We start from the raw sequence: 288,358 nt of genomic DNA, 5'->3' as shown, positions 1-288,358 counted from the left end.
TTTTCTTCTCATCTGACCAGGAATTATGAGGAAGCAAGCCTGACTACAGAAAGGTGCCCCTTCTTCGCCTTCTTCACATGAACAGACAAGCCATGAGTGAAATACCTCCAAAGCAAGAGTAAAGAAATCTGGAAATCTCTTCTTTTATGACCATGTGCAGGTGAGAACCCAAAGCACTAACAAAACAGACCAAATATTTTTCCAGCATTTCCTATTCACATTGGAGTTCACTCTGCCTGACAAGTTCTTAGTCATCAGCTGGTGAAAGAGAGGAGAGCTGAAGAGACCCCGCTCTCACATGAGAAAAAGAGGAGAGGGAATTTTTCTCCCTGTTAACATTAGAGATGCTGTGGCAGTGCCCTTTCTGGGTTGAGCAGTAACCCTGAAGCAATGCATTAGGGCTTTGTGTAGACGGCTCGGAGCAGGAGAGCAAGAGGCTTACTCAGCTCTTTGTACGGACTTTCCATCCAAAGGAAAAGCTACAGACTGTTCCGGCTGAAAGTCTGAAAAGTTAGATGCAATATAAGTGTTTCCTTCAAGCATTGCAGCTCTTGAATATGGACAGAGCCATCACAGGCTCCTCCCTGTTCAATCAATTTTTAATTTTTTTTTTGCCACATGGGTGGCACTGCTTTCTGATTTTACTGGCACACCACTTTAAGCAAGCATTATTAAAGAGCTTCAGGTGCCTCAGTACTTCCTAAATGTGTTAAACTTATGAAAATAAATATTCAGATTATCCTAAAATGTTTAAACATTTAAATGTTTAAACATCTCTGAATTTGTGGTAGGTTTGAAATATTCAATACTTGCAATTTGGGAGCAGTATTGATTTCTACCTTTAAATATCTCCATGGTTTAAAACAATTAAGTATTCTGGGGAAATCTCAAAAAAAAGTTAGACTTCATTTCATATTGAAAACACTTATTTTATATCCAAAGAAATATCCTTTTGTATCAAATACATGCAATTATAATATAATATTTTCACTGGTTATGCCTTGGCTCTATGATGTGAATAGTTTTGAACCGTTTTCAAAAACTAGCCTAAAATTTTGATTTACAATAAGCAAGGCATTTAGATATTAGGATGGATGCCTGCTGTAATAAATATCTTTAACTGATGACCTATCAAGTAATACAATAAATCTAAAACCAAAAAAGCAGCCATACGTGTAGTGGTAACTCAAATATGTTTAACAGCAGATAACTTCAACTTTTAAAAAATCGCTTTTGGTTTTCTTATCCAAACAGATGCTTTCACTAGTCACAGTAAAAGAGGTCAATTTATTAGTTTTTCACAGTTGGAGAGGTTGCAGAGTTACTACTGTTGGTAAAAAAGCTTTCCCACAAACTGGTTATAACACCTGTGTTTGCAGGAATCTAGATGTGCCTTCTGCTGCCAAAATTTTTTTTGTTATTGGGACAGATTGAGGGGAGGGACAACACCATCTCTTCCAGTGATGATGATGATAACATGGAATACAACTGGAAATTCTTTCAACTTTGGTTCTGCTTGAGTTGCAAGGTGTGATTCCTTTGCCCGAAGTGTCCATTTGTTGTTCCAAAAGCACAAAACAAGTATGCTCATAATTCAGAGGAATTTACAAAAAATATATTTATGCTACAGCATTTTGGAAAGGCAAATCTACATAAATCTGCATATTCCAGTGGTCTGCTCAAAGCATCTTTGTTCAGAGTCCTTTGCAGATGCCAGGCTCTGAGCAGGGAGCCTATCTTCCTTCACAGGTATGGCCACTTGATGTCTTCAGTGACCCTACCTACTATCAGATCACATGGGAAAAAGCCACAGGATGCTGCCAGTGCCAGGGTACTGCTGCAGAACAGAGTTATGAGCCTTGTCCATGATCCTGGAGGATTTTCTTCACTTCACTAAAATGGTTGAAAATAACAAAGAAATATTTTTGGGAATTAAAATGTGTCAAAAAGGAAAGCATGGTTTTGCTGCAGTGCTAATAAGACTCTTTTACTGTAATGACTCCTGTTTTGTCCTGCAGTCAGTTGGACATGAGTGAGTTCTCACAAGTCCTTAAGTTTTTACTTTTTTTTTTTTTTTTTTTTAAATAACTAGGTGTTAACAAAGTTATTTTAACAATATGCTTACCTGGGGTATTTTGGGCAGTGTCTATGGGCAGGCAGTGAAGTCAAATAACACCAAAGATTGTCTCTAAGGTAGGAGAAAAAAATCCCTTCCCATATCTTCTTTTTTTTTTTTTTCCTTTCTCCTTCCAAGAGAAAACATGGAATAATTTTTAAATTCAGAGGGATTTTGAGACTGAGCTTTAAAATCCTAGGGTATATGTGTGAAATAATCTACCAACTAAAAGCTATGGGCTGGTCAGCTGACCTACAACCCCTGCTACTCTGATACTCTCCAGTGTGCAGTAGTGTATGATTCATATGCACTTACATCTGACTGTGTTCATCTTCGAAATAATCACTTCATTCTAGATAAATGTATTCAGTGCTATGACTACTCCATCCATCATATTAGGTAGGGTTGTGCAGCTGAATGCCGCTCTATTCCAAATAATGATGGTCTCTAATATTTTCCTGAAAATGTGGGTAATTTATTATCATAGGCTAATTATGCCCAATACGGCTGCAGGCTGACATTTATTGCAAGAGGTGGGCTGAGGGAAGCCAGGAGGTATTGCATTGTCACCAGAGCAGTTTCTGGGAAGAAATTTAGCTGCTTGTCCAGCATTTCTGTCAGAGCTCTGGGAAGCATTTCCATTCCTGCAGTGTGCTGGATGAACTTGCTTCTCCCCTGTTTCAAGCAGGATTGATGGTTACCCATAGCTTCCCTTGGTTAGGGATCACAAAAGCTCCTTCTCTCCCCACATCTGCTCCTGGTAGGAGAAATGCTGCTTTGTTTCTATGGCAGGCACATTCCTGCCTAAATTAGCCTAAACAGTGACCTGATTTGCAGAATACAGATCCCTGCTCCTATGGCCTTGGTTTCTTGTCCAAGTGGCAACGTTCAGTAATTTCTCTTCCCCATCTCTGACTGCACAGACAGGTACACAAAGCAGTAAAGTCTTGGTTTATAGACATCTGCTTCTCATCTGTGGAAAATACAGCTTTCTGTGTCTGTCCAGGAAAACTCAGATCCAGAAGCTTTCTTCAGTATGTGATCTCCCAGGCAGAAAGAAGAAATGTCACCTGTTCTTTCTACTGTAATTTAACCATTTCTTTGAGTTGTTTCCCTCTTCCTTTGCTGCTTGTGCTTGGAAAAGAATAGCTGAGGAAAACATAATTTTAATGGCTGTGCAATAAGTTTTAGTTCATCTTGGGAATTTACTGCAGGATAGCTCTACCTAATTCAGATCAATGATAATTATTCATTGACTTCAGTGGGAATGAACACTACCTCTATTTCTTATTATCTATGCATGAAATAGTTCCATTTGTTGAATTCTTCTCTAATCCCATATTTTTCTTTACACTTCTCTTTTTGCGAGTGTCTTGCCACTATGACCAAAGTATACCTAAGAATGCTATCAGAGTCTTCCCAAAATTGTTAAAATGGCTTTTAGGTCACATCTGTGGCCATTATTTTCTAGGCAGAGTAACTCAACCCACCTAGGCTTTTCTTTCAACTGAGATTCTAGAGACCTGATATAGTCTTTGCTGGCCTGTGGTGCACCCTCTGCGAGGCAGTGCTGTGCTTCTGGCAGCACAGTTCTGCAAACAGGCCCAGGTGAGCTCCAGGTGGGTTACAGCTATGAAAGATCTTCTCCTGCAGAAAATATATCACCTCCTGCTTACTGCTTTATCCCCTTGCTAATGCCACTTGATGTTTGCCTCTGCCTGCTGCCATGTGCTCAGTTGATGGTTTCAGGGGTTTTTCTACAATAACTCCCCAGAGTTACCAGCTGTGTTAGGGTCCTTCACCCAGGAGTGGACTCAGCCATTTTACCCAAAGGAAATTTATGCTGGGTAGTCCTGAGAAATAGGAAAAGCATATTAGTTAAAGTGCTTTGTGAAAATACTGCTCTTAGAGAAAGCAATCACTGAGGAGTATGCAATGATTCTGAACTGCAAAAAGAAATTTGAGACCAGCAAATAAAAAGACATCATTTTAACCATTCATTTTGACAAAACAAAATGATAGAAAGCTTTTCCCTTTATTTTTGACTTTGTGGAGCCATTCAAAAGCAGCAATAGCTTCAGCAGAGAGTACAGCTGCTTTATTAGAGATGCTGTTCAGAGGTGTTTGATTTTGAGGTTCTCTTAAGGTGAACAGTAAAGACAGTAGAGACCATCCTTTGATCTGTCAGATTGGAGAGGTACTCAGACAACCACACAATCAGTAACTTCTGGGCCAGTGATTAATTTGCTGAGACTCTAGGCAGGACTGTCTGTTCTTTAATTATCTTTGAAGACCAAAATAAGCTTGGGGTTTATAAGCAGGTTACATATGTTTGGAGTGAATTAAGGGGAAGTGCTCTTCCTTGATTTCATGATTTGTACTGGGAAAAAAAAAAGTAGATTCCCTTTTTAATTTTCTGATTCTCAGTTTTCATTTAAATAAGGAATTATACATAAGTTTGAACTTAAAGTCCATCCAGAACTGTGAGAATCCTGATATAAATATGCAGTTTCCACATGATCTGAAGTACCGCACACAGGCAATCAACAGATTTATATCAAAACATACTACACAGTAATCTTTAAACCTTCATGCCTGTTTAAAAAAGTAATACATTTTGTTTCTTACTGTTTGTATGGTACTCTAAACTGCAAGAGAAGGTATATAGGAATATGTATGAGCTAATGGCAAACTTTAAGTACTGTATCAATAAAGACATTAAAGAGGTGATAGAAAATGAAAGAGATGGGGTCCTTTCTATTGATTGCCAGACCTGGGAATTGTGGCAGCTGTGGGCATTGCTGTATTTCAACACAGCCACTGTCCTACGCACACTCTGCACTGTCAGAGAGTGCTGTGATGTGCAGCTGTCATTGCTGATCCTGAACAGAGTACTGGCTGATTAATTAGAGAGTTATTAATTGCACCCAGCATACTATGGAAGCATAAGCTCCTAGATATCATTACTATTAATAGCTACTCCTTTATATTGCTGCAGAACCATGCCTTTAAACCAGACCCTTCTGCTTGTCCCAGAGAGTTTGCAGGCTGCTCCCTAGCCTACAACTCAAGGTCTCTGCAGAAGGAAGGTAGGGTAGGAAAAGTGTGCCAGGCCCAGGCTGTGTTTTGGGCTTCCCAGGCAGAGAGGAAGCTCCAGGGTCTTGCTCCCAAACCAGCCACAGGCATTGCAGCCTGTCCAGCACCCTGGCAGGGCTCAGAGGTCCTCAGGATATGACTCTAATCCTTTCTAAGGTATAGAATAGTCCTTGAGGAAAGCTCACAGGAGCTAAGAGACAATCAGTGTTTTATTGTTTTTGTTTTGTCCCCATTCCTCCTGCTACTACCCTTCTTTGTTTCTGAAGTGTTGAGAAAAAAACCCCAAAAGATGCTTGGACATAAGTGGGCTGGGAAATTTATTCTTTTGCTGTCCTTTTGTCCTCTATATTATTTAATGGGTATAAGAAACACACCAATAACCATAAGATTGGCTGTTCTTCTGTCAAATTTTACTTTATACGTTTCTGTCAAATTTTCTCTAAGTGGACTGTGAAACCTAACAATGCCTTATTTTTCCATGTATCTGTTGAAAGCACTGGAAATACAACCAATACCAGAACTTCTCTGTAAAGACCCAGAATAAAAATACTTGCCTGTAGTAATTCCTTACAATGAGCTGGCAGGAGGAAAACCTCTCAGTTAGTGGCAAGTAACTTCTTTTGTGGCTATCTCCAAATTCCAGGAATCTGGTATTGCTCCTCCCTGTATGCTATTAAATAAAAGACCATTAAGGAAACCGTCATTACTAAACTAAAAAACCATTAGACTTACACCAACTCCAAATGGGATAAAAATTGAGTTAATGGCTCTTTAGGTGACATTGTTTACCAAGAATTATAATTTACTTGTGTTTTTGTCAATTTAATTAATTGAGTAGTTAATTAAATATTGTCTATAGGAAACTGCCATGAAAAAAAAAAATCAGTTTACTGCAATCCCCCTTTTTTTAAAATGAATTTCATTGCCATCAAATAAAGAATGTGTTTGTGTTTGTTTCCTCTGTTTAAATTCTGCTTCCTCCTTGTGAAACTGTTAATATGGTAGAGCCCTGCTCTGAAATTGCCCACAAACTCTTAAAACATAGCTAATTACAGATAGCCCAATTTAAACTTTACAGCATTCTTGATACATTGAGAATGTGTGGAAGGTGGTTTATGCCGGCCAGCAAGCAGGAACACATTGTACTTCTGCAAATCTGGAGATGAAGCAAGAAGGACTCCTTCTGCTGACAGAAAGTGAGGCTGACTAAATACAACTGAGAAGAACAAGTTAAAAATTGTGGTGTTAGTGGATTAAATTTTTGTAATAAATGCTAGTCTTGGTTATGGATATTCCTCTTCTATGGAGTGCAGTGCAGGGGTAAAGTGATCAGAAGAGCAGTGCTGTAAGCACATTTTATCTTATTCCAACAGTATCAGCAAGTAACTTCCACCTACTAGTGGTTTGCTTGCATATTACTTCAGGAAAGTTCTGGGGGTTGTTCCTGGGAGTTTTGTGGAGCTGGGCACAGAGACTGGGGGAAAATGGAGCTGGGAAAGCAACAAAACTGGACCATTCTCTGGATGTCCAGCAGCCTTTGGCAGGTCAATCAAGATGGATTTTTTTTTAAAATTCAACTCAGAAAAAGAAATAAAAATGATGTATCTTTACTGCTTGTAGGTGAAAAGCGTTCTTTGTTAGGTACCAGTACTAAAGGCTTTAGTGGTGCACAAATGCTGTGCAATGAGTGTGGCAGGATAGTGCTATGTAAAGGGGCCACAGCCAGCTTAGAGCTCATTTCTGTCACAAGAACTTAGGATCACAGGAAGTTGTAGTGTCTGAAGATCTGTAAGGACATTGTGTTTATTCTGAGATCATACTATTTGAAACTGTTTTCTTAATTCCATCAACAATTTAAAATTGCTTAGCATCTCAACTCAGGAAAAATGATGTAATTTTTATAACTCTTCCCAAGATTTGCCAAAACTGTAGAATGTGGGCCTGCCAAACTGGCCTGCAGCAGATGTTGGTAAGGAGAAGTGCAAAGCCTCTGAAGCTCTGTTGTACATGTGTCCATGATGGAGAGCTGTTGGCCAAGGATTGCTCCTGGGTGTGTGGTCTGAGCAAGGAAGTGCTGCCTTCTCTTACCTCCCCAACCCACACAATCTCATTTTTCTCTTCTCTTCTGGAAAGGACAAGGAGACTTCCTCCAGCCCCAGGAAGGCATCCCCAAAGACAAGGACATCCTGAAACTGCAGAGCTCTTGTGCACTGTCCCAGCTGCCCTGTACTCAGATCATCCTAAGATTCTGGAGGAGGACTGGGATGCACAAAAGCTGCCACTCAATGAGACATGTACAAGGTGCTGCACTTGAAAGGGAGGTTCGAGACTGTAACAACCTGGAGGGAAAGAAACTGGGGCATACTGTTTGCTTTTCCATATAGAAACACTTTTGGAGAGATGCATTTTTGCACAGGAACCTCCTCATGCTTTCTCTTGACCTCTCAGAAGTTCTGCTTAGGAAATGAAATGTAAAACACCTTTATCTTGTTGTATGTCATTTCCTTAGTGACAGCTGATTACATTTTAGGAATGTTTTCTTATTTTCTGAATTAAATCAGTTTGGCTTTCTGTAGCAGACAGTACTCATTAACCTTTTAAAGATTGCCAAACTTGTTTGAAGCATTCAATGGAGGAAAAAAAATAAAGGAAAAACCCCACTGTTAAACATCTTTTTAATCTGATGCTTCTGAAGTAACAGGCAACAAAGACTAGGTATTCTTGCTGTAATGTATTAGATGTGACACTGGTTTACACTCTACTTGAGCAGATTTGAAGAAGGTACAAAATATGAACCAAGTTGTGACGTATAGTAGGAATGTCATTTATCATCTTATCAAAGTTTGATGTTTAGAATGATACTGATTTTCATGATTAATGATTCCATATAACTCTTTTAGACTGTTGAGAAGAAGAAAATAGAAGTCCACTTTCTAAGCCTCACTAAGCACACATGGCAGAAACCAGGAGATAAGGAGTGGCAAGATCTCAAACCACTGGTGCTGATGAATTCATGAATATGTAAGTAGAACTAAATGAGAAACTTAATGTGATTCTGCAGGGTTTTTGCTTCCCTTACCTCCCCTAGCCCTCAAAATACATTATGGATGATAGTGACTGCATAATATTCAAGCCATAACTATTACTAAAAAGTACCTATTGAGTTGGTGAATGAAGGGAAATGTTTAAAAATGCTGGTATTATATGTATACTTACAGTGTTTGTGCATCTGAGCAACATAATATATTTACCTTGTTAGTCTCTGCAATAACTGTTGGTCCCTGATTCTTCAGTCTGTAAAGAGTTTATCATGTCCCTGTTTTGGGGAGGCTCAGTAATAAACTAAAGATGCACAAACTAATCTGTTACTTCATTTATATCTTACAAAAGTACCTTGGCAGCCAGAAAGGTCTGTAGCCACATCCCCTGATAATGTTGCTCTTCCATGCAGGGCATGTATGTGCCATCACAAAATGGCATCTGTACATGTTTTGGTAGGCTCTTTGGCTAATTAGGTTTTAAAACAACATGGTTAAATCCCTGGCACAGCCCTTCTCCCAAGAGAGGAAACTGGCTCAGAGCATTACTTTGGGGACCAATCAATAGTGATCAATTCCTGCAGTATGGGGCTAGAATGTTCCCAAATCCAGACATCTTACCCGGAGGGATTTCTCCCACATCCACTTTCTGGTAGCTTTGCTACCTTGTAATACAATGACGGCAGCTACTAGATCATTTGGCTCACGAGGAGTGCAGTAGTTAGAGATGAGTGTGCTGGTGCCTTGGTATCAGCCAGATGGTCACGATAAAACCAGCCAAGGCAACTGGAGGCCAGCTGAGAGAAATCACCCTCCTTTCCACAGCTCCTGGCAAGAGGAAGGGCTGTCCTCAGTAGGTCCGTGGCAGGAGCTGTGCTGTTTCAAGATACCTTCCTTGCTGTACCTCCCAGCCCATTTTTCCTCTTCTGGAGGTAAAAAAAAGAAGGCAAAACCGTGAAGATACTGAAACTTGTTCCTCACATTTCCCCAAAACCAGCTTGGAATAGGAAGAAAAGAATGTAAAGGATACCAGCGTTCCATCCATTCAGCGCTGCCAGAGTAAAGATGTGTCCTTTGGCTTTTTAGGAGGCTTCTATTAAAACAGCAGCCATTACCACTGATACTTATTTAGAGTCTATGGTGAGATTCTTTTGTGGTGCTGAAAGAGTAACACTACACACAGGAAAAGTAGGAACTCTTGTAATTTAAGGAGGTTTTATGGCTCCTTTAAATTATGTCCTGGTGAAACAATTGTGTGCAAAATCCTAAAACATGGGATTACGAATTGAATCTTTCTAGGAAATGTCCCTGCAAATAGAAGATGTGTTTTAACTTGAAGTAAGCACAGTATAACCACTGTCACATGGACTGAACATCAGCAAGGGAAGCATTGCTGGGGATTGCATGCTTTTCAACTCTGTTGCAGGTAACTTTTCACACCAGTAGTGAGTCATGCCTAATAAGCACTGGATTTAGACCAAATTTACTAAATGGAAATGTGTGTGGTGCACACACCCCACACTTCCTCCCTTGTACCTGCGTATTGAATGCCTGGCCACCACAGAGGAAAAGAGGTGAGAGCAGACTCCTTGAGGCTTGTTTCCCTGCTTGATGGCACAAATTTCACCAGGTTGATATGAAGGTCCTGTCAAACAATGACTATTTCTGAGCTTAGATGGAGTTTCTCCCAGAACATGTCAGCTAATTAGTATTTAAACTTCTGTGTAGCAAAGGTTTTTTTATACGTATGAATTTAATGTTATATTGAAATAATTTTCAACTCCTAAAATTTAATTTTATATTTTTTCAAGAATTTCTGATCTCTCAAGACAAGCATTGTTTAAAAAAGACACATATATGTATACATACATACACACACATAACAGGAATATACAGGTTAGAATTTCTCTCCCTGCCTTAAAAACCACAAAGGAATGGAAAAAATTGGATATATAAATCGTGTCCACACGGTTAAAACAATAAACAATTTAGAGCATTTTGAGGCAGAGGAGCCCAGAATGGCGCAAGAACTGGGGAAGAACTGAAAAACTGCATCCAGCATACACAGAGGCAGAGCCTGGCACAGCTCAGCCCATGCTGTGGGTGCCTGCTTAGTCCCAGCAGTTTGCATCCCCACATCTTCTCCAGGGACAGAGCTTGCCTAAATTACCAGAAGGCACACACAGTTATTTATCTAGAGTATGGTTAAGAAAGCAATCCATCCTCTGATGTTGTTTTCTACTTTGACCCTTCCTGGGATTAATGTACAGCAACTGTGGCATATTGGGCTGTCCTTCCCAGTCCCTCTGAACCAGGGCTCGATGGGTGTGTGAGGAAGGTCTGGCTGTAGAACCACAAGATGCTTTAAAGAAGATGGTGCTAATTTCTTAAATATGTTTCACCTTTTCACATGCATGAGGCTTCCTAACTGGCAGCCTTTGGATTTTGTTGGTTCTGGCTGCACACCTGCGCCTGTCTGTGCATTAAACCTTGACTGTAGGACTCTCGTCACAAATGAACTGTCAAATCATTACTACGTTTGATGCAGCATAATCTGTCTTGAAACTAGAATTGGCCCATCCAGGCTCAAATTTCACTTGCTACTGAGGCTAATATGCTGTTTTGAATATGCATTCATGGAGACTCGCATCCATTGGGATCCAGAGGGAGTACAAGCTAAGAGCAGATTTTCTGAATTAGCATGTCGAGAGGGAAGGGTCTTTCATTTAGACTGCTGCAGATGCCTCTCCCTCTTGTTCATTACAATTGCATTTCATCAGCTTTATGATGTCCACATGTCAATTGAGTGTGAGGATTTTGCACACAAAAGAGCCTCAGGGAAAACGACTTCACTAGCTAATCAGCTGATTATCATACCTCAAATGGGCTGCAGTGTGCTGCTCCAAATACTATATCAGCGAGAGTGGAATTGAAGATTAAGACAGCAAAAAGAAAGCTCTACAGCCCAGTTTAAAGAAATCAAACAGGAATTTGTCAGGGATAGAAAGGAGCAAATATAGCCAGGACAAGTGCCTTGAAAATATCCTGAGGCTGATTAAAAAAAATAACAAATGCCTTTCTTCAAAAGGTGTTGTGGGGTGAAAGGTTAATTAACTGTATTATCTGCCTGTTTATGCCCAGCTGTGTAAAGCTCAATAACACAAGCTCCCACCCTGGTTTTAACATTGCATCCAAGAATCAAGACCAGTTGCAAGAACAGCCTCTCCTAATAATTTAATTAGCCTCTGAACAAGCTGGATGCTCACAGCTAAGCAGACTCATTCTCACAGCTTCCCTTTATGTGGATCTATGTTCTTTTTGGATCTGCTGTCTGGATGGGGTTCTTAGAGACCAATTTCAATAAATGATCCAAACAGTAATGAGGAGGCTACTATGGAGTCTGGCGCACAATAGCTCCTGGTTGCTCCTGTGTGTGGATTCCTCCTGCCCATGAATACAGATCTCTAAGAAGCACCATTTAATGGTTAGCGTGGGCTTTTACTTTTTGTCTGAAATTTACCAAAGTTTTATCCCAGCTCCCTGGAGTCCTCCCCAAGTCTATCTAAAATGCAGTTAGAGCAGAGGCTGTCTTTTGCTTCACAGAGCGTCTGCCTTATGCTTTCATCAGAGTAGTCTAACTCACACAGATGCACTATTTAACAATGCCATCCCCTGCTTTCATCAGAAGGGGGAAGGTTGCAGAGCTGAGCCCTGAAGAATAAGGGGGGCAGGTCCCCTGTGATCGGCGAAAGCTGAACATCGGTGCCAGTTTCCATCTGTCATGATAGCCTATCTCCGAACCTTCAATCTGTCAAAAGCTTGCTGCCTAGCTGAAGGCTCCAGGAGATTTGGTGCACTAAACACATTTGACAACAGCATTATCACTGCAAGGAGCCCAGCAAAATGCCATCAATGTGTTAATTGTAGCCGGCTATGTAAAATGTCACTTCCCATATCATTTTACAGCGGCTTTGCCTATTTTGCAGCTCCTAATTTTCCACCCTTTATAAATACGTGGATTGTTCATGTGGAAATGTGGTTCTTTTTTGTGTCAGCTATAGTTTGTTGGGCTTTTTTTCCCTCCTTAAATGGAGGTTTAATTTGGGTCTAATACATTGCTCCAGGAAAGCAGCAGTATCTGTGGAAAAATAAATAAAAAGCATTCATGGAAATGAATTGTCTGTACATTGCTGCTGTTCTAATTTTATATCTCAATGGAGATTTATTTCTGGATCTGTACATTCTTTAGTGTATAAATGATTCATTTTGCTGCTGTTGCTGCAAACTCCCTTTATCGAGTGCATGGTATTTTTACATTCCTGAGAGTTTTCCTCTACCGTGATGCAAGAACACTTTTGTAATGATAAACATGAGAGTACAGCATAAATAAATGAAAAATCCCCCTTGAAGGTATGAATGTGCTTTTTAGCACCCAAGTAACTAATATTCAATTTCTGGTACAACCAGTGCCAGGTGTTAAATTTCTCTAGTTACTGTCACTAATGCAAATTAGATTCTTTTTGTGCTCGTAAAAAATCAAATCCACATTAGAAATTAGCTATAAAATGTAATGACTTAAATGCTATAGTGTTTTACAAATCTCCCTGCATTTCTATAGCAGATAATGCTATAAAACTAGGAAAGGATAATAAAATATGGTAGAAAGTTGGGTTATTTAAAGGTCTATTGTGACTGCTTAGTCAGGGATTTGATGTATTATTTTGCTTTCTTTCCTTGTTGGTTGAAATAAGCATACTTATGATTTAATTTCTTTACCAGATTAGATGTAATCAAAGCTCTCCTTTGAATTTCATGTTACCCTAGCTGCAAAGGCTGTTTGTATTATTGGAAAATATCATCTGGTGAAGTTTATAATATATTTGCAACTTTTAATCATTGGAATTGTAAATGTGTCTGACAGCTGTTAAGAAAGTTGCAGTGATCTTAGTAGTAGTAGTTGTAACACTGAGATATATGGGGCTCTGTGACAATTTTCCAACAGGTTCGTTTTTGCCTCCAGCCCCCTTAGATATTTCAAAAATTCTGGTGAAAATAACTAATACAATGTTTATTCTTTTATATATTGTGGTAAAGTCTTTAAAAATGGCGAATAGTAAAAATTGTGTTTGCCAACCTTTAGATCTAAGGAAATATTGCCTGTGCAAAATTCCCATTTTGTCATCTCTTGCCAAGCATTTAATTTAAAGTATTAAAACAAAATTGCAGCAAAACTCTTAAGTCCTAGGTGTATAGCATCTTTCCTGCATACTAAAGGAAGTTTTAATTAAAATTAGCATTTCTGAATTGTTGTATTAGTATAAGGTGAATTCAAGCTCTGCAGTTCACATTCTGCCTCTTTTCCATAGGAAGCATAAAAGAAATTCATACAATCCCCCTGCAGTCATTGCCATGGGATGTGACCAGGGCACAGCACTTTCTCTGCAGAGCTCGGGCCTTCTCTCCTTTAGAAAACATTTTCCCTATCTATTTCCTGTGTTCCCAAAACTAAAGTCACTGGAGATGTGAAGTATTTTTGTGTATTTTTGTTCCACATGCAACCTATTATGCATCCCAGTTCTCATTTCATAATCATGAATTGGATAGTCCCAATTCAGGTCCCATCTGGATCTGAGCATAAATGTATGGACTGGCTCAAACCCAGTCAGGAAGACTTGTGGAAATTCCTTTTGGGAGTGAAGGTGATGTGAGTGCAATTCTTAGCCTTGAGTTACTGTGGTAAAGCAATTAACTTTGTTACCTGCAATTGGACAAGAGGTGAGAGAGGAGAAATATGGCTTTGGCAGCTAGCTGGGAGAGTGATGTTTGTTTTGAGAACAATCCTGTTTAAGATTGAGACAATGGAAAAGCTGCTGAATGGATATCATTATTGTCACACAGTTTCACAGTTAACAGTCTGTTGTGGCATCTAAAATCTGTGTCACACAGTTTTTTTTCTTGAGTTCTAGGTTTTCCAAATTGACTAGGAAGAAGAAAGAGTGAAAGATTAGTTTGGGAGTCCCAGATGCAGCTTTTCTTAGGAAGTGCTAGGGACCTTCTCTCCAAAACTCATCTGGAGTGCTGCAGGTACAGCAAGTAAAAATATGTGGTGCCTTGAAAATCATGGTACAAAGATTCCCAAAGTCAAAGCAGGGAACATGCACTCCTTGGGTACCTGGCTGGTGAGTCTATCAAGTGCTTTGTCCCTGGTAGCACAGGCATGGAATATTGATACAAAATACATCTTTAAAATATTCAATAATTTAGAACAAAAGAAAGAAGTACTGAAACATAAGGGGCAGTACCTGTTATAGCAATCTCTTGGCTCCACCATCAAGAGTGCTTTAAGGGCTGAGGATGGGCAGAGCACTGCTCTAGGCCACCTTTTCCTGCTGACCCATCCAGCCCCAGCCATACCACTAAGTGATCCTGGTGAATCATATGAAAGTGCAAAATACAAGAATGCTTTGGTTTTGTTGGTTTGTTTGTTTGTAAATTACATCTTTTCAGAAATTTCCAGTAAAAGCACAGCCTCTACATTTCCATATCAGAACACCACCTGTCAGTGTCTCACTCCTACATGTTAGGTTCAAGGAAAGCTTGCAAGACATGCACTCATCTCAGACAGTTTGTGTGTATGGCCCCAAATTAAATAATCAGTAATTGTACCATGCAGTGTGAGCAAAAGCTATAGGGAAGTGCAGAGCTGAAATCTAATGCGCTGCAAAACCTGTCACCAAATATAACTGGTGTTAAACAACCCTGGAGTTTTCTGTATTCCCAGCATCACACAATCCTGTTTAGGCAGCTGAAAAGGTAAATACCAGATATTATTCTGTTCCTGACTGCTCAGCTCTAAAGGACAGCATGAGAAAGGGTCTGTATTTCTAGCAGACAAAAGTACTTGAATTCTTTTGTCATTTCTCCGACAGTTTTCATTTATACATTCAGCCCTCATGTATGTCTTCAGGGCATTGAGATGCTGCAAAATTAAAACTGAAATCAGCACCAGTGATTATTTAGATCAGATTGCTTTATTCAAGCCAAACTTTTCTAATACTTATTACTGTGTTGTCAGGGCAGGTCCTTAGCTGACACCTTGCTGCATGTTCTCAGTGGGCCTGTGCTACCAAATATTTGTCCTGCCTTGTAACAAAGTTTTGCAAGATTTTGTAGCAGTCAGGATTTAGTTCACACTGCAAGAAGTAGAGACCTAATCTTTTTCTGCATGCACTTGAGTCTGAGCCTCCAGAAGCTCGAGCAATGGCACTACAGAAAACGTTTCTGTTCTGCTCAAGATTAAATGTGCAGTCTTTCCATTTGCACTGCCATAAACATGCAAAGAGGTAGACAATATCTTACTGTGATTGTCTGTGGTTAGTTCCTCCACAACAAATGTTGAAATCTTATTTCTTAATTTTGACAGATATTCTAACAGATTGACAAATATATGCTTCTGCTGTTAATGAAAGCCATAAAAAGAAAAATTTTTGAAATATAAATAACAGTAGCAGAACCCTAATTGTAAAAATAAAGCCATCATAGTAAGAAATATAAATAATAGCACGTTATTTTGTACTCAAGTGAAATGAATGGATAACCCCTGCATTTTAAACAGCAAGCATTCTATTTGTTGGGTTTTTTTAACAGTTATATTTCAGTGAATTACTTTGTATAACATATATATCTGCAAAAAACATAAACTCTTTGAAGGACCTGAAAAACAGGGAAAGGGCACCTTTCTCTAAGTATTTAACTGGACTGTTAATTTCTGAGTTTTAAAGAAAGTTATTATTTTTATCTGAAAGGATATCCAAATGTTTCTGTCAATAATCCATCAACTTCTAACAAACACATAATTTACTCTGAGGTAACAAAGGTAAATAGTAAGCAAGATGAACAAACGTATGATCAGAGATGTGATCTTTCTTTTTATATTCTCTATATTGATGTCACTGAGACAGTATTAGGCAGAAGCAGTTAGATCATCTAATTCTAATTTGGTTTCTGGACAGAATCATCTGCTCATCACCACAGAAGCCACTGGGCTGGCGTCTTCCAGTTTAGCTTTAAGTCTGAACTGGAAGGTTTGGTTCTGGTAAGCAAATTCTCCCCTCACCAAAGCCCATGGGAATGTCATCTCTGACTTTATGGGAAGAACCTCGCCATGGTGGATCTTGGGCAACCTCTGAATTGTTTGAAACTCGGGGGGAAAGGGTTACACATGCTTTTCCAGTCAGGACCTATGCTGAACCATGAGGAGAGAGATAGCCCTAAGAAGCAGAGATTTGCTGTTATTTTTTACATGAGTTGTCATTAAGACATCATCTTCACTAAAATGAGATTTTTGTACTCTATCTTCTTTTACCCCTTTTCTTAATATACTTGTACATTGCAGAAACTGCTTTTTATAAGCACACTAATGATAGCATGGGAAAAGGAGATCTTTACTTTCATACCTCCTCACAGGCAGCTTCACAAGATAACAATATACATGTTTAGCATTGCTACCTATGACAGTCTTTGTTATCTACTAAGCAGAACGTTATTTTTCCAGCAACATATAAAGCAGGCAAATGGCTGCTCATCATCTTCTTTTCAAGAATGTTGTACATACAATTCTCTCCTGGCTAATAGCTCCTTCTATTGTCCATGACTTATCATTGTCAGGATTCTTTGCATTTCCTCCTTATCTATTTTGCTGGAAATCTGACCATTTTCAAAGGACAGGCTGAATATAAATAGCCCATGCAGTATAGTCTCATGTACAGTAAAGCATATACTGGTTTAGAATGTAAGAATGTTACTTTCACCAGTATGATTTTACTCCAGTTTTTTCCTTTTCTCTTCCTCTGTCTCACTCATTTTTTTAAAACTCTTCTAGAGCACTATAAAGTAAGTATCAAAGGTATCCTGGGTAATTAGCCATTACAGTACTGTCACAGAGGCTTCTGCAGTCAATACAGAGATAATTTGGGCAATGGTGAATGACAGCATTGTCCAGACTTTTGGGATAATCAAGGACACATCCAGCTGTACCAGACATCTGTCAGACCCATGAATCATTTCAAGTAGCTTTGCAATATCCAGGCAACTCGAGCAAAGATAAACACTTCAGCAGCACACAGCCACGGAAAAATACTGCTGCCACAAGAAAGCATTTAGCTGCTCAGTGCTGCAGGCCTGTCTCTCACAGCAGAAGAGGTACCACACACATCTTTGTGATTTTGAAGGGCCACACATTTTTAACATTGCCTACACATTTTCATTAGAATTACTGAGGCAAAAAGAGAACAAGGGGAAAAGTCGTACAAAAAACTCAAAGGCTAAGTAATCCTGATAAATGCAACATGCCCTCTTGCAAATAAGGATATTTGTACTATCTCTATTGGCCTGAAATGGCTAGTTGTATATTTTCTAGATTTTGCATACCTGTGGTGGAACTGTTACTCTAAATGTGCGTGAAGATTAACAAGGAGCTGGAAAACTCTCTTGTAGTTTCCTGTTGCTGTTACCTTAGTCATGTACTTGTTTTGGAGAGCTGAAAGGAAACAAAGGCAGTGCTGTGCTTTGATGTCCTGGGTAAGTCATGGGGCAAAGTCTGGAGTTGTGGGGTTTGGACTTTGCTGTGCCACAGTCACCTGCATGGCTGTGGGCAAGTATTCCCAGTCTCTGTGGTTTGGATTCTCTCTCTAATTGCCAAGCCCTTCTTTGCAAAGCCCACTGACACCTCTCCACTGGATTAAGTTATTCTCACTGCTTTGCAGGTGTGTGGGGATGGCTGCTTTGTCCTGGCACACTGGCTCTCTTGGATGAGTTAAGATGAAGGGAAAACAACTGGCAGGATGAGGTGAGCCAGTTTCTTTTTCCTGTTTGAGGTGACCACAGACTATGGAGGTGAGCAAGAAGTAGCCCAACTCACATTCAGACAGTGTGGTTTTTGCTGCACTCTGCAGGCAGAAAAACTACATGGAATTGCTCCTAATAATTCTATAAAAATGCTATAATTACACCAGAGAGTAAAGGAGATTTCTGAACAACTGTGAGGTATCTGTCATACAAATATCTGCCATAGACTTCTTTGAAATGTCACACTTCACACTGGAGTTGAAATCGGTTGTGTTTTTCCCTTGTTACCTTTATATGACACTGATGGGAAAAAGTGTTATTAAGATTTCAGGATAGCACTGAAGAGCTTTGTTCAACCCTGTCCAAGAGCCTGTGTCTAAGAGCAAAGCAGCACTGGCAGAGAAGGCTCCTGAAAGCTGTTGCCAGTGAGCGGAAGGGCAGCATGGATGGAGCTGGGCTGGGAGGTGCTGGAAGCAGTTGGTGATCTGGCAGGATACAGAAACTGATTTCCTGTGAGTGCTGTGAATGCAGCAATTGCTTTTGGAAAGTGAGAGGAAGAATTACTGGTGAGACATCAGGGGCTGTGACTGACAGATTGGTAGCTTTCCAGTGACAGAATGAGGGGCACTGAAGTATTTGGGGAGAAAGAGTGAGCCCACCACAGAGAAAATGCAATTCATTGATTTTATTTTTTTTTTTTATTATGAAGATATAGAATTGCATCTTAAAGAGTTGACAGAGGTGTTGACAAACTGTTGCTGCAGCCTCTAAACTTTGTTCCCTGCTTTGGCCTTTTCCTCTACCACCATTCCCAGCTGCCACTGCCGTTCAGTGTTATTGTCACTTAGCTCTGAAGTTTGGGTAATTTAGGAACATGGGTTCTGTTCTACCAACAAAGGTCTTCCTCTCATTTCCATGCACAGGCATATTTTTCTGTTGCAATAGAACTATAGTAGATTGCCAGTTTCTACCAATCCTTGCTGGTAGAGGACACTGGCTCAGGGTAATCAGGTACACTTCAATAAAAGAGTGTACTTGAGCTCAGTTATTCCCACTTGATTTCTGAGTTCTGACACCAGCTGCTGGTTGTTCTGTACCGACCTACAGTCTATGTAACACCAGTTCCTAATCTGTAATGCATTTCCCATGCTGTTTTTGATATGATATTGGCTATACATGAGTTTTTGCTTCAGTGGTTATTTAAACACACACATACCAGATCAAACTTCCTTTGTGGCATGGCTCATTCTCAGGTTTACAAGTCTGTGTGTCAGTGGAAAACAATGCAGTTGTTAGGGATTGTAACATCCCTCCAGTTGTGCTGACTCCTTAACGTCCCCATTTGCATTGCTAAATAACTTGATCATTCATAAGAGAGTAGTTATTGATTGGAACAGACAGCAATAATACTGTCCTCACTGTATCTATTTAATTTGTAGGTTATTTCTGCTATTTCAGTTTCCCAAGTTTATGTGTAGAAAGTTTATGCTGTTGACTTCATATATCCATCTGAAGGTTTGATTTATTGTGAAATCATTTCTAGCACCTTATAGTAGCAATCTCCTCAGGTCACCTGCCCTGTCATCCTCAAGCCTTCTTTCAGTATCTTTATGGAACTATTCAAATCTTCTTTTGCTTTAAAATAATCTCTAGTTAATTGCAAATAATATTCCACTGTAATATTATTTACGCTTTTGCAGTTTGTGCAGATCTCCAGAACCAGAATTCTCCCTGCAGCCAAAAGCCTGGAGCACATTCATTATTTCTGTGCTGAAATCACTTCACTAATTTTGCTGTGTTGCAGCAGGGAACCTTTAAGTTTATTTGCTTTTATACCTGGCTTTGCACAGTTGTGTTCATCCATAAATGTGGAAACTCACTTCTCGTATTTCCTGAAGTGTATAGTGTACATATAATTCTTCCACTTGAAACTGTGCAAGCTGTCTGGTTATTTTTACATCTTTAAGGAAACTACCTCTCTTAAACACACTGCTCTCATATGACAGATTCTCCAGGGTTGTTACTGCTCTTTATTTTTGTGGTTGGCTTTCAAGAAAAACTGCTTCAAGTCAATGGGTCAGACTCTTTGGATTGGCAGAGCCCTGTCAAGTACAAATAGGGTCCTGAGGAACTCCTTGCCACAGAATATTCTGAACAGCAAAATTATTAATGAATTTTTAAAGTGATTAGATAAATTCATCAATATTTGAGCTATTTGGTAATAATTAAATGAAGCCATCCTGAGAAAACATTCAATACAGCCAGTCCATAAACATCTGGTTACTGGAAATTAGTTTTAATATAGCTGAGAAGAAATTACTCTGCACACATCTTATATTTTTTACTCTCTTCCTAAAAAACCAGACCTGTCGAAGAGGAAGTATGGATACAGGAGGATATCCGAAAGTTTATACTTTCAGGCAACATTTGTGGCCTTTGGATTCTTGTAAGATCATTTTTTAGAAACAGGCTAATCAAAGATACATTAAAACTGACCCAAAGTATCCTAAAATAAATTACAAGAGTTGCTAGAGTAATATGTCTTGTCTGAGCATGGGCAGTTGAGTTACTGCGCCTGCAGCGACAGCAGAGTCTCAATAATAGAACAGGCCCCCCAGTCATTACGTGATCTCCCATCAGGAACGGGTTCAGAGGTCCCCAGGAAATGAGAGACTTTGCCTCCTCAGAGTTATAGTAATCTCTAACCCATCAGCATATGGGAAGAATCTGGCCCGGCACTTTCAGCTCACTTTAATCACACAAAGACCCAAGCATCTACTATTGCTTTTTCATAATCTGCTTTAATTGTCATTGATTTGTACGCTCAGAATGTGCCCTGAGCTAACTGAAGCATTTTGTCTGCGTTTGTGGCTGACTGCCTGCGTTGCAGTCCTCAAACTGCTCTCCTTGGGGTGCCTGACAAAACCTTTTTCTGGGCAACACCTCTGTGTTTTCCAGGCAGGGTGTTGCAACGCAAGGGTTACCTGAGGCAGGTTTCTTCTGCACACATTTAACTGCCACGTCAACCTCTTCCTGGCTTCCATTCCTCGCAGTCATCCACACTTAAAACAATGAACAAACATATTTTAACAAGATAAACTGGCAAACAGATATTTTATCAATTATGCAAGAAAAAGTTATCACTGAGAACAATCTGGATAACCACAACCCACAAAAATCACATTTAACCAAAAGGACATATAACTTAAGTTATATGCAGTGAAAGAAATAGTGTTTAATTACTTGAACTCTGTGAAGTGACTACTCCAGTGGAGACTCTAATGTGATCAAGAAACCATTCAAGACGTGCAAGTATCTTTCACCATGAAACTTATCATTTTAATTTACAGTTAATCTTCTGGGCATTCCAATAATGCACAGTCTGATTTTTAGTAATAAAGTTGCTGTGTTTTAAACATTATTTTTGTCCAATGATGCAATCAATTTTTTTAATATCTCTAATAGTGACCTAGTAGACCTCAAAAGCACTACTCCAATGAGCCTAAGGGGAAAAGAACATTACTTGGCAAAGCATTTTCTCTGATTATTTATTCAAAGTACTGCTGTGGCTCTGGTGTAAGCACAAAGAATTTGGCAATTCAGAACTTTTGTTTGGATCTACTGACACTGTCATCCCATTGCATGCCAAGGACAGTAATTCAGACTTCCTTAGGAGGAACTAAGTAGGCATAGATTATCCTCAGTGTATAAAACATTTTTTAAAGTGTCTATATCTATGTTTTGTTCTGTACATTTTTCTTTTAACTTTAGTAAGTTTATTTTGATGATACAGAGTCAAAGCCAAACTAGACACATGACTCAAGGTTATCTGGGCTGTACTTAGGTTGCACTTACTTGTACCAGGGTAAGTTCTAGTTCTCTATGTTCCAGAGGAAGTTAGAACTATGAAAAAAGATGCAGATGCCCAAAATTCCTTAATTTTCTAAATACTAAGGTTCTTCAGGTGCAGTGTCAAATAATGCTGATATCACTTGATCCATCTCTCTGAGATAATTTGAAAGTTACTGTTTCTGTATTGCTCCAAATCTGTGGGATGGCAGGGGCACCAAACAAAAGCAAAACCCAAAACAAGACCACCTCCTCAAAATATCTAGGTATGTCAACTTTTAAACTTTGCTCCCCTTAACTCCTGGAGCTCCATTTGTGGATGAAAAAGAGGGTTTCCCTTGTTGCAGGAAAGTAAGAATCATTTCAAAGAATCTCTTTGAAGAAATTTCAAATAAATTACAGAAAATTAATGGTGTTCATTAAACTGGAACACAACAGGAGCTTCATGTGTATGGTCAAAGGCAGGATTTGGATTCGAATCTGTATTTGTGCATCAGTATGGCTTGGACAATTCAGAGCATTAATCTACTTTATAGGAGAACTTACTAAATTTATATGCTACTTTGGCATGCAGTTTTCTGAGCTGATACTCTCAGAGTACCCCCTCCCGTGAAGGTTATTGATAATACCCAAAAAGAGATTGCATTTCTTTGAAATGTAGTTGAGTTTTTTGAGTTCCTAAACATTTATAGCATGCAAAACTGTCAATATATTGTCTGTAGGCGACCATCATCTCAGAAGTGCAGTAACCCTTCTTCTGTTCAGAAAAGCTTGTTGGTGTTTGTAGCATGCCATCAACAGGAATATAGAGTATCTGCAACAAATTATTTTGTAAACAAGCAACTAATCAGGAATTATTTCCTTGTGTTATAGTACAATAACTTCCAATAATGAATGTATTCAAGAAGGCAGTTGTCTGTTTACAGATACTTCATGAACTGAAAAAGTGTTAAACCATATTTTTATGAAATATTAATGTTCTACAGCATCTGGCTTTGCTATGTCATTGCACTGTTTTGAATATAATTTAGAGTTATGTGAGAAATAATAGAAACAATATATTAATTCCAAATCCTATAGAGCTGTTCTGTATCAGAGAAAGCGTGTTAATGGTTCCCTGCCACATGGATGAAAACAGAGCTGTCCCCTCCCTGGTTTTTTTATTGTATATTAAAGACCAAGCTAAGAAAATATGTTGGAAGGCCCCATAGGAAAGATCTCTCACATCATCAGGTTAGAGATTCCAAGTGGGGCATCTGACATTTTCAATAGATTCCTCTCCTCTCTCTGCTTGGGTTTATAGGCTGGCCTTCCATGTCTCTTGAGTACAGAAAACTTGAGTCTTTCTTTCTTGCAAAAATCATGTATGGGTCTGCTTTTTACAGAGGCATCCATCCTGAAATTCATGCATGTAATTTTTTGATTTACAGGTGAAAAATAAATTCACTTGTAAACATGTAGTTGTACATTTGCCTTTGTAAGAATTTGCCTCTATAGGTTTCACTTAGCATGGTGACCATTTTAAGCCATGTGTAATTAATCTGCCATGGAAATTGTTTATTTATTACATAAGTATGCCTTTTAATAAAACTGCTTTGTGAAAACCTAATTGCTACTATAGTAATATAGCATAACAGTTCCTCACATAAATACATGATTATTATGTACAGTCACTTATCTGTGAACGAGCTCTGCTACTACTTTCCTTAATTAACGATACAAAGGGCTCCTTCATCTTTGCATATTCCCTAGCTAGGACATTGATACTCATTATTTCCTAAGTCCAAACACTGAAACTGTGTCAAGAATGCATCTATCACCAGATGGGTACTTATAGTCAGCGGAATTTTCCACTGTGTCAGCAAATTCAGCAATTTGCAATTTCTGTATGTCTGACATGTTTTTATTGGTGAAGATCACTTTCAAATACCAAGATCATGAGACTGATTCCTCGGTTAGTCTCTTCAGCAGTTGAATGTAATGATAGTAATTAACAGCCTGTGATTAGGAGCCACTCTAGAAACTCTTTGAATGTTAATTTGCTTCAACTAATATGCAGCGCTTCTGTGTAATGAGAACCATGCTATAGGTTCATGTGAAATCAAATTATTTTCCAGCATTTAATCACACAAATGATTCTCAGTTAATCACTTGAACAGTAAACCTCAATGTTCTAATAAGTGACATTTTTCATTTGATTTATTACAAATATAGGTGATGGTATTGTGAATCGAGTACCATTTCTTCAAAAAAGGTCAAGAACACACCATGTGGATCAGATGGTAACCAAGGTAATCTCATTTTATCTTTTTGAAGCAAGGCATTTTCAGCCTTTCTTTTATCCTCCACTTTTTGGTTCTTTATCCTCTCATTTTCCTTGGGGTGCTTTTCTGCATGACACCTGGAGCGTACACCTGAATTGCACTTCCTCTTTTTCAGAATGTAGATTCCCAGGAAAACTGAACCAGTTGCATTTCAGTGCACTTGAAGAGGGTTGTAAGGAAGCAAGGCAGAATGAGCTCACCTTGCCAGTGGACAGGAGACATCATGAAAAAACCACAATGGAATCAGGTATTAGCCATGTGAGTTTCTGCATTCCTTTTTGTGTTTTGCATTTGCAAAGGCAAACCATACTGTTGAGAATAACCAAATTATTCCATAGGTGAAGGAGTGAAACACGTTGGAAAAAAAACTATGCTCATTACCTAAGTGCAAACTTAAGAGAAAAGGCTTTCTCTTGTCTTCTGGCTGTTTGGGAAAATATGCATTGTGAGCAGTGACACTACAGATCTGAAACTGCTTGCTTTCTCCTTCTAGAAATTGATACTGACCAGAGCCCCCTGCATCAGCATCATCCCACTGTGAGTGGACCCTAGCCCATACCCATCTCACTGCAATTCTGTTGTCTAGTTCAATTCAAAACTGGGAGAAAGGAATAAAAGAGGATTATTTGAGAGAGATATTTTGAGGCTATTTTTCATTTAGTGTTTAAAATTCAAGTTTTCAGAATGTAAGCACTTGCTGGTTTGTCCCTCCCCATTCTGGCTACTTTCTCTTCTAGCAACTCTACTTACTCTACTTACTCTCTTCTTATTCAGATCTTTCTCATGACAGTAACGCAGTTCTTCACCTTGAAGAACTACAGCAAAATTCAGACCTGGAGTGAGTATAATAAACAACACCTTTAGCCGCAGTCAAGGAATATAATAGTCCTAAATGCTTAAGAAATCTTCCTAATTTATTGTAATTTGGCCATTGGGCTAAATATCCCCTCTTGGAACTTAGAGCTAAAAGCAAATCATATGCAGCCATGCAATCTCTTTTATTACTCCCAACACCCTTGGTGCTGCACAGGAAACTCCATCTGACACTTCTTGCAGTGTCTGATGCCCTGCTCAGGATACAGAGAGTGGAGATCACAGATCTGATTCTGCAAGCTGGCACCTGCCAGTAAGGACAGGTTTGCAGCTTTTTTTAGCATTGTTCACCCAACACAATAAAGAGGGGATTTTGAAAGTCAGCACTCCTGAGGATAGGTAGAATGAAGGGGAATGGTTCTAATCTAATTGTAAATGCCCTGTTTTTAAAACACTTCTTGTCAATAAATCTTTCCAGTCACAGACATTCTGGCAGCCCACAGCACAGTCAAATCAGGAGTCCAGACCCAGTTATGATATTATGTTTTCATTAATCAATGCATTAAAAAATGTAGAAAGTTACATTGAATTGGCTGACTTAAAAATGTGTTCAGTCTTCAGAAGGTTGTTTTGGTACAAATACTGAGAATTTCCCAGACTGTGCTGTATTTTCACCATTCTGCCTTTTAATTGCACTTAACACCTAAAAAAGGGCTTGTTCAGAAACCTATCTACAGACTGAGAACAGGGTTCAGATTTTGAGCTACAATTATGTTTTTGCAGCCCAGTTGCTGCGTGGGCTTAAGCAGCTCATTTTCCAAATATACAGTGAAGGAAATAATGCTTCTCCATCTCAGCAGTGAATAATGTTGGTTTATATCTAGTTAATATTTTTAAGCATTTAGAATTGCCTACAAAGATGTAAGTAGAATCCTTTTTCCCACTATATTGCTTCTTTCACTATAAATTCAGACACGGGAGTTGAGCTGAGTCCTCTTTCTAATAACTTTTATGTTGACTTTTTGGTTGCTGTCCAGCTTTCTTCAAACTGCTCTCAGGCAGGAAAGGGGTATTCTTAGTTTTCTATTTTTTTGCTGCTCCCATGTCCCCCAGCCCTGAATCTGCCTCTATTTCTCTAATGCTGGACCTATGCAGAGTACTGTGACCCCTCTGAATATTGAGAACTTCTACCATGTATAGATTATTGAGACAAGGTCTGATTAGCTGGGCCACACTCAGGTAACTCAGTGTTAAGTCTAACTCTTTTAAAAAAAACAAAAAACAGTTTGTGAGGTAGTTTATCTCATACATTTTTCACTTCTTTCTTATTTTATTTCTTCTGTTCAAAGAAGCAGGCAGCTCCATCTACTAGTGGCAGCTTTCCTCCAGTGCTATCATGAGATTCACTACTGATGTTCTATAAATGCCAGCCAAAATCTATCTGCAAGAACATCTGCTCAACAGTGCAAACCTGATGTAATTACCAACCATCATCTTTTATCCTCCTGCTGGGGCAACTGCTCCAAAGATGACTTTTTGCCCTGAACTAAAAAGAAACTTGCTATTATGTACAAAAACTGCCACAGAAAACTAACATAGCTTATACACAAATTCTAACAGAATCTTTCAGCTACAAGAGATAAATTCCCAGATAGCATAAGTCTTGTGGAAATACTTTTTTTTTTTTTTTAAGTTTCTTATTGTTTGCGTCTGCTTCATACATTGCTGTTGTATGAGATAATTGTAAAGGGGTAGCAATAGTTATACAAGAGAACTCTTCTCAAGAAATATATAATCACAAAAAAGATGCTGCAGATGCTCAAATTTGACTGTAATTAAGTTATAACAGGATGTCATTTATGTGTGTGTGTAAACAGGTGGTAGATACTAGGAGATTAATATTCTGTACATATAAATATACACAGTAAGTGTATACTGTATTTACTTGTAGAAAAATCACAAATTTCCGCACTTTATGATACTAATGCCAGATAAATGTTGCAGAAATCATTGATATACAGCTCATACCTGTCAGCAGCTTTTTTGTGACTATGTACTGATACCTTCCTCTCTGGGAATTGTTTCCAACATTGCAAACCTCCAAGGACTTTCAATTAATTACAGTCTTCTCTCTCAAGCAGTCTGATAGATAAATGCTTCCATTTTCCTTGAGCTGAGAAACTGTTTTCCAGAAGGGCCATCTACCTTGATGTTCAGTTTCACATTCAGAGTCTCTGGCTGACTTTTCAGTCAGTGAAAGTGTAATGTGAATCCTAAGTGTAAAAACTCTGATAACCCCAGCACAGAAAATGTTATAATTACAGGGTCATATGTTTCTTAAACAACATTAGTTTTACCTCATTCCTTGGGAGGAGCATCCAATTTTGATTGAACCTGCATAACCTTGTACCTCAGGTATTTAGGGGAAATCACCTCACCTACAGTTTGCCTGTTATGCTGTTTAAAAAGGCAGGGAAACCTGGACTGCTAAAACATAATCAGAAAGACCCACCAAACCAACATTATTTGATGTGCAAATGCAACATGCACAGGATGAGGTTTCCACTGCATTTCTAAATAAATACATTTACAAGCCACAACTAAACTTCTGGCAGAGCATCATGTCAGCATTGCCTGCTTTGCTTGAAAATACATGCCTGTGGGACCCAAGGCAAGAGCTCCTTGCTCAGCAACCTCTCTGCTTCTAATCCTTTATGACTTCCAGAATTGTATTCTGGTTCCTGGAGATTGTGATCATCCCTTATAGCTTTGGTGGGATATGTCTGCATAGCTGAAGCAGGTAGGGCTGTGCTAAAACGGGCTATTTTCATAGATTTAACAATGTCCTAGACACACAAGTGGGGATTCCTTCTCAGAGGCAGCAGAGGCAGGTAAATATTGGCACTGAGGGGAGCTGCTTTGATATATATGTATTTCCATGCAGAATGGTGGGTTTTGCACATTCTCTGCTATATTCTGATCTTGAGTTACTCTTAATCAATCCATTCTCAGTATTGAGGTCCACAGGGCTGCAGCGTGCTGCACCAGCAAAGAACTTCTGTCAGTAATGGTGACTTAATTAAATACTTCAAAGACATCTGCAGTGACATTTATTCACCTCTTCACGCAGCTGCCCCAGACTTTTTGGTAAACCTGTTGATATTTTTATTTCTCTGGATAGCCTTCCTATTGCTGCATGTCTGCAGTTTATCATCTGAGAAAAGATGAAATTGCAATGACAGAACTAGACCTTGTTATGCTATGAGTAATATTACACACAGCCCAGCACTTCTGGAGGGAATCTTGAATGCTGGTGCTTTATATACATGATAAACAAGCGGAATTTGGTTTGTATTTGAGATAATTTATGGTATAGGCTGCTTCACGTGTAGCTGCTGCCGTGCTGTTCTTTCATGCCAAGATTCATTACCCTTAATGCATTGGCTAACATCTCTGGGACTTCTCTGAAGGTCTGTTAAAGAGCCCTCAAAGAAAAGGATACAGATTATAGCTTCACAGGTTTTTCATAAATGTTTTAGACATTTGGAACATGTCATTAAAATTTTTCAAAAGGTACATAAGGAAAGCATAGTACTAAATATTTTCTTCTTCCTACTTATTTTTGGGATAATGAATTTTCTGCTTATTGTAGCATATTTTGCCTGTTGTTCTTTGCCTGTTGATTTACAAAGAACTAGAACAGTTACTATATTGCTCAGTAGAAGCAGCACTGAGTAGCACTCAATATCTATTCCATATAAACCTGCCTCCCTAAAATTGTAGCTTGTGCTTGTGGAGCAAGGAGATAAAATGGAGGTAAAAGCCTATTGGATTAGTATGGCACCTTCTAGATCCACTTAGCAATTCTTTTGCAGAGGGATAAATGACAGGGAAAGGGTAAACTGGGTAAACTGGGAGATTCATGCTGTAGGTATCAGTACACTAGACAATATGCACTCCAATTACAAAAAAATGAGCTTAATTCTAAACTACTATGCAGTTGAGGTTTAATACACATTGCCAGTGGGACCTGCCTAGAAAACAATTCTAAACATTTCTATAGACAGTGCATTTGGAGGCTCATTTGTGTCAGATTTTGACCTCATATTGAGAAGTGTGTGGGGCAGCCAGCACCAATTCTTGCCTCTTCCCCCGCAGGGAACTGGTGCACCATCCTGAAAGGATCTGACATGGAGTTCTGTGAAGGGGATGGAACAACAGAGAACTGGAGAAGAGGATACAGGTTGAGGCTACATGGTCTCTTGTGTCTGCATGATGCCCCAAGTGTGAGTAAGGAGAATCTCCAAGGCTGGATGCAGGGCCGTGGGTGGGTGGTGGCACAGGGACAAGCAGGGCCACATAAGGATGGCAGGGAGATGGCAGAGAGATGGCAAGTCTGCATCTTGTCTGCTTCATTCAGCGATGAGAACAGCATTGAGTCCAGCCCACTCCCTGCTTTGCTGGCCCCCACGCATGGCCATGCACTTCTGGTACAGTGCCTCTGCTGGCACAAAGCACTTTTCCTGAGGCTGTTGTCAATGTAGTGTGACTGAACCTATTGCAAATCCCAGCTGGACATCGCCTTCAGGATCTGTACCTGTAGTGCCCTTCGCATCTGGGACAAACAAAATGCTGCACCCCTTGGAGGCACTTTGTGCTCTCTGGTCATTTGTCTTCCACATGGAATTCCTGCTTTCCCAGGGAAATGGTGGCATGTAACATTTCCTCAAACACTGAAGCCTGAATGTACACCTACCAGGCCTTCATCATGGGTTTTTCTGCAGTCAGTCACAACAACCTGAACCTTCCTCGAAACTCAATCAAACCAAACCAGGTCCTCTCTCAACAACTAATCAAACTCTTCGGAACACTGGTACAGGTTTCCAGCAATTCTTACTTAATTGCCCTTTTCATCCACTTTGACAATATACTATAGTAAAAATACTAATTATTATTCTTACTATTTTCATCTGAAAGAGTAAATAGCATTAGAAATATGCTCATAGTGTATTTCCCCAAGGCTGAGGTCAGGAATTATTGGAAATATAAAACCAAGTTCTATTCCTACAAAATTTCCAGACCAAAGTTATTTAGATACACTAAGTTGCAAATCTAGGTCAGCTGCAATGTATGTGATCTGGATTTTACTAAAAGAAAATTAAAAGGTATATTTCAAAATTAATTATGTATGCTTGTAAGTATGTGTAAGTGAACACCCTTAAAATCTGTACAAAGATTAGATTTATAGAGTAAAATTCAATAGTATTTTACAAAGCAATAAAAGTATGTGTTGATTCTCATGAAAAAACATCAATATATTTTAGTTTTAATAATGACAAGGTTTAATAAATAAGATCCAGTTATCAGCTTCATGGATAATGCAACATAAAATATTTTCTCACATACCTATGCATTTCATTTTTATTTTTACCAGTCTTCTCAATTTGCTTTTACTATTTCTCCTTTTTTTGTTTTTTTGTTGTTTTTTTTTTTACAGTAGACCTTGGCAAATTGTTTTACTCCTTTTTCTTTGAATTTCAGGATGAGTAGTTTCATGCAGAAAGGTTATTTATTTTTGTAAGCATGTCTGGCAGGGAAATGGGTGTAGTTTGTTTCAGTGATTTTTGCATAGAGAATGACATAATTATTTTTATATCTCTTGGTTGAAAAAGAATCTTGCAATCTACTGGCCTTGAAAGCTGTTGTCTTGGTATTTTCCTGTATTTATTCTGGAAATGCAATCAATGCAAACAGATATAAAATAATCCAGTTTATTTCACTGGATCCTCTGTAGCTGGAATATACCAGACCACTAGCTTTTACCTGCTACTCAACATCAAATGGTGGCACAGCACTTAAAGGAAAAATTTATTTTTCAGAGATGAGGTTGTCTTTTCCTCCAGGCTCCATGGGGTACAACTGCCCTAGAAGTGGGTATCACTGATTCTGCATACCTTACATGTGATCTTCAGATTAGCACAGAAATTTTTCTCCTTTGCTACAATCACCATCTTTGAAGAAACTCCCCATTTCTATTTCTTCTCCTCTGAGCTGTGAGGAGGAGCTCAGTAGTTCCAGAGTGGCCAGACATCGTCCATGTTTATGTAAATACAAAGTATTTGGAGCGAATGTTGCAGTGTGGGATTGGTGGTGGATTTTAAAATGTACCCAGGTGCTGAAGCAGGAGGTGTTTGTTACTGCCCATTTAGCAAAGCACTGGCAGGACCCCTGTTGACCTTCTGTGTGTGACAGTGGGAGCAGTCCCTGCTGTACAGGAGGATCAGCCTCTTCAATTGTTTTTTCCCTTCTTGCCTTGGTGCTGTATTTGGGAGCATACATTAAGTTAAATCTTGTATTGGCTCACTCAGCTGGTGCCACTCTGCCTCCCCAGAGCCAGAAGGACAAGCGGACAAGTCGTTTTCTGCTTTATTAAGAGATTTGAAGGTCAGAGCATCAAAATGGTAATTTCAATCAGAGCCAGTCTGGTTGCTCAGCAGACTAGCAGAGCAACTGTAGGTTGCAGATCTTAATGCATGCAGAGACTGTGATCTAATTCTGAGCACTGCTTCTTGGGTCAGATCTGGTTGAGTCAAATTGTGATGCACCAGCCCATCGGGTCGTTCCTGAGAGGCTGCCCCCCACCTAGGTGGCAGAAAATAAAACACAAAGAAGAAAGGAAATGGAGACCTTTCTTTGCTGAATAAGCACAAATTTCTGCATTAAGGATTAGCACTTCAAAAATAATCCACTGTTCCCTTTAGTATAATCTCAGCAGACATACTAAATTCAGTGTCAAAGCCTCTGCAGGTACTGTCAAGTACCAGACATAGGCACTCCTTGCAAATGGATGGGAGTAGAAAGCAAGGACTGAAAGAAAGAGAATAGATTAATTTCTTATTGTCTCTCAATTAATCCTTGTAGTGCCAAATGGCATAATGTTGACTACAACAGGACATTGTTAGGAAGTCACAGTTTTATCCAAAAAGGAGAGAGGGATTGCAATGGCTTGTTTTCAGGTGTAAATATAACACTTTTCCCTGACAGTGTAATAACTAATGAGGATTTGTACACCCTTGAAGGAATAGCAGCATTTTTTAAACAAGTATACATGAGTTTTTAGACCGTCACTACAGCCCTCCCCAGATGCATAGGTCTCTGCCCAGCCCCAGCACACCAACAACAGCAGAACCGGCAATTATGTAGCAACTGTGAATAACATTTTTCAGGCACTGTGGGTACTGTATTAGAAGAAAAAAAACCCAAGCAAACAGATTAGGAAAATGGAAGTATAGCACAGCGGTTAATCACATAGTTGTCTCATTTAAATCACTGGGTCAAGTCATTTTTGTGTAGTTATGCATGTTTTTAAGACATGCTTGGTATGTCATGAGATTGTGTAATCTCATAAGTGCAGCTATTCATTTCCCTTATGTTTGCCCTACCTTTGGAGGAAGGAATGCTCCTCTTTTACTGGTCATGGGTAGCTGGTGTACGAGGTGTGGGCTTGTTAGCAGGAGCTGGTAAGCCCTGCAATAGGATGAACAGCCACAGAGTCCTGGTTTAAAAATAACTACTTATTGCTGAAGAGATGGTAAATTACAGAAGTTGCTTGACTCCAGTGATACTACAGCAACCCTGCAGTAGACAATGAAAGTGGCAGGCTAAGTGGCCTGCTAAATTCCCTGTACTCTGCAAAAGTTGAAACCAGTGGAAGCCAGAGCAGGTAGGCACAATTACAAATGGGGAGCTCTGGCAAAGATGGAGTGCAGGTGGTGGGAGAACAGTAGTAAAATGATGTGTTTTATGTTACTGGTGTCCCGTCTTTTATTTACTTTAGTCTGCTGGCAGGATGTTTGTCTGTAAACATTACCACAAAACACTTAAACAGGAATAAAAGTAACTTTTATTGAAGGAATTTAAAAGTAGTTTCTGGAAAACATGCAAGAAACACCATGTGGACTCCACATCTTCTTCAAAGTAGAGCGAACACAGCAGGGATCCACTACTGTCACCAAAACCAAATCAAAATTGCACCATTTAATATTTATGTAATTGAAAGTATAAATCCAGTTTGCTGCCTGAAAGTACCTCTCATGACAGCAAAAAATTCATCTTCTCAATCTTGTAATAACATCAAATTAATCCTGTAGTTTTGGCATAAACCAGCAACATCAGGAAAAGAGGGCTTACCACATATTGCAAAATACAACTTTCCATTCTTTAAACTAATTAGAGAGGCAGCCAGTAGCACCACTATGGTTCTGTCAGCATTTCCACAATAAAACCCCCTTTCCAGGGCTTTATAACTTGGCTGTAAAAAATTAGCTTCAGGCTGAAGCTTGGCATACCGTGGTTCACCCCAGCAGCAGATCAAGCTGTGCATGTGGTTATGTGTGTGGTTTGTTGATTGTTTCCTAAATACAAATTTTAATTACAATTAATTTTGCTGCTTCTTGGAAGACAATTATAAAATAAACAAATTTTTAAATAAAGTTACATTATTTGGCAGGCTCTTGCAGCAAGTTGTTAAAAGTATGGAAGTTTGAGGTGCAAAGAGTACAGCCTTGTGATGCTTTTTTTGTTTGAAATTAAATCATCAAGGGAAGTTTGAAAGCAGGTTATTGCACTTGAATAATGCACCAAGCAGCTTTGACAGAAAAATTCTCCACGAAAGTAACTCTCATGAGGGCACATAGTCCCTGAAGTGCTTGGAACAGCTGTACCAAAGGGAGGATCCGTGTCCAGGCCACTAAATACTCACATGAAGCAGCAATCAGTGCCCTTTTCCACTTTGCATGTAGCAGTGACAATACCAGTCTTTCCCAGAGAAAAAATAAGTCATCTCTTCCAGTTGTGGGTGGCAAACTGCTGTTTGTTGAATTTCCATATTATGGATGATCTCAGTGCATTATTAGTTCATAAGTGTTCACATAACTCGTTATATTCACACATTTTGCAGTGAGCTGACTAGCATAAATAATCCTGATTGTAAATGTTTCTGTTTCAGCTTCACTCTGGTCTGTAAGAAGGCCCAAGAAGTCAAGACACTACCATGCACCTGGAAACACTGCAGCATGAACAGAGAAGTGGAAGTACTTAAAAGCAAATCAGAAGGACTGGTAAGAGGAGCAAAGCTGACTAATTCTTTTTTCAGGGGAGTTTCTTAATTTTGATACAGTTGCATGTTTTGTTATTTGTCTTCAGCATTTTTAAAAGTTAATAATAGTTGATTGTTAAATAAAAATAGGTAAAATATGCAAGCCTTGGAAGTTAAATTTGCTTCTTCCAAAGAAGCAAAGACTCTAAAAGCACATAAGAGATGGAGAATGTCATCAATATGCAGTAACATGCTCTCCAAATCATTCTTCAATATAAGTGTCACGAAGAAAACTAACAATCCACATCCAGTATTCCTCGATCAATGAACAGTTGAAGATGAAAATTAATATTATAGAGCAGAATAACCAATTATAAGCCAATTCAAAAGTCTATTCATCACGGACTCATTTTTGCAATGGGTGGATGAGACTTGAAAGGGAGAGAAAGTGAGTGAGTAAGCAGCAATGAGCCAACTCACCAGCTTCCCAAGCACATGGCTTTGTCACACCCCCAAAACAGAGTTTATGGCTGATGAACAGTGAAATATTTGGGCACAGCCCATCTTCCCAACTATAAAGAATCAGCTAAGAGCTGCCTCTCTTGCAGAGGTAGGCTCAGGTTCTCCATTAGATCAACAAAATTTTGTTCCAGCTTTAATTTTCTCCCAGAGTAGCTGCCAGGATATCCTTGAACACATAAACCCAATTAAGCCAAGCTAAACTGATCATTAGGCTTTCAAGTATGTGTCTGCTGAAATTTTATAAGGCTGTAGTCTGCTTAAAGTTTCACCTCCTGCAGCCACTTGCAGTTGACCCTGGGAGTTCACTGAAACAACAGAGGCTCCTAAATTTCTGGGAGAGTCTTTGAGTTGTCTCAGAATTAGAGAGGCTGCCCAGATCACTCTGGCTCACAGGAGAATTGTTCCAAATTTCTTTTTAACATCTTTACTCCTTCCAGCTGCTGAGATGGCACCCACTCGCAACAGCTGGTGTGACTCTGACCTGACCTACACCTGTGGGCAACCCAAGAGTGTGCAAATGGAAAAGCACATGAAGCAGATGTAGGAGATATGTATGTGCTTCTTCAGGCACCATTTGTCACCTTGTGGAGTGGTTAAATTTTCTGATTTATTCTCCCTTTGCAAAAATGATCATGATCAGGCTGTGACCATCGAGATTTCATCCAGCAAGTGCTAGTACACAGTGGAAAATAAAGAGAACCTAGTGCTTAGTGTCCCACTTCACCTCCCCACCCCAGTTCCAGCTTATAAAGGAAGCTCACCTTCACACAAACTCCTCTAGCTCTCCAGAACATGCTGGCCAAGTATCCAGTAACACCAAATAAACTGAAGAGAGTACGCATGGCTCCCTAATTCTGCTGCTTTCTACTGACCTTACTTATCATTGTTGTGACCATGTTGTCAGAAGCCAGTTTCACTGACCCAGGCTAAGAAATCAACATCAGTTCAGCTCATCTGAGCTTTGTTTTCTTGCAAGGTTAGTTAATACTTAAATAGACTGCAAGGCCAGGTGAGTAGATGTATAGGAGAACACCAGAGGGATTTTATACACAGCCATGGGCCAACCCCAAGGCCACAGCCAGTGTCTGTCCATCCTCATGTTCACTTTTCCCCGTCTTATTAGACATTGTGAGCATACTCTCTCTTTAAGTGCTGTGTTTCTCCATCCTTTAGTAGGTCTTCTGTGATAGTAAGTATCTCACGTACAGTTTTGCTCAAGAGGTGTTCGCTCCCTTTGATTCCCTTCTGAGAGCACTCAACAGCTGTCTGGCTTAAGTTCTGTTTTCTTAAATTTGGGGATGTGCTGACTAAACTACATGACGAGCCAAATGCAGTCAAAAATGTGTAAGAACTTTATTTAACATATCCCAATAGGAAAAAAACACAGTATTTTTACATGCAAAAATTCATGTATAGGAAGTAGAGGAACATAATAGCGTAATATTTCATGGATCAGGAGGACTTTCAGGCCATCAATATCCAAGCTATTGTGCTGTCATTGCCCTAGGACTGTATGGCCTCTACAGCTTCATGTGCTGAATAAGTAATTCCCAATATTTAAAGATATTCTTTGCCTATTTGGAATCCCTCTGCTTGTTCTATTTTTTTTTCTGAAAGGCACTGCCAGGCTCCTCTTTCCTGGCAGTTTTGATTTCTGTATTTCTAAAAGAATCTCCTCTATGATTTCTGCAACGTTGCATACCACCCAACCAAACGGGAATCCAAGGTCTACTGCCAGTGACTGCTGAGAACACAGGAGGGTGAAAGAAGACAAAACTCCAGCTAGATAGTGCATAATTCTGACTGCTGAAAGAAATACATCCTGAGGGCTGAAATCAGAGGTGGCATAAAGAGGTAAGTCAGGGCAAGTATCTGTACCATAACTAGTCTGAATTAAATGATCAAAACTAAAGATGGATTCAGGTATAAAGAAAAGGGAAATACAGCAAATGATAGTAAAAAATACATTCCTATTGCATTCAATTATCAGAAAATGTGTACCTCAGGCTGACCCTGATATATACCAGGTAACCACATTGTGACTTCTGTCACTGCCTGTGACTGGTCTTGCACCATGGCAGAGGCTGAAAAAACAGGAAGAGTGGTCATTTTTCAAATGTATATTTTTGTATTTTAAAAAAAACATAACGATCTTTATAAAAGTCTAAAATTTTAAAATAATTTAAAATAATTATATGGAAGTTATATGTGTATATTTGTAAGTAATATGACTGTAGTTAATAATAATGCCTATGGTACTACACTTAGCTATTATTTCCTTGGCTTCCTTTCTTAAGCTAAAGCTAACTTGGTGATTTGTACCATTCTGTCAGCCAACAGGAGAGAGCAGTGAACATCCCATCACAATATCGGCACTTGCTTCCTTTGCTGAAACCCTGCATGATTGCACTGTACTGGTTGCATTGTCCAGAGGCCCATCACAAGTTTCCCTTCTCAGTCTGTGTTCTCCAAGCACTCCCAGGTCATGCTGGCAGGGAACAGTGACTTCCAGGGAAATCAGAATGTTGCGCTAGTGATGAATTTGGTCCTTTGTAAAAAGAGGCTGCTACCCTTCTTTTACCTCTTTCTAGAACTGCAGCAGGAAATTCCTCTTTCCAATCCAATCATTCATACAAATCTCTTCATCTTTTTGTGTGAAGCTCTCAGTCTCACAATGAAGAACAAAAGCTAAATCCTACAAAACAACATAAGGAAGATGCCAGTTATAGTTAGGCAAAATTTAACACACTCTCCCATGCCTGTTAATGTTCTATGTACCATCATGCATGCAGCTGAAGGAGTAGATAGAAAATAGGCTGGGAAATGGAAGAAAATGAAGTTCACAGCAAAGAGTGTTTCCCCAAACAGAAAGACTGGAAATTGCCTCTTTCTTTCTCTCTAAAAGAGTTGCCCTCCTCAACTCCATCTGACAACTTGCTGCTAAGTCTCACTCTTTTAGTTATCAGCTTGCTTTTGTTACCCTGTTCATAGGAAAAGAAATCAAGCAGACAAGTCTGGACAGCAGATAGATGAGTATTTGGCAGTGTTTCTTGAGAAGCTTATCCTAGAGAGCAACTACAATCTAGGTAAGGTTCAACTTTTCTTCGTGCTTGTTTCAAGGACAGTTTGGCAGCTCCATACTTCCCATGTATGCTTTGCAGCTTATGCATAAATGCAAATTTCCTCCCCTGGGTATCATCCCACAAAGAAACAAATAATAATGGAAAAAAAGTTCGAGGGAGATACTTGTAAATTATAAAAATCATTTGCATCCATAGTGATACATTTTACATAAAGATCTTTGAAGCAGCCTTTTTACTCTCACGTGTGAGAAAGGTAAAATGCCTTTTTTCATAACCAGTAACTATACAGATAGTTATGCTGGAATGGGGAGGGACAAACAAACCTAACGATGACAGATCTCTACAGAAAGCTGTTAGTATGCCAGATCTTATTACAGAGCAGTGGGAGGCCTTGTATGCTACGTACCAGCTCTATAGGGACCTCCATATTTAAAATGATGAAAAAAATGTGATTTGAAAAACCCCTCATGGGCAGCCTTCAAAGGCACAGACAGGTTCTGACTGGATTAACATTTATTGACTGTTTAAGCCTGCTTTTTTGCTTCAGGACAGAGATACACGAGTTTAATTGCAGAGGCTGTTCTGCCAACTGATCACTAGAGTGGCAACCAAAGCTTTACTAATCGGTCCTTCATTAAAGAAAAGTCTCTATTACAAAACAAATTAAGCATGCTCTGATCCCAACCCGCAGGTCCAATGGCATTACAGCAAAGTTTAGGCTGCTAGAGCACCGAAAAACTTATTAAGGTTTAGCGCTGAGATAGCACTTTTGTATTGATTTTACAATACACAGGTATTATGATTTATGGAGTGCTAGTGTCACTCTAACAAGCTGAAGGACACACAATATCATCTCCAACATCATTAAAATTCAGAAGCCTCTAGAACTAACTCATCAACCACTGTGCATTGTCACAGGCTATAGAGCCGTATTCCAGTTGGAAAATGCCGTGAGTTTCCCGGACAGTTGTCTTCCGGAATAATTAAATTTATAAAAAAAAGGGGGGTGAGGGGAAGAGAGAGAATTCAAACCCTGCGTGTGTTTTAAAACCCTTCCGTGAGTGTGTAGTTCTGTAGTAGCAGGCACTGTTCTTTACTATGGCCTGTTCGAACCGCGCTGCTCCGGCTTTGCTGCCCGCTCTAAGGCGCCGCAGAGCGCCAGGACTCCCTGGGCGCGCAAACCCAACGGGGACCGCTCGGGGACAGCCGGCCGCTCTTCTGCCTCCGTCTGTATCCCGAATGCTTTATTTTAACGAAGTTTCGGTGCGTACCGCATCCCAGCCCTCCCGCCCAGGCGGCCGCTCTCGCCCCTTTTCACGGAAAAGCCCAAACCCCGCGGTTCCGCATCGCGCTCCTTTCCGCCCGATGTAAACACAACGCGGCGCCGCCACCTGCAGCTGCTCGGCACCCCCAGCCCGTCACAGCCTGCCCTGCCGCAGCTGCAGAGGCAGCGGCAGCGGGCGGGCCCCGGCCTGGCCCGGCGGCCCCTCAGCCCCGCGGCCCCTCAGCGCCGGCCGTTCCGCGGTGCGCGGGCGCCCCCTGTCGGCGGCCGCGCGCAAGGGCGGGCCGGGGCCGCGGGCACGATCCCTGAAGGGCGCGATCCCGCATGGTGGGATCCCCTCTGGGCGCGATCCCGCATGGTGGGATCCCCTCTGGGCGCGATCCCTGCTGGGCGCGATGCCCTCTGGGCGCGATTCCTGCTGGGCGCGATCCCTGCTGGGCGCGATCCCCGCAGGGCGCGATTCCTGCCGGGCGCGATCCCGGCCGGGAGCGATCCCCGTATGGTGCAATCCCCGCCGGGCGCGATCCCGGCCCGGCTGCCCCTCACACGGGCTCCGCTCCGCCCGCTGCGCGCCCGCCGGCCGCTGCCTCCTGTGCCCCGCTCCCGAGCTCCTGACGCCAGCTTCGTGTGCCACGGCTGCTGGGGGAACGCACAAAAGGCATAATTCTGCCTTTCTTCTAGCGACCGCCAAGCGCCCGCAATTTTGTAACAGGGTTGACAATAGTACCTATAGCATTGAGTGTGCCTGGGCTAGCTGAAGGAATTTGTCTTGGCAAAATCCTGTTTTCCTGTGCCACGCTGCACTAAGTAGTCACAGTTTGTAATTATGCCGACAGGAATCCTCAAGCCCAATTGTTTTATGTGCTTTTCATACACCAGTGGCATTTACATCAGCGCTACCAAATCACTTAAAAAGGGGATGCAGGAACAACAGCATGAACCACCTGGGTACAAAACCCATTTGTTTTTAACGAGGCAGTGTGCGGTGCCAAGTATCATTATAAATATTTCTTTTACTCAGTGATCACTGGGTAGATGTTATTTCCTACCTCAATTAATGAAAAGTGTCATATTGCTATTAGATTTGCTATATGATTATAATCAAGTATAGAAACATACCTTCTACAAACACTTTTGTGTGCAGCTCCCCTTACAAGCTGTGTGAATGTTTCAAAGTCAGGGACTTGGGTAGCTAAACTTATTAGAAAGCAGCCTTAGCTGAGGAGTTCCAATGCTCTAAATTGACACAGCCTCGAGATGTGGCCCATGTTTCTGTTTGTCACATACCTACTATTTTTTCTCTCCCAAATTCTGAAATATCTAAATATTTTTATCTTTGAGTATGCTTGAAAATGCCATTTTAATTTCTAAAATACTCCCTAAATTATTTTTCAGACTAACATTAAACTAGAGCTTATTGATCACTTTAATCTTAAATTATCCCTAAAGATCTTCAGATTTACATTTTACACTGATATAAGTCTTAGTTAAATTGGGAGAGTCTCTTGATCTCAAATTTCAGAAGTATCATCAGCATAAACAAGATCAGGATCAGCCCATAATATGTGAGTAACAAACGTAAATGACTGAATGAAAACCCACACAAAAGTATATATTAGTATTTCTGTCTGCTGAGAATTCAGTACCCTCCTCTTTTGGATCCCTTACAAATCTATTAAGACTCAAGCAGTTCTGCAAAATGATACTCCAGTATGTGCAGCTCAGTAACAGCTAAAAGAATAAATTAAGTCTTCTTAAAATTAATATAATATATATACATCAAAGATTAGATGTTTTCAAAACTTGTGTAAATATATATTAGACAAAGACACATTAGAGTGGTAGAACTTGTTTATATTTTTGTTGCTTATGTTTTTAATAGCGTATTATTTCTAAGGAAGGAAGAAAAGGCTTTCCTTTCCATTATAGCCAAAGATGGAAATAACAAAACTCAATCAGTCCTAAAATTAAAATTAGGAGGCTGGATCAGCATGAAAGCAATTGTGTTATAAGTCAGTGTTAAGATGTTATTGATAGAAAAGCTAATGCAATACATTTTCTTCTGTCACACGTTTCTGGCCCAAAGCAATTTGCCAACCAGCAAACCACCTCAGCATAAACACCAGGGAGCCCCCGCTGGGTCCTGGAAATCCCGCTTGTCTGCAAGTGCACAATATACAAGGCAAATCTCCATAAAGCTCAGTGCCACAGTTGAATACAAACACTCCTCAGGTCCTGCTGTGACTTGGCATACCCCGCTGGACAGCTGGAAACTGAGAGGAAAGGAGCTGCTGCCAATAACGGGTTACAGGGGATTGTCGGCACAAAGTTTCCTGGAAACAGGCAGTGACTGACGTTATTATTTTGTTGGAGGATACTGATGTGATATGTAAGATAGATGCAGTGATACACAGTTGCATTTGATAAATATTTGAGAGGATATACCGTAAAACAGCACCTTTTTGATATGATCCATGTGCTTTGGCTAAGAATTAAACCCTGAGAAAAACAAACAGAACTTGTCCCAACCTTTCGTTTTACCCAACATAATTCTGGATATCAGATATTGCCCTAAATGTCATTTTATTATGTGTATCAAAAAGATTTAGTATGCTAAGGGTCATGAATGTGTATCTAACACCTCTGCAGCTGCAGTTTACTGTAGATAGATTACATACAGTCACTCTTTCATTTTTTTCCTTGGAACCACTTGCAATGAATTGCTACTGGCGATCATTAAAAAAAGATTGCTCTTTTTATGTAGCTTGAATATATGAAATGCTACTTATCTGCATTCTGATGTGAAGAATGCTTCAAAGAAAATTCAAAGATGTAAATGAAACACCTTAACTAGAGATTGGCATACACGATCATCATTAGTCTAATGTAATATAATCTTTAACGTAAAGAAGCTACATTTTTTAACCCTGAATAAAAGCCCAGCATTCTCTATGTGTTATAATAAATTAATGCAATAAAAACAGGTACACTTATCCTGTAAAGAAGCTTATTAAGCAGACTGCTAGTGCTGCAAAATTCAGCATACAGTAAACAATACTCTTTTTTTGTTAGAATAATGACTTGCGGTTTATTCTTGAATACTGTGTAGCACTTTGGGACCACATCCATTTACCAAAATAATACCAAATTAGTACTGCAAATATTGAAATCAGACCTTTCAGACTAACCAGTGGCCTAATTTTCTCTTCAATCTGCTCTTAATCTCAATTCATCAATAACACTGCCTTATTATAGGACTTTGACAGTGAGCTAGAGCTTTTGATAAATTATACATCTCAAGCCAGATTTAAAATTTGAAGCTCAAGTGCTAATTATCTGTACAGGCCTAGTTAATAACGAGATTTCTTGTTAAGTATCTGATCACAGCATGGGCATCATTTGTCAAGAACCTCAAGTCTACCTTGGAGACTAGCTCTTCGAATTCTCCCTTGCCTACCATATGTAAAATTGGGATCTTTGTTTCTATAATAACCTTTTATTAGGAAGCTGACATAATGATTAAGTTCGCTGTAGACACATACAATGAGTTAGACAATTACCCTTGCTGCTTTAAACTACTCAGGCTCCTAGCAAGACAAAATAATTAATATTGAATTTTAATTTGATGTGTTCCACATTTAAACCCCAATTTGCAAAGTACACCTGGAAGGCTGCCGCTGTTTCCTTGCAGTTTGTGCTGATGAAATAAAAGCTCCTGCAGTTTGAATGTAAAAGCACAGAAGGCATGATGCACCACAATCACTTCTCAGTGGAGCAAAGAATTTTCGAGCATTAATGGGAAAGGTAATTACCTAGGTCTAACTTTATAGCCTTTTCTCTAATGAAACTATAATCTCCCAGGCCTACATGGTTTAAGTATTTACATGATTTTAACGATTTCACTGCCATAACAGTTGTCACACATGGTAATTTAAAAACTCAGTGCCTTGAAACAAAGATGCTAATTATATTTCTATATTTTTATTATTGAAGTAAAGCTGGACTGTGTGAAGTGACAGAACCGTAATAAAAACAGCCATGCGCTGTGTTGCCTAAGTGGAAGGGGGTGGGGGGGACATATTTGTTTGCCAAAAAAAGGCGCCTAAGAGCCTTCCCAACTGTACCTGTTAACTGCTGAGCAGCTTAGTTCCCCTGAGCTTTGCCTGTGGGGCAGAGCACACCCTGTGCTCTGAGGACCTTCAGTCTCTCGGACTTCAGGCAAAATTCCCACTATGCCAACTTGTGTAGTCCTTTCTTTATTAAAATACAAATGTTTCTCAGCCATAGTCACCTAAAGACATATCCCATGCAGACAGTACTGGCCTTGTAAGGAGGAGTCCTGGAGACTTTTCCCTACACGAGCCCAGTGCTCCCATGCTAGCATTAAGCAGTTCTGATGGCAAGCACTTCCTCCCAGATATAGATTAATTGAGCCTGAATCATGTGGGGAAATGGGCTCTTTGCCTGAAGGACTGGACAGTGCCGCTATTTGCAGGTTGTATGCTTTAATGGGGTTCCAGTTTTTCAGAATGGAGCCTGGAGTGTCTGCTGGGGTGGCATGGGACTCCCACCCGGCTCACATCATTCTGCTGTTCACAGCCTTTGCAGTCCCCTCTACATCTCTCTCTGGCCTCTCCTCTCACTGTGCGGGGAAGCTTGGCTGTCACCTCACCTCTGTGTCAGATGTGTAGGCGGGCAGGGGAGTAACAGCATTAGGAAAGTCAGATTTCCCAATGATCTCAGCTCCAGGGTTGGGACCCCTGCCTTTACTCAGCTCTAGCTAGGCTGGATGAGTTCCTCCAGCCTTGGCTTTTGTCTGTGCTTGAGAACCTCACACCTTTAAACAAGCTGAAGTCATTGCTGCTACAATTTCCGGGACAATCTAATTTGATGCTCATTGTCACGGCACTGCTCTATTTTCCAAAACCTGCTCACATTTCCTAGCTGTGGGCCTCAGGTGCAAAGTTTGGATTTGCATCAAAATATGAACTTCCCAAAAAGACAGGTGTGGAGATGCCTAATACAGATGTCTTCTGGTTGTTATTATTGTTATTATTATCAGCTTGTGACACAAAATGACACAAAGTGAGACACTTAAACAGAAAAATCAAAAGCCACTTTTCTGATAGGAAGGTGAGTCTCAACACCTTGAAGTGTCAGTGGGGAGCCAGAATTTTCACTTTGTAGAAAATTCCGATATTTCACTCTTTTTTTTTTTCCAGTTCTTTACTGGAATGAGAACACAGAAAAATAAAAAAAAAAATAAATTACTATTTTTCTGGCTGATTGGAAAGTATACTGGTCTTCAAAAGTCAAGACTGTAAGTAGTGTCTGTTTGCTTATAAATTTAAGTGAAAGATGCTCTAAGAAGACAACAGAACAATCTCAGAGAGGTAGAACAATCTCAGACAGGTAAGCTCTGCAAGCCCCTGGGGAGAACTGGGCCTGAAGGATGAAACCATGGACAAAAAACCATTAAGAATTTAATATGGTGACCAAACACTGATTTCTGCTTTAGCCCCTGTAACAACAGTGTTGTAAGAAAAATCAGACAAGACCCTTGGATGAAACTGTGTGAACCCTCTTAGCCTGGGGCAACAAGTATCATTAATTAACCTGGTGCCAAAGCAAGAAGCAAAGGAGCTGCCAGGCTGGGGAGGGACAAGAACATAGTGCTGGACTGTGGTTTTCTATTTCTTTTCTTGAGGAAAATAAAGACTTGTAATCGTCTTCTCTGCCTTAGCTCAAGGGGGACACTGCAGACCAGGAGGGAGATCATATGGCATAACAATGTGTGATGACAGCAGCTAAAAGCTTCTTTTGACATGTTTCCAGCTTGTAAACAGGGTTATATCATTCCAGAGAAAGGACCTATTAGTCTTCTCATCTCTTAACACTTAGAAGGAATACACCAAGATGCTGGATACTGAGAGAGAAGCTTTGTACCTCAGTTTTAAGGATACCAGCACTGGGAATATCAAATATTTTATCTATTTCAACACTAGATGAGATTTTACATTATAGGAGTTCTTTTTCATTTGAAAGCATATATTTACAGAAACAGGCAGATGTTAGAAAAGATGAAATAAGAAGGTGCATTATTAAGATGGTAAAAAATGACAGACATCTTTTTTAGCTACTCCAGTGTAGCCACTCACTAGCAAGGTTGTCTAATTAGCCTGCACCTCTTACCCCGGGGAGGAGAAGCTCTGAGAGCTGCTGCTTTCCTGCTCTTCCTCTTCAATGTGACAAACAAAAGCAGCCAAAGCAGCTGCTCTGAGCCGCTGGCTCCTTCAAAGGTGAGAACAGAGTGAATGTCTTCTACTGCTTGCTTATTCCTAGCTTTCATAAAATACAGTTTATATTTTATAATATATGTAATTCTCTCCTTTGTCTCTGAAATATCTCAATTACCATGGCTGCTGAGTACTTTGAGATGTAGATCCAGGCCTTTTGAAGAGGCTTTGGAAGCCTTATGTTTTATGGTATGAGCAAAATTAAAACTTCTTGTTAAATTAATGACCATTTCTTTCTAATAGTTTTATAGAAAGAAGAAAATTATTATTCTACTGCTAATGCATTTCTGAATGAGTTATTCAGATTAGGAAATTTCTAACAAAAATTTTTCATTCTTTTTAGAGGAGGTCCTTTCAGGGTTCCCATCACAATTAAAAATTACTTTGCAGGACAGATCTTGCTGAAATGACAGTTAAACCATGAATTTTTAGGTATGTAAAAATGATGTAATATTCAAGATGTTAGATGTAATGCGACACTAGGATAAAGTTTGTTTTAACGCTATGATAAAACATTAAAATTTCAACACTTTGCAGCAATATAGAAATTCACAAATATTTACAAATGCACACAGGCAACATAAATCAGACATCCCCTTTTTAATTAGACATGCATTGGATTTTTTAGACATCATATTACCATGCACCAAAGCAGCCCAAATGACTTATCAAAAACACTGCCAATGAAAAAATCAGGTTTGTCACTTTGCTGGTGGTCTTAGCAGATAAAGCAAAATTGCCACTATACATCATCCTTAAAAGAAAGACAATACCAAAGGGGAAGCTGCCAGAAGGTGCCATTTTCAGATGTCAAGATAAGGGATGGACGTCTGAATTAATGCAAGACTTGTTGCATGTTTTCTGTAACAGACAACCTGGTGCCCTGCTAAAGCAGACAGTGATGCTTGTGCTTGGATGCATTTCTAGGCTGTATAACTGAAGGAACCTAAAAGAACCTTAAGAAAACAAATGCTAGTTATAGTATTCCTGGAGGCAACTGCAGTTGGTTCTTAATGGTGCTGTAAGCAATCCTTTTAAAGCTGTTTGGAGAAACAATGCAGAGATTGAATCCTGGGGGTAACAATCCCTTGGAAAAATCCATTAACCTTAGGGGTATAAATTGAGAAGCCACCTTTGGCCCTCCTGGGACAAGGCCTTCTAGGAAAGAATAACTGGTGTCTGTGTTGTGCACAGACTGTGTAAGTACTGTGTGTCAGGCACTGAGGGTGGGAATGTTGGTGCCATTAGCAGAAGAGCCAGGTGAGAGGGCATTGCAAGAAGTAATGACAATATTGACAGTAATGTAGGAACTACAGTGATCCTAGGGATGGGTGAATATTTCCTTGGCAAAACAAGTGCCCACTAGGGCTGGGGTGGGTTTCTTCTCATCAGGAAGCACAGGTTTGGAGGGTTTTTTGTTCTATGAGGTATAATTGTGACAAGCGTCAAGATGACAAGGAGTGGTTGTCTGCAAAGCTACTTCTGCTCTTGGAAATAAGGAAAGGACCTTTGTGGAAGCTGCAGTGCAGATTTAGGTTTACCTGGGCTTGCATGTAACATCTTTCTGAACCTTTTGTATGTGGCTAGTGCTTGAGTTTGTTGAACTTAAATACATTAACTAAGACAATCTAAAACCTCAGCTGTGTTTAAGGGTGGATTTGCACCTATTATGGGGTTCTGAAAATGGATGGAGATGAATCAATTTCATTTTAACAAGAAAATATGCTTCTCTGAGTGCCTGAGAAATTAGACTTAATATTATTTTGGTCATGAACTTTCAAAAGAAGTTACTGTCCAACAGCCTAAAGCTTCTTGAATGTGTCATTCTCAAACTGAAGAGTCTAGTGTGTCTATACCTCTTTCCTTTCCTATGTCTCTACCTTGTTATATTTTCAAGCTGTTGAGCTTTCTTTTGCTACCAGAATTGTATTTCTGGCACAAACACAAGCCTGATGCCAGCTGGTCCCCTTCACTGGAGTGTCCTCATGGCAGAGCTATAAGAACATGGAGTCTCACTAAGTTCTCTGTTTACCTCATCTTATTTAGAGAGATGAAGGGTCCAGAGCAGAGGTATCTGTGAACAGGACACCTTGGGACCCTGGAGCTCAGAGCTGCAGAGCCAGCAGGAACAGGACCACTCACATGCTATAACTGTAAAATCAGTCCTGTGATGCTCCTGCCAATGTTAAGGCTGTTATTTCTACAAAGCTGTGATATGCTTTAAAAAATTAAAATCTAAAGAATTACTATATCTTCACTAACACAAGTTTAAATCCTGAAAACTCCTCTGATACTGGGAGCTATGTCTGAGTTTGTACTGAGAGAACTGAAAGCAGAATTTAAATGTTAGTCATATTCTTTCACCTGTAGCCATGCTTGAGTTGGCCCTAGAGTTGGCTTCAAGAAAAGAATGTTGTAGTGTTAAATATATTTAACTGCTAAATCTTTGAATTTTCACCGGTCATGTACAAAGCCAGAGTAATACCTGAATTACATTTCTACTGACTTACACTCTTCACAAATGAAAGCTGGTGAGATGACTTGCTAACTCATGCAGTAATTAATCTTCAAGAGGGTAGAAGTACAGCATTAAATTGGAGCTCAGGTTACAGAGATGAAATCAAATGAACAAGTTCAGTATCTCTAATGTCTTACCACTTATTCCACAAGCTGTCTAAGTACATCAGGAGATTTAATTAATTCTGAGATTCCCTGCTCAGTTGCAGTAAAAAAAGGCAAAATACAGAATATGGTAAAAGAGTTCTAATCAGACTGACCTACGTGGCACCAGAATTATCAATGTACCCTGTACACATGCTGCAGATGATACACTGTCTCTGCATCAGACTGTGCTGAAATTCAGACCTCCTCCACAAGTTCCAGTACCCAGAAGGGCATATGGAAGAACCTGAGGAGACCTTAAATGATCAATTTGTCAAGTAAAAAATGTTCACTGTGAGAGTTTAAATATAAACCAAGTTCCTCACAAAATGCAAGACACTCCCAGCAAGTACAAGCTCTTTCTATGGATTAACTAAGATTTCTGTGTTGGCCACTCTCTTCCCCAGTATAAAGCCTGTAAAAGCCAAGCCCTGCAGACAGCTCACGTTCCTCTGTGGAGGAATGAGTGAAGCCTGAAACTGCCCCAGGTGGGAAGGGAGGACCTCCTCCCCACCACTGTACCTGACTAGACAGAAGGGCTTGCCCTGTCCGTAGCCAAGGGCTCAGCAGAGAGGAGGGTCACGCAGGGTCTGTGTCTGTCCTGCCTGGGCGCCACGGGAGGAGCAGGACAGGCCTGGCCTGGGGAAACACCTTCAGGTTCTGGTCTAATTACCTGCTCTTTTGACTTCTGCAAAAGAATGGAAACACTTTTTTGAGATGTGGCAGGTTCAGAGAGAAATCATAGTGTGCTGGGGAGCTTAAGTGGGGCATGGCTTATTTAATTCTCTTTTCTCCACATAACAGCTGGGTTTTGTATTCCAGCTAATTTAGGTAGGAAGCTTGCTTTTTATTTCATTAACTTGCAACATGAATGTCACCAACTATAGTTGATAGCAGTGACCACTGCCAGAAAGTCACCAAGACTTTTATGTTTGTAGATTCACAGGACTCCCTATTATGCCTGTAAAACACATAGCAGTGGATCTACACTGTTTATTCTAGAACGGGAACTACTTAATGCTCACCTATGTTAAAAATGCAAAAGGGAAAAAAACTGATCTTGCTTCCATCTCTCCAACAGCTGCCATCACTGGGTAAGAACCAACTTCAGAGCCTGTGAGTGTTTTCTGATGAGCTATTGGCACATTAGAGACCTACACGTTCACCTGGGGAGGAGCACACCTGTTCAGTCAACCCATATACATGATAATGTATGATAATCGTGTGTCAGGGCTTCTGGGGACGCTGTCATTGCACACAGGCTGCTGAGAGATCCTCCCATCTGTAATGCCAGGTGAGGTCCTACACACAGAATAATTTTGGAGCTTGTTTTTACTCTTTTCACTCATTTTGGTAAGGAAAGTTGACAAGGTCATAATCTAAATTCTCAATGGTCTTTTGATTTCAGAAGAGCTTTAGCAGTCTACAGGAGCTGAGAATTTGACCAGCTTTCCACATCATGTTGGTTGTTTAAGGACTATGCAAAATAATGTTTTTTCTTTAGAGGCTGATAAGTTCAGTCTTCTGAAGAAGCTGTTGACTACCATTAGTAGTGGGTTCATTTGTTCTCTGCTGGACACTGTCAGCCAGCAGGGGTTTAGGCTGTTGTGCAGCTCCCAGCTCAATTATTTCTCAGGGCTCTTTGTTTAATGTAATGGGGTCAAATTCAGACTGTAGGTGGCTGATGATTTCTGGTCCAATTTACAATAGCCTGTCCGCAAGCCCACCTTGAATCCAGTTAATCTCTTTTGTAAAATGAAGTGAAAACTCTGCAAAGTGTTCAGTGTTTTGGACCGATATTTAGTTTTTATAATGTGAGCTGCTTAGCAATTTTTCCTGTTCAGACTGATTCTGACATGTTTATACAGCTGTATTGATAGAGGGATTATATTTATTTCCCATATTGTAATGCACTGCAATGGGAAATTTTTCTGCTGAAAGATGAAGAAATGGGAACAGGTTGAATACTACCAATATATACCACTCACTGTTTCGTAAACCTCAAGTTTACAATTAATCATGTGCTCCTGATCACTGTTAAGAGTGTAATTTGATCTTTAGGAGGCCACAGTACTCTGGTTTGTCAGTATTTAGGCCTTGTACCTGGCCATCTGGCTTTTTAGAAAAGGAATTAAATTGCCACCTTGGCTGACTCACAGCCAAGGAGTCAGAAACATTGAAAAGGACTATGAGTCTTAACTGCTCCAGCTCAGCCCAAATCTTTAAGGCTGGAACATTGCTACAGGGAGTAGGTGTGATACTTACCCCAGGGATGATGCAGAATTCTCTGGGAATTCAAGGATCTTTGCAGAATAAACTGCTCCATTTATTTCTGTGTTTTATGGAAAGGCTGAAACAAAAGGTCTCAATCTCACACTGTCTAAACAGAGTAGCAGTGAGACTACTTATCATCTTCTGGATTCAGGCTCTAATCCAGACTGTAACTCAGTGCACAGAGGCACGGAGAACACTTGACATTTCATGATTTTTGCAATGAGGCAAAAGGATAAGACCTTCGGAGAGCTTTAGCAATGATGATCCAGAATGCAGGCAACACTCCTGTGTCAGGCTATTTCTACTAGGAGGTACAGGGCTTAAGTTGGACCTGATGTAGTGTGTTACAAATCTTTGTTTTGCTGAAACAACAACATCTAACTGCAGAGACAATTCATGGCAGATTTTGTGTATCGACCTAGTGATTGACATAACCACCTGCTTGCAAAGGTGGGGTAGGAAGGCTTTGCAGTTTTATAGTATAAAGCACCTTTTCCTCTTATACAAGTGTTCTTTCTATAGCAGTCAAAGCAGTAGAAACAACACTGTACCACAGCAGCATTTTTGTTTAATCTGAACTAGGTGTCATGTTATCCCCTCTATTGCATTCATTTCAGTCCATGGACATTTATTTCTTTGATACATATGCAGATCTGAGCACTTGCTATTCTTTGTAGAGCAGGAAAAAGAGGCAGATATTTTGATTATATTGCAGTTATCTGGTTTTATTTGTTTACAAATAGAAAGGCTTAATTTTTACAGTTGACTCAAGAACCTGCAGCTTAGAGATGCTGCCCAAATATAACCAAACTGTTACCAGAGTAAGTGACTTAAAATGTAAACTAAGGTAAGTATAGAATTCTAAATATATTTGACTTTTTGATAAAATGAAGTAAGGCCTCTTTGCTGATTCCACACTTGGTGGAAAAAGATAGAAAACCAATCCCCCTTTTTTTCCCCTTTGTAGGTGAACACATGAATGTTGATTCTCTGCCCAGGAGATAAACCTTCATTGTGGCAGTAATAGATGCATCACGCAAACAGGAAAGGAGGTAAGTAGGAAAAAACCCCACAAAGCTTACTTATTCAGGAGGAAAACTAAACCAAATGTTTTATCTTTGAAAGTTATCTCACTATTGAGTAAATAAGATGTCAAAACTAACTGCAGTCCTGGCTCAGCTTCTGTTCAGTTCTTCCTTAGGAACATTGAATAAAAAGTTTGAAACTCATTAAAGCCTATAAGGACATGAACAGAGGGCAGCAGTCTTGGAAAGGCACTGGAGAAGTTTCTAGATGACTCTAGATTTAATATTTCTATTTTACATATCTTCATTTTGTATCTTAATTATTATTCCTTATTTCTACATTCTACTTTGAGCATTTGTACTGGAGTTAGGTTTTAAAACCTTTTAGAATTTTGAAGAAAGAATAAAATTTCCTGACCTTTTTTTCTTTATCCTAGATGAACGTGCTTTTGTTACCCCTTTACTCTCCTTCAGTTCTGGTTGTTAATGCATAAGAAGTAGAACACAATCTTATGAAAAGTTGAGAACCCTGAAGGTAAAAAGCTTGAAAAGCAGAATGTGGAACTGTGAGTAAAAAAGGTTTTGAAGCAGCACTTCAGCTAAGGTTTTGGTGAAGTGTCTCAGAAATGTCATTAAAGCATTGGAAAAAGAATAAGATGAGAAAGAAACTTGCTATAGAGTAGATATTTAGCTGAGCTGAATTAAATTAAAAATTAAAATGGAAAATTAGAGGAAGGTCAATTCAGCTCACCAGAAACCTGAGTTTTAAGGAAATCAGAATGTGTGGAATGTGATTGTTAAGGTGGATCACTTACAAAGACATGATTATTTATGGTTTCAAAGCTCTGAGTGGTGTTTTCTTCATTTGACAGTTTCGCTAAATTGCAGTAGTATCTTTGGGTGTATCTTCAGCCCTTCTCATAAATCAAAATTAGCCATTAAACTCAGTATCCAGAAAAGATTGTCAAAACTCTTTTGTCTTCACATTGTGTTGATAACTTTCTGCAAACTCACAGTCTTGCAAATGCAGTTCTTGATATCTTGAAATACCAGTTTTACCTTTTGAATCTTCTATTTGCATATCTGTGCAGAGAAAAGAGGTTTATACAGAGTTCTAGACCTCAGAGTACTTTTCATGAATGTTTAGGCAAACTACCTGTGAGCATGACATGGTTGAGGAAGAGAGTGCACAAGCACTGTGGGAGGGATGAGGTGTCACTGTTCTGCTGCTTTATTGATAGATACCCATGAGCTGCCAGAACTTTCCTGCCCGGAGCTCTTCCTGGCAGGCACCCAAGAATGGTATGCTGTGGCTGTACACCATGGTTTTCAGACTCAAGGGAGGAAGACATTCCCCTGAGATGTCACAAGTTTTCCACTGGTTTAGTTCTAGCTGATTTGCCAGTGGCAATGCCAAACAGCCAGGGCTGCTCTTGGCTCTCCAGGGTGACTACGTCTATGGAGGCAGTAGGCTGCACAAGGCATCTTCAGCTCAGTAAAACCTTCATGACACATAACTGCTGGGCATCCCCTTAGAGAAATATGCTTGGAAAGATGATGGATCAATTTTTTTTTTTTTTAAATTATCAGCCACCTCTGAAGCATTCTGTATGTATATGTCACCCTTAAGGCACTCAGTGGAGATAAACTTCCCAACCGTCAGAAAGTCAGAAAAACTGCTGGACCTTTTGGTACAAAAGATCATCCTCTTAAGGATATTTAATGGCTGGGTAGCAGTACCCTGTGTGAATGTATCCAAGCAATTATAGCTTAAAGTTGTACTAATCACTCCTAATAGAGATGGACTCTTACCCCTGCTGTGTCCCTCACTGCTCCCAGATGAGAACTATCCCAACAATTTGGGATTAGCAAAAACACTTGTTATACTATTATCTTCATAACTTTATTAACATCTCTGATTATAGAACAGATGGATGAATGTTAATCATTCTATAATGGCAGATTAAATAGCTTATACTATATCAATCATGTTTAAGTCTTTGCTGAATAAAACAATAATTTAAGTTGGGTCATGGGTAGGGTTTGAACCCCAGGCCCTCAGATTAGCTGCCGACTTCCTCCATTAAAAGAGTAAACCCATTAGCTGCTTGCAGTTGTACACTTATGCCTGTGTACACTGGGCATTAAAATATATGACTCATGCTGTGCTGGTGGATTACACATTCAATTTTGAGATTAAGAATTCCTAGGTTCCTTTTGTGCCTCTCAGAAGGAGTTTTTACCCCCTGAAAAGAGTAGGCAATGGGAAATGGGTCAGCTAGTGATAGTGTTGTTATATTTTTACATACAACTGGTATAAGCATGTGGGTATCAAAAGGCTTTATAAAACTGTCTGGTTTGGTTGTCATTAGTTCAGAGATACTTAAGAGCCAAATTAGTGCATTTGGTGTATGGACTTTGAGATCCAGACAAAAATAGAGTTATGAGCATTGTGAGCAAAATATAACTATGTGACTACAGTAAAAACTGCAGGGATTGCTTGCAGTATACTTTTTATCATCTATTTCAGGTTAACTGGTTCACTGTAAACAAAAGTTCTTAGAGGATTTTTTTCCCTCTATGCCATTTTTCGCTGTGCTACTTAAACCTTAGGTAACCTTAGACACTCTTCATGACCTCCCCCAGAGTCAGAGCTGGTTTGCACTGACTCAGAATCCTGAGTGCAGCTTATTAAAGCCCTTTATCTGCTGCTTTTCCAGAAACAGCACATCCAACTTTACTGAAGGTAACAAATCACACCACTGACTGGAGATAAGTTGTGTAATTCTCTGAACATTGAATGAAAGAACCGGTGGAGAGAGGCTTAATAAACCTAATGTGAACAAGAGGTTTTCAGTGTTAACTGTGAATTTGAATGCAGTGTGATTACAATGCTCATCTTCAGCAAGCTTTGGTTTCATGGCTGTGTGCAGAGAACTGACTTGCTCATTTTGGTAAATAAACAGGCAATGTGTGACTGTTGCTTGACACTTAACACAGAGCTGCACTACCAAAACTGAAGGCAAAGCATGTATATTAAAGATCAACCACTAATAGAGATTTTAAGAATGCCACCTCTAAAGGCTAAAAGCTCATACACTTAGTGGGAACAGAAACTACTAATTCCTAATTAAAAACCCACTTCCCATGGCATCATTTGGCTTTCTTGGGGGGAGTCTAAAAGCAGGTTGAACTTTAGTTAACTTTGGAAAGCTCACAGTAAAAGGTACAATTGCATAGGAGCTCCATAGCAGTATATTAAGTCCTATAATATTGCAAACTTTGCAAGTTTGCCCATCAGTCTTCCTCAAAACTTTACATACATACTTAAGATTAAAATTTTATTTGGAGATGCCATTTCACTTTACTGCGAATCAGTACATCAGCTCTTCTATAAGTGCACTCAGTTACTCCCCGAAGAGAGAGAAACTTAGCAGTGGTATATATATTTCCTGCTCATTACACTGTAAAAACCCTTGGAGAACTGATACATTGATTAGCACAAGTCAGAAGTGCATCTTTGCCTTGATCAATACATTTGTGTGTTGCGGGCTGGCTAATGGCAAGTGTCAGAGTGCCCACCTGTTTGGAATAATTGCAGGATACAAGCATTAGCCTATTGAAAGAATGCATTTATTGGGCACAAAGAAAAATTTATGATCTTCAACTATACAGCCTGTGTAATAACAGTGACTGCCAAGTAGAGAAAAGATAGTTCAGCTATATTAAAATAGCAGGTAAATCTGGAGTCTGGGGTTTGCTCCAGGTATTTAAAGACCTGAGCAGAGCATAATGAAGGAACAGATGTACCACTTCAAGCCAGTCTGGTACATGAGTAGCCTCAGAGGAGCATTGGAACACAAAACGAGAAAAGAGACAACTCTGATCAAAAATATATATCCAAAGGCTCAGAAAATACAGATGCCTGTGTACAGAGCTCCTCTGTATGAATCCTTCAAATTTGGCTATAGATATGTTGTAACTGTAATTCATGTCCCTCCCTCAGGGGAGGGTATTTTTTTATGTTCTTGTAAATTATTTTATTTCTTAAAACAGATTTTCCAGGTGAACTGAAACACTCAGTGGTGCTTTTAAGTCCTCTGATACTTCTGACTGGACATGTTTTCATTTTAAACTCACAAAATGGAGGAGGCGCCTCTTTTTTTTTTTTTTTTTTTGCTAATCCTATGAACCAGGAGATACAAAGTTCTCACTGGAGATTAAGTTAGGTTGCATTCTTGGAATCCAGGAATTAAATATTTCCCAGGAAAGCATCAAACCACAGCAGTAAGGTTATTCTACGATGAGTTGCTTTCAGTATTTTCTGCTGCTGCTCCATCCAGCACATTTCCACACACAGCCAGAGATAACTTGTCTGATGGTTCCACATCTCACTTGGCATTCTAATTTTGGGTACTCCAAAGCACAGAGGCATGACTTTCCAAGCAGAACAGGGGGGACTCACATCAGCGGAGCTTCCAAGAGCCCTGGACTAGCCCAACCCTCTTGTTTTTCTTGGAGGGTACAAGAGATGGCTGAACACATCCTGATGTACAAAGATGGGAAGTGAGGAACTTCCAACAAGAGGCAGCATATATTGGACAGAGCTGCCCTAGATATTTCATACTGTTCTAGGGATGAGTCTTGAAAGTCCACAGCTGCCAAAGCTGTATCATTCTGTGCAGGGAAACATGAATTGCAGGAAACAGTCACCTGAGGAAAGCACGTGGTCAAGTGGTGGTACCCTGAGTGAGTGTTCTGACTTCCCTCAAAAGAGCCTGATTCAGAAATGAAGAGTTGCTTGATCTTAAACTAGATAAATTCGTGTTGTTGCAAGAGGATCTCTTTCCATGTTGGAGCAGCTAAATAAATGCACTGTCCCAGTTTAAGACAAATTGCTTCCACTGCTCAGTCTCAGAGGCCATAGCACTGTGGCCTTCTCCTGTCCCGGTCAGCTAAACCACCTTATTAGGTCAGAGCAGGAAGGCTGGGGCTTGCACATCCATCTGGTTTTAGTGTGATCAGGAATCAGGACCTGTACTAGGTGGCAAGCATGGCTGTTTGAGATTGTTCTCTGAGACCAGATGTATTGAGATTTTGTACTTGTTTCATGGAGATGAAGGTACAACCTTAACCCTCTTAATTACAGATTAAGAGCTGACACCTGAAATCAGACTCACACCTTGGATTTAGTCCTTCAAATAAACTCAGATGGGTAATAGTAACTCCAGAAGCTCATGTTTGAGAACTTAGTGGGGTAAGTGTTCCTAATATTAAGTAAGAAAATAATGATTAGAAAATGTAATATCAAGCTTTTTCTGCTCCATTTCTTTAGTTTTCTTTAGTGCTAAGTTTGCAGGAGAGAAAATTTACACTTCTTGAGTATCTGGGAAGTGGGAAGTGCTTTTAAGTGTTTCTAATATGTCTGGTAGAGTCTGAGAATGCTTTAGTTGCAAAGACCTAAAACTGCTAAGGTTTTTGTTGGCTTGTTGTTTTTTAGCTTCTGCTGGTAATCTGATACTTTTTTTCTGTTCTTTTTAGTGGTACATTTAGTTATGTTTGTTCTTTTATTTATGTAGCTAAGAGAAATTTACTGTATCTTTTACAGTAATATCAGACAACAAGGTACTGTTGCTGCAACATAGAAAGTAGATGCAGTGCCATGGTTAAAGTGTGTAGTGCTCCTGCACTCCACAAAGGTACAGGAAAGTAAGGTGGATTTTAAATAGTGATTAAAAGGAGATACTGAATTAACAAAGCAGCAAAGGGACTCCTTTGTCCTGTAGTTTTGTTATATACTTGAGAAATCCTCTAAATACTAGCATTAATTTAGCTCTGTTTTCACTAACTCCAGGCTGATGCATTCATTCTTCAGCAAAAGCCATCCCATGAGTGCTGTGGCAAGTGTCCATGCTAATTGGAAAAAAATACTTTGTGGACTTTGCTGAGTTAGATGACCCTCTGATATGTGCTGAAAGGATTTCTTGTGCATCCAAGAGGATAGTTTCAGGTGGGAACTATGCTGACCAGGTGGGTGGAGAATCTGTCACGTGTCTTCTGTGTCTCAGCAGTTGTCACAAGATTGTTAAAACCCCATTTTATTGGTGTCCATGAGTGATGCCTGCCCAGGGAGAAGACAGTCCAGGAACACAACCCTGCAGCCTGAGGGGAGAAAGGCTACTTGCAACCTCTCAAAAATGCACACGAAGGTGTTTCCTGCTTGATGTGCACTGGGCATAGAAAAGCCTATTGCACACAGTGTAATTCCTCTAGGAGTGTATGCTCCTCCTGTTTAGAGAGTTTGTCTGCAGTACTCAGCTGCTCATAAATGTCTGGACTTACTATATGAAATTGGAAGTTCACATTGCACTGTAAATGTGACCCTTGTTCAGCCTATAACATGTAATAGAGTCATCTATTATACTACATTGAATTTCATTTTCTTACATACTTCTTACACAACCCCCAAGTTTCACTGGGTGTGTGATTCCCAAGGAGCAAACCAACTTTTCAGCATGGCTTTTAATTCTCATCACTGTGTGAGTCCATGCCAGTCTGCTTGGTGTTCACCTTCCGAACTAGGTAAGGAAACATTGCCATGGGGATTTTATAGAGTTATAACTTCTTAGTGATAATTTATTCATATTCAAATCCCTTTTGGGATATGTATGCAACAGAATCTTTCATTACATTATCTTACCTAAAATTTACATGAAACTCCAATCCCACTGGATGTTTCCCAAGACCTGGGACAAGTGCTTAATGAAGTAATTATTGCCATAAGGATTTTTCAGAGTTACAGCTTGGTGTTGTTATCATATTCAGTTTGGAAATTGCCTCTATACTGTATAGGCAGATAGGCAAGATGGAAAAGGGAGATTAAATCTCAATTAATTTTGGATGCTTCTGAAATGTTCTGCTTTGGAAATACAGAACACTTTTAGGAATTCTTTGGAAAGATTGAGACTGTTTAAAGAACTGCTTGAGCATCAGTTGTTTAAGCTGCATGATGACTCTGAAGCACTTGTTCATAAGCTTTATTTTCATCAACTTATACATGAAAAATACAAAGAAAATTACTTACTGAGAGGAGTACATAGCAAAAAAAAAAACAAAACCAAACTCAATTTTAAACTTGGGGATCCCTGTTCTTGTCACATCCTACTCTTCTTTTTACAGATCTTTTTACTCCAGCTGCATGTATGTTTAATATATTTGAAATATGCATGGTTGCCAAACTTTGTTTAGCACATAGATGATAGTGAATGTTCTCCAGCATAACCTTGGTGGGGATGCAAGTTACCAGTGTTATTCATGTGAATGGGTTTTCAGGTTGGTGCTAACTTTTGCTGGACATTTTCTTCCCTATTCTAGATTTACACCTCATGCAGTGGTACAGCTCTCAGTTGCACTACTGTTTCCATTTCTCCTCAGCATGAGGGAAACAACTTGTATCCTGGCTTGCAATCTGTCTCACTAATGCTTAAGCTGGTGTTCACAGCCCTAAGGGCTTGTAGGCAATCTAATTACATTCATTTCATAATTTCAAGTGATGGTATCTTGTAAACATTTTTAATGTATCATCATTAATATGCTAGGGAAAGAGATCTATTTCTGCCAAGAAAGAGGAAATAAATCTTCACTATCTCTTTAGTCCACTAGTTTACATTTAGAATAGAACACCTTTTCTGAAAAGCTGTTGGAGACATATGCTCCCATTATTATCTCACAGTGATTTATCACTAACTCTAAAATAAACATTATATCCAACTTACTTGCTTGCTACTGCCCTTGCTATGCCATTTCAGACTATCTTAAAGACCCAGCATATGAGTATTGATATGGGCTTATTGGGTTTGGGGTTTTTATGCCTGCATTCTGTTTCAGTATTGTTGCCACGTGTATTTTTTCCAAATTTATCAAGCAAAAGGGAAAGAAACAAAAACAGAATTGCCAGCTAAAATCCTATCTAGAGAAGGTTAGCTCACACATGGAAACCAGTGCTGAAATTTTCTTATTGGAAGGATGCTGAGTTGAAAAATTTTCATGTACAAGGGGAAAGGGAAAACTCATTAAAATATAAGGTATGCTATATATCCTATAGGCAGAGGGGATCTTTTCACCTACATATTTGGGGCTGAGTGAGTCTGTGCAATGCTCAATAGCTCAAAACAGGCATAGAGCATGGTTTCAGTTGTAATTCTGCTGTCAGCTGCCCAGAATCTCTCCATTTGTGAAATCAGACATCTGTTTTTCACTTCCAGCAACTTTTGCAAGTAACAAATAACCCTGTTTCCAGCTGAGTTCAGAAGAAGATGATTTCTTGTAACTGAAATATCATGGTGACCCAAGGCATAGGACAAGTGGAACCTGTAGCTCTCTGCCTTAGCACAAATTGTCTGCCTCTTGGTTAGCAAATCACAGGCTGCACCCACTTCAGAAGAACAACTCCATTAAATTATAGATATTTACTTATATTTGAGATAAGAGCCCAGTGATCCTCTCAGTATAAGGATTACACCAGAGCTGGGTAAACCAAAAATAATTAACAGTTCCAAAACAGCTTACCTTGAGTTGATATTCAGGAAGAGAGTGTAACAAGGAAGAGGATGAGGTTGGGGGAAGTTATACTTCTGTGGCTACATTTTAAAAGAGAAAGATGACTGGGAGCTACTGGAGTACTTCCTGGTGGCTAGTATTTTTTATTTTGGTTTTAAATGTTGGATCTGCATTGCAAATCTAGTTCTCACCCTCTGCACAGAATGAGAGATCCATTAAGGAGTTTGGTCACAGGATGCATCATTGATCCAACTTGAAAAATGAGGCAAAAGAGGAAGGAAGGTCACTATTCCTCCCTTTGTTACTGTACCATTTTCTCCTTTGTTTTGGTGATCGTTGTTAATCGCTGTGTGAGGGAAGCTAGGTGCAAACTGAAGCATCTCTGCTCTTTCACTGAAAACTTCACCCAGTGTCAGTAATTCTTCCTTTAAACCTTTTTGTTAAATGTCTTGGGCAGTAGATTAAGCCTGAACGTTTAGAATATTTGTTTCCCTTTTGGAAAGGCTGGTTTAGTCTCATAAAGGTCTTTCACTGGAGGAGATATACTGACCTGTGCTGTTCTCTACTTCCAGTTTGTTCTGAGGCTGTGCAGCAGCAAAACTGCTCTGCAGAAATTCTGAAATGGTTATTTGAAAGCATAATAAATAATTGCCATTGGGTATAAAGCTCTGAGTGCAGTGGAGGCTACTGCTTTAGGATTATTAGAATAGATTTTAAAGCATTGAGAAGAATTGCCTTTTTACCATGTTTAAACTGATGTATACAAATTCAAAACCTGAAGGTTTGCCTATTGATATTTACAAGATCTAGTGTAAATAATGCTATGAGGTCTTGGAGCAATGTTGCATCTTACCCTGTGGAGGCAAGCCCTGTTTTGCATAATTTTTAGTTCAAATGTTTCCTATTTTTCAACATCATCTCTCTAGTTATTTTATCTGGTAGGTCTTTAGTATAAAATATAGGCATGCAGCACAGAATACCACAGTGAGTTTTTCTGGCAAAAATGAATGTAGCCTCCTAGAATACAGAAGCTGAGGTTAAAAATAGTTAGTATGTGGCAGTACAAGGTGGGGATTTGGGAGTTTAAGACACTCTAATTATTCACTAGACTAGTATGCTGCTGTCATCTTCACCAATTCAGAATAACACTTGGAAAAAACAAGTGACCCTCACTATCATACATAATGTGGCAGCTTAATTGGCAAGAAGAGGGTGAAAAGTAGGCTAGGAAAACCCTTTGAGACTGATGGAGCATATTTCAGTGGCTTCATCAAGATAATGTCCCCCAGGTGATTGAAAACAGCAAATATTTCTTCGGGAAAAAAATATAAAGGTGCTTCAACCACAGAACCCCAAACATATTATTACAACCCCTTCTTTATTCTAGAAGCTTTTCATATCCTACATATCTAGAGGAAAAATAGAAGAAAATTATTCGTTTTAGTACCCATAAATTATGGTGCTACTATACCTAAAGATACCTTGCATTAGCAGTGAGATTTCACTCAGCTAGGCTCTGTGACCATAAAATTAAGGGTACTTCAGTGTTATTTCTGTTCTGGGCATGTGTGCTAAAGGGCATGCTATGTGGTAACCTGCACAAAAATGAAAGCAAATATGTGTTACAACTGGAAATATACCAAGAGCCATTAGTCTCACAAAAGCTTACATTCCTTCAATATCCAGTTTACAGGCAGATTCTATAAAGAAACTTTAAAGTGTAAATAATGTAGACTACAAATTAAATCACAAAGTAAATGAAGACATTTTTGTGATTATGGCTTTCTAGATTGAACAGTAAAACTACGAAGAAAGGAACTTCTGGAATTTCCTGTACAAGTACCCTGATTCTGTTAAACACAGATGTAAATAAATAGTCAACTTTAAATATCTATTTTAAACAAAATTAATGGTCCCATTATTAGAAGAGGTACATGCCCCTATATCAATATAAAGCTAATCATATATATTTTTCAGTCATATTTTCTGTCAAAAATACACCATTATTTTGCTTCTTTAGCATTACTGACATGTACCATGGCAACTACAATAAGCAACTGATTTGACCCAACAGAACACATGGGAAAATTGAAAATGTTCTCCTATCATTACCTATGCACATGGTGTAGGTTCTTGTCACTGAATGCCCCATGTTCACATGAGCAGACTCGGTGCTCTAGAAAGTCTGAATTAACTTGGGTTCAACTTTAACTCACTGAATCATATTTGAAATGGAAATGAGTTAACTAGCTGTTGTCAATTAAAATAATTCCTGGCCAGCACTAACCAGAAGTATTTGAGGGTAATAGTGTTAATCCTTGTTTTCTGGACTATGTGTTTGCATCCCAAGATCACACATCCACATACATGCTCTGTGCAGAGGGAATGAGTCGAGTATCTGGATGGGCCTGGCTGGCGTATCTTCTTGGCTTAAGACATGTTCACAGATGGGCTGAGCATGAGCATGACTAGTAGCATGAGCTACTGGAAAAAGAAAATTTTTATTTCACAACCAGAAAAAATATAAAATGGGAATTTTGTCTGATACTGAAGTACAGATATTTATCACCACCATACTAAGTGCTGAGTATGCAATCAGGGATATTATATTTATATTTTACTGGTTCTCTGATACCTACAGCTTTGACCTGAAAGTAAATAGTGTCATTATAATGGTCCATACATGATCAGAGATGTCTCTTACCAGCCTTATTTCTTCTAGCAATTTTCAAGGCTGATACAATTTACGTTCCTGAATCAAATAAGCAAATAAAATGTACAAGGGAATGTTTCAATTACACAAGTCTGTCAACCTATACAAAGAACTAAACATTTCTTAAATTGACTGCTGTGTGATATGTTAATTAGTCATCACCAGAGACTGAAGGGCTCCATTAGCAGGCAGATGCATGTGAGATGATCTTAAAGGAATATACATGCATAAAGCCTCAAATCTAACCATCTTATTTGCAATCTGTTACAGAGCTAGAATTTCATTAAACATCTTGAAGATGTACAAAATCTCTTGTAGAGGAGGCACTGGCCCTTAAGTCATTGGCAGCAGTGCTACTCATTAGAATAGTCTCTCATCTGAGGTGCCAAATGTGCCCTCTGTTGAGCTGTTCAATAATCAGCAACCAATTGCTCCTCTTCTCACATCACTCAGCATGACAAATCAGTGATATTAACCACACGGGTTAAGGCAAATGCCAGTCATTGTTTACATTTCAGGTTAGCCAGTTCTCTTTCAATCAATACAATGTCTCTAAAAATACAATACAAATAGACTGGTGGTGTAGTCTTCATAAAAAAAAAATCACATGACTTCCTCACATTTCAAAAACAAAACAATAAATTGTAGCAGTGCAATACAAACAGTGGTATGAAACTGGCTATATTTAACTTGAAGACTGTAGCAACTGTACTGGAAGGAACTGGTTGCTGCATTTGCCAATACCCAGGTTGAAGGAGATAGGCAAAATCTAGTTTCAGAGTAATACAGTTTAAAAAGCCCATATGAAGGAAGCCCTTTAGCTTTTCTCACAGTTAGCTTGTCAGAAGTACATTTACCCAGACAATGCCCAAGCCCTTCTCCAAAGCAATTGGAGCTAAAAGATGAGAAGCCCGGGATGTTCTTTCTTGCATGTGTTACTTCTTGGTTGGCAGTGGATTTCAAACACTGTTGCACATTTGCATTTGGCTTAGTTCAGTTCCTCTCAAGATCACAGCCTTCCCTAGTCTTTACCTATCTGAATAATTTAGTGTATTTTATCTGTGTAATCTGTGCCTTTTATCACCTCAGTGTTCACCTGTGGTCAAAGATCACTGATAAATAAGGAAAGCAATAGAATTTGTAATTCAAACAGTACTATCTGCTGCCTTACTGTGCCAGCATTAGCCATGAGGGCAAGCGTCTGTTCGCTCTTATCCACAGCATATTGCTGATCATCCCTTGGTTCTGGCATAGAACAGCGCTGTGCTTTCCACTCTTTCACTTCCTGACTTAAGCAACAGCAGCTCATAGAAGTGAGCAGTGAATTCACTGAAACATTTACTTGACAACAATTAAATCCCATAATTTTCTTATCACTAGTTTTGTAAGCAATAGTGATGGAAATCCACAAAGTACTGTGACTATCCCAAATTTAAAATGCAGATAATATGCTTGTGTATGCATACCAAATCCTGCTGATTCTGTCAGTTCGGAAAGAGCTGCAGGCTAAGTGGAGCAGGGTGATGTGCTCTGAAGTTAACTGAAAAGACATGAATCATAATTCTGAAGAGAGAGGCTGGAGAGAAGGACAAGGAAAAGTAGCCAGTAATATTTGAAATTTCTTGATCTCTCTGTTCCTAAACAATGTGTAAGGTCTGACAAGGAGGCCCTTGTTCTGCACATGATATTTTTCATCTGCGAAATCTTGTCCCTGCAGCCAAGGACGCAGTAACGTTACAGCTTACCTACTTCAATCCCCAGCTGTCCACCTTTAGCCAAAGTCCTGCAGCTGGTTACCTCCTGAAATGGCATCATTTTTTCTCCAGCTTTGCTTGCACTGGTAACAATAACACAAGAGCAACAGAGGGCTCCTCGAGTAGTGCCTGTCATAGGGTGTGGCTGCAGGCTGAGCAATAACACAGCACTAGTTACCGGGTGGTGGTCTCTCAGTGTGGCTCCTTGTCTCTCTGTTTTCTCCCTCCCCTCTCTTATTCCCCCATTACGTATAAACACAGTCACTTGATTTCAAAAGTTTTTTATAACACTGCTTTTTGTCTGAATTTTGACTTGATTTCCTGTTTCATTTCTGGTGCTCAAAGGTTCTGTTACACTGGTCTCGGTTACTCTCTCTACATAAAGGGAGTAAAAATCTATATGCCACATTTAAGTATATATTTCTTATTTCTGTTAAGTAGTATAGACACTAGGGAAAATAAAGGGCAGGATGTGATGCTCAAAAAATTTATCAAATACACATAGGGGCTGTTATTAAAAGTACATTCATCCAGAATGACAATGGTCTCCCTGGGCATAACTCCCTTGTGCAGTAAACGAAGCACCACTCTGGGAAAATGCAATGCAGAGGAAATTTTTTTGCTTATGATGGGAATAACATAAGAAATACATTCTGAGACGATCAGGATAGCTATTACTGTGCTGTGGCAAGCTTGGGCCTTTAAATGTCTAGCCATTTTTCTTTTTTTAATGGCTCATTTTATATACGGTTCGTCATTGTACCACTGACCTTTTCTCTTCTGACTTGCGCTGATGACATCATGGAAATGACAAGATTACCAGGAGCGATGGAAATAGGTGCTTATCATTGTACAAATTAGCAAAGAGCTGGCAGCAATAGGAACATGATAGGCTGCCACGTCTGCTCGGGTGCAGATTAGAAAGCCACAACTCAACAATCTAAAATTGGCAGTCGGAATTTAGTTGGGGACAAAAGTTCCTGTTTGTTCAGAACCAGCTTCTTTCAATGTGGGAGCATCCAGATGAAAATGTCTGATTATCATCTATTACAACATGGAGTTAAGCTATTTTTCAGCTTCAATAGATAAATAGCACAAATGCTTATCAATATCTCCTATTTTAAATGTAGAGCTTAAGCATATTTTCTGGGCAGGATTTCAATAATTACTTCCACATAAGAACCTCCCCACTCATTTTAATGCCCTTATTCAGTTTTACAGTTACAGTAAGTACTGATATGCTTAAACTGTATTTCAAAGTGGTTTTAAAGTGTATGGTTCTTGTGCTATCATTTGAAATGCATTGATATTGCCAAGATGTTAGTCTTGACTCAGTACAGGAATATGATTAGGCTTTTAGCAAAGCTTTATTAATAGATTCATATTCATGGTAAAAGTTAGGAATGGTCTTTGTACCAAATTGAACTGAGGCCTTAGAAACTTGAGTGTTGATTTACTAGGAAAGTGCTGCAGAGTGAATGAAATAGTTAAGCAGATGTCAGCTAGGTAAGAGGATCACATAGAACCAAATACTAGTGTAATCACACTCTGGCTATGATGGGAATGAAAAGAATATTTTGAGTTGTGCTGCCTAGGTGATCTGCTGTTCTAACACACCTCCTCTGACTTCTGTCCCTGTTACCACCATCCCCACAAAAGAAACAAACAGAAGACAAGAAAAACAAAACTGGATGCTGTTTTCTGCTTACAAATTTGTTTTCTGTGCATTGTCAGAAGTTGTTGATATCTATAGAATAGTTGAGGGGAGGATTAGACTGCAGTAGGTCATTCCAAGGCCACTCAAGCTGGTATTGACAGTGTTGCAACAACTGCACACATAAAAGGAGGTTCCAGTTTTCTTAATAGTATTGTGGTGGTCTCAGCATTTGCTGAGAATGTTTACTTTTTGCCATTCACAAACAGGTAAATGTTTCTATAAGAAAAAGCTTTTCCTTTATGCTCAGGGGTATAATAGTTTCCACTACCTCAAGACCCAGACAGAGGGAGGAAGTGAAACCCCAATCAAATATACAGGGAAAAAACTACTCACAGGGAAGTAATAGGGAATGTCCTTCAATAGTCTTTGTGATTTTAAGGGAAATAATTATGTAGTACCTTCTGCCTTTACTTTGTTAGAATTTCCTTTAGCATTCTTCTGTCCTGTGTTTGCACTGCTCCTGTGGATCCTGCATGTGGTGTTAGTGAGACTGAATGAGCTGTACTGGGTAGCCCATTGGTTCTACTATTTTGTCAACAGAAAAGGATGGCAGAACAGCACCTGTTTCCCTGACTGCAGGCATTCTGGTACTTTATCTGTACGTGCATAGCTGGAGGCTGTACTAGATCTCTTTGCTCTTGTGGTTTGGTAATTCCAGCAGCAGGTAGCTTTGGCAGCATTTCATATCCATAATTGTCTCCGTGACTGTCTCTCAGTGGAGTGGATGTGCTCATTTCTATCCACGATTCTTTTATCCTAAGGGAATAACTGGAGCTCACTAATGTCCAGCATGACGCTAACTGCAGACTGGGTGATGGCCTTCATACCACTGTGCCACGTCATGGTTTTCCTACTGCTTTTAGATCTCCCTGTAAATAAGCAAAAGAAACCTACAGGCTCCCTGCCTGGCTTGTCACCTCCCTGGGAAGTGCCTCTGTGCAGCTACTCAAATTAATTAGCATACACAGGGAGGGGGAGAGCCAGGGGTTTGTGGAGAGATACCAGCTTTAATGTAGGCAGCCTCATCTTTCTCTGCAGACAGTGAAAAGGAAAAGGTCTCCTCCATAAACAGTTCCTGTTTTTCAAAATATTAAGTGACTATGCCAGGCATTACAATTCCTCTTGAGTTTTCAAATTTTTTTTAGCAGGCAGCTAAAAATTAGCTATCTGTTACTATGTGAACAACAATGAATATCAGCAATCTTAGTTCAAACAAGGAATTATCAAAAATCATCAGATGACTATGGTTAAATGCAAGGTAATCCTCAAGTTCACCAATACATGAAAGTCAGTAACTTTCAGAAAATGTGTCCAAGTCCCTGGCCCACTCACAACTTTCTGAACTCAATCAAATATGCTGTTGGTTAAAGTGCTTAGAATAGCACATGTGCAAATTTTAATGTAGAGCCTTTCAGCCTTTCATTCTATATGTGACAGGAGATGCTTCCGTTTGGACCCTTCATTTGTCTTTAAAAGATGTGTGGGGATGTGTCTCTTCCCATCATACTCCATGCAAGCAGTCTCAACAGACTTGCTTCCCAGGATAGCATTAGGCTTTTGGAGATCCCTCAGTGTATTTATTTCTTGTAAAGATCCTATTGCATTGTCAGCACTTAGCACCAGATAATAATTCTGGAGCCAGACACTCCCATCACAGGCCACAAGTCACTTCTATTGATTTCAAATACAATGCCGCTTTTATCTCCATTCCATTCAGGAAGGAATGTGGTTGGGCCACCCTCACTATATACATCATAAGAGTAACACAAGGGAGGAACTCTTAGATAGAGGCAATGCTGCTTTATCGTAATTTCTAGAATGGGGCACATAAAAAAAAGGGTTTTTCTTTTTTCTTTGAAAGTGAGATATTAATTCCAATAAAATTATGGGAGTATTGTTGCCTTCAATATACATGGGATATGATAAATTTTCCCCCTATAACTTTTAAGTCTTTTGAGCAGCTGGTTAATAATTACTAGCCTTCATAAGTGGCAAGAAATGAAAAGTTATGTCTTGACCCCAAATTAACTGTATAAAAACCAAACAATTTCAGTGAATAAGATAATCTTTAAGAAGTCTGGTTTGATCAGGTTCCTTCACCATAATCAGAAGAAAGAGAAAAATATACATGAAGTGAGCAGAGGTAGGTACCACACTACCACATGAGTGAGTGAGGAGGGCACACTTCAGAATTTAGCATGTGTCTTGCTTAGGAATCAATCTGAATGACTAATGGTGGGGAAGAGAGATTAGAAGGCAATCTTTTTCTATATACATTGCCAAAAAAAAAGGGCTGTTATTAAGGCACCAGTAGAATCTGAAGTTACAGACAGGCATTAGACATGGCTGCTCATAGCAGGACCCAGGTGCCAATCTAGAAAAGATACATAATGCTTCCCGTAGCAGCATCTGGCTTTTTGGCAGAGTCTACACACTTGGGCATTGATGACTCTGGATTTGCTTTGTAGTCTCTCAAACAGTTGCATTGCAGTGGCCCTGGGCAAAACTGCAGAACCTTTTCCTCCACAGCACATCATTTCACATAGCATTTCACAAAAGAATTACCACTGAAAATTAACATAGTCTGTGCAATTAGTCTGATAATTAAGACTTAAGTACTGGACAGAGATCAAAGTGCTTGTAATCTGCAATAAAGTTCCTAGAGTTGTAAGGATTTTCAAAATGTTAGCTCGTGCTTTATTGCACCTTCCATTTATTGTGTACCCATGATAGCAGCAAACACATTTTCCCAGTGGATATCAGCGTGTATAACTGCAACACCTGTTAGTACAGAAGCCTGGTATTTCTCACAATATGATTACTCTGTCAACGACTGCCATAAAAGGTGGCATCTGTATTCATCAAAAAGAGTTATCAATAAATGTAAAGCCATACCACAATTAGAGATCTCCAAGGAAGAACAAATCCAACAAAAAAAAAATGTCAACGACAGTATTTAATTACTAAGATTGTTAATCAATAAAATGCCTTCATAACTTTTAATTAAATTTTTATTTGAACTGGATGTTTAGAAAATCTGATTCTTTGTTTTTGTTTCATTTAACAGTTGCACTACTAAAGTACTGGTGGCATCTGTGAACAACCTTCCTCGAGGGGACACTTCATGTCTGTAACTGCATTTTGTCACCTACAGAGGGTGTTAAGAATCTTGTTAAAAATAAAGGAAATAGTTAGGAGACATCTCACTGTAGCCATTATTATAGTGCAAATTACCAGGTAGAGTAATTCAGAAGCTGTCATGAAAGGTTAGTAAGAAACTGTGTCAGGAAATCAACCATACAGCAATTCATCATGGCCTAACACTAGCTCTAAATTGAAAGCTTTTAAAAGGCATTGTTTTATGAAGTAAGGGACATTAACTTTTTTTTTTTTTTTTACAGCACTGAATAAAGATAACTAGGAGAGCGGTTCTCTCATGAAAGATATAAAGACATAATGATGAAAAATGTCAATTATTTTATCGCACAAATCTGCAGGCAAGGTAAAAACCAAAGAGAGGTTGCTACAATTGAAGGAGGCCATTGCAATATAATACCTCGCCTTCATTTTCATTTTAATTTTGACATATGCTGCCTGACTTTTGCAATCCTTATTCAGACAACAAATGACAAGCTTTCTAGATTACCAGTTCAGTCCCTAGAGGTTCTGTAAGATGTCATGAAAATACAAAATTTGCCTTTCAGGAAGTTTTTATGAGTGCAGCCTCAATACTGATTATAACACAAATTGCCATTGTTCTGTTAAGGGATATTAGAATAGTTTGTTGCCATTTGTCTTTTAGGTAAATAAATGCTATCTGCCTCTTCCTTTGACGTTCAGGTTTAGCTAGTGAGTGCCTTGTGATGTTGACTCTGTCTGGTTCTCCACTGCTGCAGTGCCACTGAGGAGGCCACAGCTGCTCTCTGCTGAAATATGTGATTTCCATGGGGCACTGTCTGAGAAATGCCATTGCTGCTCTTTAGGAGTTTGTTAGCTCGCCCTCTGAGCTATGTCAGAGCACAGGACACACACCTTGTTCTTTTACAAAGCACTACAATTGTACTTGGGGTTAGGAGTGGAACCAAGCACAAAAAGTCTCCAAACAGCCAAAATACTGGACCAGTAAAAACCCAATAGTTTGCATAGACCAGTAGTATTTTCCTGGTTAATCACAGCTGGGTGAAGTGGAAGGAAGGCAGTAGAGTTTGCTGGAGATAGCCAAGCTCAAAATTTCCCTTTACAAAGAGAAAAAAAGTAGACAAACACACACTGAAAACCTGATGTTCAGAGACTTGGTTAGTTGCCAGCATCCCCAGGGCTCTAAAATAGCTTTGTAATACTTAAGAAGCAGAACTCTGTCAGAAATTATGACCAAAAGCTTGTCTTTATATTCCATATGAAAATGTCTCAAGAAGTACCAGTAGCCAGGGGTTGCATTGGCATTAATAAATACATAAGTGTTTAAAGACAGTTGTCTCAGACTGAAGGCATCCCATAAGTTTAAGTGATAGCTGGATGAGCTGTGAAGATGATAAATAAAAATAGTAATGAGCAGAAGACTGTAAGATGGCAAGTTCAATCATACCACACTTTACTGAAGTCTCTGAAAGCTCTTGGTGTGCTATACAGACCTATGAAAAACCACGGAGAAGAATAATGCAATTATGAATTAAGAATTCTTTTAATGGGGCTGACTGATGTTTAGATGGCAGAAAGTTTAATTACAAGCACGAGCTCACATCAAGTGTGCGTTGCTGGTAAAAGGTTATATTTATATCCAGCCTCAATGTGCTACCAAGGGCTAGTCTTCATTTGCAATGTTAGTGATATTTTCTGAACACTTGTCAGAATGGAGCACTCACTTCTCATGGATATAAAAATACCCTTATGAACAGATAATAGCATCAATCACTTTTAGTATTTGAATGTCAGATATGTATGAAAACCCTGCTAACTACCTTCAATAAAGAACTTTAAAAATTGCTCCTCAAAATACATATACATGTATTTTAATTCACAGGAGAACAGATTAAGAGAACTCTTCTTCCATGACACATTGGATGAGAATCTGTCTTGTTGCAATGCTAAAAATTCTCAATCCATCAAGTAAATGCAGATTCAGGGCACCATTTCGTATTTCCTTGTCAAATAAATTATGCCTTATATCAACGACCACACAGATTCCTACTTAACAAAACAGGGGTATGTCTGAACATATCATAAATGTGAAATATGAAAGAAAGCAAAATGAGACAGCCAATAAAATGTGAGATTTGTAAGTCAGATGCATATACCTTAGAAATAATGTTACCAATACTCAGAATCTTTGATTTAAGAAATATTCATAATCTGTCACTTATTTTACACAGATTGAAATTTTTTGTAATTTATATATAATAATGACTGACCTGAAAATGTCTGAGGAAATTAAAAGAAGAAAAGTAGCAGATGAAATGGTGTTTAAATGTACATTTTTCTATATTTGCATAAATATAAAGATGTTTCCCTTTATTTCTCTCTTTTTTTCAATTAATAACTAAGCTGGGAAGAGGATGCATGTTATCCAAGGACAAAGTTTGAAGATATACAATTATTGAGAATAGTCAAATGTAAAACCATAAATAGAAATTGCCTGCAGCTGTCATAATAACTGTCTGGGCAATAAAATGGCAGCTAAAATTCAATAAGGGCAAAATAACATGGTAAAGTGTAAGAAGTGTATGAAGGAATCCGCTCCTTGCCACTCAAGGAAGACATCTTGGATTGGGTGGCTTCATAAAACCATGAACTTGGTATTCCTTAGTTTTCATAAAGCAAACTCAGTCAAGAATAATTTGGAAAGGACTTTCAAAGAAAATACTGAACTGATTATACTTCTGATGCCCTTGTCTTGGATATAGTTTATTGTTCTGGTCAGAGTATAATAAAATGTTACAGTAGAACTGTTCTAATCAACATAAAACCATGTTAATAATGTGTGCTTTCCTTCCAGAATGAATACTCCTCATTTTGTTTCCATTTATTAGAAGCTCTGCATACTGAAGCAGCTTTCACAGATGAAGACTAAGCAGTTCTGGCTAAACCAGAAAACAAGGTAAGAATTCCAAAGTATGTATATAATTATCTAATTATTTTTTTAGTGGTTTAGGTAATATGCTGTACTTTATGGACAACTGGCTCCTGTCTATAGACTTTCACACTGATATTGCAAACAAATTATCATATGCCTAGTTTTCTGATTAAAAAATGAAGTTTTGTGGTATACTGAACAACACTTTTTATAGATGTATATACACTTTTTGTGGTAACTGAACAACAGCTCATTCAGCCAAATCAATAAACATCTTCAAAATCTCTTATTTAATCTTCATAAGAATAGGCAGACATTCTCTAGGAGCTCACATTTATCAGTAATGATCACAAGCTCTTATTAATCCTTCATCAACCCTGCATTCGTGTGATAGTACCTGGCTCCTTGCAAAAAAGAGGCAGTAGAAATTCACCTCACAGTCCATGCATCAAGCTTCTGAGTTCTTGGCAAGGTAGCCTGCTTCTTCAGACTGACATTAAACTTGATATAAAATCTTCAGATGAAGATGAATCTGCCATGTAGAAATCGTTCCAGTGTTTAAGTACCCTTTGCACTTTATTCTTGCTTTATGCTTCACTGTCTTCTCTCCATTCATTAGATCTTCCTATACTTGTGTCTGTTTATAGGTATCAGATGCCTTCATCTGTAGATAATTATGGACCATGATCAAATTATCTCTTAATTAACTCAATAGACTGAGCTTATTCCAAATCTTTACAGAAAGGTATGGTAGGGGTTTTTTCCTCAGATTTTTTCTGATATGTCAACATACTTCCCAAGAGTGAGTACATCCCACACCAAACACACTGCCTCAGAAATAGATTTGATGTCACATGTATCACTGTTATTATCAACCTCCACATTTTTCCCGGTATTTCCATCTACATCTTGAAGAACCACATTAGTCTTTCTTTGTTCTTCTGTGACATCTTTTCCAACTGCTTTTCAGCAATGACTTCCAAATTTTCCCAGCCCCCTACTTTCCAAGCATAGTGGTGCATTGCCCACAGCTCTTCATTATTTTCTTTGTTTCACTTTTCTATACCCAGAAAATAATATATGAAAAAACCAACCCTTCCTGAAAATTAAAATAAACCAATATGTCAATATCTGACCTAAGTTGTTAAAATACAATCACAATTTCTTTCCCTCTTTACCACTACAATAATATGTTCCAGTTGAGAAGGAAGTGTGATACAAGGAACATATCATGGGATGGAAAAAATACATTGTTTCTTGATTATGCCCTGAGCTGTTTTGACAATTTCCCTCACATTTCATCCTAAATAGATGAGCAAGCCCAGCATACACATATTTTCAAACACAAAAGAAGCATATGAATTGTGCTAATGATAGGGGTGGTGGGAATAGAAAGGAGATGGCAGTTCATGACTTAGGTTCATTAATCAAAACTATTTGAGCTCCTGTCCATGGGATCTTGCAAGTCTCTTTGGGTGGCCTGACCTGGCTTTACCATAAAGTTCTTGTAAGAAATGGGTGATTATTTTTTTCCCTAATTTGAGACCAGACAACAGTGATAAGGATTTTACCAGCTTTGGATAATATTATTAAATTAATAGCAATCATATCATGTCTCATATTCATGAAAGTGAACAAATGAAATTGGCTAAATTGTTCAACATTGTGCTCCACCATCTTGGTATTTTCAATCATATCAAGGTCAAAATTTTTTGTTCGGAGAGGCAGCAAAATATGCACCTACATGATGGAGATGAAAGTGGTGGGTATATGGGTATGTAACTTCCAATTTAGTTTATGGTATAATGCACATGTACAATTTTAGGAGCTGTCTGTCTCCTGTTCGGTCAGCTGCAGCCGATTACAGGAAGGAGGGCAGCACCATGCCCCTTCACAAAGGCTTCATTTTGGCTCCTTCACTTTAATCTGGAGTCACAATCCTTCAGCTGACAGTGAGAGGTGTTTTTCCTCTGTGGGGAAATGTATGACTGAGGTCTTAAGAACCTCACTGTGACTCAGTGAAAGATCCATTTCATCAGCTGCAAGTGAAGTTAAGCTGCTAAAGGAGAACATATATATAAAAGAAACTTTTCTCCAGCTATATAAAACATCACTTTAGATAATATTAGCTCCTGTATTCAGTATAGCTCTGAAAGCATTTTCTCTCTCTCTTTGTGACCATTCCTACCAGAGGAAACATGAATATAAGCTGTTTCACATGCTCACAGCTGTTCAGGAAAGATGAGAAGCTGAAGGCCATGGCAAAACCCTCACCATTCAGATTGCACTGTATTTTACCTACCAGTCCTGTTAAGAAAAACATCTCCCATTCATGAGGCTGTTGGAGGCTTTAGGGACAGTACGGAAGGTCAGAATGGAGACTGTAACACTTGGGAGGAAATGTGCAAAATTTTTAGTTTTTAGTTTTAATTCAGAACTGTACCCCCAAGTATCAGCTACCAGTCCTCATCTGTGCAGTGGAATAAAGCCCTTTGTTAATGCTGAGGTGGTTCAGTGGGCACCCAGCAGTCATGGCTGGAGCCATGGCAGCCCAGCTGGGACAGGAGGGCAGGCACAGAAGGTGCCCAGGGCGTGGCTCTATGGCTCTTCCATGGCTTTAACAGGGGGAAGGCACTTAGGACTTGCATCTGTCTGCTATGGCCACTGTTATGGCCAAAGGATCTTCTCAGAGGACAAATCTGAGCTCTTTATGCATTATATAAAATACTCTGTATTTTTTTATTTTTTAAAATACTCTTTAATATATAAAATACTCTTTATGTATTATTTAAAAACCTCCAAGGTTTTTATACAAAAGAGGAAAGGGGAGAGGGAAGTTAAAAGAAATTGAGTTGGAAACAAGAGAAACTTCACTACTTGTTCACAAAACCTGTTTTTAAATCCTCATTTAAAAAACTTAAATTAACGTCCAAACCAGAGCAGATACTTTAATTCGTTTTGAGTACTCCCAATATCAAGATTAATACAGGGTTTTGTCCAATCTGTTTTGTACCTGGAACCTGCCCAGTGGAAAAAAAGTTATAGCTGATGTGCTGCTCCTTTGGTCTTGCATCAAAGACAGCTGTTCCCTCTTTCTGCTCATCCTTTCATTGCAAAATGTTATATTAATGCTGATCATTCCAATAAAGTCTTAACTACAGAAATAACAGAAGAATTAGAAAAGTGGGCCAAACACTTTCCCTTTTATTTAATCCAATTTCTTCCTTCTTACAATATGTGTTTGGTCCTCTTGGTATATGGGTCAAGAAAAAGAAATTCTCAAAAAATCTGCTGAAATTCTAGTCCAGGACTCTCTCAGTGGAGGACCTGGATAAGTCAGAGACATGACTTCAGTCTTCCATGACATTCACTCTTCTTCTCAGTTATCTAAGTTCTCTGAAAATCTGAGCATTGATATGAACATGGGAAGGTGAGAAGAGATACCAAACAAAGTGGTTATCTCTCTTGCTCAGTAGGCCTGGATAAAAGTATATGTTTAGATTTAGAAATCCTTTTTTATTTGTTGGTATTTCTTACCCTACTCTGTGTTTCTTTTCAAAGATTGCAAGTGAAAATATGTAATAGGAACTTTCCCGTACATATTGCTGAATTCTGAAAGCAGGAATGGGAAGGGAAGATTTGGATCATCCCTGCTGTTACTTCTGAGTCTTGACTACTGCTGTTCACTTCCTTATCATTAATAAAAGATCAAGGAGATGACACAGAGACTGTGCTGTGAAACAGCAAGTCTGTTTTGACATGAATTTCCCAGAATAATTCTCTTTCTATACTGATGCTAAAGTCTCACACAGGGAGGTTTTCTATTGGTTGAGTGTGTGCCAAAGAATGTTAATAAGGGAGATGGTTGAGTTAGTAATTCTCTTTCAGAAATGTTCTGGGAGTGTGCACCACTGGGGTTTTTTGGAGTGGTATATATAGCACAGGAATGATGGACACTGATTATCTGCATTGCTGCAAAGTAACTAACATTATAGGTCTGCCACATCCTTTCACAGTGAAGTATGAGTGCACCCAGTGTGCAAGATGTCCACGTGCTCCCTTCGTCTCTACCAGTGGGTGGGAAACTTAAAACTGTGAAGAGAATAAGGAGTAGAAACTATAGGACTGAGAATTTCCTGAGTATTAATACAAGGAATCAGTATACCATTTTTACCCACAGATCTTAAAGGAACCTGTAAGATCCAGTGACTCTAAAACTCAGATGTACAAAGAAGCTGAATGCCTCACTCTGTGTGGCTTTTTTGAAAATTCAAGGAAAAGGTGCAGTCAAGGTTAAGGAAAAGGTGCAGTGTCCATTTCTTGGTATCTCTGTGAAAAACACATGCATGGTTCCTAACCTGATTTGATGGTCCCTGAAATGTGGATATATGCACATATTCCACAGTGGAATATTCATAAATAAAATAGGTGTTATTTAAATTTTAAGCAGCCATGAATAAAAATATGGCAGAAGGCTCTCACAGGCTATTGCAATCTACTGAACTAATCACTTCCTAATTAAATTTTCCATAGCTTGTCTTTGGAAAACTACCCAAAAGCATCCTTCAGCACGTATTCCAGGCACATTTTTCTGATAAGGGGTTTATGTGGGATTTTAAGAAATTTAATATCAAATAAATTATAAAATAATAAATATAATATCAAGTGGAGATAGCCAAGAATAGAAATTACAAAGGAGCTTTCTCATATTACTCAATTATTATTGTTACAGAGCTGTTTTCACAACATTTTGTGTTAGTTTGGATTTTCCTGCATATTGAGAATTTATGACAGTGTTTGTTACCCAAGTTGAACATTGTAAGTAGTTTAGAATCTCTGAAATTTTAGCCACGCTAACCAGAAATGGTGATACATTAAAGAAGCTCCATCACCTGTGGATTTACTGCAGATCACTGTCCCCACAGACTCAGAGGACAGTGAGCTACAAAACCAATAATAATTAGGACTCCTAGCCGAGGTGAAAAGCTATTGCCTCATGGAACTATTTTCCAATCCTCCTCCTTCCAGCTGAGCTGGACTAGTGACACTATAAAATGGCAATTAAAAGACTCAAGTTTAAAAATACCTTCAGCTTCCCAGGTCCCACAATGGCAAAGGTTAAGTGGATTATGTGGAGATAATTCACTCAGCTCCAGGGGGAGGGTGCTGACTGCCAGGGCTGTTGGTTACCTCCCTCTCCCCGCCTCACTTGCTGAAGCACAGCTTGTTACAGTAGTGTCAGTTTTGCCAACCTAAAACAAGAAAAGGCCTGGGAAACTTTCCCAATGGACCCTGCAATTACCAGTGGGCACTGAGCAGTACTTGCAAATTTCACTTTGATACAGCCTGGAAAGCTGAGCATGGAAGTGGTCCCTAGTCCTCAGCTAAACATCTTAATGTTACCATTCATGCAAGTCTTCCAGTAAAAACACCCTGTTTCTTCAAGGGAAAAGGAATATGAAAAAGATTGCTGGCCTTACATGGACATCTACTCTCCCTGTGCTCCAACTGAATTAAAACCACCAATTACACCTCTAGTTGTGTGGCAACACCTACACTGTGTTTCCAATTAACTTTGTAAGTTTTTAATCAGTGACAAATGCATTTTGGTAAATTCAATTTGCCTTTTATTGCAGCACCTATAAAATGTCTTGCAGCATTCCGGAACTTTGTGAAGGTTTTACTTGCTACTGACATAACGCAGCTGTCGGACCTACAACAAAGGCTAAGGTTTATGAGCAACTTGAATTAGGATGTAGGTTAAGCAATTAAAGTTCAAGGAGGGGGAGGGGGAAATGGTTTCCCAAAATTTGCACTTGCCAATTTAAGAAAGCACGCCAAAAACATGTTGTACACTAGGATGGGAGAAGCAAAAGCAGCTAAGGAGACCATACTCAGTTTAAAGTTGCTATTTTGAGAGAGTTCCGTATGTGAAAGGTCACCCAGATTTCATTAATAAATCCTCTCTGCTGTTTGTTTTCTTTTTTAATCAAACTCAAATGCATCCTGTTAAAGGGCTGAGTGATTAGATCATAAATCTGGATGTCCTTGAAGATGATGAAGAAAATGCTTATCTGTAAAGCAATCATCATACTGCCATTTGTATCATTTACACATTTTCACATGTGCTGGAAAAACGGTTTAATTTTAAATAATTTTCTTGAATTTTTAGGTAAGAAAAAAATTTGCAGAATTTATGGCTAAAAGAGCAACTAGATTACTTGTGACATATGGAAAGAACCCATTACATCTAATCTTCTGTATCTAAATTCAGGGCATTAAAACAATCAACATTCTTAATAAACATAAATTAATATTTCATCTTAGTAAAACTCAACTCTCAGTGCTTTCACTTCTGGTTCCAGTTATATAATACAATTCTCCTAAATTCAACAACTCTGAAATTAGTCAGTTTTAATGGGGCCTGAGTATAAATTTGCTTTGCTGGGTTTAATTTGGACTGGTAGAGGCAATCCAAATGAAGTTATTAACTGTATTTTTGTTCTATAAATGCATGGAAATCTTTGTTCTGTGGGGTCCAGACAGAACATATTGTGCTAGATTTCTCATTTCCTCTTTTTTTTTTCTATTTTTTATTTTTTATCTTGATTTTTCCTTTGTTTGCAAAGTATTTTTTTCAGTACTTCTGGCAGTATATTGTTCTGTTGTAAGCATAATTGGAATATTGCTGCAACTTCTCCTGTGTGCATTTGGATCTTACAGTTGATTTGTCACTTTGCCTGAACCCAACTGTGGACATGACTCTGGCCAGCACCAGCAGCATATTTAGCTATTGCAGTGCTAGCAGGAATTTGGAAAATGAATGTCTCTTTGGAACTTTATTAAAACAATGGATGTGGAAAATAATTCTTTTGGATTTATAAACATTCTTACAAAAGGAATGCAATATGGAGCAATATTTTGAGGTGGGTAAACACATGATGCAATTTTTCAGCTGACTGCATGACCTGCTTTTACTTTAACATAAACCCCATCTAGATTGATTCAATGGAAACATTTTGATTTCTGGAGACTTGATCCATAGAGGTAAAATTACAAGGTAAGGCTGGCACTGATGCTAGTGCCAAAAATGTGGCCCTGTGGGATTTAGCACAGTGCACGTTATCTGATGACAGTGGATGTGTTGCATTATTTAGTGAATAGAATGTCCACTCTGCAAAGATTTATGTGTTTGTTTAACTTTGTTCTGTCTGGTTAATTACTCACAGTCACAAAAGATCCTTACTTGTATAGAGTGAAACATCAATGTGTTTTATTCTCAAAATATTTTTTAAAATTACTTGTTTAATTGCTTACTAGTTGAAAAGGCGATATAGTAAAAGCTTATTGTACTTACCTAAGGTCTAAGTTTCTAAATTATATTTTCCCTCCAGATCATAGTGAGCAGAGGGAGCAACAGCATCATTTTAAAATTTGTAGGGATGCACTCCTATGCTCCTAACTTTACTTCACACCATTTTCTTTAACTGACATTTATAAACATTATTTTTATTTGGTTTGTTGTAGACCCTGCAATCCTCTCCTCATAAACGCAAACGCTACCTTAAATTGAGTTCAGCAAGCAGTTTTGAGCTGCATGCAGAGAAGATTAAAAGAAATAGTACAAAAATCCTCTCCTGGGAAAGATCAAATGGCTACTGAAATGAAAGCAGCCTAAAACTGTAGGGTTTAGCCCAGAATGGGGGAGGGGAATTGGGCATTTAGCTATAATTAACACCTTCTACTTACACTCTCCAGTGTTTCAAACGGATTGTTTTTTATTATAGGTAGCTGCTCACAAACCTGAAATCACTTTATTAAAAAAAAAAAAATAGCATCAGAAAAAAATATTAGCAACTAATAAAGCTAAATTCAGGCAATCACTCTTCAAGCAATGGTTCTGGAATCCTCAGACTTCTATAGTCAGCCATAAAGTCATCAAGTATTAGTTACATGTAAAGAGACACTATTTCAGTGTGAATATGTGATCACAGAGAAAATCACACTTTTTTCTGCTTTCTGCAGAACTTGCACTGAAATTTTGCTTGGGTGAGCACTGTATTAGTTTATTTGAAGCTTGAGATCAGCAACTTTATCCAGGATAAATGTCTTAAGTATTCTTGATGCTATTTCTTCGATCCCCCTTTGTTTCTGCCAGTGTTGCTTAAAAGTATCTCAAACAGGTACCTAGAACATTTTAAATGAAGATATTGTAGCTCTTCTTTTTTTCAGTTTGTCTTGATAGATAAAGTGCCCAAAGAAACAGAAAAGCTGACAAAGCTTCCTAACTTGGCTTTCAGAGACCTTGCTCAGTGTTTTTTGTATGTTGCATGCTGGAATCTGAAATATAACTTATTTTCTCTCCCTTTCTTCTATCATGAGTCAATCATTGTCAGGTCATTGCCTACTGATCATTCAATCCCTCAGTCTGGTGCCACAAAAGTACTTGTTTTTCCAAAAAATAACTATGTTGCTATCTTGCATCAGCTGATCTTAAATTAAGATTTTCTGGCTTTCTGAATTTTGATTTACATGTTGCTACTACCACAGTCCTTTGGCATTTATAAATTCATATCCTGTGTAGGTTCATATCCTGCCCTTGTAATGCTTTGCAGGCTGTTAGCATACTTCTTCAACTGGTGGAGATAAACGCTGGTAGTACATCGTAAAAATAAATTCTGGTTCACATGTGTATTACAGAAAATATAATCTATATATTCTGAAATAACAAGACAGTGGAATTTGTTTTGGAATTCTTCTGTAACTGTAAAAGTGCCTCAAAATCATCACCTCTCCTTTGCCCTCTCCTGCTGAGCTGTACAATGAACCCAAGAAGTGTGAACAGAGTGCAGATGTGTCCTGCTGAGTCCTCTGTTCACCATGGATCTACCCCTGAGCAACATACCTGGTGATTCTGATAAATTTATGCACACAACCTTGTTATAAGATTAGCAGTGTTTTCTCTGTGTGAGGCCAAGACCCCCAATACCAGGAGTTTTGGAGGGATACAGTGGGTAGGGAGATGACAGATAGCACTTATTGATGTCAGTGATCCGTTTTAGTGCATATTGAATTATTTTGGTGTTTAAGAAATAAGCTGATAAAACTAAGATTGTAATATTGGTTCCTTTCTTCTGTGGCTGAAGTCTATGAGATAGGAAGATTTGTTTCCAGTTTTTTTGTTTTGTTCCTAAAGAAAGACTGTATTGACAATAAACTTATTTTAAGTAATTTCTTCTGCAGATAAGGTTAATGCTTTTGAGCTTGCTCTTCCATGCCTAGGGGGTGTAACACATATGGTAAGTAACAATAAAATACTGATCTGACTGTACAACTTTATGTAAGGCATGTGTGACTAAAACCTGAGCAATAAAATTTCCTTTCCTGCTCAGACAGAATTGTATATGCCTGTCATATTTTATTGGCTGTTAAATGGCACATGCACTTATGGATCACAACTGAAACCAGACAGCCTACGGTATCATTGCACATTTGTCATCTTCAATGAAAACATTGCATCAGATTTCTGTATACTTGGGCAAATTAAGCTACAGGAAAGTAAACAATCATGTTGCTGATGAATATGTATGCACTTAAAGCAAGTGAGAACTTTAACTGTTCAGTACTAGTGGCAAAAAATATTTATGATTTAACTAGTGACACACGCAGTGATCAGAAAGCAACATTGTAAAGCAATATTTTTTCAATAAATGGACACCTTATGCAGACAAAAATAGCTTATAGATCCAACAAATTAGACTCATTTTAGCTGCGTTAGTAAATACCATGTAATTCATTAACATCCAGTGACTAGAGCTATATGAAAGAGATACACAGAACTTCAGTTACTGACTTAATATCAGTCTCACTGTGAATAGCGTTCCTCATCCTTCTGGATTCTGAGATCGTTGGTTCCTTTCCTACATGGTAGACAATTCTGGTAAATTATAAAAACTATTAAAAAAATTCAAGAGGAATCACATATAACAAAATTTTTAAAATAGATTGTCTTAAATATGCTGTGAAATTGTACTTTAAATTCCCTTTCATGGAATCCAACAGCAAAAATTAATGTCAGTGATTTTAATGTTAGTCATTAATATGAGTACACATAAATTAATACTATCGCATGCTGCAAAACAAACTGCACTATTGTACTGTGTGATAAACAGAAGAGATGATACAGTTACACTTGTAATCCATCCTCTGCCCTTTCTTCAAAGTGGCTACAATTATATTTGTTTAACAACAAATAAAGCCTTATGACTTTTGTGTAGTCCACATGACAGCATAGCCCACTGAATAAGCTGTTTGGACACAGCAACACTGACCTTTATCAGAGATACTTTGGGTCAGGAAATACAGGAAATTTCTTTCTTTGCAGGTATTAAGAAAAATCTATGGTCAATGCCCAGCCCTCACCTCAACCAAATAAGTAACCGGGAGAGGACCAGGCAGATCTGGATTCTGAAGAGTAGTGTGACACTATTTTAAAGCCTCCAAAGGTAAGAAGATTTAATTTTTTCATATTCTTGACACCAATACCTAAGAAGGGGCTCCAGAGTGACAGTGACATGTTAGGAAAATGAGAGTGGATAAGTGAAATTTTGGTGACTATGTACAATTTACTTACCCAACACTGTGAACATTTCAGATAGCATGTGTCCACCTCCCACCTGCCAGGCATTCTATCCAGATCCCTAGCAGGTTAGGTAGGCTGAGATCAACCTGCAGTAATGCTTCCTTAGGCACTGTCTCCTACAATGAAGCAAGCGATACCAGTGATGGAGAACCCAGAGCAACTCTGACATCCCTCAATTCTCTTCCTGCAGGACCACCAGCAAAACCCTTGATCTTTTCTCTGTCTGTAATACAAAGTCTCCATAACTACTATTCCCTCCATTATTGCTGATTTACATTCATCAGAAATAATATTATAAAATCAGGATGATGATGTTAGTTAGGCTTTCCGTTTTAGACGGCTGGTTTTAGAATGAGCTGAACTGACATAACCCTGGGTAGGGACTGAGCTGCTGGGTTTGTCTTGGCTGTCTTTATAAGCACATCAGGTTTGTAGTCTGAGTGTCTTCCATTACAGGTGCTGATAAGGTTGAAGAAAGACAGAGTTCATGTGCACAGCATTGTCATCTAGTCTACAATGTCTTTGTTAGGATGATATTTGTGGGACATATAGATTGGTTTAACTCAAATTCCTTGCTATTAAATGCTTTTGCTCTTTTGAGAAAATACGGGAGAATGAGCTTAAGTGACAATAGTATAGGTGTTCATTTTGGTGAAGATGATTACTGAAATGGGCAAAATGTCAAAGTCAGCTAAAATATTCACTGGTGTATTACGACTCAATTAGTAGTTGTGTAACAGAGGGTCTTTCTACTGCTTTCCCCAGCAGAAATGTTCAAGCCTAGAGCTGTAGAGATGGGTTACACTTTAAATTCAATCTCCCCTTACATGTTTTTTTCACATGTGAATGTTAATGTGAATGTTTTAACCTGTGAATTTCCATTTTTTTGCTAGATTGGTTGCATGAAAATGCTAAAACAGTCTGCTGAGGACTGATGTAATGATTCTGACACTTTTAAACACTGTCTTAAAGTAAACTGCAACAACTGACAATTTTGAAATGCATTCCATCATCTTTCAAAATCTTAGGTTTTGGGTAACCATAGTTTTCATATTTGAAATGTGTCTTCCCACAGAACTGAGGTTTAAGTTGAAAAATCAGAAAGAGAGTTTGCTGAACATTTTTGAAGCATGATTTTAGCTTATGAGATGTGATGGCCATGGTCTCTGTAGTCAGGTCTCTGATCTTATTCCAAATACCACTTGTATGCCATGTATTTTTCACATAGCTGTAAACTTGATACTACTCTTTTAATTGGGGGTACACAAGAGTTTCTTTTGAAGAAAATAGGAATATTTAAACACATTCGAGGATCACTCCTACCCTCAGGCATTTCTTCTTGGTTCCTGCTGATAGCACTATTTTCAAGGTGTTTGCCGAGAGACTTTGGCTGATGGAGTGGATTAAACCCCCACGGTTGGTGCAGCTCAGTCACTGCTGCTCCCTCTGCTGGTGGTGAGAGATGAAATTACAATCAACATCATGGAGCTATAACTGTTACAGAACAGAAAATAAAATATTCACAGTTTATATGTGTAAATCAGCTAATATCCACAATTTTTGTGTTAAACTGAGCTCTTTTTTTTTTTTATCTGACATGTTCCATGTGGCATATCTACTGCAATTTCATGTATTTTCAGCCATGATTCTTTTTATAAAATGCTGAATTATCTCACGTAAAAAAAAAAAAAATCCTTATTTCAAAGCAGTCACTAGATAAAAATCAGCATGCAAGCTAGCATCCAGAATGGATTCTGCCCCAAACTGTGTGAATGTATGGCCAGTACCCTGTTGCCAACAGAAATAGATCAGAAGTGCAGTAACTGAAACATTAAGCAGCTTACTCAGGAGATGCATGTGAAAAGTATTCACATGATTTCCCAGCCAAGCCACTCCACACCTCCTACTAAATCTTTGTTTAACACCATGTGTATGAGACGTATTCTTATTTTCATAATATGAACATGGTAAAGGGCTAAAGGACTGAATTGCAGTAAATTGATAATGCTTTAAACTAAATTCTCATCCAAGGCAAATGGATGCAATGTCATATTATTTTAGAATTTAATCTGTGTACCCAGCTTTCACTCACTGCTACAGAAGTTGCACATGTGCATCTGTAAGAAGAATCTGAGCCTGATGTTAGTGCTTAGCACACAGTTTGTGCCTTCACACAAGCAGGGAAGCACATGTTGCCAGTGTTGATCATTCAGACACAAGGCGTGTATAGTTCCTACATGTTATTCCCTGAAGGACATAAATATCAACAGAAAAATGTGTCTCCCCTCTTACTTTTCATTTTTGTGAATAAGGGGGCTTTCAAGGAAATGCAATAGTACTGCTAAAACTAAAGATCCAAGTCTACTTAAGGCACCTTAGTGGAATGGGTTTGTTGGTCTCACATCAGTGGATATTGCAAAAACATTTCAACTCAGCTGATAGTCTTATTTAAGCTGAGCTTTTCAGACTGAAATAATAAGGAGATCTACATAACTAAATTACTTTCACCTCAAGAGATATTTTTGCCTTTGAGGGTATACTTGGGAGCAGTGACATGATAATAAGAGTGCTGACTACACGTTTGCATGCAGGTGCACAAGGAGCCAGGCTTAGATTAGTGATCTGAGCTACCAACATTAAAATAAAGTTTTATGATAAATACAGAAAAGCTTTCCAATTACTCAGAATTCTTACAGTGGCTGTCCAGCCAAAAAAAAAACCAAACAAAACAACAAAACACCACCAGTGGCAGCAACAGCATGTTTAAGAGGAATGAAATGAAAACTATAGATCGAATTTCTGGACTCAGTCTCTTACAGGAGTGAGTCTCTTACATGAGTGAGTTACTATAATGTAATTCCAATGCATGTTTCCATGTGGGCACCCAAGGGATCATCCAAGGAAGCACCACATTTTCACAATCTTAGAAGAATGACAGACATGCAAGGAAAAAAGCTAAGTTTAAATGAGGTTAAAAATTTAGTATAATGAACATTACTTGACATGTTTTACCAGATGAAAATATTTATTCAAGACCACCACCCCCATATCCATTTTAAAGAACAATAAAAGCTTAAGGACTGTCAGTTTTTCTACACAGTATTTATGAGTGGAATAAAGGACATTCCTGCTCAGTTTGATTTCTTGGGAAATAGAAAGAAAGTCAGGATACTGTGAACATTATTTTTTTCCTAATGCACTCTGGACTAAGACACTCCTCTACTGCAATTCCTTCTAGGTAGAGGTTGTATTTTTCTCAATCCATTATTTTATCTCACCAGGCAATAAATTTCCATAGCATGTTTAAAAAGCCAAGAAAAAAAGCTCCCCCAAAACTCTTCATGTCATGCAGCTTAATTCCTTGGACTCTTAACCCTCACTGACATAAAATTAGTATTTTGCACAGTTCTTGAACAGCAAAATTACTCAGAAGTAGATTGAAGTTTATGATATGCAGAAATGTGAGTTATTAACAGAGAACCTATTCTAGGACTGGGAGGTACAGGATATTTTGCACTCCAAGAATGATGTTTCTGAAGATGAATCCTTAAGGTTGAAAATGTTCCAGCTGTAATCCTACTGAGTAATGCTTCCTGAGTGAAGTCATGGCATTACTTCTGGGAATAATTCAGCCCTGGAACTTGGTCATTTTACTATTTTAGATTAGATGAGCCAATTTCTTTAACACAATTCTGCTATGACTGCTGTTTACTTTTTTCCAAACTTTTGGTATCTCGTTATCTCTGGCATTTACTAAATGGAGTTAAAAACAAATTTTATGCTTACTCTGTGTCAAGTTATCATGGGAACACAAAGGAAAAATGAGATAAAAACTCAAGGATGTAGACTCTGTGAAGAAAAAATAGTTGCATTCAATTGAAAAGGGAAGGCTGGCTCTTTCTACCTCCTGCAGAAAGGTTAGCTTGCCTTGGCAGTGCTTCCCTCATGCTGCTGGGCAGGGGAGGGCAGCACCTGTACCTGCTGCACCGTGACAAGTCTCCCTACACACACCATGCCTGGCTGTGCTCACATCCTGCGTGGCTGGGGGCTGCCTGTGTCAACAGCAGCACTCTTACCACACACGATGAAGACTAATTGCTCAAAATGAAGAAAAACTTGCTTTCCCCCTAGGCCAGCACTTGGTCCAAATTTAGCAATTGCTTTAGAAATCTAGACATTAAATGCAAGATGATTCTGTTGTATGATACACAGTTTAACGACTTCAGCTTTTTCCATGCTGCATGGATACATTTGGTGAAGATTTTTAAACACCAACAGCTTCTGCTAAGCATTAAAAATGAAAAGCATAATATAACAGGTGCAAAAGCAGTTCTTTAATGTTCTTGTGCTTTCCTCGTGAGTTAGGTGGATACAACATATTCCAAGAGGATAAACTGCCAGTTTAATACACCAGCCTGACTTCCCCTTAGGAGCTCTGAAGCAGTGATACTTATGCAGCTACTGATTTTTCTTTACATTGTTTCTTCTGAGAAAGATGAATTTTCTTTGCCAAAGTTCTCTCAGCTATAATTTGGGTTTCTGTTTCTCAAAAAAGCCTTCTGTATTAAATCAGATGTAAATGTCCTGTTAAACTATCTCTTAATGCTACCAAAAGATAAAAAGGTAGTAGGTAACATGGAAGATTCTTTTATATTAGACTCATCAGTCTACTTCCACTAATAGCTAAAGTATAACAGTATTATCTCCTTTTCCTTGTTTGTTTGCTTGTGGTGTTTTGATTTTTCATTCTACCGGTCTACTTGCTTTATGTGATTCAAAGGATGCCTTACTGATAAACAGAGAAATTAACTATGTGATGCTCTTTAGCAGTTACAGACAGCCAAAGGGGAGGTCTTTTCCATGATTTGAAATAGAAAAGTGTAATAGAAATAGTGTGTTTAATGTTACTTAGTAAGTACGTATGTGTCTTCCCAGACCAAAATCTGCAGTAACAGAGAGGCCAGTTTGTTTCATCCTTGCAGCTGTGCAATCAAGTGTAGTGCTTTTCCCAGTCTGGTTTTCACTGATTGAATCACAGGGGGTTTCCACTGTTTCCTATTTACAGAAAAGTCTACTGTTTTTTAATTTTCAGTTTCAAACTAATTTAACAGTTCCTCTCTTTCATTATAGTCCATCACTGAACTTCAAGGGGAAAAAAAATTAAAAGAAGCAGGGAAGAAGAAAAAAGAAAGAACTATCATCAAACAATTTTGGCATTATAGTTTCCTGTAAACCTGCAGATTCTCTGCAGCTCCAATAATTATTTGGCTTACATTTTGCATTTTTCAGTTAAACATCCAGTGCTTCCTGGGTTTACTACTCTATCTTTAAAAGTCTCTGAATGTTTTTCGCAAATGGACATTTCTGAAGGATGCTTCTGAATTCAGATGTCCCATACTCATAGAATTAATAGAATAAAAAATAAATTTGATTATGTAGGAACCACACAATTGTCCCAGATCTCCTTTCATAAGCAAAAGAAAGAATTGGTCCTAAATAGATTGTAAGAAGTAAAAACATATGAAGAGTGCGGAAGGCAAAGAAAGCCAAGTGACTACTACCTGCACTTCAATGAGATTGCCAAGTCAGTCTGATTTTTCAGTTTATTTTCTCAAGTATAGATTATCGTTTAAAAAATATTTCAAGGCTGGCAACTGAAGACATAGAAAAAAATTTTAACATTACAGAGTAGCCATCAATTCCTTGAAATTCGGTATTGTAGAGAAGGAACTCACTAGGATGCACAAAAGCTAAAATCTGTTACCCAGGAATAAGATTGCAGTGTCCTATAACCACTCCCTAGAATCTAGTTAAAGGAAAATAATTAGCCTATTGCTTAAATTGCTGGAGTGTACAGACTAAGGGAGAATACTCCTGGATGGCCATTATTTAATTTATTTTTTCCTAATACTGTGCAGAAATATTTTTAAATATATATTCTAATAAATGCAACAAAGATACTTTAATGTACATTTCATTATATGTTCTAATGACATAAATATATAAACATACCTATAGTTTTCTATTCATCTTGGATCACACATAAAAATCACTTTCAAAATTAAAATCAAAATCTCACTTAGGAATTTCACTGTCTTTGAAAACTATTAAGAATACTCATGAGTCACATCCATAGCTTGCTTCTAGCACAGAGCTATAATGTAAAGGAAGTTTCTTTTGCTCTGTAGGGATTTATTCTCCCTTGAAGCCTGGATGAAATAGTTCCAATGCTACCTGAAGGATCAGTAGAGGATAGCACTTCAATTACAAGCAAGAACCTGGGCCAAAAAGGAGCTCTTGGTAATTCTCACAGCGCTCATTACCTTTGGCTTTCTGCCTCAACAACTGGCATGTACCATACCAGGTGTATAAATGTTCTGCGTGGTTGTTGCGTATTCTCCACACTCGACCTCACTTGGCAGAGCTCTCCTCCTCTGCTGCCTTTCACCTTGGGAAATCATTATATCATTTACGTTTATGTAAGGCTGATCCAAACCACTTCTGAATTACAAGCCTTTAAATGGCACCCTCTTTGCAAAGGTGTGAGTGGCCCCACAAGAGACAACAAAAAATTCCTTGCCCAGAATCCAGATTTCTGAGCTGTGCTTGCCTTGATTTTTATAGTAAGAATTCTTTAACAGAAGTGGTGCAGCTGAAAACAAACACCAATGAGTGCTTTCCAATTCACTCTTTATATGAGCTCATAAAAATGACCTTTGTGAGAATTTGCCAGGGAAAAATGTTTCTATCTATAAGATGTACAGATCTAGAGATGTCAGGAACATAAACTCAACATTCTGGTTGTGCATCTGGCTTATATTAGTCAGCAGTATATGATGTGATAGTATAACAGAAGTAAAGAGCGTATGGGGGGATTCGAATGCTCAGTTACCACATCTGTCTCTCTGCACTATCATCATTAGAGTGTTTAGATGCAATTTATCTCCCTTTCCATTTGGAAGATTCATGTTCCCTCCGATGAACTGGGCATCAGCCCAACCATGATGGGTTGTGTCCACAGGGGAACACCTTCACTTTGACACCTGCTAGTAGCCATCATCTGCCCAGCAAGATCTGCTTGGCTTGTTTATGTCTGCAATATTTAGCCAACCAAGGAAGGAACCAGTGTGTTTGTCTGATATGGAAACAGGAGAGGAAACTAGGGGAACGAAAGATAAAGGCATGTCCACTCTTCCACAGCTGACAGATTTACAATTCTGACATACCAAAATCAACAAAGCTGGGCTCTGCTTTTAACAAATTATAAGTAGAGAAGAATGATGCTGCTGGGTTAAAGGCTATTGGCTAAGGCACAAGAGACGAAGAGTGAGTCATTGACAATGACCACAGTCTGACAGTGGACAAATCAACCTCTCCATTCCAAAGCTACTGAAGAACTTGAGTACTTAGATTTCATGTTCTTTAGTGCAGGGATCAACTTTTACTATGTTTTTGCCAGTATCCAGTACCCTGAGGTTCTGACCTCAATGAGGTCATCTGGTTATAACCATAATGCAAACCGTGCTATCCCTCAGGCCTAAATCTTACTAAAAAAACCTGCATGTAGAAAGGAACTGAGGAAAAATACCTAGATGGAGGACAAAGAATTTTTCCTTTGGGTCAAAATTTCTTTTATGTTAGAACCAAATTGCTTATTGCTAATTAAGGCATAATGTGGAAAACCAGAGCTGGAGTAATTCCCTTTGTCCAGCTCCCTGGCATTGATGGCAAAATCAGAAAGCTAAGTGATCCGAAGGTTCAGAGTATTGTTGTAGTGCATGTTGTTACATCTGAAAACTTCTTCTGGAGATGGTTGTTAAAACATGCTTTCACAAGGAAGGTACAAGGTTCCCTATTTTCTCAACCTTCTATTAGGGAGGAGAATGTAGGAGGGTGTGCACTTCTGCTGAGTCCCATCTTTATTGGGATGTGTAAGTGGGTGTGATTCCTGCAGTGTGTGTAGGAGTTATCATGCGAGCTTTAATCTAGAAGCTGGCCTGTGCAGGCTGTGATGACACATCCAGCTGCAGCATACACAGATGTTAGATACAAAAAAAAGTCTAATTTGAATCAGGAGATCTGGGTTCTGTTAGTGACTCTGCCATATATTTCCTGTATTGCTCTAGGCAAAGTATTCAGAGCCTGATCCAGACTCCATTTAATTCCACAGCACCCCTTTCTCTGGCAGTACTCTGAGCTGGATTAGACTCCTAGTTTATCACTTTCCCAGGCTCTCCATATTCCTCAGAGGTATAATCTTACCTTCTCAGTCCAAAGGTGTCTGATATAGCTTAAACCATTTGCCTCTAAAGTGGTTTGCTACTTAGGCATAGCATAAATATACAATTGAATTAAATCTTCAATTCAGCAGAAGCCTAAACTTTTAATAAGCTTCAGTCAAGTAAACACATACTGGAGAATTTTGGGTTCTGTGTCATTAAGTGTCTATACATACTCTTAAAAATTCAAGAAAGTAAATTAGTTCACTGGAACTACTGGGACATACGTCAAAGTACCTTGCTCAAGGCCCTATTATCTATCATTAGCCAGTCATGTACTTAAAGTTAAGTATATCCTTAAGTGTATTGCTCAATTCATCCTTAAAAGCATAATACTGATATGCTTTCTAGCACAGAAAACACATTTGAGCCTAGAAAATACTAAAATTAAACTACCTTTGATAATATGAAATGTCACGAAGTATTAGTTTAAATATTTTAATAAATCTAAAGAAACAAAGGAAATGTAAGGTCATGTAGCCCATACTAATTTCCAGGAATCTTGTTTACACTATAACCCTTCACTTTTACGTAACACTGAAATCACAATACGGATGTGTATTTTGAAGTAATTGTGTTGGTGGTCCCTTCGTTCTTTCTGAACTTCTAACAGTTAGCTAAGCAAACACACATGACTGATTAAAAGAAGAAAGGGAACTATTTTTACAGGGACCATTAAACTTTAACTGCCATCTGGCAGGGAATGATTAGAGAAGATCAAAATTAAGGCAGTCAACACAAATACTGTGTGGATACCTCAGGGAGTTAATGTGGATAGAAGACGGTGGACTTGTGGCTCTGTTAAGAGACAGACAGAGGAGGAAGTGGTGAACACATCCTTTATGACTGCTGCCCTAATGGCCACATTCACAGCAACAGAAGCAGAGAAAGAAGAAATCAAAACCACCTGGGAATAATCGGACGTTTGCTGTCATAAAAAAAGAAAGTTAAAGGATTATACAAGAGCCACACCATTCTTGTTCCCCAACAAGCCAGGAAGGAAATTTTTATTGTGGAGGTGTGTTGCAGTTGGCAGGTTATCTACTATCTTTACATAGGCATTTTAAATAGGGTCAGTAATAAATCTTTTAATTGAAAGGCTTTACGGAACACAGACCTGTGGTTGATCTAACTGAACACTGGATGTCACTATTTATACACACTATTAGTCATTTTAGAGACATTAAAAACACAGTCCAGCTATGAATGGGACCAATCCAGACATGGTTGTTTGGGGTTTTTTAAAATCAGCTATCTTTAATTATTGTAAGATTAAATTATTCTTAATTATCCTAGAGATAGCAGTTTCCATGAGCCAAAGCTTCCAAGCTGCCTAGATATGCACCAGTCATTTTTTACAACTACTCAACTGTGTACCCCAGCAATGCTGCTGGTAGATATTCCTTAACAAGCAGACCATGACTGACTTCATATTTTAGGAGAAAAAATTGAGGTTTGTATAGAGAGATAATGGACTGGCTATCCACTGCAGTATCTCAGAGCTGAGGCTCTGACCAGGCAGCCTTGTAACTTTGCTGTTATGACTGGTAAGAGACAATCAAAATACAACTCACCCAAAAGTGCAACAGCCCTCCCATGAGGCAGCTCCTGGTCTGACTGTTCTGGAGGAGAACCTTCTTTTCAACCCCCATGAGCTTTTGGGTTGGAAAACCCCTGTTCTCTCACGCACATGCCTTAAAGTTTTTCATTTCATGGCACTAATAACATACACCTCTTCTCCCACTCTGCTGCCCTTACCTGAGGGTGCTTTCTCAGGTATACAATTATTATGAGGGAGCACTTCTAGGAGACTCATCTTCCTTTATCTTTAGAGAAGAGAAGAGAAGAAAAAGAAAAACAAGGTATCTCTGAGTCTGCATGGTATGGAAAAGCCCACAAGGTCAGGTTAGCTGCTAAAAAGACTAAGGGCAGAGGACAGGTGAGAGGATGTGAAGCTTAGTTACAATTGATAAGTAATGTACTGTGAAATGAGGCTTATTTTTTGTTTCTTGAGCTCAATACAGAATTTTGAAGTTATCAATTGCATATGAAAGCACATTAAGTATGCTTCAAAGCCTATGAAATCTTGTCAACTGTACCAAATTCATAAATATGCTAAACAACAAAATGATCAGAAATTTAAAACATATTACTACTCTGAAATGTACAGCCAGTAGAAATGTTTGGTTATTTTAGACCTTGATTCCAAACAGAATTTTTCAATATACTTATGTGTCTACTCATTGCTCTGCATCCTTGAAATGCTAGGACTCTAAAAAAGGTAGAAGTAGAGACTCTTCTGCACATTCTTAGATTCAACACTTTTTTAGGAAGAGGTAAAATCCAACTAAAAACAGTGTCAGGTGGCTTTTGCTAGTAAAGAGAACAACAGAAAATACCTTTCCTGATTTGAAAAAATATATTTCTATGACCAACATGTGAACCGAGACCTTCCTACTGCTATTCGGCCAAAACACGATGGATGTCAAGAGGGTTGTGTTTCTTGGTTTATTTTCCACAGATCCTGGCTGCACAATGGAATATCTAAGAGTAAGAAATTACGACTGGAAGCACATGGCTGGAAATTATCTACCCTTAATTTAATTTTATTCCAAATAGTATTTTCTGAGATATATGGTAGGGAAAATATTCTTTTGTTTAACTGCAAAGTTATGTTTTAAAATTTGAGCATAGCAGGCTGTTTTGCTGAGGCTTGTGAAGAGGTTTTGCTCTTCCCTCAGCTATTTCTAGCCTTTATACAGTACAGTGTAATTCTGCTAACACAAGTAATCTGTTCAGGGAGCAAAACAGGAGTCAAGATACAATATACTAATATGATACTAATGTGATATGGACTATATATCAGTACAATATAATGTATCTTATATAGACCATTACATAGACTAGTAACTTTATTAAGCAACATGAATGTTGTTGCACTTATGTGTCATTTTACAAATGGGTGGGGGCAGAATATGCCTTACACAAAAATCTGTTGAGAACCTGGAAAGGAAAAAGCTGTGGTGCAAAAGAAGCTCTAACATTCTCTCCTCAGAATATACTACAGACACAAAGCAGTAAAAAGAGACCTGAAAAAAGCAGCACAGCTCTGGTAAACTTCTGCAGTTTGTTGTCCCAGCTTTGATGTAGTAACCTGTTAAGACTGCTCAGAGTATATAACAGCCTATGGCTCACTCCTGTGAACAAGGTGCAGAGCATTCATTCTCCACATGCAAAATTCCAAGCACTGAGCCAAACTGCAAGAGAAACTCAGTAGCCATTTGTTGATTTTTTTTTTTTTAATAATACCCACAAGCATCTACAGATGTGATCCCATGTAATGAAGCATGTGGCCTTAAGCTGGAATTATTTGCAAACAGCAGGATCTCCTGGCAAAAGAGACAGCACTTGCTGTGTTATGAAAGCTGTCCCTCTAAAACCATGCTTGGTTAGCACCTATGCCCTGTTGAAATTGGCATAGATAATTCTGAGTGGGAACAATGCCAGCACGACAGATGGGAATGAATACAGGCATGCCAGAGAACCAGAATGTTCACTGAGTCTGAGTACTAGGGACAGATTCCTTTCCAAGAATTCAGAAATGGCAGGCTGTCCAGTTTCTCTGCTTTAGGTACGAAATGTGAGAATATACGATCTCTTTTGTAACTATGAGCAAAATCAATGACAGTAATTTAAAGATAGCTCATCAGAGCCATGCAAAGCATGACAGTAGACAACTGAATTAAAGCAACTTTTTCTCTGGATTCAGACTGGCACCAGGTCCTAGAGGGCAGAACCTGTGCACGGGAGTCAGAAGGATTCCACAGGTTTTCTGCTAACTGGTTCAGGCTGAAAAGCCTTTAGATGATAATGAATATTGTTCATTTGTACACTGCCTTTCAAGCTGTGAGCCTAAAGCAATTTGCAGAGTTATGAGAATCTTAACTCATAGCTGGAAGGTGTGTCATCTACAATTAAGCAGATGAATCTTGCATGTATTAATGGGTTATAGTGCCATTTCCCATCCAACCAGGGATCATCAGCTGGAAGTAGAGACTCTGAAGGAGGTGGAGGAAGGCAAAATCCTTCTGCCACAGTCCAGTGTACCCTGCTTCTGCTCTTTGTGTGATACAAATAGCCATAACAGATCAGTTATCCAAAACACTAATTTAATCTCCAAAAGATTTACTAATTCCTGTGGGGTTTTCTTGAGCACTGAACAGCAACCTTTCCTATTTCTCTTTTCATATTATGAGTGGCCAAAATGTATGACCCAAAAACACTTGTCTAGGATCATTTTTATAATTCTGGGAAACAAGAAAAACAACAAATCTAAGAAAAAATGCTCAGGTATTTCTGTTTAAAAACTAAGAATCTGATGCTGCAATTTCCTCTGCACAAAAAGCCTGTATTTCCAGAAGAGCTCATATGAAAACATTCCTCCATTTTTAATTTCTCCAACTTCAGCTATGAAAATTTATGGACACTTCTGACAAAAAATGGCTCAAATTTGGGCAACTTGGATAATTTGGCTGTCTGTACTGTGTATAATAAGAAGGGTGTCAAAATTGGGTTGCCAATGTTGTGTACTAACTAGTGCAGCCAATAGCGCCAGCTTACAGCTGAACTTTGTTTTTTGTTCAAAAGGTGTTTAGTACTGTTAGCAGCATAAAAACATTGGTGAATTTCTTTTCATTCAATCCAGTAATATTTTGTAACACAGAAATTCATATGTCTGTTATCAGTAAACTGACTGACCATTTCAGGTATCAGCTGTTTTTTGCAACCCAGCCTTGAGGAATATTATGAGTCATCAGAGTAAGAAAACTTAGTTAAATAAGTTTATGTTCTAAAGTAAAACATGAATATTCATTGTCAATGTTCTGGATTTTCTGTGCATAAATAAGAATTACTTTGATTAAACACCAGTGGATTGTTTTATTACAGCTTTTCCTCAAAAATCAATTTCAAAAAAATATTGGGCAGATACATAATAAGAATTGCTAAACACATGAGAGTTCACCCTGACTGTGGCAATCCTGACACACACAGCATAATAGATGTGAAGCATAAAGTGAAACTATTCATGAACCTGGTTATATAAGTAGGGTCTGCTATACCATAGCTTATATGTGTCAAAATGGGATGCTGTCAAGAGGAAAAACATTCTGCAGAATATCCTTGTAAAGGAGAAGTTTAGAATTTAGTTTTATCATCTGTATTCTTACAAAGCATCTCTTATGAGCCAGCCAATTCTGCAACTAAAACAACATGACTTATGTCAAAATTGGCCAACTACTAATAATCAGTAAGGTAAACGAGTATTAAGAGAGTGCTACCAAAAGAATTTCTACTTAAAGCAGAGCCATCTAATAATGTCTTTGTTCCTTTTTCCAAGAGCAAAAATGGTTTCAATACTCTGGAGTGTATTAATTCTGCTCTACATATATCTTCTTTCCACAAGCCATTGCTCCAGTTCTATGAGCCTGAAATGGGAAGATTCAGTCCTGAATAGGAAGATTCAACTGCACAGCTGTGAATGGAAGAGGTGGAACTGGCCCAGGCTGTGAAAAACCCTGAAAACCCCTGACTTTGTAAATCAATATCAATCAATGCCCTGCAAAATACATCATAAATCTGGATGTTCAAGAGAGCTAACCCTGAGGTAATACACCTTAAGTTATAAAATATTTCACAAACATTAGGATAATCTCAGGAGGCTCTTGATCCAATTTTGTCCTTTGGGGCCTTCCAACAATTAAGAGTTATTGGAATATATTGGTTTTCCAGACACATCTCCTCTTCAAAACAGACTTAAAAAAAAAAAAGACTAGTGTGTGTGACATGTTTTGAGTTAATAATCCTCTGCTGGGAGATAAAACTTAACCTGAAGGAATAGGTTTCGATCGAGCAGCAGAACATTTTATTTAGTCTTTGGACAATGGGATTTCTCTTAACTAGCCAAGATTTCTCCTTCAGTAAATATAGAACATTCAGATATAGGCATTCATCTTTTATAAGCTATTAATAATAAATGTTGAATTCTGGCAAACCCTCCAGTACAAAGCACTCCAGACATGCTCATTTATTTAGCATTTCACAGGATTGTACTTGTTGAACTGCACCAGTATGCAACTACCATCATTTGTCTGTACCTGGAGGAAAACCAACCCAGATCTATCAAGCAGGCATTCCAGTTTATGGGTACTGTGCCCAGTTGCCTTATTGCCTGCATTCTTGACAGAAATAAGGCTTAACAGCACTCTAAGAAGTCACCAGAAAAATGCCATTTGTATGCAACACCCATTCTGCTGGATATTTGTGTGTGGTAACATTCAGAGCCTATAGGTGTAGATGTTTTCCTTCATTTCAAGGTTATAAAGTTCATGTCACTGTAGGACTGATCCATTGCATGGTGAACCTAGGAAATTGGCTTCTTGCTGGTGAGGGTGAAACATTGTTTTTCTAAAAATAAGGACAAAAAGACTGGGAGAAGCTTTATGGTGCCAGGAGAAGTTTTTAGAAAGCTTGGAAAATTTGGGATGACCTTTTTTCTCTCTTCTTTCTGGGAAAGGAGAAGGCCATACTGGTGGAACACAGCTGGTGGTCACTTGCTGTTCTTACTGCCCTGACAAAAACCTGACTCAGCAGCAGGGAATTGCAAGGCCACAGGAGCTGCGGGAGAGGATTGGACTGGCTCTTCAAGCCCCTTGTACTGCTCAAACATCTGCACTCCATCTTCCTTGCCAGAGGCAAAATGGGGAGAAAATCTCCTCTGGCATCCTTGGCTACTGCCCACATGCATAACACAGAGAGACAATTGAAAATCTGGGAACCTGCTCTAAAAGACTTTCAGAAATGTGGTGAGCAACTAAAAATTACACTGTCTTTAGTGCACTGATGCCCTTCCTTGGGGACCTACCAGCAGGTCAATCACAGGATAGGAAACGGTGTGAGATTAACAAGGGTTTCTTTATGAAGATTTGCTTGAATTAAACTCAGCCTGCCCCCCAGAGATTAGTAACAGCTCTTCAAAATCCTCCTGAAAGTAATGTCTGAGTCACATTCAAAACACAGTATCAGATGTTATGCCTTAAAAGCAACAATAAACCAGTGTTTAATAGTGGTTTTGATACTGTTCATAACAAATGGCTTGTGAATGTGTTTTTTACAAAACATTCTGAGGTGGGAATTGTGACAGAAGAAAGCACTTCTCTTGTGAAAGAAGAGGGTTTCTATTTAATGTGGTTTTGAATCCATGTGACTTTGTGCTGTGTGTACACAGGAGGGTAATTTCCACTTTCTTCCCCATTCATGAGAGCTGGGGGAAGATTTGTTTCATGCCTGGAGGTCCAGACCTCCAGTTTCCCAAGGAGAAAACACGTCTCTAACTGCTATGCGTCTTTCCATGAAGTGAATTTCTTTGTTGCAGACTCCCTGCTGGCTTCTGCACTTCCTAAGGTGAGGTACTTGTCTTCAGAAATGGGATACTCTGCATGTCACTGTACAGCAGCATGTCACATTGAAGTCATTCCAACACTACAGCATTTGCCTTTGCTTTATGGTTTTATTTATGGTGATGGAAATACACGTTCCCACAATAGCATATGGATTGAAATTATTTGAGTGAAAAGTTCTAACCATTAAAAAGTTTTGTCATTGATACTTATTTCTCAGTATTTGTCTATGGAAGAACCGTGTGGCAGACACTTCAGATCACCTCAGTTCCCAAAAAATGTGTGTAAGCTGTGAAAAAAAAACCAAACAGAAAACCCAAAACAAACAAACAAACAAACAAAAAAACCCAAAAACCTGAAAAGCACCCAAAAAATACTGTCTTATAACCTCTTCTATTGGCCTTTACAGACTGACTTTTTACTGCTCTGTTACTATGAGTCTGGATGCACACTGGAACCAAACCAGTTTGGTTCCTGCTGGATTGAGGCAGGGAGCAGAAAGCTGGGAAATTCAAATTGGACTGTTGTCTCTCACCTTCGGACCTACAACTGAGTACACTTCTCCCGTACCTAAGGATCAGAAGACACTGCATTGTAGGTTATAAAAGCAACATTATGGTGAACATTGGTATGTAGAAAGTACCCATTGATCATGTTTGTTGGGGGGTGTTCAAGTTGCTGATACGGAGCATGTCTCAGCTTTGTAGCATCTGTGGTTTAACCAGTGACAGCAGCATCAATCGTCCTGTAAGTTTGCAGGAGCCATCCTGAGGCTGTTCCCATCCCTAAATGCAGCACACACAGCCCGTGGCCCATTGGAGACCGTTTGCAGCACACTATTTTAGAATTCATTTTTATGGCACAGATTGTGTCAAAGGAAAATCCTACAACTTAATGTTTCCCAGTGTTTTACTCACAACTTCAATTTTTCAGAGTCTTTACTAGTTGGCACTAATACCACTTACAATAGCAATTGACCATTAAAATAATAATCCCGTTACCAAATGAAAAACATAAAAGCACATGTAAGTGATTAAAACGGGAATCTCGGGAACACATGCTCAGCTCAGTGAAGATAATCCTATTTCCGTTAATCTTGATTAAAAAGGATTCTTTCGTTACTTGGGTGTGAATCTGCTCATCGTGCAGAAATGACTGATTGAACAGTAGGGCCCTTTTTTACACAGCAGGTGTCCTCCATCCCAAGGGACGCACCCCCTTTCCCTGCCGTGACCCGAGTTCCGGGGAAGGGGCGCGACACCGGCATCGACACCGCCCTTGGCAGCGCCGCCCTCACGGTGCCGCCCTCACGGCGGGACCGTCCCCGCGCGCGGCGGGCGCGCTGCCACTGCGGCTGCGCGGGGAGCGGCGCGCGCACCCCACGCCCCCCGCCGCCGCCAATGGCGCCGGCACAAAGTGACCTTGGCCGCGCCCCGCCCCTTCCGCCGCCCGGCCCCGCCGCGCCTGCGCACAGCCGGCCCTGTCCGCCCGCCCGTCGGCCCGAGCGCGGCACCGCAGCGGTGAGAGCCGCGCCACTCGCGCCATCCGCGCCCATCGCCGCCCCCGCCCGCCGCCCCCTCACCCTCTCCCTCTCTCCTCAGAGACGCCGGATCGTGAGCCCCGGGACGCCGCCCGCTAAGATGTTCGCTTGCGCCAAGCTCGCCACTTCGCCCTCCCTGGTGAGTGGGGGTGCGCGGGGGGCGCCTGCGCCTCCTCACCGGCCCCGTTCCTGTCGGCGGCGGTGTCGGCGACGGCCGCGGGGCGATCTCGGGTTGGGCGGGCCTCTGAGCCCCGCGGCAGCGCCCTGGGACGAACCCGTACCGAGCGCTGCCCGCCCGAGAGCGAAGGGGTGGGGGTGGGGGTCGGGGAGACTGCGGCAGGGCCGCGTTCCCCTTCCTGCCTCCTTGGCGCGGCCAGGGCCCTGTGCCAAGGTGAGGGGCCTTCGCACACGAGCGCCGAAGGAGGGGGAGGTCAGCGCAGCCAGCAGCTCCTGGGCCTGCTGTGCTCCGTGCCTCGCTGTAGGTCAAACTCCAGCCTGTTGCTTGTCCTGTGCAAGGCCGGGGTTTTTTGCCCTTGCAGAGATAAGAGATTGTTCTGCACGAAAATGCTCTCTCTGACCTGCTGAAGGTCTCATTTTGCATGGTCCAGGCCCAGGTTTCCCCTTCAGGAAGAGCTTTGTGCAAGAGCCGATATGACCTTAGACTGCTGGGAGCCCAAGGACACATGCAGGCCGCTTGTGAAAAAGGATTCATTCATTTGTGCTCTGCTAAATTCAGAAGTTTAGGTTACATCTGTGCATTTAACGACTTTGAAATTCATTTTGATGGCTTTTATTTGTTAATTTCAAAATGTGTTTTACTGCCTTCTGGTCGATTGGGCTTTTTTGTCGCTGTTTTGCTCTATTTTTTGTCAGCATAATGCATGTATAGGTTCAGTGAATGGTGTGGCTATTTACAGTATATCTCCTGAAAACAGTGCTGTCAGATTGCATGGCAGTGCTTGCTTCTGTAGTTTTGTTGTATATCTAGCAGTTCAGATTGCTTAGTAGCTAATAGTCTTATTATCTTACACTCTTTTGTATGGAACAGCTGTGATCAAATGTTTCTTTTTTTATAGTTTTTTTCCTCCTCTTACAGATCCGTGCTGGATCAAGAGTCTTGTACAGACCAATTTCGGCGTCTGTGTTGTCTAGGCCAGAGGTCAAGAATGGAGAGGTACCTTATAAACAAAATTCTGTATCTTCCTAAATTACCTGGTGAGCCTAAATGTCCTAAACCCAGAGTTCACTTGTACTAACTCAAATACCTATAGTGTGAAACTTGCTTTAAGTCAAACACCTAATTACACTTGTTGCTGTCTTGCTGTTTCCCCTGAGAAGTCTGTCACATTTAAAGTTGATACTTTCAGGTGGAACAGGTAACATTCTGAAGTTTATGACTTACACTCTCATCAGTCTGAAGAAGTAGACATTGGATCTAATACAACTTTTAAAACTGCATAATAACACTATCACATGGTCTTTTGTCTGATTATAATGCTTTTTCATGGTTTTCTTTTCCTTAGGGCAAGTCAACAGTTAATGGGGCCCAAAATACTGTCTCCCAAGTAGCACTTAGAGAATTCCAGACAAGTGCTATCAGCAGGGACATTGACACTGCTGCCAAATTCATTGGTGCTGGTGCAGCCACAGTGGGTGTGGCTGGTTCTGGTGCTGGTATTGGAACAGTCTTCGGTAGTCTAATCATTGGTTATGCCAGGTAATCAATCTCTCCCTTTAAAAACTTTAATTGTATGCAGATGTATCTTGAGACAGCTGAACTGTAGAAAAGATAATGGTGCTGTAATAAATTCTGTTAATGATTACTGTTACTGATACACATTGCTGAGGAGAATCGAATGAAGCTGTACCATATTCATCAGGATGGCTCTGTTGTAAAATTCAGAACTTTGTACATTCTTCCTGGAGGAGAGCCATGAAAGAAATTTCATCATTACACTTGGTCGGTCTTTTGGTCACTGAAGCCCAGTGTTGGAGCATTCGGTTCCAGAACTGAATTAAAAATCCAGCCTGTATCTTTTCCCATGTAAGAGGAAAAGTCCTAAAGAAACACAGTCTGAGAACTGCTAATAAGGACTGAGAGTCTGTATGCTTTAGTCTTCATAGTCAGAATCTTTGTTTAGGAATGGATTCCTGATTTTCTGACACATTCAGCTTTGCATCTCTGAATATTCAGTTATTTTAGCAAATGAGTTATCATTCCTTTTAGAAATCTGAAGGGTGCAAGGGTGAGAATTTTGTAGTAGGGATGAACTTTCAGGTAATTTTGCAACATTCCTGTAATAGAGGTAGTTCACCTGGCATCATGGAAGAGCAGAACTGATAAAGGCATAAAAGGTTTCATGTTTTTCAGTACTTTTTCAACCAGTTAAGTCTTACTCCTTAATAAAGATTTCTAAGCCTTATTGAAGACAAGAAAGTTAATTTTCCACTTAAACAAGTGTTTTCAGTACAATTAATATATCAAGTTTTGAATTTGGCATAAACATGTCAATAAGAGATTGTGGAACATTGCTTCATAGTTTTATGTTTGGGATCTTCTCTCACTTCTTGAAGGCATATTCATTGCATTTTTGCAACAAAGTGCTGCACTTTTCTTTCTGTTTTGTTTTTCTTTGCTAGTGCTAAGTGGTTTCAGTTCCTGTATTTGCCCTAAGAGCTGCTTAAAACATGATACACATGAAATTCCTTGGAGTATAGTTCTCATGTCACAGATGTGAAATAAATTTCTAAAGGCTAGCGCTGAGAGTTTCTGCATAGGAGGATGTAGAGAAGTCAAATTCAAAAGTTATATGAGTGTAGTCAGCAAAACTGCTCATTTTCAAAACCCTTACACCATCTACATAACCTGTCTTAATTGACAACTCATTTGTCTTAAGTGAAATCCTTGCCAAAAAAATTGCTTGGATTTATTGGATTTTCCTGGTACAGAAACTGTAGCAAGGAAGTGTGAGGTTAAACTGCATGAAAAACATCTTAATTGTAAGGATAAAAAGGTCTTACACCTTCTCTTTCTTTTAGAAATCCTTCTCTGAAGCAGCAGCTGTTCTCATATGCTATCCTGGGATTCGCCCTGTCTGAAGCTATGGGTCTCTTCTGTCTGATGGTTGCTTTCTTGATCCTGTTTGCCATGTGAATGGAGATCTGCCTGTAATATTGGCATTGGAATGTAACTGCATTTTATGGGACTCCCAAAATGTTGGTGTCATGGAAATTGATGCTATTTCCAAAGTCATTTCATTAAAGATAACAACTTTAACTGTCAACTTGTTGCCTTTATTTATTGTCTTTCTCACTGGGCTATATGGAAGATGGCATTTTATAATTCTGTCTCCATGGATTACTTCTGATAATGACATATTGCATAGAGTCCTTCCAGTCAAACATTTATTAAAATTAATGTCACATACACTTGAAAGATCAAAGGATGCAGAGATTAAGTGTGAAAGGCTGTACTGCTGGCCTTGTTCCTTCACCTGTGTTTTTGGTTTTTCCTAAGCTACCTGACACACACATTCTGGCACCTCTTGATAGATGGAGCCAAACACAAATCCATGAAAGTGAAAGGAAACCTCTCCTCATAGCAGTTTTCAAGTACACTAGATATTTTGATTACCATGGTAGGTTTTCCACTAGCATCTAACCAGTGTCTAACCATTGAGCTAAATAAACAACTGCTTTAGTATTTTCCAAGACATTCAGTTGTGATACATGGACATTATATTTTATAAAGTTACTGCATTTTGGCATCAACTAATAGAGCTTCCACCTTTCCAATTTTGTAGTCAGCCTTTGCATTATCTCACGCATTCTTTTAAGAGCATTAGGATTAAAGCATTTTGGTTAAAAAAAAACAGCTGCAGTATCTACCTTTGCTCCTCTTGTAGCAGTCTAAATACATTAATGGTGTCATCTGTACTTGGAGCAAAACACTTTGCTACTATACTTACCTGGGGGAGTGGGGGTGATAGCCTCAAACTTTATGCAGAATATTAAATAATCTGATCCTATAACATACAAGCTGAACTTTTTAAGAATATAAGCCAAGCTTGTTAAATATTTTGTCATCTTGCTGTTAAGTAATTACTGAGTTAAATATAGGAAACTTTATTGGAGGATGTGGAGAAATTATTAATGGCTCAGATAAGTGCAAGGTGCAGGTAAGATTTTGTTTTAACCTGAACTAAAAAGTACCAAGTAGGTATTCAAAGAGATACGGTTTAGTGGACTTCAGTCCACTTTAGTTTATGGTGGACTTTGCAGTGTTAACAGACTTAATGATCTTAAAGGTCTAAGATGCCTTTCCTTAAAGGTGTTTCCCAACCTAAGTGATTGTAGAATTTGTGTGGCAAAATTCTAGAACTTAGCATGAGAAATAACTTTCCCTATATGTTCTTAGTAGAAAACAGTAATCTCCAATACAGAGAATGTTCTTTTAATGTGAATTTTAGGAGTGTAGGATATGAAGCATCTTAAATTAGTGGCTTTAGAACAATATTAGTGTCTTACATGACTAGAGCAGGAAGTGGGGGTTTTGAGGAGTGAGAGAGGGGGTAGGAGGTGAAGCATATTGCAGGTATCTTCCATGTGATCTGTGCTCATGCACTGGTGATTTTAGGGACTTGCTGTTACCCACTCTTGGAAGCTGTTGATTGCAAAGCTGATGCATTTGTCCTGGCTGAAAGGTACTCTAGACTCTAAAGCTCATCTGTCTACTGCTGTCCTGGTAGATGGTGAACTTTTTTTCTCTTCTTGCAGTACAGCAGGGATCACTGCAGGCATCTGAGGTGGCAATCTATTTCTAAAATCATGGACTGTCCAGTGGACTAGCTTAATTCAAGGTTCAGGTTTCCATATCACTGGGATTTGGCCAAATAGGGATCTTCAGACTTGCCTTGGTCAAGTCCAGCTCCAACTCTGCTAATTCTATTTGGGAATTTGTTTGCATATAAAATGTTTCTGCTGAGTTGTAATGGTCTTTAGTGTAGATAGAAGACCCGGCTGAATTATTGCACTGTAACTTCACTGAGAAAGACACCTGAGTCACCATGAGTTACTTGAATCAGATTTGAATGATGATTTTTGGATTTATATCCTATCTTCTACCACATGCATCACCTTCTCAACATGAACCCTTTTGTGATCGGTCTTGTCTGAAAGGCAGTGGACATCTTGGGTGATCCTATATGTGGATGTGAAGGTTGTTGTAGTAGTAACATCTCCCCAAGGTTATTGCCTTTTAATTCACTCTTAGACTGGTGAGCATAGGCCAAACTCAGGCAAAGTGGCTGTTCAGTTATACCAGTCATGAAAGAATAGATCTGGGTTCCACAGATAAAGATTAATCAAGGACTTTTAAAACAAGGCAACAAACCTTCACACAGAGGATTATCCTCCTTACAGACAGTAAGTGGCTTAGAGTTAATGAGTGATGGGCAGACACTGACAGGTGAAGTCTTACAGGGCACATTGAATCCCTTTCCAACAGAGCTTGGTCAATTTCAGTGCTCTGACAGAGTACCCTCAGTTTTCCTAAAATGCTTACAAAAGTAACAATTACTAATGTGTAAAAGACAAATCTTTTTTCTTACAAAAAAAACCCCAAGCCAGTCTCTGCATTAATAGAGCAGGAACAAACCAACATCTCTTGATCTTCCTGTAAGAGTTTACATCAAGAAATATTCCTGTAGGTAAGAGAACCCAAACTTAAGTTTCATGAGCTGTTACTGTAGGCTTTACTTCCCTGAAACCTTTTTCAGTTTCTTCTGACATGGACCATGCTGAACTTAGAGATGGCCAGCTCATGAAAATTTGTCTTAGGTTCTCCAGATTGAAAAACTGACTGTTCATGTTTTATTGTTGAAGATGAAGCCAGCTAAAGCAGAGATCTTCATTGTCTCTGAGTAACTGTTCTGCCTGCTGTTCCAGTAGATCAGACATGACACCACCTCTGAAATAGCCATGTTATTCTAATGGAAAATGAAGGAAATGTTGAAGTTACCAATTACGCTGTTCAGTTATTGTTGCAGGTAAAAGTGATTCATCCCTTGCTGCAGGTAAAATTGAACATCCTGCTGCTGGTTTTTTCCCCTTTTCTTGCTTTCCTTCACTTTGATTTTTGCATCAATTTCACACTGAACAAAGGCACCTGTAGTTCAATTTTTTAGTCCAGGCTTAGGACTGCTGCTGCTATGTAATGGTGAGGCTAAACCATCAAAAAATACTTGTTTCTAATACAGGTCTTAGTTGCTCTCTGAAGAAGGAAGTAAGATCTCTATTCCTCTCTTCTGCATGTACAATTGATTCCTTGCAACATGCTACTTTAAAGAATAATTCCACCTTTAAGTAGACAGTGTACTTCTATGCAGTGCTTTCTATCCTACCGTATCTTGAAGAACTTCGCAGAAGTGCTGTACAGTGCCCACAAAAACCATACACAAGAAATAAAACATACCATACTGACTTGTGCAAGTTCAGAGAAATTCAGCCAAAGTGTATTTTACTGGAACTGATACTACTCTTTTCAGAAGTACTTTATTGTTACGGCCTTGCACTCTCAGATGAGTCTCAGAACAAGATCAAATGATACATATGCACAGAATTAAAGTGTCATGTGTGATTCAGAATACTCACTAGCTAAACTGTATTGCCATATAGGGTTATGCTACTTTTTTAAAGGATCCAAAATTCTCTTAGTTCCTCCTGTGTAAAAATACAGGCGTTTGCCATTATTCTACAGTGCTGCAGCATTTTTGATACATTAACCAAGGTGAATGTTGAGCACAGCCATGGTTTCAGGCGCACACCTCCCTCCTGCCCTGAGTGGGGGTGTATTGAAAGATGGAACCTCGCCCGTACAGGGCTTTGAAGCTCTGATTATTCTGAAAGTTAGATGTAAGAGCATGATGCCTTGCCACTGAGCGAAACCTTGCAGTGGTTTACTCTCTCCGTGGTGCCAGCCGTCCTCAGCTGCCTGCCCTCCTGCAGATCCCGCCGCAGAGGGTGGGCACCTCATCCTGAGCTCCCCTCCGCCACGGCCGCACCAGTCGGGCTCCACCGGGCGAGCTTTGCCCGCCGTGCCGAGTGCGGCAGAGGCGCTGCCCGCCGCTCCGTGCCGCGGCGCCGGGGTCGCTGTGGGCAGCGGGAACGGCCCCGCCCGGTCCCGCCCCCGCGCCGCGTGACCGCCCCGCCCCGCCCCGCGGAGGTGTCAGCGCGGCTCTCGCGAGAGGTGACGGAAGCCCGCGGGGGACCCGGCCTTTAATGTGCGGTGCGGCCGCGTTCCGGGTGAGTTTGTAAACACGGCCCGGCCCGGCTCGGCCCGGCACGGCGGCTCCTCCTCCCTCCGTGCTGCGGCGGCGCCGGCGGGCGGGGGCGGCGGGGCGGGAGCGGCACGGCGCGGCGGTGGGCGGGGGATGCCCGGGAGGCAGTAACATGGCGCCGCCGCTCCTCTCCGCGGCAGCCCCCTCCCCCAGCGCGGCCTGCGGCTCCCGCCGCCCCTAGAGCGGGGCGGGGCGGCCCGGCCGGCGCCGCGGACACCGGCACCCGCCCGGAGGTAGGGCCTGGCGGGCGGCCCGGGACGCAGGGCGGCGGGGCGAGCGGGTGGGTGAAGGGGCTGCAGCGCATCCGGGAGCGGGGTGCCCCACGGGGACATCGCCGGGAGCTGCCCCGGGCCCGGCCCGCGGCGCGGAGGGCGGGAGGAGGGGGCAGCCAGGCCTCGCTTTTCCGCCTGGCCCCAACTGCAGGGAGGCCTCCGTTTGCATCCATCTTCGTCTCTGAAGGAGAACTTGGTCCGTGCCGGTGCTGGTGCGGAGAAGGGTACGGGTGTGGGGGATGCTGGGCGGGGGGCTAAGAACAGATTTTCTGCACCAGAGGGAGGTGTTGGCCTGCCTGGTATCTGGCAATAGAACTGAACCTCCTGGACCAGTTTCCTCATTGACTTTGCCTGTTATTGTGCATAATGCCTCTCGAGTTCTCAAATAAAACGTTTCTGAAGCTTTCATGTGAAAAAACATGTCACAGACCCCCAATTAGTGATAGCTGCACGATGTTTTAGGCACAAATGTTTTATGTGAAGATGTAAGCTCATGTTTGGAGTTAGGGGAAACGTGTGCTGCCATGTTGCTTCTGCAGTCTTACTCATTCTACAGCGTCTTTGCATCCCTGGATGGGGATGAGAGACCCATTTGTGTGTTTTTATGCCCTGCTCATGCACTCTATGTTCCTCACTTGCTTTTCATTCTGTAGCTTTCTACCAGAGGTGTTTATATTCCAGTAGTGATGCTGTCACCTGTTTTCTTAGGCTGAAATGAGAAATTTGAATAATCTGAACATTCTGAATCATCCCTTACTTTCCAAACAGTGACCACAAACATGGCTGAAATGTATTTATCACCTTTTGAAGCAGTGGTTTCGTTTTCTTTTTGACGTATTCTACTCATGGCAGTGAATGTCACATCCGCACTTCTTGCTGAGCATAAAGCCAGAGAAGAGGTAATAAAAAGAAATGTTCTGAAGTTTGGGTCATAAGACTGCTAGTTCTGGTTAGATGCTAAATTCAGCATGAGCTGAGAGGATCAGAGCAGTCCTTGTGGTTCAGGTCTTCTGCCAGTGTTCCAGGTGGAATTTCTTCAGCCATCCGCTGAAACAGGTTGCTGTCTGTTAATAGATGTAATTTTAAAGGGACAAACTATAGTCCAGTTTGGCATTTGCTTACTTGAATTAACTCTAAAGTGTTAATAATTATGCAATCCAGAATCAAAATTGTCAAGTTGTCCTGTTAAAAAAAACTAAACAATAATCTTGTCAGGGACTGGCTGTTACATAATGCTTCAAAAGAATTGTCAAATTACAAGAAACCTTAATGTGTACATAGAGTGAAGCAGCTCTTTTAAAAATCCATTGGGATTTTATGTTTCAATACTGACATTGCATGCTAATGCTTAATCAAGTAGTTGAGCTTTTGATCTTCCTCACAATGTAGTTGATATTTCTACCCTGACTTGAATTCTAGAAATATGAATATGTTTGGTAGGTCTTTTTCCAGAAACTTCCAGACTGTGCAGTATCTAATATAAGGTGCTTTCAGATTTTAAATTCTATCATACATACTTCTATTAATAATCTTGTTTTTCATGCTGCTTTTCTTTTGTGACCACATTGAACAGCATGAACTATGGTATTATTTTCATTCTTGTTTCATTAAATTTTGAATGTGCCTAGTCCTAAAAATTCCTTTTGTCATCAGCTTTTTTTTCTTCTACTCTTAATTAACTTAAACTTACAAATATACTTTTTTACATCCATGAAGTTTTCCTAACTTAAAGTTATTTATAACATCAACATTCCTAATGGTTTCTTAATGTAGTTTTGAGCTGTCGTATAAAGATTATGCAGTTTTTTATTTTCAGAGGTGCAAATGTGATTCAATACCGTTAACTTTTATTTTAATATTGAATAGATTTCAAGTTACCATTGTTCTGCATAACTGAACTGTATTTGTTTCACATATAATATGTGCTCTAAGGAGGCTTTGGATATAGTTAGTGACATAAATATTAGTCAATACTTAATAATTATGCAATAATGCCTTTTTTTTCCCCCCCACATTTATGCTGTACTGTTTTCAGCTTTGTTCAGTGTCAGCTTCAGTTCAGCCTGAAAACTTTTCCATTAGCTTCACTTCAGATAAGAGCTTCTCTTAAGCAAGGCATTCCAAGCAACATATTATGTTTCCGTCCCAGGTAAATCCAATGGTGATTTATAGAAGTGCTTACAGGAAAGAAAAAGATCATTCTGTTTTAATGAGCAAGAGGAATCCTTTAGTGAGATATTTGATATATTTAAAGATTTTTAGAATTAAATTTTTAAATAATTAATTCCATTTTAGACTTCAGGAATGCAATCTAAGAAAATGTGAAAAGCACGCAACTTTTTGTTAAGTTTCTTTTTTAAAATTTGTTAAAACAAGTGTAAATAATGAGGTTGGGTTTCTAATGTTTGTTAGGTTGAAGATGTTCAAACCTAGATAAATGAGCTGGGGAAAGCAAGCCTTAATATTTCTGTAAACAAATTGTGATAAGGTGGGAGGAATATTAACCCCTCTGTATTTCTTTTATGAGGTTCATTGACATTTTGCTTATCTACAAGAGCTGTATTCACACAGCCTGAATTTTTAGTAAGTTAAAGAAGTATCATTAAGCCAGAGGGTTGAATTAGAAACCATCATGTTCAGCCAACATGAAGTGTTAGGCCTAAGGACCTTTCTTTATGCTATTAATGCTCTCTGTTTACCAGAAATGGATCTTCTGGTGGAAGGAGCTACTCCTGCTGCTGAAGGAATTTAATTGCTTTGTTACTGTATATGTGACTATCTGTCCAACTGGCTGTCTTGTTCTTATTGGAACTTGTGAAGTCAATCATCCTTTCTTTTGTCTTTAAGTCAATCATCTTTTCTTCTTGTCCAGATACTCTGCCCTTTATAGAATATAGACAAATGGTGGAAGGTATGGAATTAACTTTAGACCTCAGATATTGGCAGTTAAGTAATAATATCAGCAAAAAGTGCGTAACATTTGACTTTTTAAAAGAAGAAAATTGAGCCTTGTGTACCAGCATAATGTGAAGAAGGAGCACCTGTCTTCCTGTTTGCCAGCCATTGCTATTTATGAACTTTAAATACTCTGGACTATGGCTTATAGTTTTCTTTCAGAATCTACGAGGTTACATTATGCCAATCCCACTTTCATTATGAGGAGAAATGTTTTAATTTTTCAAGTTTTATCTCCTCCATTTCCTTAATTCTTCAGTTTTATTTTTTAGAAATGCCAAATTTGACAGTTGCACAAATACAGTCAGATCTCTTCTGGAAGTGCGTTGTAATGGTCAAGTATTAATTACACCGTTTTTGCTTCACCTTTCTTCTTTTGCTTTATAGGAAACAGAAAATTTAGCTCCAGTCCCTCCAGGTAAGTAGAGCAATGGGGTTTTCTTCCTTTTACAATACAAATTGCTTTTTTTTCAAGTTCATGTCACTTCTCAAGTGGTGTATTCTAACTACTAATGTCTGATTTTTACTGAAATCACAACTTGCAAATCTACCTCTGTAGAAAATTGTGGAAATAGACTCAAATGTGGGAAGTGATTAAAATTTATGATGTGAATGTGAATGAAAGTGTAAAGATACCTTGTTCATTTTGATTTTTGTTATTTGTTTGGTTGCATGAAAAATCCATCTCTTAATTGTGAAGTGTTTAAATTGAGAAATAAAAAATAGCTACCTCCCCCCATCTAAAGACATCTTGGAAGGAGCTAAGCAAAGCACTAAATTCAGCTCTCCAGGTAACCACTAAGAGAATGTTATTCTTTACTGCAGCAAATATGTTCAGTTTGCTTTACTTTGAATAAGTATGTACTCTAAGTAGAACACTTAGAAGTTGGTAAAAGTTAAAAATTTTGACCTGCTTCTTCTATGCTTCAGTTTCCTGTTATAAAATGAAGCTTTAAAGTAAAGTCTTACATTAACTAAAGTAGTTACACACTATGATGAGGTCATCAAAAAAGTTTAGTAAGAGTTAATAATTCTCTATACAGGAAGGCTTTGTATCTTGCAGTAAAAGGGGGCACAATCCCAGATCCAATATAATGAATAAAAGGAAATGTTGAGTAGACATGATCAGTCTTGAGGAAATGCAAACATCCGTAGGAAAATGCATCACTGGTACTGTAACATGAGCACTTCGTAGTGTTTGGACTCAGAGGAGACCAAATGCTGGTGTGCTACTATAATTCTGACTTGTCTCAATGGCTTGATACAGTTCTTGTCCAACTTTCGTTTTTTACAAACCAGAAATGTAGAGATGTTTCTTGGGTTGGAGCCACATGCAAGTGGTCAGTGTAGCTGCAAGGCTTGGGTGTAAGCAGTACTTACAAGGTGTCCCATGTAAGCAGTAGGAGATAAATCAGCGACTGCTGTAGCTGCAGACTGACAGATTGTCTTCTGTGGACTGTCCTTCTTTAGGAGGGTGACACACTTGTGAGAATATGCATCTCTTCTTGCTTGTTGGTCAGAGGAAGAATGCTGTCCTTCAGAAGCTGTTTTACGGTTTTTGTTTGTTCGTGGGGTTGTTCTCATAGCTGTCTTTTCTGTGTTCAGTTCTGGCAGTTTTCCTCTGTGCTGTTTGTGTCAGCCCTGATGTTACAGGATGACAATCTCTGTATTGCTACAGTGCTTAAAATAAGAAATCACAGGGTAAGACTGCACAGCCTGTAAGCAGCTCTGTGCATGGATGTCTTTTCGCACACACCTTGCTTTCTACAGGTATAGTAGAGGCTTTAGCTGCAAGTCTGGTGAGTCTTTACTAGATATGTGTGAAGAATTACTTTTCTTAGTAAATTTGAAGAGGTTTTTGCAAGGACTATTGATATATATACATTTTAAACTGTTGCTTAAATGTTCTCTAGAAAAAAATTTAAAATAAGGTGTCAGTTTTATTTTCCATGCTCTGGTATGTAGGCAATTAAGAGAAAACAGAAGAATCTTTAGCAAGTAAATAAGCCAACAAGACATGGCTTAAGTCAGTATAGGCTTCTATTCTTTCTAAAATTGTCTTCTGAAAGGTATTTTGGAAGCAAGCCTCAGACTATGTAGTAATAGTTTCCACCAAGTGTACCCAAGGTGTTTAATTAAAATCTTATGGAAATATGCTGATAATTGTTGAAGCTATTTTTGTAGCATATTTAGATACATATTAATGTGACATTTTATAGAGACATTTTTATTTTTAAAATAAGCCTTAAATATTAGTGAATTACTAGCAAAGTCATTTTTATTTATCCATATTATATATATTTTAAAGATGAGTATATATTTATTTATATAGTTTACTCTACCGTTTACATTCCAAATGTCATAAAAGAGGCTTGCCACGTTTTAAAGAAGCATGATGTGAATGTATTTTACTTTTGTGTTGAAAATACGGAGCAAACACCAAAAAAGTGAGATTATTAGTCTGATTTTAGTGCTGAAGTTGATCATACTCTCAAGATTATATCAGGTTTTTCCTGTGTTCAGCTCTGATGCTGTTACTGTGTGACTGGAATTCTACATATGGATTTCTTTATGCTACTGAAAGGAATGTAGGATTTGAAGCTTATAAGAAGAGAGTTGCGGTTCAGTGGACTGGAGTAAGAACCATTTCACTGAATGTTCATTTTATCTGAAGAGAAGAGTTAGGGCTGGAGTTTCACATTTATATTGGATTCCTACAGGAACTGTCTTTTTTTCTATGGGGCAAGGTGTTAGCTGTTGCCTAGGAAACAGTCCAGGGTGACTGTAATTCCCCTCTAGTGACAGGGTTATCGTTTCATGTATTACATTTCTTGTTTGGCTGGGTCAGTAACATTTTTGGCAAGATGGCATCCAAGTTGCTATTTTGGTTTTCAGAGGAAAGGTATTTTCTAAATTCTTCTTTCTTACTGTCATATTCTCACTTTGAGCAGTCTACAGCAGAGACTCCTTTGAAATTAGAGTAGCAATTACAAACATTTTTTTCTGAAAATTTGCCTTCTCTGTGTTAGTTTTGTTATCCCTGTCAGGCAGCATGCAATTCAGAAGGAAAAGAGAAGGCAAAGGATGGGGTTTGTGTGTATTTTGTAGCAGCAACAGGTTTTTGACCATGCAGATTCTTCTAAATGTGTCAGAACATGATCCAATTTTGGATTGTCTGTTGTGGTTGTTCACCTCTGTTCCTGCTATGATTTCTTTATGGTATGCTTTAAGTTTCTGAGTTCTTTTGGATGGCTCAGAATTTTATCCAGTCAAATTCTGAATTTCTGCAAGGCAGAAATCTGCGAGATTCCACAGCACCACTTGGCAACCAGTTCCAGTGTTCAGCAAGCCCTCACTGTGGAAATTTTTTTTAATGCTGTGTTTTCCTCTTCCTCTACACTTGCTCTCAACTTTCTTGGTGTGTCTCATGAATGTTGCACCTCATCCTTTTATTATCCTCTACCTGAAGTCTGGATCTGACTTCTCTATATCAATACATTATCTAGTTTAAGACAGCAGGCAGATCCTTAGCATTTCTTCTCTATTCTGAGCAAATTTTGCATCCCCTTCTTATGTAACAGTTCAGACTCCTAACTGTTTAGATGGGGCCCCAGATGTTTTCTCTCCAGTTTTTCAGCTGTCTTGAGGAGTTCAACTTTGGATATGGCACTTCAGCTGTAGAGTGCCAAATAAAGGACAGTAATCACTTCCCTTCATCTCATTGCTGTGCCTATGCTAATTCATCCCAGTAGCCTCTTGTCTTTCAGTGCTACAAGTGACATGATGCTGAATTGTGTTGGGTTTGTTGTCCACCAGGAATTACAGGTTCTGCCCCAAAGCTGCTTGACAGCCAGCTGCTCCTCAGCCTCCACTGTTGCAAGGAGTTATTTTGTTCTAAGTGCAAGCCTTGCATTTGTCTTTGTAATAGGTAAATACAGTTCTTACCAGTTTGGCTGCACTAACGAATGTGAGCCCTCTGTTTTCCCATCCTGTCAGATCCAGTTTCTGTTTAGATTTAAAATGTCCAAGGTCTTGCTTAGAATGTGAGTGAACTTTTTTTCTTTTAGTTGCAAAAATTTCAATGCTTCAACATCATTTTTTTCCTCAGATGTTATCTGGAATCTCTTTACAAGGGATTACCCCACAAAATTCCATGTGGCCTTTAGTCAAATAATGTTACAAAGATGAGGAAATGAATTTATCTCCAATTGTTTTTCCAGTAAGTTTGCCAGAAGGACAGCACTGCTTTTCTTTTTCACAAGGATTGATTTTTCACTTGTATATCAGGCATCCAGAATTCACAGGCTTCACAAACTAAGACATGTAACCAGATAAGAGCTTCACATGCAAATAGGAGCTTTGGTAATATTCCTTGAAAAGAGAGGATGAACAGACCTAAAAAATTTACATCTTCTCACCTATGAAAAATACTGACAGCATGGAGTGAGTAGATTTTATGGCCAAAACTGCATCTCTGAGACTGAGAAGACATAGTAACAGAGTGGAAAAAATGTCCTACTTGCACTTTGGTTAATCAAAATCTTCATACTTTGGATTAAAAAAACCCAAATCATAATTGGTTCTCCACTATTAGACGTTTCTGATATGGATATTACTTGTCTACTCATAATACATATCCATATGTGCATATTGGCATATGGTGGCACGTGTAGCCATTAAAAATGCACAGTGCCCTATGAACACAGGTTTAAAAAAACTCCTCTTGAAAGCTAAACAAGACTAACTCTGTTTGAGCCTGCATTTGAAGAAATTAGATTGTTGCATAGCTGAAGAAGAATTATAAACTTGTGGGATAGCTGTTAACTCTGTTGAGGTTTCACATATTGTAAGGATATAAAGTGTCATGGTTAAGGACCTTATTTCTTCCCCTGAAGCCTTAGTTATGAGTATTCAGATTTGCCCATAATTTTGTTAATATTCCTTATTAGTGAAAGTACCAAGTTCACAGCTTGAACAGTTCAAAGAATACTTCATTCCTTCAGAAACTTGACACAGGTTATGAACTCTTTGCAAAGAACAGCAGAACAGTCTTCAACCCTGATTTGTTTTGGCATCCTTCCTTTGGGATGTAAATGTTTCCCTGAGCTGTCAGCGCCAAAGACTAAAGTTTCTGGCAGCCATTCATCTCTTCTCGACTTCTGATCTCAGCTCAGTATCCTCATTCCTTGAAACATATGTATTTAGAAGCGACAGTTTAGAATCTCCTGCATGCCACGTTTTTCTTTCTTTGCTGTTGGGTGTGCATTACCAAGAACGTGGGGATCTCCTCCTCTTTGAAGGAATATCCGAAAAAGTCTATACACAGTAGTTTTTTACCGTACAGGTACATCCAGAGGGATCAGATACTGTGTTCCCTACAGATCTCTGAGGTAATAAGACTGAAATTATTTGTTCATGCTTACTTGGTATGTCTTGTGTCTAGTGCTAGTCTAATGCCCAGATGTGTACCAGAAATGTACATCCTTAGGATGGTTGGACGATTAGAGTGTCATTGCAACTCTACATGACCAGCACGCTGGGGAAGAGATGGGTTTATTCTGCCTATGATCTTTAATCATAAAAACATCTTTATTCATCTTTATTTGCTTCATCAATGTGTTTTGCTTCATAAATAGTGTTCAGAACTAACACTGTTAATTCTTCATACAAATACTCATTTGAAGACAAATGTATTTCCTCCAGGGTAGAGCCACAGATGCCACAACTAGAGGATGCTTTGAACTAAACCATTTCTTTGAAAAACTCTTGTGTTTCCTGGATGAATAGTGGACATTTTATAATTTATCTTTACAAAATCATTCATTCTTACATTTTTAGCATGCACAGTAATTAATATCTTCTTTTAGTTACAGTTCATTGCCATGAAAAGGAGGATATGATAGTTTGCCCTATGAAACAGGTTTATATGTGAAATCTGGCAGGTAAGTGTATTAGTATGTGGGGTGAGTACGCAAAACAGCACAAAATATCATTAATATCTTACTTATTTCTAAAGTATTTTTAGCCTGACAGTAATTTAGTAGCTGAAACATTACTAAAGTACATGTTTTTGTAATTCAATTTGTAACAGTTTACACAAAGGGCTGTGTGCCAACTTATCTCTAATGATGAGCTTTAAATAAAGATTGTGAAAAGTCTAAGGAATGAACACTTCTTTCTCATCTGTTGGCACCAGAAACTTTGACTACATGTTGTTTCTGCTGCTTCGATCTCTTTTTAACTGTGAGAGCTGGATCATTATTATAGTGTATTTGATTTCAGTGACAAGTTGTTCTTACTGTGTTTTCAGATAGTTTTTGCAATTAGTCATGTTAAATGTGAACATGTGGATTTCTGATTGAGGTGTACGTTCAGAAACTGCTATGGTGGATTTTGTGTGCCTTCCTGACAGAGTTTGAAATCCATACTCTGTTCGAATCATGAGTATTTAGAATATTACTATAGTTAGAAGGCAGAAATTCTTGCCCATAGAATATTAAAATAGCCTGTGGATGTTGATGTATTGATAATTTGTTGCATTATTTGTGAAGTTTGTTCCATTTTAATACAGGTAGCACAACGACCTGTGGAATATGAGTGATGACAAACCCTTTTTATGTACTGCCCCTGGATGTGGCCAGGTAATGGTTTTAACTGAAGTTATTAGCATTGTTCAAATAAAAGTAAAACAGTGAAATGTATTTCTAGTGATGGAAGAAAAGGGACCTATGATAATTGATACAAAGTATTTAAGTTTTGCTGAAAAGCAAGAATTTGTAGCATATTATGTGTTTATCCAAAATGCTATCTATAGAAGAAAAAACAGATTGTCCTTTCTGCACTAAAACCAATTTCATTTGTTAGCCCTGCTTTACTTGCTTTCATGAGAAAAATAATCAAAAAACAACCTAATTTGTGTCAGGTGACCTGCATTTTCTAGAATATTTCAGTGTTGGTGGGGTGCTCAGTGTGAAGGTTACTTGAAACTAATCTTCATAGCTGTGGTGATTGCAGATATTTAATGGCATATGTTTGTTTTATATATTGTTGTTGTGTATAGGAAGATTATAACAATAAGCATGCCACAAAATACATTTCAATTCCTATAGTAGTTTTAATGAATTCTAGTAAATAGCATTAGTGTATATATATAAGTGAATGTGAGCAGAAAGATAAAAATATTGTGGAGTATTTTAGGAGATGGTTGCTTAAAAGGAAGCTGTCATAGCACTTTTATTTAGTAACCTGAAAATAAGTGCATTTGCATTATCTGCTGCATGAGATGGACAATCCTGCATCCTTTCCATAAAATTAGTTTCGTAAGCTGATTTTTTTCATAATATAATGGCTGCTGTCTTTATATAGAATTGATTTTTTGAATATGCTTTTCATTATAATTGTGTATTTTGTTTTATTTGTATTTTGAATTCAAAATATTCTCATTTTTATTCTAAAAACTTCGTTTTTATGATGAATGACAGCATTAATGTTATAATAATGTAGTCTTCTGTATTTAAAGCAGAAGAGGACTAAGATTTCTTGTTTCTAAGATGTCTAGTGTGTTCAGAGGCATCAAAAATAAGAGATGAGGACTGTTTTCTCCTAAGCAACGTTTGTCCCCATCCTATTTGAATCTCATTGCAGCGTAGAGTGTCAGAAGTTTTGGTAATTAAATCTCACAGAAGACACATCATGGGTCTACAGCAGCCCATGATTCCAGGGAAGGTGAGGAGTTCACATCCTAGCAAATGGGCAAGGCTTCTCCAGATGCCAGCATTGTACTGTAGAACAGAGAGAGGGAGTCAGGCTCTGGACATCCTCTTCCTTCTGGAAGAGCTGCTCCATTTTAGTGAGGACAGAAAGATACACTGAACTCTTTTAGCATGATGGAATGTAGAAATTTCTGGCTTATGCTGTATGTAGAGATAGGGCACAGGAGTTACAGAGAGCTGGGCAATAGAGTTCTAAGGAAAAAAAAAAGTCCCCTGCCTGTTTCACCCTGTCTTACAGTGATCCTCTATTTTTAATTCCCATTACAGTTCTACATGTACATGTAGATGTAGAACATGTACATGTTCTCATGGAAACATTCTGGATTACTGTACTCTAAGGTCAATTCAGTTTATATACTAGTTCCTGAGAGGTGATTCTTGGCGTTGATCTGTTATGAGATATATGTGGAGTGGCTTAAATCAGTGAAGCATAACCAGAAACATAATTTGGGGCTCAAATATTCACAAAGAAAATTAAGAATTTCAGTGTTTTGTCTAAAATGTGTTCTTTTTAGGAAAGCTGCATCTTGGGAAACATTTTCTTAGATTATGTCAATTGAAACACTAACTTCACCCACAATTACAGATGCATAGCAAATTAGTGAAAATAAACAAATAGTGAAAGTAAGAATATCTCTTTTACAGCACTTAATTTGTCTGCTTACTGCTTTTTTATAGCATATACCCCAAATCTGGGGGAAAGTATGCATGAAACAATCAAACCTGAGAGGTTTTTAAAATGTTAGTAGGTTTAGTTCATTCACAGCATTCCAGTTGTCTGGCATCGTTCCAGTGTTCCTGTTCTGCCTGCCCCTTGTTTTATGTAGTGAATAGTCAGGGGCAGGAGCTATAGTATATTTTATCTTTATGCTGTTAAATGCAGTGAAGTTTGTGATTACAGATCAATTCTCATTAATGTGGTAATACACACAATGCAGTAATCAAGTAGTGGTGATCAATTACTAGACGTTGTCAGGATCCATTAATACAGCAAATGGCTTTTAGCTGATGGTTGATGGAGGCTGCAGCACTCTGAAATTTTATCTTGGACTTTTGCTGAAGGCAGGTACTGACACTGTGGTTTCCCTGGTATATTTAGTTAGTATGAACATCATTTGAGTTTTATAATATCTCTGCTTGGTACTGTTGACCAAGTAACAAGATGTATCTGCCTTAGAGGGTTGTCTTTTAACATTGTAGTGATAGTTTCACATGTAAAAATTGCTTTCTGTGGAATGGCATTTGTTGTGTTCACACTCCCAATTACAACTGTTTCTTAAAACTTTCTGCTGCAGCGTTTTACCAATGAGGATCATTTGGCTGTCCATAAACATAAACATGAGATGACACTGAAATTTGGTCCGGCTCGTAATGATAGTGTCATTGTGGCTGGTGAGCATATACTTTTGTTAAGTTTGTTCACTTTTCTGCTGGAATGGGCACGTGCTTTATGCATTTTCTGTACATAATGCATAGATTTACGTTAAGAGAATGTGATACATTTTCTTCACTGTATTTGTTTGCAGTGTGTGCTTAGGCAGTGTTTTTTTACATAATTCATGTCAGAATTTGAAGCCTGTATTATTCTCCATAAGTTACTTTTACTTTTATTCGTACCTGATATATAATCCAAATATTTTCAAATTGTCAATACTTAAATAATTGATTAAATTATATAAGCATTCAGTAAAAACATGTTAATAAAGGCTATGCCTAAGAGGATCTGTAACTAAATTAAACTGTATTTCAGTTTTAATTATTCATTGATATTACTTGTCTCTTAGATTTTAAAATATGTGGCATCTTTTACATATCATGGTGATATTAGAAGAATGAATCAGTGATTATTCTTCCAATGGGATAGTAGAAGAAAGATCAAATCTTTTGTTTTCATTTTAGTTTAAATTCAAAATACTCTATTCCCACCTCCGAATTCATGTTATACCCTTAGTAATTACAACTTTTGTCCAGGATCAGCAGTAATCACCAATTTGATAGCATTATAAATTTGAGAGTTTTTGAATGAAGATAGCATGTGTTAAGTATGCTGATGTTGCATACTTATAGTGTGGAGTTTTTTCATTGGTGGAGCAACCTATATGAACTTCAAAAACACATTTTGGGTTTTTTTTTTCTTGTTGCTAATTTCTTATGATGAGCAGAGAAAAAAATAGTTGTTCTTAAACTAGCAGTTACAAATTTTAAAATTCTAAATGTGCTCCTTGTCAATTACACCACAAGAGAAGGGACCTTTCAAATAATCAGGTGTTTTAAAATGAAACTATGAGAGTGTCTCTGTGCAGTCACATTCCAGTTTAGGAACTGTTGTAGATACTAGGCTTAATAAGTGCACACAATCATACTACTTCACAATATTTTAAATGCAGGTAACTTTGTGGCAAGTGTGGTTATATTTGACCTGATAATAACAGTGAAATAAGGCAAATTTATATACTAACAGAAATTTTATATAAAGATATTTTTGAAACTCCTTCATGGAGTAGTCACCCAGATGCCTGAAGTCTAACGATTCCAGCTTGATACAGAGGCATCATAGGATTCAGTACAATCTTGTGCACAGAGTAGTCACACTTTCCTTTTGAAGTTCCACGCACCTGGAAGTAATCACAACTGTTGTCAAATTTGGAAAAGACAGAAGCAAACTGACTTTGAGCTGAGCACTTCTGTCGTTTGTTTTCTAATTAAAAGCCTTCATGTAGTCCTTATCTTTATTTGAAAATAGAGTCTGCTTGCTCATTGAAGTGTTCTGCTCTGCAGTTGAGAATAGCTCCCTGTGGTTCGTGGCCACAAAAGCAATGCTGTGGTTCCCTGCCAGAATTGTCAGGGCCTTGGTGGCTTGCAGGCTCCGGGTGCTTGTCTCCAGCAGGTGGAGTTTGCCTGCCAGCTGCCTCCCCGCAGGGCAGAACGCAGCCCAAGGGCTCCCAGCCACCTCCTCGTCTCTTTCTCTTTGTTTGTATTCTGAAAAGTATTTACGACAGGTAGGTCCATAAATGGTATTGTAAAAATAAAATTGTGGGGGTTTTGTACACTTCTTTTCAGATCAGACACCAACACCAACTCGATTCTTGAAGAACTGTGAAGAAGTGGGCTTATTCAATGAATTAGCAAGTCCTTTTGAAAATGAGTTTAAAAAGGCTTCTGAAGATGACATTAAGAAAGTATGTTCAAAACGTTTTTTTTCATCAGAGCTTCTAATTTTTTTATATCAGAAATTCCATTGAAAAAGCAAACTTTGGATTTATATATTGCCTTCTAAACTATACCAGTAATCATGTTAACTGCTTATATGTGTTGTATGTAGAGAATACAAATCTACGATTTCCCTTCTGAAGATTAGTTTACCTGATTAATTTTGCTCAGTTAGCATTGACAATGGGACACATTGTCCTAATCATGAAAGTATCCACTCTATATTTGTGGAAGTTAACCACTAGTTTTGACTGAATTTCATTAGGTCCTGGAGAAGCAAAAAAGTCTGAAAAGAGTTGTATGTAAGGAGTTCTTAGCAGAAAGAAAAACACACATGAAGACAATAGTATGGGAACACTGATCATTTTGATTAGTTTTGAAATACTGATGTTATTGTAAGAATTACTCATCATGATAATGAGAATTAAGTACTGACTAAATTTAAAGAAGTGTCAGTAATTTGCATATGATTATATTTATTATGTGTTGAAAACACTTTTGTCTAAAAATTATTGATTACAATGTAAAGATCTATTTATTTTTTAATGTACAGATTGAAATACAAGAAAAAAAGTGGACTTTATCTGCTTAGCAACTTCATGTTTTTGTGAGGAACTTGCCATACATTTAAGTGTTATTGTTACTTATTTCAGTGCTTCCCAGTCATAACTGATTAGGAACATAAGGATTTAATTACGTCTGCAAATAAAAAATTCTGTTCAATGTCCCCTTTGGATAATTTTGGCTTTAGTTGATTATTTGGTTGACTTCTATAGGTAGTGATTAAGAATATGGTTTTATACATACAGGTTTTGCAGAATCAGTAGCTTCATTTTCTTTGTTTCAGTAAAAATTTCGAGAGGTACTTGTAAATAGTACGGATTATTATCCATTCCTGACTAAGCCTCACCCTTGCTTTGTAACCACAACTGTATCAGATAATGGATTTATAAGTTTAATTTTTTTAGTTGCTATATGCTGACTGTGTTTATAACATGACATATGGTAAAATTGATTTTTGATATACCAAGACTGTATTTTCGGTATGGTTCACCACTGTCTTGGAGAAGGTTGTATGTATTGTAAAGTATTTTAAACATTTTGTCTATTTCTTTAATTGATACTAATTTTCCAAGCTGCCCTCTGTGTTACATAAAAACCACAGTCTTGCTATATCTCTGGATGATTTACTTACATAAACAATCATGGCAAAATATTTTAAAATGTACCATAACAGTGGACTTTCTAAGGGATTGATAGTTGAGTTCTTTCTGTAGTATTTCACAGTCACTTGTGATATGAGAAGAGATTCCACTTCTTACAGTCTTCCCTGTCAATTAGAAATATATTGCACAGGAGAACTAGGAATTTAATTGACAAAAAAAAAGCATTTGGAAAACTTCTTTGGGGGAAATTTCTTTTAGAACTATTTGACTAGCAGACTAGACAGGAATATCGGCTTTCAAATCTGTAGTATTAAGTACTTTTGTAACTCAGTTTCTTTGGGGCATTTCAGATGTCCTGCTGAATTTTGCCAGTGTAGTAATATAAAATTTGCTTTTTCAATAACTGTTAGCTGCAATAAGCTTGAAATTTGTCTATACTAACTTCCTCAGTTTGCAGATGTGGTTAGGATTTTGTACTTTGTGGCATGAAATACAGTAATATACAGAAGGATAATACCGTAATTTAGCTGCAACTTTTTAACTGTAACAGTCCTTCTGCACCTATAATTTTCTTATGACCCTTGGAAATGGAAAACTTTAGGAATGTTTTTAATTATCAAGAGGAAAATATTTGTCTGACATTGCTGTTGAAAGACATTGTTACTAAAGATTGGTGTTCATGTAGGTGATGATAAAATAGCCTTGACTGGTAATGCATCTGCATCAAGATCTTTCAAGCATCAGCACCTCTGTCTTGTAATGGGCTGATATTTCTCTTCAGTTATTTGTATTTCTTTTTCTTAGTTTAATTTTTTAAACATTAACTAATTTTGTTTTACCTTGTTGCTCATAGATGCCTCTAGATCTGTCTCCTCTTGCAACACCGATTATAAGAAATAAAATTGAAGAACCTTCAGTTGTAGAGACAACTCATCAAGATAGTCCTTTACCTCATCCAGAGTCTACTACCAATGATGAAAAGGTCAGAACCTTTACTTTTCTCTTTTTGGAATTTATTTTTCAATTTTTCTTATGATCCATAAATTTTTTACATAAGGTGGTAGCCACACTACTTAGCTGGTTGAAAGGAAAGGGTGGGTGTATAGATAACTTACTCAAGTCTTAATTAGCTTTGTTCACTAGAATTATTTCTTTCCTTCCAGTAAAGGAAATCAAATTCAAGATTAATCTATCTTAAAAAAGACTAAGAGGGCTCTTTATTCATGTTTATGCATCATCATTCATAACAGAAAGAACCCAAGTTTAGTTTCTTTGCTTTTATTTTTTCTTTTAAATAATATCAGCAGTTTGGAGCTCTTCATGTGTACATGTTTGTTAGGCCTATGTTTTACCAAAAACTGTTTTGTAGAACAGCAGGGGATGTTCTAGAAAAATGTACAGGGATGAGTGGGTAGTCTTTCAAAGCCAAGCACCAGATAATTTTGTTTCAAATGTTAGAATCTTTAAGATATAGCAGTGTGTATAAAAGTGATGTCAGGCATTTTTTTCTTTTGAGATTACCTGAATACTCATAGAAGACTGAGGTATTGTCTGTCACTAGAGAATGTTGCAATCAAATCAGTTTTAGAAATAGAATTTTAAAGAATAGATAAATGGTTTAATAGTAATTATACTTCAATATGTGACTTGCAGTGTTTTTATCATGTGGAGTTCTCTTAAAGTATGGAAAATGAAGCAAAATCAGTAAATAAATTATTTCTAGTCTTACTTCAATAAATACAGACATTAAGAGCAGACCACAATAAAGCATACAGATTGCTCAAGTCAATCTTTATGTGCATCTTCAGTAGGCAGTCTGTGTGTGAGAGGCTTAGCTGCCTTACTCCCAGAAATTAGCAGGACTTTTTAGGGTCACAGGTAATTCAGATTGGAAGAGACTGCTGGATTTCCTGGTCCAACTTTGTCCTCAAAGCCAGAGGTACTTCTGAGATTAGACTAAGTTGCTGAGTGCTTTGCACAGTCTGGTCTTGAAACCTCTGTGGGAGAGCGGCTGCACAGCCTCAGTGCCGCCTGCTCCCCTACCAGGCTGTTCCTGTGGGCAGAATGTTTTGCTTTGGGTCCAGTCTGAGCCCCTCTGCTTTTAACTCTCTCTTATACTGCCAGAGGAACTAATGTGAGAACAACCTTAAGTGTGTGACAGAAGTTAAAAAGAGTTTCAATTCAGATTTGTCCCTACTAAGCTTTTCTGAGGTTCATTAGTCAGCAAGGATGAGTAATCATGGGTAATCAAGGCAACCATGCAGTCTCAAAAATAGTAAAAGCATTTTAGAAGGAGTATATGTAAAGAGCTGCTTGGGTTAAGTGAATCATAGTTCAAATCTTAAGTCCTCTTTAATTCAGAGGTTAGTTTATATTTTTGCTGGAAATACTTATTCCAAGTAATCTAAAATAATACTACTATCTTCATACAATAGTGGTTCAGTATCTCATTAGGATTGTTACAAGTGAAAATTCTATCTCAATGCTCGGCATTATTTATAAGCTTGTCTCAGTGATGATGTAATTCCGGTGTGTCACTGTGACAGTGCTGCTGCTCAGTGCCATTCTCATGTCTGATTGTAGAGACAAGCAGAGCAAGCCTGAGGGTGCTGCTTGGAGTGTACAGCTGAATGTGACCTGCAGATATTGAGAAATATGAGCAGAGTGTTCCTCAGTTAGATTTTTGTTCTCCTTCTGCAGTTGTATTCAGGAGAGAAGGGCTTTCAGGGCATAGCTGGCTTTAAAATATATGTGCCACTTGTAACAATTTTGCTGGCTGCATAAATTTTAGTAGCCTTAAACGATTACAGCCTATTAATGTATGTGCAAGGCGGTTCTAATTGTCCTTATAGTTGTCAAAATAATTCCTTGGAAACTCTTAAGAAAAGTATGCCTAATTATTTCCCAGTTTTTCTGAGAGTTCCATGTTAGGCTTCAGTAAGAGTCGATACTTTGCTTTGAGTAGGCTGAGATGTCTTTGGAAACATATTTTTATCTTTAGAAACGTTTAGAAATGTAAGTCCTTAAGCCTTAAAGTAATAATAAGAGCTTTCAAATATTATAGTTGTTTATTAACAGTACTTTAAAAGGACAACCCTCAACAGAGTTTTAAAAGTTGTTTAGTTGTTGCCAAGTAGCTAATTGCCTAATTTAATTACTTTAAAACCAGCTATTTTCTTACAGTAATAGTCAAATACAGTATTAGTTCTGGCCCTTTACATTTCTGTATAACAAATTCTATATATTTTTGATAGCATTAGAAAGTTATTACGTTAAATTTGCTTTTAGATGGAAAATACTTGCAAATATGCACATCTGAGAACACTTAAAGTAACTATCCTGTTCCATAATTTCCCATTCAGTGGGTTTTAGTTTCAAGACAAGAAATTATAAGAGTTGAAGAAATGCTTTTAATAAGTCTAGTACCTTTGGGTGGGCTTAAACTTCTGTCTTGTAAGGAAAGATAGGTAAAGTTAAGGTCAAGCATTATTAAAGTCATATTTCTTAAATCTTCAGCTTGTGTTTTTGCCACATTGTTGCAGTAACAGGCACCTGCATGCATTTTTCAGTGTAGCAAACAGTAAGTTAGTGTAAAGAGGAAGTTAAAAATACTTTTTCAGCTGTATAAACACACTTGTGAGTAAACATGGTTTTTTAATAGCTGAAGATCATTTCTGATCTTGTAAACAAAGCATAAGTGCCACCCTTAGTAATTGTATGTGAGATTTCCATTTTCAGAATTTTACAGATTTATTTCAGAATTTTGTATGTTGATCTTCGACAGTTGGTGAAATCTGGTTTCCATAGAACACTGCTCCTAAAAATTTCAGATTGCCCTTTTCCTGATAGGTGTTCCAGCCAGGGAGAGGCCCAGTTTTACAGTCAGTATTTATTAGAGCATGCATTAAATAAGCTCCCATTATGAGCAGCAAAGAGGTATTGACAGAATGCTACCACTTACTTGCTCACTTGTACATAGTTACCTGGTTGAAGCAACAATTGGGAGACCAATCCCAGGTGCTTGCCCAGAGGTAGGAGGTGGTACTGACAAACCAGTGACTTCCAGGTTCAGAAAGTGCTCGGTCAGGCTGGTTGGGCCTCTGAGCAACCTGATCTAGTGAAAGATGTTCCTAGCCATGGCAGAAGGGATGGACTGGAATGGTCTCTAAAGGTCACTTCCAGCTCCAGATAGTCTGTGATTCTGTGCAAGTCCTTCCAAAGGTCCATTCTTTATCAAGTGTACATATAATCTTGTAGTCCTTGTTCACTTGTAGGAACCACCATGCATGTTGCCTGAATTGTGCAGCTTGTTCATGCTAGCATACAGATTCAGCTGGTGTTCTGTACTCTGAATTACCCACAGTCAATTCAGTCTCATTTATGTTTTTCCTGTGACTCTTGAATAAAATCTGTAAGATGTTATACCAAATTCCTTACTAATCCTGTCCTAATAATATGATTGGTATTTTTTTTTTCTTTCTGTTTCCACAATTCTGTACTGGTTGTCTTCTTTTTACTGAACACTCATCTGTAGTGCTAAGTGCAGTGTTCAAATATACCCCAGATTGATAATCAAACAATTTCACTTTTCTCACACACAAACACAGCTCACTCTTACTCTCCAAAAACTCTGATTCACTGTAAATAGTCTTTGAGGTCCGTTGGGAAAAAGTATGAATGAACTAGTGAACCCTGATGACAAATCTAGCCTCTGAGCTTTTGGAGGGAGAAAATGTCATCATCTAAAGTCTTTCCTTTTGCAAAGCCCACAGTTTGCCAGCAAGCTTACGGTTCTATGAATTGCTCAGAGGATCTCAGCATTTGTGCATTAATATATAAAAAGACAAGCAATCTGTTAAGAGAGCTCAGAATTTACTACTTAAAGCTTACTGGATAAATTTTCAAAACTCAAGCTTCATTCAAAGGAAATAATAATGAGTGCAGTCTGTATGACACAGGTATAAAGATGTTCGCTTTGAGTTCCACTTTACCAGCAGAGCAACTAACGTTTGCTGGTGTTAAGAATGTGATTTTATGTGTCATTGATTGCAGTAGCCATTGTCAAAAGAGTAACTTGTACAAAAACCTTTCTGAAGGTAAATTTGAAGTCTGACAGTATCAAGGGTTTCCTAAGAAGGAAGCCATTGGTTAGTAAGGCCTTTCTGGGTTTTGAGAAACAGCAAATATAGGTCCCGCTTTCAACTGATAATGTGCTTTACCTGATTGCTAGGCTAAGAGCCATAGGGATTTCTGTCTACTCTTTATTTGCACCTAAGAAAGTTCAATTTCTGTGCTGTAATAGTTTTTTCTGCATCAGGATATGCATATATTTTGCAGAGCTCTGAATATAACATTCCAAGTACTTCTATCACTCTAGTTGGAGAGCTACAGATAAAGGCTCAAAAAAAAAAAAATTGTTGTTGTTTTTACTGAACCATAAACATCTTGTTTCTCTTGTTTAAATCCAGAACAGTGGACTGAAACTGAAATGTACATATGGACACCATAAAACATTTTCCTTATTTGGAGTGTGGGTAAACATAATGGTGTTGGTAGTACCATGGGTTTCTTGGGGAAAAAATTAAAGTCTGATCAAAACTGAATTAGAAGTAATAAGAAGTAATAGTAGCCTTTGCATAAATTGAGTCAGGTTTGTCATAAAACTAAAATCACTGTTTTTGAAACAATTTTACTTTGGTGGTTTAAATTTTTCATCCAGAGTGGTTTTTTGAATGTTTTTAATTGTATAACTGATTCTATTTGCATAATGTTACAGAAATTCTGATTTGTTCCATCAAACTGCATTCATTTGACAGTTAGAATCAGTGGTCTGTAATTGTATTTTTCAAACTGATGAAGCTTTATTTTTCCTCAGGAAGTGTCACTGCAGCAGACTGCACAGCCTACATCAACAATAGTTCGTCCAGCATCGCTACAGGTTCCTAATGTACTGCTTACGAGTTCTGACTCAAGTGTTATTATTCAGCAGGCAATACCATCACCGACTTCTAGTACTGTTATCACCCAAGCTCCATCATCTAACAGACCAATAGTGTAAGTTATATAAATCTTAGTAAAATGTTTTCTTGCAGAATTTAAAAATCTGATTTATTTTCAGTTACTGTTTCTGCAGTTAATATATGAATTTGAGATGCTTTGGTGTAATGTGGTGCTTTACTACACATGAAACATGAACTTTCACTACATGTGAGATATAATGCCATGTTCTCCACATCACTAAGTTCATATTTTTGATCTCCAAATAAATATTACATTACACCTGTAAAGAAACAAACCAATTTAAAATAATGTGTAAACTTGTTCTCTTCTCTGGATAAGTTTTCTTTTATATAGTTCATTCCTTTTTCAGTCCAGTTCCAGGTCCTTTTCCTCTGCTGTTACATCTTCCTAATGGACAAACCATGCCTGTTGCTATTCCTGCATCTATCACAAATTCTAATGTGCATGTCCCTGCTGCAGTTCCAGTAAGTAAGCATGATGCTATATTAATTTGAAAGTGGAGCAGATTTGCATAAGTGCAGCATAGAACTTAGTTTTAAGCACCTTGATAGCTGTTTTGGCTTCAGAGGGTAGTGCTGTCAAATGCTCTCTATTATGATAACATACTCAGGTTTTCTTCATTTTTATACTTTATCTGGTCAGCTTGTTAGACCTGTCACCATGGTGCCTAGTATCCCAGGAATCCCAGGGCCTTCCTCCCCACAGCCAGTGCAGTCTGAGGCTAAATTGGTAAGTGAAAAACTCCATTATTCCTCAAGAAGAGTAACTTGAGAAATTAATTAAATTCTATTGCTTTTTAAAACAGCTTTAGTTTTCTTTTATTAGTCTAAATTCTGCAAGTACAAATTTAATAAAAACAGAAAAATAACAGCTGCATTTATTGGTTTTTTATATGGTTCTTTCCAATTCCAGCTTATGTTAGTTCTGTTCTTAATGGCCATTTTGATCTTATTTTTAGTCATTCTTTTAAATAAATTAAATTTCTAACTAAACTTCTTCTTGTATCAGAGGGTCAGAAATGCTAGCTGGGAGAAAGACAGACAAGATTAGTAGCACATAAACATTTCCTTCAGAGAAGCAGAATATTTGCTCCCAAAAGAATGATATTTCTTATAAGCTAAGAAAAATATGTTTTTTTGAAATGTTTTCAGAATCTCAACTGAATATAGCTCATTTGGCAAGAGTTCTGCAATTAGATATGTAGTGCTTATGTAGTTAAAAAATTAATCTGTGTGGAGGTTGTTTCCATTGTGTTGGGTGTTTTGGGGGGGAGTCGAGGATTATTTGTAAAATATCTAAAACAAGCAAAAAATTGGTTTGGTTTTTGTTTGATTGGGGAGGCTGTTCTTTTTACTAACATTAGTGACCATTTATGGTGGTAGGTTGAATCAATCAATTTATTGAAATATTTTGTGCAGCATTTGGCAGTTGCTTCTCTTTTTTTCTTTCATTTGTTCCAACAGTTCTAAAGCAATAAAAAATTCTATTATTAAACAGTAATTAACCCACTTATAAATTTACAAGATGCCTTCATAAACACTATCTATCCTGTGAAACAGTATTCCTCTTCCTTCTTTGTGCTAAAAGAGAATCAGGAACACCTGCTAGATAAAATATATTTTTCTGCATTGATATTGGTAAGTGGGAGGATGCCCTTAACATTCTTAGATATCTCATTTCTCTTGATCTAAACCTGTGGGCTTTCTTTCTTTCCTTTCTTTCCTTTTTTCTCCTCTCAAGCCATAATATGAAAAACAGTGGGTCTGGTTTTTCTGGAGTAAAGGGATTCCAGTAGAGTGGGCACACCTAGACCACATTCACCAAACACTGAAACTGCTGTGGAGAGGGGAACTGACTCTGCCTAATGCTGTCAGGTCTTCATTTCCCTGCTCTGTTGAGCACAATGACTTCTGAAATAGTACAGAGGAGGACATAAGGGAAAGAAGGTCTGTTTCTGTGCAACCTTGCCCACCCTAGGAATGGGAAAAGGAATCTTTTAATACCTCAGAAAATACTTAAATGTAACCAGCTCATAATTAATTTTCCCTAAATCCAGGAGAGAAGAATATAAAAAAAGCAAAAACAAGAACTGTTTTCTTGGAAACTGAACATGTTTTAGAGTCAGGGACTCACACTGAATTCTGTTTGAAATCCAAGAGGAATTGGTTCCGAATAATTTTTTAGATGGGTGAGAGATTAGATTTTTAAGAGTATTACTGAGTAATTTGCTCTTAGAATGATTTAAAGGGAGAAAAGAAATACATGTATGTAAAGACTTTGATCTCACATTAGAAGAAGCAATCACTCAAATGCAAAGGAAAACAAAGATCATTAGACTTAAAATTTAACAGTCTCATTAGCCTTCTCGTTACAATTTAGCTAATATATGCACTTCAGTGATTGCTTGTCTTTTTTTTAAGTGAGACTGTAAAAAGGGGATTTGCAGTATTTCCTTTCCTTGTTGCTTAATATGAAGCATGAGCAGAATTCAAGAATATCAGAATTATGTCTATTTCTTACTCTCATTTACTTTTATATAGTGCCTATTCACAAAAATAAAAAACTTAATTTCTTATCCCTCTGAAAGTAACAGCAATTTAATGAGAAACTTAATGTTTATGTAGAAAAGCCTCCAAGAGTAAGACTAATTCACTGTGCCATGGGATGCATTGTTGGCAGATATGTGATGGTTTATTAACTGCAAAGTTCAGTTTAATTTTTAAAATTTAAATCTTTGTGATACCAAACCATTTCTTTTCATGTCTGTCTTAAAAATAATTTTGCTTGCTGCATACTGAATTCTGTGAAGGTCTACTAAGCAGGTTTATTTTTCACTTGTATTCCTGGTTAAGCCAACAGAAAACAGTATTTAGTTTTACAGCTCGCTTTTCATTCATAAAATAATTGTTCACATTCAATGTTGAAATATAAGCTATTACATTGAAATTTAATAAATGAAGTGTCTATTTAATGTATTAATGGGATACTGCAACTTGTGGATTTATTTGTATGGTTAAGTTAGCTGATCACTGAGAACATGTCCTGTATCCCTTTGCCTATTATGGCCACATTTCTTCTTCATGTTGGGAGACAGTTCTGAAGGGCAAAGGAATCCAGGATATCCTTTAAGAAGTAAATCTTAAAGGTGCAGGAGCAGGCTGTCCCCATGTGCTGAAAGAAGAGCCAGCAGTGGACTGGCCTGGCTGAACAGACAGCCTTGGCTGGAACACAGGAGAAAAAGGGAAGTGTGTGATCTGAGGAATGAGAGACAGGCAGCTCAGAAAGACTACATGGATGTTGTGAAGTTATGCAGGGCCAAAGACCAGCTGAAACTTTCTGGTTACTGCTGTAGAAGATAACTAAATATATTTTTGTAAGTACATCAGCAACAAAATGAGGTCCAAAGAGAATGTCCATCCTTTATTGAATGTGGGGGGAAACATAGTGACAAAAGATGAGGAAAAAGCAGCAGTACTTAATGCCTTTTTTTTGCTTCAGTCTTTAATAGTAAGACTAGTTCCTCTCTGTGTACCCAGCCCCTTGAGCAGGAAGAGGCATGTGGAGGAGAGTAAAGCCTCTGTAATCCAACCTGCTACAGCACTAAGGCACATAGAAGGTTATGGTGCTGGATGGGATCCCAATAAGGAAGAAGCTCAGCAAAGCCACTTTAAATAATTTCCCAGCAACTGTAGCTAACTGGGGGAAGTCCCAGGTGATCAGAGGTCAGTAAATGTGATGCTCATGTTCAGGAAAGGCTGGAAGGAGGATCCAGGGAACTGCAGGCCAGTCAGCTTGACCTCTGTACTGAGGAAGGTCGTGAAGCAGATGATCTTGATTGTCACAGCAGACACAGAGCAACCAGGATCAGATCCAGCCAGCATGGATCTATGACAGGCAGACTGCTTGACTGACCTGCTTGGCTTCTGTGACAAGGTGACCTACCTAGTGGATGAGGAAAATGCTGTCAGTGTTGTCTACATGGACTTTACTAAAGCCTCTGACATTGTTTGCCACAGCATTCTCCTGGGGAAACTGCTCACAGCTTAGATCGATATAGTCTGCTGGGTAAAAAAACTGGCTGGATGGCTGAGTCCAAAAAGTGGTGGTAAATGCAGTTACATCTGGTTGGTGGCCAGTTACAAGTGGTGTTTCCCAGGGCTCAGTGTTGGGGCCAGTTCTGCTTAGTATTTTTTTCAGTGGTTGGGATGATGGAATGGAGTGCTCCCTCAGTCAGTTTGCAGATGGCACCAAGTTGGGCAGAAGTGTTGGTCTGCAGGAGGGCAGGAAGGCTCTGCAGAAGGATCTGGACAGGCTGAATCAGTGGGCTGAGACCATTTGTATCAGGTTCCACATGGTGAAGTGCCAGGTCCTGCCCTTGGATCACAACAACCCCAGGCAGCACCACAGACTGCGGGGCAGGGTGGCTGGAAAGCTCTTGTTGGAAAAGGACCTGGGTGTGCTGGTCAGCAGCTGGCTTAGCATGAGCCAGCAGTGCCCAGGTGGCCAAGAAAGCCAGTGACACCCTGGCTTGTATCAGAGTCAGTAGTAGTGTAACCAGCAGGAACAGGGCAGGGATTTGTTCCCCTGTCCTCAGTGAAGACACACCTCGAGTCCTGGGTTCAGTTCTGGGCTCTTCACTGCACAACAGACATTGAGATGCTGGAGCATGTCCAGAGAAAGGCAGTGAAGCAGGTGAAGGGTTTAGAGAGAAAGTCCTGTGAAGAGTGCCTGAGGGAGCTGGGACTGTTTAGCCTGGAGAAAAAGAAGCTCGGGGGGACCTTCTTGCTCTCTACAACTACCTGAAAGGAGGGTGTAGCCAGGTGTGACTTAGCCTCTTCTAAATAGCAACTGATAGAATGAGAGAAAACAGCCTCAAGTTGCACCAGGGGAGATTTAGATTGGATATTTAGGAAAAATGTCTTCTTAGGAAGGGTTGTCAAGTATTGGAACAGGCTGCTCGGGGAAGTGGTGAAGTCACCATCCCTGGAGGTGTTTAAATGACATGGAGATATTACACTTAGGGACACGGTTTAGTGGTGGATTTGGCAGTTCTGGGTTAATGGTCAGACTTGATCTTAAAGGTCTTTTACAACCTAAACAATTTTATGAAGTCTGTCAGCATAGTATTAGTGTATTTTGAACAAAAAAACAGATGAAGGGGAGAAGCTGTGATGTTCCCTTCACAACATTCCCAGGAATGTAGATATTTGGAAATTTTTTGGCTGTTGCTTTTTGTCTTACTTATTATTTGAGGAAAGTTTTTTTTTGTTCTTTGTAGATGGACCTTGCAATCTCATGGATTTTTTCATATTGCATTATTAAATGTAAGAATAGACTATGTAGCAAATACAATAAACATGCAGGAATAGATTCTTAACTAACTTCCGTAACTTTCTTGGGTATTTAAGTAAGCGTGGTACTGGATGAGATGCAGAGTTTCAAAAGTTAGCATGGTTTATTTGTATCTCTGAAGGGTTTTATCATACGTTTATTATGTATGATATGATATTTATTATGTATCATTTATCATATAATTTCTGGCAGTTGTTGTTTGAACCTCTCCTTTATTGAAAGACCATACTTGCTATTACTGTGTTCTGCATTTTCTGCTCTCATACCACAATACTGTTTCAAGGTATTCTAAGTTGACACAGATATAATAACTTCAGAGGCTGAATAAAATACCTGTAGAACTGGTTGTAGTAAATTGAATGTGAAATAGGACCAAGTTGTTGCATTGTTATTAGATCTAGAGCTGTCCTGTTTAGAAGGTACAGCTTTTTGTTTCAGATTAAATACCTGGCACAAACCAGGCACTTTCTTTTGTGCTTTGTGCCTTTCCTTGCAGTGGCTATTTCTGCGTATTTCAAGGAGCTAACACATTTTAGAGTTTTATAGTAAAAAGAACTTTGTGCTCTAATTTCCTTCCTCATTGCAATCATTCATTTCACTTCTACTAGCTTACAAAAGGCTACTGTTGTGTAGACTTTCATATTAAAGTGGACATGAGATGTAGTTAGGTAAAAATCAAATTTGAGATTGTAGTGCTTTTGTTTCCTAATGTTCTGAAATTTAAATATTAATTTAGATAACTTTATTTCTATATTTTTAGTAACATGAGAACAAATTATATTTTGACAAATACCTGTTGTTTCCTTACGACTTGCCAAATTGTGCAAAGAAGAAATGTATTTCTTGAACTTTAGTAAAATGTAATGTTATGAACTTTAGTAAAACAAATTGATATTTTAGCTTAAAAAAAAAAACTTTTAAAAAAAGTTTTTAAAATCTAAAACTTAGCTGGCAGGAGACATCTTTGCTAATAGACGTAGGATGCCTTCCTATAGCATAGTTAAAGTTTTTCTTCAGCTGTCCTAGAAGTCATAAAACCTTTTAAAGATAAAGGAGCTAAGGTACTTGCTGAGAATTTTTTCCCACAATGGACAGCTTTTGGAGACTTTTTACCTTTGCAAATGGTCTCTCTTACAGCATTTGAAAGGAATTTTTATTAGGGTGTCCAAGTTTAATGCATAATAATCAAAATTGTGTATTTATTTCTATGTTTGATAAAGTTTTCAGTCTGAAGTGTCAAATTCCTTCAGTATGTCAGTTTTGGTTATTGATGCAAAGCGAGTTACTGAGATGTCACCTCTAAAACTCTGTCCATTCTTTGTTGAAATGGTCTTTTCTCTGGTTACAGTTCAAGTTGCCTGACATTAAATGACTGTATCAATTCCATAGAGGAACAGTTTTATGTGGGAACAGGTTCACTGAGTGAAATAGCAGATAGAAAAATGTATACCAACTGCAAGGACTACTAACTAGGAAGAAAAAATAGTCTTTAAAAAAAGGAATACATAAAAGTGATGACAGACAAAAATTTAAAAATTATCTGTGCAGTGAGTCAAATCCTTATGATTGGTGGCATTATTGTAAGAGGCTCTCAACAGAAGCAGTTGACATTAAGGGAAAGAGTGCATTAAGCACAATCTTAGGGTCTCTCTCACTGCAGAAATATATACAGTGCTTCATGTGTTTCAGTGCTGTGGAAGAATTGCATGAAATCAGATTGCATTTTAATTTTATTGCCCCAATGTTGAATTTATTGTTGTGAACAGAGCTGGTCCATTCGCAGCTGTGAAAGGCACTGTTACTATAGTCTTGAACATTCTTGGATCCTTTTTCTCTACTGCTTGTAGAAGTGAAATAAAAAATGACTAGAGATTTCATTCAGACATAAGCTTGTCTTTTACTGCTATTATTTTGAAAATATTCTTACATCTTATACCAAGAATGACATTCAGTAGAAGTAAAAAGGAGTTTCAGATTTCTGTGGCACAGTTGATAGGAATTGCCAGTTTTTCTGACATGATTCCACATTTGTTGGTGTGCTAAAGAAACTAACTTTCACATACTTAAGTAAAATCACGTGTATGTCAGTTTTGTGGTATTTTAAAAAGGCTTAGAAGTAGATGCAATAACTGTCTTAAAAAAACCCCAAAAAACTCAAAACTCAAAAAAACCTTCCTCACCATAAGGATGCATGATTCTAAATAACTGTAGAATTGCCTCTGATGTTCTTAGGAGAAGATCTCTAATTGTATGCTTTCTGTGTATGAAACATGAAGCTTGAGTTGCAGCTGTAAAACATCCTTTCTGAGTGTGCAGCTTGTGGGGGCAAACTTAGCATTGAGACTCTTCAGCATGGGTTGCAGAAGTTTCTGAAGACTTTCAAAATTGCTTTAATGTGGAATGCTTCCCTCTGTCTCCTCCTTCCCATGCAAAACTTTTTGTCACAATCTGAAAAATACCTTGCACTCAGTAGGCAAGCAGTAGACTTTTTGCAGGAGGTTTCTACTGAGAAGTGACAGAGGGCAGCTTGGCAAATGCTCAGAAACCGACATTAACTTGCTGGAGCCCGGCATGGGACCTTGTGTTCAGCAGAATTCTTCTGACCTGTCTCTCTGCATGCCGAGCTAATCAGCAAACACCTAATGAGCCTACTCTAAAGGAACAGACCCTCTCACAACCTACTTCATTTTCCTATGTTCTCTGGGGGCGGAGAGACAAGACTTCATAAGGACTGATGATGCTGCAAAGACCACAATAATGATAATTAACTTGCTGAATTTAGAAGATTATGCTGTTAATTAGTTGCAAAATAAAGATAAGTAATAGAGGAGCAGATGGTAGGATAACACCCAGGAGAAGGAGGGTTATTACTCTGATGAGCTTTTGTGGCAGATATGAAATATGGATCTGAGTTTTTCACAAATTGTTTCTGGACTATATTATCTTGTTCCTGTGAGCTCTTGATGGAATGATCTAGTCCTACCAAATTTTGACAGATGTGGTGAGGATTTGTTTTCAAGGATATACATGAATGATAAAACCTTGCTAATCAAGATTTTAAAAGCTATTAACCTGTGTGAAAATACCAGTTTTAGTTTGCCTATATCCAAATAATACCAAAAAACCATGGTTGTCATCAGGCTTCCCCACATAAAAATGCTTATATACATTTATTCTAATATATGTTTCTGTGTTCTTGACTGCTAAAAATGAGATTCTCATTGAATTTGGGGTAACTGTCTCCCTACTCAAAAGAAGCACAACATCCATATAGTACCCAGAATTATCTTTTAAAATATGAAACTTGTTAAACACACAAGCTGGAAATCATCTTGTGAGAAAATGTAAATATTCCTTGGATTTTCGCAATATGTCTGCATTTGTGGATAATTTAATACTAACTACTTTAGTTTTAATTTTTAAACTTTTTAATATGAAATTAAATCTAATTATTTCCTATTCCTATTTTCACAGTACATTACATTTAACAAGGTAATTCTCAAAAGGAGTTTGTTTACTTGAGTTTATTAATGAACAGGATATAATGTTTAAATACTAGCATTACAGTAAGTAAAGTTAAGTTAAAACTTCGTTTGCACATCCCAGTGCGAACTTAACAATTACCATCATGGGCAAAACAGACTCATCTTGAGGAAATGAATTTCATTTATTACCAGTCACATCTGAGTAGGATAATACACCCAAAGCTTAAAAACACCTTCTCCCTTTCTTCCTGGGCATTCTTCTCTACCTCCTGCCCCTCAGCAGCGCAGGGGAGAGGGGAATGGTAGCTGTGGTCATTTCCTCAGACACCTCTGCTCCTTCCTCTGCATTGGGAAGGACTCCTCTCACTCTTCACAGAATTACAGCATGGGCCAAGCTGGAAGGGACCACAGGGGTCATCCGGTCCCCTGTTCCAGCAGGGCCATCCCAGAGCACATGACACAGGATTGCAGCCGGAGAGTTCTTGCCTGTCTCCAGTGAGGGAAGCCTCACATCCTCTCTGGGAATTCTGTTCCAGTGCAGCAGCTCCTGCCAGTGCCTATTGCTCGGCACCCTGAGCAGAGCCTGGCTCCAGTCTCTTGACACCCCACCTTCAGATACTCCTGGACACTGCTGAGGTCCCCTCTCAGTCACCCCTTCACAAGGCTGAACAGGCTCTGCTCCCTCAAGCTTTCCTGGGAAGTCTGTCCTGGAGCCAGCTGCCATTGGCTCTGTCGAACAAGGAGGGAGCTTCTGGAAGCTGCTCACAGGAGTCCCCGCTGCCACTCCACCTCCACACAGAACCTTGCCATGCAAACCCAATATATGTAATTTTTGAGATGGTAACTTTTAAAACTCTCCTAGTCTGACAGCTTGAAGTAGAGCATACCCTGATTAACTGATTTGTACTTTCACTACTGTCTTGGTTAGGACTGATGAAAATTTGTCATGTCCTGCCTAACAGCAAGTTATGATAAAAGAAATACTTCTGAAGTAATTCAAGTCATAAATGAAAATACACTGCAAACAATCTTATGTTAATAATATATAGAAAGGTTATTATCATATTGCTGTTAAATACCTGCTAGTTTCTTTAAAAAAATATTTTTCTAAAAATTGACTTGGATGTGGTGTGTTTCTCTGGTAGTTCTCTAGTGGTTGTGTAGAAAATGTTACAATTTAGATACCAGAATTAGTTAGGGAGATTGTCAACTTTGCAATTGTTGCAGGTAGATCATAGAGTTCTGTTTTAGTAATTTTGGTTAGCTTGAAAACTCTTAGACTTGCTGCAGACAGGAACTGATTTTTTTTTTGTTGTTAGCTTGTTTTTCTGAGGAGAATTAGGAAGGTACAAGTCAATTCTCAAGTTTAATTAAAGTGTTAACTACCTAAGAGCTTTCAGAGTGCTGTATATACACTAAAAATTGTGGACATATCTTAAAATTTGTCATCCTGCCCTAATGCTTGCAGCTATCCTAAATTTTGATTTCTGAAGTTGAGCACTGGGGAAACCGCAGTAAATTTGGTTTGTGTAATTTTCTGAAGTATCTTTTCATTTTGGGAAACTTACAAAGTTGATACAATAAATGAGGTGAGGAAGAGCTCATTTCACTGTTGGGATTAGCTCCCAATTTTCATGTTCACTTGAATGGTTCCTATCTGGTGTAATGTGCTGGTAATTCAATCCAGAGCAATCACTGCAGAATAGACTTACTACAGAAGTCACTAGCTAAAGATTCCTCAATAGCAAGCCAGTAGAGGAGTGCTGGAGTTTTCTTGATTCTCTTTGTAGTCCTCAGTTATGATACTTACTGATGCTGGTTACATGCTACCAAATCCATGTAGTTGATGGTAACTTGCCATGTTTCAGACCTGAAAGTTTTTTATAGTTCCCACAGATGTAATCTGCAGTTTGTTCTTTTAATTGTAGCATAGGATCCAGGAAGGCCTGTCACCATGGAAGGTAGAAGAGAGCTGTTACTATATTCCAGTGACTTAATTGTTGGGAGACATTGCATGCTACAGTTTATAGAGAATATCTGCATAAATAGGTGCAAAGTTTTCTGTTTATTCTGAGCTGGCCAAATGCTGCCTCTGTAGTATTCTTAAGACATTCTAATAATGTTAGTATGTGGGCAACACTTCATTCATATTTCAAAATATGATGTTACAAGTTATCAGAATTTCCACAAACTTATGTTTAAGTCATTAATCTTTTCTTAAACTTGTATTGGATTCTTAAAAACTCTGGTGCTTGGTAGAAAAACATTTTCTAACACCATTTGTCTAGTAAGGTAAAGTCTTCAGTAAAACCAAAAAATGCATGATAAGTTGTACAGTATTCATGGAATTTTAAGAAAGGATCTGGAATTACAAGCAGTTGTATCTGCTGAAATTGAACACTTTGTCACTTAAGATTAAGAAATAGTTTTAAATAGAATGTATTATGTTACAGTTTTAATAGGTTTCACCAAAAGTTGAATGAAATATTTTTCAACAGGCAGTCAATAAAATGCTTTAAAATTTGCCATCAGGTTGTTGGTACCTCTTGGGTGTATTATATACAGCTGAACTTGCACATTACTGTTCTTTGTAGTGGCTGTGTGCAGTAAAGGAGGAACATCAAACCTTTTAGCAGTTTTTTACTGTAGAGTAGTGTGCTATAGTAGTTATCTTGCATATTTTCTACATAAATAATCTTTAAATATAACCTGAAGCTTCTTAGTATTTTGTATATCATTAAGATGTTTCAGCAAAGATCTTGGCTTTTATCTAATTATCCATAGGAAGGATTGCAGAGGTGAGTATTTGTAAAGCCCATGAATTAGCAGAGGCATAAGAAGCTATTTAAAAATGAATAGAGATAGAGAACACCAGAATTTTTAAAATGGAAAGACGCTTATGTTCTGGTTGTTACCTATTTTCCTTCATGTGTCATTGTTACTCTTCTGGTGCTACCAATTTCAGCAGCTGTTTATGGCCTTCTGCTCATCTGTTTGTGGGCACAGTTCACTACAGATGAGGCTTTCTGTTTACTTCTCCATACCATTTACCATCCTTCCCTTTCTGGGATCTTATGTAAACCTCATTGCTATTGTCATGTTTACAGAAATTAACCCCGTGTTTTTAGGTATATGCCTAGGTCACTGTTGAAAGCCTGTAAAAAGAAACAGCTGTTTAAGATTTGGAGTTCCTGTTTCCAAAGTTGAAGTAACTGCTTATATAAATGATTAATCATTCAAGTTAGCATGATAGAATATTTCTTTTATTTTTCTTCTTTATTTTCTGCTTTTAGAGATTGAAAGCAGCCTTGACCCAGCAGCACCCTCAGGTAACAAATGGAGATACTGCCAAGGGACATGCAAGTGGGTTGGTTAGGACTCAGTCAGAGGAACCACGACCACAGTCACTACAACAGCCTGCAACTTCAACAACTGAAACACCGGTATGACAACAGTGGGCACATACCTCCTACCCCCTCTTTTTATTTTACAAATACATGTATTTTTTCTATACTCTTGGTTTGTAAAATGGAGTAAAATAACAGACTCCTCTTGTAGTCAATAGCTCTATAATGATCTGTAAAATGTTTACAGATCTTACATGTTCTTAAATACTTCTAAAATCTATTATCCAAAAAACAGGTAATATCTATGCTGAAATGTAGAACTAAGTCCTGATTTCTCAAGTTTATTGATAGGAGATTCTGTGGTAGCTAAATTTTTTACAGCTGGTCAGTATATATATATATATATTTTTAAAAATAAGTGCTTCTATTTTGTGTTCTGTTGCATCTGTTTTACATTCATTATATTTTATATCATAAATGCAGTTAGAAATTGTTTTATTGCATCAGGTATCGTGCTTACGTTAATTTGCTTGAAGGATTTTTTCTGGGCTGCCACAGGAAGAGTTTCAACTGTGTCATTAAGTGTACTTCATCTCAGGCTCTGGAAGGGGTCTCTGGTTTTAGGTGCGATTTGTTGTCCTTTTGGGATGATAGATCAGAATAGGGGAGTAAAAGGCAAAACCTCTGAGTCAGACTGGAAGTGGGCGTGCTGATGGAGGAAAGATACACTTCCCGGTGAATCCTGGAGGACAGCAGCTGTTCCATTTCTAAAAACCTTTTGGAATGTGTTTTCTAAATGCTTTTAAAAATCTCGGAGTTATTTTCAGAATATGTAGCATAATATTAATTTTATAAAAGCTACACACCTGGCCCAGAACTGACAAGACTAATAACTGCAACGAAAGCCTCAGATTCTTACACTGGCCAGTATGTATCAAAACAAATGCATTTGGAACAGAAGAGGGGAAAAAAAGTGACCCATCATAAAAGGATCTCTTTCTTAAGGCTGCTGTTCCCCCATACTGCCTTGAGGCTTTTTTAAGGAATATTTTCATAATATCACATAGCAGAATTTTCAGAAGATGAAAATTGCTCTTTGATTGTTTTAGAGTTATTTTACAACTAGTATTAATCAAAAATAGCAAGTGTTTAATTCTTAAAACACTGATTTGAGTTCCCAGTGTTTTTTTTTATTCTTAGCTATTTAGAATTAATGCCAAATTGATTTGCCAGGTGATATATGTTTGGGGTTTTTAATTTAAAAATAAAACTTCCTTGCTGTGCTAGGCTGAACGCAGAGGTGCACCCGTGAATGTCATGTGAACAATTATGTTCTATCTTATCTCTTTAAAGGATTTTAAGATCGTTATATTGTTATTATATTTCATTAAATCTTTGTCTAGGGTCTGTATACAAATGTGAAATGAGTATAATATATGATTTAAAATATTGAAGTATTTTGGTAATGTCACGTAATATGGGTAGATTAAGGGAAATGGTTATTCAGTGGTGGGGAACACATCAACGAGTAGGAAATTGCTATCTGGAGATTGAGGGATCAGGGAGTCTCAGCACTGCCAGCATTTGTCAGACAGCTTCTGTGTAGTGGGCATAAGCAATTGTGTCATTTTTCAGTTGTGACTAGATGTGTGGGAAGAGTCAAAAATGGAAAATTCATTTCCTACTAAGTGTAGCTTGAAAGCTATTTTGGATTTAATATGTTAATGTAAGATGATCAGGAGTGTAAATATGGGCGAAAGTTCTAAAAACATCTCTGTAGAGTTAAATGGGCACAGCTTTCAAAAAAAAAAAGTGTGTAACCTGAATGTATTTAGGAATGCCCTGAATGCTTTTCGCAAGACATGACGACTATTTATACCAGTGCTATAGGTTAAGTCATGACTGTTTTCAGGCATCACCAGCTCAGCCTACGCCGCAAACACCAAATACAGGCGGTCGGCGAAGAAGAGCTGCCAACGAAGACCCTGATGAGAAAAGGAGAAAGTTCCTGGAGAGAAACCGGGCTGCTGCTTCCAGGTGCCGACAGAAACGGAAAGTCTGGGTGCAGTCATTGGAGAAAAAAGCTGAGGACCTGAGCTCACTAAATGGCCAGTTACAGGTATACTTTCTATTTAAAGGAAAATTTAGTAAGTTTTTTTGTTCTTACACAGTGATCCTTGATCAGTGGAGCTTAAAACTTGGCATGAAATCTGGAAAATAAATGGTTTTATAACTGGGGGCTCAGCTCAGGCTTAAAATTCAGAGCTAGTTGCATATAGCAGTAAAATTAGAGGATAAGAGCATATTCATATTTCAAGATGTGTAAATTTAAGGATCATACCCTTCTATTTTTTGTTCCATTTAAAGTAACTTTCAGACTATGATACTAAAATGACAAGATGTGTTGGAATAAACACTTATGAGCAAAGTAATAGTCTTACCTTGAACACGTCTTGCTCTTAATTTGTATCACAGCCTGGTTTAGTTTAGTAAGTTTTGGGCGTATTTCCTTTGCTTCTTTTTAACTTTTTTTCCTTTAATGTGAATGTAATGCTCGTGAAAGGTGCCAGATTGACATCAGGTGGATACTGAGGGCCTCTTTTGGCCACAGGATGGGTAAGGCAGTGGCAGTGCAAATTTTTACCACCACCACCTAAATCCTATAGAGACGAAGTGTGCTGTAAGAGGGTAGGGCCAGTGTATGTTGCAGGTCGCTTTTCCACTTCATCTGATCTCAGAAAATTGTCATGTGAATGTACTTTTCCCCCACAGAACAATCCATGACCCTTTTGTTTAAACTACTATTAAATGTTAAAGCATACTTTCCTAATGTTTTCCAGCAGCACATAAAAAGTTGGCACAAATTACTGTTTTCAAAATAACAAGTCCAAAATCTTAATTTTGAAAGTTGCTGAAAGGAAAACTATGTAATTCCTAAATGAAGCATTCATTTAGAAAATTCAGTGAGATGTATTTTGATATGTTAAAGTGTCACTTGTTTTTCTTCATCAGAGTTGTTCACTGAATCAAATTCACAGATCATCATCTTCCTATGAAAACTCACCTCTTGTGCAGTTTGGTATAGAAAACATCACCGTTTGATCAACAGAAAAGTAGGGCACGTTGAGGTTATTTTTTACCATGTAATCAAAATTATAGTGTGTCAGTCATCTTCATGTCTTCAAAAATACTCAGTATCCAGACCCTGAAATGCAAAAAGATTCCTACCAAAGCACACACTGTGAAATGCCTTCCTGTGTTCCAGGAATCATGACACTGTGCACAAGCATTACCTAAATTTCTTACAAATATGTATTTTTCTCATACCTATTCAGTCTTTAGACATATTCACTTAATGCACAGTCTTCAATTAAGTCTATTAATTACATAATTATATGTAGCACTGTAGCTTAAATAATCAAATAAAGGAGTGAAGGAGAATGAAAAAAAATCTGCCGTAATTCAGCTTTTTAGTGAAAGTAATGTTTGCTATCATGTGAACTGCCTTTCACATATATATATAAAGTTTTATAACATAAAAATAATGTAAGTACCATAAGCAAAAGGTTTCCAAGTGTTAATTCAGTAATAGTGAATTCAAGATCTTCTTACAGTCTACCAAAAGCAAAACTGTTAACTGTAAAGAACAGAATAACTTGAAAAGAAAATTGGGTATTAGAGAAATAATTACACTGTACTTTATGTGAAAACATGAATCAATCCTGTATTTCCATAATAATAACTTGATAGGCTAACACAGCCGATCAGCAGAGTGGGCAGTAATGACCCATGATTACTTCTATTTAATAGAAAATTTATTAAGTTTGGAGTTCTTCCTTAATGCAGGTTTATAAAATGTGTTTGGGTTAATAGTTCATATTTTGTTTAATGTCTAAGTGGCCTGCTCAGCTGAAGTTGCCAAGATGTCACATTTCCAAAAGCAGGTTCATACTGAAAGGCCTGCATTGCATTTCTTCATGTAGCAATTCTGACTCCTTTCAATGCTGTTACTGGCTTTCTTGTAATGTCTGTGTCAGAGATTCCAGTGTCATTGTGAAGGTTTTTAAGACTGGAAGCTCACTAACAGTATGTGTGAATTTTGAAGAGGTTTGCTTGGTTGATGTGTTTATTTTGTTCTGTAGATTTACTTCTATCGAGTTTTTCTTTAAAATGTTTGAAGGTAGCTTCATTTTTAAGCAGTATTTTTCAGATATTTGCTTAAGGGAAAATTTCCATCTATTACATCTCTAGTAACATATATATGTTAGGTAGCCTGTCTTTATTATAGGCTCTGCTGTGTAAATTTTTTTCATGCTTCCAACATTTTGAAGTTTATTTACTGTTTTGATTTTTGAGGACTGTGTTTTCTATTCATTGTTAACTTGTTTATTGATCTTAAATTTTATTCACCAGCTTGTGTGGTCTCTGTGCCTTGTACAATCCTGCAGGGTATAAGAAGGTATTGACAAATGCCCACAGTGGCTGCTGAGCCACGTTGCAGGATCAGATGCCAAAGTGCATTATATGTTCTGTATTTGGTCCCTGTTGCTTTAATAGTCTCAGAGGGTGAAGCTTTAGAAGAATGGCCTGTCTTCCTCATCAGGGCACAGTGGGTTTTCAGTGAGCAGCAGTCAAGTGATGGTTTGTACTGATGCTGCAGAAACTGTTTAGGAAGGCTAAATTATTAAAGTATGCCCATAAGTAAGGATTCTTTCCCATAGAGGAAGTTGCCCAAAAAGAAACAGGAAGAATGCTGTTTAACTCAACCACAGACAATACCCTATCCTCAGAAGTTACATTCACCTGCCTCTGATGGTACTTTGAGTTATAACATACCACGAATGTTTTCCCACACTGTGCTGATTAAGGGCTAATATGGTCCTGTGGTCCCACTATTACATCTGCATTTTGGGTGCAGGGGGGAATAGGCAGATAGATGAGAAGAATGTGTCATACACTGTGTCCTCCCTTCTTAAGAATGCAGAAGGGGAAGCATCTTTTGAAAGATGGCGTGCAGGTACAAGTCAATATGCTTTTGTCCAGAAACCTGCTTTCTCATGCTAGCACATTTTGAAATGTGGGAACATGCAAATTCTTCTCAACAGCGTGTGAGCTATATTGCATATTTCTGTAAAGAACTGTTGATGCCTGCACTTGGTTCCATCTCACTAAAGAGGGGAACCCTTCCAGTGTAAAAATTTGAAATAATCTTTCTTTGTGCCACCTTTTAAAAGTGTTTATTTCATGGGTTTCTTGGTAGCCTCCTTTCAATATGTTAACCACATAGTAAATGATCACCACACACTGACATGGTTTGAATGAGATGGAAAGATTTGCTATTGTCGCAAGCAATATAATTAACTACAATGTGTATAAGAATGGGTTCTGAACAGCCCCCCTTTACCAGTTTGAAGTGGTTCTTACTGGTAATATGTAAATGGCAGCCATAGATTGCCTTTCTGTGGCATTCCCCATCCATGTGTTTAGCAGACAGCTCTGTTCTAGTGTCACGAGTGGCGTGTGCATTGTATATAGCACTGTTGGCACAAGTGTTCCTGTTACGGAATATACAGCTACCACTGTTCTAGAGATTACCTCAGTCTCTTTTATATAGGAATTTATAGGAATTTAAATAGGCTGATTTGTGTTTTTCAAGTTTGCCTTAATGTAAGATATTTGCTTTTTGTATTATCAGTCTTATTTTGTATTGTCAGTCTTAATATTTTTAATACAGCTGACATTGATCTATAAACTCTTACAAAATTTTTTCATAAACATATAATTTTACTTCCACAGATGAACAGCCACTTCATACTTACATACGTATATACATACTTTATATACTTTGTATGTAAAATTCTTCCTTAAAATGTGGGAGATAAGATAGAAAATTTCTGCAAACCTTTTCCTGATTGCCAGAGTTCCTTTGAGCTAACAGAACTATATTTCATAGTCTTGAACACTGTTGCTTCTGTAGGTTATCAAGTGTCTCAAAACTGCATCAGTGTGTTTTTTTTCTACCCAACCTGTGTCAGTTCTGTGCAGCTGCCTGCATGGTATCAAGATTTGTGGCTCCTCAGTAAATAACATGGTGAACTAAGGGCAGACAGCTGCAGGCAGTAGTCCTGTGCTTTCTTAACAGCCTAAGGTTTCAGGACGTGCAATGCCAGCTGGTAGAGAATTTGTGGGGCTTTTGGTTGGGTTTCTTTCATTGCAAACCTTTTTGTTTGCAGTCACATTGTATTTCATTATAAATGTCTGTGAAGTCAGATTTTTGGCATCTTTCAGCTTTTGCTTTTAATAAAAATTTCTAAAGGGTATTCTATGCATAAAAGGACTGAGTAAAAAAGGAGACCTTAAGATGATTTTGCAGGTATAAAGGCTTGAAATTTGTTGTTGTCTAAATGAAGACAGAAAACACAAAACAGGAGCTTTTCTTTGATAGTCTGATATTTTAGTTACTTTGTGTAATTAAACCTAGTAAGTTCTGTTCTGGAAGAATTGTTTTCTTTTAGAATTCTTTAACTTGTAATTCATCTCATCTCTGGCTGCATTGCTTTATTCCTTGCTTGCAAGTAAATAGGTTGACTTTCTTGTAGTTTATTTTGCAGATAATTTCAGGTGCAATCTAGTTTTCCTCTGTTGTTTTTTTTTCTTAAACTTGCTCCTAAATTCATAAACATAAGCATTTACTAAATAATTATGTCATGTGTAGTATTTTACAATAATATGCAAAGGTTCTTATACTTGAAGTAACTTCAAGTGTTAATAGAAAAGATTTATATTCAAAATAAAATAACCCATGAAAAACACGTATTGTGTCCAGATACGGGGATCACAAAGCATTACAGATAATTTGATTCATAAATATTTTTCTACTCTGCAAAGTATAAGTGGGTCTATCAAAATGCCATACCATTCTTAATTTGGATTGTCAGATGTAATGCAGCTGCGTAGCTCTCCTCATCTCTAGACACCAAGCTGCTTTCCAGGGAAGGTAAGTGTTGCTGTCCTCCAGTTTACAAATGGGGAAGGTGAAGCACGAAGCAGTGAAATGACCTTGCTCAAGGTCACCCAATAGTGGAAAGGCACAGTCTGGAAATGAACCCAGGCACTGGATTGTGCAGGTGCTGTCTCTTAGATTGTGCTCTGCTTTAGCGACACAAGCTGACATCTCCGGATTTTGTCATTATTATCAATGATCCCTTCAGAGAACATGTTTATGTATGGCTGCCAAAATAAAAAGCAGTCTGGAGATCAACCAATATTTGCTGAATTATTTTCCAGTATGTGAGATTTTCTTTTTTGAAGTCTAAGTATAAATAGAGTCACCAAGAAATTATTCTGCATTTGCTTTTTGGATTTTCTTTTATGTTTTTCCCTTTTTTAATGTTTGCTGTGACATCTGTTAAAATGTGTGTAGCTAAATGTAGGTTTATTCTGATTAAAATTCATCACAAAACCTTCCAGAAGAGTCTCACAGTAGCTGGATCATGTGAATGAGACTATATGTAGACTCTGCATCTGCAAACAGAAAAACATATGTTGTATTTAAAAAAAAACAAAAAAACCCAAGCATTTCCCAGTTAATGTAACAAAACTAGCTAAGTTTCAGCTAATATTTGCATTTTCTAAGATAAAATAAATATATACTGAATGGAAACTTCTTGTATTTCAGCTACCCCTAAATGAACAACTAAAAACCCTATAAAACTTAATGCTTACCTTCAAAACGTGTGTAGTTTGAGCCTGGTAAAGTACATAACTTTCTTCTCCTTTAGAATGAAGTCACCCTGCTGAGAAATGAAGTGGCACAGCTGAAACAGCTTCTTCTGGCTCATAAAGATTGCCCTGTAACTGCCATGCAGAAGAAATCTGGCTATCATAGTGAGTAATGTTCCATTACCTATAGCCTGAGGCTGCATCAATGAAATACTGCCAAAATGAACTGAATGAACATTAAAATTGAGAAGTGCAGTTCTAATATAACATATATTACATTAAAGAGTGCTCTTTTTTTTAAGTTATTGGAAAACAGGAATTAATACATTTTATTTAAAAATATATGTTTAAGTCAAAATTAAATTGTTGCATAACACTGTAAGGTTTATGTTGGTTTAATGAATGCATATGATAATTAGCATTTAAGGACTATCTGTTACTACACCTGCTTTGGAAAATATAATTAAAGTATTAAGAGCACATGATAAATCATTTCTTATACTTTATCGTAGCCTAACACAGTGAAAGGTCCTTGTGGGTGTTTTTCCTTCATTGTAATGAGATTTCAGTAGAGGTACTATAACAGCTGTCCTCATTTACCATAACATCCAGGATCAGTTGAGCCATTAAAATAATCAGATGCAGGTTCATGGCTCCTACTGTACAATGTCTTCTAGATTGTTTTGATATCCACATTAAGTGACTGCTTTTCTGTAGAGAGGATGTTTTTAAAAACAGTTCTAGTTTGGAGGGAATACTCACACTGTCAATACCAATATTTTCTAATCCATATTTTTATTTTAAGTTGTTCTATTGACTTTTCATCCTTCCAGCATTTTAAAGGTTAATTATGCTTTCCTGACTTGTAGCTTCCTTTTTGGCTGTGATACACAGTGCCAGAACCAGCTGCTGCTGCTGTAGAATAAATGGCCAATTTTGTCCATTGTACACAAATTTGTTACAAATAACTGAGCTGGGAATGCATTAGGCAACATTCATAATATATAACCCACAGCTTTCGTTTTTATGATTTAGTGATATTTCAAGATATTTGTAAATGTGAAGATTGTTTCTGCCATATGTAGCCACTTCATTTTAATTTGCCAGTGTCAGTAATTCAGGAGAATAAAGGAACATTTTGTACTGCATGCAAACAGATCCTCAGGTGCTTGCGATAAAACTTAATAGCCACCATCTTTACTTGTAGTCATTGTAAGCAATTTCATCAGAATGGGCAATATTTTTTAATTTAAAAGATTCAGGAGATTTAGCAACTCTGTATTGCCATATATATTTAGAATACTGATTTTGTCAGTTCTGAGCTTATAAATCTTGGTCCTTTGATCTCCAGTCATTTTGACAAGACAGAAAATAGCATCTTGGAGTAAATTGGAACAGTATAGAAATACGTTTGGGATTTATATTAACAATGATTGCTGCAGGGATGAGGCCATTATGGCTCCCATCTGACAGAACAACATAATTTCATACAGAAGCTACTAGGGGATAACATTATGCATGCAAGGTTTTTAACAAAAAAAACCCAAACAAACAAACAAAAAAAAACAACCCACACACAAAGGACAAACCATAGGTTTCTTGAATTTTGATGTTTTGAGGATTCATGTGCCTGAATTGGGATGTAAAACATTTCATCGTAAGTCATGAACTGTCAAAGTGATTCCATGCCAAGGATTTCTTTGTTGAAGGATTAGTGAATGGCCTGTCTAGTAGTGCTTGTTTTCAGCCTTCAGTAAAGTACTATAATGCTTCTGATTTAGTAAAGAGTACAGAATGAGTCAGACATAAAATACTAATCAGTGGCAAAAACCTACATTTTAGAAAAAAATAGTATTATGCAAGGCAATTGGAAGCATAGCTGAGTTTCTTGGAAAGTCTGTTGGAAGTAAAAGCTTAACATGAATGATAGCTGTAATGTCATCCCTCTGAAAGGATTTTATCACATTATCTGTGCATGAATATTGTTAGGAATGCATGTTGGCTAAGTGACATACCCACAGTATGGTTTATGAGAGAAAAAAAACCAGTTTCAGTCAATATGTTAATGAAAATGGTGTTCCTATAAAGTACATTTAAATTAACATGTTACATTCATCAAATAATCAGTTGAATTGCTTCAAAAATGTTGTGAGTTGTTTAAAAGTCTTGTCTCTGGAAGAAATTGAAGACCCCAGCTTAAAGAGCTCCTAGAGTGCTGAGTATTGTGCACTGCATAGACCACATTTTTAGCACCAAAGTCCACAATCTGATGGCTTTTCATACATTATGCTCTTAAATAGGAAAAAATAATCTATCATTTGGCCTTTACTTTTACATGTATTTTTTGATCTTTTGTATTTCCCAGACACATTTTTTTTTCCTCAATCCAATTTCAAGCAAATCTGAAAGGGATTGCAAAGACAAGACTAGAGAAGATCAAATTTTGTTCCATTGCTTTGTCCCAAGCAATACTTCATGCCTGCTTCTGGCTATGTTTGTGTCACAATAGTCAGTAGTAAGTTTAAAAGGGAATTCCAGTGTTCCACCTGGAAACTGGTTTTGGTCAGTTTATAAAACTGGTGTGAAAAGTACTTGAAAACATTAAGTAGCACAAAGTGATGAAAAAAAAGTTATAATGATATTCAGCACTAGTATTTCTATTTTTGAGTGAAAAACAGAAGGATAATTTTCTGTTCTTGGTTTTTTAGTTTTGTACTCAGCTTTTAGTTTGGCAGTGTTTGCATAATACCTTGGCTAACTCCTGCAGCTCTGGAAAAAAGGATGATTAGCATGGCTAGAATGTCTGTGCAAGAAGAACATTTTAAGTCATGATCATTTTGGAAATTCTTTAATTTTTTTAACCTGCTTACCCTCTGTCATTGGAAAAAACTATGTAATTCTGTGGCTAATTCACTTTGGTTTTGTGGAGAACACCTGAAATACTCTGAAAATATTTTTAAAAGCAGTTTTAACCATTTTAAAACCTATAGAGAGGCATTTGTAAAGTTATGGAACTTCACTCTGTTAAAAGAACGGGGGCTGAAAACTTGCGTAAGTATTGTCCAGCAAATATAGTGGTGTAAGTAATATCTTTTCAGATGTCATACTCATGATCACAAATTTTATTACTGAATGTAGAATTATTCTTGTTTGATTACTAAGCAGACACAATAAATAGCATTTTTTAGTCTGTGAATAATGCTTACTGATGTGAACATGCATCATTAGAATTAGGCATAACACCCGCTGTCTGATTTACTAGGCAGGAAATTTTAATCATGGCTTTGAAGACATGAAAATGTTCTGGTTTCCTGACTAGTCCATACTGCAGTCCAGTTTTTATGCTTACAATGTAGTATTTTTTTTTAAATTGAAATAAGCATGTTTTGCAATTTGCACTGCATTACAACATGAATTTTAGTTGTTGAGGGCTGATTGCTGTTATGGGGATGAGGTGGCGTGCATTCCGGGGACAGAATAAATAAAGGGATTGTTCTTGTTCAGCTGCAGATAAGGATGACAGCTCGGAAGACATCTCTGTGCCCAGCAGCCCGCACACGGAAGCGATCCAGCACAGCTCTGTCAGCACTTCCAACGGTGTCAGCTCCACGTCCAAGGCGGAGGCGGTGGCCACCTCGGTGCTCACGCAGATGGCGGACCAGAGCACGGAGCCCGTGCTGTCCCAGATCGTCCTGGCGCCTCCCTCCCAGGCCCAGCCATCAGGAAGTTGATTAAAAACTTACGTTGCATCAGTTCCTTAGATACACATCTGTGACTTTAAAGGGAAACCAACAACAGACCAGTCTCCATCTAGGAGAAATTGTAGCTTAAATTTTTAAAAATCCAACTTAAATTTGGCTTTAATGATTGGCAGGTGGAAATAAGACAGAACACCAGTTCTAGTCTCTTTGCAAAAGACTTTTTTTTTTTAAGTATTAGTTATACTAGTTATTTTTTGTGCTTAATGTGTAAAGTGTGTGTACAGTACAATGTGGTTTATTTCATTTTTAATTTGGTATTATTTTAACAAACATTGGGGTGAATTACTGAAGGTCATCCCCAAGACTGTGATAGGAATATTATGTGACATTTTTATACCAAAGTTCTGCATAGTCCCTATTGACTTTGTAAAGTTAGCAAGGTCATAAAGCACTAGGCAAGAGAAAGACAGTAACAGTAAATTTGCTTTTAGTCTTTTTGCCTTTTTGTTGTTTTGCACATTATGAGAGGAAGAACATTGGAAGAAAAACATTTGGGTTTTTTATGTATAGCATTTTGGTTGGCTTTTAACTGTTGGGGTTTTTAATTTGTTTAATAGGGCCAGTACAGTATATGAGATACAGTACTTATGCACATACCAATCCTAGATGAGGATCATTACTAAATAGATTTGATTCTTTTTTTTTTTTTTTTAATGGATGTCAAGTGTTTTTTTTCCCACTACCAACACTTGATTCTGGTGGGAGGAGAGCTTTAATTCTCCAGTCAGAATAGATATCTGAAACCACCCCTTGTTGCTAGGCTGAAACCAGTAAGCATATTGTAAAATACAGGGTTATCTAATATGGAGTACTTGTTATTCCAAAGTAGGCTGATATTTTGTGGATTTTTGAGTCGCAGACTAAGGAGTTTACTCATGATTTTGGATGCCAGAAAAGCCTAAAATCCTTCTTCAGACAACTCGACTTTTTTTTGTCATTGTCTTGTATTTGCAAGCTAACTTGTACTTAATTCTTGTGTAAGCACTGTCATCTTTTAGTAGCAAAAATTTTGATACCTTTCTTGTGGAAAAAAAAAAATCAGTATCTACCGTATCTTGGAAACAATGTAATTATAATGTGGTGTGTGTGGTGTGTGTGTGAGAATGGTTCAGTAGTTAATGCCAGCAGTCTTTTGCTTGAATGTTTAAAGATGCCTTCAATGTGATGCTGGCTGATAGGTGATTGCAGTTTTAAAATGTTATTTACTGTGCGAACTTGGATAACTAACATTCCATGATGTAGTTTGTTTCTGATGAGATGATTGTAGGTACACTTTTTCTCATTATCCAATCATCTGTAGGATATTGAGTTTTTTAAATGTGCCATTATCTATTTTGATTCTGTACTCATGTTCAAAATACAGTACAATATTTTACAATAGATTAAGTTGTTTTAAAAAAAGTAGATGTGTGCTTTCAGGTCGGAAACTTTGTATAATAGCAAAAACAGATGCATAGTAGCAACTGGCAGTAAAGCAGGATTCCATTATGTATATAACAAAGATTTAATGCATTTATAATGGGTTGTGTAGTTCATTTGCTCTTCCTTCTCCACACTATACCATGCGTTTTTAAGTGTCAGTGCCATCAAGTTTCTATTTGGTTCAGTTTTAAATCTAAAAATGTAATTGATCCACAGAAAAATATAATTTCTGCAATATATATACAACCATACTGTAATGAAAACTGGACAAAGAAGTATCTAAGTCATATATGTATCATTGCAGGGCTTTAAGCATGAAAATATTAGGGATTCTAAATATTTTGTATTTTAAAACTAAGAAAGTTGTGTTGATAACCTCATGTGTTTACAAGTCTTGCTTTCCCAATTTCAAGATAAAAAGCTGTAACAGTTACTGAACGTTTCCAGGATGGTTAAATACAATGGACCTCTTGCGAGAAAGAAATTAATTGCAAAGGCACAAAATGTGAATTCTGCAAGAAAGCTCTACAGTCACTTTTCATTGTAGTTTTGGTGGACTAGATGCGGCCTCATTGATTATACTATAATTTGCTCTCCTAAACACAAAGGCTTTTAAATCATATAAGTGGAGTTTTTTTTATAACAAAACTGTTGCGCTTGTAAAATAAGTCTACATAAGTGTATAGGAGATGTGTAAACAGTTACTGATTTTAACAGTGGGGCTGGAAAAAGAACCATTAAAATCTGTGTTCAGCAAATAGAGAAAAGGTATTAGCCGTACTACCATGGATTCCGTTTTGAGACGTTGTCACACTACTTCTGTACTTAGCATTTTGGGTCTTTACATTTGACATGTTTCACAAACTGTACTGTTTTCTTTTATGTGCAGTTTGCATGAGTAAATCATCAAAGAGAATAAAATCTATCTTTAAGTTATGTTCCTATTTTAATGAAATTATAATTGTTCTAAAAGGCAGCACTGTCTTCAGACTTATTTCTTCATCCTTGTAATTACCAGCGTTTTTCTGGAAGTCATGATTGTAATGTCAAAGTAGTGTTATGTAAATGAGAACACGTATGTTTCTTGAGAAAATAAGGCAAATACCGTTGCTCTGCAGCTGAGCTCCAGCAGCTTCTGGGGAACAAGCATTGTATCATTAGTTCCAGGAGCCCAAGGTAATTCACAGATAAATGAGTTCATAAACATAGCTTGGTGATCCCAGATGTTGCTCAGCCATTCCTGGTTGCCCTGAGTTCCACAAAAGCACTGTGTATAATCAGAATTTCCACCTAACTTCAGTTGTTTCAATCTTATTTCAGTATACATGAAGCCAGAAATAACAGCTGTAATCAAATGAATGGTTCACAGCTGTACTTTCAAAGGTTCAGGAAAAATCATGCCCTCACACCTGATGTTTAGAATAGTGAAAATGGTTTGGGCTTATTTATGGATGCTGGAAACATGCATGGCATGGCACATTCTGTTACCATTTAAAAAGCTCGTGCCAGAACCCCAATACAGAGGCTTTGGAGGAAACAAAAGGGTGAAGTTCCTGTGTGTCTGCATTTGTTCCCTGTATGGACCAAACGAAGTTAAGCTGCACACAACTTTTTAACCCAATGTGAGAAAACTCTGTGAGGCCTCCCTTGTTTCATTAAGTTCTTGTGTTCTGACTATGAGTTGTGCTTGTGGTTCCAAGGGAACAACAAAAGGCTGTATAACAGGGGTACTTTAGGGCAAGTGGTGTGAGGGGTGGAGAACCAGCCCACTCCTTAATGTCTATGCTGTAAAAAGACTCAGGTTTATATCTTAACTACTCAATCTAAGTAAGGGGTTTTTTTCTGTTTACAGTGGTAAGAGAGGCTGGGCAAAGGAAGATACTACACCAGGAGGAGATGACAGAAGTGTGGGATGAGCAGTGATTTCAGCTACCTGAATTACAGGAGTAATTTGCTTAGAAACAGACACAAACATTTTAATTGGTCATCATAAATGATAATGAGGAGAAAGCATAGTGAAATTAAGTGCATCCTAATAAAGTAAGGTATGTTAAATTGCTCTGAAGGAAACTTGAGCAATGCTTCTTGACATGATTAATATACTCATGACAATGTGTCTAATGAAGGCTGTTTGCATTTATATGCTGCCTGTTGCTTCCCTCAGTAGAGACGTAATTGGCACTGTGCACATTTACACTGCAGAACAGTCAGTGTAAGATTGGCTTGCAGTAGCCTTTAGATTTGTTTTTAACCATTGTATCAAAAGTAACACTGGTAACTGGTATGATTTATTTAGCACGTGTAATGCTGTATGGGATTGGTTTGGACAATTTTATCATGAAATAGTCAAAGTTTCGTATTCTTCAATGGTAACTCTCCTTTTAATTTTAAGGGTTAATGTGACTTTTTTTTCCTTTCTATTTTTTTACCCCTTCCTTTATTGAATGAAGGATCATGACCTTTCTTTTTCTTTACTTTCTTCCTCTTCAAAATATTTTTCTTTGTGTGATGAGCCCCATAAAGTGCTTATATATTCAGTGTGGAATTCTTTCTTTTTTTGTATTGCATCCTCCTTGATTGTCTTAACCCTCTGTAGCAAACTTTCTAGAAGTTAGAAGTCAGAAAAGGAATTTCTGCACACCATACCTTGTCTTCAGCTAAAATAGATCTGAGAAACTTATGTTATCTTGATATTTACATCTTCCTAAACTAAGATAAATTATATATGTTTAGGTATGGACATAGTTCTGTGTATTACAAAAGATTTCATTATAGATGCTATGCACAACTAATGAGTGTAGGTTGTATGCTGATGGCAAAGTGCAATCCCCTCCAAAAAAGCTTTTGAATTCCTAGGTGAGGGGTGAGTTATCTAGTCACATGGCTGTCAATAGAACAAGAAGATACATCAACTTGATCCAGTTTCTGTAATTACTGGGTTTTGCTCAAAATCTTTATCCCTCTTCTATTACCATTTTCTATAATGATGTGTATTGTTATAGGCACTTTATCCTATTCATTTTTGGAGGAAGAGGCACAGGAGAGGAGGTTCTTAAGTTTTTAGATAAACTACCTGTAAATTTAATCAGTGATGAATCATTAATCAGAAATGTGTTGTGAAATCATTATGCAAGGACATTTATTATTTTTAGTCCCTAAATAAAGAGAGCAGCTTAAGCTGCATAGACTGACTAGAAATGATAACAAGCACAGAAGTTGTAGAACAGCTGGAAGCAAAGAAAAGGAGTCATGCTTCTAGGAACTCTTCTGTGGTTTTAATACCAATAGCAGAACCGGAGCAGGGAAGAGAGTGGGCAGTGTTTGTAACCATCTTGGGCAGCAGGGCCTGGTGATATTCAATTTGCAATTAAGGAGCTTAAAGGAGAGTAGTCTGGCTTAGGGAGAACTGTCAGTGCTGGGCTGAGGTGAGCTTCAGGGATGAGGGCACTTCCAGGGAGAACTTTCAGGTAGAGAAAAGGTGAGAGCACTTTCAGGGAGAAACAGGATTGCAGGTAGGCATGTTTCCTCACCCCACTCTTGCCTGTGGCTATCTCAATACTTCAGAGTACAAACATGATCTATTACAACTCCATTTCACACCATCTGTGCCCAGGTGGATGGAATGTGCTGAAAGCTGGTCTGATGGCTGTGTTTAGCTACCTGAAATATTAAAGTTAAGGTCTATTTTTTTCCTACTGCCTAAAATGTTCCTGCTCTCATTTTGCTGCAAGCTAGTACTGGCACGGTCCATGAATAGTATTTCCCTCCTTTTAGCTGAATCCCTTGTTCTAGACCATTACAGGAGGCAAAAGTACTGCCTTTGAGAAAGAACCCAGCTGCTGCATTTTATTAATGGAATGATTGCATAAAGCCTATTGCTTATGTTTAAAAAGAAAACGGGGAAATATATCTGTCCTACATCTGGGATTCTAATCAGGAGAAAAAGGAGATGAGCAAGGAGAGAATGAGCCCACTGCCTTAGCAGCAAACAAAATAAACTGCCCTGAATAAATTGAGAAAATGAAACTGAGGGGGAAAATGTCTGCACCAAGAAGGTGCTGCATTTCACTGCTCAATTATAGCAGCCCTTTCCTCTGACACAAAGATGTGTTCTGTGAAGACCTGTTTCTTCCAAATGTTTACAGTGATGTTGGATGATCTCACTTGAGGTAAGTAGTATAAACATCCTGTTATTCATAATGCGATGTTGAGAAAGATACTCTTAAAGGTGATATAATGTATAGTTCAGTCATTCTGGCTGCCTGTAAAATGCCAAGAGACTTTACAGTCAGCCTGGCTATGATTAGAAAACAAGCAAAAGACTAATATTTCAGTTTTCTTGCTTTCTGTCCTTTCTTTTGACAGAATTGCTGTAAAGGGCTAATGATTTGTTCTGAAAAAATATATAATCTTGTAAATACCGAGGAGATGCTGTATATTTCAATGGATGACATTTTGAGCACTTGCTCATTTTGTTGACTATTTAATGACTCTTAAGCTATTAAGTTTACAATTTATTACTTGAATACATATATGCATATGTAAAATATTTCTTTATCGTGTATCCTGTACAACCATTTACCCAAACTTTTTAGAGTCCTGATTATAAAAGGACTTTTTTCTTCTCTAAATTATGCAGCACATTTTTGAATGCCGTGTAGGAAGGTTGCTGCCCATAGCGCCTTGAGCTCTGTTCCCAGTCACCTTACAACCAGAATGCTGTTTCTGAGCTGACAGCAGGGTTGTGTTTGTCACATATGGCACAGCATTGGTTTCTTGGGATGGAAACACATTATACTGACTTCAATGCTTCTCTTATATTGTAAGTACCAGTTTGTTATATGAATTCTGTACTTTTCCTGCTTACAAAGATCTGGCAAAGTTCTTTTGTTTCAAGAAAGAAACTCACAATCTTTACCCACTCTTGTAATTTCACGTCTAGCTTAGGTTTTGTTGTTTTCACATATTGGATAAGGGCACACACCCCTCCTTCATGGAACTGCACTTTATAATGTGCCAGGCACTCAGACATACTCTGGAGAGTGCATAAATCCCACAGGTCTTGTCTGTGGAAGAAAATGTCACCCCTTTGTCAGTTAGATTGTTACAAACTTCAACAGATTGAGAACTTTGGGTTTGTTATGTCTACCGATTTATTCTGGTCCAGTTTATGTTGCTGGAGAAAAGTACTAAATTTAAACTAGAAAAAAGTGCAGGTATGTAATTACTAAAACTATATAAAGCTGATTAAAGTGTTGCAGCACACAATTTCTTAAAATATTTGACTTAAAGCAGCTTTTCTGCATTAACAACTTCAAAGAAGCTAGTGCCTGTTTTATGAAGAGGTGAGGATTAATTTTATCTTAGTGAAGTAAGGTTTCTTCTATAATGAGTCTTTTCCAAGCAAGTATGAGAGCAGGATTTGTTTTAGCCACTGCTAGTGACCATTAATGCTTCTGTCAGTAACCATAATTTAGTCAAAGAAAATTTGAGCAGTGTACAGACTTGCTGTCACCATCATGTAGTCTCCTTAGTCCTGCTGCAGAGTAGGGGAAATACTCCTGCTTGGTTTAATCTGACACAGAGGTTTACAGATTCCAAACAATGTCATATTAAACAATGCCACCTACATGTCACCCCAGCTTGTACCCAGCAGAGCTTCATTGCACCACTGGGTATGATACATTGTACCCTGCAGAGATTAAAAACGTAAATCATCACAGCTTGTACAAGCTGAAACTAAAATGAAACACTGAAAAATATAATATTAATAAGTGAATATTATTAAATTATTATTTCATAATAAGAAAATTGTACAAGCTCTCTTCCTGAATGGAAAGTCTTTTTTATACTGCAATCTGTTTTAAGAGTTTATCCAAAAATAACACAGGAAATAATGTATATAGTTACTGGAGCAAGGCATTTCTGGCAGATTTCCATGGCATGCTCAGAGTCTGTGACTTGGCCTACATTTGTCTTTCATTTAAAGTGTGGAAGAGATTTTTGGTAAGTGCTGACAACAGCTCAAACCCCTATCTACTGAGCAGAGGGTTGAAGAATCACAAGCTATAGTTAAATAAATGGGGTTTATCAATCTGCAAATGAAATGTTGCTATAAGTACAAGACAATGGATAATAAATTATTAACTGAAAGAGGTAAGTAATTCTGTTTCGTACTGTTCCCTTCTGTTTGTAACAAATAATTCCAAACCTGTGAGTTTCTAATTTCTCAGGAACAAAATGCCATCTAGTGGCAACTACTGGATATTTTGAGGAAATACTTACTTTATATTGACATCAAGTTTTCATATTTTTTTCCCAGTATTCTACACTTTATAGCACATTAAGGTTTTGAGAAAAGAAGAGTTCAAGGGAAGGTACAGTCCCCCCACGCTGGTCCAGCAGCCCAGCTACTTGGGAGCTTTTTTTCTGCCTCTGCAGCTGGACTAAGGCAGGTCAGGGAGGCTTCCCCTGCCAAGGGTTGGATAAAATTTCATACCTAATTGTTAGGCCACACCTTACTGTTACTTGATACTAAAATACAATTTAGCCATCGCTGTATGAAAAGAGCTGAAAGCTACCTCTGCTTCACTGATTGCTCATCTGTCTCTCCTGGTAGGAGGCTTTTCCCTCTGGCTTGTCCTTCTCCGAGGAGCTCAGGGGAAGCAATCCCTTCTGCTCTTCTAATGAATTACCAGGCAATGGTATAAGCTTCTCCATGACATAGTTTGCCTCCTTGACTCTGCAAAGTAGAATATAAGCTCTAAAAAAATAAACAAAACTAAAATTTGGCTTCTAGAATAGACTCCAGGAAAAGTAATTGCCATGAAGAGACAGTTTTAGAGCTGAATAACAGACTTTATTTGTACAGCAAAAAATAAATAATAAAAATAAAACCTTATGGTTCTATTTAAATATATTTGTAGATATAAATGGGGTATAGGAGCCTGTATATGAGCCCACTGATGGAGGTAGTCTGGCTTTATTCATGGAGCTGACTGAAGAGAGCTCTGCAGCATTTCACCTTTCTGTGGGTTTACACTTTATTGTGATGGGGGTTGTGGTGTTGTTCATGGATCTGCTTTCTCCATGCATTGTTTGAATTCCTGCATCTGCTGGTCCATGTTGCCCTATTCCATTGCACGATGCTGGCAGCAGCAGCAGTTGCCAGGCTGTAATCAGTCTCTGAGATGTGTTCTGCAGGCTGGTGCAGAAATCTAATCTGTCCCACTGACGTCACTGTAGAAGTCTCTAAAGATGGCGTGACATCGGTTTGGTGGGCTGGGAAGGAGTTTGTGGATGGATAAGGAAGTCCTTAACCTTGACTCTTGTTTTGTATGGTATTTGAAGTAAACTGCAGCAGACTGAAGTGTCTGATTAACGAGGGCACTCACAGCACAGGTCATTAAAAGGGTCATCTGAGAGTTTGGGCTGCTCTGTGGTCACTGCTGTTGCTGTGATGCAGCACTTGTGCACTTATGTGTCTCTCTAGAGTGCTGCTGGTTATTCTCCTAGACACAGGCATTGGCCAACAGCCAGTGCAGCTATGGAGAAAGAGGAGGGAGAAGAAACAGGACTAGAGCAGCGCTGGCTTAGTGGGAGTAAATTGTCATGGAAGCACATTTAGGTAGGCAGAACAAGAGGAGTTTGGGCAGCACTGGCAAATGCAGTCTGAAAAGCACCAAGAAATCTGTCTTGTTTGTGCATGCTAAAAATAGATGAGGAAATCCCTAGATCTGGGACAATTTCTTAAAGCTAGAATAGTGGCTTTCTCTGAGAAACAACTGCAGTCTTGCAGCTGTTGCAGCTGCATCTGCCCTTCACTCTCAAGTTTTCAGAGCAGCAGGACACTTTAGGGAAGTTATGAATCTCCACAATCAGAAGGAAGGCATTCAGTTGTGCACACAGTAAAGAAATCTTATGAGCAAGTAACCCTGCGATCAAACCTTGAAACAAAGGAGGAAGAATAGGGAAAATAACTGATCAGTAACAATCCACCTGAAATTTGCATCTGTTTCTGAAGCTGTTTAACTCCATACAAAAACAACTGAAATAGAATATAGTGCCTACACAATGCTTTTTATTCCTTCATAGAGCTGGGCAGAATGCAGGCAATGTGACTGCCAGTGTTTTAGTGAGATTTTTGTCTTTATATGGCTAATGGTTATATGCTGTAAGGAGGAAATTATTTTAATGCTATATAACATTATAATCTGGATTATTGCTTTTTATTTGAGCACTCAGACAATAAACTAATTGGATTTTTTTGGCCCTTGTTACCCTAGAACAGTTTAAGAGACTTGTCATGAAAACGCATCCATGTGGGAGCAGAAAGGAGAGCAGTTTTCCCATGGGGGGTCCAACAAGCTGTTTTCTGACAACAGCAAAGTGGCAGCTGAAATGTTGTTGCAATGCCCACAGAAATGGTGAGGGCCTGGGTCCCTCCTCTCCTGCAATATTGCACAGGGTTTGCCAAAGAGCTTTGCTCGGTTGTGGCTTTTCAAAACGTATTTTCTTGACTTACTGGCCTTTAAGAAAAAAAGGAAAAAACAAACCCAACCCTCTTTGGAAAGTGCTTCCCTTACCAGTGACTTGTTGGTGCAGATAAACACTGAATTCTAAAGTCATTGTGTTTGCATTGAAAGCATTGGTATCATATCTCTGTGTAGAAAACCACTAGAAACTGAGTGTTAGAAAGACTCAGCCAGGAATTAGTTTCCTGTATATCTGCTTGATTGAGGATTGCATAATTTTACAGTTGAATACATGAGGTTGAATTCTAGATCTGAGCTTGGTGTGGTGATGTGCCAGTCAGGTTGCAAGATCAGTTATCTCCGATTTTGTTTAAAATCAAACTTCTGCTTGTGCAGCTGAAAAGCTGCTTAGTAATAGTCTAATTTAGTTTTGATTTGCTATGGGGCATTCCACATGTCTTGGTTTACAATAATCAAAATATGCACCACCATGGGATATAATTATTTTATTATTAAAGAAAGGGGGAAAAATGTGGGTTTTTTCTGCCTTCCTTCTGTCCTCCTCCCCCAGAAGAAAAGAGAAATTTCTCTCTGTGGGCCACATAATAAAATGTATTTTGGCACAGTTAAAAGTGCTCAGAAGGAATCAAGTAATTTCTTTTATAAGGAATCTCAGTGTTGTAAACTTACAGTTCACTAAAACTATTGTGATACTGGCAGATAAATTAATGAATAGTGAAAAATCTCAAATTGTAATTAAATCTCACTATTACTTCCAGGACTGGTTTATCTCCTCTCCAGGAATACTTGATTTGAACATCTTGTTTAACAGGAAGAGCTATTGATCCCTTCAATAACACTTTAGAATCATTAAGAGGAAAAACTTTAATCTCCTTCAGCTCTTTGAAGTTGCTTTGGTTAATGTCATCTCTCTGCAATCCTGAAGAGCTAATGATGTTCTTGAAAGGTATTTCCAACATTATTCTCTCTTGCCTTTTGTGCCCTGCTGCCATTACCTGGCTGCTCACAGAGTTAGTTAGCTGTGCAGTAAAGCAGGAAGGTTCCAGTAGTGCATATGCTTGCCTGCTCGGTTTGGAAGGTTTTATATTCTCCTTCAAAAGTCTTCCTGGTGGAAGTAAACACATGCATCAGAGATTTTTTTTAACTTTCGATTAGTTATCCTGTGCTTCTGCTATCTCGACATTTTGAGGCTTGGACCTAGAAGTATCTTCATGTCATTAAATTTCATTCTATAAAGGCCCTTGATAATGTGAATACATATGTCTGTACAGCAGGAAATTCTCACTGTTTCTAGACTTCATTTCTCATTTATTTTTCTTAACTATTACATAAAATTCAACTTCAAATCTGATACAGTTTGCCTTACCAGGACCCACACGCCCTTGTTCAAGTAAAGTGCATTACTGAGCCTTAAAACACCTTTAAATGTTTCATGTGATCTGAATCATGGACATTATCTCAAATCCCTAAATATTCTAGAAGGTGCAACTTTGTCTGAGAAAAGTTGCAAGTTGCATGGGGTAGCTAGAACCCTCATGAAAAACATTATTTTTGACTGGCTTCAGTAACACATACACTGGCTTCTCTGGGAATGCAGAAATTACTTTGAGGGACTGATACTAGAAAATCTAATAATTGCACCAAGAGTGTATTGGTTCTATAAGGCATATCATAATTGCTGAATTATTATGAGAAGGTTCAGTTTCTTTAAAAATTCTTCAAATCCATCCAGGGGATCTAGAAGTGGGTCCAGTAGTTCTAGAAGCCTCAACAGATTGCACGCAGAGCCACTGCCAGTCCTGTGGCACAGCTTATGGCTTCAAGTAGGAGATCATCACTCAGGGTTAAAGACATTTTGAAAGATGGGACTAGAAGTATCTTGCAGAGTTTTATATTTTTTGATGGCTAGCTTGTTCTTAGGTTTTAGTGTTTATGGATGAAATTATAGTCGAACAGTTTATTCCTGAAACAGTTTTGCCCATGGCTTGCCTTCTGTTTTTTAACTTGCAATTACCATGGGTTTTTTTCCAAATATATACAAGCACTACTGCAAGTAATGCTTAATATGAATTTCTAAGCATGGTATAAAAACAAAATTTTATGAAAGTTAAATAGAAGGTATAAGCTGCGTTTTATAGCCAGTATAAACACACTTGGGTGTTTTATAGCCATCGGTATTATCTCCTTTGACACTCGAGGCTTGTCCCTAGGAGACAGAAAGCAGAAACTTCCTGGAATTTCTTTAATTAGCCTGTTCATTTCACTTAATAAAACAAGAAATCAAAACCATATTGTGTTTCTTACACAGGACTCTTAGAAAAAGTAACTTAAGAGTATGTAGCTCTTATATCTGAGCAAAAGTGCAAGCAATTTTGAGATTTCCTACTATTTTAATAATTTTGTTACTAGCTGATTTTACATTAGAAATCTATGCTTATGGGATATGCCAGTAAGTCTGCACATGAGCAATAAGAAAGCTCATAAAAAGTCTGGTGTTAAAGTGCATTTAGAGCAGCTGCAAATGGAAAAAAAAAAAAAGCCCTTTTTCAATTATGAATAATTTTGATACTAATAGCTCTAAACATCACCTGGAACCTGCTTCAAGAGAAATGCTGTTCATGTCAGCATCAAAGTTTTAGATATATGATTTTGCCAAGATACACAGGCAGCATCAACTATATCCAATGCACAGTACCTGTTTATGATGTAGTTCTCACCACATTTATGCACATCTTAGAAATCCAATTAAGTGGAGTCATGATGCAAAATTCCTTAAGAATTCTTTTGCAAAGGACTTTTTTAGGAAACATAGGCAAGAGGGAGCTTTTTTCCTTTGATGCAGTTCCATTCAAAAATGGCATAATGTCTCAACATCAGTCTAAACACATTCTTTAGATTTCAAACACACAGCATTACTTTAGTTTTTGAATTAAGACTGTGTTTGTGTGCTCTTCCCATTAGATCATATGACATTCACTTCTACCGTAACCAGAAAAAAATCCAACTCTAAAGGTTTTCATTGTCATTTATTTCTGTCAAACATTTTTTCATGACCCAGAGAGCCAAAATCATATATATTAAGCCCATATTTCATTTCACTGATGTACACCACCCACTGTGTACCAAAGTGCTCTAAGTTGTTGTGGGACATAGTACAAGTCTTGTGGATCAGGATAGGAAGCCAAATGTGAGTTTCTAATGTGGTAGTTGTGATTTTGTGATTTAAAACAGGAGCTGTGGTGGATGTTACACATATCTCAATTTCTATAGCAATGATCAGAAAATTCAAGATGCAAGCTCCTCCTAGTAAGTGTTATTTTGCCAGTCTGTACACTGCAAATAAAAGAAAAAAAAAATCTACAGAGTAGCATAGATCCTAGTAAGACACTGATTATGTCTGATTTGCAAAGGTTGTTCACAGCTGCTGTTGCAGTTGATGCAGGATTCTCTCTCCCTCTATGCCTTTAGAGTGTTTGGTAATACTGGGCTTAAATGATTTTGCCATTCATAATGAACAACAGCAGCACCCAAAAGACAGGCTCAAATGGCAGTTCTCTCATGAAAGGGAGAAAGATTATCCAAAATGCTGGCAATGTGCAATGGCTGTTCTGGGTTTAGTAATAGGCTTGATGATATATTCAAATATCTGTCATCTCTATAAATATAAATTATAACTAGCAAGCTGGCTGGTCAGCCTTCAAACTTCTTATTGATGACTTTTAAATTAGCTAAAATAATTGTATTTATCTTACTGAACAAGAGGTAGAAATCTGCCTAGCTGTTTTCCAAGGAGAAAATGTTCCATTGAAAATACTGTGAACTCCAAATCTGCTTGGTAAGGCAGCTCTTGGCCACTTCCCTGCCTGCCCCACAAACTTCCAGCAATTACACATTAAAAGCTAAATTAAATTCTGCACATGACAAGGCTTCTACAAATGCTGTTTTCCTGCTGTCAAGGGGATCTGTAGCAGGAAGATACTAACTGTGATAAGATGCTATCCCTATTCATCAGGTAACATCTCACCATGCCTTCACTTTTACTGCTTCTCATTAATACAGGACAGCTTTAATTTATGGTGGGTTGGGTTTTTGTTTTTCCTTCACACAACATTATATTTACTAGCTGGGAATCAGTTTTTATAGTTATGTATAAATCTTTAAAAATGTCAGTGATTAATTTTAAAATCTCATTTATCACTATATGGTTAGTGAATTAGTTAAGGTTTGAAGAATAAATGTCAAGTAATTAGAAGCAATTTTGTACCAGACTCTCAGACAAGGTGATGGATCACAGAAAACCCTCTGGAAAATGGGCCACTGGTCCCATGGTGCTCAGCACCCAGAGCAAGACAGCAAAAAGAGAGGAGCCAAAATTAAAAAAAAAAACCTAAACACTAGTGATGATAAAAACAAACTCCAGTGATGATATTTTACATGAGTAATAAAGCTGTAGTAACTGCAGTTTCTAAAGAACTTTGAGGTTTGAAAGATGAGGTAAGAAACCTCTGAAGGACAATGAGAAGGCCAGAAAATAGCATGTTACACATGTATTTCTCTTCTGGAGCCTTTATCCTTGAGGTACACTTTGTAAGTACACCTGCAAATATTCCTACCAGGTGGCAAATACAATAGCACCTTGGCTGCTCAATGTGATGATAACAAGCCAGTTTTGCAAGGGTGGGCTTTTCAAGGGCTAAAGATCCTGGGGAGCAAAACACCAAACTCATCCTTGCTGCCGTTTACACCAAGGTCGCACACCAGGGTTCTCTTTTGTTCTCTCCCCTGCGAAAGAGCAAACCTATGAGCTGGGATCTCTCGGAACAGCCCCTCTGGCAGAACAGGGCCAGGTGGGAGCTGTGTGCCGGCTGCTCCCGAGCATCCGCGTTTCTTGCCTGGGTCCCTGGGCACGGTGATGGGGGTCGGTGCTCGGGGAGCTCCAGCTCTTTCCTAATGAAATTCCCAGAGTTGTAGTTAAATCATTGTTGTCGCTTGTGCATAAGATGTGCTGGCTTGATAAGGCATTACGTAATTTTAAGATAATGTTGTTATTAAAGAAAAATCTCCATGAGGATTTCAGGTCCATTCAAAAGCAGGATGTGGTGGCAGGGACCTTCGCCTGGTGAATTTCAGGCTAATGTTTTTTTCTGCTTTGCACCTTTTGATTTGTTCCCGCTGTCAGCCCTTGTCAAGGCAGAGATGCCGTGGGTAAGATGGTACAGATGTGTACGGGCACGCTCCGTGCCGGCCCCGTCACTTGCCAACAACTCCCGGGAGGGCTCTGGCTATGAATGAGCCTGATGGTGAAGTCCTTCCAAAAGCTCTTGCTGATCCCTGAAGGCTGCTGGAGCTGGGCCCAAAAAATCTTCCTAAGCCAGGCAAAGGATCTAATCAGAAATAACGATTGAGCTCTGTTTTGAAAGCTCTCATCATCTACTGTTCCAGGCACAGTAAAATCCAGTAACTAACTGTGAAATGATCAACACGCTTCCCTAGGTTTTAGCAATAACTGCCCTAATAGCAAAGGCATTATTAGACAATTGAAATGACTAATCAAATCACTCAGGCTGATCTTACTGTAGTATTGATACTGTCTATTACAAAACAGTTTTACACTCTGAACAGGAAAGCATTTTTAATGTAAACATGCAGTTGAATAGTTAGCAAAACAAGATTTGGGGGTAGTGGAAGAGTAAAAGCTGGCCGTTTAATTGAAGGAAGTTGGAATGAAAGCTTGGGATTTAATTCCAGGAAATGATAGGGGAAAAAAAAAATCTGAAGATCCAACTTATTTCCAAAAAGCCAAGGAAAACACTTTGTGCGCATGAAGGTCAAATCCTGTAGACAGAGTTGCAAAGACGTTTTGCATTGTTTTTTCCAAACCACTTTTCATCTATTTTTAACCTTCTTTTAGCCCTGAAATTAAAATATTCTTTCTTGGTAGTCCATCTGCTCAGTAAACATTTGCACTTTATGTATGCAAAATGAAAATGTTTTGTAAAATCAGGTCCATCTCATTAGAATTTATTTGGGAAGGAATAAAAAGCAGGAAACAATCACTCTTGCATTTATTTTTTTAACTTTGCACACTAAGTGAAGAATATAAACATAAAAACTTATGTTTTGAAATACATGACAGACATAAAAAGTGCCATGTTTTTGTTTCAAAGAATGTTTAGATATATTGAAAACTCCCCATGATGTTTCCCTTTGGTTCTCTACAACAAAGATTAGGCAGAATGTTGAACACGCAAACCCGAGTGCAGCTAACTGCATAAACCACCTGTTTTTCAGACAGGCCTTCATGCTTTAGTTGCCTTGTAGAAAGAAAAGAGTTTTATTCACTTGCTGATCCTGAGCTGCATTCACAGAACTGAAACCCTTAATTGCACCCTACGTACGTGCTTTTCCTCCTTCAGGCTCTCCTCTGCCAAAAGCCTTGTCTTGCAGGCAGGCTTCCCACTGCACGCCCGCCACCACGATGTCCCAGGAGAAGGTGGGACAGGCTCCATGGAGACACCTGCAAATCCCGCTTGCCCTGGCTAAGGTGTGCGAAGCCTCGGCTGAAGGAGGTGGTTCCGCAGCGCTGTAGCGGATTAAAGGCGCGTGGCTTGTGCTGCGGCTGGGTTTGAATTCTCAGCGCGCACAGCCCGCACTGGGAGCGGAGCCGGGAGCTGCTCACCCTGCCTCAGGTAAGCGGCTGCTGCCAGGGGCAGAACGCCGGCTGCACAAGCGAGTCGCGCCAGGAGCCGAGTTGCCTTTTCAATAAAACGCTTTCAGCGCTGATATTTACGGTCCTGGACAGCGAAAAACGACGGCAGCCGGGCCGGCTGAAATTTCTCGCACGAAACATTTTGAGGGGAAATCTGTGTGTTTGCTCTCTGCATGCTTGCTGGCATACAAGTGGAAATTTTCACCTGGCTTTTAAGAGTCACGTTTTTCACGGGACCGCTGGCTCTTCTGCCGGACCAGGCAGGCGCAGCCCCGTCACGGCCGAGCAGTCACCGGCCGGGGGAGCGGTGCTTTCCGCAGGGCGCCTCCTCAGCGGAGCGGTGTGCGGGGCAGGGCCCGGCGCTCCCCGCGGGCCGTCCCGCGGCAGGGAGCGCTTTCCTTTGTGCCCGGCGGCGGGCGGCCGCGTTGCCATGGGAACCGTCCCGGCGGCCGCGGCGGGCGGAGGCGGGCCGTGCGCGGCGCAAGATGGCTCCCCGAGGCGGCGGGACGCAGCGTGAGCAGCGGGCGGGGGGCGGGCGCGGGCTGCCCCCGGTGCCGCGCGTCCCCGGCCGCCCACCCCCGGCCCGGCCCCGCTTTACCCACCCCTTCCCCTTCCCTGCGGGCCGCGCCCGCCCCGCCCCGCGGCAGCAAGTGGCAGCGGCCGCCGGCACCGCGGGGCGCGCTGACAGCCCCGCGCCCAACTTGTGTTGCAGGCGCGCCCCGCCGCTGATGCGAGAGCTGCCGCCGCGCCAATGCCAGCGCCGCGCCGCCCGGCCAGCCCCCGCCGCCCCCCGGGTCCGCCCCGCCGCCGCCGCCGCGATGGCTCTGACCTTGTTCGGTGAGTGAAGCGCCACCGCCTCGGCCCGGGGCTGCCGCCCCCATTGTCTGCGGCGCGGCAGCGCCTGGGCGTGGGCGCCGCCCCGCAGGGCCGGGCCCGGGGCTGCGGGAATAACGCCCCGGAGGGGCAGCCCCGCTGCCGGCCCCGCGGGGGCTCGGCTGCGACGGGCGGAGAAAAGTTAGGGTGCCTCGGGAAGCCTCGGCAGCCGAGGGGCTCCGCGGCGGAACCGCGGGCTGGCCCGGGGCGCACCCCCGGGAGCGGCGGGGCACACGGGGCGCAGCTGCCCGCGGCGAGCCGGTGCCTTCCTGCCGCCCTCAGCCCGGGAAAGGCTTTGGGAGCGCTGCTCTGGCCGGGCTTCGCAGCCTGGGACGGCGTGGTGGGAAGCGGCTTGAGAAAACTCTAGTTTAAACTGTTGAACGTGTGGCTTCTGCTAAGTAACGTTATTAAATTAGGTTTCTTTTGCTTAAAGTGTGCAATTTTACAGCGGGCAAACAAACAAAAAGGCTTCGAATTGTGTCTGGCAACATCAGGTAAATGAAGCAATGCAAAGGAAAGCAGAAATTAGTGTAACTGAGGTTAGTGCAGAGTTAACGTGGTAATCGGTATACCCTTTCTTGAAAGAAGCTTCTGCACCACAAGTGATTTCTAGTGAATAGAGGATGCAAAGTCTGTTCATTGTGTTTAGACTGTGGATTTTATTTCAAATGTAAACAAATGGCTTGCTTTCATTCATCTCCTCTTTCTCGGACTGGTACAATTTCTTAAAAGACTAAAAGCAGTTTTCTGGGTTTTCTTAAAAATTGACACCTGCTATATTGTTCTGCATATTGAGCCTCATCTAAAAAGAAGTTTAGCACATGTTGCAAGATAGCTCTCTGTAAATAAAATCTATGCTGTATTGGATTTAGATTTAGTGCTGTCTCTCATATTTGTATTTTCTGCTAGAGTTTTTCAGGATGCAAAAGGCTCATAGGTCACAATAAACTCTCATTATATGCCTGATCTTGTCACTGAGTTCATGGAACTTCAGGAGGGGCAGGTAGGGGGGTCCTGCAGGTTGTCAGGTATAGGGTGAGGATCAAGCCCTTTAATTTAGGAGTGAAAGTGACCACAGGGATCAAATGGCAGATTGGCGGGTTCAAAAAACCGTGGTGTATGTTACATTATATCATTTTCAATTAGGTTGTTTGAAAATACGTAGTTTGTTACAGTGGCACTCAGGTAAATAGTATAGTTTTCCCTAACACACACAAAAAAAAAAATTAGGCTGAAATATTCTCCATGCTGAGTGTCATTACAATCTTTGTCTGCAAAAATTAAGACTATTTTAACTTTTAAAGAAAGTGGCATTTGTGTATCAGGTACCATTTTTTTTAGACTTATGTGATTGTTTTCCAATTTGAATGTGTTTGATCGACTGCATGACATATTCTATTAATACAAATTTGCATTACAAAATAACTTGGTGGTTTTGTGTGTTATCACATCTGTTATTACAGTAAATGTCATTGATACATGTAAAAGATAATGAGTCAAGAGAAGATGGAGTGGGGTGCTCTGCTGTGTATGTCTAGTTTTTAAATTTTATCTTGTTGAGAGTAAAACCTCAGGATTGTACCCTTTAAAGAAAAGAAAAATGACAATAAAACAATGCAACAAATATGGCTCATATGCATCAACAAATTAATGTGGTGCCTTTCACAAATGTAAAAGCTCTACAGTATGTCTTACTATGGGTACAAGAGTGTGAGTTGTGTAAATGCAGAAATGTATGTGAGTGCAATGTGTTTGCAGATGTGGTTGTGATTAATTTATGGTTGAGCTAGCACAGCTTACTGTGTTGCTGTGAATCCTCTGAGCTGAGGTAGCTTGCCACACTTTGTCTCAGCACATAACAAAGACAGACTACAACGTGCTTGCTTTGAGCTTCAGGAACAGTGTTCAGCTTTTCTTTTAAATGTTGCCTGCCAGTGGATAGTTGCATTTTCAGTTATTGCACTGGAGCTGACCCATAGTAAATCGTTATAAATATCACCCACAAAAGAGGGGGGTTTTGTTTATTCCGACATAACCTCCTACCAAAGCAGTTATCAGCAAATCTGAGGAAAGGCAAAATAAATGTCTGAATGAATGTATCTGTTTTAAGGCATTAAGCAGCTGTAACTGTACTATTTTAAATTCACATCTATCTTATACTGACAAAATTCTCCTGAGCAAACAGGTCTCAGGCGAGGGGTTTCTTTGGTTCTGCTTGTTCTCATAAATTCTAGGCTCAATATTGCACTTTTATTTTCCCTAGCCCATTATGATATATCACACTGAACCAAATTTCACCATTCTCAGGCTGCTTCTAATAAGTTGTGCTCCAAAAGTCTGTAAAATTTGAGATAAATTGCCATGTCAACTTTGGTGGGGGAGAAAATTCCCCACGTTTCCTGGGTCCCTTTCAATCAGCGTGTAGTTGTGTGAGCACTGGGAGAGGAGAGGGTTGGGAAATGTCATAACCTGCTTTCTCCATGCTCTTGGGAGTGTTTTATGGCTCTTTTGGTGCATAGTCCAAAGACTCTGCTAGAAGAGGACAGGTCTAGGGACCAGGCTGACGCTGTTGCAGATCCTGGTTTAGCAGGGACAAGGACTTGCCGAGAGGTTGAAAGACAGGTCCTGTTGGAGGTTGCCCTTTTCTATTGAACAGCCCCACATTGACACAGGAGCACTGTCTGCAGTTTGCACCTTTGAGGTGGTAGCTTGAGACTCTTGGGAAAGTTGGTTGTGAAAAGAGTTTCTAGTATTAACAATGTATTAACAGCATTTTTCTGCAGAAAACTACACAAAGCCTAAGGGATTCCTAACTTACTCCTTTTCAGTTGCAGCTTATTGGTAAGATTATGATGCAGCAATAAAGTACACGGGAGGAAAACATTAAGACTCTTCACTTTATCAGTTCTAGTTATTTTGAAATTCTTTTCTTCATCTTGTCATTGTCTCTCACTCATGAGCTTCCAAGATATCCTGTGCTGACAGCTGGCTGTATGGAAGATAGATAGGGGGCTGCCCAGTTCCCCTGGTGCAGTGGTACAGATGATGAGTCTGTTTGTGATGTGGGTTATGGGAAAGAGGAGTTCAGCTGCTCCACAGATGGGAATAGGAAGAGCAGCCACTCTTGGAATTAGTCAGCAATGGGAGAGCCTGTAAGTTGTTAGCTGGAAATGTACCTGTGTTACCTCAATCATGCTGGCTACTCCAGGAAAACGTGTCATCCCAGCAGGGTTCATGGTTACACAGAATTAACACTCACAGGTGTATGCTGTGATTTTGGCCTGATTCTATCCTCAGCCCATGGAACTCGGGCTCCATGATCCTTTTGGGATCCAACTCAGGATATTCAGTGATTGTGTGATAAAGTTACAGTGGCAGAAACAGTCTGTTGTGACCATAGGTGCCATGCCATTTCAGGTACCAACCAAAGCAGGGTTTCACCAGTACATTCAGTTTGTGTTCCAGTGGCCAAGCACTTGGAATGCAAGTTTGATCTAACACTGGAGAGTAGGTCCTGCACAAGGACTGCATCAGCAAAAGACGGGAAGACAGTCAATTTCTCTAAGAAGTGGAAAAAAATTGCTGTAGAATCCTTTTGTTTGTTGCAAGTAATAGATGCAATAAGTTTGATATCCATATGAATTGCTTATTAAGAGTTGGTGGGGATTTTAAATATATCTTAGTCCACACAAAGTGCACATTTTCACATGCAATGTCTGTGTAAATGCCTGGAACTTGAGCAGATGTCCAGTTGTAGTGCTGTTTTTTCTCCTACAGCACAGTCATGATGCTTTACAGAAGCTTGTGGTGATTACAGGTGTAGCCTCCTTTTTCTCTGACTATTTCTTGCTGCCTGATGTAGCAGCTGGAGTGGTGTATAAGCTGGTGTCCTTCTCTGCCATCTCAGCACAAAGTCTGGTGGCTTCATGCCTAGCCTTCAGGAAGCTGGGCTGAAGCTACTTGCCTGATATAGCAGTGAGCAGAGAAGTGGCTCAGGGATACCCACCAGTCCTGCTGTGCTGAATCCCTGCAGGGTAGCAGCTTCCTAGTGACAGGAAGAGCAATCAGTCACATTTCTATGGCTAGACTTCCTAAAGCCATCTGTTAATACCCTAAGATGTGAGATTGCACAGTGACACGACTGAGGTGCGTGCTGTTATTCCACTTGGATGACTCAACTATTGGACAGATAACAAACAATGTAGAGGGAAAAAGAGGGGGGAAGTATTAAGTTATCCCACTGTTTGCATGTGTCTTTGAATATCCTGAAAAGTGTTTAAAGAAAGTCAGTGCTGTACTTTGAAAGAAAAATAGTTTTGTTATGTCTAGTGCTTGCGAGTTGCCCTTGTCTTTTATGAATTCTCTTCCTGTTCATTTATTTGCTTATCAACTCTCCTGTGTGAACAAAGGAAGACAGTTCAAAACAGCCAGGAGAGATCTTCATGGATATATTTGTTCATGCTCTTGCCTTCTTTCTCAGAGCCTGCCAGTGGATGAAAACTCATCCCTGAGTAGTGGTGGTTAAGAAATGAGAATCAAAGCAATTCTCTTTTAATCTTCAAAGTGCTTGCACTCTGGTGAGTGGCCACACATGAATGGGATTAGAGACAGAGCTGGAGTCAACATGACAGATATGGTTTTATAAGATGATGAAAAGGGCAGTTTTTAGAGAAATCTTCAGGGAGAATATCAGAATAAAAGAAACAAGCAATACACTGCTACAGGCAGAAAGGGCAGGGACAAAGAAGCCAATTACACCTCTGTTTCAGGTATCCATGCATTTCTGAAAGAGCATGTAAATAGTGACTTGCTCACTTAACAAAACACCACAGCTGTGAGCCCTGTGAGCCATACTACACAGAATTAATTTTCTGTGCCTTTTTACTACTATGGATATGAAGTGAACCTTTAGAAATAAGTTCTTCCATACTTGAAATACTAATTAACAAATTACTGTTTCAAGTTCTATGCATCTGGGATTACTGTTCTCCATGTAAGCTGTACTTACTGATTCATGGCTGCTTCAAAAGGTAGGGTATACTTATGTTGGTTCAAGTGCATATTTCCTAATATGTCAGTCTTAAAGAGAGAAATTTTTCTCTAAATTAATGTTTACTTTGCTTGGGAAAGGGCATTAAATTTTGGAATGCTTGGTTAGCATAGGTATAGAGAAAGCAAATGTTCCTCTAAAAATGACTCAGATAATTCTGCAGATTCTCTGTAGGATAGGAAATACTCAAAATTTAGTCTGTTTATTTCTTGTCTTGCCTACAGAGCCTTCTAAGAACAGGAAATAAACAGATCACCTACAATTCGAGTTCTTCCCTATATTTGTGTATGTGGCCCTGAGCTATCTTAAAACTTGTGGCTACCTGTGACTGTGAAGTTTACTGACAGAGCCCCTTAACTAAAGAGTCCAGTTGTACCAGAAAAGTGTTCTCTGAATATGTTCCTTAACAGAAGTAGGTAATGGAAGCTTGTTCATGGAATAGGGACATTTATAGTAGGGCTTTTGTCACTACAGGGAACATAAATAGAATAAATAGAATGACAGGCACAGTACCTATCATGGATGCTTCTAGGCCAAAAAAACCCAACTGTTTTGATTTGGGATTTTTTAAAAAATAATTTCATTGAATTTCAAATTTATATGAATTTAATTAATTTAAAAATGAAGGGGATTTTTTAAAAATTGAAACAATTTTAGAGAGAAACTAGACCTTCCAACTTCCATTAATGCATCTGGGAGGAAAAGTGTCCAAGTGCTGAGAGTTGTAAGAATGTTTTCTCCTAGGCGCTGTGCTAACCTTTCCTGATTTATAGAACCTAATGAGACAAATAAGGAGAGTAGGCTTGAAAAGGTTTTGCCAGCAATGCAGTAAAAAAAAAAAACAAACCTGTATAGGATCTATTAACTAGTAAATTGGTATCAATTGGTCAAAATACCAGAGAAGTGACACTAACAGTATAGACAAGGATGAAAGAATTTTAGTCATGACTTCTCAGCTTAGTGCTTAGAAGTGAGCTTCATACAGTAGCTAGTACAAAATTGTGTTTCCTTTCAGTTGTGAGTATTGTATAAGAATCTAAACAAATCAGAAGTTTGAGGATTGTTGCTGAAACTGGAAAGGACATGTCCAGTTGTGTGCTCAAGTAATAAATTGAGATTCTTGAATTTCCTCCAAGGAGACTCTCTTGCGCTATCATCAGCTCAGGCACGTCATTGAACAATTGCATCCCTTTTCTCCTTGACACCAACAGATCCACTCAGAGTGGAGATGGTCTGTGCAACACAGAATCTCATCTGATGATGTTGAAGTGAAAGAGACTCTGAATGTGAGGATCTGGGAAGCTTTCCTGATGTACACTTCACATTGGCCAAAGGCTGATGTTTCAGGTGCAAATATGCACTTTCTTCTGTTTGTTTTTGACTCAGCTGACGCTTTTTGCTTTGTCAGGTTTTGGGACTTTATTCTCTCACTAATTCTCTCTGAGGGCTCTTAATTGGTTTTTTAAGGTGTACAAAACGTTTTCCATTGACAGAAAGCACATCTCAGTCTCAAGAAAAGATTGTGTTTACTTACAGTGGCAGTACTAAGTCATAATTTAAATGCTGCTCTGATCAGTAAACTCCAAGTGCAAGCCTTTTGGAAGAGTATGCTATTTTTGTCGAATAAAGGCAGATTAATCAGGATCCCCTAGGGGTGCAGACATAGGTGACTGTTCTGTGCAGTCTAAGCTGAATGAGCATTGTTGGACAATTCTGTATTTTTCTGAACGTGGGGTGTAGCATCCACAGCTCAGGCTACGGAGCTGCTCCACCCTGTGGACAGAGGTTGTACAGTTCTGCATATAAATGTCTCCACAATGAAACAAAACAGACCCGAGACCTGGCCCACGGGCAGGTTATTAGCAGAAGATGAGGTGCTTCCTCCTCCCTCATAAAATTGTAAACTGGTTTGGTTATTCTTTCAGTGCCATGGTTTGTACATCTTCACAAATGATGGCAGAAAATTTAAAACCCTCTAGATGTTGCTTTTTTGAGTCTGTGTTGATACAAGTAAAAGTGCTATTTAAGGTCTCTGAAATATTTGGTCTTCTAAAGCATTTAACAATATAGCTAGGACTTGGTAATTGCATGACATCTGGGCCTCAAGCACCCTCGCTGGCCATGCCCAGGAAGATGCTGGGAAGAGTTCCTGCAGTTCTCCCTGCAGTTCTGAGGGTTTGGTTGTGTGTGGAGTGAGTGATTGGTCATTGTCCTGATCTAGTGAGGGGGAGGGAGGAGGGTTGGTCACACCCAGCTGGGAAGCCAATAGCATAGCTGTGTGTGCAGCAGCCTCTGGGAATGTACATGAATTGGTTGACATTTCCAGCACTCTGAATGAAAAAAGTATATAAAATGAAAATGATATATATGAAGTGTTTTCAAAGTCACTGGAAATTGTGTTCATAAAATTCTATTTATTCCTCTGTGAGTCTAATTTCCATGATATATTTTGATACACTCATCCCTGAATTTATTTTCATTACTTTATTAGCTATTCCATGATAAGCACCGGAAGGCTGGTGGTGTCAGGGCTGGTTTGCTTTGGGTTATAATTTTGTTAATGCTGATAGAATGTGATACAGTGGTCTGTTTTTCACGGGACCGAATCTTAGTCCCTTGGGAGAATGCATTAGGAAGACTGCATCCTCTGGTTGTGGACCTCTGAAGAAGTTGCAGACTAGACCTTCCTGCTCACAGTGAGCTTCACAGGTAACTTCCTTTTGGTCTCTGTCAGTTCTGTAAGGAAGGCCACTGTCACATCCAGCTTTGGTGCAGGTGGCAGGATCTGGCTCTGCTGAAAACATCACATGGTTGGGTCTGGATACTCCTGGTGCTGGTGGGAGGTGGTGGTTTCCTCTCTGCTACAGCCCTCATCTTCATCTCCTTCCTGCTTCCTTTGTTGCCGGAGCAGTCTTGCCATTTAAGAAGCTGAAATAAAAGTATGTATTTTCTGTTCTTGATCAGAAACTGAATGTCAGAAATGAAGGTAGCTTGCTTGTGTGAAATTTCACTCTAAATATAAAGGTAAAACTCTGCTTCCTAAATACTAGAATTGTTTTGTTGCCCACTGCATTGTGGTGTGCTACCACAGCTACAAAACCACAGCTGCAACCATTTGAATGACATGGCAAGTTCAATAGAGCATCATAGAACCACAGAGGGGTTTCAGCTGGAAGGGACTGTAAAGGTCATCTGGTTTGTACACCCCTTGCTATGGGCAGGGACACCTTCGCTGGAGCAGAGCCCTGTCCAACCTGGCCTTGAACACTGAGAGATGGGGCAGCCACAGCTGCTCTGGGCAACCTGTTCCAGTGCCTCAGCACCCTCACCGTAAAGTATTTCATGTAGGAAAGTTTTAGAGTACTGCTGCAGCAATGGATAAGGAGAGACTAAATTATTTCTTCTTTGGGGTAAATAGGAGACTGTGAAAAAAGGAGGAGAACAGTTCTGAAAAACAAACTCAGTGCCTTAGTGAGTGCCTGACCATTCCTTGTACTTGCATTGCTGGGGTACAAGTCAGTCTCCTCAATGCTGATTCTAATACATATACAGTCCAGAACAGACTACAGCCTATAAAAATTGCTGATAATTATTTGGTAGGGCCAGTCTTCCACTGTGTTTCAGCTCTGCTGTATGGTTTCTATGTGAATCTGGAGACTATGTTTCAGTGCAATCTTGGATCATTTTTCATTTAAAAAAACAGCCTACAAAAAACCCCCAAACAGGATGTACTTCTTCCTCACCTCTCTCTTATGGGCACACGTGGTTTTATCCTTCCAATAAAGGAAGCATGATTTTGACACAGCAATTAATTCTACTGATTTCCCCTTTTGGCTTTTTCTTTATTTTATTTTTAAACGTATATTTTTAAATGGAACTTAACAAATGCTGAGAAAAATCTTCAGTGGTTTAATAGGAAATAGAAGGACAGGAAGGTTGTCACAGCATTAATCTCCACAACAGTGGAGAGCTCATGTGCCTGTAGCTGTGCTGTTGCTTTATTGTGGTGCTCAGGGAGCTCCTGGCTGACCTCTGCCCAATGCCACATCATGTCAAAGCAAGCTGTGGTCACAGTCCCCTCCCAGCACCCTTATGTGCCCCTCTTCAGTGGCAAAGCAGCAAGCACAGCAGTAACTCAGTGGAGCATCTTGTATTCCTTAGATTTTATTGAAACTGTACTGTGGAAGAACATACCCCCACCCCAATCCACCTCTAGCGGCATTAAACCAAAGATGATAATTTAGTCTCAACTTGCTCTTTTGCAGGCTCAGAGTTCCAGGAGCTAAACTGTAGCCCCTGTGTCCCAGCTGTCCCAAAGCATGGTGAGCCCCAGGGTGGGACAGAGCATGCAGCACTCCTGGGACAGGAACCCAAGCAGCCTCTGGGATGAGCGAGTTGCAGACTGCTCTGTCAGAGGGAGAGCTCACTCTGGCTAACTCAGCTTAGTGACTTTTTTCTCACTTAGTAGAAAGGTCTGTGAGAAGCAGAAAGATCTTTTTTTATTGCTTTTCTGGTGGGATGCTGTTGATGCTGCTTTTACTGCTTTTAAATGTAAAAAACTGGCATCTTCCTTCTCCCAGTGCTGTGCAAGAGCAGCTGTGGAAGAAACAGGCAGGGCCTGCCATGTCTCAGAGCTGTCTTAGCATTTGTCCTTCTTTTTGTACAGAAATCCTGTGAGTCACAGTCTCTGACAATTGCTTGCAATGTTCTGCCTCACAGCAGTTTTCACCAAGCTGTGTCAGGCCAGGACCATTTTTAAATTATAAAATGGGTTTTTGATCTGTCATATCCTATCACTATCCTTGTGTCTGTCTGTATGAGTTTTCCTGTGCTGTCAATTGCCATGATAGGGTTCTTTTTATAAAGTCAAAGTGGGGCTGAAGACACCAAAAAAAGCTGTTATCCAGAGAGACAATGCTGGCTGGGGGAATACTGGATTAGCAAGACTTGGGAATAGAGATACTGATCTTTCTTTGAGGAACTCATCTACAAGGGCCTCTGCTTCTCTCAGCAGCTACTGTTCCGATTTTCTGTTTAGATGTCTTGTTATGTAGGCCTAAGTCTGCTTTTCACTTGTGGACATTTTCATGGGATCTTCATTCCAGTAAGGATGCTTTGATTTCCTAGAAATGCAGCTAATAATGGCTGGAAACCTATTTAATGTAGTGCCATGATAACATAAGAGCTAATAACCCAAGTTTCCATTACTTGTGGACCAATTTCTTTCTTCTAATTAGTGGAAAAAAAGGAGAAAGAAAAAAATTCAAAACAGAGACAAGAAAACCATTTGAGCTTATCTCCTGTAGGGGGAAAGAAACATGGAGTTACCTGAAAAAGGACTTGGAGGTTATCTCTGAGCATCGATCATATCAGGCTTTCCAGCTATTTCTCCCATTCCTTCTGGGCAGTACCAAACCTCTGTTCAGTTCTCCTTCCAGCAGCCTGTTCCCAGCTCCCCTGATCTGCTTTTCTCCTCCCAAATCCAGAAGGAGCTGAGGACAAAGGGGAAGCCCATGTGGAAAACCTCTCAGTGCCTGCAGAGCTCCTGAAGCACCTGAGTCCATTTGGCTGTTGTTGCAGTCCCACAGTGTGCTGGGTGGTGCAGGAGTGGACCCAGAGCACAGCTTCTCCATGGACTGGCCCTGCTCTCTCTCCTTTGTCTGGTTCCTGCCTAGTGCAGCAGATGAGCCTGCCAAGGAGGAAAATCATTTTGACAAAAATGGATGTAATGCTATAAACAGGGAGAGGCTACTGGGTGAAAAGCTTTCACCACAGTTCTTTGGCTGCAGTTATAATAGTAAGCCATGGCATTGGCAAAAAGAAATGTGAAGTTTTCAGCTTTTCTACCTGGAGCATCCTAATTAATTTCTTTGGAGGCCTCTTGAATGCATTATATGAAGAGGTAAGGAGTGGTACGTCTCTCAGACTGGGGGGAAGATCACAGCAATCAGAGAAAGCCTTTTGGAATAAAAACTTGAATTCCAATTAAAAAAAAAAAGGCATCCTACCACATTGTTTCCATTTCCTGTCTCAGACCCTGCCAATAATTTCTTTTTGGACTTTCCTTCATGACACTATAAAAAATAATCATAGTCCTGGGTAGGGGTGCTTTACTTGGTAGTTGCATCTGTTCTGAAAATAAGGACATAAATACAAACCATATTTTTGCCTGAGCAATGGTGTGTGTTATTGACAACTGTTTTAGAAAATGAAAAATCTGTTTGTAATTGGAATCATAATAGGTTTGTTATAACTTGATGGCCTAAAAGTTTAAATGGGTCAAGTTTGAGGAAGGAGAAACTACATCTATTTGACCATCTGACTCAGTTGGATAGATGTGCTTTGGAACATGTGAGTCTGTCTTGACCCCAGTTATAACAGCAGTCAGAAATCAGATCTGCTCTTAATTTTTTCTGGAAGGCTCTGATTTTTGCCTGGGCTGCTAATGGGTGCTTTGGTTTAGGTTTTTTTACCCCAGGAGGCTAATGAATGCACAGAAGCTATCTTGGTCTGAAATGCAAGGGTGGACAAGTTCTCAGTGGGTTTTTACCAAGGGATAGGGTGGCAGAATCAGTTTTGTGGTCTTTTATTGAGGTTTAGCTTTTGGTTATGCCACAATGCTCTAAAGGTGTATTTTAGAGTAGGAAATGAACTTACATTCATTATGTTGGTGTTGTGTATGGAAAAACAAATCAAAGCAACCAAGCAAACAGTGATAAAGCATGTCTCCCCATTCAGCAAATTAGGGCACTATACAATGGATGGAGGAGTTCTATCTCAAAAGTGCTTGTCCTTTTTTTAGAGTCTCTTCTGCTTAACTTGGACTGGACAGACATTCAGGGGAGATTAATTTACAGCTAGAATACACTTTTTCACCATATCATCATGTTGTTCTTTTTCACTACTAGGATAGCTGTTCAGAATTTGTGTAATCAAACTCCAATCCCTGTTAGATGTGTTAGAGAAATGAGGACAAAAACATATTTCTGTGAATGCCTTGAGGCATGGCTGTAACAGTTGTCACTGGCTTGAAGTTATGGTAAAACTGATGTGCACTTGTTAGTATTATTAATGTCTGGAAGAAGTGAAGCAAGCCATGGGAAATGAGCTTTGTCTCTGTGCAGGCAGACTTTTAAAATAGGAGACAAAGAAGAATTTGCAGAAGAAAAAATAGGAAAGGAAATGTCAAAGGGTAAATGTTTTCTCCACTATTATCCCTCACTATGGTTGCAATGAGAGAGTATAAGAGCAATAGCCTCAACAGCTATTTCTCCAGCCTTCCATGCGACCTTCACTGGCCATGATCAAAACAGTGCCTATAACAGTCTGGGTTTAAGAACAAAGAAGTTTGATTGAAGTGTTTAAGCTTGTGCAACCTGACATTACTTTGAATTTACAGTGAATAAGAGTTTGCTGTACTGATCTAAAAGATACTTGGAAAAATTTCCTATTAAATCTAAAAATCTAATAAAGACCTTTTCCTGAAAATTTTGACTTTGCAAAATTGGTCTGCAATAGACCTTTCAAATAACCCATGGGGAGGATGAGAAACTGCCAAACTCATTGATCCATCTCTTCAGGGCTGCTGTCAGACAGTCAGTTTTGTCATAATGAATTTAAAAAAACCCAATAAAACCACGGGCTTTCTTTTAAATAGATACATTAGAGAGGCATATTTGATTTTGACATCTTCAGTTGGAAGTTGTTTACTGTGTAAATTAGACATTTGAGAATACATGTGGTGATGTAAATCAGAGGGTTACAAGACAGCCTTTGGCCTGACTCTGTTGTTTTACCTGCAGCTGACCTGCAGAGCCATGTCAGGAAGCAATTCCCATCGTGTCTGTCTTTTCTTAGAGAGCAAAGTTCCCAGTAATACTGAAAACCAGCAGCAGCCTGTTGTCTGGAGACTGAGGTAGCCCCCTGGAAACAGCAACATTAAATTCCATCTTTATTAAATGCCCACAAGGTGGCACTTGTCATCTTTTTACCTCTCTGAGAGCTTAATTTTTATATTTTCAGCAACACTAAGAAATAATACTAGATGTTTTGAAACTTATCGTAACAGTAAGCTACCTGTGCTTTCATGGGGTATTTCCCCACCCCTCCATTAAGCTACCATCAAGAAAAAGAGAAAAACAACTTTGTTTTGCTCATTACTATTGCGTATGTGAAATATTTCACCTTAAAATTTAGAACTAATATTAATTTTTTTTCTGTAAAGTATTTTAATTTTGTTTTATTTCTCATTACTTATGCAGTATTTATATATGCCAGTATTTTATCTGGCAAAGAGGAGGAAAAAGGAATACTTGCTTCCCTTGCTTTGGTTAAACAAAAATCTAGAAATGAATTATTTGCAACCTGGTGTAATCACTTAGAAAATGGGTTAATTTCATTGCAGCAGTGCTTGTGATGAGCAAAATATTACTTCTTGAAATTTCCCATCATTCATAAAGAGGCAATAATAGTAGACCTGCTCATAAAAGGCATTGAACTCTGGCTGTTTTCAGTGGGTCTCTCATTCAACCCCATTAGAAGCATCCCCACAGAATTTATTGTTGCCTGATCAGACATTTGTAGGAACAGGAAGGCAGTGTGATCATTTTGTTCTTTCCCGCTCAGCACTGATGTAATTATCAGAGCATGCCCTTCTTTAGGCCTCTTCACTTTTGCTGAGTGTGCTTTCTTGTCTGCCCCTTGGTCACACCAGAGAAATGCCATTAGCCCTTGTAGCTTTCTGGGGCATTGTTCACACTGACTTTCTCTTAATCATTTTTTTCTCCAGTCATAATTAGAAACCTAATTGTACTTTTTTGTACAAAATAAGTTTTGTCCTATTAACAGTTCCTGGGGAACAGTATGTGTGATGTAGTGCCATCTTTCAACTGAAGGCACACTTTTGTTGTTGGTGCCTTTTTCAGTGACTTGCATCTTTCCCATAGATTGTATTTTACTCTTGTTCTCCTCCCAGATGGGAACACCTCTGAAAAAGAGAAGAAAATACATTGAACTGTTTTCTTGCTTAGATAACTCAAACATCATTTAATTTTAAAAGTCCAAAGCTGACCATGTGCATTTGAATTTATGGGCAGTGAGGAGTGTAGCTACCCTGCACCAAAGGGCAGGGCAAAGAAGTAAAACCTTGTGGAGGAAGAATTGTCACTGGTGACTATTGCCTCTACTCTCAAGCTTGGGCACATCCTTGGATGGCTTTAGTGGTGGAGTGTCTTTCTTGTGTGCCAGCTTTCCCCAGGCTGCCCTGGAGCAGCTGGGTGTGCTTGAGCTGGCTGCCTGTGACCTCTGCCTGCAAATTGCCATCCCCTGGCAGGAGGCAAATCACACAAGCTGGCAATAGCTCCTTTTTGGACTTAGAGGCAGTTTGTCTCTGTGGCCAGACTGGGATTTAGTTGGCATTTAGGAGCTCCCTCACTCCAGCTCCCACTGCGGTGGATTGTGTCAGCAGCACGCTGGGCTCAGAGCAGGGGATGCTCTGCTGGGAGGGTTAGCTGTCTGCACACCATGGAGGTGCGTGCTGAGCTCTAACACCTGCCAGCATGTTGGATTGGGTGCCTGTCTGATGTCTTTTCCCCACCTGGAGAAGGTGGAGAAAATAGATGGTGGTTTATTTGAAGACTTTTGCACTGAAACTCCTTACAGCATTGATGTCTTAGGAAGAGCCTTGATATGTCTTAAAGTTTTCAATGCATTTTTCTTTTTCTTCGTTCAAAGGGAACTGTGTGCCAAAGATAACATTAAAGAAGCATCAAAGACTCAATAACATTCTAGAAGTATCAGTCATCATTGTTGAGTGACATACAGCTGGGGTGTTCTCAGCCCTGTGGGGATCTTCCCATAAACAAAGAAAATTCTGTGATGCCCCTGTGAAACCCTAAGTGTTTTCCACATGGCCCCAGGCCATATGTGCCATCAGGTTCTTGCCATTAATGTCTTTGTTTTAAGTCACTTATAGAGCAACATTACATTTGGATTAACATTATTTATTCAGTGACTTCTAAACCCCAACTTTTTTTGTAAAATAACAGTATAAGAGGTTTTGTTTAAGAGAAAAGAAATATTCCAAAAAGTTGCATGTCATATCTTCAAATGGGCTGTAAGCCCATGCAAGATATTTTGGTCAGAAATAGTTTGTTGCTCCTTTGCTTTGGAAAGGTGAAGGCAAGACAGGATTGAGCCAGAGTATTTTGAAGGACTTAAATACTGAAAAAGTATTTGTTTCTAAGAAAACATTTCTTGCCAGGTAAGAAAGCCTGACCACAGCTGTCTGTCTTGTCCATTGACACTGACTGAAGTGCAGCTCTCTGCAGCCCTTGGCAGCTGTGTGGGGCACCCTGAATCCGTGGGAGGGCGGGTTGCTTTCCACAGGACCACATGTAATGGGCAGCAACCACACATGTGACACTTGCTCTTTGCATCAAGGTCTGCTCTTGCCCACCACCCCAAGACAGATTGTCATCTGACTTACTGCTTCTGGTAGCAGAGGGGTAGAAAGAGGCTTTGTGCAAAGAAAGAGGCATCCCAAGGTCTTGTCTAGGAGCAATGAAGGATGTTTGGTGTGTGCCCCTTCTTCACCACACATGCTGTAGACAGGGATGGTTTGGTGTTTTCTGCACCCTCCACCCTGCTGCCCCTCTCTAGAAGCTGCCTGGCACCATCTTCCCCTCCTGCTGCCAGCTGCACAGGGACTTCTGCAAAATACTTCCAGTGCTGCTGCAGCCAAGGATCAGCTTCTCATATTTGCCCTGAAACCATGGAATTGTAGCCCATCTGTTTTAGTGCTGCTGCCTAAGGCAGTGGCTCTATTCATCCTTCAGTTAACTCAGTGCTGTTTGAGTTACATTTTGGTTAGAGTCTGTAAAAACCTTCACTGCTAGGGCCTGCTTGGCTGCTGCTGAAAACATTTTGTGATGGCTTGAGCTTAGTTTCTGAAATGCTGTTGGCACTTAAACTCTGAAAAACAGAGATGAAATTATTTTTTCTGTTCAACTGTGCTTTTCTTTGTGGCCTCTAACACAAAGTTCCGTACCTGAGGCCTCATCTGTATTCAATAGAGATATTATCAAATAAAACCAAAGGTTGGGGTAAGAGCTAGTATCTCAGCAGATAGATGATTATTTCCTCCCAGACAGCATTAATCTCTGATGTTAGAGATGACCAAGGTACTGACATCCAGTAAAATAAAACTAAATAAACTGAACAATTAAATAAAACTGAATTCTCTATGGGAAATCTCTCTGTAAGTCCTACACTCCTTTATGGGGTTACCATGCAGAGTTAAGCTGCTGCTGCTTCTCTGCTCTTGAACTGGCTGATCTCCACTCAGGAGAGAAACAACCATTTCAAGCAGAGGTAAACATTTTTATTCTTTCTTTAAAAGGAATACACAAAGACAAGTACTAGAAACAGTTTGAGGCAACAGTAACAGTTTTCATGTCTGTAGTTAAAATGTACACTCTGAAAGTACTGCAGTTGTCCAGATTTATATAGTGGATAAAATAGGAGTGAGTAAAAAAGAAGCAATATAATGTAGGGTAATGCTACATTGTAATGTCACAATTAGTCACATTTGTGTTTATGGAAAATCTGAGATGTTCTCCTAGCGCTTGTGAATGTGTATGAACTTCTAAATGGCTGTATGATTTTCTGTTGGCAGAAGCCCATTTCTGTGGAAGTATTTCTGATGTCAGTCTATGCTTCTCAATTCCCTTTATTTTTTTTTTTTTTTTTGGGAATTGGTGTGCTCAAAGGAGGGCATTCTGGACCCAGGGAGCAATTCTCCTGCCCACTGTGACATTTCTGACTGTTGCCAGAAGCTGCCTGTTGTGCTGTTCTGGGCATTCTGTCTCTGTTTTCTCTGCATTTAATCAAATTGCAAGGAACCTTAGAGCAGAGATGAGATGATACAAGATGGCTTGAGAACGAGATAGGGATGGCTGAACAGATAGGGATGGATAGGTGAGTCCTAACAGGACAACATTGGGAAGCAAACCAGAGTACTGCTCAAGGATGAGGGGAGAGGTCTTGCATGCAGGTGGAGATTGCTAAGGCTGGGGTAAGGCAAAGTCCTGGAAAAGAGAGGAGTGTGTTGTGAGTAAAGAAGATGACAGCAAGCAAGTGCTGAGTATCCAGAATTTCTCCTGTGATTAGAATATAAGGAAACCAAAGGTAGATACTCAGGAAACATTGCAGTTCTGAATGAAACAAAGTGAGAAAGGATGAGCCACTTGAGTCATGTCATCCTTAGGATTCTACATATATGAACTGATGGCATTAAATATTGCTTGTACAAACTGCCAAAATAAGAACAAACACTGTGTCTGAGTTGCTCGGAGTAAAGTTGGTGTAACAGCACTTGTCAGAAGCTTTATAGAAAGCTGAAGAAAAGTGTTTACTGTCTTTCGTGGTAAATTTGGCTTATGGGAACTCTGTGTCGTTTTTAAGTACGTATCATCTGCACTGTGTTTGTAGCCTAGTTAATTCTGAGGGAAAGTATCTGTCAGCTTGAGACTGGTCTCAGTTTGAAATTGCAATTTATGTACATGGACAATGTCCCTGATCTAAAATGTCCTTGCTGATGAGAGTGCCTTCATATACTGGTAAAAATCTGATCAGTGCTGGTAGGATTGCCTCTGGACAGAGCTGATTGCATCAGCTTATGTATTTATGTGTTCTGTAATGCTCTAGGCCTTTGGAGAAGAGTAGCTTTAAGTTGAATTGCATCTCACTTAGGGCAGAAAATACAGTTAAGATAGAACCTGATGCACAGCTTGTAGAAAATCATTTTATCCTAGAAACATTTAGCAGAGCTGAGTTACTGTGAAAAAAATCTGAGAACTGACAGTGTAGAGTTTATTGTGTTAATTAGAAAGTGCTGCAGCATTAGTGAGAAAATGTATTTTGGGTTCCACGTTTTCTGTGGAACTTTATTTTATCATGCCTGTAAGTGGTTTTCAGATGCCTAATTGGAGATGCCGTATGGGGAGGCCTGTACTATCTGAGAATCAAACCATTTTCCTAATAATGAATTTCTAAATACTTTTGATGTATTAAATGGGACCACATCAGTTATCCTTTAAAAGCAGGTTACTAATAGACAGAGCTGGTGTTTATGCTTGCTCTATTTCATCTTTGGGTAGTAGGAAAGTTTTAGTAATAGAAACATTGTTGCTTAGAAACAAACACTACAAACCTCTGCTCAACTGTTTCACTGTGCTTGTGTTTGCTACTACTCTTTTTTTTAAAAATCACAATAGAAATGACCTTTTGTTTTTTCATTACCTCGTGTGGGATGGCTGGAGGGTATTCTCACACTGCAAAGGCAATAAAGCTCACCGACAGATTTTTTTCTAACAAAATCCTTCTGCACAGCTGCATAACATAAATCATTCCCTCCCATTTCTGAATGTTAGATATTTCTTGTATGAAAGTAACTGCTGTTCTTGCCTGACTTTAACAAGGTTTGAGGTTTTTTGTTTGGCACAAATATTGTCACTTTTTAGTTTTATAACCACAATGCCCTTAGCTGTAACAATTGCATGGCTTGAGTGTGAGGAGGTATAGGTTAGACTGCCAAGATGTTTGTATTTTCATAACAGTCAGCTCATATTTTAAAAATACAGTGTGTGTTGTCCTTTACTTAAATTATTTATTTCTGAATTCAACTAGTGCATATATTGCCAAAACCCGGAGTATATCAAAAAGTAAATTCAGGTGGTGGAGTAAGAGTTGTCTTCTGGGACTAAAGCCATTATTTTTACTTAAGAGTTTTGCCCCTTTTCCATGTGACATTGCATTGCTGAGGGATCATGTTACAATGCTTCTGGAATGAATCGACTTGCACTGCCTTAATTAAAGGTATCAAAGTAGGAATGAATAACCCTGGCTGCATCTGTTGCTGCTGATTTGCTTTTACTACCACAGTGAGGCATGAGCTGCTTAAGGTCTCTCTGCAGGTTCAGGGTGTTCTTGCTGATCTGCAGGACATGCTAGAGCATCTACAGGACCTTCCAAAGATCAAACTCCATCATATTCAGGGGGATGGCAGTTTAACTGAGTATTATTTAATAATAAAGTCATAATGAATTGTATTTATGAAACCCACTGCCACCATGGTGGCCTGCAGGGACTGCACCCTATTCATGCATAGAGCTAAAATACGGGGTAAAAAGTGGAACAAAATTACAGTGCAGTCAGGGCAGGGAGTGTTCTGGCAGGGTCTGGCAAAGTCTGTGCCTGTTAAACTGAAAATATCTCCTTCCACTAAGCTCTAGTTTAGAGATTTTCAACATGCCTATGTGTGAGAGATGGACTACAGCAAGTATCTGAAGAGGAGAGATTGCATACTCTAAGGGGAGGCAAACGAAAATCTCAGCTTCAGGCTCAGTTTTGCAGGCCTGAAGAGCTCTCAAGTGGAGATGCCACTCAGGCCAAAATTAAAGCAACAGGTTCAGAGATTGCTTTATCTTTATGTAACCTTGTAATAAAAACTAGAAATTCATGCTTTGTTGGATGCAGCAGTTAATTCCAGTGAGCAGAGCAAATAGAGCTTGGGCATGAGCACGGCAGGCAGAAGTGGCTTCAGACAGCAAGGCTGGCTGTGTGGGTGGCTCAGCTTGTGACCCTGTGGTGCAGTGAGGATGAAATAACTCTCACCAGCTCCAAGGCAGATATGCACAGCACCTTGCTGAAAGCCTCGGTGACTTGTGGCATCAGAACTGAAGCTAGTCAGAGCAGTAAAACAGTGGATCAGAGTCAAAGTTTGCAGCATAGCCCTGAGCTCAAAATGTCAGATCAGTTGTAATACAAGTCATAAGGGTGACAGAACTTAGAAGAAATTGGGATTTTATTTTTTTTTTTAATTTTGAGAATTAAAATCTTGGAGTAGAAATACGTTGGTACTTTTAATATGTACTCACTACTTCCAAAAAAAGCTTGTACTCAGTAGGGGAAAAAAAAAACCCTTCTTTTTTCCAAAATATTTTGCCATCCTTGCATACTATGATTTTATTTTAACAGTTGTTAATTGCCATCCAGCAGAGGAAAATGCTAATGGCAGGAATAAGTTGCATGAAAACTCATTTATTGGAATATAAATTGAGATTAAAAAAATCTTTCTGGTGTAGTTGAAAATGAAACTTGTAGACACATGCATAGTAAAATAATATGCATTCTCCTTCCTCCTCACAGTATGCTGGCTTCTGATCTGCATGTTTGCCATTTTTCAGATTTGTTTCTATAGTTTTTATTCTAGCTGGATAAAGAAAATACCTTTTCACATTTTTAGTTTAAGTAAAAAGGGGGAAATTTTAACAGATTGTTCTGTAATAGTAAGAAGTAACTTTAGAACCTAGGTGCAATATTATCTCAATAATTCTGCAAGTTTTTTCTGTGTTAAAATATTTCTTATGCAACATTAAGATTTTTTGTTTTCTTTCAGATACTGATGAATACAGACCGCCTGTTTGGAAATCTTACTGTAAGTATCTCCGTGTCTGGGGATATTTTTCCAAGTCGGAGCCAGAAAGGTTTCAGTTGGGTGCTTCAAAAGACTAATATATCTTTTCATCAGAATGTGAGTTTCAGAAGCATCAAAAAGGTTCACTTCTGTTTAGAGATAGGTTGAACTACCCCCAGGGACAAGTGAACATAGATTATTTAGAAGAGTAGATTCTCTGCCCCTTATTAATGTGAGTTGTCCCATTCCTGCTTGGTCTTACTTACAGTGGTTTTTCTGCCTAGATCAGGGCTTACATAAACTCCATTCATGCCTTAAAGTTGGTATCCTTGCAGACATCTAGGGCTCCTGTGATCTAGTGCCTTGCATCACAAGAGCTGAGCTTGAGCTGGTTAAGAGAACTCAAAAGAAATTGTTTTCTTCAAGAATTCGCTGATGTAGTAAAACGAGAGCATTTGCTTGGCCTGGTGTGACAAATCACAAGCAGGTTTTTTGAAGCCCTGCCTAGAAGGGCCTGGTTTGCTACCAGCCTGCCCATGCTCTCCAGTTCTTGGGGTCTTAGGCAGGTGTGCAGGGCAGCAGCCCAGGTGCCTTGCCCTGAGATCAGAGTGCCACTCGCTTGGGAACTTCACAACTTGCTGTTTCATTAAAAAAAACCAAAAAAACAACCCAAATCAAACCCACAAAAAAGCAAACAGACATTTTTAAATGCGAAAGAATTCCATATAAAGGAATGACCTCTTATTTGGCTGTGCAAATAGAGATTTAGGGACATGGAAGAGAACATGAGAAAAATGTAAAAGAGCACTGAAGCTTCCCATAGTGGCTCACCTATAAATTCTAGTTCTTTGTAGACAGAAAACCCAAGATGTGAGACATTTTGAGACTTGAGGAACCACAGCAAGAAAGAAGAGTCTTCTGTGAAAAACAGATTTTGAAAACAGAATGTTTGTGTGTATAACACACTTAACAGTTTAGGGATGTCAGACTTATATTTGCATTACTTTGTATATATTCAACTTGGTGTCTTCAGGCTGGAAAAAGGGATTTGCTCAAGCAACATTTCGCATTGTGAAAATGTTTGCTCTCTAAAGGTTGAGGGGATTTAGCACTTGAGAAAATGTAGTTGCTTTAAAAGGTTTCCATCCTGCTGTGGAAGACTTTTTAATCAGAGATGTGGAATTAAAGGCTAAGTGAGAACCATGGTTAGAAAGAGAGCAAGTGTAAGAGGGCATATTTGATTATGTTTTACAGCTCTGTACCTCCTGTGAGCTCGGGGGACACTGCTTCCTTGTTCAGTTTATTCCACTCCATAATCTATAACAGGGAGGCTGAACCTCTCTAATATCAGATTTTCATTGGCAGCTTGACAGAAGCTGAAAGCCTGGGCACGTGCAAATGTGCTTGCACCCACTCTCCAGCATGGTTTGCATGTATGGTCTGTGTGCACCCACTCTCCTGCAGCATCATGGTTTGCCTGCCATGGTGAACCTTCCTGTGTTCAGAAGTAAGCTCTGAATCCCGAGGTTTGATTAGATTTCTGTCTCATGACAGATGAAGAGGAATGTCTTGTTTGACTTCCCTGCCAATAATTACAGCAAGGAAGCTGGTGTTGAACTGTTTGAATTGCATAGCTCAGTTAGAGGAGGAGGAGGGATAGGAATCCTGTTTTGTAACTTAGCTAATCAGTCTGCTGTGCTTCTTACTGGAAGAGGAGAAAGGTATTGCCATTGGTGAAAAAGAATTTCCTTTCAGAAAATCTTTTCAGCCTGGCTTGAAGTAAGGTGGGAAGTAGCTCTCAGTTTTCAGCCAGTTTTTGTGGAGCATGCTGATTGTGGGTCTCCTCTTTTGTGCAATTTAGAAAAATCTTAATTTGTCCTTTAATTTTATTTGTTTTCCTTTGAACTTAGCTCTGCAGTTCTCAGAATTAGACATGGACAAGGTCCAGTGCCATCAAATACAGCTTTTACAGTGGAAGCTAGGGACTCTATATGCTGGCAGTATAAATGGTCATGCTATGCCTAAAATGATAATTGCAATTTTATATACCAGTGTGCTGTTCTTCATCACTTGCAAAAATAATTTTTGTATTACCAGCCCAGCATGAAAGTGACTGATTTTAGTAGCAACAGGAAAAACCATTAGGTTTTTTTATTTGGAACAAAGGGAATGTTTTTTTCCCAGTTTATCTTATGATTCAGTGATCATTTGGCATCTTGCCATTTTCTCCATTCCCAAATAGGTTGACACATAAATACAGCATTTGCCAGTGGAAAAGACTTGGCATCAAATGAGAGTCGTAATGAAGTCAAATTGTATTGGTTAAATTAATGTGTGGTCTTATTATCTGAAGAAGGTGATAGCACAATGTAGACCTTGGTATTCATGCTAATGATTGAGATTTAATTTTAAAATATTACAATTCCAAATGTCCATTTTTCTATTTCTAGTGTACGATAGTGTACTATACTAACTTAGTGTTGACAGCCTCATTTTGAAGGGGGCTTGCCAAAACAGATTCAGTTGGCATAGAAGTTGAAAGTAATTTCTTTGGTATTATACTAGAAAGTTTGTACATACTAGTAGCATTAAATTTACATCTGGTTGCAAAGATCTGTTCTGGCTTGATGAAGCTTATTTTAAAAATAGAGAAAAATAAGGATGAAAGATATAAAGGTAAGTAAGTGTATGTCATAATTTGGGCCTTAGCTATTTTACTGTGCTACTCAACTCTTTATGTCTTTAGATCTGCAAATGCAAAGGCCATCTTTCTCTTTCTTCAGACAGGTCCTCACTGATCAGTGGTGAAGGCATTCTGCATGATACTTGTAAAGTCTTGACATATAGCAGGTGACTGGTAGTGCCCAGCATAGAAGGATTAGGTTCCATCTGCTTACGGAGGAAAGTTTGACAGCAGCCTGATTTGCCATATAATGAATTTTAATTTGTGTCTATTATGATTCTTTTTCTGATCTGTTTGTTGGAAACTTGTCTGATCTCACCTAGTTATTCCATATTACTTGATCAATTTGTTGTAAAGAAAGTCAATATCCCATTTTGGCTTGCAACATGCTTTTTTTCTGACCACTTATTAGTAAATTTTTATATCCTTGGTATCCTTGTGTTAAACTTTGCAGAAACTCTCCCTTATTTAAACCGCAATGTTTAATGTTAAAATGCCTGACTTACACAGTGATTCTGTATTAATTAAAATTTAACTTCTGCCTCCTCCCAGTGTATCAGTTGCAACAGGAAGCTCCCCATCCTAGGAGAATAACCTGCACTCGTGAGGTACGTGTCACGGTGTTCAGTTTTATACAGTCCAGTAATTCCATGTCTGTACTTAATTGTGTCCAGCCCAGCGTGGTTCCCTGGGACACTTTCTGCTGTGGTTAGAGTGGGTAGCCTTGAGGTGCTGGTACTCAGAAATCCATCTGTTCTAAAAATGGAATTTAATGCATTTTGATATGTATCATCATTTGCTAAGAATCATTTACTACTTTTTGATTCTTAGATACATGGAAACATACTTTTTCTCCTCCCTTTCTCATCAGAAATTCACAGAAGCAAGAGCAGAGCTGTGCAGGGAACTGTGCACCTGTTCCTTACGACATCACTACTAGATATGTGAAATAAATCAGCAGAGGGAAGACTAAAACCTCCCCTGGTGCTGTTGTTTGTGTCATAGTACTTAAGACTCATAAATAGCAGGAGCTAAGCTATGCAGACCACAGATGTTATGGACTGAAGTGGTAACAATGGGATCCCGTTGATAGGCAGTGATACGGGAGCACTGCTCATGGGATCAGCTGTTGAGGTAGACCCTGCTGTGCCCTGAGCTGCTGTTCAGCAGAGCAGCTCCTCTCCAGGGCTGTGGGGCTCCAGGGTTTAGCTGACACCAGGCACTGGTGCAGCAAGGTTTAGTCATACCTACACCCATCTTGCAGCTTTGCTGAAGAACCTGGGAAACATTCATTTAAATCTCAAAAATGTTGAAACGTTAGGCAGTATTACAAAACACAGCTCTTACTGAATGACTGGAAGTTATTACATTGCTGCGAGAAAACTTGAGTATTTATATCATTTGCCAAGAGAAATAAAATTGATCTTTGAGATATGTTAGTTGCTTCGACATAGCGTTAAATACAGAAGGATGTAGCACTCTCCGGAAGGAGCATTAATAGCTTACAATTTAGATGACAGGGAGGATTACTTGACAGAATTATACAGGCTCTTAGACAGTTCTCTGTAATTTTTATGAAAGTCCAACTATAATTCTATGAAGTAGTCTGTCAACTTCAAAATAAAATTTAGAGATTTAATAGAAGCAAAGTACTTGATTTAATGGAAGCACTCCTTTTCCTCTGTTACTTTGATATTTCTAAAAAAGGTATAGCTGTGACTTACTGTGCTTAATCAAGATATAGCTACAGGAAGGAACAATACATGAATTTTACAAGAATTATAGCAAAACGTTTTGTTTTGACAAGGATTTCTACTGTTAATGAGCATCAAAGCAGAGGTATTCCAATTAAAATTGTTGTGCATGTCTTAGGTACATCAAATAAAGTTGGATGCAGATTTGAAGGAAAGATACTTACAGAAGATAAGACCCAAGCTGTGAAAAAATGGAATTTTTCCCCAATTTTTTAATTCCATTGCAACATTATTAAGAAGGTTCAGTTCTAATTTGAGTGCTATCTATGGTACATTTTTTCATTACATTAATATACCAAGTATCTGAAGTCTTGTAAAAGCTTAGTATTACAATGCAAGCTTAACAATTCAGAGTGCTCACCTGGATAGGATAAAGTATTTTATTCCTTGCGTCCAATGGATTGTGCTTATTGTTGCTTTTTCCTTCCTCTCCTCAGAAGTCTTTCACTGGTGGAAGAGGTGGTGGTATGTGTGTGGTTATGTGTACACAGGCATATTGTAAAACCTTGAAGAGATTTTTGGTAGCCCTCTGACACTGTTCCTTGAGGTGCTGACATTATGCCTGTACAATCACTGGAGCCTTTTATTTTCTGATCCTTATCTCTGAGTCCTGCTGTAGTTTACTCCCATTGTGACTGACTTACAGTGTAATGCTCATAAAGTTGCCTGACTTTTGTGGTGATGGGTGAAAATTTTTCTGTTTCTTCAGTTAGGTGCTTTGAGGATCTCATCTGTGAATGTTTTAATTCCCACAGAATTAGAACCTTCATTTTTCTGTATACATTTTTATGTCTTTAAAAAAACCAAACAAAATAAAACAACAAAGAAACAAAAAAACCCCAAACCCATAATTGAAAGTACCAGCACAATTAAGGAAATTATACAATTCTTAATACGAAAATTTTAATTATTTTGTAATTATTTGACTGCACAAAGTATATGTACTCTGTAGTCAGGGTAAACTGATAAAGGACTCTGGGATATTCAGTAAGATGTGTTGGCATTATATCCCAGGCTAGTTTGGCTGCAGAGAAGGGTTTTGGGGGTCTTTTGTCCCAGGTGGTAGGAACTCACAAGCAAATTTCATACTTTGTTCTTCTTCATAGTATTTCTTTGAATACTATTAGCTAATACAGTCAAATAAGCAGAGATATAAATGTGTATTCAGTATCTGAAAATTAAAATTTTTTCCTGCCTCTGGGGTGATGGAAATTGTTCAGCTGTTAATCAGATAGAGATTGTCCTCTTTTTAGACTAGAGCAAGAAAATTGCCAGCCAAATTTAAAAGCATCTGTGTAAATCTTCTTCAAATACCAATCACATTGACTACTACAACTTTCTCGTCCTCATTTTTACTGAATTTCAGTTCTCTTAATTGGAAAATTTTATTAGCTCTAATAGAGATAGTAAATTAAAAAGTTGGACTGGTTTACAAAGGAAAATTTGCTATGGGAGAGCGGTGGCCTCTAGCCTATTACAGTCAATGGGGGATTTGCAAAAGTATCACAATCAACTGAAACATTGCTAAGTTCTGTCACCAGTGGAGAAAGAAATGCAACACATTAGTGTCTATAATGTCATATTTCTATGAATTTACTCCAAAACAAGATTATGACATATGACAAACTTTAAGTGAATGTAAAACTATCCCTGTGTCTGAGTGAACAAAAAAATGAGACACTGTTTTAAAATAGCTTCTTGAACTCTGAAGAGTAAACTTGTGTCTGCACCATGAACATTGTTGTAGAAACTGAGAAATAAAAGCTGCAGATTTAGAAACTAGTGAGAATAGAAGTAAACACAAAACTGTGAAAGAATCAGTCAGGTATTTAGCTGCAGAACAGAGCATATTAAATACACATTTCATCATTGAAGAATTAGCTTCTTTAAAAAAAAGTTCTTGGAAGCTTATTTTTAACTAATAAAGGTAAAATTTTAGAAGTACATTATCAGTGTGCATTTTCCTACTTCTGCATTAATTCTTTATAATGCAGGTAACAGATTTTCATTATATGTATGACCAGTTTTTGCAGCTGAGCTGATTTGAAGTGAAAATAAATTCAGCGAACAGTAACTTGTTAACCTTTCTCTCTGGTCTGAGCCTCTCCTGCTTGTGCTGAGCTTTGTGATCTGCTCTTTCTCAGCTGGGTTTCTATTAGCAGCCATGCATGAGTCAGTGGGGAACAGAATCTCTTCCTGAGTGCTTGAATTATTCAGCTGTATAAACAAATTCATAAATATTAGGAAGAAAATTTTGATCCTGAAAACATCAAAGAGGTCAGTGGGAATGAACAATATGTAATTTGGTGAGGTACTAGCACATAAATTGCTCTTCATGACTTATTGTAATCCACTTGTTGACAAAAGCAGCAGGGATGATTAGGGAAAAAGCACTTGTTAAAGAATAATTTGAAATCACACCGTAAAAAAAACCCAACCCTTTATTTCATGTGCAAAGACACACATTGTACAAGTGCTGATACTGAGAGGTGTATTCAACAGAATGACCTACTTAACTTGAAATGCTTCTCAAATACAAAGAATTCAAGTTTCTGCTCTGCTACACCAGTTTCATATCAGAGCAACACACAGATCAGTGGAGAGATGCTGAAGTAAAAAGAGCACTGCATTCATTTGGGATTTTTTTTATTGTGAAGGTGCAGCAGAGCCAAGTCTTTCAATACTCCATGAGGTTAAAGTTGATGATTCCCTAATATTCTAAGGCTATTTGACTTCTCCATGAGGCTTGTATGCAAATTAAAATGTCCAGTTAATACTGTATTTCCTTCATGAAGCTGATATTTGTTGTGTATATATGTGCATGTATAGGCATATTTAGGGCAGTTTTCACTGATATATGAAAACATGAACAATTTTAAATAACTATATGAAAAAATACATAGTACGGAGATAATTAAAATCACTGGCTTTTTCTGTCCTTTTAGGCTTCATCCTAATTTAGTGCTGATAGTTAACAAGGCTGTTAAACAGCATCTCTGTGTAGTATTGTGAAAATGGTCAAGAAACACAGAATAGATGGGCATATATAATGAGCTGTTTGTAAAGGTGGCTTTATCTGCATGATATTTGATCAGGATGACTTCCCAAATTTCACGATAGCTAAGGTCTTTGCCAAAGGAATGTCTACTATAAGGTGCTTGCTAATTCTGCCTCATTTGTCTGTTCATAAATTTGATTTCATTGCCTTCACACCTCAGTTTGAAAAAAAAGATAAATTAAGCAATGGTGGATATCTTGTTGATCTTTGTGTTTCTTGAAGGTGTCATAGGGAGACTTTAATTTTTTCCCTTGGCATTATTGGTGTACAAATAAACACATTTAAAACAAATATCTCATGCTTTTTTTCCTCCTTTTTTTTTCCGAGTTAGAAGTTTTTAAAACCTTGCCAAGCAAACAGCAATAGGAAATTTTTCCCATAAGTAAAAATACTGAGGTTTTTTACAAACAAAACAAAGATACAAAGAAAAAGAAGCAGCTATAGCTGCCCTTACGCACACTCAGCAATGCTTTGGTTCGAAAATACTGCCAAATCAGAAAAAAGTTCTGCAGAGTATAATTACACTGTCTTTTCATCTATCAGCTTTAGCTAATAGGACTCACTTCTTGCTATCATCTTGTTTTAAAATGTATTTCCTTTCTTAGGTGGGTTTAGTTCCAAACCAGATGTTTTAATTTTTTCTCCCTAAGTTAGTTAAAAGGTTAGACTAATGAAGCTTCTGAACTAAACTGTTTTGTTTAAGCTGTTTGACTTTCAGTGCTCGTGTGCAAAGGGAGGATATGTGGATGCCTGTGATTGTCATTTGTAGAATTAATTTTGTAGGATACAGTCTGGCAGGAACTTTTTGAAGTCCAAGGAAACACAAAAGACCAAGAAAGCTGCACATTGTTTCCAGTGCAGTTAAGGATAAGAATAAACAAACACTATGTCTAAGTTGCAAAGAGTACAGTTGGTGTAAAAACACCTGTCAGAAGCTTTATAGAAAGCTTGAGAACAATGTTTGCCGTCTTGGGTGGTAAATTTGGCTTACAGGGAGTCTGTGTGGTTTTCTCAGTGCACACAAACTGCACTGCATATGTAGCCCAGTCATTCTGAATGAATTAGAAGGCCCCTGCTGAATTCTAATGGAATTTTCTTAAAGTCTTAATGTGTGTCAATATAGATGTCAAAACCCCCTAATATTATCATAAATGTAAACAGTGATGGGGAAAAAAACCCCGAAACACAAATAAACAGGCAATAAAACTCTGAATTGAGGTTCCAGCTGCACTGAGTCGTATGCAAGCAAAAAGTGTTGCACATCAACATTTATTCTGAAGTTATTGCAAGTTGGTAAAACTCATCAGTAAAGACTGTTAAAAGAAGTGGTTATTTTCCTTTTTAACTCATCATCCACCAAAATTAACTGCAAGCCAAGCTACAAATGCCTGGAAGTCCTGTGGAGGTTTTTCCAGATGCTTTGTTGCAGTCATCTGCCCATTCACATTTTCAAATGTTTGTTCAGAGTATATTATAAATTTTCTTAGGATTTGCAAGTACTCTGAAGATGACCTGTCAAGTTACTAATCCATTTCCAAAAAGGGATGCTTTTGTGCATGTAAATTTTCCATTTCTGTCTTATAAATTCACTGAAATAAATATAAAATCTCACTAGATAGACAACAAAATCTTATTCATGACAGGATTCTTCTTTTAACAACTGCCCTCAACTAGTGTCTTGGCTTAAGGGTTTTAGTTAAGAATTGTTGCAAGTTTCTATAACAACAACAATAAAAGGCTTTCATTTTTTTCTGTTTATGTTGCTATCTTATTGAATAAATAGCCTATATTTAACAAAAAATATCTAAGACCTCTTTTCTTTTGAAATGATCGAGTCTCTTCAGGCCCTTTGAAAACAGCTATCACACCAGTCAACTCTTGTTTGCTGTTATAAAGGAAAAAGAAATATTTTAGAACATGATAAATCTTTCCAGTGATGGAATGTTTTTTCCAAAGTGATGAATCATTACAATAGCTTTTTATTTGCTGGGAATGTCGAAGAATTGTTATTAGACTGTACATGAGGATGTATGTTGGTTTTTGTTGTTTTGGATATCTGAAATCTTTCAACTCCATGGAAAAAATGGGAGAGAAGTGCTAATATTAATAGGCTTTTTGTTGAAAAGTTGGAAAAAAGAAACTGAAGTGGCATTCTGTGTTTCAGCATAGCTGGATTCCTTTATACTTTTGTAGTTCAGATTGTATAACTGTTGACTTCTACTCCCCAAAGAGTTTCCCCCTTTAAATTTAGCAAGAAAGGATAACCTGGTAGTTTAGATTATTAGCTGGTTTCTGTGAGATCTGCTGTTCCTCACTTGGCTTTAAACTTCCTGGACAAATGAAGATTGATTGCTTCCTCTAAAATAGTTATCAGGCAGCCTGTACCCTGACACCTCTGCATGTTGTGTGCATTTACACCATAAGGTGTCTGGAGCACTGACAATGTAGAGTGACACTACACAACACATGCACATCTGCTTTTGAAGTCTTCCAGGAGATGCTGCAGATCACACAGTTTAATGCAGTCAAGGAGTACAAGACTTGGGCACTTGGTGATTCACTCAACCCTTTGCCCTCACTCTGAGGGCTGTATAGTAGTGGCTTTATTTCAGCAGGGACACCAACAGCTCTGTGATGGAAGGTAACATGTAAATGTAAGAGTTTTATGTATGTTTCACTATATTAGTGCACTCAGCAATATGGTGCACTTACATGCATGAAATGCAAACTCATTTCCCCTTTCTGGCACTTTGTAAAAGCAATATTTAATGCCATCAGTTTGTATATGCAGAGTCCCGAGGATGACATGATCCAAGTGGCTCATCCTTTCTTGCTCCATTTTAAGCCATTCACAAGTGCAATATTTTCTGAAGGTCTCCCTTTGGTTTCCCTATGTTCTAATTGCAGGAGAAATTCTGTTGTAGATTATTTTTTGCCTGCACTTTCACATTTCACATTTTCCCTTTCTGGTTTTAATGCTATATTGTAGACAGTCCACTTACTGTATAGCTTTCTTGTTATGAAACATTACAATTTCTGTTGTTTCTTCTAGGTAGAGAACAGACCCAAATATTATGGAAGAGAGTAAGTAGCAAACATCTCTGAAAGTGGTTTATCCTGACATATTGGTTAATAATAGTTGCAGAAAAGGTGTCAAGTATTAATTCTGTGCTCTTTGTTTCTTCTGCATGTTTTACAGCAATGTCTCTCACCATCAGATCGTTATTACAGTGCCATCACTTTTGTCTACCTAAAATGACAGCTGCAATTTCTGATGGTTATGGATATCACTGAGTGGTACTTTAACTGAGAAAAACATACATATGTTTCTGTACTTTCAAGTGATTGGCTTTTTCCATCTCTCTCTCCAGTTGGCTTTGAAAAAGGTGTTTCTGTTAAGGAAAAAAAGCTCTTTGGATCTATATGTGTCTCCTCTTTCAAGCTGCTAATGCAAAGATGTTTAGATTTAGTGTGGAGAAACAAAGCAGATCTTTCTTATGTTTATTTTGGCAAAAGATGTGTAGTGTTGCTGGGTTATTACATCAGCAATTACTGAGATTATGGCAACTTGCTAAAATCTCAGAGACTGCATAAAATATCCTCAGATGCTTTAAAATGTTTGACTGCATGCCACTAGCACAAAACATGTGAAGCCAGCAGGAGAAAACAGATTTATTTCTATATATTAAATTGATAGATGCAGATTTTAAAACAATGTACTTGTTTTGTAGATACTCTTTCCTAGATGCTTTTTAAACCATTTAAAGTAACTTCAAATACAGACAGAAAAGGTAATTAACTTAAACTGTAGATTCCTGAAAATCAGTAATTTTTAATTACTATTGTTGGTGCTTCTTTAAAGCAGACCGAAAAGTGATTTAAAAGAGAAGAAGCATGTGTTTCAAAAACACTTTTGTTCCTTAGATTCCATGGGATGATCTCAAGGGAGGAAGCTGACCAATTATTAAGTGTTGCAGAGGGAAGCTATCTCATTCGTGAGAGCCAAAGGCAACCTGGAACCTACACTTTGGCATTAAGGTCAGTAATTAATATTTTATTTTTAAATTCATAAAATATTCAGGAGATTTTACTGTGTTGCTGACCTCAGAACATAAAATTCTTTGTGATTGTTTTAAATTTTTTTAATCATTATACTTTTTTACCCTAGTTACAGATTCAGTATCTTTAACGTTCACTGCCCCTTTTTGAAGTGCTGACATTCCTTATTGTTTGCACCATCGGAATAATAGCAGTTGTGGTTTTGCTGGTGGGGCTTCATTTTGCCCTTGTCCTACTAGGATACAGATGTGGCCCCATGCAGATGTTGGGAGAGCAGGTGAACAAGAAATAAAAGGCATGTTATGAGTTCCCCTGACTAGTGTACCATGCACTGGCTAGGTAGCTGTTGCTGAAGAGCACTCATCTCTCTCTAGTCTCTCCATGGGATGGCAACAAATCAGGAGGCCCTTTCTTGTCTGAACACCTGTTAGCTAACAGTGTTTGCAGATCTGCTTCTTCATTCTGCAAAGTTCTGGCATGTGGGTCAGCTATAAATAAAAAAACTCAAATAAAAAATAGTTGTAAGTTTTAAACAGTTTAATTACTTTTAAGATATTGAGGTTATTTTGGCCTGTGCTGTACAGATGGGAGATGGTGATTATTAGCAATGTTTTAAATCTAAGTGGGACAAAAAAACATTGAAGGAGAAGATGCAGTTACTGGAAGTTTTATATGGGTAAAGTAAGATTATAATTAAAGTAATAATATCTTGAAATAATAGGTTGTGATGAACTAGTTTTTCAGGGGAAAAAAGGGGTATATTTTCATAGGATATTTGTTTCTGTAGTTACAAGATTTCAAAGAGAAACCTTATTGACATTTATACTGACTTCCATTAACAGTGTAAATTTGGTATTTCTTATTAAAATAATATTCAATTTCATCATCTTCTGCTCTTGCAATATTCTTTTCTAAAAATAAATCAGTTGTTTTAACACCTGGCTTGAAGGAAGAGCTCCCACCCATTGCTTCCAATGGTGCAGAAGGCACAGGGCCTACAGACTAAGATGAAGCTGTTGAGCATCTTGTAGGATTTGTTGCCACAGGTTGTTTTTCAAATGCACCTCCAGTCCAGCAAGTCAAAATATGTCTTTTTTTCCCAGGCTTGGTGGTGTCTCTTTCACACTGGAAAACCCCTTTGAAAACAATAAAATCAATTTTATACCAAGTAGAGAAAAGAATGGCTAGCTGTTAGTGATCAGTTTGGTAAAAGGTTTCAAATTATAGCAAAGTTGTTATCATTAATTTGATAAAATTCAGTGTTTGGGAAAACAATCAGAAACTGAAAGTGCAACATCTTGCAGCCATTTCGTTATGTCTAAGTGCTAAATGACTCGTGTTTCAAGGGCAGTGGGTCTAGATGGCTGCTTTCCTTCCCACAGCAGATAATGCTCTGTTGTCTCGCTGTTAGCCCTCAGAGTGTATGAATGAGGATGTTAACTCTCATACCTTAGGTGGAACTCTATGAACTGTGGTGCTCTGTCTTCCACACATTGGAATTTTACCACTAGGATTTTTTTTGTCACGACTAGGTAGTGTAGCAGAAGTCTATGTTTCCATTGACTGGAAGGAGAGTTTTGCTCCATTTTTATTTTTCCTCTCCCTGGAATTATAAATGCAGAATATAACCATTAGCCAAAATGCCCACTTTTTTCTGACATTTTAACCTCTCTTAAAAACAAGGTCCTTTCTGCAGTCTCTCTGTGCATCCTGACTGTGAGAAGTTTTCTGTGATTGCCATGATCAGTGTGTGCAGTTCTATCATTTTTTGAGAGCATCACTTGTGTTTGGGTCACTACACTGCCAGATGGCAAAGATAGCGCTGTCTGCAGTTTAGATAATCCCAGCAGGAATTTAAGAGTGTCATTTCCATGGCCAAAAACAGAGCTTGTCAGTAGGATGGTATGTATGAGCAAATCTTTTCCAAGTTCAGCAGAAGGCTTTGATTGAGTTCCGGGTCTCTAATTTCACCCATCCTCTTCTAGCTGTATTTGAACTGATTTAGTATTTTCATAATAGGATTAAGTGCCACTCTGTCTCTGAAGCAGTCATGTTAAATTTAAGATCACTTTAGTATGATTTTTGCTTTTCCTTCTTTACCTTTGCTTTACCCCTTAGAAGTTGTGGGAGGAAAGAAAACTTGGTCAGCTGTTACATAAAAAACAGACACAGAACAGATTCCAAGAATTTTATGAAGTTAACCGAGCAATTCTCTAGAGGTGCTCTAATTCTGCACTAACATAGTGACAAAACATAAAGTGAAATATCCTTGTTTTCTGATAGGTTTTCAGGCACATTTTGGTAAAAAAGTTGAGTAAAATTTAGGTTCTTGAAGGTACTATCAACTCTTGGCATAAATACTTGGTTCCCTCTTTATTTTTGTGTATCTACTCAATCTCTCTCGCTGTTTGTTTTTTGATGTGTCAGTCTTTGACAGTGTGTCAGATCTGATTAGGGCAAATTGAAAACTGCCTATGAAGTGTGATTTCATCATGAAATCCCAGTTCATCGAGACATAAAAGTCTTGTGGTAGCTCTGGGTAGGAGCAGCTGATGTTGAGACTGAGACAGGTTTGTTTCCTGGCTTGTAGCTGCCGATGGTTCTGCTGGGGAGGCAGGCAATTCAGTGAGACAGACGGCCCAGCATGTCCAGCTCTGGCAGATGTCTTCTTCCTGTGTTTGTGTCAGCGTGCCTGGGAATCCTGAAAAACCCAGTGCATCCAGTCGTGAAGAGCAGTTTAGTGAAACAGGATCATATCCCTTCCTGTGGCAAGGTATGACGTCTCTGTAATGAAATGTTTCCAGTCTTCTTTTCTGAAATGGAGAAGAACAAGCTTTTTTGTGATTGTCCTGAGTACCCAAGCCAGACAATTCCTCAAATCATTATGGAGCACTTTCAGTGTTACCTTTGATTCCACCAGCTATTGTAGCTGATGTCCAAAATCTCAGTGTCCGTACCAGGCAGGACTGCACATCCTGTTCAAGATGAACTGCACCACGTGTTTTAGTTCTTTATTCTCTAAACCCTTCTAAATGAGTTTCTGACCACTGTGAAGCATTAGGCTGTGGTGCTTTTATGGAACTAGCTTTAGTAGATCTAAAGGTCTTGTTCCTGAGCTGCTATAGCTACAGACATAGCCTAGCACCACTTAAATGACCAAATATAGGACAGGAAAAATAATACTTTTTGCAAGCTTAAGCAAGGCGGTCAGCTGTTTGTAGTGAAATACTGTGGAATAGTTAATTGAGTTCAAAATGAAGATTTTTAATATTTTTACTTTGTAAGGTAGAGAAAGTAACTGTTACCCAAAAAAACTTTTCAGTTTTTAAACTTGCTGTTGAGTTACTGCAAAATCTGCTTTCCACTTATATAACAAGCTGCATTTTGATCATCTTATGATGAGCTATTTTTGTCTACTTTCATCCATTATTGTGCAATTAATTTGCATCATGACTTTTTCAAAGGCAGGCTACCTTTTAAATCTAAATTTGAAACAAAAGATGGTGGATTTTTTTCAGAAAATAATTTTTTCAGAATTTGTAAGAGAAGTAGAAGTATGTTCTTAAAGAAAAGGAAAATGATAATTTAAATGTTGTTTTAAGTATAGAAGTTTGACTAAATATTCAGAGCTGTCCTTCAAATAAAACTGATGTTCAGAGCCTAAGAAGGCCTGTAAAATTGTGTCAACTCAGATACCATATAAAGGAGAATGAAGCATAAACACAACTGAGAGCAGCAAATCAGCTACTTATATTTAATGCTTGTACTTAATCATGGATGCATTCACCACACTTTACTAATTAATTAATCAATCGGAGAATGCCACTTAAAATGTTTTGTACTCTTGAGCTTTAAAAAATTACTACCATAAGCAAACTATCATAGATACGTGTCTGTGTCCATACATGTCAGCAAGTCTCAGAATAAAAATATATATAATACATTGTAATGTTAATTCAGTGTTCCAAACAGATTAAAAGAATGAAAATTCCCAATTCACTTCTGGAGCTATTAGATCTGCTTTTAAATTTGGCAAAAGATTACTACATTGCTTAATGTTAAGACCTGTAGCAAGTGTCAGTAGCAATAGACATGGTTTGCAATGTAGCCTTTTGTGGTGGAGAGCTTGTTTAATAATTAGGATAAGGATAAAGAGGAAATGGGTAGAGAGTGTACTAGTGGTAGGCGTTGAAGTGTGATGGTACTGCATGTTCTTTTGAGCAGATAGCTGCTGTAGCACATTTAATTGGTTACCATGGTTTCCCTTCCTGCAAATTCTATTGTTGTGATACTGAGAATGAATTGAAATAAGGTTCTGCAGCATGATTAAAAAAAAAAAAAAAAAGATAATAATGTGAGCCATGATTATGAGTCATGTTTTCTTTATGTTTGGGGGTTTGGGCACACTGAAGATTGTGTAGCACCAGGAAAGAATTTTTCAGGTGAATGTCAAAAATTAGTAATCTTTATTTTAGTCAACCAATTGCATCTATTGTGCAAATCACTACATTCTCAATCACTAAATTATGAAATTTTGTTGAGAAACTAGCCACTGGCATTTTAAAAGGAGACCTAATTTGTAGGCTATTAGAGCATAATGCTGCAAATGAACCTTTTAAGTTTCAGAGGATGACTGCTTTGGTAGCTGGGTGCTGTTTATTTTCAGTGAGCTCTGTTGGGACACATGTGTAGTGCTGTTCCAGAACACGTGTGGATTTCTGTGAGATTACTTACACATGTAGAATTCAACATCTGCAAAAGCCTTCTTGAATTCAGAGATTAAAACTGTTGATCTGCATTCTGCTGAAAAGCCTCCTTGTACATACTGGGACACAGGAGAGCATTTGGGGCAAGAAGAATTGTTTGAAACTACTTTCTACACAATAATAGGTGAATTATGTTTTTCAAATTATGAATGTATCAAAATCTGATCATAGTTTATCCTGCATCTACAGCTGATCTGTAAGTAGTCAGAAGGAGCCCAGCAAAACAGTAGCAAACTGCATCTCTTCACTTTAAACCATGGCAACAGTAGTCTGCCATCATGCTAGTTGGAAGGAAAAAAACTTAAAGACCATTTTAAAGACTAAACTTTGAATATCTTTCTGTGTATTTCTTTTTACCTTATTTGCAAATGAAGCAATTTGCAGTAGCAAGGGTTGAATTCAGTTTCTAGAATCCTTTCTAAAATATTCATACAATAGTCTTTAGTTGCTAACTGAAAAAAAAAAAAATACCAACCTAGGGGAAAAGGTGGTGATAAATTCTGGAGCTTGCTTTTCTGCGTCAAGTAAAACACTTGGCCCTCTATTTAAATGATCCTCCACGTAAAAAGTTTCTTTCCCTACATAAAATTTCACACTAAATAATTTACTCTGTTAGTTTGTCAATAACATGAAAGGTTCAGCTATCAGTAAACAGCTGAGGTGTCTGCTTGTCATCTGCCTTATGTACGTGCACCTGGGCACTACTGAAATGGCTTCACTTAAGTATTTAGAATAATAATAAATAGCTACTAACCTTAATGAGTAATTAACTGGCTACCTAGGTCCTCCCACAGACTAGAATGCTTTTTTCCTTATGGTTCATGTCTTCTTGCTGTGTTCCTGTTCTCCTTCCCTCCTCTTCCCATCTGTTGTTGTTGTCAGCTCTGTTTTCTTTTGGCTAGAGTGTCTAATTTATCTTTGGCAATTCAGTTTACTGCAGTCTTTCTCCTGCTCGTGTTAAGTTCAGCACTTCTCAGAGGAATACTCTCTGCTTCAGTGTGTTGTGAACTTTTTTGGAAGAACTTGTCCAAGAGCTGCCTGTGCTCAGTGTACACAGCTCATGTTCATTTGATGCCGAGTCGCTCACCCTGGCTGTAGCTCCTGCTGTGATCTGGTGAGCAGCAGAGGCACTGGGCTTGTGGTGAGGTACTGTGCTGGAGATCAGAAGGTCTGGGCTCACTTTTGACTTCATATATGACTTGGCTTTTAGGCCATGACGTTCTGCAGGCCTCATTTCTCCATTAGAGAAGATGTTTTCTCTTCTCTATTGTCTCACATGCTTGCTCAGTACAAAAGTCTAGGATATCTTAAAAATGGCCTAGGCAGACTGAAAGTTGTACCTCGTCTCTCAGCTCCTGAGCAGGAATCTGTTGGACTTTGCTGTCTTTATGCTGCATAATGTCTGCCTGGTTTAAAGCTTCTAGGCACTCTTTGAGTTGAAATAATAGTTGAAAAAATCAAATTGCAATGCAATCTGTTGGTAATTAAATTGTGTATACAAGTACATTGTGCTCACCTCTCCTGTTCAAGCATACATATATTTTCCGTCTTCTGCGAGTTCTACTGGAGTGCCTCTTTTTCTCTACTGCTTTTCAAAAATGCTAGGTAGAAATCTATCTTCAAGTTAGTCCTTTTGCTTGGCCTCTTCTTTTGTTTTTGGAATACATATTTATAAATTTTCATATTTGGAGAAATGCCTTTATTCCTGTACCTCATGAACTGTAGGTGCTGCAGGTGCCTTATAGACATGTTTTCAAGATAATACACAATAGCCTTACATTGTTGTTTAATGTCATAATTGCTTTTATCAAAACATTTATTAATTATTCAAACACCAAAACAAATGACAGCAATAAATGTTATATGGCTCAGTTTTCCTTTTCCTTCTCCCTCCTTTATACTTGGTGAAGCTCAGCTGAGCTGAGTGTGGTTCCTCCTGTTTTCTTAGGTGCTAGGAAGAGAATCAAGCTAATTTTTTTTTCTTTTATATCTCGAGATGAATAAATGAACTCTTAACAGTTTCAGTAATAAATTGACATCTGTCCCATTTATTGCTACACTTGCATGAAAGAAGAAATTGTATTCTAGAAAAACAGAATTTGCAAACAAAAAAAACACCTATTAATTTTCCCCGATGAACTGTTAGTAGCCTCGAGAATTCCAACAATTCACATTATATATGCGTGAACAATTTCATTTTATGTTACTAAGCTTGTTTATTGTTAGGGAATGCAGCTTTGAGGAAAAACCATTTAGAGAGCAGGATGAATACATTGGTGAATCTCACTGCAAAGAAGTGATGAGTGAGTACTGGAAGATTAGAGGTATAATACACTGAGAAAACAAGTTAAGTGAATAGCAAATTCTGTAATACCTTTAAGTAAGTTAAGTAAACCTGCATTGCAAGATTTGAATTAGCAGTGGCTTAAGGCAAATCAGATTTTACAAAATCTCTCTGGAACAGAAATCTTACTGTAGTTTTGTTTTGTTTTTTTTTAATCTAAGTGAATTTGGGTTTTCTTGAGACCCTGAACAACAACCTGCTGGGTACCTCAGGAAAAAACCTGAACAACAGCAAATATATTGTTGCTTCACTCTGCTCTCCAAAAACCCTTTCTGGACTTGCTAAGCTATTTTACAGTAAGAACATCTTTTTGGGTTTTCACTTGATGTCATATATGACCTAGAATGAAAATGTTTTACACAGAGAAAAATTTGCACATTTTGATGTTTGCTGAGCACACAGTGGTAGGGTTGATACCTTAATTTAGATTAATTGAAACACAGTTCTATTTTGAAGTAGTATGAAAGCTCTCTGTAGCATGAAGTCACATGGTAAAATTAACTCCTGAAGAACCTTCTCTTAAAAAATTTTGGTAAATATTATTTATGTATTAGGAAACTGTGAAAGTTAGTAGCATTCCTACTAGTAACATTTCCAGATGATCTTTATCTAGCCAAGATGGCATAGGTCTCCAAATATTGCTCTCATGTAAAGAGAAGATACCATTTTAATACATTTTAATATGTTTTACTACGTAAATAGTTTACATATTTTTATGTTCCCATGTGCATGTAGAATTCAAATGTGTCTTAACCACTAACCACAGTGAGTCTATTTCCAGGAAGCATGGAACTTTTACATGTAGAAAAGGCAGGAAAACATTGCCCAAAACATAGGTATTGATTCTGATTCAATCATCAAATCAATCCCAGCAATTTATATAATGTTAAATGGAATAAGGCATGCAAACACAATACTAAGAGGAGGTAATGCATATGTTCAAGCCAAACAGATTATTTACAAATGCTTACCCCGATCAAGAACAGTAACATTCACCTTAAGTATTGAGTGGTCTTACTGCATATCAATAGCATACTTGATCAGCTGACATTTCTTCAAAATTCTAAGATGGTGAAAATCAGCTGTTAATGGTAAAATAATACATTAAAGCAATGAAATTCTTCTCTAATTTTGTTAGATTTATTTGTGAAATGCTCTATTACAGGCTGATTACACTTTTTCTTCATTGTTTTCAGCAACTGTTGCCTACTGCTGATGCCCTAGAGCAGTTGGTTTGTCCCTGACAGTGCCTAGGATCCACAGGGAAGTGCCAGTGCTCTGGTCCTCACTGCCTGCTGTTGGCACATTATTTATGCACTATAGTTTTCCATCTTGGACAAGGGAGTTTGGGCAGTAATGTCTTCAGCCTCAGTTGAGAGAGACTTCTGGGAAGATGTTATTGGTGATACTGTACAAGCTCTGAAATTTTTTGTTTGATCCAGGTTAGACAGAGGGAGTCAAATGCTGTCAGGGGATAGACACGCTGCAGTACCAGGTCTAAGATCTGTTTTCTCTTTTGAAGGATGCCATACCTTTCCCATGCTGAACTAAAGTATTGTGCATTCAGCATAGGTGTTACCAGGCTTTAGGGAAAACTTTACACTGAATTAATGTTCATCAAGCAACAGTCAGCTAGCCAGTACTGCCCTTCCAAATAGCTCTGTAAAACCATCCGTGGTGACGGTACTTTGACACCCTTCCCAGCCATATCAGCAAGGATTTTCTGTCTCCATTTATATCAACCCCTAATGCATTTGATTTCATTTATACATATTGTGTTCTTGTAAAATACTGCTCAGGTTTTGAAAAGGATGTTATTTGTCAGGCAGGTATTCTGGGAAGTTGGCAAGTTCTGCAGTTCCCTGGCCATCAGCAGAAATGTTGTTGCCAATGAATATCTTTTTTAAAAAAATTGCTGTTCTCAGGAGCTGGAGATCTTCAGGGATAATTGTGTAGAGAAATTTTTGGCTGTATGCAAGGCTTGTCTTTCTTTGACAGGGAAATGGGCCAAAAGAGGATCTGTGGAATAATTTGTTTTCACTCCTAAGAACACAGGATGATTAAGAGACATTTGTGATTTTAAGAGTCCTTATATTCCTGTGGCTTTTCATGGAGTGTCAAGACTCTAGTCATGAGTGTTGGTTGAGAGTTTTCAGAAGATAGAACTGAAATTCTGGCACCTAATTTTAAGAAAGACTTCTGCCCTCTGGCTGCAAAGCATATTAAGACTCTTTCTCCAAGGGAAGATTAAGTCCAAGTGACGTTTAGGCTCAGCCTTCAGTTTTCCCAGTTCAGTGTATGAAGTTGCTTGAAACTAAGGACACAAGTAGTCCTGAGGGGTATTAATTTGTCTTGTGTCATGCAGCTATGCATTCTAAACAATGCCTGTGTCTAGAAATTCTTCTCATCATAAAATAGCCTGTGAAAGTGGTGAATAGCTACTGTACAATTCTGTGTGTGGACTATAAAATTCATCTTCTCAGATGGTAAGAGTGTGTCTGTGCTCTCAATTCTTCACTTCCTCCTTTTGTTTCTGTACTGAATGCTGCATACAGGTAGGTGGCTGATTCTGAGGCCTGTCTCTCATGGTATGATACCTAATTCAACCCCTAGTCCTTTATTATGCTTTATTACAGCCACATTTTCTCTACCGTTTAATGCATTTTCCTACGTTATCTGCTCTGCCCCACTGGCAACCAAAGGAACTAGACAGTGATTGCTTTTCAGACAACTTGGAATAAAAAAAGTCTTTTATCTGTAGTCCTGCTGCTTGCAAACAAATGCACAGTGGACACAATGAGACTGTTTGACATGTCAGAGGTCTAATTCTTTTTCTTGGAAAAACATCTAATGTTGCCCTGTATAAACCAAAAGAGAACATACTTTATCTGTGTCCCACTTTCTATGTATTAAACAAAAAACAGCTGGTACTGGTACTTGCCCTTAGGAGGAGAGCATCAGGAAGTTGAAATATCAAATCTTGGCTCTGCTTAGTTGCCACGGTGATGTATAATTAACTAGGCTGCAGGAATGTTACAGAAAGTAAACATAAGGAAATAGTCTTGCTAATGGAAAAATTTAAACCATGGTTTTAAGTTAGACCAAAGACTGAAGATTAAATCTTTATTAATAGCTTTCAATTAAACATATGTGTTTGTTTTTCATATTGTAATTTGATAAAAATAGTGTCATTGTGTGGTCAGGAAAAAATTTAAATGAGTTTGAAAGAAATAAAACAGGATTCTGAGACACACTATTGGCAGTAGTCTTTGTAAAAGACTGGTGTTTCATTGACTTGTGGGGTTTATCTCCTTGTTACTAGTAGGATTCTATTTGAAAACCAGTACCTTTCTCCACAACATAGCAAATTAGAAAAGAATAGAGAAAAAATTTGACGTGGAGCAAATGGGAAATTAGATAAAGCTAAACCATTCATCTCTTGGAAACTCTCTTATAGTATCTCTCAACACACTTCATGTGCAGCAGTCTGAACAGATCTGCAGCATAGGGGCTGCTCAGTAAAACATACCTGCGATAGAAGGGTGCACCTTCTGACCCTGAAGGAAAGACAACTATCTTTTAAGAAGTTCTGTTTGTTTTCTACATTTGGTCATCTTGTTCTTCAGAACAAGACTTCAGAATGAAACAAGACTGATTTTAGACTTTGAGAGATGTTGCTAAAATCAAGACACTGTGTGTACTTAGTAATAGGCCTTGTGATGCTTTTCTGTGCCTTATCCTCTCTTGATAAAATTGGTGTAATACTTTTTCTTCTAGAAAACTGAGAGCAGTAAGTGATCTCCAGCTTACTTAAAACTCTGCTTTAAGTAGTCAGAGCTGATGTTACTGATTAGAACAGCAGTTCACCTGCATCTCTTAATATAAGTAATTCTAATGTATATATTGTCATTAAAGGCCCATTATTCTTCACCTTCAAACTTATTTTGTTGTCCTGATGAAGTGAGAACCATCAAGGTGCTTGTATGTGCTCAATGTGCATTATTCCCACTGTCTTGAGCCGATGACAGTGAAGGTTGCTCACTTTGGCACTGCAAAGTGCTGAGCACTCTTGGCTCATGTGAACTTCTCTGACAGTCAAGGGTGTATGAAGAGGACATCTCGTGGTCAAAGCTTGTTTGCCATACACTGTGTTAAGTATAAAGGTGCCCTGAAAAGTAAGTCTGAATACATCTACCCCTTCTGCTATAACTTAGGACATTGTCTTTCTGCTTTCTGAATGACTTGTATTCACTCAGAACTGCATCTTTTGATGAAATTGGCATTGGGTAAAAACTTAATTCTTTCTGTCATTTTGTAATTTCTCACGTTTGATTCAATGAACTTTTAGTTGGTGTGGAATAAAAATATGCATGGAAGTACCAGTTAATCTACAGGAAAATGCCCACGTAGTTCCTACACGTTGTGGCCTCTTTCCTTACTGAGCAGGATGCAGATTCCATTTACATTTGAGTGTTATGTAGAAATAGCAGCTTCTGAAGTTGCAGTCACTGTCAGGCTATTGACAGGGTGATGGGAAGGTTTGGCATTTTGATGTAGAACAGAGAAAAAAATACAGATTCCAGTACCTTGTAATTTTTGTCCATATTTGCAGGAAGAATGCAATATTTCACCTGAGGCAAGCTCTAAAATTATGCTTTCCCCTGTTTGGCAAGGCCCCACTGAGAAGAGGAGCCACTTCAGCAAAATATTATTTGCTGCGTTCCTTAACATCTCCAATGAAGCATTTGATTGTAAAGTGAAACCAATCCATCCTTTCAAATTTAGTTCTTAATACTTATTTGGCACATCTGACCTCCTAAGGGGGCCCAGTACCCTCACTGCTGTCTGACCAAGGAACAGCACTGGAGTGAGCTGTGAAAGCAGCTTCTTGCCTCCATCTTCTCCTCAGGAAATGTTGCCAATTGCAAACACTGGTGTGTTTTCGTATGTTTAGACTGCTTTGAGGCAAAAAATGGTTGCAGATTCGAAGTGCAGTTTTTAAAAATATGCTACTGTTCAGGTAAATTCAGCATTCTTATGGTTGCTAAGAGCCTGTATCAAAATGCTGTTCCATCGTGATGCAGAATGGCTGGTGTTGGATAGCTTTCGTGTTATGTATCCTGTATATTACAAAGATTTGCTTGAAGCTTAGGACTTAACAAGCATAACACAGAAGGACTTTTGTACAAAGCTTGAAGAGTTAGTCCTGGGCCTTTGGCCAGGAATAAAGAATGCTTGCCCTTGTGCCATTTTGTCCTGTGCTGCTCCGGTTCTGGCAGCAGTTCTGCTTCAGTGTAATTGTTGGCACTGGAGCTCAGCTGAACCTTGAATGGCCCCTTCCTGCAAGCGAGCAGGGGAGCAGAGGTCCGAGACGGCATCAGAACTCCGTATTGATCGGCTCTAACAGAGGACTCTATTATGAGACCTCTTCATATCAGAGCCAAGCAAATTGACTACAGTGATAAAGTAGTGAAGCACTAAAAAAAGCCGTAAAGAGTGTGAAGTAATTTTTCAGTTTTTCCATAGCTAATGGAAAGGCTAAAAGAATACAAGAACAAACAGCTCCTTCTGGGACAGTAACTGTTTTGGCTGTCTATCTGCAGTTGTTGTTGATCTCTCCTTCCTATCTGTGCTAAGTAGTAGTTCTCCAGCTCGGCTGGACCAGACACAGAGCATAGTCACAGCTTTAAGTGATAAAGTGTTTTTAATTGTTTGCAAAGGCTTGCTTACTCTTATTTATTCTGCTTACTGTTCTTTAAAAAAAACAACTTTCCCATTTCATTGAGGCAGATTTGGAAGTCAAACCAGAAACTTCAGACTCTACTACGATGGAAAACACTTTGTTGGGGAGAAACGTTTTGAGTCCATCCATGACCTGGTGACAGATGGATTGATCACTCTTTATATTGAAACGAAGGCAGCTGAATACATTTCCAAGATGACAATTAATCCAATTTATGAACACGTAGGATATACAACCTTAAACAGAGAGCCAGCACACAAAAAGCATATGCCAACCCTGAGAGATGAACATGATGGCAAAGAGTCTACAGGAGAGGATGAGGTAGCAGAAAAGAGGGTAAGCAATTGTTAACCCATGCTTTTTTTTCTGTTAGACTTCTTATTTTGTACTTTTAACCTTTCCCCTCTACTATAAGTACTAAAGGTCTCAGCAGCTACTTAGTCTACATAGTTATTTCCAGTGTTGCATTAGCAGTAATATTTAAACTGGTTATAGAGTTTTGTAATGGTAATTTTTGCACATCGCAAATGTTCATGATTTGGAGGTTAGTTATTTGTCATTGTGATTCTTCAGGTGTTTTTATAGTTATGGATGTTACCATTAAGCCACTTCTTTATTTCAAATGGACAAAGAATATTTAATCTTAAAATTGTTTACAGTATATAAGACAATTGCATTTTATTTCTTAATATATTCAGCTTTCCCCAAACAAATGCATTCCATAATCTATTCAGCAGTCTGCATATAATGACAGTAAAGTTGTCCACATTATAAATAAGACTGTTCATTAAGTTGATAAAATGTTAAAACATTTCACTTGGCTAAGTTCAGCCTGTCAGAAGCTGACAGAGCTATTTTTGGCTTCAGCCAGACTTTACAAAGAGGGATTGCTCTCTTCAGAGAGTTGCAGTATCAGCTGAGAAGTAATTGCATCCTGGATTATAAAAGAAAAACGAAGAAGAAAGAAATCTGAGAACCAGTGAACATAAAAATATTAAAGAAGATTGGGAATGTACTGGGCAGACAAAGCAGCTGCCTGAAATTTTATTTGTGTTTCAGAGACCGAACATAAAAGGAAACCATAATGTAAATTCTGTTGTATTAAATGAAATATTTTGTTTATTGAAAATCTGACAAATGAAAGTATTTTTAAAGCCATTTTTACATGCCTGTAGGTCTTAATGCATGTATAATAGTCTGATATGTTTCCCTATTTCACAAACTTCAGAATGATATACATTAGGACTATCTAATACACTTATAGTGTGTGGAAGATATGCTAACCTTAGTTGGGATCTTTTATCTCTCCAATCAGAAATATGTGATTTTAGTTTTTGTGGAAGTGGAGGAAAGGTCTGACTGACAGTTTCCAACATACATGACTTTTACAGTGAAACTAAGCTTCATATAGAGTCCACAGAGAGAGAGGCTCATAGCTTTGGTCCTTCAAATCCTCCTTCAGCAGAATCTGTCATTCTGAAGTGAATTTGCTGAGAGATGAAGCACCCAACTTAGCTTAAAGTATGAATCTTCCCTGTTATCAGATCATTTTGACAAAAGAAATACTGCTGGGATATTGAAGCTAGCTGACCACATTTTATATCCAATTTCTTGCCTGTTAGGTACCAGTAGTAGAGGGGTGAGTTATCACTTACAGTTCCTGACAGCCGCTGCTTCCACCGTGCTGTTTCAAAAGGATTTTTTTGCATATTATCATAGACAGTTTATTATAATGCAAAGCCTGGGTAAGAATCTTCTCTAAGTCTTCTGGAAGTCACCCCTTTGGGTTTCTTTGGTAAAATTAACTCTTAGAATTTAGAACCTTTCAAGTGACAGCAGAACTCAAGTTCTGTTACACTTTTTAGATTGATAAAAGTGTTCATAGTAAAGGGATTTCAATGATTAGTATTGAAGCATGCTGGTTTTTTTCCATGGATTACATTGCGTTATGTCACTCAACAACAAGGTATACATACTGTTTTGAAACATTTTTCATTAAATAGCTGAAGGACTATTGAATATTTCTCAAAGACTGAAATTTTATGTGAAAAACCTTTAGACATGTTAGACACATAATCTCAGCTTCCCACTCTCTTCACCTGGAACTTACAAGTGACTAAAGGGGTTTCAGCCACAAAACAGTTCAACAGTAGTGGTGTTTTCAGTCCTGAAGCCCAAGTTTTAATACTCTTCTTTATTTTATCTTGGAACTTTATTGATGTGAACACACTGAGGCACACAGACATCACAGGATAATTAAACGTGGAGATTTCCATTTACTTTTAGAGTAATTTTCCGGTTGGGATTTCTATCTGTGGCTGCATGGGATCACTACAGTGTGGTGTTTCTCACCGTGGAGTGGCACAGAGGTGACATCTTGCCTGTCTTTGCACCTCTCAGGGTTTTGGTGGGAAGATGGCACAGATTTTCCTGCATGTCACTTCACCCGGCAAATCTCCAAGGAGAGTGAGGCATTCAGCCCCACGACCAACACCTGATCCCACTAGCAACCTCAGCATTTGGAATAAGCAGCCATTTATAAATAGGTCAAGTAGTTTTTCTTTCTTTTTGGTGCCAGGGGTGGCAGGTTGATTCCTGTTGTCCAATACGAAGAGAAGGTCATTGAATTGCAATGAACCAAAAAAAATTGTTCGGAGTTCAACATGATAAAAATATTGTTTTATGAGCTGAGCAACAAGATCTGTGTGTCCATTAGCTCCATGGTGAGGATGAAAATTTCCTCTGTGTACAGCATTTGGCAACTAGTACATCTTTTATCAGTTTTGTAATGTAGTCACATGGCTTCTCCCTGCGCTCTATGCTTTTTCCTCTGTAAAGAGAGAAAAATAAGTCTTGTTCTATAACGTACGTGATCATCCTGAGCCAAAATGTTCACAGATTTGCAGACTCTGAGGCTGTTCAGATATGAATCTAAATTTTGTGCCTGTGACTGTTGCCCAATCATGTGTGGGTGGTGTATGGAATATAAGTCCTTCAGAGGAAGGGAAGAAGAGACACAAAAACACAGTCAGAGCCTGTGGAACAGCTGGTGGGAATGGAGTCTCACTTTCTGCCATGGAAACTGGGCAGCTAAAGAACACACCCCAAGCCTGAGAATGAAATATTAAAGGGCACTCACCCAGTCTTCAGTTTGGTATGGGGTATAGCAGGGAATGCTGCATTTTGTGTTAGATGCCTCCCAGCAGGCACTTGTAATAGTTTATTTGTTTCCTGCTCTTTTCTGTAATTAATGTATGGTAGAAAAATTCAGTATGTGTTGGGTGACACTTTTCATTTGCAATATATTAAAAATGAGCCCTAGTAAAGGGGAAAGATTTAAAGACCATAAGAGATGAAAAGTCGAAACTTATGCAGTTGTTAGATAAGGATTGTAAGACACAGATTGCAATACTCCTGAGTCGTGCAAGAGACCATATTGTGGAATGATTTAAGATGGAATTTTTAATGGGAAAAGCATGAGAATATAATCCACTGCACAGCATGTGCTTCACTGATTATAAGAAGGAATGTCATGTAAAAGTATATGTTAAAAGTTAAAATTTCTGGTTAATGATTTAATGCTTTTCATAACCTATGAAGGAATTACAAAATAGTCAAGAGATAACTGGAGGAGGAGAGACTGAAAACAGGAGAGTGCTTGTCCTATTCAGATGTCCCACGTAGACATTTTAGCTGATGCATTAAAAAGGTGATGCTGGTTCCCAAAACAGTCTGTAAATTGTTCACAACTCAATTGTGGAGCCATCGTGGTCTGTGTGTTGAGAGGGCTAAGAATGATTAAAAAGAGGGTTTCCCATGTGGATTTAATCTGTATGACCTAGAGTGGAAGTGGAAATAATGCCCAGTATCATAAGATTTAGTATTCCTCCTGTGCTTTGAATACTAATGGGTCTCTGAACATTCTCTACTCTCAAAGGCAGTTATGGCCTTAGAGCAGATGACTTGATTCAGTTAAACACCTCATAAAAATGGCAGCTCTTGGAAATTAGTAAATATCTAAAACACGTATCAAAGTCCTTCTTTAAAGCCCTGCAAAACAATTTTTTCATTTTGACATGTTTTGGATTTCTTTATAATATGTATAATCCGTAAGAAGTTGTATGAGTGACTGATTTAAGATTTAGTATTTGTTATGAAAAAATTAAATCATTGGTTGTGAGTTATCCTGTCTTTCAAAATGAAATGCTGGGGTAAATGTTAGGATAGCAACTGAATCATATCTATTCATGTTTACTTTGGTGGTGTGCTATTTCTTCAAGAACTTTAGTGGCTGCAAATCAATTAATGACCCCTTCTCAACTGTTCTACATTCCATTCAATTCCTATAGATGGAAAGACTTGAGAGAACACTTGTGGCAGTAGTCACCCAACTAAAGCAATTTTCTTTTTCTGTTTTCAATTACCTTAGTTGGTGATACCATTTTTTCCTCTATAGTGAAGAAGGCTGATTTTCTGCAAATCTGTGCAAGGAGATCTGAAAATGTAAATCTGTATAATTTTAGTAGGAAACATGCTTTTACACCTGTCTCCAAAGCCAAAGTTAAGTGTGATCTGTGTACATTTTTAATGATTTCCTAACAGACTCCACATACAAAATCCAGGGTGATACTTCCAGGTGTTTGCAGAGGGGCCAGTCTTACCTTCCAACTTCAAACTGACACTTATATTTTATTTAATGACACTACTACTTTTCTACTTTTGCTCTCAGTCAAATCTGTTAGTAAGATCTGCTTAAACCTTTCCTTCACCACAGCTTATTTTATCTTCAGTGGCAGCACATGAGAAGCTGTAGCCAAGGAAGTTGCAGTAGCTGTCATGGAAATACAGGCACCTTTATTGAGGTCTGTGATAGAGGAAGACAGCTTTGACTGGCGCTGCTTGGTGCCCATTAATGCCAATTCTGGAACTGATAGGGGCTAAAAAAAGAGATCTGGTCTTAATAATCAGGAGCAAAGTGTGCTTTGAGAGCTGAAGCGATCTTCATCCTGGAAGTTGTTTGAAATATTTCCATTTACTTGACTTAACTTAAAAGATGGGTGTATAATGTATACAACACCTAAACAAGCCATAGCTGTACCAAGGTAATGATGAAGCAATAATGTTTTTAGAAGTGCAACTAATGAATGTTTACCTTAAAGTACATTTAAAGATGCAGGATACTGAGCACTGAAGAATCCCATGGGTTAACTTGAGGAGATTGTCAACTCTTTTCTCACAAATGTTCCTTTCCAGTCCCTGCGCGGGTGTCCATGACAATCACTCTGTAACTTTAATGTAATTTATAAATAAAACATAACTCTGTGGAAGGCAGAAACTTCTATTTATTTCTTCTGGGTTTAGCCCATCTTTCAGCAGAGACTTCAAAGCACAGACAATTTTGTCAATTCTGAGAAAGTTCTTAGCAGGATGAAAGACAAGCCTACTTTTTAGGTAGCTGCTCCAGCATATCAGCAACATCTTGCTCAGAAGAGATTGCCCCAGCCTCATTCTTCCTCATCTTCCCTTTCTGTGCATTAAGCACAGCACGTAGTATTTATGTTGGTGGGGAACCAGTGTCATGTATGGTATTCTGTATGGCACCTGCAGTCCAAACTAGGACTGCAAATGGTTACAATATATTTTTACAAATATATATGGTTTTAACTTAACCCTGTGTTTATTAATACCCAGGAAAGGAGAGTTAAGTGCATGTTGCCCAGTGTAAAGACATCAGCACAAAGAAAATTATTTCTGCAAATTACAGTCCTTTTTCTACTTATAATCACCAAGAGTAGCCCAAGCCCTTATTTGTGCTCATCATGGCAGTAAAATTGATTCACTGAAATCAACTGATTTCAATTTAAGGTTCAGAGCTTCCAAATGAAGCATGTACTTTGCTAATTTAAACCCCAGGTCACACACAGAATATCTAGTTTACTCTTATCAGTATCTTATGCTTATAAAAGATAAATTAGGAAGCAAAACTTGTTTTTTTTAAGGGAATCTAACTGGACCTGTAGTGTTAAACTGTGTCCCATAGTTCTCCTGTTTCTCCCAGTTCAAATTCTTTCTTCTTCTGCTGGTGCCAGCTCTGGTTCGTGCTCAGCCGTGCTCAGTTAATTTGTGCAGGTTCCAAATGGTCTCCTGGCGGATTCCAGTGAGCCCTGCAGGACTTGCCTGCCTGTCTGTGTGTGTGTCTGCACCTCCAGAGCACATTAATGTAGTGCTTACACCAAAATGTGGGGGCTTAACATGAATTTAAAGCTGTGTGCTTGTGTTGCCGATTGCATGTTGCTGATACAGTATTACAAGGGTCAGAATAAATAAGGTTTCACAGCCTGCAGGCAGTGAGGAGTGCCTTAGGTCAGCCTGCATTTCAAGCAGACTGCACCTCCCATTGCTATGCTACTCCTGTAGAGGTGTTCCCTTCCTTGTGAAGGTAAACACAGCTGAGGATCAGCATCCTGCTTCAGCCTTTTGTCATGGGTACAAGTCACTTCACTGCTTGCTGAGATGGCCTTTCAAGTTACTTTCTGCTTTTTCAGCTAAGTATGGCTTTTTTATGATCTGACATGTGAGATGTGTATACAAAGATACAGTCTTCAGAAAGTTTGGTGTCAAATTCTACTGAGACAGGCAGCTGCCATGTGAAATCGAGTGGGGCTAGTCTTTCAGACTCACACATCAGACCCTTAGCAGAAGTGTGGTGAGTAATTACCCTCAGCATATGCCCTGTGCCTGATTGAGCCTTTGTAAGATGAATAGTGTGCAGAACTGTTAAAAAGGCTGTAAAGCAGTACAGTTACTGTGCAATTAATTCTAAAGTATAATGCTTGTGTTGTTACTGATAAAATGAAACCATTAGCAGTGAATAAACTGTTACTTTTTTCCTGTGTTTCTCAGTGTTGAGTCAGTGTGAAGCTTTCACCTCAGTTCTTTTCAGGGTTTCTAATGCTTGGTGGTTTGGATCTGGCTACATTTTTAATGCCCTTCAAAAAGTATTGTACAGCCCTAGCCTCTTTTACATGTACTGGCAGAAATCCCCTTCTTTTGTAACTGGGATAGACTAGTGCAAAAGGACACACAGGGAAGGAGGGAGGGAGGACTCTTCCTTTGCTCTTGAAGAGCCAAAGAGGATGGCTTTCTTTAGGCACTCTTCAGGGTGAGAAAGAGTTTTCCCACCCTAGTGGACCTTAGTGGTTGGGACAGAAATACAGAGGTCCAGCTCAGCTCCGCATGAGCAATGAGTCTGCTGTTGACCTGCCCTATGGGCCTTACACCTGAGGCTTCCAAAAAGTCTAGGTACCACCTACAGGTACAGTGGGGAAGCCACATAGACACATATAAGTAAATTAAAATCTTCTTTCCCCCTTTTTTAAAAAAATACAAACACCTGTGTCTACTTTGACTTTTTATGCCTTCCCATAACTGAAAATCCATGCAGTGGCCACAGAAGGGAAAAGGTGGGTCACTCTCTGGGCAACCTCTAAAGCAGGTGTGTGGTTCTGATTTACTGCCTTTGCAAAGGGCTTTCTGGATGGTGAGGGACTGTGGTGGGTTGCTAGTTGGCTGATCTCTCGTTTGTTGTTCTCATTCCTTAGCTGTGTGAGTTTGGGGTCTTATTTTTTTTAACTCCTCCTCCCATCTGGCATCTCCTAATTATTTTCTATTAGTAATCACTTCTACAGGAAACAGCCTGGACTGTTGAATTAAGAGCCCTATAAAAGGATAATTTAGTTATTTACAAGTTTCTTACCTTACTTAAACTTTATAACGTGACACTGTATAGCTGGTGATAATCACCTTGGGCTGTGATTGTGTCCAATCTCATAAACTGGACAGGGTCAGGTCTGGTCACTCCTAGAACGTGAGAGGCTCAAGGAGAAGCTGGGGCAGTGCAGTTGGTAGCACCTCTGGCTGTGAACTTATATCTGAAATATCTTGCATTTTATGCCTTCTGCAGCTCTGTGCAGCCAGTTCAAACCTGTGCTAGGAGTCTGAGTACCAGGGATTTTCTCCACGTACCTCTCTCTTTATTCAGATAAACTCCTTTCTCTCCTTACTGTTTGTTGTGTGTGTGTGTCTAGATGAGAGCAGGGAAAGCATTTTACATTGGTCACTGTTTACATGCTTCCAGGTATAAATACATGTCTTTTGGCTTCTGTACAGAGATGGAAAGGATGTGGAGCTGTGGTGGTCTGATGTCACCCCCACCAGAATGTTAGAGAATGCACTGATAGGCAGGCGCATCTGCTCCACTAATAATTGCCCATTCTTAAGTGGGGAGCAAATGCTTAAGGCCCATGGTGAGTGAAATGCTTGCTTTAGAGGTGGTAGCAGAAAGAGAAGTAGTTAGGTATGCCTAAAACAAGTATTAGACTGTGAAAGAAAAGAAGAACAACATTTTTCCTGTGGTTAATGCCACAGAAGCTGATCTGTTCTGGTCCTTGTTTCTTTCTTTTTAATCTTTCACAGGAAAAAAGATATTTTCAGCTAAAACTTCTCATGCTTAATTTTAGTCTCTAGCTGAATGTTTTCTGACTGAACAAAGTAAGGAGAGCAGTTTTATTACTAAGCTCAACAAACTACTTGCTCCTATTATTTCAAACCTGTCACACTTGTCATCAGCAAAGACAGCAACTCTTGACAGTTTTGCAAAGTCTTCCTTTGATCATTAACTTTTAGAATGTTAAACTTTTCCATATTTAACCTTTCTTCTGAACGGCATCAGCAGTTAGAAACAGTGTTGCTTCCGGCATTTAATGTTCCTACAGTCCTAATGTTTCAGTAAGGTAAGAATCACCACACTGAAAATTCTGGTTCTCAGTTGTTGCTGTCGTCTTCATCATGTTAATATTGATATTCCTCAATTCCAACTTTGATACAATTTCCAAAATAAGTAAAAGATGATATGTTTTTAATAGTGAAGTTCACATTATAATGCACTTCAATTATATTGCTGTGTAGTGGAGATTATTATTTCATTTTCTTAGAGCTTAAGCAGTTAGAAATAAGTTGCCTAAGGAACCTTAGAGCTCGTATCACAGAGTATAATGTCCTCTATTAAGCCTTAGTCATATGTGTATGTGATTTAATAAATATTTTCATGTTTTCCAATTTGTGAATTAGATTAGTAGCACTTAGAGGCAAGCAGCTTTTACCCTTCCTGAGAGGGAATGAAGGAATTCTGTGAAAATATGAAAAGGCTCTGTTCCAAATTTCCATTTTGCATGTAATGGAAATCTTAAAAAAAATTTTACATTTTAAAAGCTCTGTGTTTTATATCATGTGTCAAATAGTTTATTGATAGAAGATTTCTGATGATTTTACATTGCTGGAAAAGTCTTGAAGCCATTTCCCAAAGTTAATATGATAGTGAATTACATTTGCATTCAGGCATTTCTGTGAATTGGATGATGATTAGAGTAGCAGTATGTTTAATGCAAGTACACAAAAATTGCAGAAACTATTCTGTGTTGTTATGTTTCTCAGAATTTCAAGTGCTCAGGCCCTTAAGTGACAGCTTCTCATTCCCTCCAGCTTCCATCCAAATCCTTGCTAGCACTGGTCACAACTGGTGCTTGGGAGCTTCCTCTGCCACACTGCAGTTCTCAAGGCAGACTCACTGCTCAGTAAGCTGATCGTGCTGAGAGCTTACTGGACAATTTCTTATGGACCTGATGGGTTAATTCTCTTGGGCTGTTTTTATTATTGAAAATTCACACAACTTCAGTGTTAGAAATCTTATAAGCAGTGTCATTTTAAAGTGCTAGTTGATGGTGGCAGTACAAATGAAAAATTGCCCTGTAAGGTAAGATGAAAAGCATGTTAAGAAAGAAGGAAGAAGTTGTGCTGGTTTAACATTCTGTTCATTTCCACTGAACTTAAGTAATGCAAATATACCCTAAACTTAGTATTTTAACTTTGATGTGACCTGTACTCAAAACAAAAGCTGTTGGTCAAAGACCACATACATCTGAAATCCCAGGTGTAGACAGGGACCTGGGACTAGTGTATTTCAACTGAAAATAGAGATCAACTAAACATTATGTTGTAAGAAACCACAGGCTTGCTGGGGGAGAAAAATAAAAACCCCTAGAGTCTCTCCTGTGTAACAGAGGTTGTATGATCTGTCCACATGGCAGTGCTTCTCCTTTGAAAGATAAATATTCTTATAGCCAAGATTTATGATGGGGAGTTACATTGCCAGCCCCATTTTGAATCATTCCAAATCATTCAATTTTCAAATCAAGTGGTTATTTAAATTTGTTTCAAAGATGCTGTGTTTGACCGTTTGAGATGATGATTTCTTGAGTGCCTGTCTCAAGAATTTTTAAGAGTCATAGCTTTCTGTAGGGAAATGGGATGTTTACTGCCCTTATAGGAAAAATTTTCCTGACAGAAGCATTTTAAAATGTTAATTAGGAAACTTAGAGGGAATAAATAGGAAAGATGAACCATATGTGTAAAAGGAGAGAAGAGAAAATTCAAACACTGGTCAACAGAAGTGAAATGATCCTTTTCTGAGAATGTGCAGGGATTAGAAGACTATATGGGTGGAAATATACTGATAATTTGTTAATAATTGATAATGTGACTTTGGGAGCAGACTAACAATGCTGCCAATTCCACTCTGGTTTTATTCATTACAGGTTTCAAAGCAGTCTTGATTTAAATAGAGGTTTATGCAAGGAAATGGGAGTCCACATGAGACTCATCTGAAGGATGATCAGCCCATCTGATTCTCCAAGTGTGCCTAATTGCACTGTATAAAATGAACAGATCCTGACCCACGGTGCAGCTATACCCATGGACACACATGGACCTACAAAAAATGGTAATCAGGGTCCCTGAGGAGTGTTGGTGAGCACTGGGGGTTACCCCATTGTTTAATTTTTCTGCAGTGAGGTGGTCCATAAGGTTTTCACCATTATAAATTCTGCAAACACATTGCATATAGCCATTTGACAACTCTAGTATTTCTTCAGGTTAAACATTGTTTTCACCTTGACTCATCGGTTCAAATCAAATGGTAATTCAGGAAGGATTAGGAGACTTTGCATTCTTACTCTTATTTATGCTAAATAAGTATGATTATGGACTGAAAGTATGATTAAAAAAGAAACTGTGACAGCACATGTACCATAGCAACACAGCTTATTCAGGAAGAAGTGGATGAATTCAAAATAGAGGCTGTGCCAAAGGAGCAGGTGTAGTCTGAAATACAAAGAGTGTTTAGAAATTAATGAGCTGCAGTTTTCAATTATAACATACATTGAATTAGTCTAAATTGAATTACCATGTAGAACGAAAATAGGCTAATATTAGATGCATTAGACTGCCAGTCAAGACTAATGTGAAATTAATATTATACATCAGGTAAGAAAATATTGATGAGACATAAAAAGAAATTTCCATACCATTTCCCCAAGTTATACCAGTAGCCAAAACTCCTATTCCAAAAGGAAAAAAAAAAATTAAAAACCTAATAAATGTATGAATAGAAAGACCTTGTGGATTACATGATTTTTATTATCCCTAAGTGTATACATTTTCAGATACAAGAAGATAACAAAGGTCGATTATAGAAACTGCTTTTATCTATAAGATTCTTAAATGGATATTATAAAGGAAATGAAACATTTATTTCCTCATCAAAGGGTATGGTTAAACTTCTCTTTCACTTTTATCTTTCCTTTTATTTGAGGAAATTCTTATAACAGTATGGGTCAGATGAGGAATAAAACCACCAGTCCCTTGTGGTTTCAAACGATTAGTCTTAACAGCCTGTTTTCTCTTACAATACTTTAATTTAGTATATCAGTAATAAAGAGCATTTGCCAAAAGAGGAGCATTCATGCAGCTGCCAATTTGCATTTCATTTTAACTGCTATCACTCCTATAGAGCACATGGCATTTATAAATTACTTCTAAGGTCTTTTTAGAGTACAGCCTGCCTTGACATGTCATGAGTCAAGAGGCTTTTGCTGGAATGACCCTTCACTGCAGTGAACATCACTTGAGCCTCGGTCACAGCAGCTCAGCTCCCTGCAGACCAGCAGGGAGACATATCCCAGACAAAGAGATGGGAAGAAAAGGCAGTGCTCTCAGCTGAAATAGGAAATGCTGACTCAATGAGAGCAAGATGGAGAACTTGCTGAGGAGCAGTGTCTGTGTTGCTGTCCAGGGGGAGGGTTGTTCCCCTGGGCAGAGCTCCTTGTTCCATCAGCTCCTCTTCCTGAAGGCCTTGTAGCTGCAAGAGAGATCTCTCTAGCTCCAGTTTAGCAATGTGTCATGGCGTAATAATTAACTTTTAAACTATGTGAGTCCTCCCAGTCTCTCTGCTTCTGCCTTGCCCAGGGAGAGGAGCACCTGACCAAGGTATATGCATTAACTCACTGTTTAGCATACCACCTCCATGGCCCAGGCTCTTGGCAGGAGGGGAGAAAGCTAGGATGGACCAAAACCAAAACTGTGAAGGATGAAGGGTAGATGGGAAGGACAGAAAGCAAAATTGTAAAGGATAGTCTTTGTCTGGAGGATTTACTGGAGAGCAATTCCAGTGTTTAATGATGCTTCTCTTCTTTTTCACAAGTTGTCTTGAATGATTTACCTGGGGAACAGTGATGCTGCCAGGCCCCTGAGGCAGGGAGGTGGTGCCTTCTGTCCTCTACCAGTTCTTAGTCTCCTTCTGTACTTTTCCAGGTCTGGTTTGGGTTGGCCCCCTTTTAATGCAGTCTGTTTTCAGGCAGAAGAATAGGACTCTGGTAAGAAGCTACTACGAAGTTGATGCCTCAGCTTAAACTCATAGTCATGGGAACCTCTTTCCTCACCACAGTCAGAGTTAGGAGCTCATTTCTTAGCTTTTTGGGTAGCTTTTATCATGGTGTTTGATTGGCATCTCCTGCCTCAGTGTCACACAGCTTGGTGGCAGCTCTCCTTTTGTAAAGCAGTCACGTCCTGCCTCTCGCAAGCAGGCTGGTAGTATCTGCCATTAGGGAAAGGGCTGGAGCAGTGGGTTATTGGCAGCTGGGGCCATGGTGACATCTTGCACTGGTGTCTGTAGGGAAGAGCCCTGTGGCTCCTGCTTGTCCTGGGTTGAGGGCAGGACTGCGCTTCTTCATCCACAGTGCAACTCTGTATGTATATACTCACATAGCACTATTTATGTTGCATAAAGAAACTTGTAGCTGTAGCTTATACATAATATATATAGCTTATATATATTATAGCTCACCAATAATGGTGAGCACCATTATTGATTGCAACATCACACCCCTACCTGTGCACACCCCTACCATGTGCCCACATACACCCTTGTAGTGGGATTTGTACCTGTGGAGTGTGGAGGAAACCCCTGGAATTACCTGTACATGGCAGGCCAGTTGCTGACCTCCCTGAAAGCACAGTCACTTGATATTAGCAAAGTTCTCCAGAACCAGACCAAAAGCAGGACTTCTTCCTGAAGGTACTGAGACATTTTTATTTTATTTTTGCCATGTTTAGATCCATAGTTATATACCAAAATGTATCCCCCCCACCCAGGAAAAGAGTGGGTTGTATTTGCCACTGGAAAGTGCCTTGCTTTTGTGCCACTATCCAGAACAGTAAATGTTTATTGGTTTTGCCTTGCCAGTAACTGAAAGAGAGGATTAGCCAAATGGGTGGTTTTTGCTGCTGCACAGGTTTGGAATTGGCATTCCAAAGGCCCATGTAAGTAACTGCCAGGAGCAAATCTACAGCCTGTCACTAGGAACAAAATAAACCCAGATCCCAATCAGCTGCAGTGACCAGTAGGTTTTAGGAGTAAAGCTACAGAAAAGCTTTTCTCTCGGCTTTTCTGAAGATCTTTCTGCATTTTTATGAGTTTGCTCTGCATGGTAAACACACCACTGGGAACAGTCTTCCCAAATAATGCCAATACACTTTAATTGTATTGCACAATATAGTACTGAAGGAACTCACTTTTGATGCGGTAATTTCAGGTAGTAATATCAGGCAACATTTTTTCCATAATTTAAACTTTGGATTTGATTATTTAATCAATTAATTAATTTTATTTAACAGCCTTACTTTAAGTCAAGCCAACATTTTGGCTGAATTTGTTTGATTACATTTTCAATTAAACATTTTTTTTAAACTTTCTTTTAAAATTCTAGGTATAAAAATGTTCATTACCAGCTATGGAAATCATATACGCTTTTAGCAAAAACATAAATACCCATTTTTTTTTAGATTTTAGATTTTGCTATAAGTAGTTCATCGGAGGGGGTGGGGAAGGTCTGATTGAATTGGAAGTCAGTCCATTTGGAATATATTGTTATAAAAGCCAGAACTTTTTTCTCAGGAGTAAAATTTCATCATTTAACCATGACTTAAACCCAACTCCTTGTGGGTAACTGAAAGTGGGGCTCTGTGTTGCCTGAGGATTCCATTCTGCTGGAGCCCTGTGGGAGCCTGAAGGTGTCCATGTGCCAGGTAAATGTGGCTGTGTTGGAATGCCAGCAAGAGAATTGGCTGAGACTGTGTGATGGTCCTTCCCACCCACCTTCTGAGATGTCAGGCTGAACTTCTGTTTTAATAGCATTCCTACCCTCTGCTCATACCATGTGGGCAGAGGCTATGCCTGGTATTAGCATTCTGCAAGTGAAGAAAATTCACTGAAAGCAGATTATCACCACTTTTAAATGAAAAGTAAAATTTTGGGTTCCTCTTTCCCCTTAAGAACAATCCTATGAAAGATATGACTGGGAAAGTTATATTTAGCTTGGAACAAACTTTCACTAAGAGCGGCACTGAGGAAATTTGGCTCAGTTTCACAATCCAAGTGATTAGCTTTTGAAAATCATGTACTGAGGCCATAAAATAGGCTCATAAAGTGTTCATACAAGCAAGGATTTTCTGAGCATATGCATTTGGCTAAGTTAGCTATACAGTGAAATAGAATACTGCAAAATGTACAGTGGTTCACTGCATAGTAAACCAAATCTCTTGATACGTGTTTCTTGATACATGTACAATAGGGCATCATATTTGACATTTTTTAGAAATGCATGCAATATAACTGCTGGTTATTATTAAAATACAGGGAAGGGATCATATTATATATAAATTCTGAAACAATAAAGGCATATTTAGTCATAACAACATGAAAATACCATTTGAGAATGAAAAGCCTGCAGTGTGTTACACATGCATTCTGAAGAAAACATGATAATGTGTTTGAGAGTGGAGCCAGGTGCTCAGAAAACTAAACATTCCATTGTATTGGAAATGTACGTGGGCTTCAGGATCGAATGATCAATTCTAATCTGGTTAGTCTAGGACCTGTGATCTTAACCTGACTTGAATTTTCTGTTTTGGTTTGGGTTTGGTTTTGGTTTTTTGCTTCCTGAAGTAATTCCACTTTATTACTCAACAAATGGGAATGCATTGATTTCCCTTTTTAGAAAGATAATTTGTACGATGTCGACTGAACTCTGTGACTGGATTAAACTTACATAATGTGCCTTTCAGAGAGTGACTAATTGGAATTTACTGCAAGTCGCAGATGACTTTTAAATCAATTCTGTGAAGGCTTCATAATAAGACTTACTGATTGGGAGATTAGTACCAGAAAATACGCATACATTATCCAGCTAACACTGAGAGCAAATAGGGCTCCAGAGAACAGCTGTTCCTCCTGCACCCTGAAAGACTGCTCCAGGGACAAGTAAGGAAAGTGGAGTCCCAGTAGGACCTAGACTGAACCACTCTTACAGCTGAGGTTTTATAACAAATGGGAACATTTGAAATAGCACATTATAGTCTTTCCTTTTTTTTTTTTTTCCCCTTCAGTCCATATGTATGATGTAGAACCCCTAAACAGATGTCATGGTTTAAAGTCTGTTTGTTGCTGGGTTTGGCTTTTCAGTGCTTAAATCACTGAAATGTACAGGACTGAGGCTGCTCTGGTTGCATGCTCTGCTGAGAAGTTGCTCAGCTGCTGGTTCCAGTTATTCCATTTTCAGTTCACCTCAACCCTGTGAAATCATGTCCTGAAATTCAATCTAAGAATGACAGCTTTGCAGTTTCCTTCCTCATGGAGTCTGCATATTGCTCCCTGCACGTGCAATTGTGATTGCAAATGTTTGTCACACACAATTACTAAAAAAAAATTAAATTAAATCGTAGGAAAGTGGAAAGAAAATTTTCACATCTTTTTAATCCAGTATGGAGCAGACAATATCTTCAGGCAGAGCAAGTTATAAAGATAATTTGCTGGAAAATGAAAGCCTCTGGAGAGGAGACTTGGCTGGCAGGTGGGAGTACAGGAGCCACTGGTGGAGAGCAGGCATTGAATCAAAAGCCAGCCAAAGGTGTAAGAAGAGGAGTAGGACCTGCAGGCTAGAGGCAATAGAGACAGCACAGGGGGCCTGGAGCAGAAGAGTGTCTTGGGAGTGGATAGCTTCCTGCAGGATTTGAGTTAAGCCTCAAGTCCCTGTGACTTCACTTGTTTGCTCTCAGGGATGACTCATCTCTGCAGTGACTAGGGCTGCCTGAGGACAGTGGCTTGCTCTCTCTCACTTCATTATCTCACATACTGAAAAGTTAAAGATCTGGACCTGCCTGATGACCCAAACTGTTGTCAGGAAGGTGTGTACAACAGAAATGTCATTCTTCAGTTTGGTTTTTGAAAGCATTTGGTCTGTGTAAAGCATTACTTTGCAAAGGCAAACACCCAATGTTAGGCAGTTTACACGTTATAAAATTGTGTCATCTGAAAGCAGTTGTATAAATTTGAATTTTTCAGTTGCTAGCTTTATGGCTTTAACTTTCTTTCAAACTGTGTTTCTGGTGTACGCTACTGTAGAGCATGTAGCCAGGAGAATGGCTGTAAGGGTAGGTGGTGAGCCCAGTACTCCTGTATTTGTAAACAGCAGAAAATGCTTGCGCTGAACAACAGGAGGCTGATTTATGTGAAACCGATAAGCAGCCTCTGTTAGAGTACTGAAACACAAAGCAGTGTTAAAATTAAAATTCATAATCGTATAACTACTTTCCAGATGATAACGCATTTTTATAATTACAACCATGAGATAGGACCTTTCCCAGTTGGGTAGTTTTGCTTACCTTTTTATTGGCATTCTTAGATTTGATTTTCCAGGATCCAGGATCTGTTTCTACTAGCATGACTCTAAAGTGCCATTGAAAATAACTCAGTTCTTCAGAATTAGGAAAAGAGAAGCTGACAATTAAGGACTAAGTGTGCCAAAAAACAGATATGTGCTCTACTAGCAATTGAAAGGGAGATTCAGCCTGCTTTACTTTGCTTCTTAGGTGGAATTACACAATGTAATAAGAGTAGATTCTGATAGTAAATTTATTGTTGAAAATCACTGCCTTATTTATTTCCAACAAATTCTGTTTTCAAAGAATTAATTTCCAATATGAAGTTTTGGTGATACATTTTTTCCCTTAAAAAAAGAAGGAATTTTGGGTTGCAGAGAAAAGTGTAATGAATTGCTTTTAGAATTCATTACTTATTCCCTGAGCCTGTTGTCACTCAAAGTTGTTTGGAGAGGATGACTCCTCTGGGGCAGGTGTAGGTCCACCTGTTCCATGAGGACTTTCACCTGATGTAGTTCTTGGGAATTAAACCATGAAGTGACTTGAGCTAGAAGGAACGGAAAGAATGAGCACAAAAGCCTGCCTGCTTCGTCCTCCCCTAAGTCCATGGTATTTTCACACTTTGTGTAGATGAAGTGGTCAGTTTTTGTCATCTCTTACTCGTCTTCTCAGTTTTCTTGATCTCCTATTGCCATGGAGTGTTAATACGATTGCAAGGATGGACAGAAAAATGCTAGAGGAACATTCATCTGCAGCAGAAAGGAGTGGTTAAAAGCAAGACAGGTAGATTGACGTAGTCAATGGAAAAGTATTTCTTGATAGGATGGATCAAGCAGCCTCCTACCTGTATGGAGATCAGGAATTGAGTCAGACCCCTGTATGAGCCATTAGTGCCTGACAGCATCCTCCCAAATAATCTGTAGCCAGTGTTTCAATTACTAGTTCTATTGCAGATTAGTGTTTAGTGAAGCACCAGCCTTGATCCTTAATCTCTGCACCATGACCTTATGCTGAAAGCCATCAGATCTTTAAAACCTGTCAGGAAGGTACGGGTGGCCACCCAAGAGAATGGAAGGGGGGCTCCCAGAGAGCACTATTCTCAGCTCTATTGGCAGGACTGAGCTAAACTGGAACACTGTGATCCAGCTGCAAAGCACATACCAATTCCACCCAGAAGCTTGTGACAAACTGTGCTTGTCGGTTTCTGACTCAGGAGAGATAAAAATACCTCTGCTGCAGCAGGGAGAGCGGTTGCAGTGCGGCAGCCTGTGCAGAGGAGGGAGGGCTGCACGCCGGCTGTCTGCACAGGCGGGCGCTGCAAGGAAAGGTGCCCTGGCACCCTACATCTCGGCAGGGTGGTCATCCCCACGGTGTGAAGCTTGGCTGTAGTCAGATCAAGGGTCCGTTTTTGCTGTCTCTGACAAAAACTGCTCACAAATGCTTGGAGAGCACCAGAGGCGAGGGGCAGAGTGGCCGTCGTGGTGACCCTCCCTCCCGCCTTCAGCGCTCGGCTGGAGGGAGCCGCTTGAGCTGGGCTGCCCTGGTGGGCAGCTCCGGGTGGATGTGCCACAGTCTGCCCTGCTCCTTGTGAGCCCCTCGGTTCTGGCTCCTGTGGCAGTTAAGTTCGAGGCTGGAACGGCTGTGTGAAATAGTTTGTGTGAGAGCTGGCCAGGAGCAGACTGCCCTGTGCATGCTTCATCCTCGGTTGCATCCGTCCAAACTCCAGGTTTCGGTCCAGTGGGAGCCTGTGGTCATTCACCTTCTTTAGGATCTCTGCAGATTGCTAAAGAGAGGCGGCACCAGCAGTTCGGGGTTCAGGTCTTTGCTGGATGGAGAGCTGCAGTGAACTTGGGGTGACATTTGTGTTCACATCCCTACAAGATGTGAGATTGGTGAGCGTGTTTTCACAGGAAAAGCACTGAAAAACGTAATTTTAAGGGAAGAGTGGTGCCCATCAGAGGTCACATTTCCCGCTTCTGGCCGTACCTCCTGGTGCACGGGCCATGTCAGATGGGGGGTCGGGGAGAGCCGCCTCCCCTGAGGCTGCTGGTCGCGGTTCACGCCGCGGGTGCCTCTCCCGGGGGGGCCGGGCCGGGCCGGGCGGGGCGGGGCGGGGCGGGGCCGCTCCGCCCGCCTCCCCGGGGCTCCATTGGCTGCGGCCGCCCCGGGGCGGGGCCGCTCCGCTCGGCGCGGGGCCGCGGCGGGCAGCGGGCGGGAGCAGGGCGCGAGGCGTGCGCGTCCCCGCGCCCCCCGAGCCGGCCGCCGCCGATGGAGGGAGCGGCCGCGGGCTGCGCGTCCCCGCCGCCGGCTGCCGCCCGCCCCCGGCCCGCAGGCCGCCCGCCGGCAGCGCCGATCCCCGCGCCCCTCCGAGCCCGCGCCCTCCATGGCCGCGCCGCCCGCCCCAGCAGCCTAGGCTGCGGCATGGTCCGCGCCGCCCCGCCAGCCCGAGTGTGACACAGCCGGGCGCGGGCGGGCCGCCGCCTCCACCGCAGCATGCCGGCCAGGGAGCCCTGGGCAGCGCACCGAGCCGGCGGCAGCGCCGGGCACCGCGCCGGGCACGAGGGCCGGCAGCGCGATCTGCTGCTCGCAGCCTTGGGCATGAAACTGGGCGCTCGCAAGGCGTCTGTGACAATCTGGCAACCTCTTAAACTCTTTGCTTATTCGCAGTTGACGTCGCTCGTCCGAAGAGCAACTCTGAAGGAAAATGAACATGTTCCAAAATACGAGAAGGTTCATAATTTCAAGGTAAGACGTTTTCCTACCTAATTTCTTTTTCAGGCGCGGGGACTTCGGCTCGTGTTTTGAAATGGGTCTGGTATTGCAAGGAAATCATAAGTATGCACACTGTGACTTTCTAGGAACTTAAAAGCTGCAAGTAAACCTCATTGCCGGTTAAATCAATTAGGCACGTTTAGAACATACGGCGGAGAAACTGGGATTTTGTTGTTGGCTGCTTGTGTGCACGCATTTGTTTCGATAATATTTGTCGTATCTAGTTATCTCTTTTCTTTAGAATTGATTTATGCTGAGAGAGATGCTAAAGGTGAGAAAAACAACAAAGTTTTCTTTCAACTCGAATGTAGTCCAGCTTTACTTTCAATGCCAAAAAAGCTCTTAGATCTATCGTTAGATGATTAAATTGATCTTATCTCAGTTTGTTGATGGTAAACAGCTTTGTAGGTAAGAAATGTGTTCTGCTGCATCTGGATTGAGCAGATGGTCTGCATTTCCCTTAGTTTCTGGCTTTTCTCCTGTGTCAATGAATTGAGTGTTGAATCCAGCGAGGCTTATACCATGAGGACATGCTGGCATCGGCAACTACCTTGTGTTTTAATAAAATTTACTTAGTCTTCTATATAGCTTCTAGTTACTGTTTTAATTACTTTAAATAACCGATGTTCTGGCGGGAGAGATACATATCAGTACAACACATTTGTGTTTTGTGTGTGTCTGTAATAGGTGTCCAGTAAGGACTCAGTACTGTAACCTTTTGGTGGTCAAATATATTTGATGATAGGCAGTCTTAATTTTAAGACTGCATAAATTGATGTTTTACTGGATTCCTGTAGATGACAGTACAAACTTCATATATATAATTTGAAGGCCAAGTGTTGTCTTTAATGTAAAAAAAAAACCAAACCAACCATAAAAACCTACTTTTATTCTTTTAAGAGAAGTGCAGATTGTTAATTTAATACAGGCATCTGGTGATAAAAGCATCTGTTAAATGTCTCCTGTTTTCATTTTTGATTTCCACCACATACACACGTCGGAATGTGGGAAAGTCCTCATGCATGCACGTTTATTAATTTACCTATCCTCCATCTGATTTTATTTAAACCACCTTCTAGCTTTTGAGTGCAGATAATCACCAAAAGTGGAAACTTTATATGCTCAGGATGTTTTGTTTCATTTGAGTTCTTCCATTAAGCAGGAATTTGAAAACCATGTACAAAATGGTATGTAAGAAGTGTTTAATATGAATGCTTGGCATAACATAATTGTGCTGGCTGACAGTTCAATGCAGAGCATTTTTTCACAGGCTCCTGAGGTGTCCTAAATATCTGCAACGTCTTGCAATTTTCATTTGTTCCTTAGAGTTTGAAGATAATTCTTGCAGATGCCAGCAGATTGTGATTTTCCATATACTACAGTGTATGTAGTACAATAAGTATTTCATTTTTCACATCTGTGTTCCCTAGTTGCTTTTCTTTAACAGCCTGAAACACATCTGTTTTCAAAATAATCTGATAACCTGATTTTCATTCATTTGGGTTTGTTTATTTCTTTTTCTTCTATAAACTCCTTATGGAAAGTTTCAGAGCTGTGAGTTTTCCAGTCATTTCCAAAAACAGACTGTATGTCTGCTCCAAGGTCATAGCCGTGGCACAAACCTTCCACACAGATTGTTTTCTTTATAATAGTTGTACTGTAGTTCCTTTATACATACTGTTGCCAGAAAAATATACCTTGAGAAGTAAGTCTATTCTCAGGTCAGTGGAATGGAGTCACCTTTCACACATGATTTTTGCTATAAAAGATTAGAAGAGGACAAGCGCCTTACAGGGTGTGCTGCAACCAACCTTCCCACAGAAGGAAAGCTGCTGGCATTCATGAACTCTAAATGTGGGCACGCTCCCATTAGAATAAAAAGTAAAAACATAAGCTCTTAGCAAGTACTATATTATAGCTCTAAAATGAACGGCCATCGTTAGCTCACGTGCTTTTCTCCTTTATAATTTCCTTGCATCTGTCAAATTTTTTTCCTCACATGTATAGATGTCATCATTTAAAATGTCTGTGTGAATCTCCGAGGTTGCCTGCCAAGTAGCAAATCTGCCACCCATGTGGGGAGGAAGGAAATGTCAGGTCCAGGGTCTTCAACCTAGACTTTTGAAGCAAACCAAGAAAAAACAACTCAGAAATTAAATAAATTTATCTAGTTCAGCTAATCAACAATGACTGCTGTCCCCGGGGGCTTCACAGCAAACCAGGAGGGTGTCCGCTGCTTTGTACCTCTGCAGCTAATCCGCTTTTTGTGCTGCAGGCACGAGGCACCAGATAGGGGCCCCTAACCCTCTCCCAGCAGCTTCTTTGATCAGTCACATCACTGCTTACAGAAACAGAGGAGTCTCAGAAATCCTTTTATACTGGAAATGCTGCAGCATCCTAGCAGAGAGGGGAGAAATGGAGAACCGCAAGTGCACAGCAAGCAGTGATGTTTTCTTGGAGAAGGGAAGGTGACAGCAGCAGCCACTCCAGAGGCAGGCTGGTGTCAGCAAACATCCCAGAGACTTGACCACAGGCTAGGGCACCTCAGTTCTCTCTGCTCCCCTGCACCTCCTGACTCTGTGGGGCACGTAGGTGAGGACACAGGTTTGAACACTCAGATTCTGTTGCCTGCAGCAAAGCTCAGGCAGAGGAACACGGTGGCAGAGGAGCAGTGTAGTGAACCATCATTACAGGAATGCAGTGCCTAGGGAAGGAAGGGGTGAACATGAAAGCTGCCTTTAATAATCAAGAGGTCTCCTGAATAAATCCATTAACCTATGTATTGCTCCAAGGGTTGTTTGAAAGAAGAATGTAAAGACAGTTTTACTAAGAGTGCTGACATGGCAGGGTTTTTGAGAGGATTTGATCTTATTTAAGTCTCCTGGAATGTGAGTTGTCTTCTGCCTCAAGGGAGCAGGCTGGGTAGCCAGGGTGACAGGGAGCTCTGCAAGCAAAGGTGGTCAGTAATGATCTCCTGCTCTAATGTTCTCCTGGCTGGGGAAGTCTAGTCTCTTATGAGCACATCTCAAATGCAAATACAGAGTGCCTGAATTCTCTAAAGAAAGGGATGATGATTTATAAATGTCAGTTCTGAATGAGTTTTAAATGTTTGTCCTGATGAAGGGATGAAAACTAGGTGTGAAAAGTATTCTACTTTTAAGCATATTTTTGCCTTTTCCAATTTATTAAAAAAATAAAATTAATATTTCTGTGTTTTTCTCTATAAATCTAATATAAAATACACATTTTCTAATAATTCAAATATATCGTATTAAAGAGGCTTACATTGTTTGATACAGCATTTTATTTAGCTCTAATTGAATAATGGAATTTGATGTGTAACTTGATTGGAGCTATCTTTTTGCATATTTGGATTACTTTTGCATTCCCTCCATCTACTGTGCTTTTCTGAAATCCAGCACACTGAATGAGATCTCTTGTAAAATGAATCATTAGACCAAATGAGGACAGGCACTTCACCATCCTCAAAATTTCAACTCCACCTTTTCTCACAGAAAAGCTTTTCCTTTCTTTCAATTCACTTGCCTATTATGGGGAGTAAATCTCCCCACGGTCTGTGGTACAGACATAGCGATATGGTGTGTGTGTGATGGATATCAAGCTCATTCTTCTACCCAGTGCAGGTGAACAAGAGCATCTTCTGTTTGGAAGCTTTGGGAGACCTGTGCTCTTTGAAGTGCTGACAAGGAGCATAGCTGAAGGCAGTGGGGTTATTTTCTTGCCAAAAGAATTTAATCGTAGGGGAAGGTTCTGTAGCAGAAGAGTTACAAAGTTCTGTAACTTCATAGAAGTGGACAGAATAGATTCTGTCATTCCCATAAATTTATTCTACCCCTGGATCCTACCAATAAGAATGCTTTTTACTGTCCCTTACCATTCTCATAGTTGCTTATATTGTCCCCAAAAAGCAATAACTGTGATAGCTTGTAAATTAAAATAAAATCTCTTAGCCAGCTGATATTTAATCTATTCAATAAGTTTAAGGGTAGGAAGCAGCTGGGCACTTCTGGGCAGGCGGATGAAGGAGGAGCTTAAGGCAATAGAGGAACTGCAGATCTGAGGGGAAAAGGGGCCTGTGGCAAGGTGCCATGTGGATGGAAAATGAGAGGAGGACCAGGGGAAGCTCTGGGTTGGAAGGTGTGTAGTGGGCTCTAACCCAAGAGACTTAGCAGGGTAATCAGAGCTGTGTTTTCTCCATCTTCTCTCTCTGGTGAGACAGTTTATTAGGGTAGTGAATGCACAGGATTCCCTTTGCTCAGTCCTCTGCACTTTCCCACTCTTCATCTCCTCATCTCGCCATTTCTGCTCTACATCCCATAGTTTTTTGCTGATAAAAAAGGTACATCTAATGAGGTACCTTCTGCCCTGAGTCCACCCTATCTGACATGAAATATCTTCTGCATCTCCTCACCACCTGGTGCTGTGCTTTAGACTTGGGCACTGACCTCACTCCTTCGCCTGCTGTTTGCATGGTGCTGGGGAAAGAGATAAAACTATGCTTGAAAAATGTTCATGATGAGGGCAGTTGTGGAAGAGGAGCTGAGATTTATGGGATGATACCTTAAAACAAAGAGGAAGGTGAAAATCTGAGATTAACAGCAAGAAATCTCCTGGGTTGTGAAATTTATTAGTCAGTGCAATAACCTCCTCATCACTTGGCAAATTTAAGATAAGCCTGGACAAAACACCTTAAAGGTCTTCACTCCCCTCCAGCTTCTGTGACTCATGGGCCCTGGGGAGGTTTTAGCTCCCTTGGCTCGCTACAGGCATTCCTTCAGACATCCCTGGCTCCTGCTGACTTGAGCCAGCAGAGCACCCTGCAGGTGTTTTCTTACTGCCGATAGTCCAAGGCACAAACCCACTCTTCTGCCTAGATTAGTGCCATGGTGCTTCACTGAGGCAAGGTGTCTGTGCCTGTCTGGGCTGGACTGGAATCTGTGCTTCCATGCATCATTTTCCCCAGGATATTGTCTTGTTTCTCTCTTGCACTTCACTAAATAGATCTATCTCCAGAAGACTTCTTTTTTGTTATCTCTTTGTGCAGTGCTGGGTACTCTCGTGGTGTTTCCTAGTCGCTATCTGAGGAGTGCTGAGGGCACAGTCAATTAATTGCAATGAATAACAGTTGCAAGGCTGCTTGCTAAATCAGTCAGCGTGAGCAACATAATTCCCTTTCAGGCCAACACTTCTTCCAGAGAGATGTTTTTCCATGGTTGCTTAAACTGACTCAGCCAAGATGCTGATGAGCCTTGTTTGTTGAGGTTCTTCATCCCCCTCTTCAGCTGAAGCAATATCCTGGCTTTCTCTTTGAGGATGACCCACTTGAAAGGCCAAATGGGGAGCTCCGGAGCAGAGACAACATGCCTTTCCAGAAGTAACTGGAGGTGGAATATAACCTTAAATGTGCACAAGGAGTGAAGGCTCAGGTGAGGACCAGTCCCTGGAAAGACTTTGCTAGTATAGACAGACTCAAACATCATTGTAACAAAGAGACTGCTGATATTAACAAGTTCTTCTGCCAGTGAAATTTGTATCACATCTTGGAAACAAACCCACCTGGCCCTGGCCCAGATATTTTTTGGGGTAATTGCATTTGTGCTGGGTGCTTTGCTAGTGTAAGAAGTCATAGTAAATCACTTCCCTGCCACATCTTATCCTAGAGAACTTCTCAGTAGAGCCATGCCTAAACACTGGGAAACTAGGAGATGAAAAATGCAGAAGGGCTGCAAAAAGGCCAGCAACTATAACCAACTCTGACTATATTAAGCAGAGCCATTTTTCTGTGACTTCTGACATGAACTCATTTCTATTTCTGACGTTCTGAAAACTGGGGCAGATGCCGATTTGGGGTAAATTTATCTAGTTCCACTGAAAAGAGGATGCTGGATTTTTTTTATTGGGAACAGAACTGGCACTGGACAGTTTTTGAAATATCTTTAATTGAGCCACTGCACTAATATGAATATTCAGAGAGAGAGCTGGGTGCCTCTAGCATAGTTCCTGGGGAGAGTCAGTGTGTGTTCCCACAGATAAGAAAACTTCAGGAAATTTAATGTTTCTATTAGACTCCTAGGACTCAAGGGGAAAAAATGGTTCAAAGGCAGGGAAAATACCTGGAGAACATAACTGGAAAAAAACTTCCACAGAGCTTCTGAGGAGACCTCATCAGCTTTGTGTTGATTCATGTGAAACTCATAGTTACATCGTAAGACAGTTCAATCCAGAAAAGCTTTTAGGCATTGATGGATTATAGTCTCCTAGAGTATTTATTTAATGTTACTTGCACTTTTTTACTTTTTTGAGGAAAGGCTTTTCAGGGCTTTTCCAAAGCAGATTCCAAATACCACAATATTACTTAAATCTTTCTAGTTTCCTAGTGCTAGTCTCTAAATTCAGGCTTTGCCACTGTTAAAAAAAAATATAAGAGAGAGAAAGCCTTTTTTCTAAATCCTTAATTGATTTAGGCTGTAATTTCTTCCCCCACACTTTTATTAGTCTCCAAGTGTGGATACTATGAGTTTGCCTTGCACACAGCCTGAAGCCAGACCGGCACATTTCTCTGGTAAGGTTTGGAAGCGCTTCTCTTGGGGGGGACTGGGACTTTGCCTCTAGAAGCTTCTAGTGCAAACAGAACAACAGCTTTTCCTCCAAATTAGCCTTAGGATCATTTAGGAGTCTCTCAAGGGTTTATATTCTATACACATAAGGTACGTGTGTATATACAATTTTAATTCTACAGATTTTATTCAATTTTCACCCCTAGTTTCAGAATTTTTTTGTATGGAGGCATGTATCAAGTAAGTTGGACCTGGAATAAAATGCAGAATGTTCCTGTTTCCAGGTACCAATTTAAAGAAAATCTGCTATTCCATCCTGAAAGGAAGGTGGCCATTTTCACTCAATTTACAAGCAAAAAAGCCAACAACCTGCAATTCTCATTTTTCGCTTCAGCTCTTGTAGAGCACAAGCTAACCTCAATTTCCAGTTGCTCCTATCTCTGCTGACACAGGCAGTGCAAACCAGAGAGTAAACAAGATCTGACAGCGCTTCTGGCTCCAAGTGGGTGAGGACATGGAGGGAGGTTGTCCTGCTCCACATTCTCCGTGCCCCCACTGGCGACAACAATGCTATTTATACCCCACGCTCTGGGCAAGGCAGCACACTGACAGCATCTCTCCTCTCCAGAGCCGCTGCACAAAGTCATTGGGGAGGTCCCAGGCTGGCTCCCCGTGGTTAACACCAGCTGGGCTAAGCAGAGTCAGCTGTGGGTCTGGAGAAGGTTTGTTCCACTGTTCTCAGTTACCTTCATTTTTGTTACACCTTCACATAAAAGCAGTTATCTTGCAGATACTGCTCTGCCTTGTGGGTTGTCATGGCAGTCTTCTTGCTTCTCAGGTTACTTTTCAGCAGCAATATTTTCCTCACAGGAGAATTACCATGTGCTGGAATATTTGAAGTGCTTTGAGACCCTTGTTTTAGAGGCACTATCTAATCATCACAATATATACAAGGATAAACTGAAGCATTGCCCAGACTGATGGTTGAGTTTCTCACTTGTATCTCTTCTGTACTCTTCACGTCCAGGCAATCTCTGTCGGGACCAGGGATGGATGAAAAGGTCATGCCTATTGGATGCCAGCATGGGTGTGTTCAGTGCCTGATAAAATCAACTGTGACAGGGAAAACAGACGTTAATAATACAGGCTGAGTACATTGTTTTAATTGAGATTTACAATGTCTCCCATATTCAATTAAAAGCTTGGTAAAGCCCCAATAGGCAGAATTCAGCTGATGGAATTGTAAATTGGTTAGGACCACTGAGCTGACAGTCTCCATCATCCTTGGGAATTTGTTTGAAGGACAGTATAGCCAGCAGACCTGAACCTCTGGAGTACCATGTGGTGCAGATGCTGTGTGCCGCATGTTCAGTCCCTGGTGGACTTGGTCTCCTCTCTGAGCACTGACGAGGCTTCTGCCTAAAGTGCAAGGCTCTGCTAGCCCAAGAGTATAGATCAGCAGTATTTTTTCCTATCCTTTTTCAAGGTGATGTATCCCATCCCACAACAGATGGTAATGCCTGGATTTCCCAGACCCCATTACTCTGACCAGCAGTTCGTTGTGGAGGGCTGTGGAGAGGCTCTGTACAAAGCAGAGTCTGATGAAAAGAGTTCAGTGAGACCGTGGCAGCAGCCTCTCAACAAAGGAAGCCTTTTTTGTTATACAGTCCCAAACACTTCTGTTTTATGTGTTCAGTGTTAGTTTTCTATAACCATAGTTTTTCAAATCCAGCCCTGCTTTCTGCCCATCAGTGGCTTTGCTAAAGCTCTTTTGATTCACCATCTTCCCTCATGTTTGCACAGCATCTCACTGGTATATTCTCATTCTCTTCCTCCCTGCGTTGACAAGTGAGAAAATATAAGTCTCCCAGTTAAGAATACAAATTATCTGCTGGCTCATTCCTGGTCTTCAGGTAGCAATCAGGGGTAGCTGAATAACTGCCTTGGAAAAACCAAAAGTATAAAAAACAAGTGAGTAACAAGATGCATGGGTAACTAACTTCAACAGTGACCTTTTTAGAGCCTGAGAAATAATGGGGAGAGATCTGCTTGAGGACTTCACAGCTTTTCTTATAATCTGCTGTCAGCACTACGTCATTTTTTATTTGATTCTCCTAAAATTTTGTCTTTTCTAAAAAAAATTTAATTAAATGCAAAACAAAAATAAGTGAAATTTTCTAACACTCAGAGTTGTTAATCACAAGAATTAAGTTATTTTTCTTCATGTCTAAGAAAATACCTTTTAAGCCTGAGCAAGAACTTCTCCTATATCGTTCATGGTAATTTAATGTTTATTATGCCTTGTTGATAGTTCAGGAGAGTTCAAAATAGAAATGCCTAGGGTGTAAACCTAACATGACGCTCTCCTCTTACCTCAGACTTGCAGGACAGCTTAGTAATAGTACTTTATATTGTTTCTGAAGCAGATATTTTCCTTTAAAATTCTCTAGACTTTTATTTTAAATTTATTTTCTTCTCCCAGAATTTTACAAATAAAGATTAAACCCAACTTAATTTGGTCTTTCACACACTCATTTTCCAGATTCTTTTAAAAAATTACTCCCATTTGGAAAGAGAGAAAAGAAGATTTTTGGGTGGGAGTGAGAATGGAAGGGTTGGGAGATGTAAAGCCACAGTTGGCAATCCTGCTCTCTCACATTTTATAAGACAGTAAAATCTGCATATGGCAGATGCTCTTTTTTACAAGGGGAAAGAAACCCCTTGTAATTGAAGTCAGGATCTCTGGGACTCTGCTGGGTGTGTTTTTAGAAATTTTTCTGGAAAGCATCTTTTAGTTTTGAAAACAGAGAAGTTGCTTGGCAGGTTTTTAGAATGGAGAATTAAATACAAAAATAAGAATGCTGTATTAAACAGTGTCGTGATAAATGCAGTATTGTTTGCAGATGCTGGCTCTTGAACTAGCAAAGGGATGCTAAGACCTTTTAGCTGCCAGACCCCACCCATCCTCTAACTAAGATTAGAGGCTGTTCTGAGCTACCTCAGAAGACTAATTTTTCAGTATTTTCTGGCATCACTCGCTGTTTCTGATTTAATTCCCAGAGAGGATGTGTATTCAGACCAGTGCAGGGTTAGGAGTCCGATACCACTCTGCAGAAGTGGGAGTATTGATGCTCTGGCACCGCTGAGCTCTGGGGAAAGAGCACTGCTGATGAATCCCCAGGAACAGAGGCTTCAGAGCTGATCTTGTCCTGCTGTGTTCACCAGGGCTGGAAGGACATTGTGGCCTTTGGGCCTCCTGTTTAATATTGCCAGAGAACCTCCCATTCCTGTTTAATATTGCTAGAGAACCTCCCATCTCATATAAAGGATGAACCAAGGCAGAGAGAGCATCATGGGACATGGGAAAACCTACCCTCACCTTTTAATCTGTTTTGAGGTTCCAATCAGAATAATGGATTAGAAATAGTAATTTGGATGGGGCAGCATAAAGCAGAGCAGGCTCTGGGTAAATCCAGCTGATGATATGGAAAGGCATTTCAGTATTTGGATGAAGCCTGGCTGCATGGGGTGAGACAGCAGTGCTAATGCTGCTGAGGCAGGGGTTCTGAAGGGCAGAGGCAGTCCTGGTGTTGGGAAGGGTGACAGCACATGCAGTGTTGGGAGGGAAGAGGAGAGTCCACCTTGTCCTTGTCGGTTTTAGGCTGATGATGAGTCACGTAAACTCTTCTGAGGAGCAGGCTGAGAGCCAGGGTGATATCAGGGGAAGTAGAATATAGGTGAATCATACTTACTACATGTAAGAAACTGAACTCATTAAAAGAGTTCATAATACTAAAAATGGAGACAAAAGGTTGGAGCGGCAGATTTGGGATGTGCTAGACCCTGCAGAAGAGTTTCTAAGGAGAATCAGGAGGAGATGGAAACATGCAGACCATGGTGGGGGAGCAAGATGCCAAGAAGGAAGAATGTTCACTGATAAACAGCCAGTTAGATATCAGACATCTGAGGTTTAGAGAGGTTTTCAGCACTGGGGATGGGTCTGGAGAAGCCAAGCTGGGACTCCAGCACCTAAGGACAGCATTAGAAATGCTTCAGCGAAAAGCACATTCGGTGATTTGATGTTTGATGAATTGAAATCAGCAACCACAGAGAGACAAAGTAGGATAGTATAATTCTTTTTATTTAGAAAGAGCTAATAATGTGTCAGTTGGCATTTTAAGGAACAAAACAAAATTCCCTTCCTTTGTGTAGAGATACTAAAACCAAAAAACTTAGGAAATTGAAAAATATTGTGAAAAGAAATTCTTTATTGTCCAGACTTTTGAAATGTCAATTTTGTTTCAATTTTCTTTGACAGGATTTTTGAGAAATATTTTAGAGAAGTATGTTTCAGGGGGAATTTGACCCAAAAAAAAAAAGATTGTGACTGAAATGATACCTTTTTTCCCCTGAAAATGTTCTGTTAGTCCTGCAGGCATTAAAGCACAATGCTTTGCTTGAGGATACTAGAATGTTCTTGTTCTGGGAAGGGAACACTGCCAAAAACCTGGATAAAAACCACCAGGCCGAGGAAGAAAGTCAAAAAGGATGTGGGTAGTGCAGGTGGGTAACGGACTGAATGGTGTGGAAAATCTCTTTGTGGTGAGAGGAAAAAAGAAGATGGAGAGTACAGCTGCTGAAAATCTTGTCATGGTTTGCTTTGTGGAAGTCGGACAGAGCTGCAGGGAGAAGAGGCCTCGTGGAGCACATCTCACCTTCTGGAGGTGGGTGGGATGGGTGGGGACCAGCAGGGCTGGGGACAGCCAGGGCTGGGGACAGGCAGCCTGGGCTCTCTCTGGACCAGGCAGTCAGGGGCCTCACTTGGCACAGATGTGCATGTGAATTACTTGGTGAATTCAGGAGTAACTTTGAAGACTCTCAGCAATCCCACTGCTGCTCCAAGGGCACCAAAAGCCCAGAAGGCTGCAGACCTTCCTTTGGCCAAAACTGAACTGTGGTCTGAATTGCAGGTGCTGCTCTATGTTGTCACTTGTGGGGGTGTCAGCTGGATCCAGCTGCCTCTTACATCAATGGTGTGGGGGACTTTTTCCACCTCAGTCAGGCTACTTTGCCTTTCAGTGTTCACAGCCAGAGCTGTGTGCAGATGTCAGGAACAAACATTTCCTCCAGCTTCCCTGTCCTGCTCCACACTGCTCCGGCTGGGCACTGCACACAAGTGAGGTTACTGCCTGCTCCCATACCCACTCGGTAACTCTGAGGTACCAAGTGACTTCAGCCTAAAGTATTTTTGCTGTATTTCACTGCAAATTTCATTTCTTTATGATCACCAGCTACTAATTTTATTTTCAGCCTGTCTATTCTAAGTAGCGGCTCAAAGCCTTTTACTCTGGCTAAGAAAGTAATGATTTTCTCTGTAAAGAATCCTGTGGTTTCCTACGGCAGGACCTTTATCAGAATAAAATCAGAAGCAGTTAATGGTGGCTGCAGGATTTGTAACAAGCATGTGAGCCAGGAATGAAAGCAGCTTTGGGGTTTTTTTTCTTTTTTAGCTTTGAATTTTTTCCTGATTCAGTGGATTCTTTTTTTTTCATTTTGGATTTTGGGTTTTCAATATGTAGCATTAGTCTGAAGAAAATTAATTTCCTATTGGAGTTATTCTAAACTGGAAAGTCTCTGGGTGAATTTACAGTATTTCTGTGTGGCACTGGTATTTTTGCCTGGCAGGACTCCTTCCATGTGAGGTGAAATCTTGCAGCCCCCTACCCATTCACACAGTGCCTAATGAAGGGGCAGCCATAGCAGAAGGCATTTGAAGTTGAAAAGTGAGCTCTTGGACAGTTACTGCAAAAGCTTTGCCTTGTAGCCACACTCCTGCCTAGACAGAGAGATGCCAAGAGGTGGGAGAAGGGCTGTGCCTGCTTCTCTGTGGAGCAGACCTCCACAGACGCAGTTCTGCTGCTTGGGATTGAAGGACTCCAGTTTTCCACATGTCTGCAAGAGTCATGCTTGTTAGATCTTTCTTCATTCCTTTCTTCCTTTTCTGCCACGATAAAGGGAAACTTCCAGAAGCTGCATGTGGAACCTTCGAAGAAGAGGAATTCTGCAGTGTTTACATGCATTGATACTCATGTCTGTGAAATGATTGGGTCATTTTCAGTAATTTTCCTTTCTGCTACTGTCTTCCAGGTGCACACGTTCAGGGGCCCGCACTGGTGTGAATACTGTGCCAACTTCATGTGGGGCCTCATTGCTCAGGGAGTAAAATGTGCAGGTAAGGTCATTCAGTGTTCTTTTCCAGTGTTGTCACTCTGTAATGTGCAGACTGCTCCTTGTTCAATGGAAGGAGGAGATGTATCCCCTCTGCTGCTGATGGTTTCAGGTCCGTGTTTCGGTGATTGACTGGAGTGATGCAGAGCACTCTCCTCAGAGACAATCATCATCATGAAGACATTTTCCCCCCCCACACACACCCCTTTTAGAATGGGGGAGAAAATAGACAGATGCATAGTTACCTTTGTTTCTTTTATACCATTCCATGTATTGGTAGGTGTTAGAAAGTCACTGGGGATCTTGATGTGCAAGGTGGGCATCAGCAAATTTCATGCTGCTTCTGTGAAACAGACATTCAGATTAATTTTATATATAAACCAGCTGACTCCCAGCATGCCATATAGACCCTAAATCATGTCTCCTACTTGCAAACTGAAAAGAAAGCAAGAAAAGGGATGATGAATAAGGGATGCCTACTGAAATGTTACATAAACATTCAGGTGCTGGTAGGAATGTATTACATGTATGGGTATCACTGCAGGCATTTCTCGGATAAAGCCTCTCCAAAGGAAAACAGTTTGACAATTTTATTGATAAGGTTCTTCTGAAAGGAAAGGAGAGTCAGTTTTCTTTCAAAGGCAAAGAAAAGGATCAAAGGGATCAAAATAGTTTGCTGTATTTAAAAAGTATTTTATGACATTCTAGCAAACCGTATTTATAAAAATGGTGCAAAGAGATGTTGATGTATGAAGACCTGCTTACGTTGCCCTGGAAACTGAATTTTCAAGCTAATTTAAGAAAATCTGCTCTGTCTAAAGCTTTCTGAAGTCTTGTCTCAAGCAAATAAGAAGGCTTTTTATCACAGAACTGCAAAATAATGTAATAGTTAAAATCATTTCTAGCCACATAGGATTGAAATATTTTTAAATTCTTCACCCATAACTATTTGAATGCAATATTTTGTTGTTACCATTAGAGTCTGCTCTGTCTAGGATGCATTAGAGAGTGCGGCTCTGTTTTAAGACATGGTTATGTAAAAATGGCGATTCCTTTCTCAGTATTTTCCTATTTTCCTTCTACTAAGAATACCGGATTGCAGCCATGTCTTCCACATGTGAGTGAAAGTTGTTAGTACTTTCTGCTGTTCTTGATTTTATACGGGGTGTACAGTGCTAGGACAGGAGGAGGAAGCTTGATTTTGGTTTTCTGATTAGAATGTTTTTGATGACACTTGAATCAATAAATGTGCCATCTTTATTCCTTGCCTTAGATTCCTCCATTTGGGCATTTAGGAGAGATATCAAGCATTTTTCAGGTCGATGTTAGGCAACTTTGATACTGAAAAACAATAAAAATAAGTAGTATGAAGGTTTGCAGTGCTGCATGGCACTGTGGAATTAATTCTGTTGCTTTTACATTTAAATCCAAAGCACTTATTATTTTGTACTGCCTTTTTTTTTAAACTGAAGTAGAGCTGATTTTCTGGATTTATGCAGATTTTTCTAAATTGTGGGTTTCCAAAAGCTTCCAAAATCTGGTTTTCTTTTCTCCTTATGAGGATGGTATTAAGTACTGCATGTTTCCATTCTCCTCCTTTCAGTGTAAGGAGCATATGTCTATTAGATGACTTCATAGGTTCAGAAACTATAATTAGGGCTTTCTGTCTTTTGTGAGGTTTCACGTCAGTGTTGGTAGCTTCCAGTAGTTTCTGTGACCTTACTGGTATTTTTAAATCCCATGTTGTACAGCCATGCTTGCTGAAGTGTCAGCAAGGATTGGGGTGGGGTGAGGTTGCAGCAGTGTCTGCCTGTTCCTGGTGCAGCCAGCCGAGCCAGAGGCTGCACAGATCTGGGCACTTCAGGGAAATGCTGGAGGTGCACGGACACAGAATGAGGGCCTGCATAGCCAGTGCCAATGTACTCATGCAGAGGAGCTCAGGCTTGAGTGGTGTGAGTTTGGCTGAATTTATGTGGTCTTACAGTGTTTTTTAAAAAAAAAAAAAAAAAAGAAATAATTTTGCTTCTGAATTGAGTCATTTTGATACAGAAACAATGAGGCACAGTAAACCAGGAGCCACACGAGGCCAGTGCTTTTCAGACTGGGTTTGTACTCAAAAAAAATTACAGCATTTAGCAGGATGCAGCCCACTTGAATTGAAGTGGGGTTCAATGCCACTTCAGGGAAATCCACAAAACCTGTTTGGTGGTCTGTATAATCATTTTATTGAAAATACCTATGAGCAAAATTGGATAGATCATATGTAATTTTATACTTGTTGAAGCATTTGCTTTTTATAGCAAACAGTTGCACATCTCAAGAGGACTCCATTTGCTTTACAGAAGTGATAAGTTTAACAAACGATAGAAATAGAAATGGATTACTGCATGGGCTACTATCAACCATTTTAAATTATATTCTGTGCAGAAGCACAAAAACATGCAAAAAGGGAAGTGTAGGACAGTCCAAGACCAGACAGCAAAGATAAATGTCACCCATTTCAGAAAGGAGGAAGAGCCAATGGAAAGAGGAGAGCATATTTCTAATGGCTGATAGTTTGTGTTACACAAAGTAAGCCAATCCTTTAAAAAATTATCAGCCAGAACTAAACATTCCTAAGAGTACACATGCCATAGCAACCAGCAAGGATGCCCTAGCAAATTCAACTGGAGTTGAGCTTTGTTTCAGTCCAGCACGGCTGAATGTGTGTCTCTCTGCCAAAAGACAGAATTGAGTGCGTTCAGGATCTTGTCAGGTGCAGTCCTGTATTACTAATTCCTGGAAGGTGAATTCACCCTAAATTATCCTTCTTTAGATTTTATGGGAGACAAAGAAGGAGGACTATGTCTTTTCCTTCCTTAAAGATGAGAGGTAAACATAGGCACTGCATTGGACACCTGATGGATGGTTGTTGGTTGAAATGAGATGTTGGGTGTTACCTGGACTGCAGAGGTTTGGGGATTAATACAAACCACCAAACAAGAGAAGAACTTCATTGTCTTCCAAAATTAGAACCTGGGGTGATGTCTGAGATTTGGATCCTGTAGGAAATTATTTGGTGGGTGTAGTATGTAGTCTGACTTCTGCTGAAGGTATCTAGCAAAACAGAAATAGTTTCTTTTTCCTTAAATGTCATTCTCTCAAATTTGGTCTTTATTTCATCAGCATCTTTAAAGACAGATTTGCTTCCTTAGAGGGAATCCTTATAATAAATATCTGCCCTACTGCCTCAGAGGGTCATACTTCCAACTTTTCCATCCAAGCCTTTAAAACTTCTGTGAGATGAAGACACATCTGTATGTGAGGAATCTGCCTCTTCTGGTGGCATGCTCCATCTCTAGCATGCTTTCCTTCAGGCTTCTGCCATAAGTAGAAATGACTTGGAAAAGCATTTGAAATTATAATGGCACCACTTTGTGTAAGCACTGAAGGTCAGCAGAAGTTAATGAAGATGTAAGATTTTACCCCAGATCAAAATCCAATGCGTGAACTTAGAGAAATGTATTCTTAGTTACATCCCTTCCATGTAAAGCTCTCCTGTGCTCACAGGGCTCATTCCTCTGCCCAGAATGTGTTCAGAAGAGAAACCATAACAATATTCAAAGAAAATGTGCACCAGGGAGTTCTTTTTATGAATGATACAAACACGTAACAGTCAGTAGCATTACCAGAATATGTAATTTGTGGGAACATGAATATGTTCCCACAAATATCAATAAGAATATGAATATGTAGGAACACAGAATAGTGTTGTCTCAGAGACTAGAGCATTGGTGATGATGTTTATGTCCTACCCAAGTGGACTAGCAGACTGGCAGATCAGTAGAATTGTCAAGCTGACACATGTATCCAGCCCATCAGAACCTCCAAGTCCTTCATCTGTACCCTTTTGCTTGTTGTTCTTAATAAGCAGTTTAATCTGAAGATTTTTTTTTTTTTTTAACAGGCTAGTTACAAAGCATTAATTAGCTTATCTTAAAGATAATTTTTTTATATATCCCTTGTATGCTTTCGGTGGTATTTTGGGCTGCTCCTAGTAACAGCAGGCAGCATGACCCTCTGAGGCTGTACACAAAGCACCATTTCTGCAGCCTTCATAGTTTTGCTTCAGGTTATCTCAGCCTGCTACACATGTAACATCTTTTGCTTTCCTTGGAGCAGGTAACCTCTCTGAAGAACTAATAGAAGTTAACTTGCAGCTGAACTCTCAGTGTGCAGATAACCAGCTGCCAGTGGCAGAGCCCAAGCAATATTGCTGCCAGCCCTGACCACAGTAAGATCTGGGAGTTCATTTTCAAAAGAGTTAAAGTACAGCCTCAAAGCAGGATTGTTTTGTGAATTACTGCTTGTGTTTAATTTCCCCATTTCATCCATATCCTTCTCCAGCAATTGAAATATGTACAGCTGCCCCATTTCCTTTGCTATTTGTTTTGCCTTGCCATGAAATCCTTTGTGTTGGACAGCCCTGTGTTGCTCCATTGGTGTGTAAGAATGAAGGAGAGCACAAAGGAGCCTGTCCATCCTCAGGCACTGATTGTACAGGCAGAGTGCTCATGCTTTCTGTGCCTGGAAAAACAGCTGATGCTCGTGTGACTAAAGTCAGCAAAGGGAAAGGCAAGGTGTTCTCATCACACTGCCCACTCTCAAAGTGTTTTGCATGGCTCACTCATGAAAAGCTTCCCTTCTGCCCACACTTGTGCCTTAAAAACACAACCAAGCTCCTTCTGTGATGAGCACCCAGATTTAGCTGGTTGTAGAATGCTGGGCACAGCCCAGTAAAGGCCCAAAGAGCAAAGCAAAGCTGCAGAGGGAAGGGGACTGGACAACAGCCCCTGCCCCTGCAGCAGGTGCTGATGCTGTTGGAGATGTGTGCTGCCTGACAAGCTGTTCCACCAGCTCGGGATCTGGTGGTGTTCCTGCAAGGAATGAGCTCTAGAATTTTGAAATTCTAATCAGACAGCAGAACCTTGCTTCAGAGCCGTTCCCAAGGGGAAGCTATTCTGGAGCTATATATTCTTGAAACTGTAAGTCCTAAAATCAGCTTTATCTCCAAGCCCACACAGACCTGGAAGCCTTGAGCAAGCCAGTGGCCCAGCCAGGGAGCTGTCGAGGAGGTAGGCAGGTGTCGTGGCAGGAAGCCTGGGGAGTTCTTGAACAAACTCAGTCTAATCTTTCAAAACTTCCATAAAATGAAGCTCTTGTCGCTAAGTGTTTTGGAGACACAAATGTAAGTATTCTTTTGATTTGAGATACGGGAATACTGGATGGTTTGATGGGCTTTTTTTCTTTTCATTTCAACAGCCCTGATTTTTCACTAGCATTAGGTAATTTTGTTGCCAAGTAACTAGCTGCCCTCTTGAAATTCCTGTCTTAAAATAATGTACCCTGTAGTGCATGATACAGTGGCGCAGATGTAAGTAGATTTTAGGGAGCAGAGTCATATGTTTGGAAGCAATTTTTGCCATGGGGCTGCTTAGTGAAGTGACTTAAGGCTCTGGTGGGACCAGGGTTGCTTCCAGATGTGCATTGCAGATGAACACACGCACGTATTTGAGGCACTGTGGCAGCTCCAGTGTGGCCACCCAAGTTGCAGCCACACAGCTGAGGAGGAAGAGGGCAGACCTTCATAGCACCCTGCTGGATTGTGCTTGGAAGTACGGAGTGCAGCACGTGGGGCCTCTGGAGGCTGCTACCTTCACTTGCCTGTTGGAACACACTGCATCCCACGAAACAGAGAACATTGCTGCCTCTGCTACAGAAAGAATGTTAAATTTTTAAACAAAAGCTATAAGCTCATGAGTGATGTATGAGAGCAAATGCCTTTCTAACCTATTCACCCTTTCAAGAAGGAACAATACCAGTACTTTGTGCTTGTGTAGAGCCCACTGTCTCCCTGTGTCAGCTCAGGTGTGAGGGTGTTGCCCTGTCTGGTAGGTGCTGCAGTGGACCAGCCCAAGGCAACACTCGCTGCCTGCACCGCAGCTCCATGCTTCCCACCCTCCTACACTTAGCACAAACCTCAGAAGAGTCTTTCAAAATTTCTTGCAGAGAATGTAAATCTACCCTTTAGCTCTTAAAGCTGCTCTTCAGAGTGATAGAATGCATCAATTTTGGGGGGGATAATTCGGACATGTAATTAGAGTGATGTATGTAGCACATGGTATCGTTCCGATGGAGCACGATCAGCAGCCGTGTTAGCCAGTAAATCATAAACCAAAGGAAGTCGGAAACTGACTGAAGCCAAATCAACAGTATAACAAAACATGACAGCTAAGTATATTTGTCTGCAAATATTTATAATGTGTGCTCATGGGGCAGTAGTAACGTACATCTATCTTTTGGCTCTGCTCATGCATTTAATATGAACATGTTATTTGTTCTCTTAGCCCAGTGGACTAACATCGGTATTAGCTACTTCTGTAACATTACTAAACCTTCTTCTATGCTTCACAGGAAGCTATTGTCAGGCTGGTTTTAAATTTATTACTTCTCATAGAAGTAATGTCACAGCCCATCTGAACTCCTAGATCAATATGTTCTTAAAGCCAGAGCAGCTTATCACCGACTTTCAAACCTGTCATGAGAATTACTTTCTGTGCACCCTCCTTAAATTTCCAAACTTCCTATAAACTCTTGAATTTATGACTGCATTGGTCTTGGTCCATGTGGTATATTTGAAAGGTGGCCACAGTTTGATGGCACTGTAAAAGGAATAATAAGAGTGACTTACAATTCTATTTCTGAGAAATCATCTCTGTGAGGTGAAACTGATTAACTGAAGTCAGCAGAAGTTTTACTATTGACCTGCAAGAGCTCATGACTGCATCTTTTACATCCTCTATTATTCTAGGATTTATCAGCAGATACAATGCTTTAGGGGGATTTCTCTGTAGCTCTTTACCAGACAGCCAGTAAGTGCGGCTGAATTTCTCTGAGAAATGGATAAGGCTCTGGCTTACTTTGGATCCAGAGTAAAACTGCTATTCTGGATTTATTTTGACATTAATGAAAAGTAAATAGACCCTCAGTTTGAAATTAAATTAATCCCCTTGGTCATAATGAACCCAGCCGAATTATGAAGCTCATGTGCAAACAAGGCAAGACTTTACCCCATGGTGGTATGTGGGGAGATTCAGGACTTGGCTTTCCTCTTCCTTCCTACTTGATTCTAAAATAATGGCTTTTAAAGCTTTCAAAGCATCTACAATGAGAACAGAGGACTTTATTTTTTTATTTAGTAGTATTCAGTTTGCAGTAAAATTCCTGTCTTTTAGTACTAACAAATAGTTGAGTACAGTTAAGTACAAAAGTGGGACATTGCCAGTGGAGAGGAGGACTGACCTCTTGCCATGGTGCTTTTTAACTTGGTGGAGTTAGCAAGACATCATCCTTAGTTATCAGCTGAACCAGAGATGAGTGAAGTGACTGAGACATGGATGTTCTACCTTTTATGAGGTATTGTCAGCTGGGGTTAGAGGCTCACTTGCTTCAGGAAGCACAGCACTGGTGAGTTTCAGGTTCTTCACTGGAAAAAAAATACCATTTCCTGATGCAAATTCACTGAAATCACCTTTATATATTTACTGATATGAAATTGCTAAAGTAAGATGGTTTAATGTGCTTACACAAGAGGCAAGAAGCCTTACTTATTACAAGGACACCACACAGCCCAATAATACTGAACATAAGGCTCACACGTTTTCTAAACATTAGGTATCCGAAATATTTCCAGGTTTTAAATGTTTCTCAGGAGTGTTGATAAGCCCTTAAGCAGTGGGTTGGTACATAAAATCTAATCAAATGCAAAGGAAGAACAAAAGAGAGAGGAGAAAAGTTGACTTCTGCATTTGTAATTATTATTCTGGGATTAATGAGGTCAGATTCTCAAAGCCTGTCTGACTCTATGGGATTAACAATAACACAATTACTGTCAGAAGCAAGGTTTTCACAATGAAGCCATCTCTGTAAAATGAGATTTTAATGAATTGAAACTTTCTTGTATATAAATATGATTAAGATGATCTCAGTCAAGGCAATAATTGGTTTAAGTCGAGATACTTGGGAGTATGTGTTTTTTTTCTTTTTTTTTCATGTATTTTATTCTTAATGATCCTTGGGTTTCCAGAAATGTAACTCTGAGCTATATTGCTGTGTGAAGCAGCTAATTTGCACTCACAGAATCCTTCATGAGTTCTCATGAGTGAGGTGCTGCCATTCCAGTGTTGTAGACATCATTTTTGATAGGCAGGTATTTCATCCTTGTTGGAAGAGGTGCTTCTTGAGGCAGTTTTAGGAATTGTATGTACAATAATTATATTTGCATTTGTAAATACTATTATTGCAATGTTAAGGTTTATTCCTAAATAAAGGAAGTCAAGATTTAAGATTTCCTACGTGGTCTCAATTTGCTTCCCTTGTGTGTGTGTGTGTGTTAAGATGTTGCCTCTAATTATATGACTATTTCTTATTTTTACTCCTCAATTTTGTCTTTATTTTGAAAACTGACTGCTTTAATAGCACCTATTCAGTATTTTCTCTTCTTGTTTTTAAAAGTGCTGGTCTTACTAATGACACAGTATTCCAACCTTACACCAAAGAAGAGTAATTTTACCTTTCCACAAACATTTATTGATTTGGTTCTACGAGACCCAGAGGAGGCAAGAACAGCTTCTCCTTGCCCTGTTACAGTTGGGGCAGTGACTCACTAAAGGGCTCAGGTCACATCTTTCAGTGAATTCAGTGGTTCCCTTTTTAAAGCACAGAGAGAGACCTGGTTTTTCAGAGTTCAGGCAAAATGTGACACAGGGCACAGATATTTAAAGCCTAGGAGGAGCTCCCCTTGCCTGTGCTGGCTGGTAGGCTCAGTCCGTTCTGTGCCCAAACAGGTAGGGACATGCTGGGCATGTGGTCACTTTGGGCTCTTGGAGCACTTGACTAAATGTGGGATGTAGATAAATGTTCAGGTGAAAGCAAGGCTGTCACCGTTCCCTCTCTGCCAGGTGCCTTTGCCAGCGCTGAGGAGCCAGGCTGCCCAAGCCACCCTTCCCCACGCTGGATCCACACAAGGCAGCTGCTGGGGGAGCTGGGGGCAGAGCAGCCCCTGGCCCACCCAGGCTGGCCCCAGCATCCCCGGGGCACCGGGGCTGGGTTTGGGTGCGTGGCGCTGCCCGTGCTGGGGCTCACAGCGCACAACCGTCCAGGAGGGAAATTCAGCACCGCAGCTCCCTGCCCCTGCCTTCCTGCTCCTCAAGAGAATTCTTATCAGCCATTTCATCTGGATCCGGATCTGTGCGTGTTTTGATGGATTGAAGGTGACATGCCAAACTTTAATTGCAACCAGAGGATCCTAAGTGACAAATCTGGTTGCTTTATAGGCCTTTTAAGTAAACCAAGTGCTTTTAGCAGCAGGCTGCAGCAGACTTAGTGGAAATTAGTCATCAATTCTGGGGTTTACTCTTTTGGAAAGAACTAAGTCAAATAACTTGGAGCTTTAATGAAAGAACAAGTATTGGAAAAATCAGCAGGAACAAAATACGAAGGGACTCTCAGTAGACAGGTAGTAGACAGTCCTGCAATGAGAGAAGAAAATACAGATTTTCATCAAGGCATTGATCCTTCAAGCTCCTACAGCCATCCCTTAGTCCTGTGACAGTGCAGGGCACTCGGGATGGCAGGGCAGCAAGGTGCAGAAACGCCTGCAGAACAGGAGTCCCTGTGTGTTCCAAGCGCACATCAGAGTGTGGCAGCCTCCCTCGCTGGGATGTGGTGCTGTTCTCGCCGGGCTCAGCTGTTTCCTGACAAGTGCCTGGGAGTCTGCACGTAGAGATCCCTCAAGTGGCTCAGGTTTTGGCTCTGCCTTGCCAGCTCACTGCAGAGGAGCTGTAGCCTGTTTGTAACCCAGTCCCTACCTTCATGTCCCCCTGGAGATGTCTGAAGTGCCACATCCAGGACTACGTTGAAGATGGAGGTGTTAGGAAATCCTCAGTAACTTGGGGGAAAAGTCCCTGTTGGGATAGCAATGTATGTAATAGTGGTGGGGAACATAATTGACCCCAAGCCTCTGATTTGAAAAAACATGGAAAACTTGTCACTCTGTGTTAGACCATCTAGAAAGAGAAGAAATGTCTTGGGTAGGAAATCCTTCTGACTTCAGGGCTGTCCCTACCTCAGGTATTTGATGGTTAAGGGCCCTGAAGAGAAGTAGCTGTTGTGAGCTGAGGTCAGATCCTGCCAGAGCCATTTGTACTTCAGAGCACTGATCTCAGAGTACATTTTCAGCAAACACCAGCCTAATCACGTTTTCATTTTTTCCCTCAGATTGTGGTTTAAATGTGCACAAGCAATGTTCCAAGATGGTCCCAAATGACTGCAAGCCAGACCTGAAGCATGTCAAAAAAGTGTACAGCTGTGACCTTACCACACTAGTAAAAGCACACTTCACCAAGAGACCAATGGTGGTAGATATGTGCATTAGGGAAATTGAATCTAGAGGTAAGGCATCGTTAATGGACTTTTGTTGCTTTACTGATAATCCATTTAGATTGATCTGGGTCATCTGGGTTTCTGCTGAATGTATGATTGCTCAAAACAGATTTGCACAAGACATTTTATGACTGCCAATTACCCTGCACAGCTAATATTATACTGTGCATTATTTCATGGTTCATACCATTTATAATTTTTATAGATTCTGCTAGAAATTGCTTAATGGGCAGTTACTGCTTTGTAGTTACATATTAGTGCCTATCTTTCCAATAATGTATTTATTTAAAAAAATTAAGTGGACGTGGCAAAACAAAGGGGGTTAATTAATGTTCTCACTCTTGCTAGTTCCCCTAGCCCGCACTGAGTATCCTTTTCTAGCATTAGGGTATTTGTTTTCATTCTGAAATAATGACTGATCATCAAGTATGTTAATCTGAGTTATTTTTAAATGAGTTGTAATTGGTTTAATATGTTCCTTCAGCTCTGAAGTCATTTGTGTAAATACAGTTTAGTGCTGATAGAACAAGGCTTCTACTGCAATGGTCAGGGTTAAAAACCCAGGATAAGGTTTCATTCTGGAAGAAAAACCTGATAAGGCTTTTAAAGCATGTCTTCTTTTTCTGCCTTAAATGAAAAAACTTGCCAAGAGAAGAACAAAGTGGAAGGCAACTGTGAAAATAAGGACTAATTTTAATCTTGTTGAAATGTTCATTGCAGGTCTTAATTCTGAAGGACTGTACAGAGTCTCAGGATTTAGTGATCTTATTGAAGATGTCAAAATGGCATTTGACAGAGGTACAGTCTTTCCTGCATGCTGGAACTTGGTGCTGATGTATAAAATATACACAGTTTTCTGCAGAGCCTCTGTCTCACGCTCCACTGCACCAGTGGTCTGAAGGAGTCCGACGGCTGTGCTGGCAGGAGGGGAGACACCCCATCAGAAAAGCACATCAGCTTCACTTTGGCCTTTATTACAAAAATCTACTTTTCTCCTTCCATCAGTATCTGTGCTCCAGTAACCATGTGTGTAGGAAAGGACAAAGCTTTGTGAACTACTGCCCTAGTTTGCAAGTCAAACTGCGCTCAGAGGGGTGGGGGAGGGATAGAGGGTAAGTGGTGAAGTGCCTTAAGAGAGCTGTGCAACTTAAATCCTTCTTTCTGGATGAAAGCTCCAAAATAATAAGATGAATGCAATAGTGCAAACAAAGTTTGAATTATTGCAGACTAAAAGAAGGTCACTGAGAACAAACTCTTCTCTCTGAGAAAAGACAGTGGGAAAATTAAAGGCTTTCCAGCTGCAGTCCCTCTATCCCAGTAGAAATCAAGACCAGAATCTGTGCTGGAAACTCTCTTTCCTGTTTGTCTGGAGGACTGGACCGATTCACACAACATCTGCAGTGTTAGCAGGGTGGGGACATGCTGGAGAAGCCAAGTTCTGGATCTGTGTCCGCTGCACTTTGGAGTAGGTAGTATGTTGTAGTTAAATGGTGAACACATGTTTTTCCTATAAAATAGGGAAGCTGTGGACAAAGCTGGTTTTTTGCCTTTTACTTTTTTTCCCAGACTCCATGATTTCTCATGCAGTGCTGATGAATGTGTTGCTTTGCAATGCAGAGCTAAACGTCCACACCTTAATCCAAGGCAGATACTGCAAGATCATGCAGGCAGGTTTTAAGAAAAAACCCAAGCTTATTTTTAGTAATTATTTGAAACAAAGAAAAGATATGTTACTATATAAAATGCTTGAGGTTTTCACCCTGAAACCATGAACATCACAGTCCAGTAACTGTTTTACTTATAAAAGATAAAATCTGTAGTTGTTTCCTTTGCAATAACGTTTGCTTAAGCAAGTTACTATTTTTCTTTTGAATGCTGTTTTACATCTGTTTACATTTCCAAGGCTTTAATATCAGTGTCTTCTCCACACAGATGGGGAAAAAGCTGATATTTCTGTGAATATGTATGAAGATATCAATATTATCACTGGTGCACTTAAACTGTACTTCAGGGATTTGCCAATTCCACTCATCACGTATGATGCCTACCCAAAGTTTATAGAGTCTGCAAGTAAGTGTAACACATTTTTTGTCTGCTTTTCATTCTCAGCCTTAGTCCTTTTCGTGCAGGACTGTCCTATTCATTTTATAGCTGTCCCATCAGCTCTTACCCTGCATGCCCAATTTAGTAAGGATTGCAGAACTAAACATTCAGTGCACATTACGGCCTGACTGCGTGATGCTCTGTGAGCATGGTTACATTTTCTTTGCCTTTGTCACCAGGAATGTTTCCTTTTCATCACACATTATGGATTACATCACTTGCGTGTCTTTCGTGAATCCTGGGTACTTGACGGTGATTATTTAAAGTCTGTTGGGTTTGTGGTGCCATAAAGAAGGTGATTTATGGAAATGTTTCGAAATAAGATATTGTTTGTTTCTGGACTTGTCCATTTTGAGTGTTTTCATAAGCTGATAACCATTCATCCCGAAGCCACCTTTGGGGCTGGCCTTGCAGAAAGTAGGTATGTAAGAAGGGCAATAAGCCCAGCTGGAACTTCTCTCCCAAACATCCTAGCTGCCTGAAGCATTTCTGTGATGTGTTCACACCAGCCACACCTGGAAAGGTGTGAGGTAGCCGTGGCTAGAGAACAAGGACTGCATGCTGGCTGTACAGCCCCTTCTCCAAAGAAGGCTTTTTCCAAGTTGTATAGAGACAGCCAAGGGCACTGATGGCAAAGTTCCCAGTACCTTCTGTTCTCCCAGTGTTGCACCTGTAGATTATTTGTGCAAAGCCAGTCCAGTCAGCAAGGATTGCCAGAGGATTTTTTTAGTAGGCTGCAGGGAATATTTCAGTGGAGTGCAGTTTACTTTGGGGAATTTTCTTTGTCCAAAACCAGTCACATCCTTATGGTGCTCTGAGCACCTCTTTGGACAGACAAATCCTCCGTGAGTAATCCAGCAGAGCTGTGAGACCCTATCTCCTGTGCAGGCCACCAGTTGTTGCCTTTCTGTATGTGAATTCTGGCTGTCTGTGTAGTGACAGCTGAACATCTGTGTTTCAGAAACCACGGATCCGGATGAACAGCTGGAAATTCTCCACGAGGCGCTGAAGCTGCTGCCGCCTGCACACTGTGAAACATTACGGTATCTCATGGCACATCTGAAGAGGTGGGTGGAATAGCTGCAAAGAACTCTAAGCCACACTCATTTTTAGCAAAAGTCCATGTTAGCACCTCCAGAAAAGTCTGGTCAAGGCCCACCAAATCCTGGAGAAGGCCTGTGGCAGGAGTGGTACTGTGCACAGCAGCAGAACTCAGACACAGGGGATTATCCCTTGCAAAGCAAAACCAATGTGGCATGTTAGGGTGTCCATTTTAGTTTCTCAAGTAACATGAACTTCCTGTCAATATGTAAGAATCATTCCCTTTCCTTAGAAAAACTACTTTATTTTAAGCTTTCTTCCACATTTTTTCATGTTGTAGTTCTTCTACAAGTAGGACTGTGTTGACTCTGCTGAATGCCTCAGGCAAAATTCAGTTACTGAGTTTCTGCCTGGTTTGTCCCTTTATTTCAATGACATTTCTAATGGGCATTTTAAAATGGACAAAGGGATGAGAGATGTAGGAACAAAAAATTCCTCCTTACAGCTTGTGATATGTGAAGTTAATTTTTCCTCACCCTGTTCAAGATTAGCTGTTGCTGCTGTACCTAGCAAGTTGCTTTTCCACATCATATTTCTGGTATATGTGAAAAGGTAGAAAGGTGACAAAATTCACTATTTTTAAACTTCTCTTTTACTGCTTTGCTAAGAGGAGCTGTGCTGCTCAACAGGCCATTGTCTTACTGCTGAATGCGGGTAATCAGACACAGCTCCTTTTTTTGGAATACTTAGAGGCTGAAGACACAGCAACTTGGTAACATCAGTCTGACCTGTTTTCAAATAAAAACTAAGGCAGAAAGGGAAAAACAGAAGACAAATCTTGTATACCGAAGGATTTGTTCATTCAGTGCAAGTGAGCACAGTCTGTGTGCTCTGAGGACAGACACCAACCCACCACAAACCCACACAGCATTTGCTTTTACTCGCTCCCAAGTGTTTCACCTGACACTCCCATGTGGGACCTGCTGGAAACATTGGCCTCTCCTTCTCTTGGGGAAAGGCACACATTTTTGTCCTGTTTTTCTGATTTTCAAGCATATGCAGGCATGGTCTGGCACAGAAGAAATATGAGAATCACTGGGTGTTTTTTTTTTTTACAGAGTAACACTCCATGAAAAGGAAAACCTGATGAGTGCAGAAAACCTGGGCATAGTTTTTGGACCAACTCTTATGAGAGCGCCGGAGCTGGATGCGATGGCTGCACTGAACGACATCCGCTATCAGAGACTTGTGGTGGAGATGCTTATAAAAAATGAAGACATTTTATTTTGAATATTTTTGGGGTTTTGTAATAAAAAAGGAAGCAACAGTGTTCTATGGATGAAGGAATATTTTAAAGTAATTTAATGGCTCTTGTCACTGAATTCCATATTTGCTAGAGCTTTCAATGTATTCAGGATAAAAATGAAGGAACTCTTTGTCGTTTCTGTAGTGCCATTCAGCTGATGTTGAAAAAGGTTAACACATACTTTCCAGTACTAGTAATCCTGGGTGTTTATCATGTTAAAATAAAAAAAACAAAATGCCTAAAGCTATTGCATGATTTGCTCCCTGTTCTCCCTGTTCTGGTGAGACTCATTCCATGAAGAAAACAACTGAACTGGTGCAGCATCTTTGTTCTGGATAGTTTGTGATTGTAATTCAGCATGTTTCTCCGTGTAAACCTGTTGTGATTCTGCTTTTTTTGTTCTATGTAATTGGTTTCTGATACTAAAAAGAAGGCAGACTTATGTGAAATGGAGCCTCTGGCCATTTATTGACATTTCATATTCTTCTCTTCCACTTTTGGGGCTGATTTCTTCTTGGGTTTCTTTCCATTTTTTCATCATACAGTAATTTGTTTTTAACAGAAACAAAATTGTACTTTAAATGCTACTTTAAGTAATTCTCCATGATGTTTATGGTGGTTGCAGTGAAATCTGCAATACTGAACAGTGTTCCTTTATTATTATTATTGCTATTTCAATTGTAATTTTGTATTTTTATCTGGCATGCATATATTAATTTATTAAATTTTGCTTTTAGAACTCTAACATTATGCTATTTATTTTTACTTACTGAACTTATTTCAAAAATACTGATTGTTTCATTTCTTACATTGGCACTTTAACACCGAACAACCTCTGACTTAAAGAAATGAGTTAGAATTTTACCAGTTTTGACAAGACTATTCTAAGTATTTTGGGTCCTGACACATTGCTAAGGTTCCCACAAATTCCTGTCTACTTTGAAAACTCCTTTCTTCCTTGTCTAAGATGCCTCTCAAGAAGGCTTCAGAACTCTTAAATAAACCAAGGAAAGTATTGTCAAGCCATCTGCACCTTCATGAAATATATCTATTGTTGTAATTGCCTATATGTGAACTGGAATGGCAGTTTATAATTAAACAACTGTAGCTGCCCACAGTAGATGGATACACCACAGAATTTCAAATGCAGACACGTCCCAGAACACTCACTTTGCACTTCAAATGTTCAGCTCTGGTGCAAGCACTTTGGTCTGCCCTGCAAACCGCCTGGAGCAGGGGGAGAACAAGGAGGAATAATCCCCTAGTGATCAGAGCCAGCTGACAACAGTAAGGTGCCTCACTGCATCCCACCCCTCCCTGCATGTCTGGCTAGGAGAGGAGGGGTGAGCTGGTGACCCTTCTGCAGCTCTCCTGAACTGGGGATTGAAGGATCCCAGGAAGGAAAAGGTGAAGCTGGGGATGTACAGTGGGGAATGCTGCTCTGGGCTGGGGGCTGCTGGGGAGGCAGAATGGGGGAAGTTTTGAGGGAATCTAAAGTATGGTTTGGTTTGAGGTTTTTCCCAATCATCTGTAGTATTAAAAGTAGCTTGCTGTTACAACTCCTGTACTAATTAGTGCACATTATCTCTTTATTTATGGCAATGAGCTGCAGCAGATGGAAATCTCTATGTCTCCAACCATAGCCTTGTCTCCCCCCAGCCCAAAAGGAGTGGCCCATATGCTGCTAGTCACATCTGCCTTGCACTCCAGCAGCCACACATGTTCACCACTGCCTTGCTCCAAGCCAGCTCCTAAACTTGCTGTATCTCCCGCCGCTGCCCTGGCGCTCAGTGATGCATTTCCTCACTCGGCCCTGTGTTTTGGATGGCTCCTCAGGCCACGCATCACCCCTGCCCTTTGCAGCGTCCTGTCCCTGCACTCAGCCCCTGGCAGCACTGGGACGAGCAGGCTCTGTGATCAGGAGGAGGGATGTTTTCTGCAGGTGATGCTGGCGGGGTGTTGCGCTGCAGCGTTTGCAGTGCCCGCTCTGTGCGTGCCCTGGCAGCCGGCTGTGGCCGCAGCATCCTCCTCCCACAGCGGGAGCCGACACAGGGCAGGGCTGTGTCCCTCGCGTCCTTCGGCAGCCTCGGGGAGCCCCAGGAGCCCTCGGCTCGCCTGGGCAAAGGGCGGTGTTCCCAGCGCTGTGCCGGCAAACCTCAGCCCGGCACTTTAGTTCCCCTTTCTAAAGCGTACAGCGGGAAGCACGTACTAAGTAGCAGTAATTAGAATAATTACCTTTTCTTCTGCTGTGAAAGATCTAGCTTCTCCGTCTGGGTGCTGCTGACACAGCTGCTCGCTTTGCTTTGCTACAGGCGCTTTCAGCTGCGTTTAGAAGCAGTGGTGGCCATCGAGAGGTGGATCAGTGAGAGGAAAGGCCGCTGAAAATAGCAAGCCAGATTTGCTTGGGGATGGTCAGCGCACATGGGGCAAACAAGCTTTGTTAGTTACTCGTGATCACCAGCCTCCTGCTGGAGAGGTGCCCTCTCAAGCCCAGTTTAACAAATGACTATAATAATAAAAGATTCTGCAGGAAAGGAGGAAAACCTAAATGGGGTTAAAGAAACAAAAAACAAACAAAATTTCCTGACACATATACACACAAAAACCCAAAGCCAGAGCAAGCGAAGGCCCTACAACTCCCCACACCCAAAAGTAAATAAAACCACCCTCCAAAAACCCATGTCAAGAAGGGCAGCTTTTCCCTGATGCTCAGGCCCCTCTGCCCCCGGGAGCAGTGGCAGCAGCTGCAGCACAGGAGCTCAGGTCAGGCAGCCAGGCCCTGCTGGCATCAACACCCTCCACTCTCCCCAGGTCTCACATTGTGATGGGCTATGAAGGAAACTGCATGCCAAGGGATGATATAGCTTCAGATTGTGTTTAACACCAGATAATATCAATATTCAGCTAATCAAGGCTGACTGGCTCCAGCCACCCAGCTCACCCCACGTGGAACAGAGCTCCACATCTCTTGGATTCACGTATGTGAGTCGTGTTGTGTTAGGGTCAGAAATGTGGGATGGAGGACCCCAACAGTCAATGAAGTGCTTTCTTGACTTGGAATCCCAGGAATATATATGAAGTGACTTTTCTTTATTCTCTTTAATTGCAATTTTTTAAGTGTGTGGGCAAAAACCTCCATTTTAATCTTATTTTTTGTTACTATTGTAATGAAGCTCTGATCTTTCCTGAGTAGTAATCATTTAAACAGGCAGTGCAGAAAAAAAGCCTTTGCAGTGAATTTGATATTTCTTTTTGCTAACCAGGAAGATGCTTTGCATGAGCATGCAAGCAATTGCATGTTTTGATTTATTTGATTTTTTAAATTAAACACAGAAAATGGGCATTTTTCATATTTGTATTAGTTAAGTGACAATAGAATGGATAATCTAGGTCTATGAGAAGCAAGGGCTACCACCAAGTGGATTTGTTCTCTGAAGGAGTTGATTTCCACGGAGTAAAGGTTGTCTCTAGCTCTGCTGACCTTGCTGTCTCCAGTGCTGCAGGGTATGTGTGGACAGCTCGGCAGAGACACTGGAACCAACACCTTATCAAAGGGCAGATGGACACAGAAAAAGATGGGGGAAAAGGGATTAAACTACAGGTCCCCACCAGAGGAATGAGTGAGCATCCCCATTTCAGGCTGCAGAGCTCGGGAAAAACACTGTGTGCAGAGGCCATAGGCAGGGAACCTCTGGTGAGGCTTTGGGAGAGCTCTGTGGTGAGGGAAGCAAGCTGCCTTCTGAGACAAGAATGCAAGCTTCTGCTCATGTCAGCTTAGCTGACAGGATGGATAAACCTGTTATTTATAATTAGATTTAATAACAAACTTTTCTGGTCCTTCCCCCTCCAATGGCAAAGGAAGGAAGGCTTCTAAAAGGCATTTATGATATACTCACTTTGTTCCTGACCTAATTTTTGCATGCTGATGAATGTTCTGCAATGTTTTTATTACAGCTATAATTATATTGCAGTTGGGGAAAAAAACATTTAGTGAACCTAGCAATCATGGGGGTTTTTTTAAGTCGTGCAAAGTTACTGCTTAGCAACTACACCTCAGCGCTAGAAGGCTTATGTAAGGCAGGAGGAGGAGGGCCAGGACGCGAGTTGTGGATCACAGGGGCTGCAGTGCCAGCCGTGTAAGGGAAGGTGCCAACCCTGCGCTCTGGCCATGCACTGGCAGGACAGCAAGCACAGGGCCCTGTGCCTGGCTGTGTGAGGGGCTGGGGTGGTCCTGGCACTGCCCCCCCTGTAAATTTCCCCAGGGTCCCTTCCCTGCAGCACGGGACTGGTTGGTGCCCTGAGCTCTGCCTCTAGCTGAATCCAAGGAGCCCAGGCTGATGAACTGAGAGGAGAAAGCCTTACCTGTGCATTGCGGGGTCCAGCTCTTCTTCAGCTTTTCAGCACATTCTTCCCCTGCCTTAGTCATAGGCATTTGGAGTTCTGCTCTTCACCAGAGACCTTGCATAATCTGATAATTTCTTCATGCTGGTCTGATTGTCTTTCTCTGTGATCTGGCTCATACCACAGAGATACTCTTCTTGATGCCTTCTTCTAAATCTCAGTTTGGACAGCATGATTCAGTGATTATCGAATGTCTGTTGCTAATTTCATGGTCAGAGTAACCTTCTTCTTTGATCTCTCCCAAGACTGATGTCAGTAAGCTGCTCAAGGAACTTGTTTAAGAGCTTTTAGTTAGATGTCCTTTTCTATTTCTTGTGTATTTTTTCTCAAGGACATGTATAGCTCTTTACATGACTCAGGTGTTTATCAGTACTCTGCCTTGGTCAATTGGAGCAAATGGTTCTTAGGCCTCTGGGAGCCTTTAATTAATGTATTTCCTGAGGCAATTGGGCATTATTTTGAAATATATTTTTGGCAGCCAACCAGGATCTATTTTCAAGTATTATATTGCCTGAAATTTTTCTTTCTTGCTACCAAGCCTAGAGATTGTATGCTCAGCTTTTTCTCTTTGCCTCTTTTTTTTATGTCTCATTACTAACTCTGTCACTAATGCAAATAGGATTGTACAAGCTATTAAAATCACTCATTTTGTAGATTAATATTCATAAATGTATCCTAAAGCTTGCTTGAAGGATCTCTCACTAAACTCAAGTGAACTTAGCACAATGCTCACTGCTCAAATCCAGCACCTACTCCATTCTCAAAAAATGGGAGAGATTCCTCTAATTTGTTATCTGTTCTTTTATCTCCTTTCATGTTTTCCAGCATCATGATGCTGAACATACGTGGTTTATACCATGCAACAACACTCACATGACATCTTCCACTAAACTACTGGAATTCAGGTACACTGAGCATCAGCAAGGTGAGTTAGAAACCACCAATGTGGTGCAGGACAAGATACCTCACAAAAAAGGAGGTTTAAAGTCCAACTGAGTATTTTTATTTAAAGTAGGTAGAGGCCAAAAATGAAATACATCTGGAGGAGGTGAAGCATCTGTTGCAAGCTGCTGCAAGGTCAGTTGCATTGACATTTGCAAACCCCTTCCTCATGGAAAACTGTGAGCTTCTCCTGGAAGTACTTCTCCTTACCATTCAGAGAAAAGGCATCATTTCCAAATGTGTTACAGTACAATGTACAAGTACATTGGGTTTAAATTTTATTCAAAAAATCCCAAACCCCAGCAATCCATGTTCAGCAATGCAAATGCTCATTCCCAGTCATTTCAAATACAGTGCAATGCTGAGTCTCTACAGCTCCTTCACGCCCTCTCATTGGAGGGAGAGTTGTGGTCTGCCCCCAGCTTACTTTTAAGTTCGCTCTCTGTAGCCTAAATCAAGAAGGGCTGGTCTGAAGCTGCAGCAAAGAAGTGACTTGGCATTGACTGGTGAGGATATCGGCAGTGGAGGAAGCTAAAGGAGTCACAGGTGCTGCCATGGAAAGTGTGGACTGGCTTGTTCTGTTGTCTGTGTCCCTCCTTGGTTTGGAAATCTCCCCCAGCATCAGGAGGAACCTGACTTTCTCTTTCTCTTGAGCTGGTGGGAGGGAAATCCCTCTGATGTTCTGTTTTTGACCTGCAGCTCTGATGTGTCAGGTTTAGCCTCACACCTAAGCTACTGTCAGTATGCTCATAGTGTTAGTTAAGGATGAGGCTCCTGCTGCTGCCATAACCCTCCTGGAGAGCCAGCAGTCAGCACAGCAGCCTTCCCAACACCCATCCCAGTACATCACCAGCGACCTGCAAGTGCAGAGGGCACAGAAAGAGAAGAAAGGGAAAGGGGAGATAAAAATTTTCAGAACTGGTTACCTAAAGTAGCCAGGAAAAGTGACCAAGGAAATGGGTCACATGGAATATCCTTTTTAGTGAAGGCGGGACATTTCAAGGGATGATGTGTATCATCAGGACACTGCTAAGCTGCTCACACCACGAAGTCACTTGCTGTGCTGCGCTTCAGTGCTGAAATCTTTTATGTGTGAACACAGGCTGTGTGCAAACTCCAGGGCTGTGTAGATGTAGCCTCTGTCTGCTAGGAGGATGAACTTCAGAATCAGGCTAATCCATAAACTAGACTTTGTTAAGAATCATTAAACTGGAACTCTCTGTTTCAGCGCCAGGTTCTCTTATGGGGCTGCTCCTGTGCACAGCTTGGGTTACACTCACACTGCTCCCCTTGCTGCAGAGTGTGTTTACCAAGATATTCCCTCAACTGCCTTGAGTATGGTGTTTTGAACTCCAGTCAAATCCCAAATATTGGTGAGCAGGGAAATCTGGAACTTGTCTTCATGTGAAATGCTGAGTAAAAGTCCGTGGGGCTGTCAGGAGTGGGAGCCACCCCTGACTCCTGCCCGGTGTTCAGTGTCCTCCCATTTGTGCCTTGCCATTGCCAGCTCCCACCCTCCTGCAGGGAGCCAGTGATCACTCTGAAGGTGTTTCTGGAGTTTAGGGTATATCTTCGTTTTACTGTTTCATCAGTTGTAAACACAGACTTGTAAGTTCCCAGTTGTCTAACACAGCCAAGATCTTGCAGGCTGCCAAGGAGGCAAAATAAATTTTGTGTGATAGGTGAGAGCTACACATCAGGAGCCACAGAAGTCAGTATTTTCCACTAATTACCAAGAAAATTCTGTGTGTGTTGGCAAAGATCCCAACATAAGCAATAAAAGTGAGTATTTGGCATGAGGTCAGTCCTGGGTAAAGCACATATTAACAATTCCAAGTGTGTCATGTGCTGGAGTAGAAATCTGTCCTTGAGAGCATGGGTGGCATTTCCTGCTTTAAAACACTCTGAAGGCTCAGGTAGCACAGTGAGGTAGATGTTGACTTTTTAAAGGCAAACACTGCAGCCCCAGGTGAGAGGGATGCTTTGCAGAGATCTGTGGTAAGTGTTTTCTAGGATCAGTGAGGGCTTATGGAGGGGAAGCTCCATGTGGGAAGGAGATTCCCAATCAGTCTACTGGCAGAATTAAAAATAAAGCAAACTTGTTTCTATGTGTTTATCCAGATCATACCAGCAATGAGAGAGCCTGCACCCCAAAGGTAGGCACCCTGATGCTCTCACAGGGTTACAGAGGTGCTCTCAGGATCAAAAAAGTTGATCCCAGTTGCACTTCCTGCAGGTGTGATGTGGGATGGTTTAGCATGTCTGCCTTGCACCGTGGCACAGGAACCCCATATGGGAAGCAGGTGACATCCACATGGATATTTATGCTCTCATCCCATAGCTGGGGTTATATGGGGAATGTGCTGTGAGGTGCCCCATGTTTCAGGATTTTTTTCGTATTCGGGAGTGATGGCATTGCAAAAGGGTTGTTGTCAATTATATCTTTGTGGACAGCAATCAGAGAAGGGCCTGTGTCACTTAATCTGTGCAGCAGCTTTAAGCATTAAAACACACTTCCTACATTGCCAGCTCTTCTTTCCACTGGCTGTTTAGTGGAGCACACCTCAAAATGCCTTCAGGAAAACTCTGAACTGTGGAATACTGGCCAAAATATGTCAGACCTCATGGGAGCTGAACAAGCAGCTTTTATGTGAAGCTAAACTTGAACAGTCTGCTCTGCAGTTAGTCCAGTGGAGAGTCATCTGCCTTTAGAAACAGACAGATGTATTTAAATAGGTAATTGTGAGCATCCAGAGAAATACTTCAGGCTAAATGCTCCTGTGGTCCCACTCATGAAAGCCACTGTATGGACTGGGGTAGGAATATGATACATGTATTTCCAGAAGCCAGGTAATGCCACTTTCTGCACTGGTAGTAACTCAATTACATACTTACCAATAGCAACTGAATATGCGCTTAAAATATAATAATGTCACCTCCAGAGGCAGACACTCCTAGGAGAGCACTCAGGTGCCTAACACTCATTTGCTTTGGATGTCTCTACTGTCAGCATGCAGCAGAGCTGGTTCCCAGCTTTGACATCCAGGCCACCCTTTTTGCCTGTTTTTTCTATCAGCTGCCAGACTTTTGTGTTTTGTGGAGGGTTTTTTTGCAGCTGCAGAGAGAAAACTCATGGCTGGTGATTACAAAGTTCAGAACCAGTAGCAGAGGTGGTCTGTGCCAGATGAGTCCATTTTTCAGCTTGTGCTTCTAAGGAAGGGCAGAGCCTTTAATAAATACAAGTGTCACTTAGCTGCATCTGAGAATTAATGAGATTTTCCTGACCACAGAAGCAGGGTAGCTCAGGAGTCCTGCTGTGCAGGAAAGTCTTCCTGAGGGGATGGACCAGCAGAGCTGCTCCTTTGCTGTCCCCACCACTCTGGCATAGCTCACACAAGCTGCTGTGCTGACAGAGCGGCCCACAGGAGCAGGGCAGAGCAAACCTCACAGCTAATGGACTTGTCCTCTTTTGTTTCTTGTTTGGCTCTCCAGCCTGACTCACCTTGGCCCCAGAGATAAGCCTGGTATTTGGATGGGAGCCTGAGAAGCAACCATGTCAGGGATGTCAGCTGGAGTTAAATTTGCCACTGCTCTATCCAGTAACTTTGTTCAGCTCCAGGACTGGTTTCCTGGCATGTCCGTAACAAAAAGGCAGTGTGACACTGCGGCCTGCTTACTGATTCCTTGGACATTTTGTAGTTGCTCATCTTGTGCCTGTCACCTCTCCTGATTCTGTTTTCAGTTATTCCTGTCTTCATTCTTGCTGCTTGGGGCACTGCCTTGCCCAAAGCAGGTAAATAAGTCTCTGCTGACAGAGACTCTCTGAGAAGTGTGACCATGAGGGCCAGTGCCAGTTTAAAGGCAAGCAGTGTTTCTTGTCACCTGCATTAAATTAACACTTATCTAATACTGATCTAATGATGTCTTTTGTGATTATGGTTTCACTGTTTGACTGGGGACCTTTTCCTTGTTCTTCTCTTTCTTTCCAGACTCAAGTTCCTCTTATATTTCCAGAGGAATCCTTCATATTAGGAAACCGTGTGCCATGTCTCTGCCACAATATGAAAGGTCTGTAATTGCAGAGGTTAAAACCATCACTTTTGAGCAAGTTTTTGGTATTTTCAATTCCTTTGGGTGATGTAACAGAAAACAAAGAAATAATGTGCTGAAACCAAATTAGCTACAAATATCCGTGGGGATAAAATGTATTTGCGGGTTGGTGGGTGTGTGTTTGAGTATGGAAAACTGCAGCTTTGGATTTCTTGATTTGAGGAATTTAATCTTGTCTATCAATAAGTTCTGACATGTACATTAGTGCTTAGCATGTTCTTATGGGAGCTGGAACAAACCAGGTAAGTACAGTCCTTCAGCATCTCAAGGCTGTCATTAATTCCTTGAATGAATTTCTTCTGGAAATTATTTGCTCCCGCTGTTTTCTCTTGCCGGGGACAGTTTGCAGTTGTGCTCCCGTGTCCCGGCTCATCCCCTCATCCAGCTGTTGCCATCTGGTGGCCATTCGGGCTTCCAGCGGGGAATGTGTGCCATGACTGTAACCAGGGCAATCTGGGAACAAACACATGGCAAACTCACAAATACTTGTATAGCCATCTGCCTTATTCAATGCTGCCATAATCTACTGTAGCCAGCAATGCCATTTTCCTGATACAAAAAATGCATTTAAAAAGGTATACACTGCATTTGAAAACTAAAGCTGAAACTGCAGGACGGTGCTATTATTTTTAATTTTTATTTGCTTTCCTTCTGCTTCTCACCACCTCCACCCTCCCACAGGCCCTGTTGTCCGTGTGTGTGTTGGAGCCTCTGGCACCTGCTCTCTTCCATCGGGCATTGCCTCTCTGCACGCAATTCTGTGACCAAAATTTCAGTTAAAATCTTGTATTTCTCACTCTGTCAAAAGCATTAGGTATTCTGCTCACCTTCACCGTGTCTGTACAGTATCACCCTGCCAAAGAGACTTACCTGCAGGAGTGTTTGTTCACGGCCGACTTCCTCCGGGCAGGAGCCCTTGCAGCGCTTGCTCCTCGTACATGGATGGAAGGAGCAGTGTCCTAAATTCAGCAAGCAGTGAGTGTGCTGCTTTCCAATCGATCTGAATGAGGCTGTTCTGCCATTAGCACGGCGGGTAGTGGGTTTGTCTGAGACATGGGCAGGGGGCTCATAAAAACAAGCCAAAATGGTTGGAGTCAAGATAGATGTAAAAAGGGGTTTTTGTGTGGGAATGAAACATTTGTCAAAAAATTCTCTGCATACTCTGAAGGGAAAAAAGAAAAACACCTATCCTAGCAATGGATCAAATTCGGGCATTCAGCTCAGCCCCTTCCCTTGCTTTTTCACCTCGGTCATGATGGGTCACATTCCCCAGTTTAACAACAAGCAGCATTCACTTCTCTGTCCACATTTAACTGCAGTAGCTCAGGTTGCCTTGGGTTTCTTGGGAGGTAAAAGGCTTTGTGCTTCTGCCAGGGAACATTTCTCACAGCCAAGCTGCTGGTCCCAAAAGGCCTTCTCCAAATACCTGCTCCTTCCTCTTCCAACACGAGCGCTGACTTGCAGCCAGTGAGGGGAGGCTGGCTCCCAGGCTGGGGGCTCGGCTGCAAGAGAAATAACCCCTTGCTGGGGCTGCAGACTTCCAGGGGCCCCCACACTGGTGAGATCCGAGAGCCAGACCTTGTCAGGAGGGACAGACACTTGGGCTACCCGAGAGCTGTCATCTGCTGGAGTGTGGTAACACGAACCTGGCAGCCCTGCCTGGGGTGGGCAGGAATGCTCTGAGACCCTGAGAGGATCCGGAGGGCCGTGGTCAGCATTCCCACAAGGCCTCCATGCAATTGTATCTCCACAGCAGCTGCCTGGCCTGGGATAAAGGCTGGGAGCAGTCAGACGCGGGTTTGAAATAAGATCGCTGCAACAATGGGAGCTGCCGGCCACGAATGGGCCAGGAACAAGGCCAGAGTTATGTAGACGGAGAGTTTTTATTGGAGGATAAATGTAAATGCAGAGGCTGAATGCTTAGTGGAGGGGGTGGGTGAGGGAGAGTGATTAAAAAAATAATTAAAATAATAATAAAGGCATCCAGTGTGAAATACCAAGCCAGCTGGCAGACACCACAAAGACTATCCAGCAGAAATAGAAAATACATCTGGTGTCACCCAGAGGTAAAGCTAAGAATGGTTTTCCTTTCTGGAAAAGGGAATTTGGAACACCGTGTATGAATGATTGTGGCAGGTCCCCCAGTGCCATGTCCTATCTCCACATGGCAGTTGCCTGAGAAAAATGCGAGAACACCACTAGCATTAGGCAATATATCCTCAGGACACCACCCCAGAATCCAGAGACTTGTGACTCTGGGACTTCAGTGACAGACTTCTTAGGGGGAGAGAGTGTGTGTGTGTGTACAATCAATAGTATGAAATTATTTAGCAGACTAGTTTTTCTAAATACAAAAAAACTCTGCAAACAGACACTCCTGTGGCACTCAAATCCACTGCAGACACACTCTGCAAAGAAATGTCTGGGTTAAGCCTGACAACTCTATGTTTACTTCAATGCCCTCTACTTTTTTGCATGGGGACAGCAAGTGAATCCAAACCTGCCTTCTCCAGATCAGATTTGGGATTTTACACACCCTACCAAAGCTCTCTCTTTAACTTTTCTTTCAGACTGACAGTTCATACTCTCTATTTGTTCCAGGTACAGAAGCCAATTTGCACTGTGGATGTTGTTGTCACTTTCTCCTGGGCCTCTTCCAAGTCTTTTGAAACCAGATGACCTGAACTGCAAAGAACATTCACGGATTTATAGTGACATCTTTCCTTTTTGCTTCATCTCCTGTCCTAGAAACTGATGGACTTGCTTTTCTTATACTGCTGAACACTTCACAGGACTATCTCTCTCAAGGTTTTGTTCCTGGGTGATATTGTTGAGCTCAGAATAGATAATCATGTATATATGAGGTAGATAGTTGTGTGTATATATGTGCGTGTGTGTATATATATATATATATAAAAATTTCTCCACTGTTTCTTGTTTTCTTTGCTAGCCTGAATGACTATTATTACCAAACACATCACTTTTCACACCTTTCCAGGTAATTCATGGCAATAAAGAGCAAGCACTTGCACACCCTACAGAAATCCACTGGATCTGCCCTGCTGTAGAGACAAACCAGTCCCGTTTGTACCACTTGAGCCTCTCAGCTCAGTAAGGATAGAGGTAGCTGCAGCCAGGAGGGTGGGGTGTCTTCTCTTACTTAGTTAATAGCTTTCAAGGTGGAGACTCTACCAGGAAGTCCTGGTAGACTAAAGGAGATGGACCTGTCTTGAGAATAGTTGTTTGCTTCTTCCAAGATTTCCCATCCCTCTATGAAGCCAAGAGAGTGGCCTTGTCCCAGCATGCTGTCTGTACGCTGGTGGGGACATATCAGAAATAAGTGACTGTGCCTGTTTTGTCTCTGAGAAACAAAACCTTCAACCTGGCAAGTTGCTCTGTTCACAAAAATGTTTCTGAGATCTCACCAAGATGTTCAGTTACTTACAGATAATTCTTTCTTAGTTTATTTGTGTGTGTATTCATTTAGTTAGTCAGAGATCACATTGATACTTAGGAAGAAAAATGACCTTCTGTAAACTGCAGGAGATATTTGATGGGTGAAACACACTATGCTCCCATTTCCAGCCCGGTGGTGCAGTGGCTCTCAGCTGTCATTCCCAGAACAGGTGCTGTAAATCAATACCCTGATGGGGATATTTCAGCAGCACAGCCCCCTCTGAAGAGACCTCAGAGGTGCTTTGAGCGTGCCTCCATCTGTGTGACTGCGGCAAGAGGATGATGAAGGTCCATTGCGTAGTCCTCCTGCTCATCTCCACAGGTAAAGGTGTTTCAGCCATTGTCTTGAAGGGGGGTTGTCTCCTTCCAGAGTGTGTGGGACCAGGGCTTTGCACACACCTCAGCATGAGCAAGCGTGTGTTCCAAGAGCATCTTGTCCTACCAGTAAGGTTTTATGAACACACCAAGTCGTTTAAATGAAAGCTTTGGAGTGCATTAGTATCTGCTCAGATATTTGTAATTTCAGACAACAGATATTTTGAGTGGAGAAGTTTGTGTTTAATTGTTTTTCTCTCTGCAATCGTTTTTTCATGCTCCCATTTGCCCTGGTGCTACATGTATTTCAAAATATGTGAAAGGATCTAGTAAGCATGGCTCGGAATGTGAAAAATCATTACAAGAAATTTCATTAAGTTGCGGGGTGTCTGACAAGGAGGTAAAATTGATTTGCAGCTGCATGTGCTGTACTGAGATAATTCTTTTTAAAATGTCCCTTAAAAGAATAAATATTTTGTGATCCTAAAAGCTTTTCAAAAATTTCAAGCAGTATATTAAATTCCTACCAAGCCAGCCTACCAGAAGGGAGAAATGAGAGAGGATTTTAATTGTATTTATAAAGTATAGAGCTTCAATTAGATGTGATGCTGTGATCATAACTTAAAAATTGAAAGATGTCTCCTGGCCACCCTCGCTCAGCCTCCTAGCAGGGGAAGTAAATGGTGCCTGTCTGCAACAGACAGCCTTTTTCATTAGTATCCAAGTATTTTAACATAATCTCATGGTAGGACAAGGCCAAGGCAGAATCCTTGGCAATCTCAGCTCAGCTACATAAAAGGAGTTGGTGAAAAGTCAGTTAGGAAACCAGGGGAAATCCTAGCTTAGGTTGGAGTCAGCAGCAAAATTCTTGTTGACTTCTGTGGCCCAGGATTCAACAGAGAGGGGGAGACAAGGGTGCAGTCTGCCAAAAATGCTTGCAGTGAGGCTCAACTGTTCTGCTCCCTCTCACTGCCTTTAAGGGCAGAGACATACAAAAACATCCCCAAACACCCCTTCCATTTGCTTTCCTCCGCTGTGAAGAAGCTACAGTCTGAGGACACCGTGTGCCTGCTTCTTCTGCCACAGGCTCTCTGGAAACAGGGCCCATCTGCTTTCCAGTGCCTGTGCTTCTCGGCAGTGCAGAGCCATGCACAGGCACTGTGAAGGCTCCACTGGAACAGGGTTGCTCCCTGCCATTTCCACTTGTGCAATTTTTCTTTCAAGGCTCTTTGGCACAGCATGGCCAGGTCATGCTGGGCAGCCTGTGGGCAGAGCTGTCCATGGACCTACACCACACAGGGAGGGGTTTCTTTCTCTCACCCACCTGCAAAACCTGAGCAAATCCCACGGTAGAGAGGAGCTATTGTTCTACTTAGATTGAGGATGCAAGGAGTCTGGGTGGTGATGACTGGCGTGCTTTGCCTTCTTTAATGTTACTGTCACAGGAAGGTCTGTGGAACTGAAGGAGGAAAAGGCAACATCAGAAATCCCTGAGAATGGATATTTCCTGTGTTTAACTGCCCATAAGTACTGCATGTTAGCACAGTTTCAGGCTGGAAAACTCCTAATGTTCAGTCTGATGTTCGTGATCCTGGTTGGAGGCCACTGTCACAGGGAGGCCTTGGTGTCCCCGCACCAGCGTTTCCTCCACACCAGCCTCAGACTGGCGATGCTGTCGCCTGTTCCCTGCCCCTTCTGACTGGTGCCACCCCCGCTGCTCTGCAGCTGGGCTGGCCCTGTGCTACGAGGACGAGACTCGCCTGGTGGAGGACTTGTTCAGTAACTACAACAAGGTGGTGAGGCCCGTGGAGGACCATCAGGACGCCGTCGTTGTCACCGTGGGGCTGCAGCTCATCCAGCTCATTAGTGTGGTACGGTATGAATGTGGGTAATGTTGAGCCACTGGCTTGTGTGGTGGTGCCAAATGGTGTCCTTTTCCTAAGGAAACAATTTTTATCCTTTAATCCTGGTGCTTGCTGATACTCTCTTTTATTTTTTCCCTTTCCTTTTTTTGAAGGATGAAGTAAATCAGATTGTGACAACCAATGTACGCCTGAAACAGGTAACTAAATATTCTTAACCATTTAATCTAATCCAAATAAATGCACTGATCACAGTCAGAAATTAACTACACTGCCATAGTTTCGGGGGCAACTTGGACAGGTGGATCAGGTAGCAGAGCATTTCTTTTTACTGAGATCTTAAGAATAAAGTGCTCTAGATGCTAAGAGTCTTAAGAAAAGCATTTGGAGCTGGATTTCTAACAGTAGGCTTCTGATATATTTATCTTTGTATTATTTATTTATTTTTTTTTAATAAACTTCTTAAACCAAAATTTAAGTTAATGTAAAAATGAGCTGGTGGTCCCACTCCCATATGTTTATGCTTACCTGCATGTCCCCAAAGCAAGGGAGGAGCTGTTTCTGTGAAGTACTCAAACTAACCCCAGTGCTGGGAGAGGATCTCAGGGGCTGAAATCTTCCATCTTTAGCAATGGACAGATGTCAACCTGAAATGGAATCCAGACGACTACGGTGGCGTCAAAAAAATCCGCATCCCCTCAGACGATATCTGGCGGCCAGACCTTGTTCTTTACAACAAGTAAGGGGTGCCAGCAGGGGAGGGAGGGAGGGAGGGAGGGAGGGAGGGAGGGAGGGAGGGAGGGAGGGAGGGAGGGAGGGAGGGAGGGAGGGAGGGAGGGAGGGAGGGAGGGAGGGAGGGAGGGAGGGAGGGAGGGAGGGAGGGAGGGAGGGAGGGAGGGAGGGAGGGAGGGAGGAGCTCTGCCTTGTGGCACCACTCTGGTGAGACAGTTTTCCCATGACATCTCCAGCGCGTACAATTCCTCAGAGTAAGCTTCTCCAGAAGCAGGCACAGGAGTCATTTGAAACAGTCAGAGAAAGTCAGTCCCACAGTCAGAGAAATCCTTTTGTGACTCTGTTAATTACGCTGCCCGTATTACTTTTAATGTCCTTGTTCCTTCTGCAGTGCAGACGGTGATTTTGCCATTGTAAAATACACCAAAGTCCTTCTGGAGCACACAGGTCTGATCACCTGGACACCACCAGCTATTTTTAAGAGTTACTGTGAAATTATAGTTACCCACTTCCCATTTGACCAGCAGAACTGCAGTATGAAGTTGGGAACATGGACATATGATGGTACAATGGTTGTTATTAACCCGGTAAGCAAAGAGTTTGTAATTGGAAAAGCAGCAAAGACCTGTACGTGTTTTTAAGAGAAATCTCAGATTTAGAATGGAATATGACCTAGTTTTGACTGGAAAAAAACAAGCAGACCCAACCTGTAAAACAGAAAATTCTCATTTGTAGATCTAGCACAAAAGTTCCTGGTTTGGCTCCTAAATTCTGCATACATATTATCCCTGTGCCCTAACAGTCTCCTGTCTGTCCTCTGGCAGCTTTGCACCACTTTTTATGGTGCTGCCTGTTCTGCTTCTGTTTGTTTTCTTGGGTTTGGGGTTTTTTTGAGGGTGTACATTTTCTCTGCTCAAGACTTTCCATTGCCAAGGACTCTTTCCCTGTCCCCTCAGATATGTCTCCTATCTGTAATATTTTTCAGTCTACTGTCCCTGACTGTTTCTGTAAAATATTTAGTTGAATGATGTGTAGAGGCTGTAGTCTAAGAAAAAATAACATAGACAAGAGTTGTTTACTCTTTACAAAAAAAACCCCACAAAGTGCATGAGTTACTTGGAATCCTGTTCCTGAGCCAGACCTGCCAAGTTTTGATTTTGTTCAGAACTCTTGATATTAAGAATTTGTTTGGGTGTTTTGCTGCCAGGAGAGTGATCGTCCAGATCTGAGCAACTTCATGGAGAGCGGGGAGTGGGTGATGAAGGATTACCGTGGCTGGAAGCACTGGGTTTACTATGCTTGCTGCCCTGACACCCCTTACCTGGACATCACCTACCACTTCCTCATGCAACGCCTGCCTCTCTACTTCATTGTGAACGTCATCATCCCCTGCCTGCTCTTCTCCTTTTTAACAGGGTTAGTTTTTTACCTACCCACAGATTCAGGTATGTAAATTCATTCATCCTACTTCCATAGAAATTGCTTTTCTAAGAAGTTCCTGAGAAATTCCCAGTATTTGAAATCATCAGCCAACTTGAAGGCCGGTGCATACTAAAACTGGACATTTCCACTGAAAGTAATGGCTTTAAATATTCTGCAAAGAAAGGATAAGTGCTGAAAATTGGAACTGTTGATATAAATAAATAGAGGTGCTTTAAGTTCTGCAAACTAAAGATTTAGCTGGATAATTTTTATGTTTTGCCATAGGTAGACAGTGTGTTAGTATAGTACATCCTGCAGCTAATGAGCACACAGGGGTGACAGAGGCCCTTCTGCATCATGTCAGAGCAGAGGGCTCATTGCCTGCTCACACACACATCACCTTGTGTGGCACAGAGTAATCCTGACCTGTTCTGGCCTCCTTTGTCTCTGCTGAGCCACTTGGGCTCTCTGCAACCATTTCCTCTGCTTCATTGTTTTTGTCTCTTATCAGCTTTTCATACCACTTAATCTCAGTGTAAGCCCCTTCTTATGAAATATTTGATGCATTTTTTTGAGTGGAAAACTTTATACAAAGTTGAACTGGATAAAAGAAATGTGTGAATAATGTCTTATAATTCAAATTTTGACGCCCTCTACATGTGAGGAGATGTCACAGAGCAACTGACCTGGTATCAGATGTGATTTTAGTCTGCTCTCTGCCCAGAGACAGAGAAGCAAACCTCAGGAGGCTGTGGAGCACTAATCAGGTGCCTATGCTGCATTGTTCAAAATGCAGAGACCACCAAATGCTCCTAGCAAGTAAAAATATCCACCACCCACACCTCAGCCCAGTCACTCCTGGTAATTCCCACCTTAGCACTGGAGCCGATGCTGTTAGGCTCTCGGGTTTTCCCAGCCTACTTACTGCTCTGGATGCTGGCAGAGATGCAGCACTGTAAATGCACACAGGTGTTTGTGTGAACAGCTCTCACCCACATCCCTCTTCTCAAATAAATGCTCTCTGTACTGAATGATAGGAGCAGCAATGATTTTGGGGGGCTTTTTTATGACAGGTGAGAAAATGACTCTCAGCATCTCTGTCCTGCTGTCTTTGACTGTGTTCCTGCTGGTCATCGTGGAGCTGATTCCCTCCACGTCCAGCGCAGTGCCTCTGATCGGCAAGTACATGCTGTTCACCATGGTGTTCGTCATCGCCTCCATCATCATCACCGTCATCGTCATCAACACCCACCACCGCTCCCCCAGCACGCACACCATGCCCCCCTGGGTCAGGAAGGTGAGCTCTGTGGCTTGGCACACTTGGCTGGTTTCCACCGAATGCTCCATATTTTATTGGCAGGTTTTCTAATAAAAGTCAAAAAGAATTGGGGAAGTAAATGCATCATGTTAAAGGTCTCTAGGCACAAGAGCCAGTGTTTATTACTTAGCTGTGCATAAAGTCAGCAAGGTTGCTTAAGTGCTCCTTTAAGTAACAAAAATTGTTCACTGGGGTACAGTGTTGCAGGGAAAAGGTGAAACAAAACATGGGCAGCTAAATGTAGGGAATGGAGAAAAGCAAATGTCCATCTGGACTTGAATTACATATCCTGGTCTAATTCTCCATCTGATTGCGAGGCACTGCTGCCTGCCAATGACCAAGTCCACCAGCCTGCATGAGTGCAGACCATAAAGGCCACTGGGAATACCTGAGTTCAGAATCCCATTTTTCAAAAGATGGTTTAGCAAAAACTAAAAAATCTTCTCTGTACTTTTCCAGTATACAGTTGCTCTGCAGCCCTTGGGCTATCCTTGAACAGGAGTCTAATGGTAATCATAAGATGTAGAAAAAATTGGTTGTCTGTCATTACAAGTTCTTTGCCAGGGAGACAGTATTAAAGATCATCTGATTTATTCAGCAATCCTTACTGTTTTGAAGCCTGCCTGGGTTCATACTAAACCATGACATGAAATGAGGTTTTTCTGTGTATTTCTAATTATACTTTTAAGGTCACAGCTTATATTGGATTCCCTCTGTAGCCCAAACAATCCCTGCAGAAGGGAACTTTCAACAGGAAATGCTGCATGTGCTTAACATTGCTCTGGCTGCAAGTCTCTATCACTCTGAAGGAATTTACTGTAAACCTTACATGCCTGTGTAGCAAACATAACAGCGAAATCAAACCTAAGTAGCCAAGAAAGTTTCTTTGTAGCCCATTCTTTGAGTCAGATTTGTAGGCAATATGTTTGAAGTTTGATGGGATGGCTGGAGCTGGGTCGCGCTCGCTGAGGCCCTGCTCCGAGGCACCGCTTCCCGAGGGGATGCTGGGCGCACAGCAGCAAAAATGGCCTTTGGGAAGTGTGTGGCAGGTCTGCGGGTGATTCCCTCTGCCCCGGGCTGACAAAAGCCCTGTGTAACTAAGGCATGGGCAGGGAAACAGTCGGAGAGGGAATCTGTAGCAGGCCCAGCAAGGGAGGCGATCTGGGAGGGGAGAGGTTTGTCTCTGTTCAGCACACAGCTGCAGCTGTAACAGCCCCACAGACCAGCGCCTGTCATCTTCTCCCTTTGTTTTCAGATCTTTATTGACACAATCCCAAACGTCATGTTTTTCTCTACAATGAAACGACCATCGAGAGACAAACAAGACAAAAACATTTTTGCAGAAGACATTGATATTTCTGACATTTCTGGGAAGTCAGGTTCTGTGCCTGTCAACTTCTACTCCCCACTTACCAAAAATCCAGATGTGAAAAACGCTATAGAGGGAATCAAATACATTGCGGAAACGATGAAATCGGACCAAGAAGCCAGTAATGTAAGGCACTTTTTTGTGCATGATTCATTTCTAGTTTTCAAGTTGCTACATCTTACTTTTTTGGCAAAATATCCTTGCCTTACAAAAACACTCCAAGTCCTGGTTTGGCTCTAGCAGTGGACATCTCTCCTTAATAAAGTCAACAAGGAGCAACAAATAATTGTCCCAGATGTTAATTGAATATTGGCTTCCCAAAATAATAGAAAAGGAAAAAGTGTTAGTGCTAAGGTTTTCTTATGTGATATCTGAAGCCATAGAAATGGAGTGTCTGTGAGTAGGAAACCAGTTTCAATAACTGTAAGCAAGTTCCAAAACACATTTCTTCTGTCTCCCATTCAGGCATCTTGCCCCTGTGGTAAGATCATACTGCTTTTGAAAACCCAGGAATCAAGCCAAACTGCAAAAGACTAGTAGTGTTATCTGAGAAGTGTTAAATGTAACTTAAAAATTATATTTCCAATTTTGATAAGGTTTTGTTTTATTCCTGAATACTACAAGTGGTTCCTCCAAATGCAGCATGGCATGAGCTACTCTGAATACTGACTTTTTCCACATTGCAAGCCAAAGGAAGGATAAAAGCATAGAGTCACACATGGCAGTGTTCCCTAGGAAAACCTAGCTCTGCCTTCTTCTAGCACATTCAGTACAAGTAACCCCTCTTTTATTTCAGCTCACACAGCTTTTGCAGGAGTAATTCAGTCCTGGTATTTCACCTTCCTAAGTGGTCACAGACCTCTCCTGTTGAGCTGCAGGCTAGTCTGAAGACAGAGGGGTTCTCTGAGAAAATAATTTGACCCATGCTCTTGCAAAGGAGGTGCTTCCTTTCCACAGACAGGATTTACACCACGGTGTTTGCTCCTGTGACCAAATTCCTGGAGCATGTGAAATAGGTCTGGCTGTAGTCTCATGTTCCCTGTGACTCCTTTGCCTCTCTGCAGACAAACTGTTGTTTTCAGCAGGGCTGGCATGGCTTCAACATCTCTGGGCTTCACTTCCTCCTTGGCTTACAAGGAGGTTCTTCAGGTTACCAGCAAATGCCCCCTTCGGAAGTGGAGCCCAGCTGTTTGTGTCATCGGGGCACTATTGATATATCACTTCCAGGGGGTTTCAAAAGTCAAGTTCCCTAAATAAACCTGAAGGTTGCGGCTTCTGAAGGCTGTCCCTTCTCTGCATTCACTTCTGAACCACCTCAAAACAGTATTCATTATCAGAGAGTCCTCTAGATAAATTACAACAGCCTCTTCTACTTGTGGGAGAGCCAAGGCACAAGTGAAGGTGCTTTAGGTCAGCTCATGTCACTGCATAAGGTGGAGTTACAGGGTGGAAATCATGAGCCCCGCTGTACTTGGTGTCTTGCCCTCTGCATGCTCTTACCGCGCTGGGCTCCCACCAAAAGCATCCAGTGAAAAGGCACAGAGTAAGCGGTTCATGGTGTCCCACAACTGGAAAAAAAGACTAATGGAGCTATCAAGAAGGTTTTGCAAGGCATTAGAGTGGTATGCAAAGGAGGGATTAGGGTTAAATTAATAGGAATTGCCTAGATATTTCATCAGAACAAAAAAGCAATGGAAAAACAAAAGTCGGGTCAAGCTAAGAGTTTTGCTTTCAAAATTTTAAACTCTCTTTCAGAAGCAACAATTGACCTAACAATTAAGATTTTCAACATTTTTCTTAATGAAATTGTTCAGCAAATTGCCAGGGTTTCTGGTTAGTTTAGTGTTGAAACTTGTATTTCCAGGTTGCTTAGGCTTTCTTAACCACTGACCTGCCTTTGAGAAGAAAATGAGCATTTTTTGCTTAGCAATAATGGCACTTATGGAAGAGCCTTCCCCTTGTTCAAGACAGTAAATTACAAGAATGCTGTAACAAACAGGGCTCTGCAGAGATTTTACCATCTCCTTTCTTTCTTTCCCAGGCTTCAGAAGAATGGAAGTTTGTTGCAATGGTGCTTGATCATCTCCTCCTTGGCATATTTATGCTAGTTTGTTTTATAGGAACATTAGCTGTATTTGCTGGTCGCCTTATTGAACTTAATCAGCAAGGATGAATGTCAGCTGGAAACTATTTGCTACCCTGAACATCTGAAAGCATCATAACCATCAAAATCTGGCCAGCCTCTAAAAGGTTCACTGACAGGAATCAGTAACTGCTGGGAAAAAGCAGGGATAATAAAATGTAAGGCTCCATACTTAGCACTTCTGAGCTGCTGCTCAGTAGCATTTAATTGCCAAAAAGAAACATTTGCATTACTGGTAAACTTGAATGGCTGTCAGCCAGGTTTTGATCCATTTTACCCTTTATTAAAAATGTTAATGTATTAATAAGACTGTCTGACTTTGTAAGCAACAGATACAATTCCAGTGAAGTCAATAGCAGTGTAATAAGCTTTAGCTGAGCTGTAAATCTGTATTCACCTTTAGCATTCAAGCTGGTTTTAATATCTGCTCTGTGGCTTTTGTATTAGGAGGGTCACTCCTCTGATAACACTAGATCTAATCCTCCAAATATCTCAAACTCCATGCTTAAGCACTTGATTTTCATGCACAAATTTGAACTGACTGACTGTCACGCGTGACTCTGCCCATAGAAGCTCTTGCTGCAGCAAAGAGGAGAGACTTGTTCTTTACTGGGGGCAGGGTCCAGCCGATTCCTAGGATAATCTCCACATTCAGCCTGATCTGGTCTTAGAAGGTTGATTTCCACTCTGCGTTTGGAGTGATGACTAATGTGGGGGCACCTTCAAACTTGGGGGTGTTTATTTAAGCACGATTCTCTCTGTTTCCCGAAACCTGTCCCCTGGCCCGCTGAGCAGCCCATGAGCAGCAGTGTGCCCCAGCGCATCGCCGGGGAACGCAGGGCCCTCAGCTGTGCGGCGCCAGGAGCTGCCAGAGCTTTGCTCAAAAGTTGAGCAGCAGCTCTCTCTGGTGGCTAAAGCAAAGCAATTCTGCCTCTGGCCAAACACCGCCGGACTTGGGTTACTCCAGATTCGACGTAAGCAAGAAGCCTCTCTGCGTTTCCATAATGCGGTGTGGCAATAGCAGCAGTGCTGCCTCTTCTCAAAAATAAATAAGGATAGGTGGGGCAACAGCGACAAGTTACTCATCTTTTCCAGCTGCTCGTCCAAGCCAAGAGCACTGCTTTGCTAACAGCTGTAAACAATTTGCCATGAGTTTAGTAAAATAATTCGTATTATGTTAATGCTCCACAGAAATGTGTCATGCCTGCAGAGGACAGGCATTTGAAGCACTATAGGGAAAATGAGGCGAGTAACACTCCCAGCATTGCGTAGTGTTTGCTGGACAATGTTTTGGTGAGCTGCAGTCCTAAGCAGTTTGTCTGGGGTAATCGATCACTTGTAGCACTGTGCTCCGCTCTTACGGTTTAAAGGATGGTAATCTTTGCCTCCCTGGATGATCATTAACCCTGAAGTGAAGGCCAAAGATATATTGCTGGGCGACACCTCTGCTGACAGAGTGTTCAGTGCAGCTGGGTTTGTCTCTAGCAGGAGTTCCCAGCTCCCAGCCCTTGGGGAAAATCAGCAGCTCCCTGCTCACGATGAGCTAGTCTGCAGCATAATGGTGCCTGGAACTTAATTTGAGAGCCTGGGATTGGCACTAAAACTGACAGAACAATCCTCTTAGAGCAGCACGTGGTTGAATCTTAGCATTAAAAATAAACATCAAGTAACAAGATTCATGTTGAGGATCCACAGTATCTTTGTTCAGCTTCCCCAAGGCAGATCTGAGTCTTGAGGCCTTCAAATTCCCCCCATTTGTGTGTCAGAGTGAGTGTGTGCACGTGTTTGCCTGCCTGCCTGCCTGCTTCTTCAGCTCTCTTTATAGATTGCTAGGTACCAGTGCTTTCCTTCTACTTCCTCAGATAAAGGTTTGAAACTATTTATTAAAAAATTTTCATTTGTGATGGTTTGACCTGTCTTACAGGCACAGCAAATCTTCTGCCTTTCTGTCACTTTGACTCTTGATGAGCTAGTTGTGTCTCAAAAGATGTGACAGCAGGCAAAAATAAATGCTAACAACTTCCTTTCTTAGGTTGCATATTCTGGGCATTGTACTCTGACTCTCCAAACAGGGTTCTCCAAGCATCAAATCAGGGCATCTTTTTCTTTTTTTTTTTTCTTTGAATACTTGGACTCTACCAGCCCCTATTTTCTCTTCCTAGATCACCTTTATGATAAACTTTTCTTGCATACCACTTGTATGCCACTAAGATCCCCTGTTACCAGTATCCATCTACGGACAGAATACCCTTACTTACCTGCAGACTACCTCCTCTCAATTGCTACTGTCCTTTTAATGTCAGCCCCTGCTAAAGTACCAGCTTTGGAGGTTGTAAATGTTCTGTCTCAGTCACAGATAATCCATTCTCAATGTGTAAGTATGTATAGTCTAATGATTTCTCATTTACAGCCCTGTAGCCCCACCTTGCAACCTTAACACTAAACTCTCCTCTCTCCTACATGGGTTGAATCAGCAGCCTCAGGGAGATGACCCTGCATAATCCTCTGCAACCCACACATGCTTCTCTGCTGCCTCATTGCCTTAAAAAGGCGTATTTCAGCCCTGAGCTTCAATTAACAGATCTCACGATAAGCAAAGCAAGAAACAGGCGTCACACACTGATTGTTAAATTTCTGTTAAAAAAGCATAAAAAATAACGACATATAAACATCATGGTGCTGAAGTAAGCAGACCTCATTTAAACGAAGGCAGACCAGGGGCATCTGGGTGGGAAGGTGTTCCTTATATATAGGTGCATATATATAGCTTCCTGGAATGTCTCCATCTCTTTCAGTTTGATTCTCTTTTCAGTTTCTCAAACCATTTGGCAGTTAACTTTCCCCTTCCCATCGATTTAGCTGACCTTAGCTACTCTTTACTGTGCCATGGATATGTTGCTCTCAGAGGTGCAGCCACTCCCAAATCTCGTTCCTCTTTGGCACTTGTGCTCTTCAGGAGACCTGACTCTTCTGAGAGGGTTATTTGAATTTTTAAAATCCCTTGTCTTGTAGCAGCTCCAAGGGAGCGGTTTCACCTCTGCATGAGTCTGTAATCAGAACAGGCTGCTGCTCTCCATCCTCACCAGACAGCTGAGCTGAACTCGATGTCCTTATTCTGTCTCTTCAGCCAGCCGGATCTTGGCTTTATAAAATGTAGTTGAGCTGATCAAGAGAGAGAATAGAAAAATGACACTCACTGAACTCCAAGCACTTGATCATGAGCTTGTGTGTGCCAGGTGTGATCATCCATCTGCCACCAGTGTTTGGGTCCCACAGCCCCCTTCAGTTTGAGGGTTTTTTAAAAATCAGATTATTGTTTCAGGCAATTGTAAGACAAGTTCAGTACTCTTTTCTTTTCCTCCGGGATATAAGTTGCCCCCAACCTCCTTGCTGTGGCAGTCTCCCCAGAGAAGTGTAAAAGCAGTGTGAGTTTCATCAGCGTGCTGACTCAGCAGTTCCTGTTTCCACAGCTGAGGCAGACCACAGCGGGTAAGGACAGCAGGGCAACACAGAATGTGTAACACAGGACCCACATAAGTGCATAAACACTGTGCTGCTGGTGGAGAAAGGGAGTACATTACCTCCCTGAAAGGTTTGTTTTCTGGTATGGTGACAGGCAAGATACCACCCTTGAAGTCACCGATAGTTTAGCACATCAGAAATGCTTTTGACTTTGGAAGGTTGCTGTCCCTGACTCCAGTCACAAGACCTCACATTTTCATATGTTTACTCATGTTAGATAAATTCTAGCACAGCCTCCAGGCCCCTAGGCATGCTGCTTTCTT

The 288,358-nt window shown here is 39.7% G+C and overlaps 4 protein-coding genes across 12 annotated transcripts; all 4 read left to right on the top strand.

Moving 5' to 3' along the window:
- The first annotated feature begins 99,894 nt into the window (after window positions 1–99,894).
- On the top strand, window positions 99,895–103,337 carry ATP5MC3 (ATP synthase membrane subunit c locus 3). Its single transcript, XM_058840122.1, has 5 exons — window positions 99,895–100,033; window positions 100,115–100,192; window positions 101,150–101,227; window positions 101,577–101,770; window positions 103,093–103,337. Exons 1-5 carry the CDS (start codon window positions 99,914–99,916, stop codon window positions 103,205–103,207), a joined length of 585 nt encoding a protein of 194 aa, XP_058696105.1. The 5' UTR covers window positions 99,895–99,913; the 3' UTR covers window positions 103,208–103,337.
- A 3,952-nt stretch (window positions 103,338–107,289) lies between these two features.
- Window positions 107,290–154,852, top strand: ATF2 (activating transcription factor 2). 8 transcript variants are annotated; one of them, XM_058839686.1, is made up of 16 exons: window positions 107,290–107,355; window positions 108,431–108,561; window positions 109,698–109,811; window positions 111,005–111,035; window positions 116,485–116,559; window positions 117,189–117,258; window positions 119,685–119,781; window positions 121,450–121,568; window positions 123,619–123,747; window positions 128,641–128,819; window positions 129,136–129,250; window positions 129,429–129,515; window positions 140,917–141,066; window positions 142,883–143,089; window positions 148,752–148,857; window positions 152,197–154,852. In XM_058839686.1, exons 6-16 carry the CDS (start codon window positions 117,211–117,213, stop codon window positions 152,421–152,423), a joined length of 1,464 nt encoding a protein of 487 aa, XP_058695669.1. In that variant the 5' UTR covers window positions 107,290–107,355; window positions 108,431–108,561; window positions 109,698–109,811; window positions 111,005–111,035; window positions 116,485–116,559; window positions 117,189–117,210; the 3' UTR covers window positions 152,424–154,852. The 8 variants fall into 8 exon arrangements, with proteins under 8 accessions (XP_058695669.1, XP_058695668.1, XP_058695671.1 ...); XM_058839681.1 differs by lacking the exon at window positions 107,290–107,355 and adding an exon at window positions 107,446–107,623; XM_058839688.1 differs by lacking the exons at window positions 107,290–107,355; window positions 129,429–129,515 and adding an exon at window positions 107,445–107,623.
- A 14,870-nt stretch (window positions 154,853–169,722) lies between these two features.
- CHN1 (chimerin 1) lies at window positions 169,723–263,248 on the top strand. 2 transcript variants are annotated; one of them, XM_058839921.1, is made up of 13 exons: window positions 169,723–169,916; window positions 190,460–190,498; window positions 193,713–193,768; window positions 201,025–201,056; window positions 201,897–202,010; window positions 214,932–215,220; window positions 234,661–234,738; window positions 247,491–247,575; window positions 257,889–258,062; window positions 258,774–258,851; window positions 259,986–260,123; window positions 261,118–261,223; window positions 262,316–263,248. In XM_058839921.1, exons 1-13 carry the CDS (start codon window positions 169,808–169,810, stop codon window positions 262,485–262,487), a joined length of 1,470 nt encoding a protein of 489 aa, XP_058695904.1. In that variant the 5' UTR covers window positions 169,723–169,807; the 3' UTR covers window positions 262,488–263,248. The 2 variants fall into 2 exon arrangements, with proteins under 2 accessions (XP_058695904.1, XP_058695905.1); XM_058839922.1 differs by lacking the exons at window positions 169,723–169,916; window positions 190,460–190,498; window positions 193,713–193,768; window positions 201,025–201,056; window positions 214,932–215,220 and adding an exon at window positions 204,622–204,804 and having other exon boundaries at window positions 201,915–202,010.
- Window positions 263,249–275,642: 12,394 nt separating this feature from the next.
- On the top strand, window positions 275,643–286,508 carry CHRNA1 (cholinergic receptor nicotinic alpha 1 subunit). The gene is made up of 9 exons (XM_058840488.1): window positions 275,643–275,734; window positions 277,453–277,598; window positions 277,745–277,789; window positions 278,219–278,328; window positions 278,713–278,908; window positions 279,529–279,766; window positions 280,817–281,040; window positions 282,317–282,556; window positions 284,472–286,508. The coding sequence occupies exons 1-9, from the start codon at window positions 275,692–275,694 to the stop codon at window positions 284,601–284,603; spliced, it is 1,374 nt and encodes a 457-aa protein (XP_058696471.1). The 5' UTR covers window positions 275,643–275,691; the 3' UTR covers window positions 284,604–286,508.
- Window positions 286,509–288,358: the final 1,850 nt, after the last annotated feature.

This window comes from Poecile atricapillus, chromosome 5 (genome assembly GCF_030490865.1).
Source record: "Poecile atricapillus isolate bPoeAtr1 chromosome 5, bPoeAtr1.hap1, whole genome shotgun sequence".
Classification (NCBI taxonomy): domain Eukaryota; kingdom Metazoa; phylum Chordata; class Aves; order Passeriformes; family Paridae; genus Poecile; species Poecile atricapillus.
Note: the sequence above shows the minus strand (reverse complement) of the source record. Positions and strands in the feature narration are given on the sequence as shown.

What these genes read in the sequence shown, in the direction of transcription:
- CHRNA1 (XM_058840488.1), top strand. Translation starts at nt 275,692, where the DNA reads ATGATGAAGGTCCATTGCGTAGTCCTCCTGCTCATCTCCACAG. An exon ending in GACCTTGTTCTTTACAACAA is followed by an intron (nt 278,329 to 278,712) that starts GTAAGGGGTGCC and finishes TTCCTTCTGCAG; the next exon opens with TGCAGACGGTGATTTTGCCA. An exon ending in CGGACCAAGAAGCCAGTAAT is followed by an intron (nt 282,557 to 284,471) that starts GTAAGGCACTTT and finishes TTTCTTTCCCAG; the next exon opens with GCTTCAGAAGAATGGAAGTT.
- ATF2 (XM_058839685.1), top strand. Translation starts at nt 117,211, where the DNA reads ATGAGTGATGACAAACCCTTTTTATGTACTGCCCCTGGATGTGGCCAG. An exon ending in ATGTCCCTGCTGCAGTTCCA is followed by an intron (nt 129,251 to 129,428) that starts GTAAGTAAGCAT and finishes TTATCTGGTCAG; the next exon opens with CTTGTTAGACCTGTCACCAT. An exon ending in GAAGAAATCTGGCTATCATA is followed by an intron (nt 148,858 to 152,196) that starts GTGAGTAATGTT and finishes GTTCTTGTTCAG; the next exon opens with CTGCAGATAAGGATGACAGC.
- ATP5MC3 (XM_058840122.1), top strand. Translation starts at nt 99,914, where the DNA reads ATGGCGCCGGCACAAAGTGACCTTGGCCGCGCCCCGCCCCTTCCGCCG. An exon ending in CCGAGCGCGGCACCGCAGCG is followed by an intron (nt 100,034 to 100,114) that starts GTGAGAGCCGCG and finishes CTCTCTCCTCAG; the next exon opens with AGACGCCGGATCGTGAGCCC. An exon ending in CAGAGGTCAAGAATGGAGAG is followed by an intron (nt 101,228 to 101,576) that starts GTACCTTATAAA and finishes TCTTTTCCTTAG; the next exon opens with GGCAAGTCAACAGTTAATGG.
- CHN1 (XM_058839921.1), top strand. Translation starts at nt 169,808, where the DNA reads ATGCGAGAGCTGCCGCCGCGCCAATGCCAGCGCCGCGCCGCCCGGCCA. An exon ending in ATGAGGTAGCAGAAAAGAGG is followed by an intron (nt 215,221 to 234,660) that starts GTAAGCAATTGT and finishes GCTTATTCGCAG; the next exon opens with TTGACGTCGCTCGTCCGAAG. An exon ending in TAGGGAAATTGAATCTAGAG is followed by an intron (nt 258,063 to 258,773) that starts GTAAGGCATCGT and finishes TGTTCATTGCAG; the next exon opens with GTCTTAATTCTGAAGGACTG.